Here is a 273,404-nt window from a genome sequence, read left to right on the forward strand (position 1 = left end):
TTTCAAGAGTGTTTGTCTTTATTTCATGAAGCTTGATTATAAAAATGGCTTTGGGGCACCTGGGTGGCCCAGTCAGTTAGGCAAGTGACTCTTGATTTTGGTTCAGGTCATGATCTCAGGGTCATAAGATGGAGCTGCACATTGGGCTCCGAGCTCAGCAGGGAGTCTGCTTGAGATCTCTCTCTCTCTCCTTTTGCCCCTCCCCCCAAAATAAATAAATAAATCTTTTAAAAAATGGCTTTAAACTGTTGGTGAACTCAGGGTTGGTGTCTGTTGATTATTTTTTCCTTTGAGTGTTACTGAGACTTTCCTGTTTCTTTGAATATTACATTGGAAGACACTGGGTTCTGATAAAATCTTCTGGGGAATGTGGATTTTTGTTTGTTTGAGCAGGTTGTCAACCTGGGTAGGTACACTTTTTTTTTTTTTTAAGATTTTATTTATTTGTCAGAGAGAGCACAAGCAGGGGCAGAGGCAGAGGGAGAAGCAGGCTCCCTGCTGAGCAGGGAGCCCAATACAGGGCTTGATCCCAGAACCCTGGGATCATGATCTGAGCCAAAGGCAGACGCTTAACCAACTGAACCACCCAGGCATCCCACTAGCTGACATTCTGACCTGCTTTCGAGGATGTAGCTCCCAGTAACAGTTCAGCTTTCATAGCCCATGCTGACCATTTCTCTGGTTTCACTTCCAAAAAACCCTTAACAACAATACCTAATTGCTGTCACTTGATCATTCTCTCATTTCTTCCACTAAAATGAAGGACAAATGTGTCTTGGGACTTAGTTATTCTATTCTCCATGTGTCAGATTTTATCTTTTTGGTTTCTATTTTCATGATGTTCAGCTGCATTCTGGGATACTTCCTGAGTTTCATGTTCCAAGTCCCCAGTTTTCTGATCAGTTATCTAATGTCTATTATGGAATAGATCTTTTGAATCCTTTTATTCAATTAATGAGTTTTTATCTATGAAATTTCCTTAGCACCCTTTTTTCCACTAAACTCTTCTTGTATCGTGAATGTCACATCTTCTGTTTGAAGATTTAAAGCATACTTAATTTTAAATCTCTTCCCGATTTTCAATTTATCTCCCTCGTCTTTGTTGGGAATTCCCACAGTGACTGGGTCTGTACTCTGTTTTTCATGGCATAGCTGATCGCATACACTTGGTCATTTTGCCACTGAGCTAACCCTTCACAGAAGTTATCACCCCCATTCTCCTGTATTGTGAAGTCCTAAACAAGTGACTAGCTTGCAATTGCTTCAGACTCACAATGTGTAGGTGTTCCAAACTCAGGGTGCCAGCAATGCATGGAGTATTCAAAATTGAGCTCCACACTACATTGATACCCGCCCATATTGCACTGAATATTTTTCACTCACACCTGGAGAAAGGAGCTGAATTCTGGGTGTGACCTCAGATCGGGGAGTGGAGATAGTGCAGTCCCTGTTCAGACAGGCAGCAGGCTCAGAACTCCCAACCTTATACCTGGAACCCTGTCTCCTCTGGAGCTTTGCCACCTGTCTCCGTACATACACAGTAAACCAGATCCTGGGGCCCATCTCTGGGACCCATGACCAAACCCACTCAGTGTTGGTCTCTGCTTATGTCTAGGGAGTCACTCTGCATTTCTGGCACTTTAGTTACTCTAATTTAACTGTGGCCATGTATCTTACAAACCTTTATCTGGCATTTCTGTGTGTTTGGAGTGGATGTTGGCTGTGGCCTTCAATTGACCCTGTGATATGAACTCTGACACTGCGGGCATCTCAGTGCCTACAAGCCACATATGAAACCACCCCGGACCACAGCAATCCTGAGGCACCACAGCAATCCTGACGGGAGAGGCCACTATGTTGTCACTATGAGGAACAGGAGACTCAGAAAGGGGAAGTATCTGCTAAAGAATGACACTAAAGCGTGTTTCAGCTCTAACTTCAGTTCGATCTCTGAATTGCCTCCAACCCGTGCTCTTAACCCCGTGCCTGGAGAAGGAATTCACAGTATGGGATGGAGAGCTCTGCCCAGGGGAGGACGGGGCCCTGAGGAGGCAGAAATGAATCAGAGGTTTAGAAGGAGTGATGAAGAGAAAGATGGCGCTGACTTACAGAAACAAGGAAGTCAGTGAAGGGAAGTGTTGGGGGGGCAAAGAAAATCCACAATCCCCGGGCAGGAGGAAGGGCCGTGCTTCCTTCTGAGAAATGACAATCTGTCTTCACAGCACCTCCCACTGCCTGCCTCTCCCTGGGTCATCCTCCTGGGGTGGCCCCACTGGCTCCTCCAGGCACCAGACAGAGGGTGGAACAGCCTCGTGCTCTGGTGCTCATGTCCACTCACCGGATACACACCACCAGGCCCCGAGACCCTCTTAACGTCCAATCCATCACAAGAACTCAAGAAGCCTGTGTGCATCAGCTTGTCAGCCTCCCCACTGCCCCTCCAACTAGGCCTCTCCTCTCCCCAGTTTATTCCTCCACCACCTCCAGAGGATCCTTTTAATCACCAGGCTGGTCTGATCCTGTGGGAGACTCAAAACCCTCCCGCACTCTGCTGCAGAAAGATCTAAGTTGTACCATCTCATCTTCAAGGCTATGACCATCAGACTAGAACTAAACCCACCAGCCCCAGCACACACAACTTACACTCCAACCCAAACACCTCCCCAAGCAACACAAACTGAGCTATTAACAATTCCATGCCTTCTCTCGGGCTGTCCCCTCAGCCAATCTGAACCTGGTTAACTCCTCTCCAACCTACCATCCTGGCTCGTTCTGCTCAACCGTACATGTGTTTTGTGTGATAGGTTCAGGTAAGACTTAAGTGAGAAAACTACATACACAGCATAATTAGTGATCAACACACCACCCAGGGACCAGACAAATGCTGGGGTTTGACTACTAATTGTATTTCCTATAGCGTTAGTCTTTTCCAGACAGAAATTTGTTCGACTGTCTGCTGGTTAAAATCTTCCCATTGCCTTAAAGTAGAAATCCCAAATGCTTGCATGATGCTCAAAATCCTGTGTGACAAGGCCCTGGCCTCCTGATTGCTCTCAGTTCTGAGAACAGCTCCAATCTTTCTGGTTGAGGATGCCCCCCACTCCTATCTCTGTGCTAAACCCCAGCTCCTGCCTTCCATCACTCCACTGCCCAGAAGGACCCTTCACCACCAGGACCCAGACTGTATGATGTCTACACATTATGATTCTCATGATTCTGTTTTCTTTTTTCTTCCAACTTGGAAGAGTCTTATAAGACTATAATAGAATTGTTTCCCACCTAAATATTTATATTGTCTGTTATCACTAATCACAGCCCCATGCATCCAGGGAAGGAACGAGTCTGCCCCCTCACCAATGAATCTCCAGCGCCTGGTGCCATGACTGGATGTGGTCACTGCTCACTAATCACTGGCTGATTGTCAGTGTGGTGGAAGGAAGGACGAAAATTTGCATTTACAGAAGCTCAGGAAAGGGAAGTGTCACAGCCCAGGTCACACAGCCTCTGTGTAAGGGGCAGAAGTGGAATTGAAAGTGGGCTGGCTCCCAGACCCTGCCCTACCTCCCCAAGCTTCATGTGCGGGGACCAGTGCTGTCCTCTGGACTTGGGCTTGGTGGGGAGGAGGCGGAGTGAGTGTGGTCTGGGGAGACTCACATCTGCTTTGAACAGTCCCAGGACCTGCTGCTCTCATGCCACCCTTCAGGGAGAGCAGAGCGAGGCCCTGGGGGGGCTCTCCCCCTTCCTGTGAGGCCATCCATCCGGGACACGTGACCAGCAACACGGGGCCTGGGCTGGGTCACACCCTGTGCATCTGTCCATCCATCACACTCTGAGGACTTTATAAGCTGTCTGCACGGCTGAGGACCATGGGAGGCAGCGCTGGGACCCTGACCCCCACTGCCCTTCTCTACCTTGGTGAGCTTTCTGGAAACGAGGAGGGATGGGGTTGCCCTCCCCCCCAGCCCCCAGGTCCTGGTCCCTGGGAGATCTCAGGACTGTGGAGGATCAGTGGGGGCAGAACTTCTGGGGGAAGGAGTGTGCTCAGCCCCAGATGTGACCCCAGTACCCAGGGGCCCAAACCAGGCCTGGAGCAGCTACGTGTGGGTGGGGGACGCACTCACAGGAACTCTCTTCCAGGGCTGTGTCAGGGCCTGTGGGACCAGGCACGGACAGGTAAGTCCTCCCCAGACCTCCTGTTTCTGCCCAACAACCCCCTGGGCAGCTGGAGGGTGCAGAGGGTCAGGGCTGATGGTGACCGGTGTGGGAAGGGCCTTGGGGCGACAGGTGGGAAACTGAGGAGAGAAGGGCACCCTTGCAACTCCATCTGATTCCTTTCCAGTGACCCTCCCCAAACCCTCCATCTGGGCTGATCCTGGCCCCATGGTCACCAAGGAGAGCCCTGTGACCATCTGGTGTCAGTCGTCTCTGCAGGCTGATGTCTACTATCTGTATAAAGAGAGTGTCCGTGGATCCTGGCCCATGAAGACCTCACAGGATTCCAGCAACAGGGCCAGTTTCTCCTTTGCATTCATAACCTCACACAATTCAGGGAAATACCAGTGTGCATATCAGAGAGGGAAGAGCTGGTCACAGGAGAGTGACCTCCTGACCCTGGTGGTGACAGGTGAGGGCAGGAGCTGGTCCCCTCCCCCTGGGGGCCCTCCTCCAGGCAGAAGAGAATGGAGTGTGGCCTCAGGGGGACCCCTTGCTCACAGTCCACAGTACATGGGGTACATGGGTTGATGGCCCCTATAACAGCTCCTTCCTTCTCTCTCAGGAGTGTTTGATGCACCCTCCTTCTCAGCCAACCCAACCCTTGTGGTGGCCTCGGGAGGGAACGTGTCCCTCTCCTGTAGCTCACCGTGGCCACGGGGGTCATTCCATCTGCTGAAGGAGGGGGGAGCTGATGTGCCCCAATACCTGGAATTGACGTTCCGTCGTAAGCGGTACCAGGCAGTCTTCCTTGTGGGCCCTGTGAACACCTCCCATGGGGGGACCTACAGATGCTACATTTCTCCCGAATCGTACCCATATTTGTGGTCACATCCCAGTAACCCTCTGCACCTTCAGGTCACAGGTGAGGGGGCCCCTGCTTCACCCCAACTACCTCCTGGGCCCAGATGACTGACCTAAGCCATATGCCCAGTGGAGCCCTGGGGCTGATGGGGGGTGGGTGACAAGGTCGTCCTGGGGCCAGACCCACAGGTGGGAGGCCTTGGGAGGGACACATACGAGCCTCACTGCAGGCCCTGGGCCAAAGTTGGGTGTGAGTCCCCTCAGGGCCACTGTCCCCTTCTGTCCAGGTGTCTACAGGGAGCCCTCCCTCTCGGCCCAGCCGGGCTCCCTGGTGCAGTCTGGAGACAGCCTGACCCTCCTGTGTCGCTCAGAGACTGGCTTTGACAGATTCGCTCTGACCAAGGATGAGGAGCTCAGAGCTCCCCAGCGTCTAGATGGGCAACCCAGCCCCAACTTCACCCTGGGCCCTGTGAGCCGCTCCCACGGGGGCCAGTACAGATGCTACTGTGGACACAAGCTCTCCTCCACGTGGTCGGCACCCAGTGCCCCTCTGGACGTCCTGATCACAGGTGAGGAGCCCCCTGCCCCACGTCCCGACTCAGGGCCTGGGAACACGGTTGCCCCTGGGTGATGGGGTCCAGGGAAAGGGTCAGGAGCACAGGCTGATAGGGAGACGTGGTCTAGAGACAGGGACTGAGAAAGGGACAGTGAGGGCCATGGAGATAAAGGACGCCCATTCAGAGAGACAAGAGGTGCTGAGAGGGGGTCCCACAGAGAGTCTCTGGAGAGAGGATGGTAGTCCCCAGCTCAGGGTCAAGGGCGTGTGGGGAGGGGTGGCTCTCTACACGTCACGACCTTGCTCTCCCCCAGGAATGTATAAGAAACCGACCCTCTCAGCCCAGCCAGGGCCTTCAGTGTCCTGGGGAGAGAACGTGACTCTGCAGTGTCGCTCTGAGGTCTTGTTTGATAGCTTCTACCTGTCCAAGGAGGGGTCCCTGGCTCCTCCCCAGGTCCTTCATCTGCAGGACACAGCGATACCTTACCAGGTCAAGTTCACCCTGAGTCCTATGACCTCAGACCACGAGGGGACCTACAGGTGCTACAGCTCACACAGCAACTCTCCCTACCTGTTGTCACAGCCCAGTGACCCCCTGGAGCTCCTGGTCTCAGGTGAGGAGCCCAGCCCTGTCCCATTTTTGTCCTCATGGTCAGCTCAGGGACCTGTTCTCAGGGGATCGGAGTGAGGGGGCTCACAGAAGGTCATCTTCTGTGGCATGGCTTGTGTCTGGGGTAACCACGGGGCCCTGGGGGCTCTGAGCCTGGGCCAGGTGGCAGGTGGTGTGGTCATGGCAGAGGGAGAGGGTGGCGCCCAGTGGGGGGAGGAGCACCCTGAAGTTGGGAGCACGTAGCCCCTGCCCCTCACCTGCAAGAAGGTGGCCCCATCCCTGTGCGGGGCGGGGGAGTAGGCACAACCAGGAGGCGTCTGAGTTCACCTTCACAGAAGGTAAGGGGGCCCAGCCTGAGAGCATCTGGGGAGTCAGGGCAAGAACAAGCCTTGGAAGTCACACCCCCACGATCAGACCCCAGCTCTGCTACTTCCCAGCTGTGGGCTCTTGGACAAGTCATGTCCCTCTCGGTGACCCAGGCTCACTGTCTGCACAACAGGCCTCCCACCACCTCCCTCAGGGCCGCTGTGAGGTTTCGGTGAAAGCCTCAGCATGGCCCTTCTTGGATCTCTGGAGAGGCAGAGCCCTCCCTCCTGCCCTCACCCATATACACACTCCAGGCCCACACACGCCCCTGTGGGGGGTCAGGCCTGTGCAGTCGGGGAGACGGGTCTGGGCTTGGGTTTGGTGGACAGGTCTCCACTCAGGTATTCTGCCTGGAGGGTAAGGGGGCAGCAAGAAAAAAACCTCAAATCCTACAAGGGAACCCACAGCCCTGGTTCCAGCCCCAGCCCTGCCGCCCCCACGCTGGGCGACCTCAGACACGTGAATGACCTCTCTGTGCCTCAGTTTCCTGTCTGTGGAGTGGGCGGGATGGGCGGCAATCCCCTGCTGCGTGATCACTGACAGGGTCAGAGGTGAATGCACAGAGCCCAGCAGGTGCCTGGCACACAGCAGGTGCTCAGTTAAATGGCATCACTGGCTCCTTCATGGTGTGGCTCCTGCCCCAGGTCCCCACTGGTACCTGTACATCCTCATCGGGGTCTCGGTGGCCTTCGTCCTGCTGCTCGGCCTCCTCGGCCTCCTCCTGGTCCAACACCGGCGTCGGGGCAGAGGCAGGAAGCCAGGTGAGAAGGGGAGGGGGTGATGGGCCCCAGGGGGTGGTGGCTGCCCCGTGGGCCGACCGAGGGTGGGCTCAGAACACCAGCCAGAGAGGGAAGCCAGAGAGGTGGGAAAGGCTGTGTAAAAAGACTCCAGCATCTCCCAGTGAGAAACCCTAGAAAGAAGGGTACATGTGAACATACATGTAAATATTTTATCCTTTTGGCTTTTCGAACTTATGAAATGTTTGAAAACACATACAAGCTTTGTTTTTCATTGTTCAGAACTGCTTTCTCTTGACTTGTACGTGGGGATGGGTGGGGATCATACAGAGCCTCAGCTTAAGGCAGGCCCTGGAGGGTTCGGGGATGGTGCGGGGGGAGCCTGAGGCAGATTTCCAACTTCCTACAGCAGTGTCAGCGAAGGTGTCTGAGGACAGGGGCCTGCACGGGAGGTAAGACCACCCCAAGACCCCGACTCCTGCCAGCCAGGGGCCCCTCACTGCCGCTAACTCCCCCGTCTCCTCCCCAGGCCCGGTCCGGCCGCCACTGCCCAGGAGGAGTCCCTGTGTAAGGGGGAGTGTGGGGCCGCCCTGGGGGAGGGAGGAGGCGGGCCCAGAGATGCGGGTGGGCGGTGCAGGCGGGGGATAGCATAGCGTCTGACTCCGTGTGGCTTTGTAACATCACTGACCCTCTCTGGGCTCCTGCCATGTGAGATCTCAGGGGATCTTGGCAAGAGAGGGGGCCGCCTTGTTTTGTCCCCACCAGATGCTGTCATGGAAGACACACCGCCTGAGGAAGACAGACAGCTGGACAGCCAGGTGAGCTCCCTGTGCTCCTGACATCCTTGCCTCCCCGCTCACGTGGTCAACCCAGTGGACTCTGCGCCCAGCAGCAGGCCTCTCCCTTCCGGAAGCCCACTCCCCTGGGCCTCTTCTGGTCTCCAGCTGCTGGGACACTCGAGTGGGCGGAGCTGGAGGTTAGGGCTGAACCACGGCCTGGGCCTGTGGAGGCCCAGAGAAGGCGCCGCCTCAACCCCACACAAAGTGCTCCTGCAGCCTCACTCAGCCTTCTCCTTCCTGCTCTTTCCCCAACAAGCTGTGGCAGGCCCACGCAGTTCACCCTGGCCAACGAGCTGGCCCAGCCGAGCCCCCTTGCAGGGGGCCCTGGGTCTGCCTGTCCCCCCACGTTGATGGCCCACCCCAATTCCTGCCTCCAGCCTTGACCTCGCCCAGCACCATTCCCATGGCCAACTACCCACGTGCCCACTCCGCGTCTACACCACAGGCATTTCCAATTCACACCCCTCCTCCCCAGGTACACTGAGGGGGGGCAGGAGCTGGCTCAAGGCCACCCCTGTCTAGCAAGGCCCTTGGACCCCCAGGGAGTGCACCCTCCCCTCCCCAGCCACGTGCCTTCCCTTTCCCCCAGTTCCAGGCTGCGGTACCTGACGACCCTCAAGATGTGACCTATGCCCAGCTGAACTACTTGACCCTCACACGGGAGACAGGTGCACCCCCTTCCTCCCAACCAGGGGAGCCCCCGGATGAGCCCAATGCGTATGCTTCTCTGGCCCTCCGCTAGCCCAGGAAGGACCCAGACGGCCACTCCAGGGGTCTGCAAGGCTCCCTGCAGGGATCCTGGAAGGCACAATAGCTGCCCACAGTGCATGCTACCTAAGGAGCCTGGAGGCAGGACACAGACCACCAGCAACTCCTGGGACCTTGTGGAAGTTGATTGCTTCCTGAATTCCCATCGTGGCACAGCTGATCTCACTGTGCCTAGGAGGGTCCCTGAGAAACGCCAAGACCTTTAATTACCTAGTGGCAACCTTGTGGTGTCAGGGGGAACCCAGCACTAAGCTGCAAGAACTGGGGACCTTCTGGAGGCTTTGCAGTACCCACTGCCATCACACTGAAGCTGGGCACTTTCAACTGACCTCAGAGCCCAAGGCCTCAAAAGATCACTCATGAGCAATGCTGCAGCCCGAGGGGTTGCTCAATGCCAGGGCTTCCGGTTTCATTGAGACCAAGCCCCTTCCTCTGCCAGGTGCAGCTCTCAACAAGGCAGAGAAAAGGGAAGCTGCTCTCCCTCCTTTGTGTTCAGAAACTCCAGATGCAGGGGGAGGGGAGCAGGGTGCCTCAGCTGCCCCTTTCCAATCACACCAGTAAGCTTTAAACCAGCTTGCCCTTCCTGTTCAGTGCTCCCCAGCACCTGCAACCCAAGGTTCAGCATTCAGCTCCTGCCAACCTTAACCCTGACTTCTTTTTGCCAGGGTCAAGGTTCAAAGGGCTAGGGACACTGGGCTGACCCTCCATTTGCTACTTCCTCTGCCTGGAAAGGAATCTCTCCACCCCCATGCCAACAGCTGGCTTGAGAACTTCCCCTAACACCGGTGTCCCCGCTGAAATAACTGGTGTATGTTTGTGCTGCTCACGATTGCACCCCTGCCCCAAGCAGTAAGGACACCAGCTGGTAGGCTCGTCAGGCCCCTCTAAGCAGGCAAGGACCAGAGGTGTGAACTAGCTGGACGGAACCTGGTCAAGGATCCGGCCTGTGCCTCTTCCCACCAGAAGCTGTATGTACGTTCAGAGCAGGGAGGGAGACACACACACCAATAAACACCAGTTCCAAAGGGTTGACTGTTTTATTATCTGACTGGGAAACTAGACAGTTCACGCCCTGAGGGGATGGAAGGGTGGGCTCAATCCTCCTCTTCGTCATCGCCAGCTCCAGCCCCGCCCTGGCCTTTCTTGGCATTCTTCCTCTTCACACGGCCTGGGCGGCCGCCCCCATACGGGGAACGCAGGGAGAAGTCAATGTGCTTCTGGGAATCCAGACGGACAATGAAGGACGGGATGTTCACCACCTGCTTTCGGACCCTGGAGAGGGGACGGCAGGGGAGGGCAGGGGAGGGGGCCTGAGAACAGGTCCCAGTGGGAGGAGACACTGCTGCTCTCTGCTTGGACTTGATAAGGTTGGTGCTGCAGCGATACCAACCAGAAAGGAGTTCCTGACCCTCCAACACCCATGTGTTCTGGAGAGCTCTAGAGCATCACTCAACTCACACCAGACCACAAAGTAAGGAGGGCGAGCTGGTGGCAGCCAGTAATTCCAGGGTCTGAGTCTCAAAGTGCCAGACACGGGGTTTTACTAAGGAGCAGCCTCCCTGTCCTTGAGGCAGCTGAGACTCCGTTCTACAAAATCTGAAAAAGGGCAAATCGAGCACCCAGATGAAAGACCCATCTGCCCCCCAAGCCAGCCGGACTCCTGTTCTCCCAGCACTTGAGTATCAGACCACGGGCTGTAGTCCACTCGCCAAGTTAACAATGACAGTGTGCGAAAACACAGACAGCTGAATCCACAAACCCACCCACATCAGCTGAGGCCCAACAACTTCTCTCAACTGGGCACACCGAGTGGTTACCTGTCTGGTTGCCTGTATGCCTGAAGAAGCCTTCGCAAGGTGTACGGCTCAGGCCGCAGTGACGCTTGCGCTGGGCTACAGGGTGGGGAATGAGGCTGTCCCCAGCACCCCATGAGCTGTTTTCAGGGGTCAATCTGTACCCTCAAGGTGTGTTCACACCTGTCACCTCCAAGGGCTGCATAGGAGGTAAGGACAGCAAACTTAACATGGGGGATGGGACAGAAGACAGACTCAGGGAGCCCATTAGAGGCGTTACCTGATATGGCGCTGGCGGATCAGCACACGGGCGTGGTGGATCGACTTGGCCAAGCCCAGCTTGAAGACCTGGGTCTGCAGGCGCCTCTCCAAGAAATCCTCGATCTTCAGGCCCAGGATGTAATCCAGCTTCATCTTGCCCTCATCCAGCACTCCAATGCGCACTAGTCGCCGCAACAGTGCATTACCTGGTAAGAGAGAAGGAAGTACAGACTGAGGTGTCTGGCTCACTTCAGACTTCTTCGGTTCGAATCCCCCACCTCTTAAGGAGCTCCGTTATTATGAAATCAATGTATGGCCACTGTGACTCCTGCAATCCCCCACAACCCTAAGGCAGGTCACTATGGCCACACTCTTACCAAAGAGGGCAAGTGACCACACACACCTCTGTTCTCATCTGGAAGAAGGAGAACTTTCCTTGAAGGTGTCAGGAGAGTAATGAGACAATCCCCAGAAAAGGACTTAATGTTTCCCTTCAAGACTCTGTGCAACTGTTGCTTAACTCCCACAATGAAGCACAGAGCTTCAAGAGCTAATCTGCTGGAGTTGGGGAAGCCCTACTAGTCAAATCTGAGGCTAAACCACCTTCCTTAGTGGTAACACTGGACTGGCAGTACCTAGCTTCTAGACCTGAGAAAAGTCACAGGCTGCGCACATGTTTAAGTTGAATATCGTCATTCACTTTATCATTCTGTGGTTTTCACTAAAAAAATTATGGTGTGGATGTGCTAACAATGCATGGCAAAAGAGAACTCAGCAGATGTCAGCTTCTGACTTTTTCCGCAGCAGCCCCAGGCACAGGAGGTCTTGCACCGTGCCCACAGCTCCAGACCACTCCATGCTGGACTGCCCTTGTGATCCTGGGGGTAAACCCTGGCCCAAAGGCTCATACTCACTGTGATTACCACAAAGGCTCACAGCTAATCACACTGTCACTGGGGTAAAACCCAACTATCCCCACCCCCTTAAAGAGGGTATTTCACTTGTTATCTTTAATTATAGCAAAACAATTCAAGCAAGCTCTGTTATTACTGGGCACTTCCAATATTCTTGGCATCATGACCCCTTGCTCCCAGGGAAAGCTCCATGACTGTGAAAAAGTGACAGTTTTCCTAGCACAGTTGATGGGAAAGAGATAGGATCAAAATGGAGAAATACACTCTACCTTTCCCAATACCCCAAGTCGTAACATGGCTTTGTTTTTTGCACCGATGAATGCTGAACAGAAGACATGCTATCTTCCTATTTACAAAACATCAACAAATATAAAATACCTAGAAATAGATTTAACCGAAGATAAAAAACCTGGACACTAAAAACCGTAAGATACTGATGAGAAAAAGACTGAAGACACAAAATGAAACGATATTTGGAAAAATAGTTAAAATACCCCCATTACCCCACGCAATAGACAAACTCAATGTAATCCCTATCAGAATTCCAAAGGTGTTTTCTTTTTTTAAACATTTGAGAGCGCGAGCGTGGTGTGAGCACAAGTGGGGCTCTATCCTGGGACTCTGGGATCATGACCTGAGCTAAAGGCAGAGAGAGGCTTAACCAACTGAGCCACCCAGGTGCCCCACCAAAGGTGTTTTTCATATAAGTAGAAGAATCAACCCTAAAATTTGTACGGAACCACAAAAGATCCCAAATCAATCTTGAAAAGGAAAAAAATGCTTGCAAATCATGTTTCTGACATGAGGTTAACACCAAAAATACACAAGCGACTCCAACTCAATAGCAAAAAATTCCAATGTAATTTAAAAATGGGCAGAGAATCCGACCAGATGTTTTCCTTAAGACACAGATGGCCAACAGGTACATGAACAGGTGCTCATCAACACTGATCAGGGAAATGCGAATCAAAATCACAGTGAGTTCACCTCACACGTGTCAGATTGGCTAGATCTAAAACCCAACAGACAAATAGTGCTGGTGAGGATGTGGAGAAAGGAAACCCCTGTGCATCGTTGGTGGAAATGCAAAGTGGCACAGTCACTATGGAAAACAGTATAGAGGTTCCTCAAAAGTGATGATGCAGCAATCCCACTTCTGGGTATTTATCCAAAGAAAATTCAAGTGCTAACTGGAAGAGAGAAGCTCCCCCATGTTCACTGCATTATTTCCAGTGGCCAAGACACGGAAACGTTAAGCGTCTACTGACGGTTGAATGGGCAAGAGAGGTAGTATATACACACACAGTGGGGTATTACTCAGCTCAGCCATAGAAAGAATGGAATCTCGCCACCTGCAACAACGTGAATGGACCTTGAGTGCATTATGCTAAATGGACTAACTCAGAGTCAAATCCCATAGTCTCACTTATATGTGGAATCTCAACAAAACCACCATCACCAAAAAACACAAGTTCATAGATACAGAGAACAGATAAATTACGGTGGTTGCCGGCAGCGAGAAATGGGTGGTCAAGTGTACAAACTTCCAGTTATACTTATTGTATATTGCAACGTTGCTAAGAGTGTATCTTTTTTTTAAAAAGAAACTTTGACAGCGCGCGCACGCACAAAAGCAGGGAGAACGGCAGGCAGAGGGAGAAACAGGCTTCCCAATGCAGGCAGGGTGCAATCCCAGGACCGTGGGATCATGACCTGAGCCAAAGGCAAATGCTTAACTGACCGAGCCACCTAGGTGTCCTGGAGTGTATCTTTTTTAAAGGCTTTATGACAAGGGTTAACTAGACTTACTGTGATCGTTTCACAGTATATAGAAATATCAAACTGCTATGCTGTACATCTGGAACTATAACGTGGTCTGTGAATTATATGTTGCTTAAAAAACAAGGATATTCAAATATTAATACAAAAGCTACCCAACAGGCAAATAAAAATGAGTTTGGGGCGGGGCGCCTGGCTGGCTCAGTTAAGTGCTTCCGCTCAGGTCGTGATCCCAGGGTCCTGGGTTTGAGCCCTCCATTAGGCTCTGCTCAGTGGGAGAGTGCTTCTCCCTCTCCCTACTTGTGCTCTGTCAAATAAATAAATAAATTTCTTAAAAAACAAAAGACGAGTTTGGCATTATTATCCACCAGCTAAGACACTTTATTATGTCTTTTTGTCCTTATGCTAGAGAACAGAAACTTCAAGAATCCGAAGTTTAAAATCTCCAATTTAGAGACTTCTAGGTAAAATAAAACCACTATCATTAAAAAACAAACGTATTTCACATTTACTATCGAACCATCTACACATTGTTAATAGGAAGGCCCAACCATTCCATCAACACCAAAAAAAGCCTTACGTATGTATAATAACTAAAGTAATTTTCAGCGCACACTGAATAAAACTTTGTACCTTCAACAGGAATATGTCCAACAACTGAAAAGTTACCCGGGCTCCATCTGGCCAAAGCGAGAACAATCAGAACGTTTTACAAATGTAAAACAATGTGCACAATCCTCAAAGGCAGAGGCCCTTCCTTGTCATCATGGCACAAGGCAAACGCTGAGGTACTTTAGTCGCTGTTCTGAAAAACGGATGTAATACCAGTTTCTTTATGGCTGCCATTAGGATAGAGCCCCCCATACCTCTATGAACCCCCAGTCACATGTTGGCTGCAACTGGTTTAAAAGTCTTTTTAACAGACAAGAATGAGAGAAGCTTCTTGCCAAAAGTTGCAGACCTCACAACAGGCAAGGCTAGACCTCAGGCTGTATCACAGACTAACACCTCCAGACACAGGCAAAGCTTGCAGGCTCCTCCTTCCTGTCCTGTGGGGATAAATGGCTTCGTTTACTAGAAAGCCTACAACCTGTGGTGCTGCCTTCCCCCTGTAACTTCCACTTCTGACACAGGAAACCACAAATACTCCTGGGTTACCTGAGGCTCAACCCTGCCCAGTCTGCCACGAGACTGCTTCTCCAACTACAGACTTGAGTAGATCTAGCGAAATCCCTCTGTCCTCAACTACCTGTGGCTAGCTCCCCGTATTTTGGGATAAAGTCCCACCCAAGCATCCACGGGGGAGGATTCCTGAATTTTCTTGATTGTGCGATCACGTTATTGGTTAAACAAGCTCCATGCCTTTCTCAACCTCTAATGTGAATGACCACCCACGCTCACGTGTAAAAGCAACTCTTAAGCATACAATGGGAGAGAAATCAAACTGGTGTATTTGAAAACTTAGGGAAAAGCCAGGCAGGAATCCCAGTCCCTCCTACTTTTCACCATACACCAAGATTCCCGAAGCTCAGGTGCAAAGTAGCACCAGGACAGCTGCAAGGCAGCTAATTTAGGGGTGAACACCAAACCACCTGCGGCGTTTAACTCTTACTCGAACGTAAACTCATACAAAGCGCAAGTTACCTCTTCCACAGCAGAGGTAACTGGGAGTCTCCCACCTGTCAGTTACTGTCACGTTGGGTCACGTTCCCTAAGTTTCCTCTAACATCTCAGCCCCTCCCCATCACTGAGTTCGTGACCCCTCGTCCCTACGATGCTAACCTCTGTAAAGCGACCCGTAGGAGGCTGCGGGGAAGATCCAGTGACCTACAGGAAGGTCTAAAAGAAGGCACTTGGAGAATCCTCAGGAAATCCCAGCCACTTTATTAACGGCGTTTGCGATCTTACAGTCGGAGATACACCGGCACGGTTCCGACGGGATCACTCTTACCAGTCTCTGCTCCGGGAAGGCCTTTACCAACCAGCTCCCGGCTCCAGAACAAATTCCGGACCTTAACCACAGCGGCGTAGACGACGTACGCGTCCCCAGTGTTCAAGCCACGCCCCCCACGGCCCCCTCCCGTCCAGGCCTTTGCTCCAGGCCCGGGACCACGGGGTTGGCGCGGGCAGTGCTGGGGAGCCGGCGTCACCCACACACCTTCGAACAGGCGCCGCGGGTCCTTCTCGTCCAGCGTCAGCAGCTCCCGCGCAGCCTTGCGGATCTTGGCCAGGGTGAACTTGACCCTCCAGACCTCACGTTTGTTCCGGAGCCCGTACTCGCCTGCGGGAAGAGGGCGCTGCTAGCGGGGCGGGCCCGGCTGCGCACCCAGCAGGCGGGCGGGCCCGCCCGCCAGCCCCCGGAAGCGGAAACCGGGTCCCGGCCGCTCACCGATCAGCTTCAGCTCCTGGTCGAGGCGCGACTTCTCGAAGGGCCTCCGAGGGGTCACATAGGTCTTCCGACAAACCCAGCTCCGGGCCACCGGCATGTTGGCTGCGCGCGTGCGCCTGCGCCTGCGCGGGAGGGCGAGCCGGGCGCGTGAGGCCCGCGGCCGGCGCCTGCACAGTCCCGCGGCCGCGCCGCCGCCGCGGCGCAGTCCCGTCCCACCACCTCCCACCTCCTCAGCGTACTCATATAAGTAAGGGTGGGGGGTCCGCACGACCTCGCGACCCACCCCCTGACGAACGCGCAGCGTACCATGCCCCACCTTACCGTGGTCTCCGAGCTCTGAGAAAGAGAAGCACGCGGCCCCCCGGCCACGCTTTTATAGCAACGATGCGCCCTGGTGACGTCAGCGCGCACGCCGCACGCCTGTGCCAATCAGAAGAGACGTTGGCAGACGGAAAAGCATTCGAGACGGCCGGTCAGGCCAGAGCGGCGAGCTGAGCTGGAGGACCGTCCCCGGCGCCGACGCTGGCCGTGGCGCACGCGCGCTGGGAGGTGGGCGCCGTCTCCGCCCCGGTCCTGCTCCGGAATGGAGCTTGGCGGCCTTCCAGGAGAGGCCCCGTTAGGTCCCCAATCCCGAGGTTGGCGGCTCTCACGTCGGAGTGCCGTCCGCTTGAGGCTCGGCCGGGAACCCCCCCCCTCCCGCCCCCGCCGGCCCTGCGCGCGCAGGCTGCACACCTGTCTGGGCAGCAGGTGCAGAGGCCAGGCCTCCAGGACGCCTGCGTGCCCTGTCCGAGCGCGCAGCGCGCGCCTTCGCGTCCCCACCGGATTGCAGTCCTGTCTCCCGAGCGTGCCCACACCGGGAATCGGGCCTCACCTGGAACAGCTCACCCGGTGCCTGCGGCTTCCACTACAGGGAAGTCGCCCTCCCGCACCGTGGGCCTCATTCATTCACCAAAAACTGCAGTTCCTATCTTGGGGTTTCCTTTGGGTTTCCAGAACAGGGGAAATGTTGTGAAACTTCTTGCTATCTATTCATTTCCACCTTGGCGCCGTTTATCACCTGCAGGAACTTACACAGTTTCTTGACCTCCTTTCTGGACATGTGACCCTCACACAGGCTCTAGGGTTGCAGGCACACCTTGGAGACACTGGGGGGTTAGTTCCAGACCACCAAGAAAGCAGATACTGCAGGAAAGCAAGGCAAATGAATTTTTTGGTTTCCCAGTGCATCTGAAAGTTCTGTTCATGCATATTATGTGGTGGTCTATGAAGTGTGCAATAGCGTTCTGTCTAAAAAACCCACCATGTACACACCTTAATTTAAAAAATACTTTATTGCTAATAAGTGCTAATCATCGTCTGAGCTTTCAGTGAGTGGTAATCTTTCTGCTGCTTGAGAGTCTTGCTGTTAGGAGTTAACTGGACACTTAGTCCTCAGGGCCAGGGTCCCTGACAAGAAAACAGGGAGCCAGGACAGTTGAGACAAAACCACACTAGCATCCTGTTTGACAGCTTAGAGAAGACCAAGGTAGCATCCCGTTGAGCAGCCTCTGCAGAAGAGACTTTTGCAAAACATCCTGAAACAAAACAATTAACCATGAAACATTGGTCACTATCAGACATTTATGCAGTTAGTCTCCAGATCAGCCCCAAAGACTATCAACAAGCAAACAGTAACCCGGTAGGTAGACAGCTGCATGATCAAAACCCTGATTGGCACACCTTAGTGGCCAATCCACAGGGCCCCACTCTCAGGATGCTTAAGATAGCTTCTCGAAGGAGCTTACACAACCCCTAGATTTGAACTCCAAAACAGCAACCTTCTCAGGTCCCCTTCCTCTCTGGGAGCTTCATACTATTGCTCAATAAACTGCTTGGCTGCCCACCACTCTTAGTCTACTCTACCTCTTCATTCTCTGAAGCAGTGTGACCAAGAACCATGGGCATTAAGGGAACAAAAATCCTGTAATGTTGCCTCGTCCATGTTGGTGGCTGCTGAGTGGTCAGGGTGGTGGGTGCTGAAGATGGGGGAACTGGGGACTGGGGCAAATTCTTAAAATAAGACAACGGTGAAGTTTGCCGCATCGATTGTCTCTTCTTGTCACAACTTCTCTGTGGCAGATGATGCTGTTTGATAGCTTTCTGTAACTGCTTGCAAAATTGGAGTCGATGCTCTCAGACCTTGCCACTGCTTTATCAAGTTTATGTGATATTCTAAATCCTCTGTTGTCATTTCAACAATCTGCACAGCATCTTCACCAGGAGTAGATTGCAACTCAGGAAACCACTCTCTTTGCTCCTTCAGAAGTAGCTCCTCTTCTGTTCAAGTTTGATCATGAGCCTGCAGCAAGTCAGTCCCTTCTTCAGGCTCCACATCTAATCCAGGTTCTCTTGCTATTTCCACCATATCTGTAGTGACTTCCGCCCCTGAAGTCCTGAACCCCTCAAAGTCATCCATGAGGGTTGGAATCCACTTCTTCCAAACGCCTGTTAATGTGGATATTTTGAGCTCTTCCCATGAATTACAAATGTTATTTTTTTTTTTTAAAGTAGGCCCCACAGGCATAGAGCCCAAAGCAGAGCTTGAACTCACCACCCTGACATCCAGACCTGAGCTGAGATCAAGAGTGCTTAACCGACTGAGCCACCCAGGCGCCCCAAATCACAAGTGCTCTTAATGGCATCTAGAATGCTGAATCCCTTCCAGAAGGTTTTCAGTTGACTTTGCCCAGATCCATCAGAGGAATCACTGCCTAAGGCAGCTACAGCCTTACAAAATGTATTTTGTTATGCTAAGACTTGGAAGTTGAAATGACTCCTTGATCCATGGGCTGCAGGATGGGTCTTGTGTTACAGGTCCGAACACATTAATCTCGTTGAACATCCCCATCAGAGCTCCTGGGTGACCAGGTGCATTGTCAGTGAGCAGTAGTATTTTGAAAGGATTTTTTTTTTTTTTTTTCTGAGCAGTAGGTCTCAAGAGTGGCTCAAAATATTCAGTAACCATGTTGTAAAGCAATGTGCTGTCATCCAGGCTTTGCTGTTGCATTTATGGAGCCCAGGCAGAGGAGATTTAGCGTCATTCTCAAGGGCCCTAGGATTCTCAGAATGGTCACTGAGCACGGGCTCCAGCTTGAAGCCAACAGCTGCCTTAGCCCCTAACAGGAGTCAGCCTGTCCTCTGAGGCTTTGAAGCCAGGCATTGACTTCTCTCTACTGATGAGAGTCCTACATGGCATCCTCTGCCAGTAGGAGGCTGTTTTGTCTACACTGGAAATCTGTGTTTAGTGTAGCCACCTTCACGGATTACCTTAGCTAGCTCTGGGTAACTTGCGGCAGCTTCTATATCAGCTTTGGCTGCTTCACCTTGCACTCTCATGGAGATGGCTTCTTTCCTTCCACCTCCTGAACCACCTCAGCTAGCTTCAAACTGGTCTGCAGCCTCCACGCCTCTCTCGGCCTTCACAGAATTGAAGGGAGTCAGGGCCTTGCTCTGGATGAGCTCTTTCACTATCCTTCACAAACTTCTCCTTCGCATTTATAGCTGGGCTCTTTGGCACAACAGACCTAGCCTTGGGCCTGTGTTGGCCTTCGACATGCCTTCCTCCCTAAGCTTAGTCACTTCTAGCTCTTGATTTAGAGTGAGAGACATGCAACTCTTCCTTTCACTTGGACACTTGCAGGCCACTGGAGCGGCATTAACTGGCCTCATCTCAATACCGCTGTGTCTCAGGGAACAGGGAGGCCTGCGGAGAGGGAGAGAGATGGGGAATGGTCGGTATGTGTGAGAACACACACATTTATTGATTAAGTTTGCCATCTTATGTGGGTGTGGTTTGTGGTGCCCCCAAACAATGATGATAGTAACATCAAAGATCACTGATCACAGATTACCATCCCAAATGTAATAATGATGATAAAGCTTGAAATGTTGGGATAATTACCCAAATGTGACCCAGAGACATGAAGTGAGCAAAAGTTGTTGGATAAACAGCACCGATAGAGTTGCTGGATGCAGGCTTGGCACAAACCTTCGCTTTGTGAATAACTCGGTGTCTGTGGAGTGCCCTAAAGTGAAGTGGGATAAGATAAAACGTGCCTCAATTGCATGGAATTCAAACATCTCCCAGCACTTTGTTAGCTCTGGGGAATTAAAGTAAAACTTTAATTAAAGTAAATTTTATTTTTTTCCATAAAGGAATTAAAGTAAAACTTTAATTTATCCTTATATCTTAAAATGTTAGGAGATTGACAGAATATGCAAACATCATCAGATGATAATTGGTGTATGTTTGCTTTCACTGCCTTAATGTTTAAAACCTTGACACGGGTTTCTTAGGGCTTATCCTGTTTGGGGTTCACTGAGTTTTCACCAATGACCATTGCCAAATTTGGAGGAATTTTAGACAGTATTTCTCTCTTCTCCTCCTCCTTCCTCCTCCCCTTCTCCTCCTCCTTCTTCTTTTTAAGATTTTATTTTTAAATAATCTCTACACCCAACATTGGGCTCCAACTCACAGCCCCAAGATCAAGAGTTGCACGTTCTTTCAACGAAGCCAGCCAGGCGTCCCTCAGGTATTACTTCTTGAATTGTTTTTTGGTCCTGTTCTCTTGTCCGTTTCTGGGACTGTGAACGTGTGGAGGGTAGATCTGTTAACAGTCCCACGATTCATCTCCTTCCCCAGCGTATTCCCTTTCGTCATTCAGACCGAGTACTTTTTATCGTTCCTCCTTCATCATCTCCTCTGTGCTCTCCACTCGGCCACAAGCCCCTCCATCCATGGGGACTTTTATTTTGATTTCTGTATTTTTTCCCATCTAGAATCTCCATTTTTGCTCTTCTTTTTTTTTCATCTTTTTTATTATGTTAATCACCATACATTACATCATTAGTTTTTGATGTAGTGTTCCATGATTCATTGTGCATAACACCCAGTGCTCCATGCAGAATGTGCCGTCTTTAATGCCCATCACCAGGCTACCCCATCCCCCCACCCCTCTCCCCTCTAGAACCCTCGGTTTGTTTTTCAGAGTCCATCGTCTCTCATGGTTCGTCTCCCTCTCCGACTTACTCCCCTTCATTCTTCCCTTCCTGCTACCTTCTTTTTTTTTCTTAACATATATTGCATTATTTGTTTCAGAAGTACAGATCTGTGATTCAACAGTCTTGCACAATTCACAGCGCTCACCATAGCACATACCCTCCCCAATGTCTATCACCCAGCCACCCCATCCCTCCCACCCCCCACCACTCCAGCAACCCTCAGTTTGTTTCCTGAGATTAAGAATTCCCCATATCAGTGAGGTCATATGATACATGTCTTTCTCTGATTGACTTATTTCACTCAGCGTAACACCCTCCAGTTCCATCCACGTCATTGCAAAAGGCAAGATCTCATTCCTTTGATGGCTGCATAATATTCCATTGTGTATATATACCACATCTTTATCCATTCATCTGTCGGTGGACATCTTGGCTCTTTCCACAGTTTGGCTATTGTGGACATTGCTGCTATAAACATTGGGGTGCACGTACCCCTTCGGATCCCTACATTTGTATCTTTGTGGTAAATACCCAGTAGTGCAATTGCTGGGTCGTATGGTAGCTCTAATTTCAACTGTTTGAGGAACCTCCGTCTGTTTTCCAGAGGGGTTGCACCAGCTTACATTCCCACCAACAGTGTAGGAGGGTTCCCCTTTCTCCGCATTCCCGCCAACATCTGTCATTTCCCCCTGACTTGTTAATTTTAGCCATTCTGACGGGTGTGAGGTGGTATCTCATTGAGGTTTTGATTTGGATTTCCCTGATGCCGAGCAATGTTGAGCACTTTTTCACGTGTCTGTTGGCCATTTGGATGTCTTTTTTGGAAAAGTGTTCATGTCTTCTGCCCATTTCTTGATTGGATTATTTGTTCTTTGGGTGTTGAGTTTGATATGTTCTTTATAGATTTTGGATACTAGCCCTTTATCTGATATGTCATTTGCAAATATTTTCTCCCATTCTGTCGGTTGTCTTTTGGTTTTGTGGACTGTTTCTTTTGCTGTGCAAAAGCTTTTTATCTTGATGAAATCCCAATAGTTCATTTTTGCCCTTGCTTCCCTTGCCTTTGGTGATGTTTCTAGGAAGAAGTTGCTGCGACTGAGGTCAGGGAGGTTGCTGCCTGTGTTCTCCTTTAGGATTTTGATGGACTCCTGTCTCACGTTTAGGTCTTTCAACCATTTGGAGTCTATTTTTGTGTGTGGTGTAAGGAAATGGTCCAGTTTCATTCTTCTGCATGTGGCTGTCCAATTTTCCCAGCACCGTTTGTTGAAGAGACTGTCTTTTTTCCATTGGACATTCTTTCCTGCTTTGTCAAAGATTAGTTGACCATAGAGTTGTGGGTCCATTTCTGGGCTCTCGATTCTGTTCCATTGATCTATGTGTCTGTTTTTGTGCCAGTACCATACTGTCTTGATGATGACAGCTTTGTAATAGAGCTGGAAGTCCGGAATTGTGATGCCGCCAGCTTTGCTTTTCTTTTTCAATATTCCTCTGGCTATTCGGGGTCTTTTCTGGTTCCACACAAATTTTAGGATTCTTTGTTCCATTTCTTTGAAAAAAGTGGATGGTATTTTGATGGGGATTGCATTGAATGTGTAGATTGCTCTAGGTAGCATTGCCATCTTCACAGTGTTGGTTCTACCAATCCATGAGCATGGAACGTTTTTCCATTTCTTTGTGTCTTCTTCAATTTCTTTCCTGAGTATTTTATAGTTTTCTGAGTACAGATCCTTTGCCTCTTTGGTTAAATTTATTCCTAGGTATCTTATGGTTTTGGGTGCAATTGTAAATGGGATCGACTCCTTGATTTGTCTCTCTTCTGTCTTGTTGTTGCTGTATAGGAATGCCACTGATTTCTGTGCATTGATTTTATAGCCTGCTACTTGACTGAATTCCTGTATGAGTTCTAGCAGTTTTGGGGTGGAGTCTTTTGGGTTTTCCACATACAGTATCATATCATCTGCAAAGAGTGAGAGTTTGACTTCCTCTTTGCCGATTTGGATACCTTTGATTTCTTTTTGTTGTCTGATTGCTGTGGCTAGGACTTCTAATACTATGTGGAATAGCAGTGGTGAGAGTGGACATCCCTGCCGCGTTCCTGACCTCAGGGGAGAAGCTCTCAGCTTTTCCCCAGTGAGAATGATATTCGCTGTGGGTTTTTCATAGATGGCTTTTATGATATTGAGGTATGTACCCTCTATCCCTATACTCTGAAGAGTTTTGATCAAGAAAGGAAGCTGTACTTTGTCAAATGCTTTTTGTGCATCTATTGAGAGGATCATATGATTCTTGTTCTTTCTTTTGTTAATATATTGTATCACGTTGATTGATTTGCGGATGTTGAACCAACCTTGCAGCCCAGGGATAAATCCCACTTAGTCATGGTGAATAATCCTTTTAATGTACTGTTGGATCCTATTGGCTAGTATTTTGGTGAGAATTTTTGCATCCATGTTCATCAAGGATATTGGTCTGTAATTCTCCTTTTTGATGGGATCTTTGTCTGGTTTTGGGATCAAGGTAATGGTGGCCTCATAAAATGAGTTTGGAAGTTTTCCTTCCATTTCTATTTTCTGGAAAGTTTCAGGAGAATAGGTATTAATTCTTCTTTAAATGTTTGGTAGAATTCCCCTGGGAAGCCATCTGGCCCTGGGCTTTTGTTTGTTGGGAGATTTTTGATGACTGCTTCAATTTCCTTAGTGGTTATAGGTCTGTTCAGGTTTTCTATTTCTTCCTGGTTCAATTTTGGTAGTTGATACATCTCTAGGAATACATCCATTTCTTCCAGGTTATCTAATTTGCTGGCATAGAGTTGCTCATAATATGTTCTTATAATTGTTTGTATTTCTTTGGCGTTGGTTGTGATCTCTCCTCTTTCATTCATGATTTTGTTGATTTGGGTCATTTCTCTTTTCATTTTGATCAGTCTGGCCACGGGTTTATCAATCTTGTTAATTCTTTCAAAGAACCAGCTCCTAGTTTCGTTGATCTGTTCTACTGTTCTTTTGGTTTCTATTTCCTTGATTTCTGCTCTGATCTTCATTATTTCTCTTCTCCTGCTGGGTTTAGGCTTTATTTGCTGTTTTTTATCTAGCTCCTTTAGGTGTAGGGTTAGGTTGTGTATTTGAGACCTTTCTTGTTTCTTGAGAAAGTCTTGTATTGCTATATATTTTCCTCTTAGGACTGGCTTTGCTGCACCCCAAAGATTTTGAACAGTTGTGTTTTCAATTTCATTGGTTTCCATGAATTTTTTTAATTCTTCTTTAATTTCCTGGTTGACCCATTCATTCTTTAGTAAGATGCTCTTTAGCCTCCATGTATTTGAGTTCTTTCCGACTTTCCTCTTGTGATTGAATTCTAGTTTCAAAGCATTGTGGTCTGAAAATATGCAAGGAATAATCCCAATCTTTTGGTACTGGTTGAGACCTGATTTGTGACCTAGGATGTGATCAATTCTGGAGAATGTTCCATGGGCACTAGAGAAGAACGTGTATTCCATTGCTTTGGGATGGAATGTTCTGAATATGTCTGTGAAGTGCATTTGGTCCAGTGTTTCATTTAAAGTCTTTATTTGTTGATCTTTTGCTTAGATGATCTGTCCATTTCAGTCGGGGGGGGGGTTAAAGTCCCCCACTATTATTGTATTGTTGTCAATGTGTTTCTTTGCTTTTGTTATTAATTGCCTTATATAATTGGCTGTTCCCATGTTCGGGGCATAGAGATTTACAATTGTTAGATCTTCTTGTTGAATAGACCCTTTTAAAAAATTTTTTTATTGTTATGTTAATCACCATACATTACATCATTAGTTTTTGATGTAGTGTTCCATGATTCATTGTTTGTGCATAACACCCAGTGCTCTACGCAGAATATGCCCTCTTTAATACCCATCACCAGGCTAGCCCATCCCTCTCCTCCCCTCCCCTCTAGAACCCTCAGTTTGTTTTTCAGAGTCCATCGTCTCTCATGGTTCCTCTCCCCCTCCAACTTACTTCCCTTCATTCTTCCCCTCCTGCTATCTTCTTCTTTTTTTTTCTTAACATGTATTGCATTATTTGTTTCAGAAGTACAGATCTGTGATTCAACAGTCTTGCACAATTCACAGCGCTCACCATAGCACATACCCTCCCCAATGTCTATCACCCAGCCACCCCATCCCTCCCACCCCACCCCCACTCCAGCAACCCTCAGTTTGTTTCCTGAGATTAAGAATTCCTCATATCAGTGAGGTCATATTATACATGTCTTTCTCTGATTGACTTTTTCACTAAGCATAACACCCTCCACTTCCATCCACATCGTTGCAAATGGCAAGATCTCATTCCTTTTGATGGCTGCATAATATTCCATTGTGTATATATACCACATCTTCTTTATCCATTCATCTGTTGATGGACATCTTGGCTCTTTCCACAGTTTGGCTATTGTGGACATGGATAGCACCTTTAAGTAGGATATAGTGTCCTTCTTCATCTCTTATTACAGTCTTTGTTTTAAAATCTAATTTGTCTGATATAAGGATTGCCACCCCAGCTTTCTTTTGGTGTCCATTAGCATGGTAAATGGTTTTCCACCCCCTCACTTTCAATGTGGCGGTGTCTTTGGGTCTAAAATGAGTCTCTTGCAGACAGCATATTGATGGGTCTTGTTTTTTAATCCAATCTGATAGCCTGTGTCTTTTGATTAGGGCATTTAGCCCATTTACATTCAGGGTCACTATTGAAAGATATGAATTTAGTGCCATTGTGTTGCCTGTAAGGTGACTCTTACTGTATATTGTCTGTGTTCCTTTCTGATCTATGCTGCTTTTAGGCTCTCTCTTTGCTTAGAGGGCCCCTTCAATATTTCTTGGAGGGCTGGTTTCGTGTTTGCAAATTCCTTTCGTTTTTGTTTGTCCTGGAAGCTTTTTATCTCTCCTTCTATTTTCAATGATAGCCTAGCTGGATATAGTATTCTTGGCTGCATATTTTTCTCATTTAGTGCTCTGAAGATATCATGCCAGTCCTTTCTGGCCTGCCAGGTCTCTGTGGATGGGTCTGTTGCCAGTCTAATGTTTCTACCATTGTAGGTTACATATCTCTTCTCCTGAGCTGCTTTCAGGATTTTCTCTTTGTCTCTGAGACTCGTAAGTTTTACTACTACATGTCAGGGTGTTGACCTATTTTTATTGATTTTGAGAGGGGTTCTCTGTGCCTCCTGGATTTTGATGCCTGTTTTCTTCCCCACATTAGGGAAGTTCTCTGCTATAATTTGCTCCAATATACCTTCTGCCCCTCTCTCTCTTTCTTCTTCTTCTGGGATCCCAATTATTCTAATGTTGTTTCGTCTTATCATATCGCTTATCTCTTGAATTCTGCCCTCGTGATCCTGTAGTTGTTTCTCTCTCTTTTTCTCAGCTTCTTTATTTTCCATCATTTGGTCTTCTATACCGCTGATTCTCTCTTCTGCCTCATTTATCCTAGCAGTTAGTGCCCCCATTTTTGATTGCACCTCATCAATAGCCTTTTTGATTTCAACTTGGTTAGATTTTAGTTCTTTTATTTCTCCAGAAAGGGTGTCTCTAATAACTTCCATGCTTTTTTCAAGCCCAGCTAGTATCTTTAAAGTCATGATTTGGAACTCTAGGTCTGACATTGTACTAATGTCCGTATTGAGTAGGTCCCTGGCAGACGGTACTACCTCTTGTTCTTTTTACTGAGGTGATTTTTTTCGTCTTGTCATTTTGTCCAGAGGAGAATAGATGAATGAGAGAACAAAATGCTAACAGGTTTACAACGTCCCCAGCAAATATACTCTATACAAATCAGAAAAGACCTGAAACCAGGGGAAAAAAAAAGGGAAAGAAAGAAAAAAGAAAGAGAAAAAAAAGAAAATGAAAAAGATAAAAACAGAGAAAAACAGAACAAAACAAAAACAAAACAGAATATGATCAAATATGATCAGGCTAGTGCATTGATCAATGCCACACACTAGATTTGGGGCCTATTTTGATCTGTTAGAAGAAAGTGCCTCCTAATATTTTAAAGGAAGGAAGACTTATATATGTACAAAATAAGGGTTGATACAATGAAGGGATGGAAGATGACTGTAAAAATGAAAATTATAAAAGATTTTATAGAAGGAATTGATAAGATAAGAAGTTGTTTGAAAAAAGAAAGAAGAAGATTAAAAAACAAAGAAGAAAAGAAAAAAAGAAAAGGGAGAGAATGTGATCAGGCAGGAGACTAGAACAAAGCCATACACTAGTGATTTAGGGTATATTTTGATTTGTTAGAAGAAACTGTATCTCAAAATTTTAAAGAGAGAGCAACTTATATATATATGCCAAAAATAAGGGTAACTACTATGAAGGGATAAAATATGACTGTAAAAAATGAAAAATAAAAAAAAATTTTTTTAAAAAAGGGATTGATAAGATGTTGGTTGAAAAAGGGAAAAAGAAAAATTCAAAAAAGAAAAAAACAGTTAAAAAAATCACCTTTGAAAAACTAATGAATCATGGTAAAAAAGCCATGAATTCTATGTGCAGTATTCCCCTAGCGCTGGAGTTCTCCCGTTCTCCTTGATCGGTAAACTTGGTCTTGGCTTGCTGGCTGTTCGTGCTGATCTTCTGGGGGAGGGGCCTGTTGCCATTTCTAAATGTCTTTGCAGGAGGCAGAACTGCCCCGCCCTTGTGGGTCTGGGCTGAGCAATCTGCTTGGGTTTGCTCTTGGGATCTTTTGTTTCCTGCAAGCTCTTGGTACAGCTTTGGAGGACCAGAGTGAAAATGGTGGCCTCCCAATCTCCACCTGGAGGAGCTGAGAACTCGGGGCCCCACTCCTCAGTGCGCCCCCAGAGAAAAGCAGTCACTCCCGTCTCCCCGGTCTCCGGCCGCACTCCGTGCTCACCCGGCCTGTGACCGAGCGTTTGTATCTCTGGCACCTGACCCCGTGTGGAGTCTGCAAACCCAGCAGATGCCTGCAGTGCGCTCCCGCGCCGCTCCTCCCAGGGGAGGGAGGGGAGTCTCCCCAGCTCTGCCGCTTGTTGGGTCCCTGCTGGAGGAGCAGTGGCCCGACTTCCAGTAAGTGGTCGCTTTTCTGTTCAGAGAGTTGTTGCTATTCTTCTCTTCGATCTCCTGTTGAGTTCATAGGTGTTCAGAATGATTTGATCCCTATTCAGCTGAATTCCTGAGACCAGACGAAACCCAGGTCTCCTACTCCTCCGCCATCTTGCTCCCCATTTTTGCTCTTCTTTATATATCTCCCATTTCTTTGCTGAGATTTTCTATTTATTTTTAGATGTATCTGAAGCATGTCTGTGTGATGGCTCCTCACAGCATTTCCATTACATTGGCCTTTGAGTCCTTGTCAGGAAACAGCACCTGCATCATCTGAGAGTTAGCATCTTTCTCACTCCACAGATTTTCCTGGTTCTTGTTATGATGAGTGACTTTTTTTATGGAAACCTGGTCAGTTGGATATGATGTTTGGAGGGTCTGGATCTTATTTAAATCTTCTGTTGCAGAAGCTTTTTCTGGCACATTGCTGGGGTGCTGACTTATTACTGCCCGGTGGAAGGCGTACAGTCCAGATGCCCCATGTGCCCTCCTGTGACACCTGCTGTGTCATTCCTGGGGTCTTCATGGTCTTAGCCCGGCAGCTGCCTTCGCTCCACTTTTTGGAGTACTCTTATGTTTCTTGTTTATAGTGTGGGAGTTTCAGCTGTGATTTATGGGGGTCCATAGGGAAAACATACATCCACTTCCTCTTGGCCCCAAACTGGACCTCTGAAATGCAATTGATTTTTGTATATTGATGATGTTTCCAGTGACATGGCATAAGCCCTTTTCAGATTAGAGTAATAGGTCTTTACATTATTTGGGATAGTCCATGCATGCAATTTTGTGATCCATGAATAATCAATACCATTTATTTATTTGTTTGTTTATTTATTCAGTTTCAAAAAAGAAAGAAAACTTTATTTTTATGGAAACCTAGTAGAAGAGAAAAGGAATCTACACATAGGTGTAGGTAATAGTAGGCAACAAATGAGAATTCGACAAAGTAACATCAAATCGGGCACTTACAACATCCAACCTCATCAGCTGGGGGTGTCCCGGTGGAAATAACCAGGCTGGAATCCCTATTTTATCCATTCAGGGCTTATCACTTTTTTTCCTCTTTATTTAATTGGTTGGTTCTTCTTGTCAAGTTTTCATGTCAATTTTTGTTTTTCTGGACTGATAAAATGTGCTAGGGAAGCATTCCTTCTTTCTCTATTCTCAGGGGAAGCCTGTGTAAGTTTGGTATGTGTGTGTGCATGTGTGTGTTCATGTGTGTGCTCACATGTTCATGTGTGTCGGCATTCCCATAGGTCTGCATGTGTTCACATGTTCGTGTGTGCATGTGTGTCCACATGTTCATGTGTGTTCACATGCATGTACCTGTATTTCTTACGTGTTCACGTGTTTGTGTGCATGCATGTGTGTCAGTGTGTGCTCACATGTTCATGTGTGTAGGAGTATATGTGTGTTCATGTGTTTGTGTGTATGTAGGTGTGTCCATTGTCCGTGTGTGTGTGTGTATTTCACAATGCATCAGTATTTGGAGGCATTCACCAGTGAAACTTTCCAGATTCAGTTCACTCTGTGGGAAAAACTTTAATGCATATTCACCATATATTACACACACAGCAATTCAGATTTTCTATTTATCCCTATGTCTGTCATTTTGGTAACCTGTATTTTTGAGGATTTTGTCTTGTTTTATCTACATTTTCTAATATTTTGGCATAAAATTGTTCATAATATAATAACTAATAAAAATGAACATAATAAACTCTGTTATTGATTTAAAGTCTGTAGGCTGTGATGCTGTCCTGAATGGTGATGTGATGGGATGTGGGCCTTCTCTCTCTCTCTCTCTCTCTCTCTGTCCCTTGGCCATCGTGGCTAGGATTTATACATGTGATTGATATTTACAAAAATGAACATTTTGGGCTTTAGATTCTTCTTTATTTTTTGTTTGACCTCATTAGTAGCTTCTCTTATCACTGTATTTCCCTCCTTCTACCTTCATTTGGAATAATTTGCTATTCTTTTTTTAAATTCATGGTATGATGGCTTGGATCATTGACTTGGTTCTTAATTTTACCATTTCATAGGTTTGATGTGTAACATTTACATTGTCCTTCAGTGTAAACATTCTCTCATTTCCATTTTGGTTTTCTCATTTCATTCTTTTGATTTCCAAAGTATAGAGATAGTACTATCTTTGATGGCAGAATCAGGTGACTCCCAGAGGGTCCCGGGAGTTCCTACTGGTCTGCGTGAGGAGTCCAGGTTGGCTGGCATTAGGTGGCGCCCAGTGTGGGCAGCTCCTGTGCCTTCCAGGGTCTCTGCGGTCGCTTCCCTGGAGTGTGGGGTCTGGGTCCTTCCTGGGCTAGCGGAGGGCCAGAGCAGCATACACATTGGGCTCTGCTGGGGGCTCCCCTGGTTGGGAGGGAGGGGATGCACTTGTCTCTCGTCGGAGGGTCAAGCGGTTCAGCTGGGCGTAGGTCACATCCGAAGGGGCATGAGATGTCGCAGCCTGCAGTGGGGGAGAGAGGGGAGGTGTGTGGTTGAGGAGGCGGGAGCCTGGGGGCTTGGAGAAGGGACCCACCTGACAGTCTATCTGCCTGTCTTCCTCTGCTTGTCTGTCCTCCGAGCCCAGCAGTGCCCCAGACACGGGGGAAGGAGAAGGGGCCAGTCCCCGCCTGAGTCTTGATCTTGAGTGGCTCACCTGGGCCCGTGTCAATCCCTGGGGGTCTTCATCCCGTGCGTTCTGCTGCAGACAGACAGTGAGGGGGAGGTTTGTCGCCTTGATTCCAATCGACCGCCTCAGACTCTTTTCCACACTGTTGCCACAGTGATGCTTTCAAACTTTCAGGCGGATTAGGTCACTTTCCTGGTGGACTCTCCAGGGGCTTCCTGAGCCTTGGGACATGCAATGCTTTCTATGGCTCAGATTCTATTCCTGACACTGTTTCTTGCTCATTTGGCTCCAGCCACATAGCCTATGTTCCTTCAAATCATGTTGCTGCCCCAGGACTTTTGCACCTGCTACCCCTGCTCTTGTTTTATTTTCCTTGGCCACACTTTGCACTCGAGGGTGCTGCCCACTTCCTTGCATATTCTGTCTGTCACCCACAACGTGAGCTCATAGAAGGTGGGTCAGATTTGCCCACTGCTGTGCTTGCAGCACGAGGTGGGGCCTGGTAAATGGTGGGCTTCCTGTGCCCATTTACTGGGTGAATGAATGAAGGGGGCCTAAGACCTGTGGGTGATTCATTTCTTCATGCACCCTCTTGAGACCTGGGCATGCACCTCAACAACCAGAAGTCAGACAGTGGTCAGGGAGCCAGGCAAGGGGAGCACAGAGGAGGCCCCATGAGGTCACAGCAGGCTGACCCAGAGTGCCCAAGGAGGGAGAAGGCATCTGAGGGACACTGCTGAGATTGGGTGGTGTGAGGACAGAGAAGTGTCCATTGGATTAAGTTTGGCACTACGAGGGCCCTGGGGTCTGCACGAGAGTGGGGGTCTCACCCGATGGTCCAGCTCCACCCCCTCCTCAGGCTGAGTGTCTTGCACGGCAGCATCTGCTGGGGCGAATGGGGGTATCTCAGGCAAGGTCCCCTGAGGTTTCTCAGACAGGGCAGCTGTGATCCAGAGGATTCAGCAGGGGCGGGGGGAGGTGCCAAGGTCATGCATGTGGGAATTTGGTCCTCACCCCCTACCCCCAGACCCTCCCTGCCCATCCCCAGGGCAATCCCCTTCCTCTCACAGAGGCTCTCCTCTTGGGCAGCAGCAGCTGAGCTGGAGCTGGGGAGGAGACAGGGTGTTAAGGGGCATAGAGGGGGCGGGTAGTTGGGAGTCTGGGGGTGTGCGAGCAAGAGTTACCTGTCCTGCAGGCCTCTGTCCTTGGGCTCTGGGTCTGCAGCCCCTGCAGGACATTGGGAATCAGCCTCGCTCTGGGCGGAGGTTACGACCACCCCCCATGTGATTCCAGGGAAAGGAGCCCTTCACACATATTGTCTGTGTGTCTCTCCATCTCCCGAGATTGAAAAGAGGAAACACCTTCAGTTGGCACGTGGGTCCCACCTGGGTGTTTTCTTTCTAGACTCTCTGACTTGAGATTCTGCAAGTGTCTTTCCACACCAGCCTTTCCCACCTCTCTGGCTTCCTTCTGGCCGCTGCCCTCAGCTCACCCTCGGTCGGCCCACGGGGCAGCCACCACCCCCTGGGGTCCGTCACCCCCTCCCCTTCTCACCTGGCTTCCTGCCTTTGCCCCGACGCCGGTGTCGGACCAGGAGGAGGCCGAGGAGGCCGAGCAGCAGGACGAAGGCCACCGAGACCCCGATGAGGACGTACAGGTACCAGTGGGGACCTGGGGCAGGAGCCACACCATGAAGGAGCCAGTGATGCCATTTAACTGAGCACCTGCTGTGTGCCAGGCACCTGCTGGGCTCTGTGCATTCACCTCTGACCCTGTCAGTAAGCACGCAGCAGGGGATTGCCGCCCATCCCGCCCACTCCACAGACAGGAAACTGAGGCACAGAGAGGTCATTCACGTGTCTCAGGTCGCCCAGCGTGGGGGCGGCAGGGCTGGGGCTGGAACCAGGGCTGTGGGTTCCCCGTGCTCTCCTCATTCTGTCCCCTGTGGGGACACCAGCTCGAGGCTCTGGGCTCCTCACCTGGGGCACGGCCTGTCCCAGCATCTTCTTCTGGAGCTGAGGGTCCTTCCAGATCCCCTATCACCTGAACGCCCCGGCCATTGCCCTCCCTCCCCTCCTCCTACAATGTCACTGTCACAGTTGCGGAAGGACAGCCCCCCCATAGGTCATGACCTGGGGGCTTCCCCGTGAGTCCTCTCCCACGATCAGAGCCCTGGTCAGAACGGAGGGGAACTCTACTCTAGGCCACGACTCTCTCCTTTACTTGGGGAAACTGAGGCCCACACAGGCGAGGGGCACGTCCAGGCCAACGCCTGCAGAGGACGCTGAACCGAGGGTGTAACTCAGCCCCTGCTCCCCATGGGCCCTCCCACCACTGAGAGCCTCGCTCACCCTCAGAGCCCCTGGAGCCCCGTTGTCCCCCTGGCATGTCTGAGGGACTGGAAGAAAAGCCCCTGGACAGCGGCCCCTGTGACTCACCAGCTGTCGAGCTGGGCCCTGTGGGTGAGGGGCCAGGGTCTGTAGAGGATCCTGGGGAAAAAGACCAGAGGGGGGCTGGAGCTTCCCCTAGAGACCGTCTCTGCCCACACTCTTCTCCCTCATGTGCCCTGTGGCCCCCAAGGTCCCCCTCCGCCTGGAGACTTCTGGTGATGGGGGCGAAGGACGAGGCAGGGGTGGGAGGGCCCTGTCTCCCCCTGCACTGTGAGCTGGGGACCCCTCTGCCGACGCTCCCTCGGAGCCCCTCACTCCCGTCCTAGACCAGAGCCCTCCTGGGCACAGGGTCCTGAAGACAATGTTGAGACACAGAGGGGACAGGGTCAGGGGCCCCTCACCGTTGACCAGGAGCTCCAGGGGGTCACTGGGCTGTGACAACACGTAGGGGGAGGTGCTCACTGAGCCGTAGCACCTGTAGGTTCCCCCGTGGGCTGAGGTCACAGGACTCATGGAGAATTCAGCCTGCTGCTGCCCAGCTCGGTGCTTTGATCTAAGACGCAGCGGGGGATCGGCTGCCCCCTCCTTGGACAGAAGGAAAGTGTCCACAGAGCTCCATGACTGACACAGCAGGGTCACATTCTCTCCTGAGGTCACCGTGGGTCCTGGCTGTACTGAGAGGGAGGGTTTGTAGGGGAGCTGTCCTAGAGAGAGGAAGGGCGGGTGAGGGGCTGTCCAGCCCTCGTTCTGCACTGAGTCTGTCTGTGTCCTCTGGGTCTCTCCCTTCTCTGTCTCTGTCTGTCTCTCTCCCTCCCTGGGGACGCCACACCTCTGGTCCCACCACCACCGCCTGGGGCCCCCCTGGCAGGAGCTGTGCAGGGACTGGGGTCCTGACTGACCTGTGGCGTCACCTGCGACCAGGATGTCCAGGGGGTCACTGGGGGCCGACCACTCGGAGGAGAGGTTCTGTCCACCATAGCATGTGTACCGGCCGCCGTGGGAGGGTCTCACAGGGTCCAGGTCGAAGTTCGCCCCAGAGAGCCCAGCGTGGGGCTGCCGGCCAAGGCGCCGGGGAGGGTCACCTGCTCCCTCCTTGGACAGAGCGAATCTGTCGTAGCCAACATCAGAGCGACACTGGAGGGTCAGGCTCTGTCCAGAGGTCACGACAGGGCCCTGCTGGCTCAGGAGGGAGGGCTTGCCCGACACACCTGGGAGAGACCAGCCGTGGATTGCAGGGGCTGATTATTCTCCCCAAACCTCCCTTCTCCCGTCCTGACCCCCGGGCCTCACGGTCCATCACCCTCAGTGTCTCTGACCTGTGAGCCCCTGTTGTCCCCCATTCCACCCTCTCGTCTGGGGCTCCCCTGGGAGCAGAGCCCCCATAACCTGTCTGGTGCCTCAAAACATGGATGGGGCAACAATCAGACTCCCTCACCTGAGACCACCAGCTCCAGGGGGTCACTGGGGTACGACCATATCTGGGGGGTGTTGCTGTAACAACCATAGCATCTGAACGTCCACCTGAGGCTGGGGATCACAGGGCCCACAGGGAACAGGGCCTGGAACCACCCCCCGGGGGCTCGCTGGGAGTCCTGAGTCCAGGAGGTCTGGCGTTCTCCTTCCTTCATCAGGATGAACCTGTGGAATCCCACCCACGAGACACACTGGAGGGTCACGTTCCCTCCTGAGGTCACAACAGGGCTGGGCGTGGCTATGAGGCTGGGTTTGCCGTGCAATCCTAGGGGAGGAGAAGGGGACGGTGTTAAATGGGGCTCAGATCCCCCACATCATTCCCAGGGCTGGGCTGTGAGAGGGAGACACCTGAGAGCAGACCCCCTTCCTGAGGGCAGAACCTGGGGCTGGGAGCCTGAGTGGGCTTGCACCTGTCACCACCAGCTCCAGGGGGTCACTGGGCTCTGACCAGCCAGTGGGACTGTGATAGGAACAGAGATATCGTCCTGGTAAATCATCTGTTATGTGTCTCATGGAGAACTTGGCCTTGTTCCCGGCCTCCAGTGTCTTCCGTCTGTCCCAGTACACTGAGTTTCCCTCTTTATATAGGCGGTACTTCTGGGCCTCCAGGCTCCCCTGACACCAGATGTTCACAGATGTCCCCCGGGGGATCACAGAACCTGGCTCAGCCCAGATGGTGGGTTTGGGGAGGGTCCCTGGAAGGAAACAGAGCGTAGGAACAAGGCCTTCCCCACCCCCAGGTCCCAGCTGTGCCCCAAACCCCCAGACGTCCCCCTCCGTCAGCCCAGAACTGCTGTTCTCCATCCCCTCTGCCTGGTGGGTGACCCCCAGTGAGGAGGTGGGACTGAGACCCCTGGGGACAGACTCACCTGCCTGCACTCGGGTCCTGGGGCCCACACTCAGCCCTGGAAGAGAGTTCCTGTGAGAGGTTTGCCCCGAATCCTTAGAGAACCCCTCCTCCCGTGAGCCTCCTGAGTCTGGGGTCTCCGACAGCCCAGGGCCTGGCTGTGGGGCGGGTCCCTCCCAGAAGAGGGCATCCCCTCCCCTCCTCAGATCTCACCGAGACAGAGCAGGGCCGTGAGGGCGGGGGTCATGGCGTCTCCCGTCTCTGGCTCTAGCAGTGCATAGGGAGGGACCTCGGTGCCCACAGGACGGGCAGACACACAGGGTGTGGTCATGCGGAGGCTGGTCCTGTCTGTCATGTGGTTGTCACGTCAGCAGCCCCACAGGAAGGGGAACAGCCCCTCCCCAGGGCCTAGCCTGTCTCTGGTGTCCATGATGGTGCAGCAAGTGGACCCCGAGGCTTCCTGAGATGCCCCATCCAGGTGAGGCGACCAGGGCATGTCCTTCCCTCCAGAGCCTCCCCCACGGGGTCTCTTTCAACCTCAGCACATCCCTGGGGTCCTCACCGTGGACGGAGTCCCCAGATCCCAGAGATGCTGCAGGGGACGTGGGTTCCTGCTGTGCTGGGGAGCTCATCTCAGCAGAGACACTTGTGTGACATTTCTGCTTGGCTCAGGTCGAGGTCACGGTGGCAATGAGCCCCGAGGAGAAATACAGGCAAATGAGGAAGGAAACACAACGCTTCTCATGGTCCTGCAGTGTAGGTTCTCTTTCTATCACAACCTCCATGAACTTCCCTATTTTGCTCTGGCGTTGTCCACCTCCCCCTTCTTGGGAATATCGCTGCGAGTCCCTCCTGGCTCCTCGGTGCCCCTTGTTCCTGGGACACAGCCGTTCTCCCCACCCTGGGGGGTCCTGTGTGCAAGCGTCAGGGGATATTTATTTGGGCTAGAGCTCTGATTTTGTTTGTTTTTTTTTTAAAGATTTATTTATTTATTTTGAGAGAGTGAGAATGAGAGAGAGAGAGTACATGACGGGAGGAGGGTCGGAGGGAGAAGCATCGTGAGGAGGGAGCCCGATGTGGGAGTCGATCCCGGGTCTCCAGGATCATGACCTGAGCCGAAGGCAGTTGCTTAACCAACTGAGCCACCCAGGCGCCCTAGAGCTCTGATTTTGAAGGAAACTGGATCTTCATTGAACTATTCCTGGCTCATCCTCTGCCAGCATGACCTTGGGAGGTAATGTCCTTGCTCTGAGCCTCAGTTCCCATCTGCTGCATGTCGTCCTGAACTCACCCCCCGAGTGATTGTGGGGATTGGGTGTCGAGGTCACGGGAGGGATGGGGAGCTGTGAGTTTCCAGACCAGCGAGGACGAGCATGGGCTGAGGGTCCTGTTGCGCTGACGGTGTCCTGGGGCCCGACTGTGCAGTCAGGTGGCTGGTTCGTGTGCCCACTGGAAACCTTGTCTGCTCAGAATACCAGGACTGCCACTCACAGTACGTCTGAAATATGCAGCCACAGACACACGCAAGGAAACGGGAAATGAAATTTCCAGATGCAGGTGGAACCCCAGCAGGGAACAGAGAACTAAGCTGAGTCTCCACTGGTGCCTGGGACCTCGGAGGGCTCATCGGGAGGACGTTTCCACCAGTGTGGACACAGAGGGCTTCCCCACGGTCCTCTCATTGCAGAGGGGTCAGGGCTCCAAGAGAAGGTCGGGCTGCATCCTCAGGAGAGACAAGAAGGGCTTAGGGGTTGGGTCCCTTAACCACCAGATGTAGCTGCCTCTCCCAGGACTGGAGTCATACACTCACACAAGGAAATGAAAAGGGTTTCCCTGCAACTTGCTGTAGAGAGAGAATGGGAGAGAAGGCATTTGCAGAACTGCACGTTTTCAGGTAGTCGACTATTTTCACTCTCAGCGAGCAGATGCCAAGTGTTATAGTTCAGTTAGAACAGGAACCCAGGGGGCACCTGTGTGTCTCAGTCCCTAAGGTTCTGACTCTCGATTTCGATTTCGGCTCAGGTCATGATCTCAGGGGTCGTGGGATCGAGCCCTGGGTCAAGCCTGACATCAAGCTCTGTGCGTAGCCCGGAGTCTGTTTGTCCCTCTCTCTCAGCTCCTGCCCCACTCTCTTTCTCTCTCATATACATAAATAAAATCTTAAAATAAAAGAAAAAAGAACGAAAAGGAACCCAGGTGTGAACAGGAACCCAGGATCGAGAAGGTGATGTGCAGCATGAAGGACAAATGGCAAAAATGTAAGTGTTGGAAAATATCAGAGACAGACACAGCACATATACACACATATATAGGAACAGTCACAGTCCAGGTGACCTGTGAGTAGAATCTAGTCCTACCTCAAGGGAGACGGTAATGCACACCCGTTCAGAAAAATGTAAACACACACATTAAATCGGTGTGCAATGATCTAAAACGAAAAATGACATGACTTCCAAAGTGCTTGGTGTAATTAAATGAAACAATATTGTTTCCACCTTATTGAGGTATAAATGACAAACAGAAATTGGACATATTTCAGGTACATAACTGGATGTTTTGATATATGTATGTTTGTGGAGTGATCACCACAGTCAAGCTAATTAATGTACCCAGCACCTCATGCAGGGAGCATTTGTGTATGTGTGTGTGTATGTGTGTGTGCATGTTTGCGTGTGGTAGGAACACTGAAGACCTACCCTCTAAGCCAATTTGCAGCATACGATAGGTTCCAGTCAGCTCCAGTCACATTGCTGTGCAGTAGATCTCCAGAACTTACTCGTCTGCATGACTGAGACTTGATACCCCTTGACCAACATCTCCCCATGCCCCCCTTTGCCCGGCCCCGGAAACTAATACTCCACTGGGTGTCTAGGAGTTTGCTGTTTGGGATTTCACACATCAGTGAGATCGCCCTGTACTTGCCCTGCTGTGTCTTGCGTATGTCACTTCCCGTAAACGTCCTCCGGGTTCACCCAGGTTGTCGCAAATGACAGGATTTCCTTTTTCAAGGTGGAGTAGTACTCCTTTCAGATAAATACCCTATTTTCTTTATCCATTCATCTGGAGACAGACATTTAGGTTGTTCTCATATCTTGGCTGTTGTGGTTAATGTTGCAATGAACATGGGGGTGCAGATGTCTCTTTGAGATCCCGATTTCATCTACTGTGGACATAGACTCAGGAGTGGGATTGCTGGATCCTGTGGATCCCAGGGTTGCTTTCTTTCTAACTGTTTAAGGAAACTCCATTCTGATCTTCCACAGTGGCTGCCCCAATTTACATCCCCAGCAGTCGTGCACAAAGGGTCCATTTTCTCCACACTGTTGCCAAGGCTTGTTACACCTTGTTGTTTGGAGAAGAGCTCTTGTATCAGGTGGGAGCTGGTGTCTCACTGAGGTTTTGATTTGTATTTCCCTGAAGCTGAGTGATGCTGAGCACCATTTCATACACATACCAGCCCTCTGGATGTCTTCTTCTGAGAAATGCCTGTTCAGGTCCTCTCCCCATTTTCATTTGGGTTATTATTAGTATGAGCAGTCTTATTGCACTGAGTTGTGTGAGCTTCTTATAGATTTGAAAAGTATCCCCTATGAGATGCGTGGTTTGCAAGGATTTTCTCCCATTCTGTAAGTTGCCTTTTCACCCTGTTGATGATTCCTTGGCCAAGCAGAAGGTGTTCGGTTTGACACTCCCACTTGTCTACTTTTGCCTTTGTTGCCCATGTTTTTGGGATCATATTCAAAAAATCATTGCCCACATTGATGTCAAGAAGCTTTCCCCGTATGTCTTCTTTCAGTAGTTTTACGGTCTCAGGTCTTACGTTTCCGTCTTCAGTCCACGTGCGTTGATTTTTGTGATATGGTGTGAGGTAAGGGTCCAATCTCAATCTTCTGCATGTGGACGTTTCGTTTTCCCAACACCATTTATCGAAGAGACTGTCCTTTGTCGTTTGTGTTCCTGGCCCCTGGTGGAAGATGAGTTCACCGAGGTTCTTTGAGAAAATTATTTTGGAATTGTCGTCTCCATTGTTTTCACGGTCAGCTAATGCAGATGTGACTTTTCCTTTGGTAGTGTTGTATTTCCCTGATTGTTGGTGTTTCTTGTAGCTTTGCTTTGGTGTCTTCACAGAAGAGGAAATGGCCACCTCTTCCAGGGTTTATGGAATATTTAAGCAAAGGACTGTCGTAGTCAGAAAGTTCTATGAAGGTCATACTAGCTGTTACCCAAATGGAAAGGAGACTTTAAATGAAATTAAGTAAGTCATCAATTAAAATAAACACAATACGTGCCCTCCTTAATACCCATCATTGGGCTAACCCATCCCCCCACCCTCCCACCCCTCTACAACCCTCACTTTGTTTCTAGGAGTCCATGGTCTCTCACGATTCGTCTCCCCCTCCGATTTCCCCTTTCTTTTTCCTTTCCTTCCCCTAATGTCCTCCGTGCTATTCCTGATGTTCCAGAAATAAGTGAAACCATATGATCATTGACTTTCTCTGCTTGACTTATTTCACTGAGCATCATCTCCTCCAGTCCCATGCATGTGGATGTAAAAGTTGGGTATTCATCCTTCCTGATGGCTGAGTAATATTCCATTGCATACATGGACCACATCTTCTTCATCCATTCGTCTGTTGAAGGGCATCTCGGCTATTTCCACATTTTGGCTATTGCGGACATTGCTGCTATGAACATTGGGGTGCATGTGCTCCTTTATTTCACTACATCTGTATCTTTGGGGTAAATACCCAGGAGTGCAATTGCTGGGTCCTAGGGTCGCTCTATTTTTTATTTTTTTGAGGAACCTCCACACTGTTTTCTGAAGTGGCCGTACCAACTTGCATTCCCATCAACAGTGTAAGAGGGTTCCTTTTTCTCCACAACCTCTCCAACATTTGTTGTTTTTTGCCTTGCCAATTTTTGCCATTCTAACTGGTGTAAGGTGGTATTTCAATGTGGTTTTGATTTGAATTTCCCTGATGGCTAATGATGATGAGCATTTTTTCATGTATCTGTTAGCCATTTGTATGTCTTCTTTGGAGAAGTGTCTGTTCATGTCTTCTGCCCACTTTTTGACTTGATTATTTGTTTTTTTTTTTGGTGTTGACTTTGAGAACTCCATCAAAAACTGAAGATGTACTGTATGGTGACTGACATAATTTAAATAAAATAAAATGAACACAATAATTGAAAGCAAACCTTGAGTGTCAGCTGGTCTTCCAAATGATGTATATGGATTGATCACATGAAGTTCACACCCCCCTCCTGATTCATAAACATGCTTCCACAGGAGAGCAGGGATGCAGACATTACCGTTGCCTCTACTTTCACAGGAGCTGGAGAGGAAGAGTTTCCAGAGCGCTGATCTGGGAAATTGGGGAAGGGTCTACGGGCCCAGCATGATTGTGTGAGTGTGTGTGCACGTGCATGTGCGGGACTGTGGGTGTGTCACAGGAAACTGCCCCAGTCTGGGTGGAGGGAGGCAGAATGGCAGCTGGGGTGGGAGCGACACATCTGGACTCGCTGGGAACGGCCCTGGGTTCAGCTGGAAGAGCAAGCAGTTGACCCCGGGGATGGCGAGGACCAGGGGTGGACTCTGGGAAGGGAAGGGGCAGATGCTGAAGGGAAGTTGCAGAGATGGGTGTGTGCGGGGTGACCTGGAGAAGCAGGTGGCCCTGGAGCACAGATCCCCGGGAAGGTGGTGAATGTGGCTGCGCGGACCAGCTGTGTCTAGGTGTGGGCTGCAGGGTAGGCTGTGGGGTGGACAGGACAGGGGTGAAGGAGGCTGAGTGGTTTCTGCTGGCTGGTTGGCTGTGAGGTGTAAGAGACAGGGGTGGAGGGCAAGCTTCTCTCCTCTCCAGCCAGGCTGCCTGCCTGGAGACCCCAACAGCATCCTCCTCAGAGAAGCAGTGAACAAGGGGTGTGGGAGGGAGTGGGCTGAGGTTGTGCAGTATTCCTCTGCCCCCACGGGGAGGATGGTGGGATCCTCTTCCTGGCCCTGCTGGGCAGCTTTTCAGTGTCAGAGCAGTTCCCCTGGCTGACCTGCCCCTTCCCACGGGTAGCAGGACCTCTGGCTCCAACATCTCAGGACACACCATCTTGTTCATTCTGCCCCCTCAGAGCAGATGTCGATGCTGGGTATAGCTCTCCACTCAAACCGTGAAGATGCTATGGGGTTCAGAGGAGAGGGGTCCTCCCCAGAGCTCCTGCTTGAGGACAGTGATGCATATGGAAAATGGGCCAGGAGAGCAAGGAGTCTGCAGATCATCTCCCACTCAGGATGGTGGCACCCCAATTCGCATGTAAAGTGTAAGTACAATCAAGAGTGTTGAAGTCTCCTCCTGGTTGTGGAGTTCCCCATTTCTTCCCTATTCAAGAAATTAAACACACACACACACACACACACACACACACACACACACACACACATTTTATTCAAGTAGGCTCCTCACCCAACATGGGGCTTGAGCTCAGGACCCCAAGATCAAGACTCACATATGTTACCCTTTGAATCAGCCCCCTAACCCCCTGTCTGTTGAAGCCATTTTTGTCATTTGCGTGGTGGTTTGCACATTGAGAATTGTCATGTTTTCTTACAGAGGAAACCCCTTTATCAGGCACTGTCCCTCTTTTTCTGTGATACGATTGTTTGCTGTGAAATATATCTCATCTGGTATTCATGTGGCTGTTCAAGCTTTCCTGCATCTTCCCCACTGGAGACTTAGTGCTTTCCCTTCCTGTACTGCAGCTTTTGGAAGTGAGTATTTTCAGTGCCCGTCCATGTGGTGGAGCCCAAGTCCCCGCTCTGATGTCCACCTTGTGATAGCATCTGATAAGTAAAGTAAACCGGGAGGGGCATTTCCTCAACTGCATGTTGGCAACAAGACGCATCATGCGTGTTCTCCTCCTGGTTTGTGCTTCTCCATCTCGTTGACAGTATTCCAGAAATAGACGTTGGAGTGGTTAGAGATCCACGATGCAGAGCCTAGTCACCCCCAGATTGTCAATCAAAGATAGTGGGCACGCTTTCTGGAAGCTATCGAAGCAGACATCTGAACGAGACTGAGACACTTCAGCAGGATTCCCCGGCATCAGCTCACCCCTGATGCATGAGCAACATGTACTTACTATCTTACGCCCACATTTTGGGAATAATGAACTGATGATCAGAGCAGGGGCAAGGTTCAGATGGAGATAAGTCTGGACAGGTTAGCCAGGCTCACTCTACAGAGCCTTGAATGCGTGACTCAGCAGCAAGGACCATCTCGTGAGAAAGAATTGGAGATCCACGGAGGATTTTCCAAAGCAGAGCAGGACAGTCCATCATGGGTGTGAGAACACCCTCTCTGGGGACAGTGTGGCAGACAGTGTGTGGCTCTGCCCTGTGATTTAGATCTTAGGCTATTGGGAAATTATGCTTTCTGTTAGTGTTTTCAGACAAGAGCTGCTGAGAGAAGACCCCAGTTTTCCTTTTAAGGAACATGGTCAAAAATATGGAAGCAAAGGAGTAAGACATGCGATCTTTGTTTAATTTATGAAATATGAAGGGAAAGGGAAGATGAAAGTACATCCTCTGAAAAACGGGAGATGTGAGAGTTCAAACAGCAGACATATAGACAGACAGCTGGATGACAGAATAAGAGTTCCTGCCATCATGCCCCAGATCGTCGAAGTGGACAACCCAAATCAGAGATGACCATGCCCAGTCTCCGTAGTGGCCCCAGGCCCGCACCGATGATCTCCAACTTGGTTCGGCTTACCGGGAATGACAGGTCCTGACTCATTGGAACCAGTTTTTAATTCCTAACCACACAGCCCATGACACTGAAGTGGCTGTTCAGAGAGCCAGCTTCTTTCCTGGGACGTGGCTCATTGTCTGATCAGACTCAGGTGAGTCTCCGCAGGTAGATAGTGATCCTGTTTGAGGCACCTCAGTGCCATCATGTGCGTAGGTGCTGTGTCAGATCCGAGGTGACGTTGGTTGATGCTCAGGATAGAGTGTACACTATGGCTGTTCCATCCCACTTCAGCCCCCATCTCACTAAGGTGTCTGTAGAATAGGAGCAGGTTACAGAGAGAAACCTGTTCTTTACCAGGAACAACACGTGGACCCCGAGTCGACAGACTAGCATCATGGAGAACACCACCAGTGCTCCAGATGTTGGTTTCCATCCTGAACAAAACCTTCCACGTCACCGTGTTGTTTACCACCTTAGAGATGCCGTGGGATTCTTTCCCTTCCTTTATTTATAGGCTTAAACATAACTTCGCCTCCTTAAATAATATATGCTTCTTTTTTGAACTTATGTATAAAATGGAATAACTCCACACACATGGTTCTTAAAATTTCCCTTCTTTTTTTTTAGTTGAGTTCCAATGTGATTTATGCGATTGCTTGGTATTTTAATTTGTGCTTCGTTTGGCCATAAGATATTCCATTACATACACGTAACACAAACATTCCTTAATTGTAATTTTATTTGTATGGTTTTGTCTACAGAGAGCAACAGCCTTGTCAATATTCTCCTGCAGGTGTCACCGTGCATACACACACACTTTCCTCTAGGGTGTGGAGTTATAGGCCAGAGCTGTGTCCCTTCCTTTCACCATGGGATTCTGATCTTCTCCTCCAATTGTTTGTAATGTAATGTACTGGCCGTCTAAGTGCACAATGTTTTCTCCAACATTGGATTTTGCCCTTGTGTTCTCTTGCCTCTCCTGTGCATGCAGGAGGATTTGGGCATCACAATTTCCCTGAAACTGTGGCATTACATCGAGGTGGTAAATCCCAGGAACTTTAAAATAAAAGGAAGCACATGTGCACGGCGGGTCACCAGTGAGGTGCGCCTGCAGCTAGATCACACTCACTTGTGAAAGATGCTGTATCCATGACCCCGTGACTGGGCACACGGTGCATTCGTGCGGCTCCTTGATGTTGTTCATGACGGGAGTGTTTACACCAAAGAAATGGGCAAATGCCACGAGTCACAACATTAAAAAAAAACCACATTTATATCCTGGAGTCAGTGTAGTAGTTCACCACCAGGCTTCACTTCAAACACCCCTGAGCTCCCTCAAACTGATGGTATTTCTGGAAAACTCTAGCAGGTGTCATCTCATGAGGATAGAAAACCTCTATGAGTCCAGAGAGGGTTTAGGGAAAGGTTTTGGCTTCATGTGTTCCAAAGCGGACCTGATTTTCACCCATCTATTTACTTATGAAAACAGATTTTGTGTTTTGGGCTGAAGAGATGGTGGTCCATAGTGCACCTCAGGGAAAGAGGAAATGGAAAGTAAAGGGAAATGTATCGCACGAAGGTGGACCAGAGCTGCTGCTCTAAGAAGGTATGAACGCAACTCCGCTGTGTGGGACGAACCCTCACACCACAGGGATGAGGAAAGACAGGGGGGCAGTCAAGGATGTCCAACAATGGCAGGAGGGAAAGCACCACAGTTCATGGGGGACGAGTCCTCGACTGAGAACAGCCCAGACATTTCCTGGCATCTAAACCATGTTTCCCCCTGGATGTTCTCAGCACACAGATCAGCTAGCATGAGCTGTAGGCTTTCTTCCGGATCCCCTTGGGCACATCAGATTGATGTCCAAAGGTCTGCCACAGGGAATGGTGTGTTTGCTCCCCCTTGTGTTTAGCTCCTGGCTGCATCTGGGGTCCTTGTCTGGGTGTGCTGAGCCTCTAGTAGCAGAATCCCGAGGACCAGCAGGATCAAGGCAGCCACGCCCATGCGGATGAGATTCTCCACCGTGTAATCCCTGCGATCTGAGGCTGAGAATGAGGACAGAGAGGTTGCAGAGGTCAGTGTGGACCCAAATCACCCAGATCCTGGATGTGCACCCAGCACACCCGCCTCCCCCTGAGAGGACACCCCCTCCACCCCAGCCCCATCACTGAGACATTCTTCTACTTACCACTGCTGGGGTCTGAATTGTTTTGGGGTGGGCTCAGGGTGTCAGCTGTTCCTGCAGGGAAGATGGAAGCAGATAGAAGGAGCTGGAGACCCCTGTCCGGCCAGCCCTCAGCTCTGTGTTCTATGTCCCTCAACCTGTCCCTAGCACTTTTTGTACAGTTCCTGACCTAGCCCCTCTCTCTACTAGGAGAGTTTGCTCTGCTCTCCTCGCTGGATTCCTTCAGCCTCCTTGTTTTCCTTCATTTCAGACTTTGCTTCTGAGTCATTCTGGATAGATTCTAGCCATGCCCCAGGCGCTCAGGGTTGCAGAGAAAAATGGCCTCCCAACACAGAAATCATCATGTCCTTGTATGTTTTCTGTCCAGTCTGGGACACAAACCTCCTGTGCTCATGTCCCTGCAGATGAGAGTTCCCACTTATTCAGTAGCTGAGGACCCAGCGTCCATGGACGAGGGGCTGGTGTCAGGGGCTCCTGACGGTCAGGAGCACAGAAGGGCCAAAGTCTGGCGCAGGGTCCCCTTAGCTCCATGTCATCCGGCTCCCATTCTTCAGTTTCTGCATTTTAATCTGTACCTAGAGTATTCATTTTTGGATGTGTTCATTAATTCATTCTTCATATAGTTAGAAATACCTACGGTGCTAGACTCATAGAGAGATAGATGATAGATAGATCGATCGATCGATCTGTATCACATCTACATCAACCAAATTGATATGTCTCTCCTAAAGATGTTCAGTCATTGGGTCATATGAACACCATTATTCCTTGCTTGCTGTGTGGATCTAGACAGGGAGACCAGTTACAAACATGTGAAAAGCTATGGGATGAAGATGATGGGCATGAGGACCAATGGCTGCAGATACATATACAAGGATATGGATGTAAATGTGTTTTACGGTCATAGATTATAGGTATGGATTTTTATAACCATGTTATTTGTAAAATAGCAGATATAATATAAATACATAAGCAGCTGTATATGTACTGATATCTATGGTGTTCTGTCTAGAGAGAGAGAGAGGTACAGTCTGTCTGTCCCTGAACAGGAGGGCACTCGAGTCTGTGGCGCGTGGGGGTGGGCAGGGGACAGGAGGGTCTGGACTCAGGCCGGTGTCGGACCAGGAGGAGGCCGAGGAGGCCGAGCAGCAGGACGAAGGCCACTGAGACCCCGATGAGGACGTACAGGTACCAGTGGGGACCTGGGGCAGGAGCCACACCATGAAGGAGCCAGTGATGCCATTTAACTCAGCACCTGCTGTGTGCCAGGCACCTGCTGGGCTCTGTGCATTCACCTCTGACCCTGTCAGTGATCACGCAGCAGGGGATTGCCGCCCATCCTGCCCACTCCACAGACAGGAAACTGAGGCACAGAGGGGTCATGCACGTGTCTCAGGTCGCCCAGCGTGGGGGCGGCAGGGCTGGGGCTGGAACCAGGGCTGTGGGTTCCCCGTGCTCTCCTCATTCTGTCCCCTGTGGGGACACCAGCTCGAGGCTCTGGGCTCCTCACCTGGGGCACGGCCTGTCCCAGCATCTTCTTCTGGAGCTGAGGGTCCTTCCAGATCCCCTATCACCTGAACGCCCCGGCCATTGCCCTCCCTCCCCTCCTCCTACAATGTCACTGTCACAGTTGCGGAAGGACAGCCCCCCCATAGGTCATGACCTGGGGGCTTCCCCGTGAGTCCTCTCCCACGATCAGAGCCCTGGTCAGAACGGAGGGGAACTCTACTCTAGGCCACGACTCTCTCCTTTACTTGGGGAAACTGAGGCCCACACAGGCGAGGGGCACGTCCAGGCCAACGCCTGCAGAGGACGCTGAACCGAGGGTGTAACTCAGCCCCTGCTCCCCATGGGCCCTCCCACCACTGAGAGCCTCGCTCACCCTCAGAGCCCCTGGAGCCCCGTTGTCCCCCTGGCATGTCTGAGGGACTGGAAGAAAAGCCCCTGGACAGCGGCCCCTGTGACTCACCAGCTGTCGAGCTGGGCCCTGTGGGTGAGGGGCCAGGGTCTGTAGAGGATCCTGGGGAAAAAGACCAGAGGGGGGCTGGAGCTTCCCCTAGAGACCGTCTCTGCCCACACTCTTCTCCCTCATGTGCCCTGTGGCCCCCAAGGTCCCCCTCCGCCTGGAGACTTCTGGTGATGGGGGCGAAGGACGAGGCAGGGGTGGGAGGGCCCTGTCTCCCCCTGCACTGTGAGCTGGGGACCCCTCTGCCGACGCTCCCTCGGAGCCCCTCACTCCCGTCCTAGACCAGAGCCCTCCTGGGCACAGGGTCCTGAAGACAATGTTGGGACACAGAGGGGACAGGGTCAGGGGCCCCTCACCGTTGACCAGGAGCTCCAGGGGGTCACTGGGCTGTGACAACACGTAGGGGGAGGTGCTCACTGAGCCGTAGCACCTGTAGGTTCCCCCATGGGCTGAGGTCACAGGACTCATGGAGAATTCAGCCTGCTGCTGCCCAGCTCGGTGCTTTGATCTAAGACGCAGCGGGGGATCGGCTGCCCCCTCCTTGGACAGAAGGAAAGTGTCCACAGAGCTCCATGACTGACACAGCAGGGTCACATTCTCTCCTGAGGTCACCGTGGGTCCTGGCTGTACTGAGAGGGAGGGTTTGTAGGGGAGCTGTCCTAGAGAGAGGAAGGGCGGGTGAGGGGCTGTCCAGCCCTCGTTCTGCACTGAGTCTGTCTGTGTCCTCTGGGTCTCTCCCTTCTCTGTCTCTGTCTGTCTCTCTCCCTCCCTGGGGACCCCACACCTCTGGTCCCACCACCACCGCCTGGGGCCCCCCTGGCAGGAGCTGTGCAGGGTCTGGGGTCCTGACTGACCTGTGGCGTCACCTGCGACCAGGATGTCCAGGGGGTCACTGGGGGCTGACCACTCGGAGGAGAGGTTCTGTCCACCATAGCATGTGTACCGGCCGCCGTGGGAGGGTCTCACAGGGTCCAGGTCGAAGTTCGCCCCAGAGAGCCCAGCGTGGGGCTGCCGGCCAAGGCGCCGGGGAGGGTCACCTGCTCCCTCCTTGGACAGAGCGAATCTGTCGTAGCCAACATCAGAGCGACACTGGAGGGTCAGGCTCTGTCCAGAGGTCACGACAGGGCCCTGCTGGCTCAGGAGGGAGGGCTTGCCCGACACACCTGGGAGAGACCAGCCGTGGATTGCAGGGGCTGATTATTCTCCCCAAACCTCCCTTCTCCCGTCCTGACCCCCGGGCCTCACGGTCCATCACCCTCAGTGTCTCTGACCTGTGAGCCCCTGTTGTCCCCCATTCCACCCTCTCGTCTGGGGCTCCCCTGGGAGCAGAGCCCCCATAACCTGTCTGGTGCCTCAAAACATGGATGGGGCAACAATCAGACTCCCTCACCTGAGACCACCAGCTCCAGGGGGTCACTGGGGTACGACCATATCTGGGGGGTGTTGCTGTAACAACCATAGCATCTGAACGTCCACCTGAGGCTGGGGATCACAGGGCCCACAGGGAACAGGGCCTGGAACCACCCCCCGGGGGCTCGCTGGGAGTCCTGAGTCCAGGAGGTCTGGCGTTCTCCTTCCTTCATCAGGATGAACCTGTGGAATCCCACCCACGAGACACACTGGAGGGTCACGTTCCCTCCTGAGGTCACAACAGGGCTGGGCGTGGCTATGAGGCTGGGTTTGCCGTGCAATCCTAGGGGAGGAGAAGGGGACGGTGTTAAATGGGGCTCAGATCCCCCACATCATTCCCAGGGCTGGGCTGTGAGAGGGAGACACCTGAGAGCAGACCCCCTTCCTGAGGGCAGAACCTGGGGCTGGGAGCCTGAGTGGGCTTGCACCTGTCACCACCAGCTCCAGGGGGTCACTGGGCTCTGACCAGCCAGTGGGACTGTGATAAGAACAGAGATATCGTCCTGGTAAATCATCTGTTATGTGTCTCATGGAGAACTTGGCCTTGTTCCCGGCCTCCAGTGTCTTCCGTCTGTCCCAGTACACTGAGTTTCCCTCTTTATATAGGCGGTACTTCTGGGCCTCCAGGCTCCCCTGACACCAGATGTTCACAGATGTCCCCCGGGGGATCACAGAACCTGGCTCAGCCCAGATGGTGGGTTTGGGGAGGGTCCCTGGAAGGAAACAGAGCGTAGGAACAAGGCCTTCCCCACCCCCAGGTCCCAGCTGTGCCCCAAACCCCCAGACGTCCCCCTCCGTCAGCCCAGAACTGCTGTTCTCCATCCCCTCTGCCTGGTGGGTGACCCCCAGTGAGGAGGTGGGACTGAGACCCCTGGGGACAGACTCACCTGCCTGCACTCGGGTCCTGGGGCCCACACTCAGCCCTGGAAGAGAGTTCCTGTGAGAGGTTTGCCCCGAATCCTTAGAGAACCCCTCCTCCCGTGAGCCTCCTGAGTCTGGGGTCTCCGACAGCCCAGGGCCTGGCTGTGGGGCGGGTCCCTCCCAGAAGAGGGCATCCCCTCCCCTCCTCAGATCTCACCGAGACAGAGCAGGGCCGTGAGGGCGGGGGTCATGGCGTCTCCCGTCTCTGGCTCTAGCAGTGCATAGGGAGGGACCTCGGTGCCCACAGGACGGGCAGACACACAGGGTGTGGTCATGCGGAGGCTGGTCCTGTCTGTCATGTGGTTGTCACGTCAGCAGCCCCACAGGAAGGGGAACAGCCCCTCCCCAGGGCCTAGCCTGTCTCTGGTGTCCATGATGGTGCAGCAAGTGGACCCCGAGGCTTCCTGAGATGCCCCATCCAGGTGAGGCGACCAGGGCATGTCCTTCCCTCCAGAGCCTCCCCCACGGGGTCTCTTTCAACCTCAGCACATCCCTGGGGTCCTCACCGTGGACGGAGTCCCCAGATCCCAGAGATGCTGCAGGGGACGTGGGTTCCTGCTGTGCTGGGGAGCTCATCTCAGCAGAGACACTTGTGTGACATTTCTGCTTGGCTCAGGTCGAGGTCACGGTGGCAATGAGCCCCGAGGAGAAATACAGGCAAATGAGGAAGGAAACACAACGCTTCTCATGGTCCTGCAGTGTAGGTTCTCTTTCTATCACAACCTCCATGAACTTCCCTATTTTGCTCTGGCGTTGTCCACCTCCCCCTTCTTGGGAATATCGCTGCGAGTCCCTCCTGGCTCCTCGGTGCCCCTTGTTCCTGGGACACAGCCGTTCTCCCCACCCTGGGGGGTCCTGTGTGCAAGCGTCAGGGGATATTTATTTGGGCTAGAGCTCTGATTTTGTTTGTTTTTTTTTTAAAGATTTATTTATTTATTTTGAGAGAGTGAGAATGAGAGAGAGAGAGTACATGATGGGAGGAGGGTCGGAGGGAGAAGCATCGTGAGGAGGGAGCCCGATGTGGGAGTCGATCCCGGGTCTCCAGGATCATGACCTGAGCCGAAGGCAGTTGCTTAACCAACTGAGCCACCCAGGCGCCCTAGAGCTCTGATTTTGAAGGAAAGTGGATCTTCATTGAACTATTCCTGGCTCATCCTCTGCCAGCATGACCTTGGGAGGTAATGTCCTTGCTCTGAGCCTCAGTTCCCATCTGCTGCATGTCGTCCTGAACTCACCCCCCGAGTGATTGTGGGGATTGGGTGTCGAGGTCACGGGAGGGATGGGGAGCTGTGAGTTTCCAGACCAGCGAGGACGAGCATGGGCTGAGGGTCCTGTTGCGCTGACGGTGTCCTGGGGCCCGACTGTGCAGTCAGGTGGCTGGTTCGTGTGCCCACTGGAAACCTTGTCTGCTCAGAATACCAGGACTGCCACTCACAGTACGTCTGAAATATGCAGCCACAGACACACGCAAGGAAACGGGAAATGAAATTTCCAGATGCAGGTGGAACCCCAGCAGGGAACAGAGAACTAAGCTGAGTCTCCACTGGTGCCTGGGACCTCGGAGGGCTCATCGGGAGGACGTTTCCACCAGTGTGGACACAGAGGGCTTCCCCACGGTCCTCTCATTGCAGAGGGGTCAGGGCTCCAAGAGAAGGTCGGGCTGCATCCTCAGGAGAGACAAGAAGGGCTTAGGGGTTGGGTCCCTTAACCACCAGATGTAGCTGCCTCTCCCAGGACTGGAGTCATACACTCACACAAGGAAATGAAAAGGGTTTCCCTGCAACTTGCTGTAGAGAGAGAATGGGAGAGAAGGCATTTGCAGAACTGCACGTTTTCAGGTAGTCGACTATTTTCACTCTCAGCGAGCAGATGCCAAGTGTTATAGTTCAGTTAGAACAGGAACCCAGGGGGCACCTGTGTGTCTCAGTCCCTAAGGTTCTGACTCTCGATTTCGATTTCGGCTCAGGTCATGATCTCAGGGGTCGTGGGATCGAGCCCTGGGTCAAGCCTGACATCAAGCTCTGTGCGTAGCCCGGAGTCTGTTTGTCCCTCTCTCTCAGCTCCTGCCCCACTCTCTTTCTCTCTCATATACATAAATAAAATCTTAAAATAAAAGAAAAAAGAACGAAAAGGAACCCAGGTGTGAACAGGAACCCAGGATCGAGAAGGTGATGTGCAGCATGAAGGACAAATGGCAAAAATGTAAGTGTTGGAAAATATCAGAGACAGACACAGCACATATACACACATATATAGGAACAGTCACAGTCCAGGTGACCTGTGAGTAGAATCTAGTCCTACCTCAAGGGAGACGGTAATGCACACCCGTTCAGAAAAATGTAAACACACACATTAAATCGGTGTGCAATGATCTAAAACGAAAAATGACATGACTTCCAAAGTGCTTGGTGTAATTAAATGAAACAATATTGTTTCCACCTTATTGAGGTATAAATGACAAACAGAAATTGGACATATTTCAGGTACATAACTGGATGTTTTGATATATGTATGTTTGTGGAGTGATCACCACAGTCAAGCTAATTAATGTACCCAGCACCTCATGCAGGGAGCATTTGTGTATGTGTGTGTGTATGTGTGTGTGCATGTTTGCGTGTGGTAGGAACACTGAAGACCTACCCTCTAAGCCAATTTGCAGCATACGATAGGTTCCAGTCAGCTCCAGTCACATTGCTGTGCAGTAGATCTCCAGAACTTACTCGTCTGCATGACTGAGACTTGATACCCCTTGACCAACATCTCCCCATGCCCCCCTTTGCCCGGCCCCGGAAACTAATACTCCACTGGGTGTCTAGGAGTTTGCTGTTTGGGATTTCACACATCAGTGAGATCGCCCTGTACTTGCCCTGCTGTGTCTTGCGTATGTCACTTCCCGTAAACGTCCTCCGGGTTCACCCAGGTTGTCGCAAATGACAGGATTTCCTTTTTCAAGGTGGAGTAGTACTCCTTTCAGATAAATACCCTATTTTCTTTATCCATTCATCTGGAGACAGACATTTAGGTTGTTCTCATATCTTGGCTGTTGTGGTTAATGTTGCAATGAACATGGGGGTGCAGATGTCTCTTTGAGATCCCGATTTCATCTACTGTGGACATAGACTCAGGAGTGGGATTGCTGGATCCTGTGGATCCCAGGGTTGCTTTCTTTCTAACTGTTTAAGGAAACTCCATTCTGATCTTCCACAGTGGCTGCCCCAATTTACATCCCCAGCAGTCGTGCACAAAGGGTCCATTTTCTCCACACTGTTGCCAAGGCTTGTTACACCTTGTTGTTTGGAGAAGAGCTCTTGTATCAGGTGGGAGCTGGTGTCTCACTGAGGTTTTGATTTGTATTTCCCTGAAGCTGAGTGATGCTGAGCACCATTTCATACACATACCAGCCCTCTGGATGTCTTCTTCTGAGAAATGCCTGTTCAGGTCCTCTCCCCATTTTCATTTGGGTTATTATTAGTATGAGCAGTCTTATTGCACTGAGTTGTGTGAGCTTCTTATAGATTTGAAAAGTATCCCCTATGAGATGCGTGGTTTGCAAGGATTTTCTCCCATTCTGTAAGTTGCCTTTTCACCCTGTTGATGATTCCTTGGCCAAGCAGAAGGTGTTCGGTTTGACACTCCCACTTGTCTACTTTTGCCTTTGTTGCCCATGTTTTTGGGATCATATTCAAAAAATCATTGCCCACATTGATGTCAAGAAGCTTTCCCCGTATGTCTTCTTTCAGTAGTTTTACGGTCTCAGGTCTTACGTTTCCGTCTTCAGTCCACGTGCGTTGATTTTTGTGATATGGTGTGAGGTAAGGGTCCAATCTCAATCTTCTGCATGTGGACGTTTCGTTTTCCCAACACCATTTATCGAAGAGACTGTCCTTTGTCGTTTGTGTTCCTGGCCCCTGGTGGAAGATGAGTTCACCGAGGTTCTTTGAGAAAATTATTTTGGAATTGTCGTCTCCATTGTTTTCACGGTCAGCTAATGCAGATGTGACTTTTCCTTTGGTAGTGTTGTATTTCCCTGATTGTTGGTGTTTCTTGTAGCTTTGCTTTGGTGTCTTCACAGAAGAGGAAATGGCCACCTCTTCCAGGGTTTATGGAATATTTAAGCAAAGGACTGTCGTAGTCAGAAAGTTCTATGAAGGTCATACTAGCTGTTACCCAAATGGAAAGGAGACTTTAAATGAAATTAAGTAAGTCATCAATTAAAATAAACACAATACGTGCCCTCCTTAATACCCATCATTGGGCTAACCCATCCCCCCACCCTCCCACCCCTCTACAACCCTCACTTTGTTTCTAGGAGTCCATGGTCTCTCACGATTCGTCTCCCCCTCCGATTTCCCCTTTCTTTTTCCTTTCCTTCCCCTAATGTCCTCCGTGCTATTCCTGATGTTCCAGAAATAAGTGAAACCATATGATCATTGACTTTCTCTGCTTGACTTATTTCACTGAGCATCATCTCCTCCAGTCCCATGCATGTGGATGTAAAAGTTGGGTATTCATCCTTCCTGATGGCTGAGTAATATTCCATTGCATACATGGACCACATCTTCTTCATCCATTCGTCTGTTGAAGGGCATCTCGGCTATTTCCACATTTTGGCTATTGCGGACATTGCTGCTATGAACATTGGGGTGCATGTGCTCCTTTATTTCACTACATCTGTATCTTTGGGGTAAATACCCAGGAGTGCAATTGCTGGGTCCTAGGGTCGCTCTATTTTTTATTTTTTTGAGGAACCTCCACACTGTTTTCTGAAGTGGCCGTACCAACTTGCATTCCCATCAACAGTGTAAGAGGGTTCCTTTTTCTCCACAACCTCTCCAACATTTGTTGTTTTTTGCCTTGCCAATTTTTGCCATTCTAACTGGTGTAAGGTGGTATTTCAATGTGGTTTTGATTTGAATTTCCCTGATGGCTAATGATGATGAGCATTTTTTCATGTATCTGTTAGCCATTTGTATGTCTTCTTTGGAGAAGTGTCTGTTCATGTCTTCTGCCCACTTTTTGACTTGATTATTTGTTTTTTTTTTTGGTGTTGACTTTGAGAACTCCATCAAAAACTGAAGATGTACTGTATGGTGACTGACATAATTTAAATAAAATAAAATGAACACAATAATTGAAAGCAAACCTTGAGTGTCAGCTGGTCTTCCAAATGATGTATATGGATTGATCACATGAAGTTCACACCCCCCTCCTGATTCATAAACATGCTTCCACAGGAGAGCAGGGATGCAGACATTACCGTTGCCTCTACTTTCACAGGAGCTGGAGAGGAAGAGTTTCCAGAGCGCTGATCTGGGAAATTGGGGAAGGGTCTACGGGCCCAGCATGATTGTGTGAGTGTGTGTGCACGTGCATGTGCGGGACTGTGGGTGTGTCACAGGAAACTGCCCCAGTCTGGGTGGAGGGAGGCAGAATGGCAGCTGGGGTGGGAGCGACACATCTGGACTCGCTGGGAACGGCCCTGGGTTCAGCTGGAAGAGCAAGCAGTTGACCCCGGGGATGGCGAGGACCAGGGGTGGACTCTGGGAAGGGAAGGGGCAGATGCTGAAGGGAAGTTGCAGAGATGGGTGTGTGCGGGGTGACCTGGAGAAGCAGGTGGCCCTGGAGCACAGATCCCCGGGAAGGTGGTGAATGTGGCTGCGCGGACCAGCTGTGTCTAGGTGTGGGCTGCAGGGTAGGCTGTGGGGTGGACAGGACAGGGGTGAAGGAGGCTGAGTGGTTTCTGCTGGCTGGTTGGCTGTGAGGTGTAAGAGACAGGGGTGGAGGGCAAGCTTCTCTCCTCTCCAGCCAGGCTGCCTGCCTGGAGACCCCAACAGCATCCTCCTCAGAGAAGCAGTGAACAAGGGGTGTGGGAGGGAGTGGGCTGAGGTTGTGCAGTATTCCTCTGCCCCCACGGGGAGGATGGTGGGATCCTCTTCCTGGCCCTGCTGGGCAGCTTTTCAGTGTCAGAGCAGTTCCCCTGGCTGACCTGCCCCTTCCCACGGGTAGCAGGACCTCTGGCTCCAACATCTCAGGACACACCATCTTGTTCATTCTGCCCCCTCAGAGCAGATGTCGATGCTGGGTATAGCTCTCCACTCAAACCGTGAAGATGCTATGGGGTTCAGAGGAGAGGGGTCCTCCCCAGAGCTCCTGCTTGAGGACAGTGATGCATATGGAAAATGGGCCAGGAGAGCAAGGAGTCTGCAGATCATCTCCCACTCAGGATGGTGGCACCCCAATTCGCATGTAAAGTGTAAGTACAATCAAGAGTGTTGAAGTCTCCTCCTGGTTGTGGAGTTCCCCATTTCTTCCCTATTCAAGAAATTAAACACACACACACACACACACACACACACACACACACACACACACACATTTTATTCAAGTAGGCTCCTCACCCAACATGGGGCTTGAGCTCAGGACCCCAAGATCAAGACTCACATATGTTACCCTTTGAATCAGCCCCCTAACCCCCTGTCTGTTGAAGCCATTTTTGTCATTTGCGTGGTGGTTTGCACATTGAGAATTGTCATGTTTTCTTACAGAGGAAACCCCTTTATCAGGCACTGTCCCTCTTTTTCTGTGATACGATTGTTTGCTGTGAAATACACCTCATCTGGTATTCATGTGGCTGTTCAAGCTTTCCTGCATCTTCCCCACTGGAGACTTAGTGCTTTCCCTTCCTGTACTGCAGCTTTTGGAAGTGAGTATTTTCAGTGCCCGTCCATGTGGTGGAGCCCAAGTCCCCGCTCTGATGTCCACCTTGTGATATCATCTGATAAGTAAAGTAAACCGGGAGGGGCATTTCCTCAACTGCATGTTGGCAACAAGACGCATCATGCGTGTTCTCCTCCTGGTTTGTGCTTCTCCATCTCGTTGACAGTATTCCAGAAATAGACGTTGGAGGGGTTAGAGATCCACGATGCAGAGCCTAGTCACCCCCAGATTGTCAATCAAAGATAGTGGGCACGCTTTCTGGAAGCTATCGAAGCAGACATCTGAACGAGACTGAGACACTTCAGCAGGATTCCCCGGCATCAGCTCACCCCTGATGCATGAGCAACATGTACTTACTATCTTACGCCCACATTTTGGGAATAATGAACTGATGATCAGAGCAGGGGCAAGGTTCAGATGGAGATAAGTCTGGACAGGTTAGCCAGGCTCACTCTACAGAGCCTTGAATGCGTGACTCAGCAGCAAGGACCATCTCGTGAGAAAGAATTGGAGATCCACGGAGGATTTTCCAAAGCAGAGCAGGACAGTCCATCATGGGTGTGAGAACACCCTCTCTGGGGACAGTGTGGCAGACAGTGTGTGGCTCTGCCCTGTGATTTAGATCTTAGGCTATTGGGAAATTATGCTTTCTGTTAGTGTTTTCAGACAAGAGCTGCTGAGAGAAGACCCCAGTTTTCCTTTTAAGGAACATGGTCAAAAATATGGAAGCAAAGGAGTAAGACATGCGATCTTTGTTTAATTTATGAAATATGAAGGGAAAGGGAAGATGAAAGTACATCCTCTGAAAAACGGGAGATGTGAGAGTTCAAACAGCAGACATATAGACAGACAGCTGGATGACAGAATAAGAGTTCCTGCCATCATGCCCCAGATCGTCGAAGTGGACAACCCAAATCAGAGATGACCATGCCCAGTCTCCGTAGTGGCCCCAGGCCCGCACCGATGATCTCCAACTTGGTTCGGCTTACCGGGAATGACAGGTCCTGACTCATTGGAACCAGTTTTTAATTCCTAACCACACAGCCCATGACACTGAAGTGGCTGTTCAGAGAGCCAGCTTCTTTCCTGGGACGTGGCTCATTGTCTGATCAGACTCAGGTGAGTCTCCGCAGGTAGATAGTGATCCTGTTTGAGGCACCTCAGTGCCATCATGTGCGTAGGTGCTGTGTCAGATCCGAGGTGACGTTGGATGATGCTCAGGATAGAGTGTACACTATGGCTGTTCCATCCCACTTCAGCCCCATCTCACTAAGGTGTCTGCAGAATAGGAGCAGGTTACAGAGAGAAACCTGTTCTTTACCAGGAACAACACGTGGACCCCGAGTCGACAGACTAGCATCATGGAGAACACCACCAGTGCTCCAGATGGTGGTTTCCATCCTGAACAAAACCTTCCACGTCACCGTGTTGTTTACCACCTTAGAGATGCCGTGGGATTCTTTCCCTTCCTTTATTTATAGGCTTAAACATAACTTCGCCTCCTTAAATAATATATGCTTCTTTTTTGAACTTATGTATAAAATGGAATAACTCTACACACGTGGTTCTTAAAATTTCCCTTCTTTTTTTTTTAGTTGAGTTCCAATGTGATTTATGCGATTGCTTGGTATTTTAATTTGTGCTTCGTTTGGCCATAAGATATTCCATTACATACACGTAACACAAACATTCCTTAATTGTAATTTAATTTGTATGGTTTTGTCTACAGAGAGCAACAGCCTTGTCAATATTCTCCTGCAGGTGTCACCGTGCATACGCACACACTTTCCTCTAGGGTGTGGAGTTATAGGCCAGAGCTGTGTCCCTTCCTTTCACCATGGGATTCTGATCTTCTCCTCCAATTGTTTGTAATGTAATGTACTGGCCGTCTAAGTGCACAATGTTTTCTCCAACATTGGATTTTGCCCTTGTGTTCTCTTGCCTCTCCTGTGCATGCAGAAGGATTTGGGCGTCACAATTTCCCTGAAACTGTGGCATTACATCGAGGTGGTAAATCCCAGGAACTTTAAAATAAAAGGAAGCACATGTGCACGGCGGGTCACCAGCGAGGTGCGCCTGCAGCTAGATCACACTCACTTGTGAAAGATGCTGTATCCATGACCCCGTGACTGGGCACACGGTGCATTCGTGCGTCTCCTTGATGTTGTTCATGACGGGAGTGTTTACACCAAAGAAATGGGCAAATGCCACGAGTCACAACATTAAAAAAAAAACCACATTTATATCTTGGAGTCAGTGTAGTAGTTCACCACCAGGCTTCACTTCAAACACCCCTGAGCTCCCTCAAACTGATGGTATTTCTGGAAAACTCTACCAGGTGTCATCTCATGAGGATAGAAGACCTCTATGAGTCCAGAGAGGGTTTAGGGAAAGGTTTTGGATTCATGTGTTCCAAAGCGGACCTGATTTTCACCCATCTATTTACTTATGAAAACAGATTTTGTGTTTTGGGCTGAAGAGATGGTGGTCTATAGTGCACCTCAGGGAAAGAGGAAATGGAAAGTAAAGGGAAATGTATCCCACGAAGGTGGACCAGAGCTGCTGCTCTAAGAAGGTATGAACGCAACTCCGCTGTGTGGGTCGAACCCTCACACCACAGGGATGAGGAAAGACAGGGGGCAGTCAAGGATGTCCAACAATGGCAGGAGGGAAAGCACCACAGTTCATGGGGGACGAGTCCTGGACTGAGAACAGCCCAGACATTTCCTGGCATCTAAATCATGTTTCCCCCTGGATGTTCTCAGCACACAGATCAGCTAGCATGAGCTGTAGGCTTTCATCCGGATCCCCTTGGGCACATCAGATTGTTGTCCAAAGGTCTGCCACAGGGAATGGTGTGTTTCCCCCCCTTGTGTTTAGCTCCTGGCTGCATCTGGGGTCCTTGTCTGGGTGTGCTGAGCCTCTAGTAGCAGAATCCCGAGGACCAGCAGGATCAAGGCAGCCACGCCCATGCGGATGAGATTCTCCACCGTGTAATCCCTGCGATCTGAGGCTAAGAATGAGGACAGAGAGGTTGCAGAGGTCAGTGTGGACCCAAATCACCCAGATCCTGGATGTGCACCCAGGACACCCGCCTCCCCCTGACAGGACACCCCCTCCACCCCAGCCCCATCACTGAGACATTCTTCTACTTACCACTGCTGGGGTCTGAATTGTTTTGGGGTGGGCTCAGGGTGTCAGCTGTTCCTGCAGGGATGATGGAAGCAGATGGAAGGAGCTGGAGACCCCTGTCCGGCCAGCCCTCTGCTCTGTGTTCTATGTCCCTCAACCTGTCCCTAGCACTTTTTGTACAGTTCCTGACCTAGCCCCTCTCTCTACTAGGAGAATTTGCTCTGCTCTCCTCGCTGGATTCCTTCAGCCTCCTTATTTTCCTTGATTTCAGACTTTGCTTCTGAGTCATTCTGGATAGATTCCAGCCATGCCCCAGGCGCTCAGGATTGCAGAGAAAAATGGCCTCCCAACACAGAAATCATCATGTCCTTGTATGTTTTGTGTTCAGTCTGGGACACAAACCTCCTGTGCTCATGTCCCTGCAGATGAGAGTTCTCATGTATTCAGTAGCTGAGGACCCAGCGTCCATGGACGAGGGGCTGGTGTCAGGGGCTCCTGACGGTCAGGAGCACAGAAGGGCCAAAGTCTGGCGCAGGGTCCCCTTAGCTCCATGTCATCCGGCTCCCATTCTTCAGTTTCTGCATTTTAATCTGTACCTAGAGTATTCATTCTTGGATGTGTTCATTAATTCATTCTTCATATAGTTAGAAATACCTACGGTGCTACACTCATAGAGAGATAGATGATAGATCGATCGATTGATCGATCTGTATCACATCTACATCAACCAAATTGATATGTCTCTCCTAAAGATGTTCAGTCATTGGGTCATATGAACACCATTATTCCTTGCTTGCTGTGTGGATCTAGACAGGGAGACCAGTTACAAACATGTGAAAAGCTATGGGATGAAGATGACGGGCATGAGGACCAATGGCTGCAGATACATATACATGGATATGGATGTAAATGTGTGTTACGCTCATAGATTATAGGTATGGATTTTTATAACCATGTTATTTGTAAAATAGCAGATATAATATAAATACATAAGCAGCTGTATATGTACTGATATCTATGGTGTTCTGTCTAGAGAGAGAGAGAGGTACAGTCTGTCTGTCCCTCAACAGGAGGGCACTCAAGTCTGTGGCGCGTGGGGGTGGGCAAGGGACAGGAGGGTCTGGACTCAGGCCGGTGTCGGACCAGGGGGAGGCCGAGGAGGCCGAGCAGCAGGACGAAGGCCACCGAGACCCCGATGAGGATGTACAGGTACCAGTGGGGACCTGGGGCAGGAGCCACACCATGAAGGAGCCAGTGATGCCATTTAACTGAGCACCTGCTGTGTGCCAGGCACCTGCTGGGCTCTGTGCATTCACCTCTGACCCTGTCAGTGATCACGCAGCAGGGGATTGCCGCCCATCCCGCCCACTCCACAGACAGGAAACTGAGGCACAGAGAAGTCATGCACGTGTCTCAGGTCGCCCAGCGTGGGGGCGGCAGGGCTGGGGCTGGAACCAGGGCTGTGGGTTCCCTTGTAGGATTTGAGGTTTTTTTCTTGCTGCCCCCTTACCCTCCAGGCAGAATACCTGAGTGGAGACCTGTCCACCAAACCCAAGCCCAGACCCGTCTCCCCGACTGCACAGGCCTGACCCCCCACAGGGGCGTGTGTGGGCCTGGAGTGTGTATATGGGTGAGGGCAGGAGGGAGGGCTCTGCCTCTCCAGAGATCCAAGAAGGGCCATGCTGAGGCTTTCACCGAAACCTCACAGCGGCCCTGAGGGAGGTGGTGGGAGGCCTGTTGTGCAGACAGTGAGCCTGGGTCACCGAGAGGGACATGACTTGTCCAAGAGCCCACAGCTGGGAAGTAGCAGAGCTGGGGTCTGATCGTGGGGGTGTGACTTCCAAGGCTTGTTCTTGCCCTGACTCCCCAGATGCTCTCAGGCTGGGCCCCCTTACCTTCTGTGAAGGTGAACTCAGACGCCTCCTGGTTGTGCCTACTCCCCCGCCCCGCACAGGGATGGGGCCACCTTCTTGCAGGTGAGGGGCAGGGGCTACATGCTCCCAACTTCAGGGTGCTCCTCCCCCCACTGGGCGCCACCCTCTCCCTCTGCCATGACCACACCACCTGCCACCTAGCCCAGGCTCAGAGCCCCCAGGGCCCCGTGGTTACCCCAGACACAAGCCATGCCACAGAAGATGACCTTCTGTGAGCCCCCTCACTCCGATCCCCTGAGAACAGGTCCCTGAGCTGACCATGAGGACAAAAATGGGACAGGGCTGGGCTCCTCACCTGAGACCAGGAGCTCCAGGGGGTCACTGGGCTGTGACAACAGGTAGGGAGAGTTGCTGTGTGAGCTGTAGCACCTGTAGGTCCCCTCGTGGTCTGAGGTCATAGGACTCAGGGTGAACTTGACCTGGTAAGGTATCGCTGTGTCCTGCAGATGAAGGACCTGGGGAGGAGCCAGGGACCCCTCCTTGGACAGGTAGAAGCTATCAAACAAGACCTCAGAGCGACACTGCAGAGTCACGTTCTCTCCCCAGGACACTGAAGGCCCTGGCTGGGCTGAGAGGGTCGGTTTCTTATACATTCCTGGGGGAGAGCAAGGTCGTGACGTGTAGAGAGCCACCCCTCCCCACACGCCCTTGACCCTGAGCTGGGGACCACCATCCTCTCTCCAGAGACTCTCTGTGGGACCCCCTCTCAGCACCTCTTGTCTCTCTGAATGGGCGTCCTTTATCTCCATGGCCCTCACTGTCCCTTTCTCAGTCCCTGTCTCTAGACCACGTCTCCCTATCAGCCTGTGCTCCTGACCCTTTCCCTGGACCCCATCACCCAGGGGCAACCGTGTTCCCAGGCCCTGAGTCGGGACGTGGGGCAGGGGGCTCCTCACCTGTGATCAGGACGTCCAGAGGGGCACTGGGTGCCGACCACGTGGAGGAGAGCTTGTGTCCACAGTAGCATCTGTACTGGCCCCCGTGGGAGCGGCTCACAGGGCCCAGGGTGAAGTTGGGGCTGGGTTGCCCATCTAGATGCTGGGGAGCTCTGAGCTCCTCATCCTTGGTCAGAGCGAATCTGTCAAAGCCAGTCTCTGAGCGACACAGGAGGGTCAGGCTGTCTCCAGACTGCACCAGGGAGCCCGGCTGGGCCGAGAGGGAGGGCTCCCTGTAGACACCTGGACAGAAGGGGACAGTGGCCCTGAGGGGACTCACACCCAACTTTGGCCCAGGGCCTGCAGTGAGGCTCGTATGTGTCCCTCCCAAGGCCTCCCACCTGTGGGTCTGGCCCCAGGACGACCTTGTCACCCACCCCCCATCAGCCCCAGGGCTCCACTGGGCATATGGCTTAGGTCAGTCATCTGGGCCCAGGAGGTAGTTGGGGTGAAGCAGGGGCCCCCTCACCTGTGACCTGAAGGTGCAGAGGGTTACTGGGCTGTGACCACAAATATGGGTACGATTCGGGAGAAATGTAGCATCTGTAGGTCCCCCCATGGGAGGTGTTTACAGGGCCCACAAGGAAGACTGCCTGGTACCGCTTACGACGGAACGTCAATTCCAGGTATTGGGGCACATCAGCTCCCCCCTCCTTCAGCAGATGGAATGACCCCCGTGGCCACGGTGAGCTACAGGAGAGGGACACGTTCCCTCCCGAGGCCACCACAAGGGTTGGGTTGGCTGAGAAGGAGGGTGCATCAAACACTCCTGAGAGAGAAGGAAGGAGCTGTGTTATAGGGGCCATCAACTCATGTACCCCATGTACTGTGGACTGTGAGCAAGGGGTCCCCCTGAGGCCACACTCCATTCTCTTCTGCCTGGAGGAGGGCCCCCAGGGGGAGGGGACCAGCTCCTGCCCTCACCTGTCACCACCAGGGTCAGGAGGTCACTCTCCTGTGACCAGCTCTTCCCTCTCTGATATGCACACTGGTATTTCCCTGAATTGTGTGAGGTTATGAATGCAAAGGAGAAACTGGCCCTGTTGCTGGAATCCTGTGAGGTCTTCATGGGCCAGGATCCACGGACACTCTCTTTATACAGATAGTAGACATCAGCCTGCAGAGACGACTGACACCAGATGGTCACAGGGCTCTCCTTGGTGACCATGGGGCCAGGATCAGCCCAGATGGAGGGTTTGGGGAGGGTCACTGGAAAGGAATCAGATGGAGTTGCAAGGGTGCCCTTCTCTCCTCAGTTTCCCACCTGTCGCCCCAAGGCCCTTCCCACACCGGTCACCATCAGCCCTGACCCTCTGCACCCTCCAGCTGCCCAGGGGGTTGTTGGGCAGAAACAGGAGGTCTGGGCAGGACTTACCTGTCCCTGCCTGGTCCCACAGGCCCTGACACAGCCCTGGAAGAGAGTTCCTGTGAGTGCGTCCCCCACCCACACGTAGCTGCTCCAGGCCTGGTTTGGGCCCCTGGGTACTGGGGTCACATCTGGGGCTGAGCACACTCCTTCCCCCAGAAGTTCTGCCCCCACTGATCCTCCACAGTCCTGAGATCTCCCAGGGACCAGGACCTGGGGGCTGGGGGGGAGGGCAACCCCATCCCTCCTCGTTTCCAGAAAGCTCACCAAGGTAGAGAAGGGCAGTGGGGGTCAGGGTCCCAGCGCTGCCTCCCATGGTCCTCAGCCGTGCAGACAGCTTATAAAGTCCTCAGAGTGTGATGGACGGACAGATGCACAGGGTGTGACCCAGCCCAGGCCCCGTGTTGCTGGTCACGTGTCCCGGATGGATGGCCTCACAGGAAGGGGGAGAGCCCCCCCAGGGCCTCGCTCTGCTCTCCCTGAAGGGTGGCATGAGAGCAGCAGGTCCTGGGACTGTTCAAAGCAGATGTGAGTCTCCCCAGACCACACTCACTCCGCCTCCTCCCCACTAAGCCCAAGTCCAGAGGACAGCACTGGTCCCCGCACGTGAAGCTTGGGGAGGTAGGGCAGGGTCTGGGAGCCAGCCCACTTTCAATTCCACTTCTGCCCCTTACTCACACAGAGGCTGTGTGACCTGGGCTGTGACACTTCCCTTTCCTGAGCTTCTGTAAATGCAAATTTTCGTCCTTCCTTCCACCACACTGACAATCAGCCAGTGATTAGTGAGCAGTGACCACATCCAGTCATGGCACCAGGCGCTGGAGATTCATTGGTGAGGGGGCAGACTCGTTCCTTCCCTGGATGCATGGGGCTGTGATTAGTGATAACAGACAATATAAATATTTAGGTGGGAAACAATTCTATTATAGTCTTATAAGACTCTTCCAAGTTGGAAGAAAAAAGAAAACAGAATCATGAGAATCATAATGTGTAGACATCATACAGTCTGGGTCCTGGTGGTGAAGGGTCCTTCTGGGCAGTGGAGTGATGGAAGGCAGGAGCTGGGGTTTAGCACAGAGATAGGAGTGGGGGGCATCCTCAACCAGAAAGATTGGAGCTGTTCTCAGAACTGAGAGCAATCAGGAGGCCAGGGCCTTGTCACACAGGATTTTGAGCATCATGCAAGCATTTGGGATTTCTACTTTAAGGCAATGGGAAGATTTTAACCAGCAGACAGTCGAACAAATTTCTGTCTGGAAAAGACTAACGCTATAGGAAATACAATTAGTAGTCAAACCCCAGCATTTGTCTGGTCCCTGGGTGGTGTGTTGATCACTAATTATGCTGTGTATGTAGTTTTCTCACTTAAGTCTTACCTGAACCTATCACACAAAACACATGTACGGTTGAGCAGAACGAGCCAGGATGGTAGGTTGGAGAGGAGTTAACCAGGTTCAGATTGGCTGAGGGGACAGCCCGAGAGAAGGCATGGAATTGTTAATAGCTCAGTTTGTGTTGCTTGGGGAGGTGTTTGGGTTGGAGTGTAAGTTGTGTTTGCTGGGGCTGGTGGGTTTAGTTCTAGTCTGATGGTCATAGCCTTGAAGATGAGATGGTACAACTTAGATCTTTCTGCAGCAGAGTGCGGGAGGGTTTTGAGTCTCCCACAGGATCAGACCAGCCTGGTGATTAAAAGGATCCTCTGGAGGTGGTGGAGGAATAAACCGGGGAGAGGAGAGGCCTAGTTGGAGGGGCAGTGGGGAGGCTGACAAGCTGATGCACACAGGCTTCTTGAGTTCTTGTGATGGATTGGACGTTAAGAGGGTCTCGGGGCCTGGTAGTGTGTATCCGGTGAGTGGACATGAGCACCAGAGCACGAGGCTGTTCCACCCTCTGTCTGGTGCCTGGAGGAGCCAGTGAGGCCACCCCAGGAGGATGACCCAGGGAGAGGCAGGCAGTGGGAGGTGCTGTGAAGACAGATTGTCATTTCTCAGAAGGAAGCACGGCCCTTCCTCCTGCCCAGGGATTGTGGATTTTCTTTGCCCCCCCAACACTTCCCTTCACTGACTTCCTTGTTTCTGTAAGTCAGCGCCATCTTTCTCTTCATCACTCCTTCTAAACCTCTGATTCATTTCTGCCTCCTCAGGGCCCCGTCCTCCCCTGGGCAGAGCTCTCCATCCCATACTGTGAATTCCTTCTCCAGGCACGGGGTTAAGAGCACGGGTTGGAGGCAATTCAGAGATCGAATTGAAGTTAGAGCTGAAACACTCTTTAGTGTCATTCTTTAGCAGATACTTCCCCTTTCTGAGTCTCCTGTTCCTCATAGTGACAACATAGTGGCCTCTCCCGTCAGGATTGCTGTGGTGCCTCAGGATTGCTGTGGTCCGGGGTGGTTTCATATGTGGCTTGTAGGCACTGAGATGCCCGCAGTGTCAGAGTTCATATCACAGGGTCAATTGAAGGCCACAGCCAACATCCACTCCAAACACACAGAAATGCCAGATAAAGGTTTGTAAGATACATGGCCACAGTTAAATTAGAGTAACTAAAGTGCCAGAAATGCAGAGTGACTCCCTAGACATAAGCAGAGACCAACACTGAGTGGGCTTGGTCATGGGTCCCAGAGATGGGCCCCAGGATCTGGTTTACTGTGTATGTACGGAGACAGGTGGCAAAGCTCCAGAGGAGACAGGGTTCCAGGTATAAGGTTGGGAGCTCTGAGCCTGCTGCCTGTCTGAACAGGGACTGCACTATCTCCACTCCCCGATCTGAGGTCACACCCAGAATTCAGCTCCTTTCTCCAGGTGTGAGTGAAAAATATTCAGTGCAATATGGGCAGGTATCAATGTAGTGTGGAGCTCAATTTTGAATACTCCATGCATTGCTGGCACCCTGAGTTTGGAACACCTACACATTGTGAGTCTGAAGCAATTGCAAGCTAGTCACTTGTTTAGGACTTCACAATACAGGAGAATGGGGGTGATAACTTCTGTGAAGGGTTAGCTCAGTGGCAAAATGACCAAGTGTATGCGATCAACTATGCGATGAAAAACAGAGTACAGACCCAGTCACTGTGGGAATTCCCAACAAAGACGAGGGAGATAAATTGAAAATCGGGAAGAGATTTAAAAATAAGTATGCTTTAAATCTTCAAACAGAAGATGTGACATTCACGATACAAGAAGAGTTTAGTGGAAAAAAGGGTGCTAAGGAAATTTCATAGATAAAAACTCATTAATTGAATAAAAGGATTCAAAAGATCTATTCCATAATAGACATTAGATAACTGATCAGAAAACTGGGGACTTGGAACATGAAACTCAGGAAGTATCCCAGAATGCAGCTGAACATCATGAAAATAGAAACCAAAAAGATAAAATCTGACACATGGAGAATAGAATAACTAAGTCCCAAGACACATTTGTCCTTCATTTTAGTGGAAGAAATGAGAGAATGATCAAGTGACAGCAATTAGGTATTGTTGTTAAGGGTTTTTTGGAAGTGAAACCAGAGAAATGGTCAGCATGGGCTATGAAAGCTGAACTGTTACTGGGAGCTACATCCTCGAAAGCAGGTCAAAATGTCAGCTAGTGGGATGCCTGGGTGGTTCAGTTGGTTAAGCGTCTGCCTTTGGCTCAGATCATGATCCCAGGGTTCTTTTGTTTTTTTTTAAGATTTTATTTATTTATTTGAGAGAGAGAGAATGAGAGATAGAGAGCATGAGAGGGAAGAGGGTCAGAGGAAGAAGCAGACTCCCTGCTGAGCAGGGAGCCCGGTGTGGGACTCGATCCCGGGACTCCAGGATCATGACCTGAGCCGAAGGCAGTCGCTTAAACAACTGAGCCACCCAGGCGCCCCATGATCCCAGGGTTCTGGGATCAAGCCCTGTATTGGGCTCCCTGCTCAGCAGGGAGCCTGCTTCTCCCTCTGCCTCTGCCCCTGCTTGTGCTCTCTCTGACAAATAAATAAAATCTTAAAAAAAAAAAAAGTGTACCTACCCAGGTTGACAACCTGCTCAAACAAACAAAAATCCACATTCCCCAGAAGATTTTATCAGAACCCAGTGTCTTCCAATGTAATATTCAAAGAAACAGGAAAGTCTCAGTAACACTCAAAGGAAAAAATAATCAACAGACACCAACCCTGAGTTCACCAACAGTTTAAAGCCATTTTTTAAAAGATTTATTTATTTATTTTGGGGGGATGGGCAAAAGGAGAGAGAGAGAGATCTCAAGCAGACTCCCTGCTGAGCTCGGAGCCCAATGTGCAGCTCCATCTTATGACCCTGAGATCATGACCTGAACCAAAATCAAGAGTCACTTGCCTAACCGACTGGGCCACCCAGGTGCCCCAAAGCCATTTTTATAATCAAGCTTCATGAAATAAAGACAAACACTCTTGAAATAAATGGAAAAAATAGACGTCTCTCAGCAAAGAAATTATAAGAGGGGGAAAAAAGGAAATTTTAGAACTGAAAAGGTCAGTAACTGAAATTAAAAATTCCTGTGTCTAATGACAGAATGAAGATGACAGAGGCAAGAGTCAGTGAACTTGAAAACAGAACAAGGGAAATTACAATCTGAGCAGTAGAGAAAAAAAGATTTTTAAAAATGAACATAGGGGTGCCTGGGTGTCTCAGATGGTTAAGTGTCTGTCTTCGGCTCAGGTCCTGGTCCCGGGGTCCTGGGATGGAGCCCCATATCGGGCTCCTGGCTCGGTGGGAAGCCTGCTTCTCCCTCTCCCTCTGCCTCTCCCCCCCGCTCAGGCTCTCTCTCTCTCTATCTCTGGGTCTCAAATGAATAATTAAAATCTTAAAAAAAAAGAAATAAAAATGAACACAGATTGAGGGATTTGTGAGACAATTTATATAATTGATCTGCCAGCAAAAGGAGAATGCTATCAGTGAAGAAAAAAAGTTTGAAGAAATAAATGTCCATTTTACAGATTTGTTGAAAGTCATACGTTTACATGTCCAAGATGCTCAGCAAATGAAAAATAGGATAAGCTTTAAAAACCATGCCCACCTACGTCATAATTAACCTAGTCAAAACCAAAAAAGAAAAAGAAATAGAGAAAATGCCACATTACGTAAAGAGGGAAAACAATTTGGGTGATTACAGATTTCACATCAGAAATCATCCTAGTGGGGCACCTGGGCTGCTCAGTCGTTAAGCGTCTGCCTTTGGCTCAGGTCATGATCCCAGGGTCCTGGGATCGAGCCCCACATCGGGCTCCCTGCTCAGCGGGAAGCCTGCTTCTCCCTCTCCTTCTGGCTGCTGATCCCCCTGCTTGTGCTTGTGCTCTTTCTCTCTCAAATAAAATTTTAAAAATCTTGAAAAAAAAGAAAAGAAATCATCCTGGCCAGAAGATTTTTTTTTTAATGTTATGTTAGTGTGAGAGCCAACCTAGAATCTTTCTGGATATATTGTTCAGGAATGGAAGCAAAATAAAGTCATTCTTAGAGGAAGGAACATGGGGAGAATTTGTTGCCAGCAGCTCTGCTCTACCAGAAATGATAAGGTAAGTCTTCAGACAGAAAGGAATTAATTCTAGAGGGAAACTGGGAAGTTCAAGAAAAAGGGAAGAGCAAAAAAGGGAATTAAGTAAATGTAATAGCATACGTCTCTCCTCTTACGTTCATTAAAATATGTAAGGCTGTTGAAAGCAAAACCGTTAAGGTCTGGTGGGCTTTGAATATATGTAGATATAATGCAGACGACCCCTACAACGTAAGGGAGTGAGGGCAAAGGCCCTATACAGTTGTAAGGCTTCTATTTTTTCTGAAAGAGGTGAAATATTAACTCTATGTAGACTCTGAAATTAGGCGTGTATAATACCTACAGTAGCCATTTTAAAAACAACATACAAAGAGTTATAGTTAAAACACCAATAGATAGGGGAGTCTGGGAAATTCAGTTGGTTAAGCATCCAACTCTTGATTTCAGCTCAGGTCATGATCTCAGGGTCATGAGGTCAAGCCCTGTGTTGGGCTCTACACTGGGCATGGAGCCTGCCTGAGATGCTGTCTCCCTCTCCTTTGGCCCCTCCCCCTCAAAAAAAAGACACCAATAAATTAAAATGGAACACTTAAAAATATTCCGAAAAGCAAAAGAAGGCAGGAGAGGGAAAACTGAAGAACAAACAATAAGAGGGGGACAAACAGAAAGCAAACAATAAGATGGTATAAACCTAAAATCAACCTTATCAGTAATTATATTAAGTGTAAACGGGGAAATCACAATTAAATAGCAGAGATCATAGGACTGGATTAACACCACCAAGACCCAACGATGTGCAGTCTACAGGAGGTAAAGATAAAAAATATATTCTCTGCAAACATCAATCAAAAGAAAGCTTAAGTGGCTGTGTTAATTGCCTATGGCTGCTGTAACAAATTATTGTAAACTTGGTGACTTTCAACAACAAAGATTTATTGTCTTACAGTTCTGGGGGTCACAAATACAAAATCACTGGGCTAACGCTGAAGTGTCAGCAGGGCTGCTTGCTTTTGGTAACTCTGCAGTGAGAATCTGTTCCCTTGCCTTTTCAGCTTCCAGAGGCTGCCTGCAGCATATGGCTCCTGACCCCTTCCTTCCATCACTGCAGCCTCTTGATTCCGTCCTTACATCCCCTACCATTGACTCTGACCCTTTGGTCTCCCTCTAATAAGAAGCCTGTGAATACACTGGGCTCACCCAGATAATCAGGGTAATGTTCCCATCTCAAGCTACTTAGTCACATTTACAAAGTCCTCTTGGCCTGTAAGGTAACATTCTCACAGGTTTCAGGGATTAGGGCATGGACACCTTTGGGAATTAGGAGGAAGTGGCAGCTTTCTATCTACCACAGTGGTAGAAGGGAACTTCCTTAATCAGATAAAGAGCATCTATGAAAGACCTTTAGCTAATATCATCATACTGAACACTTTTACAGTATGAAACAAGTCAATGATACTCTCACAACTTCTATTCAGAACTGCCTAACAGTAAAGCAAATGAAAGGAATAAAAAGCATACAGATTGAAGGGGAAGAAATATCAACTGAACTTTATTCTATAAATTAAGGAGGAACAACTGGAAAGCAAAATTAAAATACTATTATAATAGCTCCAAAAACTATACAAATGTAGGGATAAGTATAAGCATAGATGTACAAGGTCTGAAGACTAAAAACTAGAATACTTAGCTAAGAGAAATTAAAGAACTAAAAACAGATACCACATTCATTGACTGAAAGACTCAACATTGGGAGCGGCTGGCTGGCTCAGTCGGTGGAGTGTGTGACTGTTGATCTCGGGGTTGTGAGTTCAAGCCCCATGTTGGGCATGGAGCCTACTTAAAATATAAATAAATAAACAAACATAAAGAAAAGACTCAACATTGTCATTAGGAAGAATGAAATCTTACCATTTGCAACAACATGGATGGAGCTAGAGTTAAGCAAAATAAGTCGGTCAGAGGGGCACCTGGGTGGTTCAGTCGTTAAGCGTCTGCCTTCGGCTCAGGTCATGGTCCCAGGGTCCTGGGATCGAGCCCCTCATCGGGCTCCCTGCTCCGCAGGAAGCCTGCTTCTCCCTCTCCCACTCCCCCTGCTTGTGTTCCCTCTCTCGCTGTGACTCTATCCGTCAAATAAATAAATAAAATCTTTAAAAAAAAATAAGTCTGTCAGAGAAAGAAAAATACCACATGATTTCACTCATATGTGGAATTTAAGAAACAAAACAAAGGAGCAAAGGAATAAAAAGAGGAAGACAAACCAACAAACAGACTCTTAACTGTTGAGAACTGATAGTTACCAGGGGGGAGGTGGGTAGGGGGATGGGTTAAATAGGTGGTGGGGATTACGGACTGCGCTTGTCGTGGTGACCCTTGGTTGATGTATGAAAGTGTTGAATCACTATATTGTACACTAATATTACACTGTACGTTAACTAACTGGAAGCAAAATAAAAAACTTTTTAAAAACCATTCAATATTGTCAAGATATCAGGTCTCTCTAAACTGGTAAGCAAGCCAAATCAAAATCCCAACTAGCTGGGGCACCTGGCGGACTCAGTCAGAAGAGTGTGTGACTCTTGATTTCAGTATCATGAATTCTAGCCCCATGTTGGGTGTAGAAATTACTTAAATAATTTTTTTTAAGCCCAACTATCTCTTTTAGCAGTTGACAAGCTGATACTAATACATATGTGGAAATATAAAAAGAACAATAATAGCACAACAATTCTGAAAAGGAATAAAACTGGACATCTTATGCCAAGACTTTCTGTGGAAGGAAGAAATGTAATGGATGGTGTGGTATTTGCATAGGGATAGGTAGGTGGAAAAAATAAACAATAGAGATGCCAGAGGTAAACCCACACATATATGATTGACTGACTTTTTTTAAGATTTTATTTATTTATTTGACACAGAGACACAGCGAGAGAGGGAACACAAGCAGGGGGTGGTGGGAGAGGGAGAAGCAGGCTTCCCATGGGGCAGGGAGCCCAATGCGGGGCTCGATCCCAGGACCCCGGGATCATGACCTGAGCTGAAGGCAGACACTTAACAACTGAGCCACCCAGGTGCCCCTGACTTTTAACAATGAGACAGAAGTACTTCCTTGAGGAAAAGATAATCTTTTCAACAAATGTTCCTGGAACAACTAGATATCTATTTGGAAAAAAAATGAACTTTGACCTTTACCTCACACCCTCACCATACACGGTAATTCACATGAAATGATCATAGACCTAATAGCAAAAGTCAAAACCATAAGACATCTTAAAAAAAACAATTTAAAGATCTTCACAACTTTGGATTAGACAAAGATTTCTTAGCAAGGTACAAAAAGCACAAACAACAACAAAAAGATTTATTGGACTTCATAAAATTAAAAATTTTTCTCTTCAAAAGACAGCATTAAGTAATGGAAAAAACAAGCCAAGACTGAGAAGTGTGTGTGTGTGTGTGTGTGTCCCTCCGATAAAGGATTATTTGTAGAATAAATAAGGACTTTTACAAATAATACTAAAACCCTCCCACATGAGCAAAACAATTTGAACAGACATTTCTTAAAGAAAACATTAATAATAATGAACACATGAAAAAATGCTCAACATCTATAATCATTAGATAAATGAAATTTAAAAAGACCCATAAAAGGGATGAGTTTTCAAAAACCTATTGCACAAAAGAGTGCAGACATGGCACAGCATATACTTTATGGTTTCATTTCTGTGAACTCTACAATAAGCAAGTCTATTTCCTAGAGAGAGAAAGCTGGTTGCTGTTTACTTCCATCAGGTTGACTGAAAAGCTCACCATGGAATTTTTAGGAGCGCCGGCAATGTTTTATGTACTGTTTGTAGCGACGGTTGTTAAGTGAGTTGTACGTTGGCCAAAGCTAATCACACTGCACACCTACAGGGGGTATATGTTATGCCTCAGTGCACACACGTATATACTAGTCAGGCTCCATCCACGTCCATCCCACTGGGGATGAAATCATCTTCAACTACATGTCTGATTTACTCCCATAGCAATGATACAATACTGAGGACTCAGTGCTGGTCTCCACTGCTGAAGCAATGGGCATTGAGAAGAGTCTGTGGTTAGGTCACTCCCGATGAAAGGCAGTTCATGTTACAAGACTCCTGAGCACCCTCCTTCTCTGCCATCATGGCTTCTTCCTCCATAGGCCCACTGCGTAAACACTGGGATAAGGAAGAACAGAGGCTGGCTAACATCTACCCAATGAGCCACCCAGTCCCCTTGGTCATTAAGGACTATGTCTATAGGGAACTCTCTTGCAGACTTTTTTTTTTAAAGGTTTTTATTTATTTATTTGAGAGGGAGAGAGAGAACAAGCAGGGGAAGCAGAAGAAGGAGAGGGAGAAGCAGGCTCCCCACCGAGCAGGAAGCCCAATGCAGGACTCAATCCCAGGACCCGAGATCATGACCTGAGCTGAAGGCAGATGCCTAACCGACTGAGCCACCCAGGCACACATCTTGGGGACATGCCTATCTGATTCAAAGATCCAAGTGCTTTGTACTCCACTCCTATACCTCTATGCCTACACATGCCTCTGTCCTGGACAGCCCTGTCTCCTCCCACTTGATTCTGCTCCTTCGGGTTCCCTGATCATTTAGGCGAGGCAGAAGCTACTATCCAGGAGTTTGTGTACATCCTCACACCTAGTTGAATCTGTTTCCACAAAAAGTGTATTATCCTGTTCATTACCAAAATATCTGCTCACTGGTATTTTTCAGAGTCCTGCTGGTGTGGTGGTGGGACAACACTACTCCAAAACATCACCCTGCCCAGACACGACCCAGGCCACAAAGCTGTTGATGACCACCGAAGAGAGGCATCATTGTGACAGGGTAGGTATGTAGGTGTCTGCATGGAACCCCCATCTTTGTCCTCTGAACCTACCACTTACTCAACAGTGGATTGCAAACTTATGGCTGAGTGGAAAGGACCATACCCAGCTCATCGTGGATAGTTCCTGTTGCATACATGCTCATGTCTCTTGTCATTAGGTTTCTGTTGGGACCAGTGGCACATAGGCAGCTTTTTAAATGGTACCTAGCTCTCTTGCACAGGTGATGTGATGACATGAGCCCAAAGCCCATTGAGGCTCAGCAGAGGGGTCACACAGCATCCCAGCACACATGCCTACTCCTAGCAGCATGATTTGGTAGGTCATGGCCATAGTCGTAGCATCTGGATGGATAGAAAAAAGTTGTGCTTGGGGTGCCTGGATGGCTCAGTCAGTTAAGCAGCTAACTCTTGATTTCAGCTCAGGTCATGATCTCAGGGTTGTAAGATCAAGTGCCGCGTCAGGCTCTGTACTTAGTGTGGAGTCTGTTTAGGACTCTCTCTCCCTCTCCCTCTGAACTTCCCCTCACTATCTCTCTCTCAACAAAACAAAACAAAACAAAAAAGTTATGCTTACATGATATTGTAGTCTATTAACTGTGCAATACCATTATATCTAAAAAGACAATGTACACACCTTAATTTAAAAAATACTTTATTGCTAACAAATGCTAATCATCATCTGAGCTTTCAGCAAGTCATAATCTTTCTGCTTCTGGACGGTCTTGCCTCCATGTTGGTGGCTGCTGAGTGGTCAGGGTGGTGGGTGCTGAAGATACAGGGACTGGGGACTGGGGCAACTTCTTAAAATAAGACAACGGTGAAGTTTGCCGCATCGATTGACTCTTCCTGTCACAACTTCTCTGTGGCAGGTGACGCTGTTTGATAGCATTTTACCTAGAGTAAACTGCTTTCTGTAACTGCTTGCAAAATTGGAGTCTCAAACCTTGCCACTGCTTTATCAAGTTTATGTGATATTCTAAATCCTCTGTTGTCATTTCAACAATCTGCACAGCATCTTCACCAGGAGTAGATTGCAACTCAGGAAACCACTCTCTTTGCTCCTTCAGAAGTAGCTCCTCTTCTGTTCAAGTTTGATCATGAGCCTGCAGCAAGTCAGTCCCTTCTTCAGGCTCCACATCTAATCCAGGTTCTCTTGCTATTTCCACCATATCTGTAGTGACTTCCGCCCCTGAAGTCCTGAACCCCTCAAAGTCATCCATGAGGGTTGGAATCCACTTCTTCCAAACGCCTGTTAATGTGGATATTTTGAGCTCTTCCCATGATTTACAAATGTTATTTTTTTTTTTTAAAGTAGGCCCCACAGGCATAGAGCCCAAAGCAGAGCTTGAACTCACCACCCTGACATCAAGACCTGAGCTGAGATCAAGAGCGCTTAACCGACTGAGCCACCCAGGCGCCCCAAATCACAAGTGCTCTTAATGGCATCTAGAATGCTGAATCTCTTCCAGAAGGTTTTCAGTTGACTTTGCCCAGATCCATCAGAGGAATCACTGCCTAAGGCAGCTACAGCCTTACAAAATGTATTTTGTTATGCTAAGACTTGGAAGTTGAAATGACTCCTTGATCCATGGGCTGCAGGATGGATGTTGTGTTACAGGTCCGAACACATTAATCTCGTTGAACATCCCCATCAGAGCTCCTGGGTGACCAGGTGCATTGTCAGTGAGCAGTAGTATTTTGAAAGGATTTTTTTTTTTTTTTCTGAGCAGTAGGTCTCAAGAGTGGCTCAAAATATTCAGTAACCATGTTGTAAAGCAATGTGCTGTCATCCAGGCTTTGCTGTTGCATTTATGGAGCCCAGGCAGAGGAGATTTAGCGTCATTCTCAAGGGCCCTAGGATTCTCAGAATGGTCACTGAGCACGGGCTCCAGCTCGAAGCCAACAGCTGCCTTAGCCCCTAACAGGAGTCAGCCTGTCCTCTGAGGCTTTGAAGCCAGGCATTGACTTCTCTCTACTGATGAGAGTCCTACATGGCATCCTCTGCCAGTAGGAGGCTGTTTTGTCTACACTGGAAATCTGTCTTTAGTGTAGCCACCTTCACGGATTACCTTAGCTAGCTCTGGGTAACTTGCGGCAGCTTCTATATCAGCTTTGGCTGCTTCACCTTGCACTCTCATGGAGATGGCTTCTTTCCTTCCACCTCCTGAACCACCTCGGCTAGCTTCAAACTGGTCTGCAGCCTCCACGCCTCTCTCGGCCTTCACAGAATTGAAGGGAGTCAGGGCCTTGCTCTGGATGAGCTCTTTCACTATCCTTCACAAACTTCTCCTTCGCATTTATAGCTGGGCTCTTTGGCACAACAGACCTAGCCTTGGGCCTGTGTTGGCCTTCGACATGCCTTCCTCCCTAAGCTTAGTCACTTCTAGCTCTTGATTTAGAGTGAGAGACATGCAACTCTTCCTTTCACTTGGACACTTGCAGGCCACTGGAGCGGCATTAACTGGCCTCATCTCAATACCGCTGTGTCTCAGGGAACAGGGAGGCCTGCGGAGAGGGAGAGAGATGGGGAATGGTCGGTATGTGTGAGAACACACACATTTATTGATTAAGTTTGCCATCTTATGTGGGTGTGGTTTGTGGTGCCCCCAAACAATGATGATAGTAACATCAAAGATCACTGATCACAGATTACCATCCCAAATGTAATAATGATGATAAAGCTTGAAATGTTGGGATAATTACCCAAATGTGACCCAGAGACATGAAGTGAGCAAAAGTTGTTTGAAAACCGGCACTGATAGAGTTGCTGGACGCAAGGTTGTCACAAAACTTCTATCTGTAGAAAACCCATAGTATCTGCAGAGCACCCTAAAGTGAGCTGTGCCTGTATTTTCTCCAGCCCCTTCCTGTCTGGAGAAATGCCATTCATACCAACAGCTTCACTTATCAGTGTTAGATAATGTTTAATGAACACTTCGAATGTGCTAGGCTAAGAATTCTGTGTGTATGAACTTACCTAGTTCTCAAAACGTGCCCCAGGAGTCCTCTCAGGGAGGCTGCCCTCCCTCACGACAGCACCACTGTAGATACCCAGAGAGCACTAACACTATGATCAGTCCTGTTTTGCAGAGGCAGATACTGAGGCCCCAAAGAGTGGCTACAGAGCTTGCCTGAGATTACACAATGTGGAAATAAGTGAGAACAGACATGACGGGGCTTCTGGGTGACTCAGCTGGTTAAGCGGCCGACTCTTGATTTCCGCTCAGGTCATGATCTCAGTATCATGGGACAGAGCCCCACATGGGGTTCCATGCTCAGTGTGGAGTCTGTCCTCTCCCTCCTCCAACTTGTGCTCTCTCTGTCTCTCTCTCTAAAATAAATAAATAGAAATAAATCTTTAAAAGAGAGAGAGAGAGAGAACAGACGAGACTATTGTGGCAGAAACTCAAAGGCAGATGGAGGTGGGGGAAAGCCTACAGTAGAAAACACGGAAGGCTGCACTCGAGCCTTGACAAGAGCCTGTGCCCAGGGAAGCTGGGCGAATGGGGGTACCTCAGGCAAGGTCCCCTGAGGTTTCTCAGACAGGGCAGCTGTGATCCAGAGGATTCAGCGGTGGGGCGGGGGGAGGTGCCAAGGTCATGCATGTGGGAATTTGGTCCCCTACCCCCAGACCCTCCCAGCCCATCACCAGGGCAATCCCCTTCCTCTCACAGAGGCTCTCCTCTTGGGCAGCAGCAGCTGAGCTGGAGCTGGGGAGGAGACAGGGTGTTAAGGGGCATAGAGGGGGCGGGTAGTTGGGAGTCTGGGGGTGTGCGAGCAAGAGTTACCTGTCCTGCAGGCCTCTGTCCTTGCGCTCTGGGTCTGCAGCCCCTGCAGGACGTTGGGGATCAGCCTCGCTCTGGGCGGAGGTTACGACCACCCCCATGTGATTCCAGGGAAAGGAGCCCTTCACACATATTGTCTGTGTGTCTTTCCATCTCCCGAGATTGAAAAGAGGAAACACCTTTAGTTGGCACGTGGGTCCCACCTGGGTGTTTTCTTTCTAGACTCTCTGACTTGAGATTCTGCAAGTGTCTTTCCACACCAGCCTTTCCCACCTCTCTGGCTTCCTTCTGGCCGCTGCCCTCAGCCCACCCTCGGTCGGCCCACGGGGCAGCCACCACCCCCTGGGGTCCGTCACCCCCTCCCCTTCTCACCTGGCTTCCTGCCTTTGCCCCGACGCCGGTGTTGGACCAGGAGGAGGCCGAGGAGGCCGAGCAGCAGGACGAAGGCCACCGAGACCCCGATGAGGACGTACAGGTACCAGTGGGGACCTGGGGCAGGAGCCACACCATGAAGGAGCCAGTGATGCCATTTAACTGAGCACCTGCTGTGTGCCAGGCACCTGCTGGGCTCTGTGCATTCACCTCTGACCCTGTCAGTGATCACGCAGCAGGGGATTGCCGCCCATCCCGCCCACACCACAGACAGGAAACTGAGGCACAGAGAGGTCATGCACGTGTCTCAGGTCGCCCAGCATGGGGGCGGCAGGGCTGGGGCTGGAACCAGGGCTGTGGGTTCCCCGTGCTCTCCTCATTCCGTCCCCTGTGGGGACACCAGCTCGAGGCTCTGGGCTCCTCACCTGGGGCACGGCCTGTCCCAGCATCTTCTTCTGGAGCTGAGGGTCCTTCCAGATCCCCTATCACCTGAACGCCCCGGCCATTGCCCTCCCTCCTCTCCTCCTACAATGTCACTGTCACAGTTGCGGAAGGACAGCCCCCCCATAGGTCATGACCTGGGGGCTTCCCCGTGAGTCCTCTCCCACGATCAGAGCCCTGGTCAGAACGGAGGGGAACTCTACTCTAGGCCACGACTCTCTCCTTTACTTGGGGAAACTGAGGCCCACACAGGCGAGGGGCACGTCCAGGCCAACGCCTGCAGAGGACGCTGAACCGAGGGTGTAACTCAGCCCCTGCTCCCCATGGGCCCTCCCACCACTGAGAGCCTCGCTCACCCTCAGAGCCCCTGGAGCCCCGTTGTCCCCCTGGCATGTCTGAGGGACTGGAAGAAAAGCCCCTGGACAGCGGCCCCTGTGACTCACCAGCTGTCGAGCTGGGCCCTGTGGGTGAGGGGCCAGGGTCTGTAGAGGGTCCTGGGGAAAAAGACCAGAGGGGGGCTGGAGCTTCCCCTAGAGACCGTCTCTGCCCACACTCTTCTCCCTCATGTGCCCTGTGGCCCCCAAGGTCCTCCTCCGCCTGGAGAATTCTGGTGATGGGGGCGAAGGACGAGGCAGGGGTGGGAGGGCCCTGTCTCCCCCCTGCACTGTGAGCTGGGGACCCCTCTGCCGACGCTCCCTCGGAGCCCCTCACTCCCGTCCTACACCAGAGCCCTCCTGGGCACAGGGTCCTGAAGACAATGTTGGGACACAGAGGGGACAGGGTCAGGGGCCCCTCACCGTTGACCAGGAGCTCCAGGGGGTCACTGGGCTGTGACAACACGTAGGGGGCGGTGCTCACTGAGCCGTACCACCTGTAGGTCCCCCCGTGGGCTGAGGTCACAGGACTCATGGAGAATTCAGCCTGGTGCTGCCCAGCTCGGTGCTTTGATCTAAGACGCAGCGGGGGATCGGCCGCCCCGTCCTTGGACAGAAGGAAAGTGTCCAGAGAGCTCCATAACTGACACAGCAGGGTCACATTCTCTCCTGAGGTCACCGTGGGTCCTGGCTGCACTGAGAGGGAGGGTTTGTAGGGGAGCTGTCCTAGAGAGAGGAAGGGCGGGTGAGGGGCTGTCCAGCCCTCGTTCTGAACTGAGTCTGTCTGTGTCCTCTGGGTCTCTCCCTTCTCTGTCTCTTTCTGTCTCTCTCCCTCCCTGGGGACCCCACACCTCTGGTCCACCACCACCACCTGGGGACCCCTGGCAGGAGCTGTGCAGGGTCTGGGGTCCTGACTGACCTGTGGCATCTCACCTGCGACCAGGATGTCCAGGGGGTCACTGGGGGCCGACCACTCGGAGGAGAGGTTCTGTCCACCATAGCATGTGTACCGGCCGCCATGGGAGGGTCTCACAGGGTCCAGGTCGAAGTTCGCCCCAGAGAGCCCAGCGTGGGGCTGCCGGCCAAGGCGCCGGAGAAGGTCACCTGCTCCCTCCTTGGACAGAGCGAATCTGTCGTAGCCAACATCTGAGCGACACTGGAGGGTCAGGCTCTGTCCAGAGGTCACGACAGGGCCCTGCTGGCTCAGGAGGGAGGGCTTGCCCGACACACCTGGGAGAGACCAGCCGTGGATTGCAGGGGCTGATTATTCTCCCCAAACCTCCCTTCTCCCGTCCTGACCCCCGGGCCTCATGGTCCATCACCCTCAGTGTCTCTGACCTGTGAGCCCCTGTTGTCCCCCATTCCACCCTCTCGTCTGGGGCTCCCCTGGGAGCAGAGCCCCCATAACCTGTCTGGTGCCTCAAAACATGGATGGGGCCACAATCAGACTCCCTCACCAGAGACCACCAGCTCCAGGGGGTCACTGGGGAGTGACCAAAACTGGGGGGTGTTGCTGTAACAACCATAGCATCTGAACGTCCACCTGAGGCTGGGGGTCACAGGGCCCACAGGGAACGGGGCCCGGGACCCCCCACTGGGGGCTGGCTTGGAGTCCCGGGTCCAGGAGGTCTGGCGTTCTCCTTCCTTCATCAAAATGAACCTGTCGAATCCCACCCACGAGCCACACTGGAGGGTCACGTTCCCTCCTGAGGTCACAACAGGGCTGGGCGTGGCTATGAGTCTGGGTTTGTCGTGCAATCCTAGGGGAGGAGAAGGGGACGGTGTTAAATGGGGCTCAGATCCCCCACATCATCCCTAGGGCTGGGCTGTGACAGGGAGACACCTGAGAGCAGACCCCCTTCCTGAGGGCAGAGCCTGGGGCTGGCACCCTGAGTGGGCTCGCACCTGTCACCACCAGCTCCAGGGGGTCACTGAGCTCTGACCAGCCAGTGGGACTGCGATAGGAGCAGAGATATCGTCCTGGTAAATCATCTGTCATGTATCCCATGGAGAACTTGGCCTTGTCCCCGGGCTCCAGTGGCTTCCATCTGTCCCAGGTCCCTGAGTTTCCCTCTTTATGTAGGCGGTACTCCTGGGCCTCCAGGCTCCCCTGACACCAGATGGTCACAGGTGTCCTCCAGGGGATCACAGAGCCTGGCTCAGCCCAGATGGTGGGTTTGGGGAGGGTCCCTGGAAGGAAACAGAGGCTGGGACACAAGACCTCCCCACCCCCAGGTCCCAGCTCTGCCCCCAACCCCCAGACGTCCCCCTCCGTCAGCCCAGAACTGCTGCTCTCCATCCCCTCTGCCTGGTGGGTGACCCCCAGTGAGGAGGTGGGACTGAGACCCCTGGGGACAGACTCACCTGCCTGCACTCGGGTCCTGGGGCCCACACTCAGCCCTGGAAGAGAGTTCGTGTGAGAGGTTTGCCCCGAATCCTGAGCAGAACCCCTCCTCCCATGAGCCTCCTGAGTCTGGGGTCTCGACAACCCAGGGCCTGGCTGTGGGGCGGGTCCCTCCCAGAAGAGGGCGTCCCCTCCCCTCCTCAGATCTCACCGAGACAGAGCAGGGCCGTGAGGGCGGGGGTCATGGCGTCTCCCGTCTCTGGCTCTAGCAGTGCATAGGGAGGGACCTCGGTGCCCACAGGACGGGCAGACACACAGGGTGTGGTCATGCGGAGGCTGTTCCTGTCCGTCACTGGGTTGTCACGTCAGCAGCCCCACAGGAAGGGGAACAGCCCCTCCCCAGGACCTAGCCTGGCTCTGGTGTCCATGATGGTGCAGCAAGTGGACCCCGAGGCTTCCTGATATGCCCCATCCAGGTGAGGAGACCAGGGCATGTCCTTCCCTCCAGAGCCTCCCCCACGGGGTCTCCATCCTCAGCACATCCCTGGGGTCCTCACTGTGGACGGAGTCCCCAGAGCCCAGAGATGCTGCAGGGGACATGGGTTCCTGCTGTACTGGGGAGCTCATGTCAGCAGAGACACTTGTGTGACATTTCTGCTTGGCTCAGGTCGAGGTCACGGTGGCAATGAGCCCTGAGGAGAAATACAGGCAAATGAGGAAGGAAACACAAGGCTTCTCATGGTCCTGCAGTGTAGGTTCTCTTTCTATCACAACCTCCATGAACTTCCCTATTTTGCTCTGGCATTGTCCACCTCCCCCTTCTTGGGAATATCGCTGCAAGTCCCTCCTGGCTCCTCGGTGCCCCTTGTTCCTGGGACACAGTCGTTCTCCCCACTCTGGGGGGTCCTGTGTGCAAGCGTCAGGGGATATTTATTTGGGCTAGAGCTCTGATTTTGTTTGTTTTTTTTTAAAGATTTATTTATTTATTTTGAGAGAGTGAGAATGAGAGAGAGAGAGTACATGAGGTGGGGGAGGGTCGGAGGGAGAAGCATCGTGAGGAGGGAGCCCGATGCGGGAGTCGATCCCGGGACTCCAGGATCATGACCTGAGCCGAAGGCAGTTGCTTAACCAACTGAGCCACCCAGGCGCCCTAGAGCTCTGATTTTGAAGGAAAGTGGATCTTCATTGAACTATTCCTGGCTCATCCTCTGCCAGCATGACCTTGGGAGGTAATGTCCTTGCTCTGAGCCTCAGTTCCCATCTGCTGCATGTCGTCCTGAACTCACCCCCCGAGTGATTGTGGGGATTGGGTGTCGAGGTCACGGGAGGGATGGGGAGCTGTGAGTTTCCAGACCAGCGAGGATGAGCATGGGCTGAGGGTCCTGTTGCGCTGACGGTGTCCTGGGGCCCGACTGTGCAGTCAGGTGGCTGGTTCGTGTGCCCACCGGAAACCTTGTCTGCTCAGAATACCAGGACTGCCACTCACAGTACGTCTGAAATATGCAGCCACAGACACACGCAAGGAAACGGGAAATGAAATTTCCAGATGCAGGTGGAACCCCAGCAGGGAACAGAGAACTAAGCTGAGTCTCCACTGGTGCCTGGGACCTCGGAGGGCTCATCGGGAGGACGTTTCCACCAGTGTGGACACAGAGGGCTTCCCCACGGTCCTCTCATTGCAGAGGGGTCAGGGCTCCAAGAGAAGGTCGGGCTGCATCCTCAGGAGAGACAAGAAGGGCTTAGGGGTTGGGTCCCTTAACCACCAGATGTAGCTGCCTCTCCCAGGACTGGAGTCATACACTCACACAAGGAAATGAAAAGGGTTTCCCTGCAACTTGCTGTAGAGAGAGAATGGGAGAGAAGGCATTTGCAGAACTGCATGTTTTCAGGTAGTCGACTATTTTCACTCTCAGCGAGCAGATGCCAAGTGTATTAGTTCAGTTAGAACAGGAACCCAGGGGGCACCTGTGTGTCTCAGTCCCTAAGGTTCTGACTCTCGATTTCGATTTCGGCTCAGGTCATGATCTCAGGGGTCGTGGGATCGAGCTCTGGGTCAAGCCTGACATCAAGCTCTGTGCGTAGCCCGGAGTCTGTTTGTCCCTCTCTCTCAGCTCCTGCCCCACTCTCTTTCTCTCTCATATACATAAATAAAATCTTAAAATAAAAGAAAAAAGAACAAAAAGGAACCCAGGTGTGAACAGGAACCCAGGATCGAGAAGGTGATGTGCAGCATGAAGGACAAATGGCAAAAATGTAAGTGTTGGAACATATCAGAGACAGACACAGCACATATACACACTTATATAGGAACAGTCACAGTCCAGGTGACCTGTGACTAGAATCTAGTCCTACCTCAAGGGAGACGGTAATGCACACCCGTTCAGAAAAATGTAAACACACACATTAAATCGGTGTGCAATGATCTAAAACGAAAAATGACATGACTTCCAAAGTGCTTGGTGTAATTAAATGAAACAATATTGTTTCCACCTTATTGAGGTATAAATGACAAACAGAAATTGGACATATTTCAGGTACATAACTGGATGTTTTGATATATGTATGTTTGTGGAGTGATCACCACAGTCAAGCTAATTAATGTACCCAGCACCTCATGCAGGGAGCATTTGTGTATGTGTGTGTGTATGTGTGTGTGCATGTTTGCGTGTGGTAGGAACACTGAAGACCTACCCTCTAAGCCAATTTGCAGCATACGATAGGTTCCAGTCAGCTCCAGTCACATTGCTGTGCAGTAGATCTCCAGAACTTACTCGTCTGCATGACTGAGACTTGATACCCCTTGACCAACATCTCCCCATGCCCCCCTTTGCCCGGCCCCGGAAACTAATACTCCACTGGGTGTCTAGGAGTTTGCTGTTTGGGATTTCACACATCAGTGAGATCGCCCTGTACTTGCCCTGCTGTGTCTTGCGTATGTCACTTCCCGTAAACGTCCTCCGGGTTCACCCAGGTTGTCGCAAATGACAGGATTTCCTTTTTCAAGGTGGAGTAGTACTCCTTTCAGATAAATACCCTATTTTCTTTATCCATTCATCTGGAGACAGACATTTAGGTTGTTCTCATATCTTGGCTGTTGTGGTTAATGTTGCAATGAACATGGGGGGGTGCAGATGTCTCTTTGAGATCCCGATTTCATCTACTGTGGACATAGACTCAGGAGTGGGATTGCTGGATCCTGTGGATCCCAGGGTTGCTTTCTTTCTAACTGTTTAAGGAAACTCCATTCTGATCTTCCACAGTGGCTGCCCCAATTTACATCCCCAGCAGTCGTGCACAAAGGGTCCATTTTCTCCACACTGTTGCCAAGGCTTGTTACACCTTGTTGTTTGGAGAAGAGCTCTTGTATCAGGTGGGAGCTGGTGTCTCACTGAGGTTTTGATTTGTATTTCCCTGAAGCTGAGTGATGCTGAGCACCATTTCATACACATACCAGCCCTCTGGATGTCTTCTTCTGAGAAATGCCTGTTCAGGTCCTCTGCCCATTTTCATTTGGGTTATTCTTAGTATGAGCAGTCTTATTGCACTGAGTTGTGTGAGCTTCTTATAGATTTGAAAAGTATCCCCTATGAGATGCGTGGTTTGCAAGGATTTTCTCCCATTCTGTAAGTTGCCTTTTCACCCTGTTGATGATTCCTTGGCCAAGCAGAAGGTGTTCGGTTTGACACTCCCACTTGTCTACTTTTGCCTTTGTTGCCCATGTTTTTGGGATCATATTCAAAAAATCATTGCCCACATTGATGTCAAGAAGCTTTCCCCGTATGTCTTCTTTCAGTAGTTTTACGGTCTCAGGTCTTACGTTTCCGTCTTCAGTCCACGTGCGTTGATTTTTGTGATATGGTGTGAGGTAAGGGTCCAATCTCAATCTTCTGCATGTGGACGTTTCGTTTTCCCAACACCATTTATCGAAGAGACTGTCCTTTGTCGTTTGTGTTCCTGGCCCCTGGTGGAAGATGAGTTCACCGAGGTTCTTTGAGAAAATTATTTTGGAATTGTCGTCTCCATTGTTTTCACGGTCAGCTAATGCAGATGTGACTTTTCCTTTGGTAGTGTTGTATTTCCCTGATTGTTGGTGTTTCTTGTAGCTTTGCTTTGGTGTCTTCACAGAAGAGGAAATGGCCACCTCTTCCAGGGTTTATGGAATATTTAAGCAAAGGACTGTCGTAGTCAGAAAGTTCTATGAAGGTCATACTAGCTGTTATCCTACATGGAAAGGAGACTTTAAATGAAATTAAGTAAGTCATCAATTAAAATAAACACAATACGTGCCCTCCTTAATACCCATCATTGGGCTAACCCATCCCCCCACCCTCCCACCCCTCTACAACCCTCACTTTGTTTCTAGGAGTCCATGGTCTCTCACGATTCGTCTCCCCCTCCGATTTCCCTTTTCTTTTTCCTTTCCTTCCCCTAATGTCCTCCGTGCTATTCCTGATGTTCCAGAAATAAGTGAAACCGTATGATCATTGACTTTCTCTGCTTGACTTATTTCACTGAGCATCATCTCCTCCAGTCCCATGCATGTGGATGTAAAAGTTGGGTATTCATCCTTCCTGATGGCTGAGTAATATTCCATTGCATACATGGACCACATCTTCTTCATCCATTCGTCTGTTGAAGGGCATCTCGGCTATTTCCACATTTTGGCTATTGCGGACATTGCTGCTATGAACATTGGGGTGCATGTGCTCCTTTATTTCACTATTTCTGTATCTTTGGGGTAAATAACCAGGAGTGCAATTGCTGGGTCCTAGGGTCGCTCTATTTTTTATTTTTTTGAGGAACCTCCACACTGTTTTCTGAAGTGGCCGTACCAACTTGCATTCCCATCAACAGTGTAAGAGGGTTCCTTTTTCTCCACAACCTCTCCAACATTTGTTGTTTCTTGCCTTGCCAATTTTTGCCATTCTAACTGGTGTAAGGTGGTATTTCAATGTGGTTTTGATTCGAATTTCCCTGATGGCTAATGATGATGAGCATTTTTTCATGTATCTGTTAGCCATTTGTATGTCTTCTTTGGAGAAGTGTCTGTTCATGTCTTCTGCCCACTTTTTGACTTGATTATTTGTTTTTTTTTTTTGGTGTTGAGTTTGAGAACTCCATCAAAAACTGAAGATGTACTGTATGGTGACTGACATAATTTAAATAAAATAAAATGAACACAATAATTGAAGGCAAACCTTGAGTGTCAGCTGGTCTTCCACGTGATATATATGGATTGATCACATGAAGTTCACACCCCCCTCCTGACTCATAAACATGCTTCCACAGGAGAGCAGGGATGCAGACATTACCGTTGCCTCTACTTTCACAGGAGCTGGAGAGGAAGAGTTTCCAGAGCGCTGATCTGGGAAATTGGGGAAGGGTCTACGGGCCCAGCATGATTGTGTGAGTGTGTGTGCACGTGCATGTGCGGGACTGTGGGTGTGTCACAGGAAACTGCCCCAGTCTGGGTGGAGGGAGGCAGAATGGCAGCTGGGGTGGGAGCGACACATCTGGACTCGCCGGGAACAGCCCTGGGTTCAGCTGGAAGAGCAAGCAGTTGACCCCGGGGATGGCGAGGACCAGGGGTGGACTCTGGGAAGGGAAGGGGCAGATGCTGAAGGGAAGTTGCAGAGATGGGTGTGTGCGGGGTGACCTGGAAAAGCAGGTGGCCCTGGAGCACAGATCCCCGGGAAGGTGGTGAATGTGGCTGCGCGGACCAGCTGTGTCCAGGTGTGGGCTGCAGGGTAGGCTGTGGGGTGGACAGGACAGGGGTGAGGGACGCTGAGTGGTTTCTGCTGGCTGGTTGGCTGTGAGGTGTAAGAGACAGGGGTGGAGGGCAAGCTTCTCTCCTCTTCAGCCAGGCTGCCTGCCTGGAGACCCCAACAGCATCCTCCTCAGAGAAGCAGTGAACAAGGGGTGTGGGAGGGAGTGGGCTGAGGTTGTGCAGTATTCCTCTGCCCCCACGGGGAGGATGGTGGGATCCTCTTCCTGGCCCTGCTGGGCAGCTTTTCAGTGTCAGAGCAGTTCCCCTGGCTCACCTGCCCCTTCCCACGGGTAGCAGGACCTGTGGCTCCAACATCTCAGGACACACCATCTTGTTCATTCTGCCCCCTCAGAGCAGATGTCGATGCTGGGTATAGCTCTCCACTCAAACCGTAAAGATGCTATGGGGTTCAGAGGAGAGGGGTCCTCCCCAGAGCTCCTGCTTGAGGACAGTGATGCATATGGAAAATGGGCCAGGAGAGCAAGGAGTCTGCAGATCATCTCCCACTCAGAATGGTGGCACCCCAATTTGCATGTAAAGTGTAAGTACAATCAAGAGTGTTGAAGTCTCCTCCTGGTTGTGGAGTTCCCCATTTCTTCCCTATTCAAGAAATTAAACACACACACACACACACACACACACACACACACACACATTTTATTCAAGTAGACTCCTCACCCAACATGGGGCTTGAGCTCAGGACCCCAAGATCAAGACTCACATATGTTACCCTTTGAATCAGCCCCCTAACCCCCTGTCTGTTGAAGCCATTTTTGTCATTTGCGTGGTGGTTTGCACATTGAGAATTGTCATGTTTTCTTACAGAGGAAACCCCTTTATCAGGCACTGTCCCTCTTTTTCTGTGATACGATTGTTTGCTGTGAAATATATCTCATCTGGTATTCATGTGGCTGTTCAAGCTTTCCTGCATCTTCCCCACTGGAGACTTAGTGCTTTCCCTTCCTGTACTGCAGCTTTTGGAAGTGAGTATTTTCAGTGCCCGTCCATGTGGTGGAGCCCAAGTCCCCGCTCTGATGTCCACCTTGTGATATCATCTGATAAGTAAAGTAAACCGGGAGGGGCATTTCCTCAACTGCATGTTGGCAACAAGACGCATCATGGGTGTTCTCCTCCTGGTTTGTGCTTCTCCATCTCGTTGACAGTATTCCAGAAATAGACGTTGGAGTGGTTAGAGATCCACGATGCAGAGCCTAGTCACCCCCAGATTGTCAATCAAAGATAGTGGGCACGCTTTCTGGAAGCTATCGAAGCAGACATCTGAACGAGACTGAGACACGTCAGCAGGATTACCCGGCATCAGCTCACCCCTGATGCATGAGCAACATGTACTTACTATCTTATGCCCACATTTTGGGAATAATGAACTGATGATCAGAGCAGGGGCAAGGTTCAGATGGAAATAAGTCTGGACAGGTTAGCCAGGCTCACTCTACAGAGCCTTGAATGCGTGACTCAGCAGCAAGGACCATCTCGTGAGAAAGAATTGGAGATCCACGGAGGATTTTCCAAAGCAGAGCAGGACAGTCCATCATGGGTGTGAGAACACCCTCTCTGGGGACAGTGTGGCAGACAGTGTGTGGCTCTGCCCTGTGATTTAGATCTTAGGCTTTGGGAAATTATGCTTTCTGTTAGTGTTTTCAGACAAGAGCTGCTGAGAGAAGACCCCAGTTTTCCTTTTAAGGAACATGGTCAAAAATATGGAAGCAAAGGAGTAAGACATGCGATCTTTGTTTAATTTATGAAATATGAAGGGAAAGGGAAGATGAAAGTACATCCTCTGAAAAACGGGAGATGTGAGAGTTCAAACAGCAGACATATAGACAGACAGCTGGATGACAGAATAAGAGTTCCTGCCATCATGCCCCAGATCGTCGAAGTGGACAACCCAAATCAGAGATGACCATGCCCAGTCTCCGTAGTGGCCCCAGGCCCGCACCGATGATCTCCAACTTGGTTCGGCTTACCGGGAATGACAGGTCCTGACTCATTCGAACCAGTTTTTAATTCCTAACCACACAGCCCATGACACTGAAGTGGCTGTTCAGAGAGCCAGCTTCTTTCCTGGGACGTGGCTCATTGTCTGATCAGACTCAGGTGAGTCTCCGCGGGTAGATAGTGATCCTGTTTGAGGCACCTCAGTGCCATCATGTGCGTAGGTGCTGTTTCAGATCCGAGGTGACGTTGGATGATGCTCAGGATAGAGTGTACACTATGGCTGTTCCATCCCACTTCAGCCCCATCTCACTAAGGTGTCTGCAGAATAGGAGCAGGTTACAGAGAGAAACCTGTTCTTTACCAGGAACAACACGTGGACCCCGAGTCGACAGACTAGCATCATGGAGAACACCACCAGTGCTCCAGATGGTGGTTTCCATCCTGAACAAAACCTTCCACGTCACCGTGTTGTTTACCACCTTAGAGATGCCGTGGGATTCTTTCCTTCCTTTATTTATAGGCTTAAACATAACTTCGCCTCCTTAAATAATATATGCTTCTTTTTTGAACTTATGTATAAAATGGAATAACTCTACACACGTGGTTCTTAAAATTTCCCTTCTTTTTTTTTAGTTGAGTTCCAATGTGATTTATGCGATTGCTTGGTATTTTAATTTGTGCTTCATTTGGCCATAAGATATTCCATTACATACACGTAACACAAACATTCCTTAATTGTAATTTTATTTGTATGGTTTTGTCTACAGAGAGCAACAGCCTTGTCAATATTCTCCTGCAGGTGTCACCGTGCATACGCACACACTTTCCTCTAGGGTGTGGAGTTATAGGCCAGAGCTGTGTCCCTTCCTTTCACCATGGGATTCTGATTTTCTCCTCCAATTGTTTGTAATGTAATGTACTGGCCGTCTAAGTGCACAATGTTTTCTCCAACATTGGATTTTGCCCTTGTGTTCTCTTGCCTCTCCTGTGCATGCAGGAGGATTTGGGCGTCACAATTTCCCTGAAACTGTGGCATTACATCGAGGTGGTAAATCCCAGGAACCTTAAAATAAAAGGAAGCACATGTGCACGGCGGGTCACCAGCGAGGTGCGCCTGCAGCTAGATCACACTCACTTGTGAAAGATGCTGTATCCATGACCCCGTGACTGGGCACACGGTGCATTCGTGCGTCTCCTTAATGTTGTTCATGACGGGAGTGTTTACACCCAAGAAATGGGCAAATGCCACGAATCACAACATTAAAAAAAAACCACATTTATATCTTGGAGTCAGTGTAGTAGTTCACCACCAGGCTTCACTTCAAACACCCCTGAGCTCCCTCAAACTGATGGTATTTCTGGAAAACTCTACCAGGTGTCATCTCATGAGGATAGAAGACCTCTATGAGTCCAGAGAGGGTTTAGGGAAAGGTTTTGGCTTCATGTGTTCCAAAGCGGACCTGATTTTCACCCATCTATTTACTTATGAAAACAGATTTTGTGTTTTGGGCTGAAGAGATGGTGGTCCATAGTGCACCTCAGGGAAAGAGGAAATGGAAAGTAAAGGGAAATGTATCCCACGAAGGTGGACCAGAGCTGCTGCTCTAAGAAGGTATGAACGCAACTCCGCTGTGTGGGACGAACTCTCACACCACAGGGATGAGGAAAGACAGGGGGGCAGTCAAGGATGTCCAACAATGGCAGGAGGGAAAGCACCACAGTTCATGGGGGACGAGTCCTGGACTGAGAACAGCCCAGACATTTCCTGGCATCTAAACCATGTTTCCCCCTGGATGTTCTCAGCATACAGATCAGCTAGCATGAGCTGTAGGCTTTCATCCGGATCCCCTTGGGCACATCAGATTGATGTCCAAAGGTCTGCCACAGGGAATGGTGTGTTTGCTCCCCCTTGTGTTTAGCTCCTGGCTGCATCTGGGGTCCTTGTCTGGCTGTGCTGGGCCTCTAATAGCAGAATCCCGAGGACCAGCAGGATCAAGGCAGCCACGCCCATACGGATGAGATTCTCCACCGTGTAATCCCTGCGATCTGAAGCTAAGAATGAGGACAGAGAGGTTGCAGAGGTCAGTGTGGACCCAAATCACCCAGATCCTGGATGTGCACCCAGGACACCCGCCTCCCCCTGACAGGACACCCCCTCCACCTCAGCCCCATCACTGAGACATTCTTCTACTTACCACTGCTGGGGTCTGAATTGTTTTGGGGTGGGCTCAGGGTGTCAGCTGTTCCTGCAGGGAAGATGGAAACAGATGGAAGGAGCTGGAGACCCCTGTCCGGCCAGCCCTCTGTTCTGTGTTCTATGTCCCTCAACTTGTGCCTAGCACTTTTTGTACAGTTCCTGACCTAGCCCCTCTCTCTACTAGGAGAGTTTGCTCTGCTCTCCTCGCTGGATTCCTTCAGCCTCCTTATTTTCCTTGATTTCAGACTTTGCTTCTGAGTCATTCTGGATAGATTCCAGCCATGCCCCAGGCGCTCAGGATTGCAGAGAAAAATGGCCTCCCAACACAGAAATCATCATGTTCTTGTATGTTTTCTGTTCAGTCTGGGACACAAACCTCCTGTGCTCATGTCCCTGCAAATGAGAGTTCTCACTTATTCAGTAGCTGAGGACCCAGCGTCCATGGACGAGGGGCCGGTGTCAGGGGCTCCTGACGGTCAGGAGCACAGAAGGGCCAAAGTCTGGCACAGGGTCCCCTTAGCTCCATGTCATCCGGCTCCCATTCTTCAGTTTCTGCATTTTAATCTGTACCTAGAGTATTCATTCTTGGATGTGTTCATTAATTCATTCTTCATATAGTTAGAAATACCTACGGTGCTAGACTCATAGAGAGATAGATGATAGATCGTTCGATCGATCGATCTGTATCACATCTACATCAACCAAATTGATATGTCTCTCCTAAAGATGTTCAGTCATTGGGTCATATGAACACCATTATTCCTTGCTCTCAGTGTGGATCTAGACAGGAAGACCAGTTACAGACATGTGAAAACTATGGGATGAAGATGATGGGCATGAGGACCAATGGCTGCAGATACATATACATGGATATAGATGTATATGTGTTTTACGCTCATAGATTATAGGTATGGATTTTTATAACCATGTTTATTTGTAAAATAGCAGATATAATATAAATACATAAGCAGCTGTATATATACTGATATCTATGGTGTTCTGTCTAGAGAGAGAGAGAGGTACAGTCTGTCTGTCCCTCAACAGGAGGGCACTCGAGTCTGTGGCATGTGGGGGTGGGCAGGGGATATGAGGGTCTGGACTCAGGCTTTGGGGAATTGGAGGCAGGTCAGGGTCGCGTGCCCAGAAGGAGGAGTCTCCATCCTCATCTCACTGTTTGGGGACAAACTCTATCAATCTGGTGAGGTTTCAAGTACGGAGAGTTAATCGTTTTATTTCCATTGAAAGGGCAACCTCTGTCCCCACTATATCACAGGCCAGACCTGAGGAAGTCCCTACGTGTGGATTTCTAACCTCCAGGAAAGGAGAGAGCTGGTGGAATTTCCTATGGAGGGAACACACAAACTGGGAAACCATTGACCTCTCTTAACCCAGTTTTCATATGAAAAGAAAACAGTAAAAAAAAAAAAGGAAAAAGAAAATATGGAGCAATCCTAATAATAAAAATTCATACAAGGGGGGCGCAGCAAGATGGCGGAGGTTTAGGAGACCTAGATTTCGTCTGGTCTCAGGAATTCAGCTGAATAGGGATCAAACCATTCTGAACACCTACGAACTCAACAGGAGATCAAAGAGGAGAGTAGCAACAACTATCTGAACAGAGAAGCGACCACTTTCTGGAAGGTAGGACGTGCGGAGAAGTGAATCCGAGGCGATATTCGGGAGGATAGACGGCGGGGGGGGGGCCTCCGCCGGCCGCTTCTGGCAAGTGATAGAGCCGCGGAGCACAAAATCGGAACTCTTAGAAGTCGGCTCCACTGAGGGACGTCCCTGCAGTGGCTAAGCAGGGGGTGGAATCCTCCCGGGACAGTGTGGTCTCAGGACCCTTGGGGTCACAGAAAGACCGGGGGAGCCCGAGTGCGCCAGAGCTCCCAGGTATTGGAGCGGGGAAGCCGGCTGCAGAGACGGAGCTGAGGCGCGGGCTCTCAGCTTGGGGTTGCCATAAACTGTGATCGGTGACACAGTAGGGCCACTACTCCTCCAGCAGGGACCCAACAAGCGGCAGATCCGGGGAGACTCCCCTTCCTTCCTGGGGAGGAGCGGCACGGGAACGCACCGCAGGGATCTGCTGGGTTTGGAGACTCCACACGGGGTCGGGTGGCAGAGATAGCAACGCTCGGTCACAGGCCGGGTGAGCGCGGAGAGCGGCCAGAGATCGGGGACAAGGGAGTGACTGCTTTTCTCTGTGGGCACACTGAGGAGCGGGGCCCTGAGTTCTCAGCTCCTCCGGGTGGAGATCGGGAGGCCACCATTTTTGCCCTGGTCTTCCAAAGCTGTACGGAGAGCTTGCAGGGAACAAAAGATCCTGAGATCAAACCCGAGCAGCTTGCTTAGCGCGGACCGACAAGGGCGGGGCAATTCAGCCTCCGGCAAAGACATTTGGGAACCACAGCAACAGGCCCCTCCCCCAGAAGATCAGCACGAACAGCCAGCAAACCAAGACCAAGTTTACCGATCAAGGAGAACGGGAGAACTCCAGCGCTAGGGGAATACTGCACATAGAATTCATGGCTTTTTTTTACCATGATTCATTAGTTCATCAAAGTTAATTTTTGTTAACTGTTTTTTTTCTTTTTCCCTTTTTCAACCAACATCCTATCAATCTCTTTTTAAAAAAAAAAACATTTTTTATTTTTCATTTTTAGAGTCATATTTTATCCCTTCATAGTAGTTACCCTTATTTTTCCATATACATATAAGTTGTTCTCTCTTTAAAATTTTGAGATACAGTTTCTTCTAACAGATCAAAATATACCCTAAATCACTAGTGTATGGCTCTGTTCTAGTCTCCTGCCTGATCACATTCTCTCCCTTTTTTCTTTCTTTTTTTTTAATCTTCTTTCTTTTTTCAAACAACTTCTTATCTTATCAAGTCCCTTTATAAAATGTTTTATAATTTTCATCTTTACAGTCATCTTCTATCCCTTCATTGTATCAACCCTTATTTTGTACATATATGTCTTTCTTCCTTTAAAATTTTAGGAGGCACTTTTTTCTAACAGACCAAAATACGCCCAAAATCTAGTGTGTGGCACTGATCTATGCACTAGTCTGATCATATTTGATCACATTCTGCTTTTTTTGTATTGTTCTGTTTTTGTGTTTATCTTTTTTTTTCTCTTTCTTTTTTCTTTCTTTCCCTTTCTTTTCCCCTGGTTTCAGGTCTTTTCTGATTTGTATAGAGTATATTTGCTGGGGACGTTGTAAACCTGTTTGCATTTTGTTCTCTCATTCATCTATTCTCCTCTGGACAAAATGACAAGACGAAAAAAATCACCTCAGCATAAAGAACAAGAGGTAGTACCGTCAGCCAGGGACCTACTCAATACGGACATTAGTACGATGTCGGACCTAGAGTTCAGAATCATGACTTTAAAGATAGTAGCTGGGCTTGAAAAAAGCGTGGAAGTTATTAGAGAAACCCTTTCTGGAGAAATAAAAGAACTAAAATCTAACCAAGTCGAAATCAAAAAGGCTATTGATGAGGTGCAATCAAAAATGGGGGCACTAACTGCTAGGATAAATGAGGCAGAAGAGAGAATCAGCGATATAGAAGACCAAATGATGGAAAATAAAGAGGCTGAGAAAAAGAGAGAGAAACAACTACAGGATCACGAGGGCAGAATTCGAGAGATAAGTGATGTGATAAGACGAAAGAACATTAGAATAATTGGGATCCCAGAAGAAGAAGAAAGAGAGAGAGGGGCAGAAGGTATATTGGAGCAAATAATAGCAGAGAACTTCCCTAATGTGAGGAAGGAAACAGGCATCAAAATCCAGGAGGCACAGAGAACCCCTCTCAAAATCAATAATAATAGGTCAACACCCCGACATCTAATAGTAAAACTTACGAGTCTCAGAGACAAAGAGAAAATCCTGACAGCAGCTCGGGAGAAGAGATATGTAACGTACAATGGTAAAAATATTAGATTGGCAACAGACCTATCCACAGAGACCTGGCAGGCCAGAAAGGACTGGCAAGATATCTTCAGAGCACTAAACGAGAAAAATATGCAGCCAAGAATACTATATCCAGCTAGGCTGTCATTGAAAATTAGAAGGAGAGATAAAAAGCTTCCAGAACAAACAAAAACGAAAGGAATTTGCAAACACGAAACCAGCCCTCCAAGAAATATTGAAAGGGGTCCTCTAAGCAAAGAGAGAGCCTAAAAGCAGCAAAGATCAGAAAGGAACACAGACAACATACAGTAACAGTCACCCTACAGGCAATACAATGGCACTAAATTCATACGTTTCACTAGTTACCCTGAATGTAAATGGGCTCAATGCCCCAATCAAAAGACACAGGCTATCAGATTGGATTCAAAAACAAGACCCATCAATATGCTGTCTGCAAGAGACTCATTTTAGACCCAAAGACACCCCCAGATTGAAAGTGAGGGGGTGGAAAACCATTTACCATGCTAATGGACACCAAAAGAAAGCTGGGGTGGCAATCCTTATATCAGACACACTAGATTTTAAAACAAAGACTGTAATAAGAGATGAGGAAGGACACTATATCCTACTTAAAGGGTCTATCCAACAAGAAGATCTAACAATTGTAAATATCTATGCCCCGAACATGGGAGCAGCCAATTATATAAGGCAATTAATAACAAAAGCAAAGAAACACACTGACAACAACACAATAATAGTGGGGGACTTTAACACCCCCCTGACTGAAATGGACAGATCATCTAAGCAAAAGATCAACAAGGAAATAAAGACTTTAAATGACACACTGGACCAAATGGACTTCACAGACATATTCAGAACATTCCATCCCAAAGCAACGGAATACACATTCTTCTCTAGTGCCCATGGAACATTCTCCAGAATTGATCACATCCTAGGTCACAAATCAGGTCTCAACCGGTACCAAAAGATTGGGATCATTCCCTGCATATTTTCAGACCACAGTGTTTTGAAACTAGAACGCAATCACAAGAGGAAAGTCGGAAAGAACTCAAATACATGGAGGCTAAAGAGCATCCTACTAAAGAATGAATGGGTCAACCAGGAAATTAAAGAAGAATTAAAAAAATTCATGGAAACCAATGAAAATGAAAACACAACTGTCCAAAATCTTTGGGATACAGCAAAGGTAGTCCTGAGAGGAAAGTATATAGCAAAGAAGCCTTTCTCAAGAAACAAGAAAGGTCTCAAATATACAACCTAACCCTACACCTAAAGGAGCTGGAGAAAGAACAGCAAATAAAGCCTAAACCCAGCAGGAGAAGAGAAACAATGAAGATCAGAGCAGAAATGAAGGAAATAGAAACCAAAAGAACAGTAGAATAGATCAACGAAACTAGGAGCTGGTTCTTTGAAAGAATTAACAAGATTGATAAACCCCTGGCCAGACTGATCAAAAAGAAAAGAGAAATAACCCAAATGAACAAAATCATGAATGAAAGAGGAGAGATCACAACCAACGCCAAAGAAATACAAACAATTATAAGGACATATTATGAGCAACTCTATGCCAGCAAATTAGATAACCTGGAAGAAATGGGTGCATTCCTAGAGATGTATCAACTACCAAAATTGAACCAGGAAGAAATAGAAAACCTGAACAGACCTATAACCACTAAGGAAATTGAAGCAGTCATCAAAAATCTCCCAACAAACAAAAGCCCAGGGCCAGATGGCTTCCCAGGGGAATTCTATCAGACATTTAAAGAAGAATTAATGCCTATTCTCCTGAAACTGTTCCAAAAAATAGAAATGGAAGGAAAACTTCCAAATTCATTTTATGAGGCCACCATTACCTTGATCCCAAAACCAGACAAAGACCCCATCAAAAAGGAGAATTACAGACCGTATCCTTGATGAACATGGATGCAAAAATTCTCACCAAAATACTAGCCAATAGGATCCAACAGTACATTAAAAGGATTATTCACCACGACCAAGTGGGATTTATCCCTGGGCTGCAAGGCTGGTTCAACATCCGCAAATCAATCCACGTGATACAATACATTAACAAAAGAAAGAACAAGAATCATATGATCCTCTCAATAGATGCACAAAAAGCATTTGACAAAGTACAGCATCCTTTCTTGATCAAAACTCTTCAGAGTATAGGGATAGAGGGTACATACCTCAATACCATAAAAGCCATCTACGAGAAACCTACAGCAAATATCATTCTCAATGGGGAAAAGCTGAGAGCTTTTCCCCTAAGGTCAGGAACGCGGCAGGGATGTCCACTCTCACCACTATTTTCCACATAGTATTAGAAGTCCTAGCCACAGCAATCAGACAACAAAAAGAAATCAAAGGCATCCAAATCGGCGAAGAGGAAGTCAAAGTCTCACTCTTTGCAGATGATATGATACTGTATGTGGAAAACCCAAAAGACTCCACCCCAAAACTGCTAGAACTCATACAGGAATTCAGTCAAGTAGCAGGCTATAAAATCAATGCACAGAAATCAGTGGCATTCGTATACACCAACAACAAGACAGAAGAGGGACAAATCAAGGAGTCGATCCCATTCACAGTTGCACCCAAAACCGTAAGATATCTAGGAATAAATTTAACCAAAGAGGCAAAGGATCTGTACTCAGAAAACTATAAAATACTCGGGAAAGAAATTGAAGAAGACACAAAGAAATGGAAAAACGTTCCATGCTCATGGATTGGGAGAACCAACATTTTGAAGATGTCAATGCTACCTAGAGCAGTCTACACATTCAATGCAATCCCCATCAAAATACCATCCACTTTTTTCAAAGAAATGGAACAAAGAATCCTAAAATCTGTATGGAACCAGAAGAGACCCCGAATAGCCAGAGGAATATGGAAAAAGAAAAGCAAAGTTGGCGGCATCACAATTCCGGACTTCCAGCTCTATTACAAAGCTGTCATCATCAAGACAGTATGGTACTGGCACAAAAACAGACCCATAGATCAATGGAACAGAATCGAGAGCCCAGAAATGGACCCTCAACTCTATGGTCAACTGATCTTTGACAAAGCAGGAAAGAATGTCCAATGGAAAAAAGACAGTCTCTTCAACAAACGGTGCTGGGAAAATTGGACAGCCACATGCAGAAGAATGAAACTGGACCATTTCCTTACACCACACACAAAAATAGACTCCAAATGGTTGAAAGACCTAAACGTGAGACAGGAGTCCATCAAAATCCTAAAGGAGAACACAGGTAGCAACCTCTTTGACCTCAGCCGCAGGAACTTCTTCCTAGAAACATCGCCAAAGGCACGGGAAGCCAGGGCAAAAATGAACTATTGGGATTTCATCAAGATAAAAAGCTTTTGCACAGCAAAAGAAACAGTCCACAAAACCAACAGACAACCGACAGAATGGGAGAAAATATTTGCAAATGACATATCAGATAAAGGGCTAGTATCCAAAATCTATAAAGAACTTATCAAACTCAACACCCAAAGAACAAATAATCCAATCAAGAAATGGGCAGAAGACATGAACAGACATTTTTCCAAAGAAGACATCCAAATGGCCAACAGGCACATGAAAAAGTGCTCAACATCGCTCGGCATCAGGGAAATGCAGATCAAAACCTCAATGAGATACCACCTCACACCAGTCAGAATGGCTAAAATTAACAAGTCAGGGAAGGACAGATGTTGGCGGGGATGTGGAGAAAGGGGAACCCTCCTACACTGTTGGTGGGAATGCAAGCTGGTGCAACCCCTCTGGAAAACAGTATGGAGGTTCCTCAAACAGTTGAAATTAGAGCTACCATTCGATCCAGCAATTGCACTATTGGGTATTTACACCAAACATACAAATGTAGGGACCCGAAGGGGTACGTGCACCCCAATGTTTATAGCAGCAATGTCCACAATAGCCAAACTGTGGAAAGAGCCACGATGTCCATCGACAGATGAATGGATAAAGAAGAAGTGGTATATATACACCATGGAATATTATGCAGCCATCAAAAGGAATGAGATCTTGCCATTTGCAACGACGTGGATGGAACTGGAGGGTGTTATGCTTAGTGAAATAAGTCAATCAGAGAATGACATGTATCATATGACCTCACTGATATGAGGAATTCTTAATCTCAGGAACAAACTGAGGTTTGCTGGAGCGGTCGGGCGTGGGAGGGATGAGGTGGCTGGGTGATAGACATTGGGGAGGGTATGTGCTACGGTGAGCGCTGTGAATTGTGCAAGACTGTTGAATCACAGATCTGTACTTCTGAAACAAATAACGCAACATATTTTAAGAGAAAAGAAAAAGAAGAAGATAGCAGGAGAGGAAGAATGAAGGGGAGTAAGTTGGAGGGGGAGAGGAACCATGAGAGATGATGGACTCTGAAAAACAAACTGAGGGTTCTAGAGCTTAGGGGGGTGGGGGGATGGGTTAGCCTGGTGATGGGTATTAAAGAGGGCACATTCTGCATGGAGCACTGGGTGTTATGAACAAACGATGAATCATGGAACACTACACCAAAACAAATGATGTAATATATGGTGATTAACATAACAATAAAAAATTTAAAAAAATTCATACAAATGGTCAAGGTAATAGTAGCTTCTACAATTCAGAAAATACGAGTGAACAGTAAATGTTATGCAGTTGGGTTAACACCCAAATGTTTGAAATCAGGAAGCCTTTGTAAAGAGCCTCATATGGCTCAATATCAAAGAGAAAACATAGTTGTTCAGGAGATGTACATCTTTCAGGAAAAGGTCACATTTTTAATAGAACCCTAATGAAGCAGGAAAATGGGTTGAAATGGATAGGTTCGCAGTACTTTCGATATAAAAACAGGTTTTTAATGAACTTGCTTTAAAATAAATTTGAGGTATAAATCAAGCTGTTTCCCTGACATGAATCTTGTGGCCATTTTCTCCATCCTTTGAAGTGAGAAACACAGGTGTGCATTTTGGAAACGAGAAAGTGAAATTTCCGTGTGTAATTTTTAGCAGAGTATTGAGAAATAGTTGAAAGGAAAAGAGCGTAGTGAGTTCACAGCACATAAAGATACGCCCATACTCATAGCTCTCTTAGGCATAGCGAACTATTATTCAGACAACTGACATATATGGTATTAAAGTAAGGAAGAAGTTCATAGAACAGGCTGCAGATTGACACCACTTTTATGAAAAAAGTTCAAAGGCTATGAAGTTCATGTAAGTGATGAATCACTGATTTTTACGCAGGAAATAAGTAAATAAATGAGACTCACTAAAAATGTGCCAAGACTCGGTAGTGCCCAGAAGTTCTTCCCCACGAGGAATGTGTGAATCTGATCTAACCCCGTGCGCACCGGAGAGGGATGACTTGTTTCTGCGTCTGCATCCCTGTCACCTGAGGTCCCTTTGTCATCACGTCTGCAGGTGCTGCTGTAGAAGGTGTGAGAAGCAGGCACAGGGACCCTGGACAAGCGTCCACACACAGTGCACAGTGGACACCCGCTGCACATGGGCTCACGGTGCGGCATCCCTGGGGACTCCCGTGAGCCGGGCACGGCCCCTCCTCAATCTCGGGTGTGCACCGAGGGGCAGGGAGGCCCCCAGGTGAGCACAGGGGGCAGCAGAGCGGAGCCTGCAGGCGGGGAGGCTTCTCTCCAGGACAGTGTCCTGTGGGGCTGACACCACAGAGCAGATTCTGATATGGAGGGGGCAGGAGGTGAGTGGGAGGCCTCTGTCTACTCACGATCATTCTCACCCCCCACCCCTCATGCAGCCCCCGCCTCCTTACCTCTGCTGAGACTGCAGTATAGGGGAACCCGGTGGAGGCTGTGGATCTTTCCAGTCTCCCCTGGGATGGACCCTCCTCCGTGGAGCACCCGTGACCCCCGCATTTGCTACTGTGTCGGGCTTTCCTGACACGTGCATCTTGAGCTGACCGAGCTCATACAGGTCAGGGTCAGGGGTCTCTCACCTATGACCAGGAGCTCCAGGGGGTCACTGGGCTGTGACAACACGTAGGGGGAGGTGCTCACTGAGCCGTAGCACCTGTAGGTCCCCCCGTGGGCTGAGGTCACAGGACTCATGGAGAATTCAGCCTGGTGCTGCCCAGCTCGGTGCTTTGATCTAAGACGCAGCGGGGGATCGGCTGCCCCCTCCTTGGATAGAAGGAAAGTGTCCACAGAGCTCCATGACTGACACAGCAGGGTCAAATTCTCTCCTGAGGTCACCGTGGGTCCTGGCTGCACTGAGAGGGAGGGTTTGTAGGGGAGCTGTCCTAGAGAGAGGAAGGGCGGGTGAGGGGCTGTCCAGCCCTTGTTCTGAACTGAGTCTGTCTGTGTCCTCTGGGTCTCTCCCTTCTCTGTCTCTGTCTGTCTCTCTCCCTCCCTGGGGACCCCACACCTCTGGTCCCACCACCACTGCCTGGGGTCCCCCTGGCAGGAGCTGTGCAGGGTCTGGGGTCCTGACTGACCTGTGGCATCTCACCTGCGACCAGGATGTCCAGGGGGTCACTGGGGGCCGACCACTCGGAGGAGAGGTTCTGTCCACCATAGCATGTGTACCGGCCGCCGTGGGAGGGTCTCACAGGGTCCAGGTCGAAGTTCGCCCCAGAGAGCCCAGCGTGGGGCTGCCGGCCAAGGCGCCGGAGAAGGTAACCTGCTCCCTCCTTGGACAGAGCGAATCTGTCGTAGCCAACATCAGAGCGACACTGGAGGGTCAGGCTCTGTCCAGAGGTCACGACAGGGCCCTGCTGGCTCAGGAGGGAGGGCTTGCCCGACACACCTGGGAGAGACCAGCCGTGGATTGCAGGGGCTGATTATTCTCCCCAAACCTCCCTTCTCCCGTCCTGACCCCCGGGCCTCACGGTCCATCACCCTCAGTGTCTCTGACCTGTGAGCCCCTGTTGTCTCCCATTCTACCCTCTCGTCTGGGGCTCCCCTGGGAGCAGAGCCCCCATAACCTGTCTGGTGCCTCAAAACATGGATGGGGCAACAATCAGACTCCCTCACCTGAGACCACCAGCTCCAGGGGGTCACTGGGGAGTGACCACACCTGGGGGGTGTTGCTGTAATAACCATAGCATCTGAACGTCCACCTGAGGCTGGGGGTCACAGGGCCCACAGGGAACAGGGCCTGGAACCACCCCCTGGGGGCTGGCTGGGAGTCCCGGGTCCAGGAGGTCTGGCGTTCTCCTTCCTTCATCAGGATGAACCTGTGGAATCCCACCCACGAGCCACACTGGAGGGTCACGTTCCCTCCTGAGGTCACAACAGGGCTTGGCGTGGCTATGAGTCTGGGTTTGTCGTGCAATCCTAGGGGAGGAGAAGGGGACGGTGTTAAATGAGGCTCAGATCCCCCACATCATCCCCAGGGCTGGGCTGTGACAGGGAGACACCTGAGAGCAGACCCCCTTCCTGAGGGCAGAGCCTGGGGCTGGGACCTTGAGTGGGCTCGCACCTGTCACCACCAGCTCCAGGGGGTCACTGAGCTCTGACCAGCCAGTGGGACTGCGATAGGAACAGAGATATCGTCCTGGTAAATCATCTGCCATGTGTCCCATGGAGAACTTGGCCTTGTTCCTGGCCTCCAGTGGCTTCTGTCTGTCCCAGTACACTGAGTTTCCCTTTTTATATAGGCAGTACTCCTGGGCCTCCAGGCTCCCCCAACACCAGATGGTCACAGATGTCCCCCGGGGGATCACAGAGCCTGGTTCAGCCCAGATGGTGGGTTTGGGGAGGGTCCCTGGAAGGAAACAGAGCCTAGGAACAAGGCCTTCCCCACCCCCAGGTCCCAGCTGTGCCCCAAACCCCCAGACGTCCCCCTCCGTCAGCCCAGAACTGCTGTTCTCCATCCCCTCTGCCTGGTGGGTGACCCCCAGTGAGGAGGTGGGACTGAGACCCCTGGGGACAGACTCACCTGCCTGCACTCGGGTCCTGGGGCCCACACTCAGCCCTGGAAGAGAGTTCCTGTGAGAGGTTTGCCCCGAATCCTGAGCAGAACCCCTCCTCCCGTGAGCCTCCTGAGTCTGGGGTCTCCGACAGCCCAGGGTCTGGCTGTGGGGCGGGCCCTCCCAGAAGAGGGCGTCCCCTCCCCTCCTCAGATCTCACCGAGACAGAGCATGGCCGTGAGGGCGGGGATCATGGCGTCTCCCGTCTCTGGCTCTAGCAGTGCATAGGGAGGGACCTCGGTGCCCACAGGACGGGCAGACACACAGGGTGTGGTGATGCGGAGGCTGGTCCTCCTTGTCACGGGGTTGTCACGTCAGCAGCCCCACAGGAAGGGGAACAGCCCCTCCCCAGGGCCTTGCCTGGCTCTGGTGTCCATGATGGTGCAGCAAGTGGACCCCGAAGCTTCCTGAGATGCCCCATCCAGGTGAGGAGACCAGGGCATGTCCTTCCCTCCAGAGCCTCCCCCACGGGGTCTCCATCCTCAGCACATCCCTGGGGTCCTCACCGTGGACGGGGCCCCCAGATCCCAGAGATGCTGCAGGCGACGTGGGGTCCTGCTGTGCTGGGGAGCTCATGTCAGCAGAGACACTTGTGTGACATTTCTGCTTGGCTCAGGTCGAGCTCACGGTGGCAATGAGCCCCGAGGAGAAATACAGGCAAATGAGGAAGGAAACACAACGCTTCTCATGGCCCTGCAGTGTAGGTTCTCTTTCTATCACAACCTCCATGAACTTCCCTATTTTGCTCTGGCATTGTCCACCTCCCCCTTCTTGGGAATATCGCTGCGAGTCCCTCCTGGCTTCTCGGTGCCCCTTGTTCCTGGGACACAGCCGTTCTCCCCACCCTGGCGGGTCCTGTGTGCAAGCATCAGGGGATATTTATTTGGGCTAGAGCTCTGATTTTATTTTTTTAAGATTTATTTATTTATTTAGAGAGAGTGAGAATGAGAGAGAGAGAGTACATGACGGGAGGAGGGTCGGAGGGAGAAGCAGGCTCCTCGCGAGGAGGGAGCCCGATCCGGGAGTCGATCCCAGGACTCCAGGATCATGACCTGAGCCGAAGGCAGTTGCTTAACCAACTGAGCCACCCAGGCGCCCTAGAGCTCTGATTTTGAAGGAAAGTGGATCTTCATTGAACTATTCCTGGCTCATCCTCTGCCAGCATGACCTTGGGAGGTAATGTCCTTGCTGTGAGCCTCAGTTCCCATCTGCTGCATGCCGTCCTGAACTCACCCCCCCGGGTGATTGTGGGGATTGGGTGTCGAGGTCACGGGAGGGATGGGGAGCTGTGAGTTTCCAGACCAGCGAGGATGAGCATGGGCTGAGGGTCCTGTTGCGCTGACGGTGTCCTGGGGCCCGACTGTGCAGTCAGGTGGCTGGTTCGTGTGCCCACCGGAAACCTTGTCTGCTCAGAATACCAGGACTGCCACTCACAGTACGTCTGAAATATGCAGCCACAGACACACGCAAGGAAACGGGAAATGAAATTTCCAGATGCAGGTGGAACCCCAGCAGGGAACAGAGAACTAAGCTGAGTCTCCACTGGTGCCTGGGACCTCGGAGGGCTCATCGGGAGGACGTTTCCACCAGTGTGGACACAGAGGGCTTCCCCACGGTCCTCTCACTGCAGAGGGGTCAGGGCTCCAAGAGAAGGTCGGGCTGCATCCTCAGGAGAGACAAGAAGGGCTTAGGGGTTGGGTCCCTTAACCACCAGATGTAGCTGCCTCTCCCAGGACTGGAGTCATACACTCACACAAGGAAATGAAAAGGGTTTCCCTGCAACTTGCTGTAGAGAGAGAATGGGAGAGAAGGCATTTGCAGAACTGCACGTTTTCAGGTAGTCGACTATTTTCACTCTCAGCGAGCAGATGCCAAGTGTTATAGTTCAGTTAGAACAGGAACCCAGGGGGCACCTGTGTGTCTCAGTCCCTAAGGTTCTGACTCTCGATTTCGATTTCGGCTCAGGTCATGATCTCAGGGTCGTGGGATCTAGCTCTGGGTCAAGCCTGACATCAAGCTCTGTGCGTAGCCCGGAGTCTGTTTGTCCCTCTCTCTCAGCTCCTGCTCTACTCTCTTTCTCTCTCATATACAGAAATAAAATCTTAAAATAAAAGAAAAAAGAACGAAAAGGAACCCAGGTGTGAACAGGAACCCAGGATCGAGAAGGTGAGGTGCAGCATGAAGGACAAATGGCAAAAATGTAAGTGTTCGAAAATATCAGAGACAGACACAGCACATATACACACATATATAGGAACAGTCACAGTCCAGGTGACCTGTGACTAGAATCTAGTCCTACCTCAAGGGAGACGGTAATGCACACCCGTTCAGAAAAATGTAAACACACACATTAAATCGGTGTGCAATGATCTAAAATGAAAAATGACATGACTTCCAAAGTGCTTGGTGTATTTAAATGAAACAATATTGTTTCCACCTTATTGAGGTATAAATGACAAACAGAAATTGGACATATTTCAGGTACATAACTGGATGTTTTGCTATATGTATGTTTGTGGAGTGATCACCACAGTCAAGCTAATTAATGTACCCAGCACCTCATGCAGGGAGCATTTGTGTATGTGTGTGTGTATGTGTGTGTGCATGTTTGCGTGTGGTAGGAACACTGAAGACCTACCCTCTAAGCCAATTTGCAGCATACGATAGGTTCCAGTCAGCTCCAGTCACATTGCTGTGCAGTAGATCTCCAGAACTTACTCGTCTGCATGACTGAGACTTGATACCCCTTGACCAACATCTCCCCATGCCCCCCTTTGCCCGGCCCCGGAAACTAATACTCCACTGGGTGTCTAGGAGTTTGCTGTTTGGGATTTCACACATCAGTGAGATCGCCCTGTACTTGCCCTGCTGTGTCTTGCGTATGTCACTTCCCGTAAACGTCCTCCGGGTTCACCCAGGTTGTCGCAAATGACAGGATTTCCTTTTTCAAGGTGGAGTAGTACTCCTTTCAGATAAATACCCTATTTTCTTTATCCATTCATCTGGAGACAGACATTTAGGTTGTTCTCATATCTTGGCTGTTGTGGTTAATGTTGCAATGAACATGGGGGTGCAGATGTCTCTTTGAGATCCCGATTTCATCTACTGTGGACATAGACTCAGGAGTGGGATTGCTGGATCCTGTGGATCCCAGGGTTGCTTTCTTTCTAACTGTTTAAGGAAACTCCATTCTGATCTTCCACAGTGGCTGCCCCAATTTACATCCCCAGCAGTCGTGCACAAAGGGTCCATTTTCTCCACACTGTTGCCAAGGCTTGTTACACCTTGTTGTTTGGAGAAGAGCTCTTGTATCAGGTGGGAGCTGGTGTCTCACTGAGGTTTTGATTTGTATTTCCCTGAAGCTGAGTGATGCTGAGCACCATTTCATACACATACCAGCCCTCTGGATGTCTTCTTCTGAGAAATGCCTGTTCAGGTCCTCTGCCCATTTTCATTTGGGTTATTCTTAGTATGAGCAGTCTTATTGCACTGAGTTGTGTGAGCTTCTTATAGATTTGAAAAGTATCCCCTATGAGATGCGTGGTTTGCAAGGATTTTCTCCCATTCTGTAAGTTGCCTTTTCACCCTGTTGATGATTCCTTGGCCAAGCAGAAGGTGTTCGGTTTGACACTCCCACTTGTCTACTTTTGCCTTTGTTGCCCATGTTTTTGGGATCATATTCAAAAAATCATTGCCCACATTGATGTCAAGAAGCTTTCCCCGTATGTCTTCTTTCAGTAGTTTTACGGTCTCAGGTCTTACGTTTCTGTCTTCAGTCCACGTGCGTTGATTTTTGTGATATGGTGTGAGGTAAGGGTCCAATCTCAATCTTCTGCATGTGGACGTTTCGTTTTCCCAACACCATTTATCGAAGAGACTGTCCTTTGTCGTTTGTGTTCCTGGCCCCTGGTGGAAGATGAGTTCACCGAGGTTCTTTGAGAAAATTATTTTGGAATTGTCGTCTCCATTGTTTTCACGGTCAGCTAATGCAGATGTGACTTTTCCTTTGGTAGTGTTGTATTTCCCTGATTGTTGGTGTTTCTTGTAGCTTTGCTTTGGTGTCTTCACAGAAGAGGAAATGGCCACCTCTTCCAGGGTTTATGGAATATTTAAGCAAAGGACTGTCGTAGTCAGAAAGTTCTATGAAGGTCATACTAGCTGTTACCCAAATGGAAAGGAGACTTTAAATGAAATTAAGTAAGTCATCAATTAAAATAAACACAATACGTGCCCTCCTTAATACCCATCATTGGGCTAACCCATCCCCCCACCCTCTCACCCCTCTACAACCCTCACTTTGTTTCTAGGAGTCCATGGTCTCTCACGATTCGTCTCCCCCTCCGATTTCCCCTTTCTTTTTCCTTTCCTTCCCCTAATGTCCTCCGTGCTATTCCTGATGTTCCAGAAATAAGTGAAACCGTATGATCATTGACTTTCTCTGCTTGACTTATTTCACTGAGCATCATCTCCTCCAGTCCCATGCATGTGGATGTAAAAGTTGGGTATTCATCCTTCCTGATGGCTGAGTAATATTCCATTGCATACATGGACCACATCTTCTTCATCCATTCGTCTGTTGAAGGGCATCTCGGCTATTTCCACATTTTGGCTATTGCGGACATTGCTGCTATGAACATTGGGGTGCATGTGCTCCTTTATTTCACTATTTCTGTATCTTTGGGGTAAATACCCAGGAGTGCAATTGCTGGGTCCTAGGGTCGCTCTATTTTTTATTTTTTTGAGGAACCTCCACACTGTTTTCTGAAGTGGCCGTACCAACTTGCATTCTCATCAACAGTGTAAGAGGGTTCCTTTTTCTCCACAACCTCTCCAACATTTGTTGTTTTTTGCCTTGCCAATTTTTGCCATTCTAACTGATGTAAGGTGGTATTTCAATGTGGTTTTGATTTGAATTTCCCTGATGGCTAATGATGACGAGCATTTTTTCATGTATCTGTTAGCCATTTGTATGTCTTCTTTGGAGAAGTGTCTGTTCATGTCTTCTGCCCACTTTTTGACTTGATTATTTGTTTTTTTTTTGGTGTTGACTTTGAGAACTCCATCAAAAACTGAAGATGTACTGTATGGTGACTGACATAATTTAAATAAAATAAAATGAACACAATAATTGAAGGCAAACCTTGAGTGTCAGCTGGTCTTCCAAGTGATGTATATGGATTGATCACATGAAGTTCACACCCCCCTCCTGACTCATAAACATGCTTCCACAGGAGAGCAGGGATGCAGACATTACCGTTGCCTCTACTTTCACAGGAGCTGGAGAGGAAGAGTTTCCAGAGCACTGATCTGGGAAATTGGGGAAGGGTCTACGGGCCCAGCATGATTGTGTGAGTGTGTGTGCACGTGCATGTGCGGGACTGTGGGTGTGTCACAGGAAACTGCCCCAGTCTGGGTGGAGGGAGGCAGAATGGCAGCTGGGGTGGGAGCGACACATCTGGACTCGCCGGGAACAGCCCTGGGTTCAGCTGGAAGAGCAAGCAGTTGACCCCGGGGATGGCGAGGACCAGGGGTGGACTCTGGGAAGGGAAGGGGCAGATGCTGAAGGGAAGTTGCAGAGATGGGTGTGTGCGGGGTGACCTGGAGAAGCAAGTGGCCCTGGAGCACAGATCCCCGGGAAGGTGGTGAATGTGGCTGCGCGGACCAGCTCTGTCCAGGTGTGGGCTGCAGGGTAGGCTGTGGGGTGGACAGGACAGGGGTGAAGGAGGCTGAGTGGTTTCTGCTGGCTGGTTGGCTGTGAGGTGTAAGACACAGGGGTGGAGGGCAAGCTTCTCTCCTCTTCAGCCAGGCTGCCTGCCTGGAGACCCCAACAGCATCCTCCTCAGAGAAGCAGTGAACAAGGGGTGTGGGAGGGAGTGGGCTGAGGTTGTGCAGTATTCCTCTGCCCCCACGGGGAGGATGGTGGGATCCTCTTCCTGGCCCTGCTGGGCAGCTTTTCAGTGTCAGAGCAGTTCCCCTGGCTGACCTGCCCCTTCCCACGGGTAGCAGGACCTGTGGCTCCAACATCTCAGGACACACCATCTTGTTCATTCTGCCCCCTCAGAGCAGATGTCGATGCTGGGTATAGCTCTCCACTCAAACCGTAAAGATGCTATGGGGTTCAGAGGAGAGGGGTCCTCTCCAGAGCTCCTGCTTGAGGACAGTGATGCATATGGAAAATGGGCCAGGAGAGCAAGGAGTCTGCAGATCATCTCCCACTCAGGATGGTGGCACCCCAATTCGCATGTAAAGTGTAAGTACAATCAAGAGTGTTGAAGTCTCCTCCTGGTTGTGGAGTTCCCCATTTCTTCCCTATTCAAGAAATTAAACACACACACACACACACACACATTTTATTCAAGTAGGCTCCTCACCCAACATGGGGCTTGAGCTCAGGACCCCAAGATCAAGACTCACATATGTTACCCTTTGAATCAGCCCCCTAACCCCCTGTCTGTTGAAGCCATTTTTGTCATTTGCGTGGTGGTTTGCACATTGAGAATTGTCATGTTTTCTTACAGAGGAAACCCCTTTATCAGGCACTGTCCCTCTTTTTCTGTGATACGATTGTTTGCTGTGAAATATATCTCATCTGGTATTCATGTGGCTGTTCAAGCTTTCCTGCATCTTCCCCACTGGAGACTTAGTGCTTTCCCTTCCTGTACTGCAGCTTTTGGAAGTGAGTATTTTCAGTGCCCGTCCATGTGGTGGAGCCCAAGTCCCCGCTCTGATGTCCACCTTGTGATAGCATCTGATAAGTAAAGTAAACCGGGAGGGGCATTTCCTCAACTGCATGTTGGCAACAAGACGCATCATGTGTGTTCTCCTCCTGGTTTGTGCTTCTCCATCTCGTTGACAGTATTCCAGAAATAGACGTTGGAGTGGTTAGAGATCCACGATGCAGAGCCTAGTCACCCCCAGATTGTCAATCAAAGATAGTGGGCACGCTTTCTGGAAGCTATCGAAGCAGACATCTGAACGAGACTGAGACACGTCAGCAGGATTCCCCGGCATCAGCTCACCCCTGATGCATGAGCAACATGTACTTACTATCTTATGCCCACATTTTGGGAATAATGAACTGATGATCAGAGCAGGGGCAAGGTTCAGATGGAAATAAGTCTGGATAGGTTAGCCAGGCTCACTCTACAGAGCCTTGAATGCGTGACTCAGCAGCAAGGACCATCTCGTGAGAAAGAATTGGAGATCCACGGAGGATTTTCCAAAGCAGAGCAGGACAGTCCATCATGGGTGTGAGAACACCCTCTCTGGGGACAGTGTGGCGGACAGTGTGTTGCTCTGCCCCGTGATTTAGATCTTAGGCTATTGGGAAATTATGCATTCTGTTAGTGTTTTCAGACAAGAGCTGCTGAGAGAAGACCCCAGTTTTCCTTTTAAGGAACATGGTCAAAAATATGGAAGCAAAGGAGTAAGACATGCAATCTTTGTTGAATTTATGAAATATGAAGGGAAAGGGAAGATGAAAGTACATCCTCTGAAAAACGAGAGATGTGAGAGTTCAAACAGCAGACATATAGACAGATAGCTGGATGACAGAATAAGAGTTCCTGCCATCATGCCCCAGATCGTCGAAGTGGACAACCCAAATCAGAGATGACCATGCCCAGTCTCCGTAGTGGCCCCAGGCCCGCACCGATGATCTCCAACTTGGTTCGGCTTACCGGGAATGACAGGTCCTGACTCATTCGAACCAGTTTTTAATTCCTAACCACACAGCCCATGACACTGAAGTGGCTGTTCAGAGAGCCAGCTTCTTTCCTGGGACGTGGCTCATTGTCTGATCAGACTCAGGTGAGTCTCCGCAGGTAGATAGTGATCCTGTTTGAGGCACCTCAGTGCCATCATGTGCGTAGGTGCTGTGTCAGATCCGAGGTGACGTTGGATGATGCTCAGGATAGAGTGTACACTATGGCTGTTCCATCCCACTTCAGCCCCATCTCACTAAGGTGTCTGCAGAATAGGAGCAGGTTACAGAGAGAAACCTGTTCTTTACCAGGAACAACACGTGGACCCCGAGTCGACAGACTAGCATCATGGAGAACACCACCAGTGCTCCAGATGGTGGTTTCCATCCTGAACAAAACCTTCCACGTCACCGTGTTGTTTACCACCTTAGAGATGCCGTGGGATTCTTTCCCTTCCTTTATTTATAGGCTTAAACATAACTTCGCCTCCTTAAATAATATATGCTTCTTTTTTGAACTTATGTATAAAATGGAATAACTCTACACACGTGGTTCTTAAAATTTCCCTTCTTTTTTTTTAGTTGAGTTCCAATGTGATTTATGCGATTGCTTGGTATTTTAATTTGTGCTTCGTTTGGCCATAAGATATTCCATTACATAGTCGTAACACAAACATTCCTTAATTGTAATTTTATTTGTATGGTTTTGTCTACAGAGAGCAACAGCCTTGTCAATATTCTCCTGCAGGTGTCACCGTGCATACGCACACACTTTCCTCTAGGGTGTGGAGTTATAGGCCAGAGCTGTGTCCCTTCCTTTCACCATGGGATTCTGATCTTCTCCTCCAATTGTTTGTAATGTAATGTACTGGCCGTCTAAGTGCACAATGTTTTCTCCAACATTGGATTTTGCCCTTGTGTTCTCTTGCCTCTCCTGTGCATGCAGGAGGATTTGGGCGTCACAATTCCCCTGAAAGTGTGGCATTACATAGAGGTGGTAAATCCCAGGAACTTTAAAATAAAAGGAAGCACATGTGCACGGCGGGTCACCAGCGAGGTGCGCCTGCAGCTAGATCACACTCACTTGTGAAAGATGCTGTATCCATGACCCCGTGACTGGGCACATGGTGCATTCGTGCGTCTCCTTGATGTTGTTCATGACGGGAGTGTTTACACCAAAGAAATGGGCAAATGCCACGAGTCACAACATTGAAAAAAAACCACATTTATATCTTGGAGTCAGTGTAGTAGTTCACCACTAGGCTTCACTTCAAACACCCCTGAGCACCCTCAAACTCATGGTATTTCTGGAAAACTCTACCAGGTGTCATCTCATGAGGATAGAAGACCTCTATGAGTCCAGAGAGGGTTTAGGGAAAGGTTTTGGATTCATGTGTTCCAAAGCAGACCTGATTTTCACCCATCTATTTACTTATGAAAACAGATTTTGTGTTTTGGGCTGAAGAGATGGTGGTCTATAGTGCACCTCAGGGAAAGAGGAAATGGAAAGTAAAGGGAAATGTATCCCACGAAGGTGGACGAGAGCTGCTGCTCTAAGAAGGTATGAACGCAACTCCGCTGTGTGGGACGAACCCTCTCACCACAGGGATGAGGAAAGACAGGGGGGCAGTCAAGGATGTCCAACAATGGCAGGAGGGAAAGCACCACAGTTCATGGGGGACGAGTCCTGGACTGAGAACAGCCCAGACATTTCCTGGCATCTAAACCATGTTTCCCCCTGGATGTTCTCAGCACACAGATCAGCTAGCATGAGCTGTAGGCTTTCATCCGGATCCCCTTGGGCACATCAGATTGATGTCCAAAGGTCTGCCACAGGGAATGGTGTGTTTGCTCCCCCTTGTGTTTAGCTCCTGGCTGCATCTGGGGTCCTTGTCTGGCTGTGCTGAGCCTCTAGTAGCAGAATCCCGAGGACCAGCAGGATCAAGGCAGCCACGCCCATGCGGATGAGATTCTCCACCGTGTAATCCCTGCGATCTGAGGCTAAGAATGAGGACAGAGAGGTTGCAGAGGTCAGTGTGGACCCAAATCACCCAGATCCTGGATGTGCACCCAGGACACCCGCCTCCCCCTGACAGGACACCCCCTCCACCCCAGCCCCATCACTGAGACATTCTTCTACTTACCACGGCTGGGGTCTGAATTGTTTTGGGGTGGGCTCAGGGTGTCAGCTGTTCCTGCAGGGAAGATGGAAGCAGATGGAAGGAGCTGGAGACCCCTGTCCGGCCAGCCCTCAGCTCTGTGTTCTATGTCCCTCAACCTGTCCCTAGCACTTTTTGTACAGTTCCTGACCTAGCCCCTCTCTCTACTAGGAGAATTTGCTCTGCTCTCCTCGCTGGATTCCTTCAGCCTCCTTGTTTTCCTTGATTTCAGACTTTGCTTCTGAGTCATTCTGGATAGATTCCAGCCATGCCCCAGGCGCTCAGGATTGCAGAGAAAAATGGCCTCCCAACACAGAAATCATCATGTCCTTGTATGTTTTCTGTTCAGTCTGGGACACAAACCTCCTGTGCTCATGTCCCTGCAGATGAGAGTTCTCACTTATTCAGTAGCTGAGGACCCAGCGTCCATGGACGAGGGGCTGGTGTCAGGGGCTCCTGACGGTCAGGAGCACAGAAGGGCCAAAGTCTGGCGCAGGGTCCCCTTAGCTCCATGTCATCCGGCTCCCATTCTTCAGTTTCTGCATTTTAATCTGTACCTAGAGTATTCATTCTTGGATGTGTTCATTAATTCATTCTTCATATAGTTAGAAATACCTACGGTGCTACACTCATAGAGAGATAGATGATAGATAGATCGATCGATCGATCTGTATCACATCTACATCAACCAAATTGATATGTCTCTCCTAAAGATGTTCAGTCATTGGGTCATATGAACACCATTATTCCTTGCTCTCAGTGTGGATCTAGACAGGAAGACCAGTTACAAACATGTGAAAAGCTATGGGATGAAGATGACGGGCATGAGGACCAATGGCTGCAGATACATATACATGGATATAGATGTATATGTGTTTTACGCTCATAGATTATAGGTATGGGTTTTTATAACCATGTTTATTTGTAAAATAGCAGATATAATATAAATACATAAGCAGCTGTATATGTACTGATATCTATGGTGTTCTGTCTAGAGAGAGAGAGAGAGGTACAGTCTGTCTGTCCCTCAACAGGAGGGCACTTGAGTCTGTGGCGCGTGGGGGTGGGCAGGGGACAGGAGGGTCTGGACTCAGGCTTTGGGGAATTGGAGGCAGGTCAGGGACGCGTGCCCAGAAGGAGGAGTCTCCATCCTCATCTCACTGTTTGGGGACAAACTCTAGCAATCTGGTGAGGTTTCAAGTAGGGAGAGTTAATCGTTTTATTTCCATTGAAAGGGCAACCTCTGTCCCCACTATATCACAGGCCAGACCTGAGGAAGTCCCTACGTGTGGATTTCTAACCTCCAGGAAAGGAGAGAGCTGGTGGAATTTCCTATGGAGGGAACACACAAACTGGGAAACCATTGACATCTCTTAACCCAGTTTTCATATGAAAAGAAAACAGTAAAAAAAAAAAAGGAAAAAGAAAATATGGACCAATCCTAATTATAAAAATTCATACAAGGGGGGCGCAGCAAGATGGCGGAGGTTTAGGAGACCTAGATTTCGTCTGGTCTCAGGAATTCAGCTGAATAGGGATCAAACCATTCTGAACACCTACAAACTCAACAGGATATCAAAAGAGGAGAGTAGCAACAACTCTCTGAACAGAGAAGCGACCACTTTCTGGAAGGTAGGACGTGCGGAGAAGTGAATCCGAGGCGATATTCGGGAGGATAGACGGCCGGGGGGGGGGGGGGGGCCTCCGCCGGCCGCTTCTGGCAAGTGATAGAGCCGCGGAGCACAAAATCGGAACTCTTAGAAGTCGGCTCCGCTGAGGGATGTCCCTGCAGTGGCTAAGCAGGGGGTGGAATCCTCCCGGAACAGTGTGGTCTCAGGACGCTTGGGGTCACAGAAAGACCGGGGGAGCCTGAGTGCACCAGAGCTCCCAGGGATCGGAGCAGGGAAGCCGGCTGCAGAGACGGAGCTGAGGCGCGGGCTCTCAGCTTGGGGTTGCCATAAACTGTGATCGGTGACACAGTAGGGCCACTACTCCTCCAGCAGGGACCCAACAAGCGGCAGAGCTGGGGAGACTCCCCTTCCTTCCTGGGGAGGAGCGGCACGGGAACGCACCGCAGGGATCTGCTGGGTTTGGAGACTCCACACGGGGTCGGGTGGCAGAGATAGCAACGCTCGGTCACAGGCCGGGTGAGCGCGGAGAGCGGCCAGAGATCGGGGACAAGGGAGTGACTGCTTTTCTCTGTGGGCACACTGAGGAGCGGGGCCCTGAGTTCTCAGCTCCTCCGGGTGGAGATCGGGAGGCCACCATTTTTGCCCTGGTCCTCCAAAGCTGTACGGAGAGCTTGCAGGGAACAAAAGATCCTGAGATCGAACCCGAGCAGCTTGCTTAGCCCGGACCGACAAGGGCGGGGCAATTCAGCCTCCGGCAAAGACATTTGGAAACCACAGCAACAGGCCCCTCCCCCAGAAGATCAGCACGAACAGCCAGCAAACCAAGACCAAGTTTACCGATCAAGGAGAACGGGAGAACTCCAGCGCTAGGGGAATACTGCACATAGAATTCATGGCTTTTTTTTACCATGATTCATTAGTTCATCAAAGTTAATTTTTGTTAACTGTTTTTTTTCTTTTTCCCTTTTTCAACCAACATCCTATCAATCTCTTTTTAAAAAAAAAAACATTTTTTATTTTTCATTTTTAGAGTCATATTTTATCCCTTCATAGTAGTTACCCTTATTTTTCCATATACATATAAGTTGTTCTCTCTTTAAAATTTTGAGATACAGTTTCTTCTAACAGATCAAAATATACCCTAAATCACTAGTGTATGGCTCTGTTCTAGTCTCCTGCCTGATCACATTCTCTCCCTTTTTTCTTTTTTTTTTTTCATCTTCTTTCTTTTTTCAAACAACTTCTTATCTTATCAAGTCCCTTTATAAAATCTTTTATAATTTTCATCTTTACAGTCATCTTCTATCCCTTCATTGTATCAACCCTTATTTTGTACATATATGTCTTTCTTCCTTTAAAATTTTAGGAGGCACTTTTTTCTAACAGACCAAAATACGCCCAAAATCTAGTGTGTGGCACTGATCTATGCACTAGTCTGATCATATTTGATCACATTCTGCTTTTTTTGTATTGTTCTGTTTTTGTGTTTATCTTTTTTTTTCTTTTTCTTTTTTCTTTCTTTCCCTTTCTTTTCCCCTGGTTTCAGGTCTTTTCTGATTTGTATAGAATATATTTGCTGGGGACGTTGTAAACCTGTTTGCATTTTGTTCTCTCATTCATCTATTCTCCTCTGGACAAAATGACAAGACGAAAAAAATCACCTCAGCATAAAGAACAAGAGGTAGTACCGTCAGCCAGGGACCTACTCAATACGGACATTAGTACGATGTCGGACCTAGAGTTCAGAATCATGACTTTAAAGATACTAGCTGGGCTTGAAAAAAGCGTGGAAGTTATTAGAGAAACCCTTTCTGGAGAAATAAAAGAACTAAAATCTAACCAAGTCGAAATCAAAAAGGCTATTGATGAAGTGCAATCAAAAATGGGGGCACTAACTGCTAGGATAAATGAGGCAGAAGAGAGAATCAGTGATATAGAAGACCAAATGATGGAAAATAAAGAGGCTGAGAAAAAGAGAGAGAAACAACTACAGGATCACGAGGGCAGAATTCGAGAGATAAGTGATGTGATAAGACGGAACAACATTAGAATAATTGGGATCCCAGAAGAAGAAGAAAGTGAGAGAGGGGCAGAAGGTATATTGGAGCAAATAATAGCAGAGAACTTCCCTAATGTGAGGAAGGAAACAGGCATCAAAATCCAGGAGGCACAGAGAACCCCTCTCAAAATCAATAATAATAGGTCAACATCCCGACATCTAATAGTAAAACTTACGAGTCTCAGAGACAAAGAGAAAATCCTGACAGCAGCTCGGGAGAAGAGATATGTAACGTACAATGGTAAAAATATTAGATTGGCAACAGACCTATCCACAGAGACCTGGCAGGCCAGAAAGGACTGGCAAGATATCTTCAGAGCACTAAACGAGAAAAATATGCAGCCAAGAATACTATATCCAGCTAGGCTGTCATTGAAAATAGAAGGAGAGATAAAAAGCTTCCAGAACAAACAAAAACGAAAGGAATTTGCAAACACGAAACCAGCCCTCCAAGAAATATTGAAAGGGGTCCTCTAAGCAAAGAGAGAGCCTAAAAGCAGCAAAGATCAGAAAGGAACACAGACAACACACAGTAACAGTCACCCTACAGGCAATACAATGGCACTAAATTCATACGTTTCACTAGTTACCCTGAATGTAAATGGGCTCAATGCCCCAATCAAAAGACACAGGCTATCAGATTGGATTCAAAAACAAGACCCATCAATATGCTGTCTGCAAGAGACTCATTTTAGACCCAAAGACACCCCCAGATTGAAAGTGAGGGGGTGGAAAACCATTTACCATGCTAATGGACACCAAAAGAAAGCTGGGGTGGCAATCCTTATATCAGACACACTAGATTTTAAAACAAAGACTGTAATAAGAGATGAGGAAGGACACTATATCCTACTTAAAGGGTCTATCCAACAAGAAGATCTAACAATTGTAAATATCTATGCCCCGAACATGGGAGCAGCCAATTATATAAGGCAATTAATAACAAAAGCAAAGAAACACAGTGACAACAATACAATAATAGTGGGGGACTTTAACACCCCCCTGACTGAAATGGACAGATCATCTAAGCAAAAGATCAACAAGGAAATAAAGACTTTAAATGACACACTGGACCAAATGCACTTCACAGACATATTCAGAACATTCCATCCCAAAGCAACGGAATACACATTCTTCTCTAGTGCCCATGGAACATGCTCCAGAATTGATCACATCCTAGGTCACAAATCAGGTCTCAACCGGTACCAAAAGATTGGGATCATTCCCTGCATATTTTCAGACCACAGTGCTTTGAAACTAGAACGCAATCACAAGAGGAAAGTCGGAAAGAACTCAAATACATGGAGGCTAAAGAGCATCCTACTAAAGAATGAATGGGTCAACCAGGAAATTAAAGAAGAATTAAAAAAATTCATGGAAACCAATGAAAATGAAAACACAACTGTCCAAAATCTTTGGGATACAGCAAAGGCAGTCCTGAGAGGAAAGTATATAGCAATACAAGCCTTTCTCAAGAAACAAGAAAGGTCTCAAATACACAACCTAACCCTACACCTAAAGGAGCTGGAGAAAGAACAGCAAATAAAGCCTAAACCCAGCAGGAGAAGAGAAATAATGAAGATCAGAGCAGAAATCAAGGAAATAGAAACCAAAAGAACAGTAGAATAGATCAACGAAACTAGGAGCTGGTTCTTTGAAAGAATTAACAAGATTGATAAACCCCTGGCCAGACTGATCAAAAAGAAAAGAGAAATAACCCAAATGAACAAAATCATGAAGGAAAGAGGAGAGATCACAACCAACGCCAAAGAAATACAAACAATTATAAGAACATATTATGAGCAACTCTATGCCAGCAAATTAGATAACCTGGAAGAAATGGGTGCATTCCTAGAGATGTATCAACTACCAAAATTGAACTGGGAAGAAATAGAAAACCTGAACAGACCTATAACCACTAAGGAAATTGAAGCAGTCATCAAAAAATCTCCCAAGAAACAAAAGCCCGGGGCCAGGTGGCCTCCCAGGGGAATTCTATTAGACATTTAAATAAGAATTAATACCTATTCTCCTGAAACTGTTCCAGAAAATAGAAATGGAAGGAAAACTTCCAAATTCATTTTATGAGGCCACCATTACCTTGATCCCAAAACCAGACAAAGACCCCATCAAAAAGGAGAATTACAGACCAATATCCTTGATGAACATGGATGCAAAAATTCTCACCAAAGTACTAGCCAATAGGATCCAACAGTACATTAAAAGGATTATTCACCACGACCAAGTGGGATTTATCCCTGGGCTGCAAGGCTGGTTCAACATCCGCAAATCAATCCACGTGATACAATACATTAACAAAAGAAAGAACAAGAATCATATGATCCTCTCAATAGATGCACAAAAAGCATTTGACAAAGTATAGCATCCTTTCTTGACCAAACTCTTCAGAGTATAGGGATAGAGGGTACATACCTCAATACCATAAAAGCCATCTACGAGAAACCTACAGCGAATATCATTCTCAATGCAGAAAAGCTGAGAGCTTTTCCCCTAAGGTCAGGAACGCGGCAGGGATGTCCACTCTCACCACTGCTATTCCACATAGTATTAGAAGTCCTAGCCACAGCAATCAGACAACAAAAAGAAATCAAAGGCATCCAAATCGGCAAAGAGGAAGTCAAACTCTCACTCTTTGCAGATGATATGATACTGTATGTGGAAAACCCAAAAGACTCCACCCCAAAACTGCTAGAACTCATACAGGAATTCAGTCAAGTAGCAGGCTATAAAATCAATGCACAGAAATCAGTGGCATTCCTATACACCAACAACAAGACAGAAGAGAGACAAATCAAGGAGTCGATCCCATTCACAGTTGCACCCAAAACCATAAGACACCTAGGAATAAATTTAACCAAAGAGGCAAAGGATCTGTACTCAGAAAACTATAAAATACTCGGGAAAGAAATTGAAGAAGACACAAAGAAATGGAAAAACGTTCCATGCTCATGGATTGGGAGAACCAACACTTTGAAGATGTCAATGCTACCTAGAGCAGTCTACACATTCAATGCAATCCCCATCAAAATACCATCCACTTTTTTCAAAGAAATGGAACAAAGAATCCTAAAATCTGTATGGAACCAGAAGAGACCCCGAATAGCCAGAGGAATATGGAAAAAGAAAAGCAAAGCTGGCGGCATCACAATTCCGGACTTCCAGCTCTATTACAAAGCTGTCATCATCAAGACAGTATGGTACTGGCACAAAAACAGACCCATAGATCAATGGAACAGAATCGAGAGCCCAGAAATGGACCCTCAACTCTATGGTCAACTGATCTTTGACAAAGCAGGAAAGAATGTCCAATGGAAAAAAGACAGTCTCTTCAACAAACGGTGCTGGGAAAATTGGACAGCCACATGCAGAAGAATGAAACTGGACCATTTCCTTACACCACACACAAAAATAGACTCCAAATGGTTGAAAGACCTAAACGTGAGACAGGAGTCCATCAAAATCCTAAAGGAGAATACAGGTAGCAACCTCTTCGACCTCAGCCGCAGCAACTTCTTCCTAGAAACATCGCCAAAGGCACGGGAAGCCAGGGCAAAAATGAACTATTGGGATTTCATCAAGATAAAAAGCTTTTACACAGCAAAAGAAACAGTCCACAAAACCAACAGACAACCGACAGAATGGGAGAAAATATTGGCAAATGACATATCAGATAAAGGGCTAGTATCCAAAATCTATAAAGAACTTATCAAACTCAACACCCAAAGAACAAATAATCCAATCAAGAAATGGGCAGAAGACATGAACAGACATTTTTCCAAAGAAGACATCCAAATGGCCAACAGGCACATGAAAAAGTGCTCAACATCGCTCGGCATCAGGGAAATGCAAATCAAACCCTCAATGAGATACCACCTCACACCCGTCAGAATGGCTAAAATTAACAAGTCAGGAAATGACAGATGTTGGCGGGGATGTGGAGAAAGGGGAACCCTCCTACACTGTTGGTGGGAATGCAAGCTGGTGCAACCCCTCTGGAAAACAGTATGGAGGTTCCTCAAACAGTTGAAATTAGAGCTACCATTCGATCCAGCAATTGCACTACTGGGTATTTACAGCAAAGATAAAAATGTGGGGACCCGAAGGGGTACGTGCACCCCAATGTTTATAGCAGCAATGTCCACAATAGCCAAACTGTGGAAAGAGCCAAGATGTCCATCGACAGATGAATGGATAAAGAAGATGTGGTATATATACACAATGGAATATTATGCAGTCATCAAAAGGAATGAGATCTTACCATTTGCAATGACGTGGATGGAACTGGAGGGTGTTATGCTTAGTGAAATAAGTCAATCAGAGAAAGACATGTATCATATGACATCACTGATATGAGGAATTCTTAATCTCAGGAACAAACTGAGGGTTGCTGGAGCGGTCGGGGGTGGGAGGGATGGTGTGGCTGGGTGATAGACATTGGGGAGGGTATGTGCTACGGTGAGTGCTGTGAATTGTGCAAGACTGTTGAATCACAGATCTGTACTTCTGAAACAAATAACGCAACATATTTTTAGAGAAAAGAAAAAGAAGAAGATAGCAGGAGAGGAAGAATGAAGGAGAGTATGTCAGAGGGGGAGAGGAACCAGGAGAGACGATGGACTCTGAAAAACAAACTGAGGGTTCTAGAGGGGAGGAGGGTAGGGGGATGGGTTAGCCTGGTGATGGGTATTAAAGAGGGCACATTCTGCATGGAGCACTGGGTGTTATGAACAAACAATGAATCATGGAACACTACACCAAAACAAATGATGTAATATATGGTGATTAACATAACAATAAAAAATTTAAAAAAATTCATACAAATGGTCAAGGTAATAGTAGCTTCTACAATTCAGAAAATACGAGTGAACAGTAAATGTTATGCAGTTGGGTTAACACCCAAATGTTTGAAATCAGGAAGCCTTTGTAAAGAGCCTCATATGGCTCAAAATCAAAGAGAAAACAGTTGTTCAGGAGACGTACATCTTTCAGGAAAAGATCACATTTTTAATAGAATCCTAATGAAGCAGGAAAATGGGTTGAAATGGATAGGTTCACAGTACTTTCGATATAAAAATAGATTTTTAATGAACTTGTTTAAAATAAATTTGAGGTATAAATCAAGCTGTTTCCCTGACATGAACCTTGTGGCCATTTTCTCCATCCTTTGAAGTGAGAAACACAGGTGTGCATTTTGGAAACGAGAAAGTGAAATTTCCGTGTGTAATTTTGAGCAGAGTATTGAGAAATAGTGGAAAGGAAAAGAGCGTAGTGAGTTCACAGCACATAAAGATACACCCATACTCATAGCTCTCTTAGGCATAGCAAACTATTATTGAGACAACTGACATATATGGTATTAAAGTAAGGAAGAAGTTCATAGAACAGGCTGCAGATTGACACCACTTTTATGAAAAAAGTTCAAAGGCTATGAAGTTCATGTAAGTGATGAATCACTGATTTTTACGCAGGAAATAAGTAAATAAATGAGACTCACTAAAAATGTGCCAAGACTCGGTAGTGCCCAGAAGTTCTTCCCCACAAGGAATGTGTGAATCTGATCTAACCCCGTGCGCACCGGAGAGGGATGACTTGTTTCTGCGTCTGCATCCCTGTCACCTGAGGTCCCTTTGTCATCACGTCTGCAGGTGCTGCTGTAGAAGGTGTGAGAAGCAGGCACAGGGACCCTGGACAAGCGTCCACACACAGTGCACAGTGGACACCCGCTGCACATGGGCTCACGGTGCGGCATGCCTGGGGACTCCCGTGAGCCGGGCACGGCCCCTCCTCAGTCTCAGGTGTGCACCGAGGGGCAGGGAGGCCCCCAGGTGAGCACAGGGGGCAGCAGAGCGGAGCCTGCAGGCGGGGAGGCTTCTCTCCAGGACAGTGTCCTGTGGGGCTGACACCACAGAGCAGATTCTGATATGGAGGGGGCAGGAGGTGAGTGGGAGGCCTCTGTGTACTCACGATCATTCTCACTCCCCCACCCCTCATGCAGCCCCCGCCTCCTGCCTCTGCTGAGACTGCAGTATAGGGGAACCCGGAGGAGGCTGTGGATCTTTCCAGTCTCCCCTGGGATGGACCCTCCTCCGTGGAGCCCCCGTGAGCCCCGCCTTTGCTACTGTGTCGGGCTTTCCTGACACGTGCATTTTGAGCTGACCGAGCTCATACAGGTCAGGGTCAGGGGTCTCTCACCTATGACCAGGAGCTCCAGGCGGTCACTGGGCTGTGACAACACGTAGGGGGAGGTGCTCACTGAGCCGTAGCACCTGTAGGTCCCCCCGTGGGCTGAGGTCACAGGACTCATGGAGAATTCAGCCTGGTGCTGCCCAGCTCGGTGCTTTGATCTAAGACGCAGCGGGGGATTGGCCGCCCCGTCCTTGGACAGAAGGAAAGTGTCCACAGAGCTCGATGACTGACACAGCAGGGTCACATTCTCTCCTGAGGTCACCGTGGGTCCTGGCTGCACTGAGAGGGAGGGTTTGTAGGGGAGCTGTCCTAGAGAGAGGAAGGGCGGGTGAGGGGCTGTCCAGCCCTCGTTCTGAACTGAGTCTGTCTGTGTCCTCTGGGTCTCTCCCTTCTCTGTCTCTGTCTGTCTCTCTCCCTCCCTGGGGACCCCACACCTCTGGTCCCACCACCACCGCCTGGGGCCCCCCTGGCAGGAGCTGTGCAGGGTCTGGGGTCCTGACTGACCTGTGGCATCTCACCTGCGACCAGGATGTCCAGGGGGTCACTGGGGGCCGACCACTCGGAGGAGAGGTTCTGTCCACCATAGCATGTGTACCGGCCGCCGTGGGAGGGTCTCACAGGGTCCAGGTCGAAGTTCGCCCCAGAGAGCCCAGCGTGGGGCTGCCGGCCAAGGCGCCGGGGAGGGTCACCTGCTCCCTCCTTGGACAGAGCGAATCTGTCGTAGCCAACATCAGAGCGACACTGGAGGGTCAGGCTCTGTCCAGAGGTCACGACAGGGCCCTGCTGGCTCAGGAGGGAGGGCTTGCCCGACACACCTGGGAGAGACCAGCCGTGGATTGCAGGGGCTGATTATTCTCCCCAAACCTCCCTTCTCCCGTCCTGACCCCCGGGCCTCACGGTCCATCACCCTCAGTGTCTCTGACCTGTGAGCCCCTGTTGTCCCCCATTCCACCCTCTCGTCTGGGGCTCCCCTGGGAGCAGAGCCCCCATAACCTGTCTGGTGCCTCAAAACATGGATGGGGCCACAATCAGACTCCCTCACCTGAGACCACCAGCTCCAGGGGGTCACTGGGGAGTGACCACACCTGGGGGGTGTTGCTGTAATAACCATAGCATCTGAACGTCCACCTGAGGCTGGGGGTCACAGGGCCCACAGGGAACATGGCCTGGAACCACCCCATGGGGGCTGGCTGGGAGTCCTGTGTCCAGGAGGTCTGGTGTTCTCCTTCCTTCATCAGGACAAAACTGTAGAGTCCCACCCACGAGCCACACTGGAGGGTCACGTTCCCTCCTGAGGTCACAACAGGACTGGGCGTGGCTATGAGTCTGGGTTTGTCGTGCAATCCTAGGGGAGGAGAAGGGGACGGTGTTAAATGGGGCTCAGATCCCCCACATCATCCCCAGGGCTGGGCTGTGACAGGGAGACACCTGAGAGCAGACCCCCTTCCTGAGGGCAGAGCCTGGGGCTGGGACCCTGAGTGGGCTCGCACCTGTCACCACCAGCTCCAGGGGGTCACTGAGCTCTGACCAGCCAGTGGGACTGCGATAGGAACAGAGATATCGTCCTGGTAAATCATCAGTCATGTGTCTCATGGAGAACTTGGCCTTGTTCCCGGCCTCCAGTGTCTTCTGTCTGTCCCAGTACACTGAGTTTCCCTTTTTATATAGGCGGTACTCCTGCGCCTCCAGGCTCCCCTGACACCAGATGGTCACAGGTGTCCTCCAGGGGATCACAGAGCCTGGCTCAGCCCAGATGGTGGGTTTGGGGAGGGTCCCTGGAAGGAAACAGAGGTTGGGCCACAAGACCTCCCCACCCCCAGGTCCCAGCTCTGCCCCCAACCCCCAGACGTCCCCCTCCGTCAGCCCAGAACTGCTGTTCTCCATCCCCTCTGCCTGGTGGGTGACCCCCAGTGAGGAGGTGGGACTGAGACCCCTGGGGACAGACTCACCTGCCTGCACTCGGGTCCTGGGGCCCACACTCAGCCCTGGAAGAGAGTTCCTGTGAGAGGTTTGCCCTGAATCCTGAGAGAACCCCTCCTCCCATGAGCCTCCTGAGTCTGGGTTCCCTGACAGCCCAGGGTCTGGCTGTGGGGTGGGTCTCTCCCAGAATAGGGCGTCCCCTCCCCTCCTCAGATCTCACCGAGACAGAGCATGGCCGTGAGGGCAGGGATCATGGCGTCTCCCATCTCTGGCTCTAGCAGTGCATAGGGAGGGACCTCGGTGCCCACAGGACTGGCAGACACACAGGGTGTGGTCATGCGGAGGCTGATCCTCCTTGTCACGGGGTTGTCACATCAGCAGCCCCACAGGAAGGAGAACAGCCCCTCCCCAGGACCTAGCCTGGCTCTGGTGTCCATGATGGTGCAGCAAGTGGACCCCGAGGCTTCCTGAGATGCCCCATCCAGGTGAGGCGACCAGGGCATGTCCTTCCCTCCAGAGCCTCCCCCACAGGGTCTCCATCCTCAGCACATCCCTGGGGTCCTCACCATGGACGGGGCCCCCAGAGTCCAGAGATGCTGCAGGGGACATGGGTTCCTGCTGTGCTGGGGAGCTCATGTCAGCAGAGACACTTGTGTGACATTTCTGCTTGGCTCGGGTCGAGGTCACGGTGGCAATGAGACCCGAAGAGAAATACACGCAAATGGGGAAGGAAACACAAGGCTTCTCATGGTCCTGCAGTGTAGGTTCTCTTTCTATCACAACCTCCATGAACTTCCCTATTTTTCTCTGGCATTGTTCACCTCCCCCTTCTTGGGAATATCGCTGCGAGTCCCTCCTGGCTCCTCGGTACCCCTTGTTCCTGGGACACAGCCGTTCTCCCCACCCTGGGGGGTCCTGTGTGCAAGCATCAGGGGATATTTATTTGGGCTAGAGCTCTGATTTGTTTTTTTTTTTTAAGATTTATTTATTTATTTTGAGAGAGTGAGAATGAGAGAGAGAGAGTACATGATGGGAGGAGGGTCGGAGGGAGAAGCAGGCTCCTCGCGAGGAGGAAGCCCGATGCGGGAGTCGATCCTGGGACTCCAGGATCATGACCTGAGCCGAAGGCAGTTGCTTAACCAACTGAGCCACCCAGGCACCCTAGGGCTGTGATTTTGAAGGAAAGTGGATCTTCATTGAACTATTCCTGGCTCATCCTTTGCCAGCATCACCTTGGGAGGTAATGTCCTTGCTCTGAGCCTCAGTTCCCATCTGCTGCATATCGTCCTGAACTCACCCCCCCGTGTGATTGTGGGGATTGGGTGTCGAGGTCACGGGAGGGCTGGGGAACTGTGAGTTTCCAGACCAGGGAGGAAGAGCATGGGCTGAGGGTTCACCCCAATGTTTATAGCAGCAATGTCCACAATAGCCAAACTGTGGAAAGAGCCAAGATGTCCATCGACAGATGAATGGATAAAGAAGAGGTGGTATATATACACAATGGAATATTATGCAGCCATCAAAAGGAATGAGATCTTGCCATTTGCAATGACGTGGATGGAACTGGAGGGTGTTATGCTTAGTGAAATAAGTCAATCAGAGAAAGACATGTATCATATTACCTCACTGATATGAGGAATTCTTAATCTCAGGAACAAACTGAGTGTTACTGGAGTGGTTGGGGTTGGGAGGGATGGGGCGGCTGGGTGATAGACATTGGGTCGGGTATGTGCTATGGTGAGCGCTGTGAATTGTGCAAGACTGTTGAATCACAGATCTGTACTTCTGAAACAAATAACGCAACATATTTTAAGAAAAAAGAAAAAGAAGAAGATAGTAGGAGAGGAAGAATGAAGGGGAGTATGTCAGAGGGGGAGAGGAACCATGAGAGATGATGGACTCTGAAAAACAAACTGAGGGTTCTAGAGGGGAGGAGGGTAGGGGGATGAGTTAGCCTGGTGATGGGTATTAAAGAGGGCACATTCTGCATGGAGCACTGGGTGTTATGAACAAACAATGAATCATGGAACACTACATCAAAAACTAATGATGTAATATATGGTGATTAACATAACAATAAAAAATTAAAAAAACTGAAGGTGTACTGTATGGTGACTGACATAATTTAAATAAAATAAAATGAACACAATAATTGAAGGCAAACCTTGAGTGTCAGCTGGTCTTCCAAATGATGTATATGGATTGATCACATGAAGTTCACACCCCTCTCCTGATTCATAAACATGCTTCCACAGGAAAGCAGGGATGCAGACATTACCGTTGCCTCTACTTTCACAGGAGCTGGAGAGGAAGAGTTTCCAGAGGGCTGATCTGGGAAATTGGGGAAGGGTCTACGGGCCCAGCATGATTGTGTGAGTGTGTGTGCACGTGCATGTGCGGGACTGTGGGTGTGTCACAGGAAACTGCCCCAGTCTGGGTGGAGGGAGGCAGAATGGCAGCTGGGGTGGGAGCGACACATCTGGACTCGCCGGGAACAGCCCTGGGTTCAGCTGGAAGAGCAAGCAGTTGACCCCGGGGATGGCGAGGACCAGGGGTGGACTCTGGGAAGGGAAGGGGCAGATGCTGAAGGGAAGTTGCAGAGATGGGTGTGTGCGGGGTGACCTGGAAAAGCAGGTGGCCCTGGAGCACAGATCCCCGGGAAGGTGGTGAATGTGGCTGCGCGGACCAGCTGTGTCCAGGTGTGGGCTGCAGGGTAGGCTGTGGGGTGGACAGGACAGGGGTGAAGGAGCCTGAGTGGTTTCTGCTGGCTGCTGGCTGTGAGGTGTAAGAGACAGGGGTGGAGGGCAAGCTTCTCTCCTCTCCAGCCAAGCTGCCTGCCTGGAGACCCCAACAGCATCCTCCTCAGAGAAGCAGTGAACAAGGGGTGTGGGAGGGAGTGGGTTGAGGTTGTGCAGTATTCCTCTGCCCCCACGGGGAGGATGGTGGGATCCTCTTCCTGGCCCTGCTGGGCAGCTTTTCAGTGTCAGAGCAGTTCCCCTGGCTGACCTGCCCCTTCCCACGGGTAGCAGGACCTCTGGCTCCAACATCTCAGGACACACCATCTTGTTCATTCTGCCCCCTCAGTGCAGATGTCGATGCTGGGTATAGCTCTCCACTCAAACCGTAAAGATGCTATGGGGTTCAGAGGAGAGGGGTCCTCCCCAGAGCTCCTGCTTGAGGACAGTGATGCATATGGAAAATGGGCCAGGAGAGCAAGGAGTCTGCAGATCTTCTCCCACTCAGGATGGTGGCACCCCAATTCGCATGTAAAGTGTAAGTACAATCAAGAGTGTTGAAGTCTCCTCCTGGTTGTGGAGTTCCCCATTTCTTCCCTATTCAAGAAATTAAACACACACACACACACACATATTTTATTCAAGTAGGCTCCTCACCCAACATGGGGCTTGAGCTCAGGACCCCAAGATCAAGACTCACATATGTTACCCTTTGAATCAGCCCCCTAAGCCCCGTCCGTTGAAGCCATTTTTGTCTTTTGCGTGGTGGTTTGCACATTGAGAATTGTCATGTTTTCTTACAGAGGAAACCCCTTTATCAGGCACTGTCCCTCTTTTTCTGTGATACGATTGTTTGCTGTGAAATATATCTCATCTGGTATTCATGTGGCTGTTCAAGCTTTCCTGCATCTTCCCCACTGGAGACTTAGTGCTTTCCCTTCCTGTACTGCAGCTTTTGGAAGTGAGTATTTTCAGTGCCCGTCCATGCGGTGGAGCCCAATTCCCCGCTCTGATGTCCACCTTGTGATATCATCTGATAAGTAAAGTAAACCGGGAGGGGCATTTCCTCAACTGCATGTTGGCAACAAGACGCATCATGGGTGTTCTCCTCCTGGTTTGTGCTTCTCCATCTCGTTGACAGTATTCCAGAAATAGACGTTGGAGTGGTTAGAGATCCACGATGCAGAGCCTAACACCCCCAGATTGTCAATCAAAGATAGTGGGCACGCTTTCTGGAAGCTATCGAAGCAGACATCTGAACGAGACTGAGACACTTCAGCAGGATTCCCTGGCATCAGCTCACCCCTGATGCATGAGCAACATGTACTTACTATCTTATGCCCACATTTTGGGAATAATGAACTGATGATCAGAGCAGGGGCAAGGTTCAGATGGAAATAAGTCTGGACAGATTAGCCAGGCTCACTCTACAGAGCCTTGAATGCGTGACTCAGCAGCAAGGACCATCTCGTGAGAAAGAATTGGAGATCCACGGAGGATTTTCCAAAGCAGAGCAGGACAGTCCATCATGGGTGTGAGAACACCCTCTCTGGGGACAGTGTGGCAGACAGTGTGTGGCTCTGCCCTGTGATTTAGATCTTAGGCTATTGGGAAATTATGCTTTCTGTTAGTGTTTTCAGACAAGAGCTGCTGAGAGAAGACCCCAGTTTTCCTTTTAAGGAACATGGTCAAAAATATGGAAGCAAAAGAGTAAGACATGCGATCTTTGTTTAATTTATGAAATATGAAGGGAAAGGGAAGATGAAAGTACATCCTCTGAAAAACGGGAGATGTGAGAGTTCAAACAGCAGACATATAGACAGAGAGCTGGATGGCAGAATAAGAGTTCCTGGCATCATGCCCCAGATCGTCGAAGTGGACAACCCAAATCAGAGATGACCATGCCCAGTCTCCGTAGTGGCCCCAGGCCCGCACCGATGATCTCCACCTTGGTTCGGCTTACCGGGAATGACAGGTCCTGACTCATTCGAAGCAGTTTTTAATTCCTAACCACACAGCCCATGACACTGAAGTGGCTGTTCAGAGAGCCAGCTTCTTTCCTGGGACGTGGCTCATTGTCTGATCAGACTCAGGTGAGTCTCCGCAGGTAGATAGTGATCCTGTTTGAGGGACCTCAGTGCCATCATGTGCGTAGGTGCTGTGTCAGATCCGAGGTGACGTTGGATGATGCTCAGGATAGAGTGTACACTATGGCTGTTCCATCCCACTTCAGCCCCATCTCACTAAGGTGTCTGCAGAATAGGAGCAGGTTACAGAGAGAAACCTGTTCTTTACCAGGAACAACACAAGGACCCCGAGTCGACAGACTAGCATCATGGAGAACACCACCAGTGCTCCAGATGGTGGTTTCCATCCTGAACAAAACCTTCCACATCACCGTGTTGTTTACCACCTTAGAGATGCCATGGGATTCTTTCCCTTCCTTTATTTATAGGCTTAAACATAACTTCGCCTCCTTAAATAATATATGCTTCTTTTTTGAACTTATGTATAAAATGGAATAACTCCACACACATGGTTCTTAAAATTTCCCTTCTTTTTTTTTTCAGTTTAGTTCCAAAGTGATTTATGCGATTGCTTGGTATTTTAATTTGTGCTTCGTTTGGCCATAAGATATTCCATTACATACACGTAACACAAACATTCCTTAATTGTAATTTTATTTGTATGGCTTTGTCTACACAGAGCAACAGCCTTGTCAATATTCTCCTGCAGGTGTCACCATGCATACGCACACACTTTCCTCTAGGGTGTGGAGTTATAGGCCAGAGCTGTGTCCCTTCCTTTCACCATGGGATTCTGATCTTCTCCTCAAATTGTTTGTAATGTAATGTACTGGCCGTCTAAGTGCACAATGTTTTCTCCAACATTGGATTTTGCCCTTGTGCTCTCTTGCCTCTCCTGTGCATGCAGGAGGATTTGGGCGTCACAATTTCCCTGAAACTGTGGCATTACATCGAGGTGGTAAATCCCAGGAACTTTAAAATAAAAGGAAGCACATGTGCACGGCGGGTCACCAGTGAGGTGCGCCTGCAGCTAGATCACACTCACTTGTGAAAGATGCTGTATCCATGACCCCGTGACTGGGCACACGGTGCATTCGTGCGTCTCCTTGATGTTGTTCATGACGGGAGTGTTTACACCAAAGAAATGGGCAAATGCCAGGAGTCACAACATTAAAAAAAAAAAAAACACATTTATATCTTGCAGTCACTGTAGTAGTTCACCACCAGGCTTCACTTCAAACACCCCTGAGCTCCCTCAAACTGATGGTATTTCTGGAAAACTCTACCAGGTGTCATCTCATGAGGATAGAAAACCTCTATGAGTCCAGAGAGGGTTTAGGGAAAGGTTTTGGATTCATGTGTTCCAAAGCGGACCTGATTTTCACCCATCTATTTACTTATGAAACAGATTTTGTGTTTTGGGCTGAAGAGATGGTGGTCCATAGTGCACCTCAGGGAAAGAGGAAATGGAATGTAAAGGGAAATGTATCGCACGAAGGTGGACCAGAGCTGCTGCTCTAAGAAGGTATGAACGCAACTCCGCTGTGTGGGACGAACCCTCACACCACAGGGATGAGGAAAGACAGGTGGGCAGTCAAGGATGTCCAACAATGGCAGGAGGGAAAGCACCACAGTTCATGGGGGACGAGTCCTGGACTGAGAACAGCCCAGACATTTCCTGGCATCTAAATCATGTTTCCCCCTGGATGTTCTCAGCACACAGATCAGCTAGCATGAGCTGTAGGCTTTCTTCCGGATCCCCTTGGGCACATCAGATTGATGTCCAAAGGTCTGCCACAGGGAATGGTGTGTTTGCTCCCCTTGTGTTTAGCTCCTGGCTGCATCTGGTGTCCTTGTCTGGCTGTGCTGAGCCTCTAGTAGCAGAATCCCGAGGATCAGCAGGATCAAGGCAGCCACGCCCATGCGGATGAGATTCTCCACCGTGTAATCCCTGTGATCTGAGGCTAAGAATGAGGACAGAGAGGTTGCAGTGGTCAGTGTGAACCCAAATCACCCAGATCCTGGATGTGCACCCAGGACACCCGCCTCCCCCTGACAGGACACCCCCTCCACCCCAGCCCCATCACTGAGACATTCTTCTACTTACCACTGCTGGGGTCTGAATTGTTTTGGGGTGGGCTCAGGGTGTCAGCTGTTCCTGCAGGGAAGATGGAAGCAGATGGAAGGAGCTGGAGACCCCCATCCGGCCAGCCCTCAGCTCTGTGTTCTATCTCCCTCAACCTGTCCCTAGCAGTTTTTGTACAGTTCCTGACCTAGCCCCTCTCTCTACTAGGAGATTTTGCTCTGCTCTCCTCATTGGATTCCTTCAGCCTCCTTGTTTCCCTGATTTCAGACTTTGCTTCTGAGTCATTCTGGATAGATACTAGCCATGCCCCAGGCGCTCAGGATTGCAGAGAAAAATGGCCTCCAACACAGAAATCATCATGTCCTTTATGTTTTCTGTTCAGTCTGGGACACAAACCTCCTGTGCTCATGTCCCTGCAGATGAGAGTTCCCACTTATTCAGTAGCTGAGGACCCAGCGTCCATGGACGAGGGGCTGGTGTCAGGGGCTCCTGACGGTCAGGAGCACAGAAGGGCCAAAGTCTGGGGCAGGGTCCCCTTAGCTCCATGTCAACCGGCTCCCATTCTTCAGTTTCTGCATTTTAATCTGTACCTAGAGTATTCATTCTTGGATGTGTTCATTAATTCATTCTTCATATAGTTAGAAATACCTACGGTGCTAGACTCATAGAGAGATAGATGATAGATAGGTAGATAGATCTGTATCACATCTACATCAACCAAATTGATCTGTCTCTCCTAAAGATGTTCAGTCATTGGGTCATATGAACACCATTATTCCTTGCTTGCAGTGTGGATCTAGACAGGGAGACCAGTTACAAACATGTGAAAAGCTATGGGATGAAGATGATGGGCATGAGGACCAATGGCTGCAGATACATATACATGGATATAGATGTATATGTGTTTTACGCTCATAGATTATAGGTATGGATTTTTATAACCATGTTTATTTGTAAAATAGCAGATATAATATAAATACATAAGCAGCTGTATATGTACTGATATCTATGGTGTTCTGTCTAGAGAGAGAGAGAGGTACAGTCTGTCTGTCCCTCAACAGGAGGGCACTCGAGTCTGTGGCGCGTGGGGGCGGGCAGGGGACAGGAGGGTCTGGACTCAGGCTTTGGGGAATTGGAGGCAGGTCAGGGACGCGTGCCCAGAAGGAGGAGTCTCCATCCTCATCTCACTGTTTGGGGACAAACTCTAGCAATCTGGTGAGGTTTCAAGTAGGGAGAGTTAATCGTTTTATTTCCATTGAAAGGGCAACCTCTGTCCCCACTATATCACAGGCCAGACCTGAGGAAGTCCCTACGTGTGGATTTCTAACCTCCAGGAAAGGAGAGAGCTGGTGGAATTTACTATGGAGGGAACACACAAACTGGGAAACCATTGACCTCTCTTAACTTAGTTTTCATATGAAAAGAAAATAGCAGAAAAAAATGGAAAAAGAAAATATGGACCAATCCTAATTATAAAAATTCATACAAATGGTCAAGGTAATAGTAGCTTCTACAGTTCAGAAAATACGAGTGAACAGTAAATGTTATGCAGTTGGGTTAACATCCAAATGTTTGAAATCAGGAAGCCTTTGTAAAGAGCCTCATATGGTTCAAAATCAAAGAGAAAACATAGTTGTTCAGGAGACATACATCTTTCAGGAAAAGATCACATTTTAATAAAACCCTAATGATGTAGGAAAATGGGTTGAAATGGATAGGTTCACAGTACTTTCGATATAAAAATAGATTTTTAATGAACTTGCTTTAAGCTAAATTTGAGGTATAAATCAAGCTGTTTCCCTGACATGGATCTTGTGGCCATTTTCTCCATCTTTTGAAGTGAGAAACACAGGTGTGCATTTTGGGAACGATTAAGTGAAATTTCCGTGTGTAATTTTGAGCAGCGTATTGAGAAATAGTGGAAAGGAAAAGAGCGTAGTGAGTTCACAGCACACAAGGATACGCCCATACTCATAGCTCTCTTAGGCATAGCGAACTATTATTCAGACAACTGACATATATGGTATTAAAGTAAGGAAGAAGTTCATAGAACAGGCTGCAGATTGACACCGCTTTTATGAAAAAAGTTCAAAGGCTATGAAGCTCATGTAAGTGACGAATCACTGAATTTTACGCAGGAAATAAGTAAATAAATGAGACTCACTAAAAATGTGCCAAGACTCGGTAGTGCCCAGAAGTAATTCCCCACGAGGAATGTGTGAATCTGATCTAACCCCGTGCGCACTGGAGAGGGATGACTTGTTTCTGCGTCTGCATCCCTGTCACCTGAGGTCCCTTTGTCATCACGTCTGCAGGTGCTGCTGTAGAAGGTGTGAGAAGCAGGCACAGGGACCCTGGACAAGCGTCCACACACAGTGCACAGTAGACACCCGCTGCACATGGGCTCACGGTGCGGCATCCCTGGGGACTCCCGTGAGCCGGGCACGGCCCCTCCTCAGTCTCGGGTGTGCACCGAGGGGCAGGGAGGCCCCCAGGTGAGCACAGGGGGCAGCAGAGCGGTGCCTGCAGGCGGGGAGGCTTCTCTCCAGGACAGTGTCCTGTGGGGCTGACACCACAGAGCAGATTCTGATATGGAGGGGGCAGGAGGTGAGTGGGAGGCCTCTGTGTACTCACGATCATTCTCACTCCCCCACCCCTCATGCAGCCCCCGCCTCCTTACCTCTGCTGAGACTGCAGTATAGGGGAACCCCGGTGGAGGCTGTGGATCTTTCCAGTCTCCCCTGGGATGGACCCTCCTCCGTGGAGCCCCTGTGACCCCCGCATTTGCTACTGTGTCGGGCTTTCCTGACACGTGCATCTTGAGCTGACCGAGCTCATACAGGTCAGGGTCAGGGGTCTCTCACCTATGACCAGGAGCTCCAGGGGGTCACTGGGCTGTGACAACACGTAGGGGGAGGTGCTCACTGAGCCGTAGCACCTGTAGGTCCCCCCATGGGCTGAGGTCACAGGACTCATGGAGAATTCAGCCTGGTGCTGCCCAGCTCGGTGCTTTGATCTAAGACGCAGCGGGGGATCGGCTGCCCCCTCCTTGGACAGAAGGAAAGTGTCCACAGAGCTCCATGACTGACACAGCAGGGTCACATTCTCTCCTGAGGTCACCGTGGGTCCTGGCTGCACTGAGAGGGAGGGTTTGTAGGGGAGCTGTCCTAGAGAGAGGAAGGGCGGGTGAGGGGCTGTCCAGCCCTCGTTCTGAACTGAGTCTGTCTGTGTCCTCTGGGTCTCTCCCTTCTCTGTCTCTGTCTGTCTCTCTCCCTCCCTGGGGACCCCACACCTCTGGTCCCACCACCACCGCCTGGGGCCCCCCTGGCAGGAGCTGTGTAGGGTCTGGGGTCCTGACTGACCTGTGGCATCTCACCTGCGACCAGGATGTCCAGGGGGTCACTGGGGGCCGACCACTTGGAGGAGAGGTTCTGTCCACCATAGCATGTGTACCGGCCGCCGTTGTAGGGTCTCACAGGGTCCAGGTTGAAGTTCGCCCCAGAGATCCCAGCGTGGGGCTGCCGGCCAAGGTGCCGGGGAGGGTCATCTGCTCCCTCCTTGGACAGAGCGAATCTGTCGTAGCCAACATCAGAGCGACACTGGAGGGTCAGGCTCTGTCCAGAGGTCACGACAGGGCCCTGCTGGCTCAGGAGGGAGGGCTTGCCCGACACACCTGGGAGAGACCAGCCGTGGATTGCAGGGGCTGATTATTCTCCCCAAACCTCCCTTCTCCCGTCCTGACCCCCGAGCCTCACGGTCCATCACCCTCAGTGTCTCTGACCTGTGAGCCCCTGTTGTCCCCCATTCCACCCTCTCGTCTGGGGCTCCCCTGGGAGCAGAGCCCCCATAACCTGTCTGGTGCCTCAAAACATGGATGGGGCCACAATCAGACTCCCTCACCTGAGACCACCAGCTCCAGGGGGTCACTGGGGAGTGACCACACCTGGGGGGTGTTGTTGTAATAACCATAGCATCTGAACGTCCACCTGAGGCTGGGGGTCACAGGGCCCACAGGGAACAGGGCCTGGGACCAGCCCCTGGGGGCTGGCTGGGAGTCCTGGGTCCAGGAGGTCTGGCGTTCTCCTTCCTTCATCAGGATGAACCTGTGGAATCCCACCCACGAGCCACACTGGAGGGTCACGTTCCCTCCTGAGGTCACAACAGGGCTGGGCGTGGCTATGAGTCTGGGTTTGCCGTGCAATCCTAGGGGAGGAGAAGGGGACGGTGTTAAATGGGGCTCAGATCCCCCACATCATCCCCACGGCTGGGCTGTGACAGGGAGACACCTGAGAGCAGACCCCTTTCCTGAGGGCAGAGCCTGGGGCTGGCACCCTGAGTGGGCTCGCACCTGTCACCACCAGCTCCACGGGGTCACTGGGCTCTGACCAGCCAGTGGGACTGAGACAGGAACAGAGATACCGTCCTGCATATGCATCTGTCATGTATCTGATGGAGAACTTGGCCTTGTCCCCGGGCTCCAGTGGCTTCCGTCTGTCCCAGGTCCCTGAGTTTCCCTCTTTATATAGGCGGTACTCCTGGGCCTCCAGGCTCCCCTGACACCAGATGGTCACAGGTGTCCTCCAGGGGATCACAGAGCCTGGCTCAGCCCAGATGGTGGGTTTGGGGAGGGTCCCTGGAAGGAAACAGAGGTTGGGACACAAGACCTCCCCACCCCCAGGTCCCAGCTCTGCCCCCAACCCCCAGACGTCCCCCTCCGTCAGCCCAGAACTGCTGTTCTCCATCCCCTCTGCCTGGTGGGTGACCCCCAGTGAGGAGGTGGGACTGAGACCCCTGGGGACAGACTCACCTGCCTGCACTCGGGTCCTGGGGCCAACACTCAGCCCTGGAAGAGAGTTCCTGTGAGAGGTTTGCCCCGAATCCTGAGCAGAACCTCTCCTCCCGTGAGCCTCCTGAGTCTGGGGTCTCTGACAGCCCAGGACCTGGCTGTGGGGTGGGTCCCTCCCAGAAGAGGGCGTCCTCTCCCCTCCTCAGATCTCACCGAGACAGAGCAGGGCCGTGAGGGCGGGGATCATGGCGTCTCCCGTCTCTGGCTCTAGCAGTGCATAGGGAGGGACCCCGGTGCCCACAGGACGGGCAGACACACAGGGTGTGGTCATGCGGAGGCTGGTCCTGTCCGTCACTGGGTTGTCACGTCAGCAGCCCCACAGGAAGGGGAACAGCCCCTCCCCAGGACTTAGCCTGGCTCTGGTGTCCATGATGGTGCAGCAAGTGGACCCCGAGGCTTCCTGAGATGTCCCATCCAGGTGAGGAGACCAGGGCATGTCCTTTCCTCCAGAGCCTCCCCCACGGGGTCTCCATCCTCAGCGCATCCCTGGGGACCTCACCGTGGACGGAGTCCCCAGAGCCCAGAGATGCTGCAGGGGACGTGGGTTCCTGCTCTGCTGGGGAGCTCATGTCAGCACAGACACACGTGTGACGTCTCTGCTTGGCTCAGGTCGAGGTCTCGGTGGCAATGAGCCCGGAGGAGAAATACAGGCAAATAGGGAAGGAAACACAGCCCCTCTCCTGGCCCCAGATATGGGCTCTCTTTCTTCACAATCTGCATGAACTTCTCTATTTTGCTGTGACATTGTCCACCTCCCCCCTTCCTGGGGACATCCCCGTGGGTCTCTCCTGGCTCCTCGGTGCCCCTTGTTCCTGGGACACAGCCATCCTCCCCATCCTGTGGGGTGCTGGATGTAAGCGTTAGGGGACATTTTTTGGGCTAGAGCTCTGATTTTGAAGGAAAGTGGATCTTCATTGAACTATTCCTGGACTGTCACCTACCAGAATCACCTTGGGAGGTAATGTCCTTGCTCTGAGCCTCAGTTCCCATCTGATGCATGTCTTCTAAACTCACCCCTCAAAGTGATTTGGAGATTTGGTGTCGAGGTCATGGGAGGGATGGGGAGCTGTGAGTTTCCAGACCAGGTAGGACGAGCATGGGCTGGGGTCCTGTTGCGGTGACGGTGTCCTGGGGCCAGACTCTGCAGTCAGGTGGCTGGTTTGTGTGCCCACAGAGACCTTGTCTGCTCAGAATACCAGGACTGCCACTCACAGTACGTCTGAAATATGCAGCCACAGACACACGCAAGGAAACGAGAAATGAAATTTCCAGATGCAGGTGGAACCCCAGCAGGGAACAGAGAACTAAGCTGAGTCTCTACTGGTGCCTGGGATCTTGGAGGGGTCATAGGGAGGACGTTTCTACCACTGTGGATGCAGAGGCGTCCCAGGGTCCTCTCAGTGGGGAGGGTTTAGGGCTCTAGGAGAAGGTCGTGCTGCATCTTCACGAAAGACAAGGGCTTAGGGGTTGGATCCCTTAACCACCAGATGGAGCTTCCTCTCCCAGGACTGGAATCATACACTCACACAAGGAAAGTGGATGTCACAGGGCAGAAACCACTGCAGGCATGCCCACTTCATCATGCCTGACTCCTAGCGCAGCTATAGGAGGAAACCTGTCTGGAAAATAAGGTGTGTGGAAATTCATCATTCCAACAAGGGTCACCCCAAGAAGGAATCCTAACCACCAGAAACAGTGCTACAAAAGACAACCATAACGCTCATTAAGAATGCTCTTCGCTTATTTGTGGAACATCAGGAACAGCAGGGAGGACATTAGGAGAAGGAAGGGAAAAATGAAGGGGGGGAAATCAGAGGGAGAGATGAACCATGAGAGACTATGGACTCTGAGAAACAAACAGGGTTTTAGAGGGGAGGGCGAGAGGAGGGATTGGTTAGCCCGGTGATGGGTATTAAGGAGGGCATGTACTGCATGGAGCACTGGGTGTTATACGAAAACAATGGATCGTGGAACACTACATCAAAAACTAATGATGTACTGTATGGTGACTAACATAACATAATAAAAAAAAGAATGCTCTTATCATATGCATGAAAAAAGTTATAGACTTATCTTAAATGAAGCCTGTGTTTAAATATCTGAGAGATAATGGGGGAACTTGAACTTTTGAGACAAGAGTATGATTTATACTGCAGAAGAAGTGGCAATCTTTGAAATGAATTAGAAATCTTAATGGTGAAAACTCGAATAGAATGAGCACCTTCAGAGCTGTTATTCCATCAAGGTCAAGACACAGCTGAAAAGCTAAACAGGAAGCTAGAACAGAATATTGAGGAAATTTTCCAGAATGTGGAATAGTGAGACCAGAAAAGGAAATTTCAGGTACTTGAGAGTAGAATGCAGAGGACCAAGGTCACATGCACTGTGTCAGAAAGAAAGACCTGATAATGCTCTCCGCCAACAGCCCAACAGGTAAGTACTTGAGCATTTTCCAAAGACAAGGAAAGACCATTTAAATGGTAGTGGACACTCATACTTCATAGTAAAATGCAGAAATCCAGAGTAAATTAGATTTTAAAATTCTACATTAAATCGTACATTTAAACATGGTTAATGTTATTCTTTGTGAATCTCACCTCAGTTGAACAATATGCAATGAGGGCTGGCCTGGGTCCACAAAAACTTCCTGAAACTACTTCCTGGGGAAAATGCAAATATCATCCATAACATGACATGCTCACCTAAAGGTAAAAACAGGTGTCAGAAGATACTGAAAAACGTCCCCAGGAAATTCATTGTTGGGAGAGAATTTTACACTGATCCAGGTTACTAGTGAGCGCAAACGTGAGAGCACCAGCAGAGACAGATTCCTATGTTCTGGGGGACCAGGCACCACGTCTGCCCTTTGGGATGCAGTTCCCCTTTGTTCAAGTCACAGTGTCAGGCTGTGCCTTCAGGAAAGATGGGGAGGGGCTGTGGGTTAGATCCTCAACCACCAGATGGATTTTCCCTCCAAGCAGTTGGGTCTCGTCCTTTCCTTGGAATGAGAAAACGTTAAGAGACCCAGCAATTGCACTACTGGGTATTTACCCCAAAGACACAGATGTAGTGAAAAGAAGGGCCACATGCATCCCAATGTTCATAGCAGCAATGGACGCAATAGCCAAACTGAAAAGAGCCGAGATGCCCTTCAACAGACGAATGGATAAAGAAGATGTGGTCCATGTATACAATGGAATATTACTCAGGCATCAGAAAGGATGAATACCCAACTTTTACATCCACATGGATGGGACTGGAGGAGATGATGCTAAGTGAAATAAGTCAAGCAGAGAAAGTCAATTATCACATGGTTTCACTTATTTGTGGAACATAAGAAATAGCAAGGAGGACATTAGGAGAAGGAAGGGAAAAATGAAGGGGGGGAATCGGAGGGGGAGATGAACCATGAAAGACTATGGACTCTGAGAAACAAACTGAGGGTTTTAAAGGCGAGGGTGGCTGGGGGGATGGGTTAGACTGGTGATGGGTATTAAGGAGGGCACGTATTGCAATGAGCACTGGCTGTTATACGTAACTAATGAATCATGGAACACTACATCAAAAACTAATGATGTACTGTATGGTGACTAACATAACATAACAAAATAAAAAAGAAATATCTAGATAAAGAGAGACAACCATATTTGCCAGAGGAAATCTTAGCAGTGACTTCCAAAGTCTTCCATATTATCCAGTCCCTTCCAAACTTTATATAATTATTTTTAAATTTTTTATTTTATTTATTTGAGAGAGAGAGAGAGAGAGAGAGAAATAAAGAGAACATGAGCCGGGGGTGGGCAGAAGGGGAAGAGGGAGAGGGAGAAGCAGGCTCTCCGCTGAGGAAGGAGCCTGATGCAGGGCTCGATCCCAGGACCCTGGGACCATGACCTGAGCCGAAGGCAGATGCTCAACCAACGGAGCCACCCAGGCGCCCCAGTATAATGTCTATTTTGAAAACTTCCTTTTTACTAATAGAATGTCATTTTTAAAATTTAAATTCAATCAGCCAACATATAGTACATCATTCATTTCAGATGTAGAGTTCAGTTGTTTATCAGTTGCATAGAACACCCAGTGCTCATTTAAAAAAAAATCATTAGGCTAGTTTGTTCTGGTGTTTAGAACAGAATATATGACACTCCTGAGATATGGTTTTGAAAAAAATAATGAAAATGAGCTATTTCCAGAGCTGCAAATTCTTAGCTATTTTACTGCCCTCACCTCAATGAAAGGAACACAGCATGGTGAAATTCAGTTAGAAAAGCAGATAATCCCTAATGAAGAAAGAATATTAGATTGTGAGAAGAAACAGCAAAAAAGTTTGCTTTGGAAAGTTACATTTGCATCTGCTTACACACATGCATATATACTTAAGAAAGCTGAATCAAACTATTAACTGAATCCAAATATTTGAAATGTGTGCGTGACAGAGACAGACAGAGTTTTGAAAAAAAAAGTAAGTAGTAAGAGCTCAGCTAATGTGTAATTGTGCCCTTTTATTACTAAAGGGGAGGGTGGATTTAAAAATTGTTCAAAATTGGGGCATCTGGGAGGCTCAGTCAGTTAAGCCACCGACTCAAGATTTCGGCTCAGGTCATGATCTCAGGGTCCTGGGATCCAGATGGGCTCCTCACTCAGCGCAGAGTTGGCTTGAGATTCTCTGTCTCCCTCTCCCTCTCCACCACACCTCTGCACTCCCTCTCTCTCAAAAACTGTTCAAAATTATAAAGGACAGTTCCTAGAATAAAAATGCAGGTAGCTACTTAAAATCAGAAACGCAATGTATAACTTTCAAACTCGTTAGTGTAATTGTAGAAAACAAATCTTTTTTCAGCTATGTATTTATTTTTATTTTTTTTGTTAACATATAATGTATTATTTGTTCCAGGGGTACAGGTCTGTGATTCATCAGTCTTACACAATTCATAGCACTCACCATAGCAACAATGTCCATCACCGAGACTATTTATTTTTTTATTTAAATTTTTTTAAATTGAGGTATAATTAACACAGTGTTGTATTAGCGTCAGGTGTACAATATAATGGCTCAACAATGCTATCCATCACTCAGTGTTCATCGCAGTAAGTGAAATCTTCGTCCCCTTCATGCATGTGCCCTTTGGCAACCACCAGTCTCTATATTTAAGAGTCTGGGGATTTTTATTTGTTTGTTTCTCTCTTTTTTTTAATCTTTTTTTGGAAAACACATGCATCTTCATCAAGTAAGAAGTCTGGAAAGTCAAAAGGAAGCTAAGAGAATGTAGGGTATCTTAACACATGTGGAGAAAAGAACATCCTATACATTGTTGGTGAGGATATCAATTGGTGGTGCCATTATGGAAAAACGGTATGGAGTTTCATCAAAAAGTTAACAAAGAACTGCTAGATGTTCCATCAGTCTCACTTCTGAGTGTGTATCCAAAAGAAAAGAAACAGGATCTTGAAGAGGTGTCCACACTCCCATCTTCAGTGCAGCATTGTTCACAATGGCCAAGATACGGAAACAACAGTATCCATCAATGTCCAACAATGGATGAATGGATAAAGAACATGTGGTATATATATGTATGACTATTAGTCATAAGAAAGAAGGAAGTCCTGCCATTTGCAACAACAAGGATGGACCTTGAGGGCATTATATTAAATGAAATAAATCAGACAGAGAAAGGCAAATACTGTATGATTTAATTATGTGTGGAATCTACAAAAGTCAAACTTGTAGAAGCAGAAACAAAGAAAAGTAGAGTAGTGATGAGCAGGGGCAAGGTGGGTGAGGGAAGTGGGGAGATGGTGGTCAAAGTCTACCAACTTCCAGTTATAAGATGAATAGGTTCTGGAGATGTAATGCACAGCGTTGTGATTATAGTTAATACTACTGTATCAAATCCGAGAAAGTTGTTTAGAGAATAGATCTTCAGTGTTCTCACCTCCCCCAAAAAACAACAAATGGTAATTATGTGATGTGAGGGAGGTGTTAGTTAAAGACATGGTGGTAATCACCTTGCTATCTATCAGTCAACAGCTGTACACCTTAAATTTACACAAAGTTTATAAGGTGTGTTTTCACTCCACTGCATCTCCCTTCCATTTTCGCCAGACCTGTGTCTTCAAGCTGAAGTGAGTCTGTTGTAGGCAGCATATTGTTGGATGTTGCTTCTTTTTATCCATTCATGTACTCTATGTGTTTTGATAATCCATTTACATTGAAAGTGGTTATTGATATGTGAAGACTTGCCATTGCCATTTGATTAGTTGTTTTCTGGCTGTTTTTCTGTTTGTTTCTTTCTGACTCTCATGAGGGAGTAACTGAGTCAGAGAGAAGAGATTCACAGGATGTCATATATGAGGACTTTTGATGTAGAAATTCTACTGGAAAGGGGGGCCACATCTTTCTCATGCACTTTCTCTAATTCCCCCTCATTGGGGACCCAGATGAGGCCAGGCATCCTACTTACAGGATCTGAAACCAAGACCTGTGGGATCCCCAGAGTACTGCCTAATGAGATTGAATACTATTCCTGAAGAAGCCCCCACATCTTTATTGATGACCTCCATCCCAGTTCAGATTCATGGGGAATGGCGAGGTCCGAAAATCACATGAACCTATTTTAAATCCTTAATTGCATGCCCTGTGATCTTTAAGTGTTTGTTGAGAGACCCAACTTCTCACCTGGGACATGGCTTATTGTTTGATCAGACTCAAGTGAGGGTGAACAGGTAGTTGGGGAACATGTTTTGAGGGAACCTCAATGCCAACATGTGAAGTATTTGCTATGTTCATTTAAGAACAATTTTGGTTGATACTCAGGGTCTAGGGAAAACCGAGGCTTGCTCCATCCTACTCGAGGTGAAAGTGACCAGACCCTTGAAAATAGAAGAACACACACATGTACATTGGTGGGTATTATCAGTAGGTGTGCTGCGTTTAGCTCCTATTCACATGGGAGAGATGACTGTAATCATTACTTCCTAGCTCTGCATTCAGTGGATACACACAGGCAGCTTCAAGTTTGGCCATATAGGGAGTATTTTCACCAAAGAAATCAGTAAAAGCCTTAAATCAGGAAATGGTATTTCCTTATAGCCAGTTTACCCCCAGAGCATGTATGTGACTCTCACTTCACACACCGGTGTGTTCATTCCAAGTGATGATACTTCTGGAGAAATAATATCATTTATCATATGATGAAGAGGGAATGTCTTGTGGGTCCAGATCCTCTTACAGAATGATTTTTGATGTATTTTTTCCAAACTGGACTTGGTATGCATCTATCTATTCAGTATTTAAAACAGAGTCTGTGTTCTGAGCTGAAGAGTACTCACACAAGGGAATAGAGAAAAAAGTATTCCATGAAGGTGGACCAGAGCATGAAGGTAGACCCAAAGATACCATGGGGGATGTAGCCTCATGTCATAGGGTTGAGGAAAGAAGGAAGCCAGTCCAGAAGACGTCAAGGAAAAGCCAGGAAGGAGAAGTGCTGGGGAGTGAAATTACCACAGTTTAATTGCAGAAGAACCACTACAGCACCAACCCAGACATTTTCCTGCACCCAAACCATGTTTGTACCCAGAATATTCTCAGCAGAATGTTTCTCCAACTTATGCCCAGATTTTCTTCCAGAAACTCTTGGTATCATCAATTTCATTTTCAAAGTTCCACCTCACTGAAAAGTCAGTCTTCTCTCTCTTACATTTATGTCCTGGCTGCATCTTGGGGTCTTCTCTGACTGTGCCCAGCTTGAAAGAGCAGCACTCCAAGAACCATCAGGATCAAGGCAGAGATCCCCAACCGGATGAGATTCTCCACTGTGTAATCTTGGCTGTTTGAGGCTAGAGATTGTGGACAAAGAGATTGTGGTGGTCAGGGCAGACTGAAATCACCCTGGCATCCCTGCATGTCCCTGTGAGCCCATCACATAACTGAGAATTTCTCCTGACTCATCCCTCTTGGATGCTGACTTGTTTTGTGATGGTCTGAGGGTATCAGCTACACCTGAGAGTCAGAAATAGAGCCTGTGGTTGAGAAGACATAGTGATGCTGAAGTATTCCCTTCTCTTATCTCCAGCGAGTCCCTGAAACTAGCTAATGTCATCTCAATCCCTTGAGGTGAGCATCTCCAGTGTCTCACCTTCCATCTAACTAGGAGACAATAATAAACACCTGAGGCTTCATTTTGTCCTGAGAATCAGGAACGTGGAGGAGTGGAAGGCTGGGTCTCTTTTTTTATCCCTGCACACCAGCCAGCTCCTTCTGGTCCCTGACTTATGACGATATATTTCCACAGCACTTTTCATCTTTATCCATCCCATCTCTTCTCTTTGAAAATAAATGATGAATTATGTACCACACATCGGGCATTTTTCTAGGAGCAAGGATTACCATAATTCACATCAACTCTAATTTTTCATTCATTTGTTGTCTAGATTGAAGACAGATATGAAACAAGCAAAAGGAATGATCAATGATAAAAGAAAAAACTCAAATGAGCACATGGACAAATATACAGAGATCTATAGATATGAGCTTGGAATATCAAGAAATATCAGGTAACACTAGGGTTGGGGGAGGGAACACTAAACATAAATTCTTATGGAAGATGTTTTGGAGGATGACCTGATCCATCTGACAACCTGGTGCTCGTGGAAATTGGGCAGAAATCCAGCTTTTCTCTCTTTCCTTTCCATAATGCCAAGGGTTACTGGTGGAGACAGGATATGTTAAGAGTAGAGAAGTCCCAAGAAAGAGGAATTCCTGAAACATCTTTCAGAGAATTCACTGGTACCAAATTTCTGATCTGATTTAGTCTTCTGAAACACAGGATAGGATTCAGCCTATGATAACTGGGAGAACAAAGTGTCAGATATGAATAGAATTTTGTCAATGTCTCAATCAAGAGTGGCCGATCCAACTCAGCTTGGGCTATGACTTCCAGGGATTCCCCAGCCTCCTGACCTGAATATGAGAGGCACCCTTTATTGTGCTCTACAAATTGGGGGTCTGATTCCACAGGTGCCACGATAGTCATACTTTCTAGATATCAGCACCAAGAACAGAGACAGAGTAACTCTTTTCTCTGCACCTGAACTGGGCTTCTTCATGCTTTTCCTCTCCCACTGACACGCAGTGGGCCCTCATGATCTCAGTATTGCTGGAGACATGATGTCCCTCCCTTCAAGGCCCTCTCCTGGCCCCAGGACCTGTGGGAACAACCCCTATGTAAGTACATGAAGTGCAGAGGATCAGCGAATTTCAGCCCAGGACTGGGAAGACTGTCTCTTCTAGGCTAAGAGGTCTCTCTTCCCAGCAGACATGAAGATTGTCCATGGGGGTGAGGGCCTGAAGACTTGAAATGCTCCTTGGAAGAAGAAGGAGGCTGTGGGGCTGTGGGGGCTCTTCATGTCCCCCTCAGCCTTACTGCTTCCCCTCAAAGTTCATTCTTTATAACCTTCAGTCTCCTCCCTGCACAGTCCTGGCCCTGTCTCTGTCATCTGGTTGGGGTAAGACATGGAAATGGTATGGGACTCTCTGACTTTTCCATCCCCCACAGAGAGGGATCACCTAGTGGCTGAGCTCCCTGTTGTTATTTCCTTCCCATCCCAGCCCAGAGCTCTCCAGGAACAGGGCTGTGACCCAAGCATCTGAGCCCTCAATGGACATGGGGTGTGGGCTCCTCACCTGAGACCAGGAGCTCCAGGGGGTCACTGGGCTGTGACAACAGGTAGGGAGAGTTGCTGTGTGAGCTGTAGCACTTGTAGGTCCCCTCGTGGTCTGAGGTCACAGGACTCAGGGTGAACTTGACCTGGTTAGGTATCACTGTGTCCTGCAGATAAAGGACCTGGGGAGGAGCCAGGGACCCCTCCTTGGACAGGTGGAAGCTATCAAACAAGACCTCAGAGCGACACTGCAGAGTCACATTCTCTCCCCAGGACACTGAAGGCCCTGGCTGGGCTGAGAGGGTCGGTTTCTCATACATTCCTGGGGGAGAGCAAGGTCGTGACGTGTAGAGAGCCACCCCTCCCCACACGCCCTTGACCCTGAGCTGGGGACCACCATCCTCTCTCCAGAGACTCTCTGTGGGACCCCCTCTCAGCACCTCTTGTCTCTCTGAATGGGCGTCCTTTATCTCCATGGCCCTCACTGTCCCTCGCTCAGTCCCTGTCTCTAGACCACGTCTCCCTATCAGCCTGTGCTCCTGACCCTTTCCCTGGACCCCATCACCCAGGGGCAACCGTGTTCCCAGGCCCTGAGTCGGGACGTGGGGCCGGGGGCTCCTCACCTGTGATCAGGACGTCCAGAGGGGCACTGGGTGCCGACCACGTGGAGGAGAGGTTGTGTCCACAGTAGCATCTGTATTGGCCCCCGTGGGAGGGGCTCACAGGGCCCAGGGTGAAGTTGGGGCTGGGTTGCCCATCTAGACGCTGGGGAGCTCTGAGCTCCTCATCCTTGGTCAGAGCGAATCTGTCAAAGCCAGTCTCTGAGCGACACAGGAGGGTCAGGCTGTCTCCAGACTGCACCAGGGAGCCCGGCTGGGCCGAGAGGGACGGCTCCCTGTAGACACCTGGACAGAAGGGGACAGTGGCCCTGAGGGGACTCACACCCAACTTTGGCCCAGGGCCTGCAGTGAGGCTCGTATGTGTCCCTCCCAAGGCCTCCCACCTGTGGGTCTGGCCCCAGGACGACCTTGTCACCCACCCCCCATCAGCCCCAGGGCTCCACTGGGCATATGGCTTAGGTCAGTCATCTGGGCCCAGGAGGTAGATGGGGTGAAGCAGGGGCCCCCTCACCTGTGACCTGAAGGTGCAGAGGGTTACTGGGCTGTGACCACAAATATGGGTACGATTCGGGAGAAATGTAGCATCTGTAGGTCCCCCCATGGGAGGTGTTCACAGGGCCCACAAGGAAGACTGCCTGGTACCGCTTACGATGGAACGTCAATTCCAGGTATTGGGGCACATCAGCTCCCCCCTCCTTCAGCAGATGGAATGACCCCTGTGGCCACGGTGAGCTACAGGAGAGGGACACATTCCCTCCCGAGGCCACCACAAGGGTTGGGTTGGCTGAGAAGGAGGGTGCATCAAACACTCCTGAGAGAGAAGGAAGGAGCTGTGTTATAGGGGCCATCAACCCATGTACCCCATGTACTGTGGACTGTGAGCAAGGGGTCCCCCTGAGGCCACACTCCATTCTCTTCTGCCTGGAGGAGGGCCCCCAGGGGGAGGGGACCAGCTCCTGCCCTCACCTGTCACCACCAGGGTCAGGAGGTCACTCTCCTGTGACCAGCTCTTCCCTCTCTGATATGCACACTGGTATTTCCCTGAATTGTGTGAGCTTATGGACGCAAAGGAGAAACTGGCCCTGTTGCTGGAATCCTGTGAGGTCTTCATGGGCCAGGATCCATGGACACTCTCTTTATACAGATAGTAGACATCAGCCTGCAGAGACGCCTGACACCAGATGGTCACAGGGCTCCCCTTGGTGACCATGGGGCCAGGATCAGCCCAGATGGAGGGTTTGGGGAGGGTCCCTGGAAAGGAATCAGATGGAGTTGCAAGGGTGCCCTTCTCTCCTCAGTTTCCCACCTGTCGCCCCAAGGCCCTTCCCACACCGGTCACCATCAGCCCTGACCCTCTGCACCCTCCAGCTGCCCAGGGGGTTGTTGGGCAGAAACAGGAGGTCTGGGCAGGACTTACCTGTCCCTGCCTGGTCCCACAGGCCCTGACACAGCCCTGGAAGAGAGTTCCTGTGAGTGCGTCCCCCACCCACACGTAGCTGCTCCAGGCCTGGTTTGGGCCCCTGGGTACTGGGGTCACATCTGGGGCTGAGCACACTCCTTCCCCCAGAAGTTCTGCCCCCACTGATCCTCCACAGTCCTGAGATCTCCCAGGGACCAGGACCTGGGGGCTGGGGGGGAGGGCAACCCCGTCCCTCCTCGTTTCCAGAAAGCTCACCAAGGTAGAGAAGGGCAGTGGGGGTCAGGGTCCCAGCGCTGCCTCCCATGGTCCTCAGCCGTGCAGACAGCTTATAAAGTCCTCAGAGTGTGATGGACGGACAGATGCACAGGGCGTGACCCAGCCCAGGCCCCGTGTTGCTGGTCACGTGTCCCGGATGGATGGCCTCACAGGAAGGGGGAGAGCCCCCCCAGGGCCTCGCTCTGCTCTCCCTGAAGGGTGGCATGAGAGCAGCAGGTCCTGGGACTGTTCAAAGCAGATGTGAGTCTCCCCAGACCACACTCACTCCGCCTCCTCCCCACCAAGCCCAAGTCCAGAGGACAGCACTGGTCCCTGCACGTGAAGCTTGGGGAGGTAGGGCAGGGTCTGGGAGCCAGCCCACTTTCAGTTCCACTTCTACCCCTTACTCACACAGAGGCTGTGTGACCTGGGCTGTGACACTTCCCTTTCCTGAGCTTCTGTAAATGCAAATTTTCGTCCTTCCTCCCACCACACTGACAATCAGCCAGTGATTAGTGAGCAGTGACCACATCCAGTCATGGCACCAGGCGCTGGAGATTCATTGGTGAGGCGGCAGACTCCTCTGTAGGACTAGTGAAGCTGTGATTAGTGACAACAGAGAATACAAACTGTTGACAATGGGAAATTTGGCCATAGTTTTGGTAACCTGTGGAGAAAGACAGAAACCAAGGACAGAGAGGTTCAGAGACAGGTGGACATCTAGCAAGCTGAGTCACGGGATCGTGGGAACTCTCTGGGATTGAGAGTACAATACAAGATGGGGCGAGCACGAATGTGCTGAGTGGTGTCATCCTTGCCCCGGATGGTGACCTCTTCTGGAACTGCATCCTCAGGGAGTGGGGGGCCTGCTCCCACACAGGCTTTTAATGCCCCACACGTGTTCCTGGATTTTACCTCCAGGAAGCAGGAAAATCGTCAGTAAGGTAATGTGTGAACAGATTGCTGTTGTGAGGAGATCACCACTACGGAGGCCACGTTCTGTAGGAGGGTGGTGTGGATACTCAGCAGTGATAACACACTGAGCTTCAGCTGCTGGCTACCTGATGAGCTCATCGACATTCTAAGTGGTGTCTGTGGTTTCTTGTGAGCCACTCACAGAATCCCAGTAACACAAACACATTCACAGTTGGTAGGAAGAGCCAGCAATAGTTCTTTTTTTGTTTTCATGGCCTAGAAGGTTTGGAAGGAGTCTGCTCTGTTGAGATTGTCTCCACCAGCACACCCCAAGAAGACACACATGTAGTTATAACTGTTTGTGTGTTGTGTGTGTGTCTGGAGAGGGGAGGTGGTGAACTGGGATGAGTTTGCTTGTGGGGAGGAGTGGGCCTTGCTGGGGCTGGAAAGGGTAGCTCAGCCTGGTCATCAACATGTGCAGGGGCAGGTGTAGACCTGGGTCATTGGAGTAAGGTGGAGACAGGTGGACAGGTTTTGTGCACGGGAGGGGCAGTGACAGGTAGGTTTGCAGCCATGAGAATAAGAGAGTTCCTCAGGGGGTGAGGGCCTGGAGGAGAAGCAAGAGAGGGGAGGCTGATGGTGATTCCAACAGGATGTCTCCAGTCTTCCACTGATCCTGACTGTGGTGTGGATGGGTTCATGGAAAGAGGGCTCTGGGGCAGAACTCTTTGGAGACGTCATCATGTGTGACATGGAAGGGAGTGATGAATGGAGAGCTCTCCCATGCTCTGCCTTGTTTGACTGGAGGAGCCAGTGGGGCTATCCAGGATGGGTAACCCCAGAGAAGGATGGGGAACATGTTTATAAGACTGTTAACTGATTCACAGAGGGAATGACCACCTGGCTCTGGGCCTGGGTTTGTGGTTTGTTTCCCTCACACACTTCCTCTCTTTTGACTTCTCTCCAGCAAAAACCGAGTCATTCCTGCCTCCCCACTGCCTCTTGTCCTCCAGACATGAGCTCTTCTGGATTCTATCTCCATGCTTTGTGCAAATCACTAGCTGGATGCAGGTAATGCTTGTTAATCCATCGTCAGTTGGTGAACATTTGATTGTCACCACCTTTTGTCTCTTGTGAGTCCTTCTATGAACATACTTGCATAGGTGTCTGCTCAATTACCTGGATGCAATTCTTTTTCTTCTCTGTTTTTCATTGTGGTAACAGGAGCGCTTAGCATGAGACCTACCCTCTTTACAGATTTCTGTGTCAGGACCCTATTGTTTGCTCTAGGCATGGAGTTGTCTGGGGATCTCTAGAACTGTCTACCTTGCAGAACTACAACTTATGCCCAGAAGTGGAATTTCTTGGTGACATGGTACTTCTGGGTTCAAGTTTTTAAGGATCTGCCATCTCTCAATTTCATGTAACTTGCACCCTACAAGTAATGCATTAGGTCTGTGTGCTCATGCCCCCTCCCATGATTGATAGTACACCTTAACTGTTTACATCTCATCTGGAGTCCTGGAACTTCAGTCTTGTTATTTCAGTGAAACTGGGCCAAGAGAAATAGAAATAATCATTCCACATAAAATGCAGGGAAACCTGGGTGCACTTTGGGGCTACCAGAGTGGCATTAATGCATCCTATGTTGACTTGTACTGTTTTGTGACATCAGTTCTGCACATTCCTCCCCATAAGCCACCTCACAGTGGTACCTTGAAGTTACCTGTGAAGGGAGGAGATACACCAGAGATACTGGCCAATGCCACGAACCAGCATTTTGCACGGTGGGTTTCTCAGAGGCAGCACAGACCAGGCCATCTGGTGGAAGTGAAAGGCTGATGGATGCACAGAGGGTACTGGGGCATCTCATGGATTTATCTCTTTCAGGCTGCATCTTTTTATGCCAATTTATGATTCATTAAAACAGCCTGCATTATCTGAACTGAAGAGATGGAGATGACTTCATGGACCTTAAGGTGTATGGTGATTAGAAGGGAGGAAAATGTATTACCTGAAATTGTACCAGAGCATGGCAGTGTATGGAGATGTGGACTGAAATCTGCCATGTGGGTATAAGCTGGTTTCACGAAATGGGGAAAGATGGGAGCCAGTGAAGACAACTCAAAAATGGTTTGGAAGGAGAGTCCACGGTTTACTGGCAAAAGAGTGCATACATTGTCCCCACACTGGAGCCATGACTCCTCCTCCTCCTCACAATGATCTGCAGACGGTTCACACAGCACTTGCCCCACATGCGCTTCCAGAACCTCCTGGGCACACAAGGTGTATTTCCCAGGCTCTGCTATTCTGATCATTGCATTGTTCTCTCTTGTATCTCTTGTGTTTACCTCCTGGCTGCATCTTGGGCTCTTCTCTCACTGTACCAAGCCTGAAAGAGGAGAATCCCGAGGACCACCAGGATCACTGCAGCCATGCCCATGTGGATGAGATTCTCCACTGTGTAATCTTGGGTGAGGGAGGCTAGGAATTGAGGAGAGGTCACAGAGGTCAGGGCACACAAAAATCACCTGGGATCCTGGATGTCCACCCAGGGCACCCGCCTCCCCTTGACAGCACTTAACCCTCCATGCCATCCCCATAACTGAGCCTTTCCCCTACTCTCCAGTGTTGGTGTCTGCCTTGGTTCGTGATGGGCTGATGGCATCAGCTGCTTCTGAGGACCATAAAAATGTGGGGGGAAATGAGGTGCTGTTGGGACTCAAACTTGTCCCCTGGGCTGTGTGTTCTTGTACCTCCCCCATTTCTCATGATATACCTAACATAGAGTCCCTAATGAACACTTTCTCTGCTATAGAAGGATGCCCTTTGGCCTCATTGGATTCCTTCTGTCTCCTTGTGTTTTATGAATTGAGACTTCATTTCTGAGTCCCATTGGAGCAGAGTCTTCCTGTGTCCCCTAGCTCAGAAATTTAGTGTGTAAAATCATCTCTCAATATAGAAATAATTGAGCTATTCAATTTCTGTGTTCATTCTGAGCATGTAAGTTACCACTCGTGGATAAGAGAACTTGCGTTTTTCAACAATCAGGACCCAGTGTTCATGGGTGAAGGGTTGGTCATAAATATATATATGAATATATTGAGAGAGAGTGAGAGAATTCAATGTGTACCATATAGGTGTTAGTTATTTGAACTATCCTAGGTAGGATATCACCATCACCAAAACTATCATCATCATCCTCATCACCACCACCATCATCAACACCATCATCATCACCATCACCATAACCACCACCATCACCACCACCATCACCACCATCATCATCACCACCATCACCATCATCATCACCACCATCATCATCAACACCACCATCATCATCATCACCATCACCATAACCACCACCATCACCACCACCATCACCACCATCATCATCACCACCATCACCATCATCATCATCACCATCATCATCATCACCACCATCATCATCAACACCACCATCATCACCATCATCATCACCACCATCATCATCAACACCACCATCATCACCATCATCATCACCACCATCATCATCATCACCACCACCATCATCACCATCATCACCACCATCATCACCACCATCACCGTCACCACCATCATCATCATCACCACCATCACCATCATCATCACCACCATCATCATCATCACCACCATCATCATCATCACCACCATCACCATCACCATCACCACCATCACCATCACCACCATCATCATCACCACCATCATCACCACCATCATCATCATCACCACCACCATCACCACCATCGCCACCATCATCATCACCACCATCACCATCACCATCACCACCACCATCACCATCACCATCACCACCACCATCACCATCACCACCACCATCACCATCACCACCATCACCATCACCAGCACCATCATCACCACCATCATCATCACCACCACCACCATCATCATCATCATCACTGTCTGCCTCCTTCTCATCTCTTTCTCTATCTCTGTCTGTCAGTCACGAAGAACTCTGAAAACTGCCGAAAGATTTCAAGGAAGAACACCAGTCATTTGATTTTTATCTTCAAAGACAGCCCCTCTCACCTCAAACCCTCAAGGAACAGAGAAAATAAGTGTTGTTATAAAACTGGTGAACACAAAATTAGGTAATCCTGCAAATCTAATTTAATCCATTCACATAAAAAACAAAAAGATAAAGAAGTACAGATGAATTCTAATTATAAATCTCCATGTGGAAATTTTAAATAAGCTTTAACAATTCAGAAAGTATGAATGAAGCATAGACATCATTCAGTGGGTTAATATCCAAATGTTTGATACCAAGAAGTCTTTTAAATGTGTCTCACTAGGGCTATGAAATTCAAAGAATAAGTCAGGAAATGTACAAGCCCAGAAAAAATTCCATTCCTAATTTGTATTAAGAAAATAATATTTTTTCCAATAAGACCTGAATGTAACAGAGAAATGGACTGAAGCAGACAGTTTAGTATTGCTATATACATAAAAATACAGATTTTTAAAATGCGTTTGACTTAAAACAATTAAATAATTTGGGCTATCAACTAAGATGTTTTCTTAAAGCAACACTTAGATTCGTGTTAACATCTTACTTTGTCATCATTATCATGAGATATTTGCTACAAACAACACTGGTGCACAATCTGGAAATAAAGAGATAAGTTTCAATTTTTTTGAGGTTGATATAATGATTATCAGTTAATCAATGGAGATCAATTGTGAGGCACCTGAAAGGTGGTGTTTCTGTACTAAGTTAATAGAATATAAAATTAATATAACCAAACCAGTATCATTGTTATATATACTTAACTATTAGTTAGAAAGTATTAAGAAATAAAAAATCTACTTATAAATGAATAAAAATTGAACACTTTTTAAGATTCAAATGTAGACAATTTGATGAAAGAAAAACTTCAGAATGCACCTGCATCATTTATAAAGCTCGTTTCTAAGCATGTTTTATTAAAAAAAACTTTATAATCATAAATTACTCTCTATAATGAATATATACATTTCATCTAATCCCAATGAAATTGGATAATTTTTTAAGCCATAAATCCTCATAACGTAAATTTGTATCTGCAAAAATCGCTTTTTTTAAAGATTTTATTTATATTTGACAGAGAGAGACACAGCGAGAGAGGAAACACAAGCAGAGGGAGGAGCAGGCTTCCCGCGGAGCAGGGAGCCAGATGCGGGGCTCGATCCCAGGACCCTGGGATCATGACCTGAGCCGAAGGCAGACGCTTAACCACCGAGCCACCCAGGCGTCCCTCTGCAAGCACAGCTTTAAAAGTTCTGAGAAGCAGGCACAGGGACATTGGACAAACATCCACACACAATGCAGAGTGGACACAAATTGCACACGGACACGTAGTGCAGCGTCCCTGGGGACTCCCGTGAGCCGGGCACGGCCCCTCCTCCGTCTCAGGTGTGCACCGAGGGGCATGGAGGCCCCCAGGTGAGCACAGGGAGCGGTAGAGAGGTGCCCACAGGCAGGGAGCCTTCTCTTTAGGACAGTGTCTGGTGAGCTCCACCTGCGCCTTCAGAAAATCCCACCTTAGTCTGAGTAGCTCCAGGCCTGGTGTGAGAGGGCTCCACGCCTCCTCGGGTGTGGGTGAGGGGCTCCATCCTCAGGGTCTCTTGGAAATGGGAAATAAGAGCTGCCAAGGAGGTGTCTGTCTGTCCTCTACAACTGTCCCAGACTCCCCGCATCCTCCCTGGACCCCAAGCGCTGCGAACCCTTTCTATCCTCTATCCCACACTTTCTCCAAACCTGGCTGGAGGCCTAGGAATTGCGGCATGCTGACAAGGGGCAGGTGGTTTTTAGGAGAAAATCGCAGTTTTGTGTGGGATGAGGAGGGCCTGAGATGCTAAATCAATGGGGATGTCCTAATCTCCGCTGTCTCCATCCTACTGGTACTTCCTCTTGCTTTGCTGAGACCCGGGCCTGATGGACAAAATCACGTGCACCTGCGTCTCCCTCGGCTTCCCAACCGTTCCCAGATCCGAATTCCTTGGAGAGGCAGGGCCGTGAAGGTCAGACAAGAGGTCACTGCAGCCCCCGGCCCCGCCCCTTTTCCGAGGGGGCTCGCCCTTCTCAGAAGCTCCCCCTCCCAGAGAGATGAGCTCCTGCAGAGCCGCCCCTCGACGCATTCTGCGTGCCCAGCAGGGGAGCTCCTACCTCGCCCCCGCCTCTGGCTAGTAGCCAATGTCCTGCTTCTGAGCGGGAGACACCAGGAAGTCAGTGGGTGGGGCCCCTGCCTTGTCACCTGTCTGACCTCATTTCCTCTCAGGGTCGTGGCATCTAGGTCCGCGCCCTTCCCTCCTCAGTCCTGTCCGAGACTGCCGGGATCGCGCTTCGCGGGGCAGGAGGCCCATTCCCACGCGCTCCCGGGTGGACCCGCCTCTGTGGAACTGCCCTTGGCGATCCCTTTATGGCATCCTGTCTCAGACTTTCCTGTAGACAGGGCACTGAGCTGCCCTTTTCTGCTCAGAGAGGACAGGGACCACAGGGACCTGCCCCAAATCACCAACTCAGGGAGCGCTGAGAACCCTCCCCTCCCGGCGAGTCCCACCCTATACCTCATAATCCGAGGGCAGGGAGGTGAGGAGGTAGGCTCCTGAGCTCCGCACTCACTCACTCGACCTGGCTCCTGCGTCCCCGGCTGGGCCCCCAGTCTCTCCCTCTGCCGTGACCACCCCGGCCCTTCTCCGCCGGCCTCGGAGCCCCTGGAGCCCCGGAATGGTCCTGCCGTTTCTACCCGGCTCCCAGCCCTCCTCCTGAGAGACTGGGAGAAATTATAACCCCCCTGGACAGAAGCCCCTGTGACTCAGCAGCTGCTGAGCTGGGACCTGGGGGGTGGGGCGGGGGTGGGGGCTGGGTCTCTAGAGGATCCTGGGCCAAAGGACAGTAGCTGGCTGGGGGCTGGAGCTTCTCCTAGAGACCACATCTCTGCTCCTGCTCTTCTCCCTCGTCGGCTCTGTGGCTCGGCCTCAGAGCTCCTGAAGCGTTGTGGCCCCCAGGTGGTCTCTGCTGGACTCTCAGCCGCCCTCCCCCCCGAGATGCAAGATCGTTTCTGAGTATTGGGGGGCATTAGATCCTTTGAGGGGCTCTCAGAACTGACCTGCGGCAGTGTGTGCTCCTTCTGAGCAAACAGACCCCAGGGGCACACCGATGTTGGGCGGATGGGGGGGGGGTTGGGGCTGACCCAGGAATCCCCATCTCATTCAGACTTCTCCTACACCTGCCCCATGGACTCCCCAAGACCTTCCAGCTGCCTACCTGGCACCTTTAGACCCAGGAGAGGGGCAACGGGTGGGAGGGCCTCTGTTGGCCTCCTTTGACTGAGGGGCAGATCTTCCTTTGAGTGACCCTCCCTTGGAGCACCCCCCCCAGCCCAGCCCAGGTAACTCTTGAGGACAGAGCCCTGAATAGACCATCAGGACACAGAAGGGACAGTATTGGGCTCCTCACCTGTCACCACCAGCTCCAGGGGGTCACTGGGCTCTGACCAGCCAGTGGGACTGAGACAGTAACAGATATACCGTCCTGCATATGCATCTGTCATGTATCCGATGGAGAACTTGGCCTTGTCCCCGGGCTCCAGTGGCTTCCGTCTGTCCCAGGTCCCTGAGTTTCCCTCTTTATATAGGCGGTACTCCTGGGCCTCCAGGCTCCCCTGACACCAGATGGTCACAGGGGTCCCCCGGGGGATCACAGAGCCTGGCTCAGCCCAGATGGTGGGTTTGGGGAGGGTCCCTGGAAGGAAACAGAGGCTGGGACACAAGACCTCCCCACCCCCAGGTCCCAGCTGTGCCCCAAACCCCCAGACGTCCCCCTCCGTCAGCCCAGAACTGCTGTTCTCCATCCCCTCTGCCTGGTGGGTGACCCCCAGTGAGGAGGTGGGACTGAGACCCCTGGGGACAGACTCACCTGCCTGCACTCGGGTCCTGGGGCCCACACTCAGCCCTGGAAGAGAGTTCCTGTGAGAGGTTTGCCCCGAATCCTGAGAGAACCCCTCCTCCCGTGAGCCTCCTGAGTCTGGGGTCTCGACAACCCAGGGCCTGGCTGTGGGGCGGGTCCCTCCCAGAAGAGGGCGTCCCCTCCCCTCCTCAGATCTCACCGAGACAGAGCAGGGCCGTGAGGGCGGGGGTCATGGCGTCTCCCGTCTCTGGCTCTAGCAGTGCATAGGGAGGGACCTCGGTGCCCACAGGACGGGCAGACACACAGGGTGTGGTCATGCGGAGGCTGGTCCTGTCTGTCATGTGGTTGTCACGTCAGCAGCCCCACAGGAAGGGGAACAGACCCTCCCCAGGACCTAGCCTGGCTCTGGTGTCCATGATGGTGCAGCAAGTGCACCCTGAGGCTTCCTGAGATGCCCCATCCAGGTGAGGCGACCAGGGCATGTCCTTCCCTCCAGAGCCTCCCCCATGGGGTCTCCATCCTCAGCACATCCCTGGGGTCCTCACCGTGGACGGAGTTCCCAGAGCCCAGAGATGCTGCAGGGGACGTGGGTTCCTGCTGTGCTGGGGAGCTCATGTCAGCACAGACACACGTGTGACGTCTCTGCTCCGCTCAGGTCGAGGTCACAGTGGCAATGAGCCCTGAGGAGAAATACAGGCAAATGGGGAAGGAAACACAACCCTTCTCATGGCCCTGGATGTGGGCTCTCTCTCTATCACTACCTGCATGAACTTCTCTATTTTCCTGTGACACTGTCCATACCCCCTTTCTTGGGAACATCCCTGTGTGTCCCTCCTAGCTTCTTAATGCCCCTTGTTCCTGGGGCAGAGCCGTCCTCCCTGTTTTGGGTCCTGCCTGTAAGCTGTAGGGAACAATGGTAGATCAAAGTCCTGATCTGTTGGGGGAAAACTGATCTTTATTAAAATATTTTTCTACCACCCATTACCTATGTGAATTGAGCAGTAATGTTTGTTGTAATCAGGTATTTCCCCCCATTTTTTATTTTTTACTTTTTTGGAGAGAGAGAGAACATGCACGGGCAGGGAGGGGGGTAGGGCAGAGGGAGAGAGAGAATCCCAAGCGGGCTCTATGCTCAGCCCAGCATGAGCTGGACGTGGGGCTCAATGTCTCGACCCCAAGATCATGACCTGAGCTGAAAGCAAGAGTCAGACGCTCAACCTACTGAGCCACCCAGGCACCCCATTTCCCCCCTTTTAAAAGTTATTTTACATCTAAGTCTATGTGGGAGACTAAAGTATAATGTTCCTTTCCGTCTAGGACAGAACTGGACGGTATGAAATTCAGAACCTCATGCGTGTGTCCTTAGCAGATGATGCTCAAGGTCGGAGAGACTGATTTCCTGCAAATGCCTGGTTTTACAGAAAAGGGAAACCCATCCCTTGACCAAGGGGCATCCACCGAGAGCTCCTCCCCAGACTCAAGCTGGAAAGTTGCTGCTTGGTCTCTAGCTGAACTCCCTACCCCTTGTCTTCCTCCCCAGATGCCCAGCCTGCCCCAAACCCTCAACAGACTCCAGTAGATCGCGTGCTACAGTTTTCACGTCCTGAAGTACAGTTCCTCCCCTATTCCCAAATATACTCCGTTTTTGGTAATTCGGGCTTGCCTCGGTTTACCTCTTTCATTTAGGTTGACACCATAAAAGTCTGTGGGATTTGTAGCGATGTCCCGTATTTCATTACTGATGCTGGTGTCTTTTCTCTATTTCTTCTCGAGTGTTGCTAGGACTTTATACATTCTGGGAATACTCGATAATAAATGTTTGTGGCTTTATTAATGTTAGGGGACTGGATGCTTATGTTCTTCCCCCAAATTTATATGTTGAGGCCTTCATCCCCCGCCTGGCTGTATTTGGAAATGGGGCACCTAAGGAAGTAATTAGGATTGAATGAGATTGTAAGGGTGGCCCTCAGGGAGCTCAGTGTGCGTCTCTCTCCACGTGCTCACACCAAGGAAAGGCTGTCTGCAACCCCCCGGGGTGGGGGGAGCCCCCACCAGACACCAGCCCTGTTGGCACCTCATGGAGACTTCTGTAGTCTATGATGTTCGTCAGAGAAGCCGGAGCAGAGGATTGCAGACTTTGCTGCCCGAACCAATACCCAAGACGCGGGAGAGGCTGGAAGAGTTTGGAGATGCCAAACGGAAGATGCTGTGTGTGCGCCGGCTGCGGGTAGAGATGCAGATGGGCAAGTCCACTCCTGAGGGACCTCAGGCAGGAATGAAGAACGAGGCATTGTATGAGGGAGAGAACATGACCCTTGTAACGAAGTGGCAGAGAACGTGGCTGAACCGTGTCCAGACGTTGGTGGAACGCAGAACATACGAGCCACATAATAGCACGCTTGGCGGTTGAGCGGCCAAAGCGAAATGCTGACGGGTGCCCGGGAGCACTCCCATGTGGGTGCTCACAGTGAAACTGGGGAGGAGCGAGGTGAATGGAGGAGTGAATTGTTAAGCTAATGGACCCTGAAGGGAGACTGGGAAGTTTCTTCCGACAAATGAGAGAAAGTGCATTTGGGAGAGCGGAGCCAAGGTGAAGGATCTGTGGGAGCAGAAACGCAGCCCCGTGGGTTGGAAGGGGATGGAGACGGGATGAAGGGAGTTCTCAGATTCTGTAGGAATGGGAAGGTAGGCTTCTTGGTCTGCAAAAGGTGTGCTGTTTTTCCAGGAAAGGGAAGGACGACCCCAAAGGCAATTCAGAGATCGTCAGGGCTGGCCCCTCGGTTTCAGAGTTTGGGCTACTGGCTCGGTTTCCCCTGGGCAGGCTCTGCTCGAAGCCTTGGGAGTGGGACCCTCACAGACAGAAGGGCCCTGCAGCCCTGCCGAGCCATGGAGGTGGCGCCCCAGAGAGCCTGGCATGCAGGAAGTCGAGCCCAAGAGGATTATTCCAGAGCCTTAAGATCTGTGCAAGTTGCCTTGCTTGATTTTGAACGTGGTCACCTCTGTCTTCCTTCTATCGTTCCCTCTGGGGATGGGCACGTCACTCATCTGGGTCACGGGCTCACCACACCTGCAGACACCAGCCCTGTTGGCACCTTGGGCTTGGGCTTCGGCCTCCAGAACCGTGAAGAAATAAGTTTCTGTTGTTTAAGCCCATCCCCCCGCCCCAGGCCATGGTATCTTGTTATGGCAGCCCAAGCTCATACAACTGATTTTTATCTCTTTCATTCTTTATGATCAATATATGTTATCATTTTCACCCAGTGCCATGGGATGAATTTGCTGTTCTTTTTCTGACTCCTACAGATGTTGCCTGGACTGCTGATTTTCAGGCTCTCTTCTCTTTGTAATAATTTCATTCATAATTTTCCCATTTGAGGGCGCCTGGGTGGCTCAGTTGGTTAGACGATTGCCTTCGGCTCAGGTCATGAGCCTGGAGTCTCGGGATCGAGTCCCGCATCGGGCTCCTTGCTCAGCGGGGAGTCTGCTTCTCCCTCTGACCCTCCCCCCTTTCATGTGCTCTCTCTCTCTCTCTCAAATAAATAAATAAAATCTTTAAAAAAAATTTTCCCATTTGATCTTGGCATATGACATTTACATGACCATGTAAATAAAAATCTGTGTTGATGTAGAATATTTGCATTGTCATTTAAGTAAAAAAAAAAAGTCTTATCTTCATTTGTGGTTTGCTTCTCTTACGTGCTGTTTTTTTGTTTGTTTGTTTGTTTTAGAAATAGAGCTGATATTTATCTTTATCTGCAGAATTAAGTGATTTCTAAAGCTCCAGGATATCCTGCTTGCTTATGAAAGGTCCCCAGGCCCAGGGGCATTAGCTGAGCGTCCACGGGGCGGGCGGGGGGGGGGGGGCTGCCCCAGGGCCTCCTGGGGTCTCTGCAATCCCCCTTCCATGGGGTGTGAGGTCTGGGTCTTTCCTGGGCTAGTGGACGGCCAGAGCAGCATACACACTGGGCTCTGCTGGGGGCTCCGTTGACTGGGAGGAAGGGGGTGCACTCGTCCCCTGTCCGAGATTTAAGCTGTTCAGCTGGGCGTAGGTCACATCCTGGGGGTCTTCAGATGCTGCGGCCTGGAGGGCGGGAGAGTGGGAGTAAAATGTGTGATGGGTGGGGGAGCCAGGGTGCCGGGAGCAGCAAGGACGCACGTGTCTGTCCTGTTCCGCTTTATGTCCATTCTGTCCAGCAATCCCTCCGACGTGGGGAAGGAAGAGGGGCCACCGCCCCTTGAGGCCTGAGTGGTTCCCCCCCCCCCGGGGCGGAGTCACCCCCTTGGCAAACTCACTGTCAGGGCCCTGCTGGGGGAGCCAGGGAGGGCGGAACTCCTTCACTTTGTCCCTCTTCGCTTACGTGTCCACCCAGAAGCCGGGGTCGATCTTAAAACCTAAATCGGATCCCGTGGATCCCTGGCTTGGACGTGTTTTCACTCGTATTTCCGTCACCCGGTCTAAGACAGAGCCTTGCCAAACACAGATTCCTAATAAGATTTGTCAACTCACTGAATGAATAAATGGGCTAAAGTGGGGGAAACTCAGAGTAGTTAGGATTTGGTTCATCTACTTCATTCGGTACCCATATACACACACAATAAGTGCATGCATAGATATGCACATAGACAGACAGATGGACAGACAGGGCACTTGCCAGGGGGCCAAGAAGAGGACAGATCAGCGCCCTGCCCTGGAGGAATTCATGGCCATGGGGTTGGGAACCGCCCACAAACAAGGAAGCACTGATTTGGGGTGGTGGTAAGTGCGGTGGAGAGGCCAGGGGAGAGCCTGCTTCTGTTACAACAGCTCCTCCACCCCGAGTGTCACCACGCTGGCCAGGTGCTCTTTGCTCTGGGGGCGGGGGGGGGCTGTCCTGCACGTCGTGGGGTGTGCGGCAGCACCTCTGGCCCCTCGAGACCATTGGCAACGCCCTCCCAGTTGTGATGAACAATGTGTCTCTAGACGGTTTGGGGAAGTACTGAACATCGAGGGAGAGACAGCTCTTCTGGGGAGACTGGAGACTTGGCATATGGCATGGGACATTGAAATGCCCAGTGGACGGACAAGAAGAGACAGCTCACAGGTGCTTGGATATCTGAGGCTGGTGCTCAGGCACCAGGCTAGAAATAGTTGTGGAATTACGAACATAGAGATGGTCCAGCTGTACCTGGGATTAAATAAACGTGACAAATAAAATACAGAATTGTCTCATGGTGAGGTCAACATGATGGCTGGGTGAGCTTCCTGCGGGACTAGGAGCCGAATGACAATCATTACACCTAAGGCACGTTATTGTGTAGTTCCATTGCATCTAAATCCACACAACCAGAGGGAAGAGAGTAAGTGGAGAAAAAGCCAGGCTGAGGGTCTCTGTTCATGGACAGACCATTCTATAGGGTGCCTTTGTGCGAATAAGAAAAGGCGCTCTGCTCAGATGCCACCAGTAGGGTCTTAAACCCCACAGTCCTTATTGTGCAGGTGCACAAACTGTACAACTGTCCCTGGCAGCACCACCATTACGAGACCTGGACAACCAACAGCTCAAAGGACCCAAATAAGGGGACCAAGAAGGAGGGGCCCATGTGGGTATCAGAAAAACCCCAGAAGGTGTCCCAGCAGCCTACATGTATCACCTTTCAAGAGGAAGGGTGAGGTCAGATGCTGCTGGGCTGAGGAATAGGAAGATGGAGAAGCAGCCCATACATTTAACTAATTAACAAGGCTGTGCTGGGTGCCCTGGACAGGAGCAGGGGCTCACCTGACTGTCCGTCTGTGTGTCTTCCTCAGGCTGGGACTCTCTCCCCTCAGCATCTGGAGGACAAGAACATTCTATATCATGCCAAAATGCCTGAAACCCTGCAGTGCCACATGCCCCTTCCACCCTCAGATGGGGAGACTGAGGCCCAGCAAGGGGCAGGGATGTGCCTGGGATCACATAGATGTGGCGATTTTCGTGAGAAGCCCAGAACCCGGCCCAAGCACTCCTCTTGGTCTCCCACCAGGACACTCCTTTTTACTCCGATTCTCCTCCTGGACAGGAGCCACGGAGCTGGACCTGAGGGGAGGAAAAGAGGGGCATTAGGCAGCGGTGAAGGGACTATGGCAGAGGTGGGAGGTTGGGGAAGCGTCTTTGGGGAGCAATTACCTTTTCTGCAGGGTTCTGTGTCGACTTCAGGCTGTGAGGCACCTGCGCAAAGTGAGAAATTACCTTCTAAACGACCCCAGAACCTGGCCCCCAGGGCCACGTTAGGATCTCAGAGGATCTGAGCCCTGACAAGGCTGTACACCCACCCTCCTCGATTTGGAATTCAGGGCAAACGACTAAACTCTAACACACAAAACGTGCATGGATGATTTAAATATATATTTTTATTTTTTAAAGATTTTACTTATTTATCTGAGAGAAAGAATGAGAGAGAGAGAGAGAGAGCACATGAGAGGGGGGAGGGTCAGAGGGAGAAGCAGACTCCCCGCCGAGCAGGGAGCCCGATGCGGGACTCGATCCCGGGACTCCAGGATCATGACCTGAGCCGAAGGCAGTCGCTTAACCAACTGAGCCACCCAGGCGCCCTAAATATATATATTTTTTAAATAAAACTGAAAGAATGTCTTTAAAAGTCTATGTCTGTTATTAAATCTCTTCATTCTGAATGATTTTATAATTATTATTTTTTTACAGAAAATATTTATAAGAACTGTATTTTATTCCTGCATCACCTTGACCTACATTTCTGCTTTGGTAATATTTTGCCAAAGAGAGACAGAGATGGACATGGATTTGGAGATACAGGCATGAGTATCACAGGGGAGGGGAGAAAGAAAGTGTAGGTCCGTTACATATGCATCTATATGCACACCCATAAACGTATGCATGCACACAGACAGAAACAGAGAGAGACTGACAGACAGATAATAAGTAGATAGGTAGGTAGATCTTTTTCTGATATAATGCCCCCTCTGTCCTCAATACACCAGTGTGCACCCCCCACAAGCACGAACCCTCGTCTACATGACCCCAGAACTCCCAATCAGGAGATCTTCACTGATGCAACCCTTGGACCAAACCCACACTCCCGGTTCCGGTCTTACCAACTGCCAAACAGCGTCTTTTATTTTCTTTCTGGTTCTACCCAATGTCTACTTATGGATACCCTGGAAAGGGTGTTGACAAGGCTGTGATCACCTCCATCAATATCAGGAGCCCAGGATATCCACCTGTCCCATCCCTGGTGCTGAGCACTCCGAATGCCTGGTCAAGTAGGTGTCTGCCAGGTTTCCTGTGGTGAAGTCCTCAATCCTTCCTTAGAATTTGATTGGTATTTGGAGACATATTTGAGTATTCGTCCAATACCATGATCGTCCTCAAATATACCATAGTTATTGTTACGATGCACAGACGGCCCTCCCTGAGTCATCCACCATCATGGCAGCTAACTTATAACAATCTCCAATCTCTTCATTGCTCATCATTCTGCATCGATTCATTGACATTCTACTCTAAAGCGTGCCCTTTCCCCCCGTGCATTAATTAATTTACTCTATAAACTAATGGATTTCTGCTTTAGTCAATGCACTGTAATTCCATACTTGGATGCTCAGATCATTCTCGATCTTTCCAAAGGGAGTTCCTTTCAGCTGGCTCCTTGTTATCCTGACTTGTCTCCATCATTCTTGGTGAGTTTTTGCACTTTCTGGCACATTAAGATGCCCCAGCATCCTCCATTAGTTCTTCCCCTGCCCCAACCCGGAATAAAGAATTTCTCTGATGAACCCTAATTCCTTTTAATAGAGGATAGTAGTTAAAAACCAAGATCTGGATGATTGGCGTGCCGTCACCGTGTCTAGGTTTTATTGGTGGGTGTACCTGGGACACGTGTGTTTGTACCTCTATGCACAGACACACCTACGACCATGTCACGTCCATCGATGTATGTACATTTTAACGAGGTCACACTGGCATTTCCAGTTCCAGTAAGGACAGCCCAGAGTTTATTCTAGCCAACTGCCTTTGCACATTTATAGATCCCTGCAGACCTCGAGTAACTTGGCTCCCTTTATCCCCCCTATATTTACATATTTGCTCAAAGCAACTAATCTCCCAACCACTGCCACATCCTCTTGCACTCCTCCCCACTGCTCTTGGCTGCAGGGGGATAACGACCCCTCCCGTGACCCCCTTCCTCATCACCGGCGTGGCTCCTCAGGTGTTGGGTACACCCCTGCTATCCACCCTCATAACTGTGCTTTGTGGGGATTCCAGCCTGTCCCAAGAAGGCTGTGATGGAAGGAGTTTCCGAGACATGTTTTATTGTTTAATTTGGAGGGTTTTCAAAAACCGAGCATTTCTTTCTGTTTGGTGCCATATTTTGGCGGTGCTCTAAGAAGCCACTTCCTATCTTCGGGGTTAGGTCTCACCTCTCAGGTAGACCAGAGCTCCCCGTCTTCTACTTACCTGACTCGCAGCGTTTTTTCTGGTGCTGGTGTCGGATAAGGAGGAAGAGGAGGGGAAGGAAGAGCGGGACGAGGAAGATCACGGGGACCTGGATCAAAATTCTCTGGTACTTGTGACCTGGGACGCAAGTGATATCATGAATGAACCAATGGTGTCAGTTCACTGAGCACCTACTGTGTGTAGACCCGTGCCGGGGTCTGTGCATTCGTTACCTCTCATCCCCGTAAGAATCACGCACCAGGGAAATGCCACCCTCGCTTCACCCCTTTCACAGAGAAGGAAACCAAGGCTCAGAGAGATCAATCAGGTGCCCCAGGTCACCGGGCCAGGAAGTGGGTGGCAGAGCTGGGATTTGAACCCAGGACTCTGGGTTCCCTGTGCTCTCCTCACACTACCCACCCTAGTGGACAGCTGCTTCGGGCTCTGGGCTCCTACGTTGATTGGAAGGGCCCAGTCTGTTGTCCCCATGTGCCCTGCCCTCTCCTGTAGCTGGAGCTGAATGCACCTCCTATTGTCAGAGGTTTTGGGGTGCTCAGAACCGTCCCTGTGTGGGACGGACTCCGTGCCTTCCGTGCTCTCCAAGTCCAACCAAGACCCGTCCTCTGCCCTGCAGACCCCACATTCGCACGTGGGGTCTGACTGCACTTTTCAGCGAGCACATCAGGGAAGGGGTTGTGAGGATGCTGTGCACTCGGTGGGTCCGTCCCACAGAGGGCTCTCATTTCCAGGATCTCACCTAAACCTCTCAGCAAACCCATGAGGGAGACCATGGGAGAAGCGCTTCACGGGCAGTGAAAGGACTCGTCTGAGGCCCCACAGCCCAGAAGTGGCAGATCTGGGATTTACATCCCACAGAGCCCGACCGTCAAAGCCTTGCTTACTTCTGTTTGATTCTGATTTCTTTCCACCAGGGCTGTCTGGATATGGCCAGGCTGAGCACCGCAGGATGGACGGAGGAGCCCTGGGGACGTCACCGACGTCACTGCTCTGCCCTTCCCTGCATCCTACAGCCCTCACTGCCCACCTTCCCATTCTGCAGACCTAAGGCAGCATCCCTCTAGGGTCAGAATGGACATGTCCTTGAGATCTGACCAGGATTCTCCCCCATCGCAAATGGAGAAACCGAGACCCCGATGGAAAGGGACACACCCCAAATCACAGATCCCCCCCCTCAAAGGACCCCACCGGGTACATCGTAAACCCAGGACAGGGAGGTGAGGCCATGGGGCTGCCGTGCTCCTCACTTCAACCTGGTTACTCTCCCCTCAGTATCTGCCTCTGCCATGACTAACCCATCCCTCATCTGCTAGCCTCAGAGCCCCTGGAGCTTTCCCCCTGGCCTCTCTGCTCGACTCTCAGCCCCCAAGGACACAAGATTGTTTCTGAGTATCTCGGGGGGAGTTAGATCCCCTGAGAGGCTCTCCGACTCCCTGGGATGGTCTGTACTCTGACTTAAGGGACCCCAGGGATGCATCAGTTGTGGAGTTGGGATCTGTGGGTGGGGGGCTGAAGCCCCCAGAGGGTCCCGGGAAAGAGACAAGAGGAGGGTGGAGGGCTGGAGCTTCCCATAGAGACCCCCTCTAGGCTCAGACCCTCCTGGTGTATCTGCCCTAGGGCCCTGAAGACCCTTCTGCATGTACCTAGAGCTTCGAGTGATGGGCGTGTGGAAAGGGGCAAGCCTGGGGAGACAGTGTGGTCCTCCATTCCTCGGAGGGGTGGATGCCCCTCTGGATGACCCTCCCTGTAGCACCCTCATTCCCATCCTATATTGTGGGTCTTCCAGACAGGGTCAGGAGTTGACCACAGGACCACAGAGGGGACAGGGCTTGGTTCCTCACCTGATACCACCAGCTCCAGGGGGTCACTGGGGTACGACCATATCTGGGGGGTGTTGTTGTAATAACCATAGCATCTGAATGTTCACCTGGGGCTGGGGTTCACAGGGCCCACAGGGAACAGGGCCTGGGACCCCCCACTGGGGGCTGGCTGGGAGTCCAGGGTCCAGGAGGTCTGGCGTTCTCCTTCCTTCATCAGGATGAACCTGTCGAATCCCACCCATGAGCCACACTGGAGGGTCACGTTCCCTCCTGAGGTCACAACAGGGCTGGGCGTGGCTATGAGGCTGGGTTTGTCATGCAATCCTAGGGGAGGAGAAGGGGACGGTGTTAAATGAGGCTCAGACCCCCACATCATCCCCAGGGCTGGGCTGTGACAGGGAGACACCTGAGAGCAGACCCCCTTCCTGAGGGCAGAGCCTGGGGCTGGGACCCTGAGTGGGCTCGCACCTGTCACCACCAGCTCAAGGGGGTCACTGGGCTCTGACCAGACAGTGGGACTGCAATAGGAACAGAGATATCGTCCTGCATATGCATCTGTCATGTATCTGATGGAGAACTTGGCCTTGTTCCCGGCCTCCAGTGGCTTCCATCTGTCCCAGGTCTCTGAGTTTCCCTCTTTATGCAGGCGGTACTCCTGGGCCTCCAGGCTCCCCTGACACCAGATGGTCACAGATGTCCTCCAGGGGATCACAGAGCCTGGCTCAGCCCAGATGGTGGGTTTGGGGAGGGTCCCTGGAAGGAAACGGAGGCTGGGACACAAGACCTTCCCCACCCCCAGGTCCCAGCTCTGCCCCAAACCCCCAGACGTCCCCCTCCGTCAGCCCAGAACTGCTGTTCTCCATCCCCTCTGCCTGGTGGGTGACCCCCAGTGAGGAGGTGGGACTGAGACCCCTGGGGACAGACTCACCTGCCTGCACTCGGGTCCTGGCGCCCACACTCAGCCCTGGAAGAGAGTTCCTGTGAGAGGTTTGCCCCGAATCCTGAGCAGAACCCCTCCTCCCGTGAGCCTCCTGAGTCTGGGGTCTCCGACAGCCCAGGGCCTGGCTGTGGGGTGGGTCCCTCCCAGAATAGGGCGTCCCCTTCCCTCCTCAGATCTCACCGAGACAGAGCAGGGCCGTGAGGGCGGGGGTCATGGCGTCTCCCGTCTCTGGCTCTAGCAGTGCATAGGGAGGGACCTCGGTGCCCACAGGACGGGCAGACACACAGGGTGTGGCCATGTGGAGGCCGGTCCTGCCCATCACATGGTTGTCATCGGCAGGATGTAACAACAGGAAGAGGAACAGCCCCTTCCCTGAGCCCTGTTCTGGTGTCCAGGATGGTATAGCAAGTGCACCCCAAGGCTTCCTGAGATGCCCCATCCAGGTGAGGAGAACAGGGCATGTCCTTCCCTCCAGAGCCTCCCCATGGGGTCTCCTTCATCCTCAGCACATCCCTGGGGTCCTCACCATGGAACGGGTCCCCAAGCCCTGGAAATGCTACAGTGGACACGCGTTCCTGCCACTATTTGGAGCTCATGTCAGCACAGACACACGTGTGACAAATCTGCTCAGCCCAGGTTGAAATCACAGTGGCAATGAGCCCAGGGGGGAAAACAGGCAAATACGGAAGGGAGCACAGCCCCTCTCCTGGCTCTGGAGCGTGGCCTTTCTTTCTATCACAACCTCTATGGTCATCTCTATTTTCCTGTGATACCGTCCACACCCCTCCCCCTTCTTGGGAACATCCCTGTGTGTCTCTCCTGGCTCCTCGATGCCCCTTGCTCCTAGGACGGAGCTGTCTTCCCCACCCTGGGGTCCTGCCTGTAAGCTGTAGGGGACATTTATTTCAGCTAGAGTTCTGATTGTGAAGGAAAAGTTAACTTTTATCTAAATATTCATCTATTATCCATTTGCTTGTGGCCCAGGGTGGTAACATCCTGTCTTCAAGCCTGTTTCCTTATTTAGGTCTTGTTGTCCTGAACCTCACTCCTCAGGGTAGTTGTGGGATTCAGTGGTTCCCAGTTCATGGGAGGGCATCCATCATCGTTAGTTTTCAGAGCAGGTTAAGAGGGGTTTGGTACATGGGAGGATTATGGGGTCAGACTCAACCTACGTGGATGTTTGTTGCATCCAGTCAAGACCCCTCACATGCTCCTCATACCAATAGGTGCTACTTGCCATATTTCTGAGATGTGTAGAAACAGTCTTATGCAGGAACTGAGAAATGAAAGTTCCCCAAATAGTCATGGAACCACAAGAAAGAACAGAGAACAAAGATGAGCAGCTGCCAATTCCCAGGACCATCAGCGGGTCATTGAGTAGAGACTTCCACCCATGTGGACACAGAGAGGGACCCCAGGGTCCTCACAGGGAGGCAGGGGACAGGGCTGCAGGTGAAGGCTGGAAACTGCGGTGTTCCCCAATGTGTGTTTGTGGACAAGCACAGGGGTTTCTCCGCTCACTGACTCAGGCCACCTCCCCTATGTGTATGTAAAACAGATTCACGGCAGCTTTTCTCTTCTGTGAGTGATTGTGAGCTTGAGGTTGCACTGGACCCGTCCCTGCTTAACACAACCCTGAACAGATGTGACATTTGAGAGAGTGGACACCACAGAGCAGGAGAAGCTGCAATTATCTCTTGTGGTCAGCCCGACTCCCAGAACAGCCCCAGGAGAAACCCTTCTTGTACGAACAGGTGTGTGGGAGGAGAGTGCCCACTAGTAATGGACATCAGAGAGTGATCCTAACAATGCTGTGGATAATAAGCTACTGATGAATAGGAATTATCATATACAAGGAAATAGAATGGATAGGAAAATATGAGAATAAAATTAAGCATATTTAAATATCTGAAAAAATAAAAGGAGATGATGAATTTTTGATGCAAGAATATGGATTATGTTACAGAAAAATAGGCAATTCTTGAAACAATTAAGAAATTTTAGAGATGAAAAATCCAATGAAACCAATACATTCAAAAATTCTTTCCATTAAGGACAAGACAAAGCTAAAGAGCCATTTATAAAACTGGAATGCAGTATTGAGGGATTTTCCAGAAGGCAGCATAGAGAGACCAGATGTGGAAATTCGAGATGCTTGGGGAATAGAATGAGGATTTGTTGTGTCAGAAGGACAGCAACGAGGATTATGTCTGCAACAGCCGAAGAGATATGTAATTGAACATTTTACAGAGACTGGGAAACACCCACCAAGTGTTAAGGTACATATATTTCAAAATGACATGTGTATCTTGACCCTTTATTGTAAATGAAGGAAATGGAGATGCATTTGAGACGGTCAAGTCACCCCTCCGCCCGGGGTGGGGGGCATAGTTGGGGGAGGGCTGAACTAGCCAACATGGAATGGGAGAACAGTGAGTGGGTGCCCGGCCTCCCCAGCTGTGTGGGTCTGCTGGAGACACCCAGAGTATTGAAGTAGGACCTCCAGACGGGGGGAGCAGGAGATGGGGAAAGAGGCAGATAAGAATATCCAAGGGATTAAACAGATGTGATTCCCATTGACTGCATTCAGGACCCCAGCAGGAAGCCTGTCTCTGAGCTGTTGGGAGATCTGAACCCCCAACACCCCCAGCCCCAACCCAAGGGTGCTCTCCACTCCCCAAGTGTGAAAACCCACACCTCATTGCATGCTGTGGCCAGATCCTTGTGCAGGTTCAGAAAACAAACTGGGGTCTGTGGGCAACAGAGAAACCACACACTTGTAGCAAAACAAAGAGAGATTCCAGCAGCCAGCCTGGTGGGTTTCAAGGACCAGAAAGGAAATACAAGTTTACGAATTTTGTGCATCCTTGAAAAGTTGGAAAAAGTATCACATATAAGCAGGACCAATGAAAAAACATCTCCCACACGAAGACGGCTACTAAAGATTTGTGGAGTGACTGCCACTTCAAATGCTAAAACAGCCACGGGAAACACCAAGGATCACAAGGAATCAAGGAATCAAGGACACATGTCATCAGCAAAAATGAGGACAGCCGTCCAGTAACTGAACTCAGACTTGGAATTTTGCCATGTAGCTGACCAAGATTTCAAAATAGCTGCACTGACCAAACTCATCGAGTTACGAGAAAAGAAGAACAATACGCGAACCAAAAGAGAAATTTAACAAAGAGATAGAAATCATACAAAAGAGCCAAATAGAAATTCTGGACTCGAGGAATTCAGTTAATGAGTAAAATTAATAGAAGGCACGGGACAGCATCTACCACAGAACAGAATGATTAGAGTTCCAGAAAAAGGAGAGGTAGAGAGAGAAGGAACGGAAAGCTTATGTAAAGAAATGATAACTGAGAACTTCCTAAACCCAGGGAGATACTTGGACATCCAAATTCAAGACTAATTAACACACCGAAAGGAAAAAGATGCTGGTAAGAATGATCTGTTCTGGAGTTATGAAGGACAGGTAAAAACTTTGGTCTCTATTTAATTTTTCTTTTTCTTTTTTTGGTAGTGTCTTCATCTGATTTTGACATCAGGATAACACTGGCCTGGAAGAACAAGTTTGAGGATGTCCCCCGCCCCCGCCCCACTTCCACTTTTTGGGCAGAGTTTCAGAACGATTGGCATTCATTCTTCTTTGGATGTTCAGTAGAATTTGCCAGTGAAGCCATCTGGTGTCCTGGGATTTTCTATGTTGACGGGTCTTTGATGACCCATTGAGTCTCCTTGCTTATTATTGGTTTGTTCAGATTTTCTATTTCTTCCTGATTTAGTCGTGGTAGGTTCTGTATTGCTGGGAGTTGATCAGTTTCCTCCAGGTTATGTCATCTGTGGGCATGGAGTTGTTGGTAGTAGTCCCTTAACGATTCTATATATGTCTATGGTGTCGGTTGTAATGCCTCTTTCCATTCCGATTTTATTCAAGTTTTCTCTTGTTTTTCTTCTTAGGTGGTCTAGCTAATCATTTGTCAATTTGGCTTATCTTTTCAAATAACAAACTCTTAGATTCATTGATCTTTTCTTTTTCTTTTTCTTTTTTTTTTCAGGGGTGTGTGTCTCTGTTTCATTTCTTTCCACTCTCCTTCTTTCCTTCTGCTAACTTTGGGATTAGTGTACTCTTTTTGTTCTTGTCCCTCGAGGTGTAAAGTTAGGCTGTGTAGTTGAGATCTTTCCAATTTCTTTTTTAAAAGATTTTATTTATTTATTTGACAGAGAGAGAGATAATGAGAGCAGGAACACAAGCAGGGGGAGTGGGAGAGGGAGAAGCAGGCTTCCCGCTGAGCAGGGAGCCCAATGCGGGGCTCGATCCCTGGACCTTGGGATCATGACCTGAGCCAAAAGAAGACGCTTAACGACTGAGCCACCCAATCGCCCAAGATCTTTCTAACTTCTTAACAGATGCACTCACGACTACAAATTTCCCTCTCTGAAATGCTTCTGCAGCAGCCTATACACAGGTTTTGGTATGTGTCTTTCCATTTTCGTTTGTTTAGAGATATTTTTTGTTTCTGTTACGATTTTTTTCTTTGATCCATTTGTTGTTCTCGAGTGTTTTGTTTAGCGCCTGTAGCCGCTGGAAGGAACGCAGCCCTGCTGACTGCTTCATGCAGCCCATGGGACTCCGTCACACTCCTTGGCCAGAGAGCCGCACGGGCGTGAATGTGCACTGTTTCCAGCATGGAGTTTGCAGCGACTTCTTCCAGGAGCATCAGGAACTGGAAAAGCAGAAAGTGGGGTACACAGCTCTAGAATGGGCTAACTTCCTTCTGAGAAAGGAGCTAAGTAACACGATGTGTCTGCTGACTTACCTTTCCACAGATCGCTTGTTCGCTCTGAAAACCAGAATCTGACAAAAATCGTCACCTGTGGTGTGGGAGCGGGAGGGAGGGTGTGAAGGGGACAGAGGAGGTGGATCATCTCTGAACGCACCATTTCAGGGGGTTTTAGTGTTTGAAACCGACGAATGTTCTACACACTGCAAAACACAGTTAAACTGTGAGACACGGGAAAAGCGCACCCGGATGCGAATATACACAAATATATTTTATAGTAAAGATAAGCTTACATCCCATCAACACCAGAGCCACAGGGTAAGTGGTGTAATAAGGAAAATATTACATTAATTTCTTAGGAACAGGGGTTTGAAAGATCAGAGCAAGTGTGACATAAGCAGCCGGGGCCGAGCTCTGCATACCACCACCTGCCGCTGCAGCACCTGGGACATGAAGCCCAGTCCTCCAGAATGCGGCCAGGCTGGGCTTCGGGCACTGGTGCTCCCAGGTTTGGGATGATACGTCAGGGGCTGAGGTCAAGGCGCTGGAAGGAAAGGTCGGTGCTGGAATCCGTTTCCAGAAGGCTGGGAACCGACTGAGGACAGTGTCAGACACCAGGGGTCTGAGGTTCCTCATCTGCTATGACAAAGCAGGTTTATTATGCTTTTTCAGTTCCGGAGGTCAGAGGCCTGCTGTGGTCTCCCGGGGCTAGCAGGAGGGTGTCCGCAGGGCCCGACTCCTTCCTGGACACAGGGCTCCTTCCTCTGTCTTCGGTGGCCGGTGGACCTTCTGTGGGGGTCAATGTGCTGCCGGCCCCCAAACCACCCTCAGTCAACAGGAACTCCCTGAGATAGCTTCTCTCCCCTGTAGCGGGTTCCAGACCATTCCCAGGTGACTCCCAAGACACCTGCTCTGGCCTTGCTCCCGTCTGACCCACCCCATCCCAAAGTCAGAGGCTCTGGTCCCTGCACGGTTGGCTTAGGCCCCTGGCATGGAGCGGCAGGGCCTGCAGGGAGAGTCCTCCTCGGGGACCTGCAGGCCTGGATGGAGGCTAACTGAGGCTGACCTGGACCCCGCTGGAGTCTCCACCCGCTGCGCCCCTGCCTTCCCCCACTCACCAAGGCCCAGGAAGCGCGTGGGGTTGCGGCACATGGCCAGCCGCTGGCGATCTGCCCTATCCTCGTCCTGAGGTGGCAGGACAGGGCGCTGTGGGTCAGGAGGTGAGCAGGAAGGGCTCCGAGGGCTCCTGTCTGTGGTCTCCCAGGAAGGAAGTGGGGGGCACAGGCCCAGCTCTACCTTCCTCTGTTGGATCACAGAGCCTTGATTTCTGGAAGGAGTTCCAGTGAGATACTACATAGCCAGGCTGAACCCACGTCCAGATGGAACGCCCCTAGAATTAACTGGTGATTATAGAGCCAGACAGAGAGATAATAGGGAGGTAGAGATAGAGATAGATGATACGTGATAAAGTACACGCAGAGTACATACGTGCACACGGACATAAATACAGACATGCTGGGCTGCAGGTGTTGAATGGGTAGTCGCACAGAGAGATGATAGGACTGCGGAGGTGGCAGGTGCATTCCTAGGGGGATAAGTAGATACATAACTGGATACAAACGTAGGCACCCAAGAGATGATAGATACACACACATAGTTACACATAGATTCCAGACAGCCAAGTAGAAAGATACATAGTTACAGAGACAGCCACAGACAGATGGTGCGGAGCGCAGAAAGGGGAAGTTTCTGGCTAGCTCCTGGTCCTACCAGGCTGACTGTTCTCAAGCTACGCATTCCCCAAACGCAAAGGGCAATCATGAAATTCTCCGACAACTTCATGTTATTCTGGGCGGGGGGTGCAGAGAGAGGCAGGTGGCGCGTTGGAAGAACGCTCAGGCCGGGTCTCCCTCCCGCTCTCCAGGGCAGGTGGCGCTCTGCTCATGTACGATGCTCTTGTCTCTGCACTCCTCTGCATCCTGTGACTCTGGGCCTTGCTCTACACACTCACCCCTCCCTCCCAGATGGTCAGGTCAGGCTCTCTTGTTAGGGGGCGCTGACGGGGCTGGGGGGACGGGAGAAGGAGGCAGGACGGGACTTTCATGCTGTCAAACATCCCATTCTGGGGCCCCTGGCTGGCCCAGTCGGTAGGACATGTGACTCTTGATGTAGTTCAAGCCCCACCTTGGCTGTGGAGATTAGTTAAAAATAAGATATTTCTTTAAAAAAAATCCAGGTTCTAACTGAAAACCCTGAAGTCTACAGATGCAAAACCACTAAAGAAACAATAACGTTTGTGCAAACATTGGTGGGCAAGGCTTCCTGCACTGTTGGGGCTGCTATGGGGGCTGGTTCTTGTCTGGACCCCCGTGGGGCTCCCTGGGTCCATTTATGGCACAGAACACAGGACTGTGACTAGCGGAGGCGGTCCGGAGCCCCATCCCTGATGATGACACGCAGTCATAGCATCGTCTCCTCCCTGTCTGTCCCCCTCCCTCCCAGGCCTCTAGCAACTTGGGGCTTTTGCATGTCCTTGATTCTCAAAAGCTTCTCCTATAACTCTACCGGCCTTTACGTTTCAGCGAATCCTATGTTCCTTTCACAGTTTCTTCTAGGGCCCAGTTCCTGGGGGGACTGAAAGCATCCACTGGATTCTGATATGTCCCGTGCACCACCTGCTCACCCTGGGAAGGAAGGCTGAGGACCTGGAAGTGTCCTGGAGCTTCTAAGACCTGTGCTGACCTCCCAGGAGAAGGAGGCAGGCAAGGGAAAGGCCTGGGCCTTTTAGGATCAGAGCTCAGGGGAGTGGCTAGCTGAGCCATGGACACCAGGTGGGCTCCCAGGCAGAGCTGGAGTCCTGGGGTAGGGACTGCCTCGGGGTCCTGGAGTCAGCAAGGTGAGGTCTGAAGGGGACAGAGGAGGGGTCTGTGGTGTGCTCTTGGACCGGGGGCACAGACATGGGGCTCTCCTTAGACCTGGCACACAAGCCCAGGGCAGACCCAGCCCCTGTAGCCACTGTTTTTCCAGGACAAGAGAATCAAGCGCTCTATGTCTGCCATCCGTCCAGGCATCAAGGCCCATGTGCTCTACGATTCTTGGCCTGAAACCACATGTCTGATGCCCAGACCTCCGTGTTCCCCAGCCTCAAAGAAACGGAAGGTCCAGACCCATGGGCTCTGCCATGGACACAACACAGGAAGCAGCCCTGTGGATTCAGAGGCCATGTGGCCCCTGCGGAGACAGTCCCCCACCTGCTGCAGGGAACCTGGGGCTCGGGGTCAGGGCTGCTCTCCCCAGAAAAGCACTTCTCTTTCTACATGAAAGCAACCATCCTCGGTTCCCAAAGAAGCAGGAGGAAAAGGTGGTGATGCTCTGTTGAAACTCAGCCCTAGAGAAAGACCCCAACACTGCAGATGGGTGTTGCCATTGACCGCCTCCCAATCAGTGACTCTTGCTTAGGTGATGTTGCCCAGGCAGGAAGGTGGAACCAGAGCGGGCAGCTGGATACTGAGCAGCTGAGCGGGACCCTAGGGAGAGGGCGGGGGCTCAGCAGGACGTGCTGCAAACCACGAGAGGGTGCCGTGGAAGCCCACGCGTGCAAGCATGCCTTTAGTGGATTTCAGTGAAAAAGCAGTTGAAGGAGGGCCTCTAGATGATTGCTCGTGCTGGGAAAGAAAAAAACGCTCGAAAACCATGGGAGCAATTATAACAATAGCACAGGAGTTGCTCTGTTTCATCGAAGAAAGGTTAGAAGTCATTCGTTAGGAAATTCAAACCTGGAGAAGTTACAGAGTCCGCATGTAAGTGAACGTACCACCGTGGGTGTGTTGGGGGATGTGCGTGTGTGCATGAGTGTGTGTGTGTAACAGAGCCGGATGTAATGCCATTCAGCAGAAGAAATAAAATGTCTTTGTCCATCAGTGACCTGGTCTCACTCAGGAGCTGCCCCGTCTTAAGCAGGGGACGCACACACACACACACACACACATTTACACGCACGTGCATAGTCCCTCCCAATCGTTGCAAACACTCCTGCATCTTTTGCTGCCGGTCTCCATGCTCTTTCCCAGGATGGTGTCCCAGGTGGAGGGAGAAGCCGCCTCTGCCGCCTCCTGCTGGTCCCTGGGGATGTGGGGTTTGCTCACCAGGTTGCTGGAGGCCCAGCTGATGTCTGTGCCCCCGGGTCACAGGGTCCAGCCTTTCTCTGCTCCCTGGGGCCTGGGGACCCTTCTGGTCATCTCGATGTCCCCTTTGTCCCAGGGGTTCAGTGGAAGTGTCGGGACACCCGCTCCTGCCCCCGCAGCCTGGCCCAGGTGGGATCTCTCCTCCCACCATGACGGGCCCACTGGGGCCTCCTGGCATTGTCTCCGTGGGCACACCTCGGGGGAACTGGGCGGAGTCCCTGGGCAAGGTGGACCCGCGCTCTCTGCCTGGCCACACTAAGCCACCAGGAGTGCTAAACGCGGCTCATCCTCCAGGTGGCGCTCGGGGGCCGCGGAGCAACAGGGACATCCGTCCTGTCGGAATGTCCCTGCACCCATGGCCAGAGTCTTGACGCCTGTGTCCGTGTTGGAGGGTCAGGAAGGAAAGACTAGTTCACAATGTCTGCTTTTCTGCCCTCTCCCGCTCCTCTTCCCACCAAGTCCCCAAGATGGAAGAGGTGTGGGCTTTATTTTGCTTTCGTTTTACAATTTCCCCAAAATTGTGTCAGCTCCCCAGTGACATCATTGCCTGGACCCACGGGACTCCTTTTCACTGGAGCAGGTACCCCGACCTGGTCAGCCGTTCCTGCTCTGGAGGGCGCAGAAGATTCAGGAGTCCTCTCTCGCCCAATGCCAGGCTCTCCACTCTTCCCTTGCTGAGAGCCTGGCTCAGGTCAGAGGCAAACAAGACAGATGTTAGCGGGAAATACACCATTCTGACTGTGAAGGTTATTTAGGGGTCAGCCCGACTGAGCTAAGGGATGTCCCCAGAGCCGGGAAAACATCACTTCTGGGTGAGTCTGTGAGCAGGTTTCTGAAAGATTAGCATTTGATTCAGTCACTGAGTGAAGAGGTCCACCTTCCCCATTTGGGTGGGCATCCTCCATCCTCCGAGGGCCCAGATAGAACAGACAGGGGAAGGAGGCCCAATTCCCTCTCTCTCTCTTCTTGAGCTGAGACAACTATCCTCTCTGGCCCTGGACATTGTAGCGCCTGGTTCTTGGGCCTGAGGACTGGGGCTGAATTATACCTGCAGCCCTCCTGGGGCTCCAGATGGCAGAGATCGGGTGGTGGGACTTCTGGCTTCCATAACCTGAAAGCTGATTCCTATAATAAATATATATTTAAATATATATAAAAATACATGTATATATTATGTATACATATTATATATAAATGTATTTTTATATATATTTATATACAATCTTTATAACAGAATCTTTTGGTTCTGTTTATCTGGAGAACCCTGACTAATATACTAATTGTTGAAAAATAATAGAGAGAGAATGTGTCCCTACATGAAAAAGAGAAATTCAGTACAGGACGTAATGAAGAAAATGAAGATGCAGAGTAGAGGGTAGCAATCTGAGGAAGAACCTTGAGCACGAATAGAAATTAACCTTGAGTACAAATGGAAAATCAAAGCTCAGTACAAATAGAAATCGTGTTGAAAAGCCAGGCACCCACCCTCTCTGAGCCAGGACAGACCCTCCCAGCTGGTGAAATGCAGCCTGTCCCCAGGTCCCAGAGCAGAGCTGACAGTCTACAGTCCCTGTCACTTAGGTCCCGGAATCGAGTCCCGCATCGGGCTCCCGGCTCAGCAGGGAGTCGGCTTCTCCCTCGGACCCTCCCCCCTCCCATGCTCTCTCTCTCTCTCTCTCTCTCATTCTCTCTCTCAAATAAATAAATAAGATCTTTAAAAAAATAAAAAATGTTAATATTTGCAAAGAAGTAAAATAGCAATTGCACCATAATAAGCCAGCTGAGTTTAGGTTGAATTTTTCAAAAATATTCTTTTAATATGTAATAAAACTTTTAATACAAGGCCTATAGCAGGCATGCGGGTTTCCTACCTTCCCCATAGCAAAATAATAATAATAATAATAATAATAATAATAAAAGACATAAAAATCAATCAGAATGAGACACTCAGGCCCCCCTAGCAGGGTAATGTTCCATTTTAATGTGAGTGGGGTCCTCGAGGCTGACCCCACAAGCCAGGTAGAGATACAACACGTCCCACCCCACAGGGGGCTCAGGGCTCTCCTGGCAGGTGTCTTGGACACCTCACAGCCTCTGGTGGCATAGCTGGCCCCGCTGTGGGCACGTGGTTGTGCAGATCCCAAGTGTTTGCTGTGGAGGCAGCATGCGGCTGTCTTGTCTACAAACCCTGTAACCATCAGCAACAGTGCTAGGCAATCGAATGGGCAGTTGTGGACAGAAGCCTAATCTGTGTGCGGAGACATTAAGAAATAACAGGGGCCATGAGGAAGGGAGGAGAGGATCCTGTTCAAGTAACAGAGCCATGAGGCCCGCCCATGTGGTCAGGTCCTGGGGGGTCAGGGAGAGAGGCATGGAATTTGGACACCACGTGATGTGAAATAGAAGATGGAGAACGGATCCAGGGAAATACGGCGACCTGCTTTCTGCACACCACAAGGCAGGGGGCTCTCAGGAAACAGCCCCCAAGATGCCCACACCCCATCCCCATCAGGATGTGTGTGATTAGGGGAGCATAACACCTCATGTGTGATGGAAGTTAACTGCCCGCACAAGCAAACAGGTGAACGCGATCCCAAGTCAGCAGTAGGGTGATTTAAAAATCCTGTGTATTCGTAGGAACTGTGAGGGACAGTCAGGGTACAGAGCAACAACACTACTGAAAGATTGTTTGTTACAGTTCTCAGGAGGAGGGGCACACTGCACCATGCAGGGCTCCAGGGGCGGTCGGCGGGGCGGGAGGGGGGGCAAGCGGAGATTGCTAGCTAGAGCTTTTGGTGTGGTTTCTACAGGAAGAATGAGCAAGCCAGGGTGAGCAGGCTCAGGACTGGCTGGACTCCACAATTTCAGTGGGCTCTATAGTGGAAAAGATGACCCTGTTGTCTGTTCCGTGGCTCCGGGGTGATGAAGGCACGTGGAGAGAGTGGCCCAGAGTGTGAGAGCCTCATAAGGGAGGTGGTTGGGGGTGTGCACTCTGGATCAGCTGGTGAGTGTTTGTTTCCCCCCAGGAAGAGGATTTTGCTCAGGAGAGGGGGGTCAGTGAGGAAGGTTGGAAGTCAACGCAGTGACTGAGGTCATGTCCAGCACATGCATCTAGGACAGATGTCAAGTTTATAGACACCTGAAACGTGGCTAATACAAGGGGTATAGCAGGTTCTGCTCCACAGAGTCATTCTGGGCGCAGGGAAATTAGACTGTCAAAACACCCAGCATTTTACAGACTAGTGGGAGACGAACCCGTTCACATGCTGCCTTACACGTTACCTTACCTCACGTGGCAAACGGTGTCTTTACTGGTGTCAGTGAGTTAAGGATTTGGAGAGGGGAGATGATCCTGGATTGTCCCACGGTCCCAGTGTAAGCATGAGGGTCTTTATAAGAGGGAGGCACGAGGGTCAGAGGAAGGGGAAGGAGGCGTCACAGAAGCAGGAATCCTAACCAGAGCAGGGTTTAAAGATGCCACAGAGCTCCCTGAGGATGGAGGACGGGCCACGGACCAAGGGATGCAGGAGCCTCTAGAAGCTGGAAAAGGTCACCAAGTGGATTCTCCGCTCGAGCCTCCAGAAGGAACGCGGCTCTATGGACACCTTGATTTCAGGCCCAGAGAAACTGATTTCAGACTTTGGACGAGCAGAACTGTAAGATAACAAATTGTGTTGTCGGAAGCCACGAAGGGTGTGGTGATTTGTTACAGCAGCCATGGGAAACCGATACCCTCACTTTACATGGAGCAGTTGTTGCAACCCCGTTAGGAAGAACGACGTCCAAGCCCAAACTTGAAGGGCGTTAGCTGGGTGAGGGAGTGAGGGTCAGATGGACAAGGTCTTGGAGCTGGATGGTGCTGTTGTGTTTGGAGAATGCATGGCGTCCAGTGTGGATGAGCCTGGAGTAGGGATGGGAAATGGGAGGCTGCCATGTTCTGCGGCGTGGACTGAAAGCCTCAGGGTCCCTCCCTGTGCAATCACAGCCTCACCAACTCCCTCGTATGGTCCATATATACATACCCATTAGTGCATGTGCATGTGTTATTCGTTTGTGTAGTTTGTGTGCATGTGTGTGCACGTGTGTAGGTGTGTGTATGTATGTGCATGGGTATATTTGTGACATGTGCATGTAGGGGTATGTGTCTGCATGTACGTGCGTGCATGCATGCATTTGTGGACGTGTGTGTGTGTGTGTGTGTGTGGAGTGTAGGGTTGTATCACCTGTGTGTGTGTGTGTGTGTGTGTGGAGTGTAGGGTTGTATCACCTGTGTGTGTGTGTGTGTGTGTGTGTGTGGAGTGTAGGGTTGTATCACCTGCACGTTTACTCGGGCACACGTCTCCTTAGCATTGCTTTCATTCCACCCTGGGACACTCAGTTCAGAAAACACCAATGCATTCTTTGTCTTGTTCCCTGCTCGGAGCTTTGAGCAGAGACTGGGACCAAGCTCCCCAGGCAGGGCTACTGTGGCGGGGGGCGGGGGGGCTGTGAAAACTTTTATTGATGAACAAAGAGAAGCATAATCCAGAAAACAGCATCTCAGCTATCAGCTGCCCATGTGTAGTCCAGGTTCAAGGTCAACTCTGGAACTCTGGAAGGCCTTTAGAGTGGACAATTAAATCAGAGCCTCTGGGGGGCAGTTAGGGATACACGGGACACACCTGGAATCACTTGTGTGACTGGGAGGCCACAGCTGGGTCTCTGGAAACAGCCAAGTGACTATAGCTGAGTCTCTGGAAACTGCCAGGAGTCTGGAGTCCGTAGCTGGGTCTTTGGAAATAAGGGCTACACGTTCTCTCCAAGGATCTAGTGGATTTTAGGAGGGACCGCATGGTTCATGCATCTCCTAGATGTTGATTAGAGGCCTCCTGACGCCAGTTCTTGCCTCCAGGAAATCTGACTGCATGGCTTTCCAGAAAGGGATGATTCCACCCGGAAGCCCTCCAAACGGCCACTTCACGCTTCTGCAGGAATGGCTTCCTGTGTGTCTAGGAGTGGAGGCCAACTGGGCCTGGAGTCAGTGTCTGGCGAGGGCCGCATATGTGCTGGACTCAGCTGTGGGTTCCATGGACCGTGGGGATGCGGCTTGGGCTGTCCTCTGTGTGAGGATCCAGTGGTCCAGCTGAGCATATGTCACGTCTGGGGGGCCTCCTGCAGTAGGGGTCTGAGAGAGAGAGACCCAGGTGAGTCAGGGTGGCTGAAGAGAGGGTAGGGGACTGTGGGAAGGGGGGGCTAGTAGCCAGCCTCCAGGTGACCCCCGTGACCCCACCTGCTGGAATCACCACTGTGTGTAGTTCCCTCCCACTTAAGATCAGGGCTGGCCTGGGTGACCAGTAGACTATGGCAGAGTGAGGGCGTAACGTGGCTCCTGGCCCTCCCTCTTGGGGAGGCCAGCTGCCATGGAGAAGCCAGGGAGGAACTGAGCATCCTGCCAACAGTCGTGCGGGGGGCGGGGGGGGGGTAGTGCCATCCTAGAAGTAGTGCACATCTTCACAGCCACCTCCAGAAAAGACCCTGATCCAGAAAGACCCTGAGCCAGAACCACCCCGCTAATCTGCTTCCAAACTGCTGAGCAAAGAAACAGAGATCATTTCGTCAAGCTGCATCTGTTAATGCAGCAGTTGGTAATGGGTACAAGGACTTACTGGGGTGCGAAGCATTTCCCCGTCCTTTTCAGGAAGTCTGTCGACTGCAGCCAGATCTGGAGGGAAGGGGACAAGGGTCAGGTCTCTGAGGTGGGTCTTGGAGGGCAAGTTTGCCTGAAAACTCAGCCTCAGATTTTAATCTTGCACCGCCTCGGGAACATCCTAGAATGTTCCCAAACGTTCCCCGCTCACTGGCCTGTCCCTCCTTTTACCTGGTGTCCTCTCTAGGATGTCAACAGCCGGGCTAACCCTGAGGGGAAAGAACAGTGAGCACTGAGGGGGCCTCCCTGAAGGCAGAGGACTGGGAGGGGGTCCAGGGTCAGTCTTAAGAACCTCACCTCTCCTGGGGCCTCTGCTCTTCACCTTTGCTGCCGGGGGGGCCTGAGGACAGTCAGGGGTGTGAATTAAGAAGAGATCCCTTCTTCCCAGCACCCCCACCCTCTCCCCGAGACCTACTGTGTTTCTTCTGGTGCTGATAATAGAGCAAGATGAGGACCAGGAGGAAGACACAAAGGAACAAGGTCACAGAGACCCCAGTGAGGATAGAAATACGCTCTGTTGACAGGCCTAGGGGAACAGGGAAGATGGAAGCAGATTATCAGGGATGTGCATTTATTGGCCACCAACTGCCTACCATGGGTATGCTGGGTGCTGATCATACACACACCTAGGTATAAAATCTCTGCAATGCATAGTAGTCCTGTGACACGGGAAGCATCGTTACAAAACCAGGGTCCTGAATGCTGAAGTCCTCTGTCCACAGGGCTTTAGCAGAGCTGGAATAGGACCAACCCCAAAGCCCATTCTTTCCCCTTCCCCAAGAAGCACACTCTGCTCCTCTGTCCCCCTCACTCACCGGGACTGTTACTGTCCTCCCAGTGCATCTGTGGGTCTCCTGGGAAGGAGGAATTGAGCGCACGGTCAAAGGCCTGAGCTGGACAGAGAAGGCTGAGTCTCCCCGACTCCCCCTGCCCCGCAAAGGGGGCTCCTCCAGAACAGGCCCATGGGGCTTTCTATGAGGATGGAGATGCCCTATCATGCTGTCCAGTGTGATAACCTCACTGGACGATTTCCATTGAAACACAAGTTAAATAAATTTAAAAGTCAGATCCTCAGCTGCACTGGCCATGTTTCCTGAGCTCAGGGGCCACACCTGGCTAATGACACTGTGCAGGATGGCACAGAGACACAGCGAGCCCTTCCTGCAGGAGGGTCTGTGGGACAGTGCTGCCCTCCACCCTCCCCTTGCTCACCTCCTTCTGGATTTCCACCCCACGTGCAAAAATCCCCATCGCTGATGTCTTCTGTTTCTCACAGCAGCCCCCCGATGGGGGCGAATCTCCCTTCTGTGAGTGCAGAAGCCAAGACTCCACGTCCTCCTGTTGCCTGAAGCCAGTCACTCCAGCACCGGCTTGGCCCTTGGCTCTACGCATGTACCACACGTCCATTTCACAGGTGGTCAAACCGAGTCCTGCTAGGCTCCTCCACGCACAGGGTGGAGCCCCCATGTCGCCTCTTCCGGACAGTGACCCCTCCCTCCCGCCGCCCTGGAGGCTGAGTCCTCAATGTCCTTTAAGAAAGGCAGAAAACTTCACCTCCTGGAACTTCCCTCCCTCAACACCTTGTCTTGGGAGCCCACCCGTTGTAATATATAATAAATATAAATATACATTTTTAAGTTCTGTGTTTTAACTTATGTGTATAATTTCATTTACATGAATAATTTTAATGATATATCATTTAAGATTACTTGTAATGCATAAGCTATATATCTCAATTGTATCTCAATTACACATATTTACTATTATAAGGTAGGTATTTACATATATGAATTATAGCAAGACATGACACATAATATAATGTATCACATTATATAATCTATAATACTGTATGCTATTAACGTTTGGGAGCTCAGGGACCCTTTCTCCTCATTCCCCGTGTGCATCCAGCGCTCAGTGGGTGGGTGTCTGGTGCATACAAAGAAAGTGTGAGAAGAAACGGTCAGTATTAGTAAGACCAGCACTTTTTCAGGCCGTGGCATTCAGCAGGCAGCGACCTGACCGCCGTGCCCTGCCTAAACCAATTCCTGCGTCCCCTGCACCCCAGGGTCAGGAATTTGTCACACCTTTTGCGTGCGAGGAAACTGGGGCACGCACGGTTTCGGTCCCCGGGCACAGAGCTCCGAGGCAGGACTGGAATCTCCACCCTGATGCCGGCAGGAAGGCTGCGGGGTTTCTGCTCTGAACTTCAGTCTTCACAACAAGAGATGGGGCAGGGGGGAGAGGTGGGGGCATGCCTGTGCGCCCCCCACTCAGCGGGGTCAGGATTCTCTGAGAGGGGCTCTGTCTTCCTCTAGGTGACCTAACGCCACCGTTGGGACATAACCATCAAGAGCCCCGTTCTCTCCCATAGTTTGGAAGACTGTCGGTCTCTCTGTACCTTGCAGAGCTGCCAAGGGTAGGACTCTGCCCACAAGGGGGTGGCCACAGCCCGAGTTCTGCCCCTCCCTCCCCCGGGCTGCTTCCACCCTTCAGAGCCTTGTGCCCCTGGGCTTGAAACTTGCATCGTTTTGCACATTAAAGGAGTGGGGGGTTCTCAGAAGGTCAGAGGAGTGCCTCCCACATCCAGCCTCTGCTAGCTTTGACTGTTTTCACAGCACCTGGTACAGAGGTAGTTCCACCAGTGAGTGTCCTTTGCCCTGCAGGTGGCAGCCCCTCACTGTGGTTTTACCAGTTCCCAATCCAAGCCAAAGGCAGGCGGCTGGGCCTAGAGCCTGATCCCCAGCACAGAGCCCCCCCCACCTCAGCAATGCCCCCAGGCTGAGGTCTGTTACTCACCAGATGAGGAGTAGGTGTGTGTGTGGGGGGGGGGTGGGCTGTTTCTGTGACCAGGACAGAGGGACTGATGCTCGGCGGAGGCCCCCAGGGTCTGTCCCACTCAGCCTGGTTCGTCTGTGCATTGAGCACCCATGGGAACCCTGAGCATCCATCAGAAGACCACATTGGGCCATCACCCCGTCCCAGAGAAACCTGAGGGCAGAGCAGAGGCATCCTCACCTGTCACGTTCAGCTGCAGTGGCTCACTGCGTTTAGACCAGGCGACACCGTTATGATAGAGGCAGCGATAGAACCCAGCAGTGTCTTCACTCGCCACGGGGATGGGGAATCTGGCCTGCGTCTCATGCTGTGGGTTCTGCACATCTGGGTATAGGTCATTTCCCTCCTTCTCCAGGCGGAATGTCTCAGCCTTCGCGGGTCCCTGGCAAACAATGGTCACCGGCTGCCCCTGGGGGATCACAGAGCCCGGCTCCGCCCAGATGGAGGGTCTGGGCAGGACCCCTAGGAGGGAAGCAGAGTGGGCTCTCAGAGTCCGCTTGTGAGAAAGTCACCATACCACAGGATTCATCCCTGTTAGATGCTCAATTCATTTTTAGGCAAGCCTGCAGAGCTGTGCAATGGTCACCGCCCCTTTAGAACGTTTCCATCGTCCTCCCCCAAGAGACCCCTCCATCCCTGCCAGGTCCCTTCTAGGTGGGTGTGAACTCTCCTCACTGCAGTTTCTCTCCCCCTTGATATAGGACCCTGGGACTCGGTCACATCTTGGGCTTTTCTCAGGGTGACAGGGAGATGTCAGAGCAGGCTGGGCGCCCAGACATGTCTGCCGCGGAGTGTGGCCTCTCTCGCTGCCCACGGCCACTTTCTGGGGAGACAGAGGGAGCTGGGACAGAGACAGTGGATGAGGGTGACGTGTCGTTTGTGACAACAAGGGAAACAGGAGTCTGGGGTTGTAGGAATGACTGTGGCCTGGCTAGCCCTGGCTGGGGGCGGGCAGGCTGCAGAGCCCCAGGGGAAGTCCAGTGGGGGCTGTGGCGGAGCACCAGCTCATCTCGTCCCACAGACCTCAGTCGAAGAGGTTTCCTGTCTCCAAAGCAAGTCCTCTGTGGGTCACCTGTTTCTGGGTTTGCTCTGTACTTTCTACCTGCATCTCAGCCTTATCTCTATTTCTTTGTTGTTAAGGTTCTTGAAAACCCCCATCTGCCTCAGCGAGGCTGGTGGCGGAGGAAGAGAGGGTCTGTAGCCCTGAAACAGGAAGACGGCATCAAAGTTACAAAATCCCTCATGGAGGCAGGAGCTGGGAGAGATTATTTGCTCATTTGCCTGCTCTCTCTTTCCTTCCTTCCTTCCTTCTTTCCTCCCTCGCTCCCTCCCTCCTTTCTTTCTTTTCTTTCTCTTTCTCTTTCTTTCTTCTTTCTTTCTTTCTTTCTTTCTCTTTCTTTCTTTCTTTCTTTCTTTTTCTTTCTTTCTTTCTTTCTTTCTTTTTTTCTTTCTTTCTTTCTTTCTTTCTCTCTTTCTCTCTTTCTTTCTTTCTTTCTCTCTTTCTCTCTTTCTTTCTTTCTCTTTCTTTCTCTTTCTTTCTTTCTTTTTCTTTCCTTTTTTCTTTCTTTCTCTTTCTTTCTTTCTTTCTTTTTCTTTCTTTTTTTCTTTCTTTCTCTTTCTTTCTTTCTTTCTTTCTTTCTCTCTTTCTCTTTCTCTTTCTTTCTTTCTTTCTTTCTTTCTCTCTTTCTTTCTTTCTTTCTCTTTCTTTCTTTTTTTCTTTCTTTCTCTTTTTCTTTCTTTCTTTCTTTCTTTTTCTTTCTTTTTTTCTTTCTTTCTTTCTCTTTCTTTCTTTCTTTCTTTCTCTTTCTTTCTTTCTTTCTTTTTTTCTTTCTTTCTCTTTCTTTCTTTCTTTCTTTCTTTTTCTTTCTTTCTTTCTTTCTTTCTTTTTCTTTCTTTCTTTCTTTTTTTCTTTCTTTCTCTTTCTTTCTCTTTCTTTCTTTCTTTCTTTTTCTTTCTTTCTTTCTTTCTTTCTTTCTTTCTTTCTTTCTTTCTTTCTTTCTTTCTTTCTCTTTTCTCTCTCTTTCTTTCTTTCCTCCTTCCTTCCTTGTTTCCACTATATCTTAGTACTATCTGTCCATGTACAGATGCCCTCCACGTGCCACTGGTCCTACAAACCTGAGAAACACACCCATGACCCCTGCCCTCTCGGGGCCGAAAGTATGGAGGGAGGACAGACACTGATCACACACTTGCCCGAGTCCACAGGTACAGACTGTGATGAGTGCCCTTGGGGTGAGTGTGGGGACCTAGGGGTCCTCGGGGAGGTTGGAGGGAAGAGGCATCTGAGCTGAGAGCAGAGGGTCCGGGGTGAATCACCCACGCTGAGCACAGAGGGGTGGCCAGGGCATCTGACACAGAGAAGTCAGCATGTGAGGAGGTCCGGAGTTGAGGGGGAAATGGCGTGTTTGAGAAAGAAGGAGGGCTGAGGTATCTGGAGGTGAGTGAGCCAGACAGCATGAGGCCAGGACAGATCCAGACCAAAGAGCGGCGTGTGGGTCTCACTCGTTCTGAACAGAAATGGTGAAAGGGCTCTAAAACGCTACTATTTTGCCCGAAAAAAATATGAAAAATAAATTTCAAAAATGTAAGTGAAATTTTAAAATTATCATTTAAAATTATGTCACTAGGTGATGTGTATTGAAGGTAAAGAAGTTGGGATCAAGGATGGCATCTGGAACTCTGCCCTTGGCAACTGTCATGTTCTCTGCCCAAGGGATGCTGCGGGGGGGTGGTTTGGGCTTGTGTGGGAGAGCCTTGGGTTCAGCCTAATCCTGTGGGGTTTCCATTGTCTAGGGGGCTGTTGGGAGCGCAGGTGGAGAGTGGGGAGAGACCCGGGAGGGTCATACATTTGGGATTGTTTGCAATTGGGGGTAAATTTCAGGGGTTCCTCCCAGGCCCTCCCAGGGTCAGCACCACACCATCCAGAGCTGCCTCTGGGGTGCAGAGGGGATGGGGAGGAGACTCACCTTCCTGTGCTTGGAGCACTAGGCCCAGGCAGAGCGCTGGAAGAGAAGATCTGGTAAGAGAGATGCCCATCCCTGGTTTCCTCAGGGGCTGCGCCAGTCCTTCTTGCTCTGAAATAGTCTCGAGACAAGCCCCCGGCCTCCTCTTCCAAATAGATGCTTCTCCCCTCCACCAACCCCTCTGGAGTCTGAATTCGTCCCCATACCCAGGAGACCATTTTTAGGGCTAAACTTGCACGGTGTGACTTAGGTCCGGGGCAAGAGCTGAGGGTGCTGATCCACGTCGCTCTCTGAGCGTCCCAAAGTCTTCTGGACTGGGGTCAGGACTGGGAAGGGAAGCAGGCCCCCTCCCCAAGTCTACCGCCCACCCCCTTTGTCCCTCAAACCCTTTGCCTCCATTCCAGGACGCACCAAGGGCCAGTACGGTGGTCAAATGGGGAGACATGCCCAGACCCTTGCAGCCTGCACCCTCCTGGAGCCGATAGATGAATGACAGAGCCTGCAACTGACAGGATGTGTCAGTCAGCTGGGGCACATCATGCGGTTTCTACATCAGCCGCCTCCCACAAAGGGGAAGAATGTTCTCCTGCCCTTCCCACTTCTCTCACTGATGAGAGTGAGGAAGTTCACGTCCAAAACATGCTTGGATGAGGCTGAACTCGCCCCCAGATGAACGCCTGAGGTAAGAACCTGATTGTCAACCTCTGGGATAAGGCAGAACATGGACTGTACAACAAACTGACTTGTTAACACAAAGTAACCCTCTGTTCTGGGGCAAAACATGCCACCTACACCACCGTTTCCTCATCTTTAAAATGGGAAGCCTAAAATCCTCCTCCAAGTCTTTATTTTTTAAATTTTTTAAAAAAGATTTTATTTTTTTATCGGGGGGGGCAAGCAGAAGGAGAAGCAGGCTCCCCACTGAACAAGGAGCCTGATGTGGGGCTCGATCACAGGACCCTGGGATATGCCCTGAGCCGAAGGCAGACGCTTAATGACTGAGCCACCCAGGCGAACCTCCTCCAAGTCTTTAATGTTATGATATTCATTAAATTCTCAGTCAGGTGTTGGGAACTTTAAAAACATCCTGCTAGCGTGAGTTCTCTTCCCATTTTCCCCCAGTGCCGTTGGAACCAGCGAAAGGTAGGGTGCCCCTGAGCACATGCAAAATCCTAAAGGGGTGGGATGGTCATGAGACAGACCTCAGGCTTGGGGCCAGATGGGGCTTGCGTTCTCGTGTCCACTGCCCTGATGGCAAGAAGAGCCACTTCTCCGAGGTGTGGCTGCAGCAGACACTGTTGGTGGCCAAACATCAGTCACGGCTCACTGGTTCCCTTACTAACAGGAACACAGAGCTGTTGGAGTGGCTGTGCTTGAAGCCTGGGGCTGGGGGTGGCCGTGGAATGAAGTCTGGGTTAAGGCAATCTAGCAATCCCGTCTGCAGTAATTGGTCCAGAGTGGGGCACATGACCAGGTCTGGCCAATGATGCTGAAAGCAGAATATACCGCAATACCTGGGAATCCGATTTCTCCCTTAATATTGGAGGGTCTCATGAGACCTCTGCCCTCTTTACTCCTGTCCTTCCCTGGGAGGCGTAGCATGATGATGTGATGGATGAAGCTGCAGCAACCACCTCACAGCCACGAGGCAACAGGCTTGAACACAACAGCAGAAACAGCTAGGGTGGATAGGGACACGGTCTAGGATCCGTGGAAGGCCCCTGTGTTGCTAAACCAACCCTAGGACCACCTCTCCCCGGAATTCTTAGTAAGTAAACAATAAATAATCCTAGATTTTCTGTCAAAAGTTCAGACTAAGTCTATGGACTTGCACTCCACCTTAAAATACAATAATTGTGTCTAAAAACCTAAAACTGCTTAATACAAGATCTTAAGAATTTCTTTAAGTGCCTTAAAGAAATGAAAAGTATGTGAAGGCTACGTAGCCAGAAATTAAAGGAAGTTGGGATTCCCCAGAGTCAAGCTGGATGCTGAACCCGGCTCTCACTTTGACGGTGACGAGTTAAGTCTTATCTCCGTGGCCTTGCAGACCATGGGGCTAAGGGGGTAAAGCCCAGAGGTCTCCCTGGTCAAGGAGTCTGGGGACGCTCTCCCGTTGTTAAGCCAGAGTCCAGAAACTTCCATTTTGTCGTAAGAGTGAACTGAAATTATTCACCCATTTCTGAGGGCTGCCAAGAATACGTGTTTTGAAACAGGAAGCCAAAAATGGTTGCTCCTGAAAAATGACTAACACCAGCCGGTCTTCTGAATTCGCAACTTCCTGATCTTACTCTCTCTGTGTGTTCGCCCTGTGATCTCTCTGCCTCTCGGTCTGTCTTTCTCTCGCCCGCCCACTTTTCCGCCTTGGGTTCTCTTCCTCTTCTTCCTCTGCTTCTTGTTTCCGGTGGCTGTGTGTCCCCGTGCCTCACAGCATCCCTCCTTGTCCCTGTCCATCAGGTCTCTGCACCCCCAAACTGTGCTAATGGAAGGGGCTGACTCCCAACACACCCAAGGCCCAGATTGCTGGTCTCCCCAGTGACTCCAGGTCCCCACAGACACCATCCCAGCTTTGTAGGGGGATCAGGGGCACCCCAAAATAGTTTGCCTATTGTGGACATTGCTGCTATGAACACTGGGGGATGCAGGAGCCTTCATTGCCTGCTTTCTGTGGCCTCGGGCTTGCTCACTGGCCGCGTGGCCTCGTCCCCTGTTCTGCTTCTCAGCCCTTGTCCACTTGGGTGATGCCTCCCATGCACGAAAATCCTCCACCCCCCCCTTTCTGTGTAGTCTTTATTAGTGATTTTTCATCAGCTTTATTTAGGCATAATTTACATACAACACACCCCATCCAAGAATACGTGCAATTCAATGAGCTCTGGCCACTGTGAAATCACCATCCTCGTGAAGATTTCCATCGCAGCCGAAAGATTCCTCATGTTCCCTTTGCCCTCCCAGCAACCACTGATCTCTCTTTTCTTTCTTTCTTTCTTTTTTTTTTTTTTACTTTTTGGAAAACATTTATTTGTTCGATAACATTTTTTAAACAAACCTCTTACCCTGGAATGATGTTCGATTCACAAAGAACTTGCAAAACTTGCAGAGACCCAGAGAGCTCCGCTATGCCCTTCATCCAGTCTCCCCAACGTCAATATTTTACATAACTGCACTACATCTGTCAAAACCAAGCAATTAACATTGATACAGTAATTAAATGAACTGTGGGGGACTGTGATCCCCATCTGTTGGTGATAAATAGCTTTTCCTTGCCTGAAATGTCTTTTTCTCACCTCCGGTGCTGAAGGGTGTTCTCCTGTTCTGGAATTGTAGGTTGGCTAGGTGGGCAGCCTGTCTCTTCCAACACTTGTAGACGCTGCATCCCCATGCTACTGACACCGGCCAATTCATTTCTTCCTTCCTTCCTTCCTTTCTTTCTTTCTTTCTTTCTTTCTTTCTTTCTTTCTTTCTTTCTTTCTTTCTTTCTTCCTTCCTTCCTTCCTTCCTTCCTTCCTTTCTTTCTTTTTTTCTTTTCTTTCTTTCTTTCTTTTTCTTTCTTTCTTTCTTTCTTTCTTTCTTTCTTTCTTTCTTTCTTTCTTTCTTTCTTTCCTTCCTTTCTTCCTTCCTTCCTTTCTTCCTTCCTTTTTTTCCTTGCTTCCTTCCTTTCTTTCTTTTTTCTTTTCTTTTCTTTTCTTTCTTTCTTTCTTTCTTTCTTTCTTTCTTTCTTTCTTTCTTTCTTTCTTTCTTTCTTTCTTTCTTTCTTTTCTTTCTTTCCTTCCTTCCTTCCTTCCTTTCTTCCTTTCTTTCTTTCTTTCTTTTTCTGTGGTTTTATTTTCTTGTACTTTATTTTTTTAATTTAAAATCAATTGAATTAACATAGCATATTATTAGTTTCAGAGGTAGAATGTGGTGATTCATCCGTTGCATATAACACCCAGTGTTCATTCTATCACGTGTCCTCCTGAATACCTGTCCCCCAGTTACCCCATCCCCCATCCACTCCCCCCCCCGCGACCCTGTTTGTTCTCTCTTGTCAAGAGTCTCTATGCTTTGCCTCACTCTCTGTTCTTATTCTATTTTTCCTTCCTTGTTCCTATGTTTGTCCATTTTTTTTCTTAAATTCCACATATGAATGAAATCATATGGTATTTGTCTTTCTCTGACTTATTTCGCTCAGTATAATACCCTCTAGTTCCGGGCGCCTGGGTGGCTCAGTTGGTTAAGCGACTGCCTTCGGCTCAGGTCATGATCCTGGAGTCCCGGGATCGAGTCCTGCATCGGGCTCCCTGCTCGGCGAGGAGCCTGCTTCTCCCTCTAACCCTCCCCCCTCTCATGTACTCTCTCTCTCTCATTCTCACTCTCTCAAAATATATAAATAAATCTTAAAAAAAATACCCTCTAGTTCCATCCACATCATTGCAAAATGGCAAGATTTCATTTCTGTATGGCTGTGTAATATTCCATTGTATATATGGACCACATCTTCTTTATCCATTCATTGGTAGATGGACATCTGGGCTCCTTCCACAGTTTGCCTATTGTGGACATTGCTGCTATGAAAATTGGGGTGCAGGTGCTTTGGATCACTACGTTTGTATCCTTTGGATAAATACCTAGTGACGTCGGTCATTTTGTTGTGAATGAACTCTAAATCCTATTGTTGCTCTTTTGAAAGTAAAGCACCCTTTTCTCTTTCACTGCTTTTGAGATTCCGTCTTTGTGTTTCAGGACTTTTACTATGATGTGTCTCAGGGTGCGTGTGTATTTACTTTTACTGAGGTACAACGGACAAAAAGTGCACACATCGAATGCACAGCTTGATGAATCTCCACGAATGGAGCGGTCTCGTGTCACCACCACCCTGATTCAGAAACAGAGCTTTGCATGGATTCAATTTGCTTGTTTGGGTTCTTTACACAGATGTGAATATACTCAACAGTCCCTTTGTGTGTATCTGGCTCCTTTTACTCAACCAGATGTTGGTAAGATTTATTTATAATGACGTGTGAAATTGGAGACCATCAATTCTTGCTGCTCTAGAATATTCTGTTGTGTGAATAACCATGATGTATTTATCCATTAAGCATTAAGGGGGAATTTATTTAGTTTCTCATCTAGGATGGATTATATTGCTCTGAATATATTAATACATGTCTATTGATGAGCATATAGGTGCATGTCAGTTTGTATAAACCTAGGAATGTTAATTGTTGTGTTTTGGGCTGTGCAGGCATTCGCCTTTAGCAGGTACGGTCAACATTTTTGAAGGTGATTGTATCAATTTATACTTGGTGCATTTGAGTGCCCTGGTTGCTGTTGCTCACCAGCTGTTGAAGTTTTTACGTCTTCTGTGATACCTTACTGTGGCTTTGGCTTGCACTTCTTTGATGACTAATGCTGCCGGGAACATTTTCATATGGTTTTGGTCGTTTGGATATCTTTTTTATTTGTGTGAAATGTCCATGTGAGTCCATTTCTCATTTCCTCATTTAAAAAAATTGGGTTGACTCTCTTTCTCGAGTAAACAGTAAGAAGCTTTCTATTTTTCTTGTTACGCACACGAGTGCTTTGTCAGATATGTTCATTGTGAATACCTATGCCTGCTCTGGTTAAGGCTTCACTCTCTTATTGGTGTGTTTTGAAGAATGCAATTTCTTGCAAATGTGGTTGCAAGGGAGACCACCTCCAAACGACAGTACTCCTCTGTAAAGGAAAAAAGGCACACTTTCCTGGAGAGCAACCAGACACCTCTGCCTCGTGTGGGAAGTAACTCAAAGAAGAAATACGTGTGAGTCTGTACAACAAAGGAGTGGGGTTATTATAACCCCTCCAACCTATGCACCATCTGGGGTGACTGACTCCTCAAGATGTAAGAGGTACGGGCCATGTTGGGGTTCTGAGTAACATCGCGGAGGCAAAAAGAAACAACATGCGTCTTGGCTAACCTGAAGAGAGTTGTCACAACCAACTAGAAGAGAGACGTAGCCGTGTGAATGGGGGTCAGTTTCCCGTTCCCTCGGTTCTTGACTTTGGGCTTGAAGGGCTCCACGTGGCCCATTCATTTCCCTTTCTGTCTGAACACGAGGAGCAGGACCCAGGACTGGGTGACCTCTGGGTGTGTGTCCCACAAGAAATCACCATCTGTGGCCATTTTTCTGCACTCAGCCATGAAGACATGATGAGCAGAGTGTGGCGGTCAGAGATCATTGTGTGTGTTTTTTTTTACCAAGTGTTTCACAGAAAGGTCATCCACAAGACCCAGTTCCTCTTTCCCTTGACGGGTAGGATGAGAGAGAGCTCTTCTCATCCACACTCATGCCCTCCTTGAACATTATCTCAGACTCAAACATGAAATCCAGATTGGGAACCCTGGCCCTGGGGTATGAGGAGGGATTCCGAGCACTGACTTGGGTGTTAGATGTAAGTGTCTCACATAGAGTCTAGTACCTCGGGGCGCCTGGGTGGCTCAGTCGGTTAAGCATCTGCCTTCAGTTCAGGTCATGATCCCAGGGTCCTGGGATCGAGCCCTGCATAGGGCTCCCTGCTCAGCGGGGAGTCTCCTTCTCCCTCTCCCTCTGCTGCTCCCCCTGCTTGTGCTCTCTCTCTCATTCTCCCCCTCTCTCTCAAATAAATAAATAAAATCTTAAAAAAAGAGAGTATGGTATCTCGTGCAAGTCACCTCCCCAAGGAACTTTCATTGATGTGATTTGGTGAATTTCCTTTCTTCCCCCAACCAATACTCATTTATTGGGTACCTATTAAGGGCCTGCACCTGTGCCAAAAATTTGAGATACACAAACCGATGGAGCTCATGGTCTGCTGAGGAAGACACCTATTGAACTGTTCAAAAAAGCCCATCATTGCCATGGTGATATGTAACCAGGAGTAACTTTAGATTTTCTTTTTAAACAAATCCACCTCAAAAATAAAAGAGTAGTTCATGGCAATGGAATGTTTCTTGCTCACTCAGGTATGGGTGTCTCAGGTTGGCACTTGGAGCTCCTCTGTGGGGCAACTCATGCTCCCAGGATTCTTCTTCCATTTGGCTCCGGCACCTTCCAAGACCTTGGAGTACTCTGGCACCAGAGAGGAGGAGAGAGAGTAAAAATGGTGCATCCATTTCCTTTAAAAGAATAATAGGAGAGTCTGGGCAGAGGGCAGAGCTTCTGTGAGAGAGTCAAGAAACAATTTTGCCAGCTCAGATAGATTGCAGCAGTTCCAGAAGAGCCAGGGGTGAGAGAACTAGAAGGAGAACAGTGGGGGACTGAATGTGTAGGGCTTTCTAACAGGCCATCTAAAGATTTGGGATTTTGTCTTTAAGATTATGGGTAAGGTGTGAAACATAAGTCTGGCATAATCAGAGTTTTGTCTGGAATAGTCACTGTGAACCATGCGTGGAGATAGAACCCGGGGAGGCCGTAAAAATCACAGCAAACATTTTCTTTCATGCCAGACGCTGTTGTGAGTCTTGAATATGGATAGCTCACCTAATCATCACCATGACTCAGGGAAGGAGTTTCCATTATTAGACCCATTTTATAGACGAGAACACTGAGGCTTGGAGGCTTAATTAATTTGATTAGTGTATCTAAAATCTATAAACACCCCCCAAATAAATAATCCAGTCAAGAAATGTGCAAAAGACATGAGCAGACATTTCTCCAGAGAAGATACCCAAATGGCCAACGGGCACATGTAAAAGTGCTCAACATCACTTGGCATCAGGGAAATACAAATCAAACAATGAGATATCACGTCACACCAGTCAGAATGGCTAAAATTAACAACACTGGAAACAACAGGGGTTGGCGAGGATGTGGAGAAAGGGCAACCCTCTTACACTGTTGGTTGAATGCAAGCTGGTGCAGCCACTCCAGAAAACAGTATGGAGGTTGTGCAAGAAGTTAAAAATAGAGCTACCCTACGACCCACCAATTGCACTACTAGGTATTTACCCCAGAGATACAAATGTAGTGAAAAGAAGGGGCACCTGCTCCCCAATATTCATAGCAGCCATGTCCACAAGAGCCAAACTGTGGAAAGAGCCCAGATGTCCATTGACAGATGAATGGATAAAGAAGATGTGGTATAAATATACAGTGGAATATTACTCAGCCATCAGAAAGAATGAACTCCTGCATTTGCAATGACGTGGATGGAACTAGAGGGTATCAGGCTCAGCGAAATAAGTCAGTCAGAGGAAGACAATTATCTATGATTTCATTCATATGTGGAATTTAAGAAACGAAACAGTTGCACATAGGGGAAGGGGGCAAAAAGAGAGAGAGGGAAGGAAATCGTAAGAGACTCAATGACAGAGAACAAACTGAGGGCTGATGGAGGGAGGTGGGTGGGGGGTGGGCTGGATGGGGGATGGACATTAAAGAGGGCACTTGTGATGAGCCCTGGGTGTTGTATGTAAGTGATGAATCACTGAATTCTGCTCCTGAAACCAATATTGCCCTGTATGTTAACCAACTGGAATTTAAATAAAAGCTTGAAATTAAAGAAAAAAAGAAAAAAGAATAATTTTATTAGCATATTCTTCGAGTAAGAGGTAGACCTGGATTCCAACCCCTGGGCAGACTCTATGTTCTCACCTAGCATTGCTATGCTATGTTTAACAGTAATGTAATAAATTATATATTACATTTATTAAAGGAAACAAAGCTGTGTGGATAGACCAGTTAGGAAGCTCTCGACCTCCAAAAGAGAGATGAATTGCTCGGATTTATATAAATGCATGGACTTAAGACAGGGAGGTAGTCCCCAAAGAAAGGCTGATGGAAGGCTTGGTTTCCAGAAATGTCTGACTAGGTTGTTTCAAACTAAATTTTCCACTGTAAAGAAAAATAAACAAAACAAAACAAAACAAAAACATGTGTTTGCAGGCCTTGGAGAGCTTCTAAGCAGGGAGAATGGATGATTCCAAGATGCGAAAGGGAAGGAAGCCAAGAAAGGGGGATTTATCGTTTGGGGCTAGTTTTACATGGACGGTTTGCTGATTCTGAAAAGAAAAAGCAGTACATGTGAGGCTGAAACGCTGAAGGAACATTTGGCAGTCTTAATTAAATAACATTTCAAATAGGGACGTCAAGCAGAGGGCCCATCGCTGTTGGGGGATGCCGTAAACATCCCAGGCTCTGGGTTGGGACCTGAGGGGATAAAGGTTGACCGGATGTTAGCGAGACCTCAGCAGGGCAGAAACCCAGTTTCAAACCAAGGCACCTGGTCCCCAGCCCATCTCCCTGCCAGAAGCAAAACCAAATCTTCCCTGGGGAACTTTCACCACAGAGTGGCAAAACCGCACATCATTTCTGGCATGTATAATCAAAAACAAGAACGTATCGTGAGGTCAAGATGAGGCCAGAAAACTCAGAGGAAAGATATGTAATACAAACAGACCACACTGGATTTTGAGTAACTGTAATTTATGGTGTCAAACAAACAAATGGCAAGCCCTAGAGAATACAAATGCAAATAAGTGAAAATTCTAGAATTTCGAAACCTGTAGCTACTGAAATTGTGAACTTGGCCGATGAGGTTAGAGCAAACTGGACTCTGTGGGAAGAGAGAAATCGTGAGCTGAAACGTGGTCAGAAGATACGACCCAGGTGGAGCACGGAGAAATTGAAGAATAAAGATTCAGGAAAGGACATGGGACAAGAACCTCGTGCACTCCCAGGTTCCAGAGCCGGGAGGAGCCTGTCAGGTGAGATCCTGGTCTGGCTCCTTTGACAGGGAAGGTCCAAGCTGGGTGCCACCAGCTCCTAGTACCAGCCCCAGATTGGAAGCGTGAGGATAATGTCTAGGGATTCACACAGGGGTGTCCTAGAGGCAGGGCTGAGGCAGCTCACCTGAGAACGTGGGTTTCGTCTCCCCATGCACTCTGTTTTTATGAAATCCAGAATCCTCCACTCCTCAACCCAGCAATCCCATTGCTGGGTATCCATCCTAAGGAAATGAAAACAGGGCGTCGAAGAGATATCTGCGCCCCTGTGTTCACTGAAGCATTATCTACAACAGCCGAGATACGGAGACAACCTAAGTGTCCGTCAACTGATGAATGGATGAAGACGATGCGGTAAATATATACTATGGATAAATATTCATCCACGGAAGGAAGGAAGTCCTGCCATTTGCAACAGTACGCCCCTTGAGGGCATTGTGCTAAATGAGAGAAGTCAGACAGAGGAAGACAAGTACTAGATCGTAATTGTTCCCACCACAAGAAGACAAGACAATTCTGTGACACCTAGAGGTGTTGGCTAACACCATAAGGGCAACCCTATGCCATATAAATGTATCAAGTCAACATGTTGCACACCTTAAACTTATACAATGTTATATGTCAGATATAACATATATATATGTCAGTTAAAGCCAATGTATGAGTCTGATTCCACAGAGTAAAACATGCTGATAATAAAATACAATTTTCCTCTCAGTCAGATGTACAGGAATCTGCACGCTTGGTCTCTCTCTTGATTTACTGCTCTTGTTGCATCTCCTTCTACTCCCCCACTGGCCAATTCCGCTCCCACCACACTGACATCTTTGCCATGCCTAGAATGCCTCAAGCATGCATCTGCCCCAGGAACTTTGCACTTGCCACTGTCTCTGCCTGGAATGTTCTTCCTCCAAAGATGCACACGACTCACCCCTTTTCCTCTTGTGGTCTTGCTCCAATGTTCCCTTCTCTATTTATACCTTTTCAGACCATCCTATCTAAAATTGCTACAACCCCCACCCTGATTTCATATTATCTGTTGCCACTTTCCTCTCATCGTCAGCATGTATTATTAACCTGTTTTAAATTTTACATATTACTATTATTTCCTGTCTGTCTCCCCTAAAAGGTATCCTTATTTTAATTTCTAGTGTGTTTTTTTTTTTACTGCATTGCTTTCTTTCTTTCTTTCTTTCCTGCAGTATTTCCTGCTGTGCCCTTGCACCTAGAACAGTACCTGGTATATAGTGATATTCAACAAGTACTTTTGGACGATGATGAATAAATAGATGACAGGAAGGATAAGGAAGCATTTAGTGCATGTTGAATACGATTCCAGAGTCCACATTTCAATGTTTGAGTCCTGGCTCTGCCAATTACAAGCTCTGTAACTTTGAAGAGATTAGTTAATCTCTTCGTGTCTCTGCTGATCCCACAGAGGCTGTGCCATTTTGCATTCCCGCCAACACCACACAAGTGTTCCAACTCCTCCTCATCTCCGCCAACACTTGCTATTCTCCGTTTTTTTTTTATAGTAGCCATCCTAATGAGTGTGAAGCAGTTTTTATCCCTTTTTAAGTCTGTTTCAGAATATCAAAATGTTGGATGAGAGTCCTCCCCGATGAGTTCATCTTACTGTCTTTTGATGGTCTCCACGTGGTGCGATGATTTGGAGGTGGGTTTCTTCTCAGGTTGCTCCTGTGACTGGATCCCCACCGACACAGGGAGATAGGCATATGGGGACTTTGTGTCTCCCATGTTTCAAAGAGGTGCTAGAATCCAAGGAATGGACCTGGTTCTTCATCAGCGTGAGACCACCCCCCTGGGGCCGCGTGGAATTAACATGTATCTTGTCCTCCCTCTTGTGGCCGCACTGAAGAAATTCCCTTCGAAGTCAAAGAAACGAATTTTTTTCATTCAGTTAGTATTTGCTGATCCTGTACTGGGATCCTGTACTGAGACTCTTGAGATCCATCAGACGAACAGACAAGGACCCCTGCCCTCGGGCAGCTTGTATTTTTGCAGAGGGAGACAGACCGTGCACCACGGACAGTAGTAATTTCGTGGTCTACCAGAAGGTGAAGAGTGATTTGGAAAATGAGAAAGTGGAGGGGAGGTCCAAGGTATCTAGAGTGCCTGGGCGGCAGTGGCGGGCCTCAGTGTTACTACGGAGGCCAGGGAAGGCATGAGGACGTGGCGTGTGAGCAACAGTTGGAGTGGGAGGTGAAGCTGGTCGGCTGGGGGAACACAGCTCCGAGCGAGCGGAGGGGCAGCTGGAGCGAAGCCTGCAGTGGACGCGTGTGGGGCTCATTCAAAGATGGCCAGGGGGAGCGGTGTGGCTGGTGTCGAGGGAAGGGCGGGGAGAGGAAAGCACAGGGGTTAACTCAGAGAGGTAACACCGAGTCACCGCAGTTACCCCAAGTGAGGTGGGAATGACACCAATGGTGCCAAATGGAGCGCGCTTGAATCAGGGATTCCCTCTCGGATCTCTGCTAGAAAGCTGAGCCCCTCTCCCAGCAGGGGATGTGTCATTCCTCCAGCCTGCAAAGGTCCTCAGCGGTTCTCCCTTCTCTTGCTAGGAGGCAGGACTTCACCCTCCTGCTCCAGACCTGTATCTGGCTGGCGCCTGGATGCCTGTTTCAGAAGCCTCCTCACATTCAAAGTTTCCAGGGGGCTGTACTAAAAATGGAGTTTGTGGGATGATGACCCCAGAGTTGTGCAGTGCACAAGCTATCCAGCTGTTCAGGAAGCCTTGATGTCTTCCCTCCACAGTCCCATCAAGTTCTGTGCTGGCTACGCCTTAATCTCTTAATCTTCATCTCTCTCCTCCCAACAGCCTGTAAGCTCTTTGAGGACAAGGTAGAGTCAGAATTCCATCCATGTCCCTGGTACCCAGCAAAGGGACTGAAATAGTGGAGGCCTCAACAGCCCTCTACATAATAAAATAAGCAAATTGGGCAATTACAATTGGATTTCTGCAAAAGGCCAGATATTATGGCAGTGTTCTAGGAATTGGCCATAATTATGCAGAGTCACCGAAGGATGTGAATTCGCTGGAACGAGCTAGGAAATCATGGCATAGTCTTAGGGACCAGCTGGGTAATTGCACATGGAGCTCCCAGAGCCAGCTGGGTAGTTACAGTGGAGTCCCCGGAATCCACTGGATAATTACCATGGAGTCATGGAATCAGCAGTAATAATGGAAGAGTCCCAAATACAGACAGCAGGGAATGCCTGGAGACATCTTTGAGTGTCACAACTTGGGAGAGAGGAATCTCCTGGCACCTAGCAGGTGGAGGCCAGGGATGCTGCTAATAAGCGAAGCATCCTGAGATGTGCGGGGCGGCTCCCCACAGCGGGGAATCGCCCAGTCCGGTCTTAGTTTGGGCTGCTGTAACAAGAATACCACATACGGGGGGATTTAAACCACAAACATTTATTTCTCACAGTTCTAGGGGCTGGGAAGCCTGAGATCAGGGTGCCCGTAGGGTTGGGTTCTAGTGAGATGCCTCTTCCTGATTTCTTCACATGGTGCCGAGAAAACAGCCCCTCACCAGACACCAAATTGCTGGCGCCTTGATCTTGGACTTCCAGCCTCCAGAACTGAGGAATACATGTCTGCTCTTCATAAGCTGCCTGGTGTATGGTATTTTGTTCTAGCAGCCCGACAGACTACGACAGTGGCCAGTGAATGACAGTCCTGTAAACACACTGAGCCCTGATGGCAGGTTGGTAAGAGTATCAGTGATTTGTAAGTGACCCTACCCATTCCAAGTCCTGGTTTACCAGCAACAGAAAACGACTGGCTGGTTTTGGCAGAGAAGGAATATATTGCCATGATGTTGGGTAGCTCATGGAATCTCAGGTAGAACTAGAGAATCAAGCCCCCCCAAAATGGGCAGGAAACAAAGGGGCAAAGCATCCTGATCTTAACTCCCTCGAGAGCTAGATATCACTGCGTTGAGACTCCATGGTGGGTCAAGCCCAGAACCCGTGCCCACTTACCTACCTGTGAGGCTGTGATTTATAGTAAGAAATACGTATTTGGTCTTCACCCAGTTCCTGACACAGAGCTCCTAAAACCCTCTGAATTTCCTACGGGAGAACGATAAAAACGTCTTTTGTTATGTGAATAAGTGACTTTGGGAAAACCCCTAAGATGGCTGGAGGTAGAGTCAATCACCAGTGGCCAGTGAGTTCATCAAGCACGGCTGCATAATGAAGCCTCCATTAAAACACCAAAAGGACGGGGTTTGGGGAGTTTCTGGGTTGGCCAACACCTGGAGATGCAGGGAGAGGGCATGCAAGCTCCACGCACTTTCCCGGTACCTGGCCGCGAGCATCTCTTCCATCTGGCTCTTCCTGAGTTGTATCCTTGTATAACAAACTGGTGATCGGGTAAGTAAAATGCCGTTCTGAGCTCTGTGAACTGCTCTTGCAAATTAATCAAATCCAAGGAGGGGGGCGTGGGAACCTCTGATCTACATAGCAGACAGTCCGAAGCTCAGGTGACAATGAGGACTTGGATTGGCCTCTGGGGGGAGGGGCAGTCCTGTGGGACAGAGTCATCACCTGCGGGATCTGACCCTGCCTCCCAGTAGATGATGTCAGAATTGAGTTTAACTGTAGGACGTCAGCTGGTGTCAGAGAGTCGCTTGGTGGTGTGGAAAAAAATCTCAGAGGGTGGGGACAGCAAGCACCTGGGCTTCCCCCGAGGGAGGCAGCACACACTTCCCACTAGGACACGGATTGACAGGCACTTCTTTCCACGTAGGAAACGGTCCCTATGCCGAGAGCCAAAAACGGCAAATGTGCTCTGCATCACAGTGCATACCAATCAAGGTGATTCCTTAAATAAAACCTCTCTTCCCACACACTTTCTGCCAGGTGCCCAAAGCTTTCTGTGACTAAAAAACATTGAGAAACCTGCGAGTGAGACAATTGGTATAGGTGGAGAGTTTTCCTCCAACATTTTATCATGAGAAATGTTCAAACATACAGAAGAGTTGAAAGCATTTTTACGGTGAATACTCACATACGCAACACCTAGCTTCAGCCACTAACAAATCCCTCCACCTAGCTGTCCACCAACTTGTCTTGGGTGTTTTGGGTGGATTTCAAAGTAAGTTGTAGACATTGGTACACTTCAGCCAGGGTACTTCCGCAAGCGCCTCCTTACCTAGAGTTCAAGTTTGCCTGGAGTTCCTTTCTTTTTCTTTTGTGTTAAGGTTTGCATACAATGAAATGAAATGCAAGATCTTGAATATGCTAATGTCTGTATTTTGACAGTTAGATACCTAAACCCTATCAAGATATAGAACAGAGCCATTGTCCCCGGAAAATGGGGGTTGCCAGGGGCTGGGGGAGAGGGGACCGGAGGTGGTGTTTCAAGGGGACAGTTTCAGTTTTAGAAGGTGAAAAAGTTCTGTGAATGGATGGAGGTGGTGGTCGTACCACAATGTGAGTGCATTTGATGCCACTGAACACTTATGGTTAAAATGGTAAATTTTATGTTACGTACATTTTACAATTTAAAAATTAAAAATTAAAAACAGTCTTATGCAAACCAAGAGACAGACTTTGAACTACACAGAACAAATGGATGGTGACCAGAGGGGAGGTGGGTGGGGGTGTGGGGGAAACAGGTGATGGGGAGGAAGGAGGGCATCAGTCGTGATGAGCACCGGGTGCTGTGTGGAAGTGTTGAGTCACTATATTGTGCACCTGAAACAAGTATAATAACGCTGTATGTTAACCAACTGGAATTTAAATAAAACCTTTTAAAAATCCAGCCTTATGAAGTGGGGATTATTTTTTGTTTGTTTTGTTTCTGTTTCAAATTCTTATTTAATTCTAGTTACTTAACATACAGTGCAATATTGGTTTCTGGAGTAGAATTCAGTGATCCCTCACTTACATACAACACCCAGGGCTCATCCCAACAACTGCCCTCCTTAATGCCCATCCCCCATCCAGCCCATCCCCCGCCCACCTCCCTCCATTAGCCCTCAGTTTGTTTCTATTGTCAAGAGTCTCTTATGGTTTGTTTCCCTCTCTGTTTTTCTCCCCCTTCCTCTATGTTCAGCTGTTTTGTTTCTTAAATTCCACATGAGTGACATCATATGGTGTTTGTCTTTCTCGGACTGAATTATTTTGCTTGGCGTAACACCCTCTAGGTCCATCTACATTGTTGCAAATGGCAAGACTTCATCCTTTTTGATGGCTGAGTAATATTCCATTGTGTGTGTGTGTGTGTGTGTGTGTGTGTGTGTGTGTGTGTGTGTGTATACACACACACACAACATTTTCTTTATCTGGAAGTGGGGATCATTAGCCTCATTTTGCTGCTAAGGGAAAAAAATCAAGGTCAGATCAGGGGTGTGTTTTCCATGGAGTCACAGATCTACATGGGGAGGCAGCCAGGATTCGAACTCAGGTCTGTGTCCTCCAGGCTCATCCAACTTTCCTTCTCCATCCTCTTCGGCCAACATCCTGGGTAGTTGTAACAATAAGAGCAGAATGATAGTGGTGGTGGTGTTTGTAGCTGTGAAAATAAAAATGATAAAGAAAATGCATTCTACCCACACAATGGACAGTAAGTTGTAAACAGGAAGAAGGACTGAGACCTGTTTGGCTGTGGGTGAACCTCAAAACAGGAATACTAAAAATGGTTACTTTATGTTTTGTGAATTTCACCTCGTTAAGAAAAATAAGAGCTGTCATCCCCGGAAGTCCGTGGACTTATGAGGTGAGAATGGTCATCTGCATTTTTGGCAAATGGGTATTCTTAGTCCCAGGGTCACAAAGTTGGTAAGCGGCAGATCTGAGACCTGAGACCTGGCTGTCTGTCTGTCTGTCTCCCTTTAAAACTCCCCCCGTGGGGGCAGAGGAGCGCTGTGCGGTGAATTCAAAGTTTCCGTTTCCTCCACCAAACCAGCTCGGACTCCATTTCTCTGCTCAGTCCCATGAGCAAGGTTTCCCGCCTGGCAGGACCATGTTGCAGCCCCCACCCCAAAAAAGACAGCAAGTGCAAAGCAGGGAGAGCAAAAGAAAGGGAAGAGAGAGAGAGAGAGAGAGAGAGAGAGAGAGAGAGAGAGAGAGAGAGAAAGTCCTCGAGTGCTTCTCTTCCTGCAAGCACAGTTGAGGCATACCTGTCCAGTATCGCTCGGAAGTGATTGCAGGAGTCATAGGTTAGGCTGCCTTTTCTTGAGCCGGTGGCCAATCCCTGTCCCTCCGTGCCTGTCATGCTATAAAGAAAATGGTTTCATTTGGGCACACCTACTGGAGCTCAGTGCATCCGCAGCATCTGGGCCTGCACACCTGTCCTAGTGCTGGAGGCTGGAAGTCCAAGATCAAGGCGTTGCTATAGTTGGTGTGTCTCCTCGGCTTATAGATTGCTGTTGTCAGACTGCCGTTCGCAGCAAGAAATATGTATGCGGTCTTCACCTAAAGCCCCTGCTATTTCCCGAGGGACAAGAGCCATGAAGGTGCGTTGTTGCTGTAAAGAGGTGACCTCTGGATGGCTCCTCAGGGTGGAGGGGAGGGGGCTGGAGACGGGTTCCATCCTCCAACGGACCCTGTGCACCCTCCCATCTGGCTGTCCCTGGGTCACATCCTTTTATAATAAACTGGTATAATGTTCCTCAGAGTTGTGTGAGCCACTCTAACAAATCAGTCGAACCAGGGGAGGGGGGTGCAGGAACCCGGGTCTACAGCCCGTGGGTAGATTGGAATCTGAGCTGTGGGTGGGGGGGTGTCTTGTGGGACTGAGCCCCTAACCTGTGGGATCTGACGCTATGTCCACGTAGATAGTGTCAGAATTGACTTGAGTTGGAAGATACCCAGCTGGTTGGTGGTGTGGGGAGAAACACATCAGAACTGCTGTCAGGGGGCGCCTGGGTGGCTCAGTCGGTCAAGCATCTGCCTTTGGCTCAGGTCATGGTCCCAGGGTCCTGGGATGGAGCCCTGCATCAGGCTCCCTGCTCAGCAGGAAGCCTACTTCTCCCTCTCAAACTCCCCCTGCTTCTCCCTCTCTCACTCCCTCTGCTTGTGTTCCCTCTCTCGCAGTCAAATAAATAAATAAAATCTTAAAAAAAAAAAAAGAACCGCTGTCAGAATCCGAGCCACCTCCTCCCTGTGTCCTCACATGGTCTTCCCTCTGTTCCCCTTCTGTGTCTTAATCTCCTCTTCTTAGAAGGGCATCAGTCACATCGGATTAGGACCCACCATATGACCTCATTTAATGGAATTACCTCTTCAAAGACCCCATCTCCAAATACAGTCACTCCTGAGGCACTGGGGGATTAGAACTGCAGCACAAGAAGGTAGGGGGCACCCAGAGCAGCCTGGCACATGGTGTGTGCCACCTCTCACCGTGAGGAATAAACCCAGCCCGTGCGACTCCAGGTGCGTTCTTGGCGGTCAGTGGGCAGCAGCAATAATTTGACTCCGAGGAAGGGAAGCAGAAATTCTTAGTGGGCAGAAGGAAAGGGGAGGTGGCTTCCCAAGGACTCAAAGAGGAGACTGGACAGAGTGAGGCCGTGCCCCCCCCCCTCCGCTTGTCGGCTCAGGCCTTCCCCAGGAGACAGGGAATGACTTTGGAAGCCAGATGGATGTTTTAGTATTGAGGTTGGCTGGACTATTGACCCCCTGAAATTGGGACAGTTGGAAAACCCCAAAATGGCAAGAAAATCTGGAAGATCTCCTCCAGATATAGCCCTGGAGGAGGAAGAGGAGACTCAGACAGATGGTGTGTGAAGGCAGGGTGAGAAAGAATAAAGCTGTTTCCTGTTCACACCAGTGAGCCCAGACTTTTTTTTTTTTTACTATTCTATCATTTTTTTTGAATTTGGATTTTTTTTAAGTAAAATTTTTATTTTAGATTAGTTTTAAGTTTACAGAAAAGTCACGAGCCTGGTACAGAGAGTTCCCATATACCCTTCACCCGGTTTCCCCTGCTGTTAACGTCTTGAATGGCTACAGTACTTTTGTCACTAACGTCTTGAATGGCTACAGCACATTTGTCATAGCTGATGAACCAATGTCAAGGTATTATTGTTAACAAACATCCACATTTTATTAGGATCTCCTTAGTTTTTTTACCAAGTGTCCTTCTGAGCCCGTATCCCATCCAGGGGAACACATTATACTTGTCACCATGTCACTTTATGCTCCTCTGGGCTCTGACAGTTTCTCAAACTTTTCTAGTTCTTGAATTTGACAGTTTTGAGGAGCACCGGGTACGTATTTTGTAGAATGTGCCTCAACTGAGGACTGACAGATGTTTTTCCCATAATTAGACGAGGGTCACGGGGAAGAAAACCACAGGGGTAAGTACCGTTTTCAACACACCATATGGCGGGCATAATCAACATGACTGATCATGGCTAAAGCTGGTCCTAATCCGTGGGAGGCAGTGTTGGTGAGGTTTCTCGATTACAAAGTTAGTCTCTTCCCCCAATTTTCATGCTATTCCTTTTAGAAGAAAGCCATCATGCTCAGCCCAACCTCAAAGAGTAGGGAGTTCTGTGTTCCATTTCCTTGAGGGTAGAATACCCACATAAATTATTTGGAACTCTTCTGCATGGGGCATTTGTCTATTTTCTCCCATTCATCACATTTATGACTTTATCCAATCATTTATTTATATCATTTTGGATTTATCGATATTTATTTCATGTTTGGGTTATAATCCAATACTACTTGATCTCTTCTGTTGCTCTAGTTATAGTCCTGCTCTTTTCTTCTCAATATTTTGTAATGAAAATTTTCAAACATAAAAAAGTTGAAAAAACATTCCAGTGGGAAAAAAAACCCAAAGAATCCAATTGTAAGATGGGCAAAGATGCTGAATAGACATTTTTCCAAAGAAGACGTACAGACGGTCAATGGCTCCATGAAAAGGCGCACAACGTCGCTCATCATGAGGGAAATGCAAATCAAAACCACAGTGAGATATCACCTCACACCTGTCAGAATGGCTAGAATCAAAACACCCAAGAGACAACAAGTGTTGTTGGTGGGGATGTGGAGAAAAAGGAATCCTTCTGCACTGTTCGTGGGAATGCAAACTGGTGTAGGCACTGTGGAGAACAGTGTGGAGGCTCCTCAAAAAATTAGACAGAAATGCCCATAATCCAGCAAATCCACCTTAGGTATTTATCGGAAGAGAACAAAACCACTAACTCAGAGAAATCCTGCCATTTGTGACAACATGGATGGACCTTGAGGGCATTATACTAGATGAGCTAAGTCAGACAGAGAAAGATAAATACTGTATGATCTTATGTGTAGAATCAAAAAAAACCAAAACAAAACCCCAAACACATAGATAGAGAGAACAGATTGGGGGTTGCCTGGGGTGGGGGCAGGAGGAAAGGGGTAAAAGTTGCAGTTATAAGATGTGTAAGTGCTGGGAATCTAATGTACAGCATGTGACTAAAATTAACCACCATATTGTGTAGTTGAAAGTTGTTGAGAGAGATTTCGCCACACACACACACACACACACATACAAAATGTGACTATGTGAGGTCATGCATATGTTAACTAACCTTACTGTAATCATCATTTTGTAATATATGCATGTATCAAATCATTATGCTGTATACCTTAAACCTACTCAGTGTTCTCTATCAGTTATATCCCAGTACAGCTGGACAAAATGAAAAATATTACAGTGAATACCCAGATACTTGCCACCTAGATTCTACCATTAATATTTTATTACATATCTGTCCCTCCATCGATCCATCTTATTTTCTTTTTTGATCCATTTCAAAGGGAACTGAAGACCCACTACACTCCCCGCCCCCAGTTCCCCAATATTTAAGCATGCATAGGATTAGCCAGAGTTCTTATTTTCTTTCGAGGTAAAATTTGCAGTGAGATGCACAAATCTTAAGTGTAGCACAAATGCAGGTCCCTGGGAAACCCAAACCCTAATCAAAATACAGAATGATACCCTCACTCCAGCACCTTCCCAGTCAGCCCTGCCCCCACCTTCCTAGAGGTAACCTTTGCTCTGATTACTGTGAGTACCATAGATTAGCTTTTTTGTATGTTCTAGAACACCATCCAAATGGACTCATACAATATATACTCAACCACCTTGTTAAGCTGGTGAGTATCCCTGAGTTTGAGTCCTGAGGGGTACATGCTGAACTCTTTAGCCAGGACCTGCTCTGGTCTTCCGTCAAGAGAGGTAGGTCAGGAGGCCTTCCTGGAAGAGGTGTCATTGCTGCCTCTCTCTGGCTTCCTTCCTCCCTCCCTGGGCTGCTCCTCCGCAGCCTCTTCGTGGGCCCCTTCCTCCGCTTGCGGGTGCTGCTGAGCATCTGGCTAGACCAGAGCTTATAAATCAGCCAGCTCCAGCCCACAGACAGGTTTTATTTGGCCCACACGGTATTTTTTTTTTTTTTGTATTTGAATTAGTTTTAACATTTAAGAGCTGAGGGATTTTGCTTTTAAAAATATCCAGATTTCTGTCTTCTCCTGGAAATTTGAAACAGCTGGCAATGCTGCATCCCTCTTCCCATATGGCAATCATTGGCTGAAACTAGAGAGGAACAACCACGTTCTCTGAGCCCTGCTCCACTGGGGGGTTCTCAGGCACCCCAGCCCTGAATTAACAGCTATAGAGTTTGAGATGGCATTGCAGTGGTATTCAGCCAAAAACCCTAGAAATGCTCCGGGACTACCCTGGGAGAACCATTTATCTTTCCCACGAGAAAGAGACTCAGAGCAAGAGCAGGAAAAGGGCAAAGAGAACAAATTTCTATCAGACAGCATCTCAGCTCTCCCATTGACTGGGATGGATGCCTTGGGCTTAATCAGGAAAGGCCAGAAGCAATGTCCTAAAGAATGCGGACCTTCTGGGACCCAAACTGTATGTGAGGGAGACAGAGATGGACACAAGAGAAGGAGCCAGAGGGAGAAAGGGAGATTCAGTCAACAAATCTTTTTCTGAAGGGGAGTGAAAAGGAGTGGTGTGTGTGCCTGTTGTGTGTGTATGTCTGTCCATGCATGCACACATGCTGTGAGGAGGGGCGCAGGAGTAAAACACTGAGGGCCACCCCACCCCCCCGCCTCAGGAAGCCAATATAGTCTACTTCTACTTAGTAGGAATTACTCCTTTTCTAACACCAACCCAGATTGTTCTCTGGAATTCAAGATTAGTGTTTTTCAGATTGCAGGTTAAGACCCATTACCCAATCATGAAAAATTTAGGTTGTGACCAGATTTTTATTTCTGAAATAGAATAAGCATAGAAGATATCTGAGAGCATTGTGCTTTTGGAGGTCAGTTTTGTTCACGAAACGTTTCACTTCAGATGTGTGTGTGCACCAGATCACATTGTAAAATGTATTTCTCAGTGTGGCTGAAGTCCCACACCCTCAAATATCCATATTGGGGAGGGTGGACATAAGGCCAGATGGTGGGAGACTTGAAAGCAGGACTAAGAGAGTTTGTTTGACCTGATCCCATGGGCAATAGGGAGCCATGGAGTGCTCTTGAGTCACTGAGTCACAACGACCACCTCACCCCACCCACAGATACATGAGCCCAGCTACACACATTATGGAATTTGGAATTCTTCTCCCCCTTAGCAAGTCCTGCTGGTTCTGCAAACAGTGGCTGCAGACATGGTGTAGAAGATTATCCAACAAGAGCTTTTAGGACAGGCTAATAATCTCACCTCTTTCTCCTCATTTTACAGATAGAGAAGCAGAGACTCCAAGATGGGAAGTCACTTGCCTGGGGTCACTTAGCACAACTCATGGCTTCTCATCTCAGGAAATTTGTCATCTCCAGGCCCCATGCATCCCATCTAGCTGGGGACAGTGGAGGACATGACTCCAGCCACTGGAGTTGGAATTGGAGGTGGGCTGGAGAAGACCAGGGTAGAGAGGATGAGAGAGAGAGAGAGAGAGAGAGTGTGTGTGTGTGTGTGTGTGTGTGTGTGTGTGTGTGGTGAGGGCAGCTATCCTCACTCTTCCCTGTCTCCATCATCAGTATCACACCATCATCATCATCACTCTCATTCCTATCAGCACCACCATCATCACTGTAATCATTATCATCATCACCACCACCGTCATCACCATCATCACCATCACCAACATCACCACCACCACCATCATCACCATCACCACCATCACCACCACCACCATCATCATCACCACCATCACCATCATCTCCATCATCATCATCATCATCACCATCATCACCACCATCATACCATCATCACCATCACCACCACCATCATCACCATCGTCATCACCATCATCACCATCACCACCATCATCATCACCACCACCACCATCATCTCCATCATCATCATCATCATCACCACCACCACCATCATCTCCATCATCATCATCATCATCTCCATCATCATCATCATCATCATCACCATCATGACCATCCCCACCATGACCATCACCACCACTATCATTATTTTTCTCCTAGCAATGGGATGGGCAACTACCTATCTTCAGCCCTTTCTTACCAATCTGGGGCACAATATTGGGATGAGAAAGGTGGAGTACTAACCTCCCCTTTTTCCTCCTGCCCATCTCAGTCCTTCCAGAGGAGGCCAGGTGTGGGGACCCCAGGAGGCAAAGTCTAGCCTAGCTCCACAAGGGTGGGACAGATCCCTGGGTCGGATTCCTGGGAACCTTAGTTTTAGCTCCCACGGTGACTGCCCGGGTGGTGATGTCAAAGTATCTGGGTCCCCTCCAAGGGTCTCTACTTCCCCACATATCAGGTGGTATCAGTGTGTTCCTGTGAGACTCACTATAGGCGGCAGCTGGAAAAATACTCTGTGAACTGTAAAGTGAATGGCAAGGGGAAGGGGGACCCTTATGTACACTGAAGTATCCTTAAAAGAGTTTGGAGAGGTTCTTAAACACATGGCAGGCATTCTTATAAAGATGGCAGGGGTCCCTAGATAAATGAGCGGGGTTCTTCTTGGGGCGGGAGGAGTCCTTATGCCGATGTGAGGGGTCCTTAACCCTGGTATGCAGGCGTACATTCTGGAGTGGTCTGCACACCTAGGAAGGTTTGCGTATAGAAGCTGTGTTCTTATGCAGATTTTAAAAGGTGGGGCTTTTACCCAAATGACAGTCTTTACAGAGGAGAGTACCCTTACACACAGAAGTGAGGGTTTTTTTATTGATGCAACTGACAGTTATTTGTAAGATGCTGTGCAAATACTTAGTGACCTTTGCACAGACGTAAAGGTTCTTTCTAGAGATAAAGGGATCCTTTGCAGCTGTGGGGTGATAGCACAGTATGAGCGGCCTCATTTGGACAGGGATGTCGCTGGACAGCGTGGTACCTGCGCCGGCCGCAGGTGGGAGCCGTCACTGAGGGGCGGAGCGCTGGGGCCCGCTTGCGGCGCCGCACTCCCCCCGGCAGCCACCAGGGGCAGCACCGTCCCCGTCTGGCCCGCGCCTCCCCCCTCTTCCCCCAATCTCCGCCCCCCACCCTCTCCCTCCCCCTGCTCCGATCCCCTGAGCCCCGCCAGACCCCGCTCCGCCCGCGCCCCGCTCCACTGCCGAGGCTCCCGCAGCCCCGGCGTCGGCCCCGCTGCGCCCTCCCCGGGGGCTATGGGGGCGCCCCCGGGCTACCGACCCTCGGCTTGGGTGCATCTGCTCCACCAGCTGCCCCGCGCCGACTTCCAGCTCCGCCCGGTACCCAGTGGGTTCGCGCCCCAAGAGCAAGAATACCAGCAGGTGGGAGCGGGTGCGGGGTCCTGGGAGGCGGGGGCGGAGGGGGGGAGGCAGAGCTTAGGGGTCGTGAGGGAGAAGGGGGCTGGGTGACAGATTCCTGTGTTCTCCGGGGGTGGGGGCCGGCCCGGACTTTGGGGCATCTGAAAGAGGAGGAGCATCGGGCTCCCATACCTGGAGGTTCCCCTGGGACAGGCGCTGGGAGACCAGAGCCCTGGCTCCTTAAATAAAGGAGGGCCAGGGGCCTGGACCCCTTAGTCCCAGAGGAGAGAAGGGACCGGGGAGCCTTGGATTCTAGGGTCTCTGAGAACTGCCCGGGAAGCTAGCCTCCAGGGTCATCAGGGCGATAGGTCCATTCTCCGTGTCCTAAAAGATGCCCCCTCCCCTGATAGGATCGGGGCGGTCCAGTTAAGGTGAGACAGGAACTGTTAAGGGTGGAGAGGAAGAAGGCTGGGGTGCCCTGGTTTAGGACGGGATTGAGACCTGAAATGGGGAAGGGGCGTGAGGGATTTAGGGCCAGGGCTGGGTAAACGAGGTGGAGGTGCTGTAAGAGGAAGCTTCCAGCCGGTCCCCAGTCCCAGGACAGAAGGGGTGGTCAGGGTGCTCGGGGTGGGGGGAATGAGATTCCATTTGGGGACCAGAGGGTGACAGAAATGGGTCCGGAGGGTGGAGCTGGGGTGGGAACGTTACAGAAGCAAGGGTCCCTGGGGAAGGGGGCCCAGCCTGGGTCAGCTCCAACAGGGGTGAAGGAACTGTCCCCTGACCCAGTTTAATTCAAGTCCTTGACTTTGAGATTAATGAGGAGCGAGGCTTGGCTGAGCCGCGGAAGGGTGGGGGAGTGTGTGTGTGTGTGGGGGGGTGCCTGGGAGTCCTGGTGGAGCTCCTGGATGTGTCCTGGGCCCTGCCTATAGGGTCTAGGCCCCTGGAATCTGTGCTAGGGAGCTCCTGGGATAAAGGCCTGGGGATTGGAGAGCTTAGGAGGTGTGTGGGGGGGTCCCAGAAAAGCAGAGAGGGGGATGTGTGCTGTATTCTGAGCTATTTGGGTCATGGCTGTGCCAGCAGGGAGCAGCTCCTCCCTGCCTACTCCATGCCGCCCTCTCCCCACCAGACAGGGACGGCCACCCCTCACCCACAGCCTCTCGTGTCCGCAGTCACGACCTCCAGTGTTGGCCGCTGACACCTGCTCATGGCAGAGGCGACCATGCACCCGTTGCTGGCCCCAGTCACTGCCCAAGGCACCGGGAGAGGCTCACTCCGCCCCCCCCGCATGGACAGGCAGGGTGACAGCAATGGGACAGGCATGAAGTCACACGGCCCAGGAGGGGACACTGTCCCCCAGGAAGATGACCGCTGTGGGTGCAGCTGGAAAAAGTCAGGCACTGGGTGACACCGGGCTGGAAGACACACTCACACACTCACACACACCCCACAGTCACGTGTATACACACCCACAGTCACACATCCACACACACACGGACACGTGTTTATACATCCACACACATTCCTGTCCTCACACACTCACACACACCCCACACTCACTTGTATACACACTCACACATCCATACACACACACGGACACACGTTTACACATTCACACACATTCCTGTCCTCACATTCACACACCCCACACTCACACTCACACATATATACACACACTCACACACACAATTCCTGCTCCCCCTCACTCACACATTCACTCACCCCAAGCTCACTTGTATACACACTCATACACACATCATTCCTGCCTTCACTCACACTCACACATACCTAAACACACTCATACACACTCACATACCACAGTTACTTGTATACACACTCTCAACACTCACATTCTAACTCTCACACAGTCAGACACAAATTCACACATATATACACATATATTCACTCAAATATAACACACACACGTTCACATTCAAACACACTCACAACTTTCTCACACACACACACATTCAGATGTAGTATCTCATGGCAGACGCACAAATAAAACATCCAGTTTCACAGTCAGGAACACAAATGCACCACACACTCGTGTCATTCACACACACACGCGCGCGCACACACACGCACACGCGCACACACACGCACACACTCCACACCACACTGCAAGGCGAAGGCGGAGACACACAGTGGTTTACAGGAAAGAGCATTAGTGAGTCTGGAGGGGTGATTCTGTTCCTGATGTTGCCCCTACCTGTTGTGTGGCTCAAGGTAAACCCCTGCCCCATTCTGGGCACCCCCTGTAAAGTCCTGCCTCATGGAGAGCCCCGTTGTCCTGTGAGGCTTTTCCAACTGCACGTAGCTGTTCTCTCCCTGCCTCTGTCCTCTCGGCCTTTGGTTCTGCCACCATCTGTCTCTGTGTCTCCTTTCTCTGCATCACTGCTTTTCTGCTCTTATCTCTCTCTCTAGCTCTCTGTGCCTCCCTGTCTCCAAGTCTCCATCCCTGAGTCTTTGCACACACACCCTGTCATGGAGGCTGTCACGCCCCCCTCCCCGTGAGTCCCTGGGTGACAGACTCACACTGCGGTGGGTGTGCAGAGCTCAGCATCAGGGGAGTGAGTGAGCAGTGAGAGGGGAGGACCAGCAAGGAGGAGGAAGGGGAAACCTTCGCACCCATCTCCAAGGCACAGGCACCCCCTGTTTACCCCCTGGTCCCACCCAGTTCGGGATGCAGGTCTCAGAAGGTCCTGGGAGATGCTCTATTCCAACTGCCTGGTTGGAATGAGGAGGAGACAGTCTCAGAGAGGGAAGGCCCCAGCCGAAGGCCACACCCAGAGCAGAACTAGAACCCAAGATTTAGGCCTCTCAGTAGGAAGCTCCCTCCAGTGACCCAGCCCTAAACCGCCGAGCCCCAGCGGCCAGCCTGGGAGGGGCTGGGGACCCCATCTTTCCCCACAAACCTTAAAACCACAGGCTGGGCTTGGCCCCCCATTCTAGCCAGGCCTGCCTTCCACCTCCACCGAAGTCCTGGATCCAGGACCTCCAGCCACGCAGGGAGGGAGCAGCGAGCTCCTCTGAGGCCTCATGTCTCCCCTTCCCCAGGCCCTGTTGCTGGTGGCGGCCTTGGCAGGCCTTGGCTTGGGCCTGAGCCTCATTTTCATTGCTGTCTACCTCATCCGCTTTTGCTGCTGCCGACCCCCAGAGCCCCCTGGGGCCAAGAGCCCCCCACCCGGGGGAGGCTGTGTCACCTGGAGCTGCATTGCTGCCCTTCTCGTCGGCTGGTAATGGGGCCCCAGGGTGGGTGGGGAGTGGGGACAGGGCTGCCCACCATCTCGGTCAGTCTTCCTGAGGGTGTCCTAGAAACCCACCTCAGCCTTGCAGCAGGAAGCACTGCTCCCATTTCATGGATGGACAAACTGAGTTTCAAGAGGAGGAGTGACTTCCCAAGGGCAGCCAGGCCTGCAGGAGCGGGTAGGGGTTAAGAGTGGCTTTGTCCCTGAAGAGCTGTGCAACTAGGGGAGTGATGTAATCTCTCCAGGATTCAGTTTCCACATCTCTGAAATGGACGTTATAGTAATGACGTCATTCATTAACTCATTCATTCATTCATTCATTCATTCATTCATTCATTCATTCATTCCACAACTATTTCTTGGGGATCTACTATGTGCCAGGAGATACTGAACTGGCCAGGCGAGGCTCTTGCCCTCCTGGAGCTGATGTTCTAGTCAAGGAGACAGACAGCCAAGTAATATTTACAGTCCAGGAGACCAGGCCTGAGCTGGTCTAACTCCTTCTCGCGGTAACCCTGGGCAAGTCTCAGGGAGAGGGAGAAAGAAAGCAACTTTTCAAGGCCCCTTTGCCCAAGTGGCGGAGTGGAGACCCGCAAGCCCCTCTCCGAGCCCGGGTGGTGGTGGTGGGGTTCTTCTTGCGGCCCCCCCTGGGAGGGGCGGGAGAGAGGGGAGGGGCACTTGAAGACACACCCTTACACCGTTCCCCAAGAGCCAGCGCTAAGCACAGCCCTCCCCATCAGGCCACCCCCACAGATCGGGACGCCTGGATCCGAGAGAGATCCGCCCCGGATCCGGGGGAGTGGCGGGCTGGGCCCTACCCCACTGCCTCACAGCGGGGAGCAGCACAGTGTGTTTGGGGGTGTCTGTGGGGGAGGAGACCTGGGCGTCCTATATCCAAACTGCTTCCTCTTCGGGCTCTCCTGACTGGGGGTGGACGGGGGTGGTGGACAAAGACCCCGTGGGGGAGAGACACGGCCGGCCCCCAGCGGCCTGGGAACAAGAGCAGCTTTGTCCCACTGTGAACAATGGGCGGGGGCGCCGGGGCGGGCGTGGGATCCAGGGCTGGGGGTGGGGCCCGGTGGCCCGGGCTGGGAACTGTGAGGGCATCCGGCTCTCTCCGCCCGGTCGGAGGGACACACTGGGGGAGGGGGGGATGGGCCCGCATTCAGACCCCACAATGGAGCTCTGTGTGCCGGCCGCGGAGGGGCGGGGGCGCAGGCTTCTGGCCCATCGGCCCACATTCCCTTGCTTCGCTCTCAGCTGGCCAGACGCTTGGGTCCCGGGGGCGGGGAAAGGCGGGGAGCTCCAGCCTCGGGCCCCCCCGCCCCGGGAGATGACTGGGGGCCAGCACTCCTGGGAACCCCCAGGAGGGGGGGAGGGGATGGTGGCACCCTGAAGGGACAGGTGCTTGAGGAAAGGAGGGAGGGCTGGGTGTGGGGCCGGCAACCCTGGAGGGAGGGCTTCTCCTGGGGCTGGGCGTGACAGGGGTTCCGCTCCAGTGAGGTGCGGGTTAAATCTGCCCCCCCAGCCCCTCCCCTCCACCCACCATTAGCATCACAATGACGTCCCTGGGGCGGGGGCGGGGGGGCTTCCCGTTACCTTGGCAACCGGTGGGGGCCATGCTGGAGACGTTCCTTTCCCACGACGGACTGGACCACTGGGGTGGGGGGTGGGAGATGGAATCGGGTGTGTGAGGAGGTGGGGGGACGCGGCCCCAGGGTCCCGGGACAGACTGTGATTTCCCGTCCCTCCCCTTCTCAGCGCCGGCATTGGCATCGGTTTCTATGGCAACAGCGAGACCAGTGATGGGGTGTCCCAGCTCAGCTCAGCACTGCTGCATGCCAACCATACGCTCAGCGCCATAGACCACCTGGTGAGGGGCCAGGCACTGGCCAGACCCCAGACCCACACCCAGACTGTTCCCCATACCCAAACAAAGGGCCACCTCCCAGAGAAACGGGACCCAAACTCAGAGCCAAGATCCCACGCCTGAGATTTGGGACCCCAGACTCAGACTCAGACCTCAGACCGTACACCCCACCTCCAACCCTGACTGCAACCGGGACCTTACACATGGCACCCTCAGACCCTCAACCCAGATCTGGAACATGGGGCTCAAATCTAGACCCCAATTCACTTAGTCTCAGCCCTGAACCCCTGCCCTCAGGTCAGATCCAGGCCCTCAGACCTGATCTGTGGCCTAAACGAAAGCTCAGGGACCTCAGTGCTGAGACCCAGGACTCTGACAAAAGGCCTCACTCCCATCCCCAGGCCCAGGGTTCCAGACCCAGAGCTGAGACCCAGGCTGACCTCAGACCTCAAATGTCATGTCCATTGCAGACCCTGGACCATGGAATCGAGACTCAGGACCCCAGACCCAGGCAGGCAGATGCCAACTTCAGACTCAAAAGCTCAGGCATAATTCCAGTTCTTCTGCCTTAATCTTACCTGGGACCCAAGACACTGCCCACCCAGAGCTCCTGATGGGAGGCCACAGACCTGTACCTCATTCCACAGATGTCCTAGCCCCCAGATCTCAGACACCTGCAACTCCTACTTCACCCCCACACCCTTGGACCCAACCCCGGCCTCCCCAGACAATGCCCCCCTCTGACCCCAGACTCCCCTCTGCACGCAGGTGTTGGAGATGGTGGAGAGGCTGGATGAGGCCGTGAGGACAGAGCTGACCACTCTGGAGGAGGTGCTGGTGCAGCGCCTGGAGCTGGTGGCTGCTGCCCGGGGGGCTCGGCGGCAGGCGGAGGCGGTGGCCCAGCAGCTCCAGGCGCTGGCCTTCTGGCGGGGAGTGCCCTTGAGCCCCCTGCAAGTGGCTGAAGATGTGTCCTTTGTGGAGGAGTACAGGTGGGTGACCGCTCTTCCTTGCCCTGGGCGGCAGGGGTTCTCACCCTGGGTGACTGTGCCTCCGGGGGAGATTGGGCAACGTCTGGGGACAAGTTTGGTTGTCGTAACTGGGGGAGGGGGCGCTACTCGCACCTGGTAGGTGGGGACGAGAGATGCATCCTGCAATGCACAGGATGGCTCCCTGCAGCAAAGGATGACCTGTCCCGAGTGTCACAGTGCCCAGGCTGGAGGTGGACCCCATGGCCTGCTCACATCTTCGCATTCATCCGCTCACTCACTCACCCCTCAGTCATCCATCTGACACATGCATCCGCTCAACAGATCCTTACTTAGCACCTTCTGGTGAGAGAGAGGGGTGCCCCAGTGGTTAGGAACACGAGCTCTAAAGCCAGATGGCCACTCCGTGACCCTGTGACAAGTTACCAGTTCCGTGCCTTGGTGTCCCGATCTGTAAAGTGGGAAAGATGCGTAGTGCTCCCTTCATTGGATTGTTGAGGATCAGATGAGTGCATATCCGTTATGTGCTTACAACAGTGATGGGCACACGCTATACAGGTGTGTGGAAAATGTAAGTTTTTATGAGACAGGGCAATGAACAAGACAGCAACTTCTGCCCATCTTCCAGGAAGGGGCCCAATAAGGAGCAAACACTTGTGAGGTGGTGGGTGGTAAGAGCTTTGGAGAAAAGTGAAGCAAGGGAGGGGGATGGGCTGGGGACAGTGACTGGCAGTTTGCATGTGCAGTGGGCATGTGTGGGCGTGGGGGGTGGGGGTCTGGGGAGGCCACACCGAGAAGGTGATATGTGGAGGAACAGGTTATGCAGATATCTGGGGCAGGCACCCTTGCCAACAGCCAATATGATGAAGTCCTCATTGCTTTGGCTGCTAGGAATTATGTCTCCTGTTTATCCGACACCTCCTGAGGGTCCTGCCCAGGCGCCGGGGCAGAGGCAGGACCCCGTCTCTTGCCTCCTGGCTTCTGTGCTCCAGGGTGGAGGCCCACCAGGGCTGAAGCAGTCCGTGACGAGGACGCCCCCGCGGGGCATCAGACAGGCCTGGGTCCCAGGGAGTCCGGGTTCTGCACTGTGGCCTAGCCACGGGCCAGGCCTCAGCCCCCCTCCAGGGGCCCTAGGTAGCCATGCAGGCTATGCCGGAGTGAGGCAGACCCACCGCCAACAGGAAACCTCTCTGGATGTACCAATATGAGTGCCTGGCCCTCGGGAGTCCTCCCCCAGCTAAAGTGGCCAGTTTCCTGCAAGGTTACAGGGGCCCCTGGAGGGAAAGCTTCCCGGCCAAGTTCCTGGAAGCCCAGAGCAGGAGTTCACAGCGGCTTAGGGCAGAAGGGTCGGCTGCTCCTGACGGAAGCGAGAGAGTGAAGCTGGGGTGTGCGGTGGGGGCCCTGGGAGCAAAAGCCTGCAGGTCTCCCAGAGCCACGCGGCCCGGCTCCCCCTTGGGAAAGGAGGGTCCTCTTGCCACTGCAGCGCTCCAGCCTCACACAGCTGTGTGCGGACCATGGCCAGTGCCGCTATTTACGGAGCATTCACGCCATGCCGGTCCTCCGAGCAGAGTGAATCAATCATTAATACTTAACTAGCATTTGAAGTTCTCTGAGTAACATTCAAGCTGCTATTTCAGGGTGTCCGTGTGCCCGGCACCCTTCCAAGCTCGTGCTCCTTAGCCTCACAACACCCTCTCGGAGCAGGTGCTGCTGATCTCCCCCACGTTACAGGCAGGGAAACCAGGGCACAGGAGGCAAAGCTCCTGAGACAAGGTTGCGTGCAGGTAGGAGGTGGAGAGCCTGGCCGAGCCCCGGGTCGTGCAATAGGACACTCGGCCCGCGCCTGGGAACCACTCACTTCACTCTGCAGGGTGCCGTGGCAGGTGGGGCTCCAGGGGGCCAAACGCTCGTCCCCGGTGACAGGGCCTGTGCACCGTCCAGCCAGGGTGGGGTTCCAGGTGCCCAGACCCTGGCACCTGAGCTCTGACTGGCTGCAGTGGCCCGCCTCCCAATGCACCCATTTCAAGAGGAGCTGGCTGTGGCCTGGGGACCAGGGCATGAGCGTGGGGGGTGCCGTCCCCCTCTGCCAGGCCCTGGTCTGGGAGCCTGGGTACGGAGGGCTGGATTTGCTGCTCAGTGTCACCCTGTCCCTTCCCCAGGTGGCTGGCCTATGTCCTTCTGCTGCTCCTGGAGCTGCTGGTCTGCCTCTTCACCCTCCTGGGCCTAGCAAAGCAGAGCAAGTGGCTGGTGATCGTGTAAGTCTGGGTGCCCTCAGGGCAGGCTCATGGGCCAGCACAAGGGGACCTCTTTCCATCCGACAGCACTCTTGCAACAGGGACCACTGTCCTTGCCAGGTTCATGCTCTCATTCCCTCGTCCCACAAACTTCCATGGAGGTCCTGGGCTGGGTCAGCACGTACAGAGGCACCAGGCCTAGTGTAGGACGGGCTGGGCAGACCCAGAAACACAGGCCTTGAGGCGCGGGAAGGGCTCCAAAATCCTAGGGGGGGAGATATATATATATATCATGGTTGCACTGAGGATGGGGTGATTACTGACTTCTGCTGAGGGCTGTGCACACACAGCCCCGTGAAGGAGGCGCCCATCAGGCACCTGACTTGCAGAGGGGGGACTGGAGGCAGAAGGTGACCACATCTGAGGTGCGTGACCGTTACGTGGCTCACGGGAAGCTCAAGACCACACCCTTATTTAATGGCTCATTCTGTGCGGCCAGCCCTCTTCGGGAACCCTCACACTGACCCTGTGAGGAGATGCTTTCCTTTTCCCCATTTAACCCAGGGGGAGACAGGGGCTCAGAGAGGTTGGGCCACTTGCCCCAGGCCACATAGCCCGGAAGTGCTGGAGCTGGTTTTCGACCCAGGCCAGCCCATTCCATTCAGAGCAGTCCTTGTATCCTCCACGCCTCTGGGGGCCCTGCTGGTGCTCCCCAGTCTCCACACCCACCCTGCGTGAGAAGTCCTGCTGTCCCATGCAGGCTCCCCCTGGGGCTGAGAGATGGTGACCACCCTCCAGTGCTGACCCTTGCCCCTAGACCCCATCCCCAGAGGAAAACCAGGCCGCAGTTCTAGCGCTGGCGGCACCCATGCCTTGGAGGAGTGTGAGCAGAGCAGAAGGCTCACCAAGCTGTGCTCAAACCTGAGAGACGTGCTTGGGAACCACTGGACTCCTGCAGATTCCGAGCCAGGAAGCAGAGTCCAGGGTGGGCAGTGGCTCTCCCAGAATCCCAGAGCAAGGCAGGGGCATCTCTGGGCTGGGATCTGGGCTGCTGGCTTGGCAGCCCAGGGCCCTTCTCAGCATCCTCCCCCTCACTCCCAGGCAGGGACCAGATGTTCAGTTCAATGTCAACAATCTCAGGTTGTTGAGACTCCCCCTGTCTCCCCTAATTCTGATCCTCCAGGCTCCAGAGGTTGGTGGGGAAGGGGGAGGGGCAGTGATGGGATTTGGGGTGGGGGAAGGGAAGAGGTGAGGCAAGTAAATTAGAAACCCCAGAACCCGAAACCAATCCCCTCCCCTTTTATAGGATGACAGTGATGAGTCTCCTGGTTCTTGTCCTGAGCTGGGGTTCCATGGGCCTGGAGGCAGCTACAGCTGTGGTGAGTAATGGAGGCTGGGCCCCTGGGCCCTGGGGCAGGTCCTGAGGGGAAGGACTACACAGGTTCTGAGGTCTAGAAGCTAGAGACTTGGACACTAGGGAGGAGGAGCCTGGGGGTCTGGACTCCTGGGTCTGAGGGCGGAGGGGCTGGGGGCCTGGACTCCTGGGTCTGAGGGCGGAGGGGCTGGGGGCCTGGACTCCTGGGTCTGAGGGAGGAGGGGCGGGGGTCTGGACTCCTGGGTCTGAGGGAGGAGGAGCCTGGGGGTCTGGACTCCTGGGTCTGAGGGCGGAGGGGCTGGGGGCCTGGACTCCTGGGTCTGAGGGCGGAGGGGCTGGGGGCCTAGACTCCTGGGTCTGAGGGAGGAGGGGGCTGGGGGTCTGGACTCCTGGGTCTGAGGGAGGAGGCTGGGGGTCTGGACTCCTGGGTCTGAGGGCGGAGGGGCTGGGGGCCTGGACTCCTGGGTCTGAGGGAGGAGGGGGCTGGGGGCCTGGACTCCCGGGTCTGAGGGCGGAGGGGCCGGGGGCCTGGACTCCCGGGTCTGAGGGAGGAGGGGCCGGGGGCCTGGACTCCCGGGTCTGAGGGAGGAGGGGCCGGGGGCCTGGACTCCCGGGTCTGAGGGAGGAGGGGCCGGGGGCCTGGACTGCCAGGTCTGAGGGAGGAGGGGCCGGGGGTCTGGACTCCTGGGTCTGAGGGAGGAGGGGACGGGGGCCTAGGCTCCTGGGTCTGAGGGAGGAGGGCCTGGGGGCCTGGACTCCTGGGTCTGAGGGAGGAGGGGGCTGGGGGCCTGGACTCCTGGGTCTGAGGGAGGAGGGGGCTGGGGGCCTGGACTCCTGGGTCTGAGGGAGGAGGGGGCTGGGGGTCTGGACTCCTGGGTCTGGGGGAGGAGGGGCGGGGTCTGTACTCCTGGGTCTGAGGGAGGAGGGGGCTGGGGGCCTGGACTCCTGGGTCTGAGGGAGGAGGGGCTGGGGGCCTGGACTCCTGGGTCTGAGGGAGGAGGGGGCTGGGGGTCTGGACTCCTGGGTCTGGGGGAGGAGGGGCGGGGGTCTGTACTCCTGGCTCCCCAGGGATGATCAGGGAAGGGGTTGGGGGGGCAGGTGAGCCAGACACTGAGTTCTGTGGAATTAGAGCAGTTTCTGGTCTGAGCCCCTCTTCCTAATGCCTCTCTCAGGGCCTCAGTGACTTCTGCTCCAGTCCTGACACCTACATCCTGAACCTGACCCAGGAGGAGACTGGGCTCAGCTCAGGTGACCCCACCAACCCCGTGCAGGCCCTGCATCCTCAGGCCTCTCTGCCCAGTCCTGCCTGGGGTCCGGTGCGGGGGCGGTGCTGGGTGTCAGAAGCTCTCAGCACCTCTCCTGGTGGCATGGGAAAGAGAGGGATACAGATGCTGGATTCAGGAGAGAGCAGCTGGGAGACAGGGTTGGGCGTCCCTCCCCAGGAATGGGAAGATTTGGCCGCTTGGGAGAAATGCTGCACAATTTAGTCAAGGGCAGGACGGCAGGACAGTAGCCTGTCCCTGAATGCAGGGCCGCTGGGACAGGAGGCCCCTGGGCTGGGGAGAGGCCCCTGGCCCTGAGGGTTGGGGAGGCAGCGCCCTCCCCGCGGGGAGGCTGCGGGGACCCAGGCTCATGGGCTCCCCCTCTTTCCCTCCTACTTCAGACATCCTGAACTATTACTTCCTCTGCAATCAGGCGGTCTCCAACCCCTTTCAACAGGTTAGGGGTGCAGGCAAGGGAGCCGGGTGGAGGAGGGCGGGCTGGGGCCTGGACTGCGGGTCCTCGGGGAGGCTGCGGGCGCCAGGGGCCTTCAGTCCTGTGTCCCCGGGGAGGAGAGTGGTCTGGGGGCGGCCAGCCACTACCCGGTCCTCCTCCCCCTGTCTTCCCGCAGAGGCTGACTCTGTCGCAGCGAGCTCTGGCCAACATCCACTCCCAGCTGCAGGGCCTCGAGCGGGAAGCTGTCCCCCAGTTCCCTTCTGCGCAGGTCGGCCGCCCGGCGCTCCCCCCACAGCCCCGACTCCAAGGGGAAGGGCGGGCTGTGGGCGGGGCCCGCGGCCTGCGGGCGGAGCCCGCCGAGAGGGGCGGAGCCCGGGCCAGCCCGGCCCCGCAGGAGCAGGTGGGATAACGCTTGCTCCCGCGCAGAAGCCTCTGCTGTCCTTGGAGGAGACGCTGAATGTGACAGAAGGAGACTTCCACCAGTTGGTGGCGCTGCTGCACTGTCGCGGGCTGCACAAGGTGCGCCCTGTCCCCCGTCCAAATTCTTCCAGGGAGCCCGAAAAATCCTTACGTTTCTCCCTTGCCTATCCACCCACCCCCATCCGTCCATCTGTCGTCCGCATCCGCTCGCTCCACCGCCTCCCCTCCCTACACCGCCTCCCCTACCCCCCCCCGCCACCCCTCCCCATCCCCCTTCCCTACCCCCTCCCCGTCTCTCCCCTGGAGCCCCTGCAGCCTCGGGAATGCTGGAGACAGCGTGCGTGGGCTCCTGTCCTAGCTCCTGAGCCCAGACAAGTCACTAAGTACTCTGTGCCTCCGCTTCCTCCCTTATAAATGAACCGGGATTGCAGGGGCTTAGTAGCTGTAAGGCTCTCCACACTGAAGCAGCAGGGCTGGGCAGAGCAGCCCAGAGAAAGCATGCCTGGTGTCCGCAGACACGTCCAAACCTTGGCTCTGCCGCAGCTGTGTGGCCACTGGCAGGAGAGAGTCCCCGAGTCCCCATTCCCGTCACCCGTGAAAGGACAGAGAGGATACCCGCTTTTCTGGGCGGGGCCACAGTCTGTTAGGGTGACTCACCTGTGCCTGGCTTTACTAGGTGTGGCACAGGTGGGATGCACCTTTGCCCTCGTTAGTCATGCTGTCAGAAGGAAATATTTTCATCTCCCCTTCTTACAGATGACGTGCAGGGGGCCGGGTCTCCCCACTGGCCCTGGCACACCACCTCTCCCTCTGTAAGCCTCCACCGCCAGGCAGTCACTCAGTGTCATCCCTTTGCTTCCTCACCCCACCCCCATCCCAAGGGCCCACTGCCACTCAGGCCTAGTCTTCCCCCCTGGAGGAGCGCACATGCCTCCTCCCCCCTTCTTGTCTGTCCCCCCCACCCCCGGGCTCTCCAACAGGGCTGCCAGATTTAGCAAACAACAAATACCTCTTCACTGTAAGTAGGGCCCACGCCATATTGGGGACATGTCTGTACTAAATATTTTTTTGTTGCTGGGCATCTGAAATTCAAGTCTGTGTGGGCATCCTTAGCGATCGCATCCCTTCCATGGCTCCCACTGTCCCCAGAGCTTCTCAGATTGGCACTCTAGCAAGGGGGCAGTGGTGGTGGTGGGGGCAAGGAATCAATACTCAGAATTGCTGAATACCTGAGCTGCAGAACCCTAGAAGGCAACCCTGCTCTTTTATTCGAGGGCAAACTGAGGCCCACAAATTTCTCTATGGTCCAGGCCAACACTGGGCCGGATCGCACTTCCCAAGGTTCACTGTGGACAGAGGGAAGGGAGGGAGGGGGGAGGGTGGGTCAGAGTCTCACTCTCTACTCTGTGCACCCCATGACTCCAGGCCTCAGTTTCCCCTCTCTGGGCTTTAGGGTCCCCACCTATTACAATCAGGATTGAGGGACATCAGGGATAAAGTGGCAGGAGGGTGCCTCTGGAGCCTGACAGATCTGGCTCTAATCCCACCTCTGCCCCTTCCAGGCTTTGTGACTCTGGGCAAGTGGCTTGCCCTCTCTGGGCTTCAACTTTCTGCCACGGCAAAAGGCAGCAGTGTGAGGGGGCCCAGATCTCTGCTTGCAGGCCTAGGAGGGGGATGAAAGGGCATTGTCTAGGTGCCTGGTACAGTAAAAAGAGAACGCCCCATTGCTCTGACAGGCCCCTCGCTCGGGCTTCACTGGCACAGTACCAGACACTGCTGCCCCCTACCCAGGGGTTCAAGCCAGAAACCTAGGATCATCCCTTTTGCCGTCTGTCCTTACCTCCCACAATCACTCCCCAGGAAAGCTCTGCCGGCCCTTGCTCTGAAGCCCATCTGGACTCCGAGCGTGGCTCCCTCCACCATTGCTGCTACCCTGGTCACCCTCCTCCCCTCCCACCCAGGGGCCACAGAGCATTTTCCCTGCTCCCCTGCTGGCCCCCTCACCCCATCTGTCCTCTCACAACAGCTAGCAGCTGGGTGAGCCTCTGTCACACAATCCGATCAAGTTCTTTCTCCACTAAACCCCTCCAGGGACTCCCTGGCACACGGATTAGAGTCTAGCTCCTGGCCTCACCTGCAAGGGCCCGGGCTGGTCCCAGCCTCAGCCCCTTGCACCCCGTCCCCGCACGGGCCACAGCAGCCCTCAGACAGTTCCCGGGCCTCGAGCCCACGGTTCCTTCCTGCTGTCGGGGCCCGGTCCTGTCTTCTGGTCCCCTCTTGGCTTACGGTCATCTGAAATGACTTTCTGGAGCCTGGTAACTCACGTATCCCTGGGACTGGGAGCCACATCTGGCACAGAGCAGGCCCTTGGCTAATCTGTGGGATGAATGATGGCTGGGCATTCAGGAAATGGCTCAGCTCATTTCCAGGGATGCCGGGAGTGGCGGCCAGCATTTACTGTGTGCGTTATGTGCAAGGTATAATTCCAAGTCAGGGGTTCTTCCAAGCATTATTCTAAGTGTTGTAAGCCAGAGATTTTGCCCCCGGGGGGGCATTTGGCAATGGTTGTCACAGCCAGGGTGGGGGTGCTCCTGGCATGTAGTGGGCAGAGCCCAGGGATGCCGCTCAACATCCTACAGTGCACGGGACGCCCTGCGACGGAGAATCATCGGGCTCACGGTGTCGGAACCCCAGCACTGGACCAAGGCTGAGCCGGTGTGGTGGCTGGAGGTGGGGTGGAGGGGAGGCCAAGATTTGGGTTTACACCTGCACGTGTAATGATGACTGTGCTTGGAGCACCTCCTGTGTGCTTGTACGGAGGCAGAGATATTGAATGACTTGTCCAGCATGGCACAGCCGGCTGTGTGGGGTTGAGGAGGCGTGCCCGCTGACACCCGCCCTCCCCCCCCCCCGCCCCCGGCCACCCCAGGATTACGGCGCTGCCCTGCGGGGCTTGTGTGAGGATGCCCTGGAAGGCCTGCTCTTCCTGCTGCTCTTCTCCCTCCTGTCTGCAGGGGCCCTAGCCACCGCCCTCTGCAGCCTGCCCCGTGCCTGGGCCCTCTTCCCACCCAGGTCAGGAGGGGAGGGCGGGCGTGGTCCCGGGGGGAGGCGGTGTGGGCTGGACCTCTGGGCTGCTGTTGGGGCGGCAGCCTCCTGACAGGTCCCCCATCCTGCTTCTCTGCTACTCCCATCGCCCCCCAGTGACGACTATGACGACGCAGATGATGACGACCCTTTCAACCCTCAGGTACCCGACTTGCTGGTCTGAGGGAGGAGGCCAGGGGCCTGTGCTACAAAGCCAGATCCCCTCCACGCCCCCTCCCCGATCTCCCCCGCAGGAATCCAAGCGCTTCGTGCAGTGGCAGTCATCTATCTGAGCCCCTCCTCCGTGCCAGACTGGAGCCTGAGCCCCCACCCCGGTGAGCTTCCAGAGTGGTACCCCAGCTCCCCCCCGTGGCCAGCCCCTGCTCGCCTCTCTCGCTCCGGGCAGGGGGGTGGCCCTGCCGCCTGCATCTGGTGCGCTGTGTCTGCTTCTCTCTGCAGTTCCTTCCCTGGCTGCCGGAGAAGACCCCACTAACCCAGCCTGACTGGGCTCTCGCCTCTAACAGCACCTCTGGCCACGGACACCCACACGGGCCGCCTCCCTGCCCTGCCCCCTCTCCCACGCGCGCCCTTGCCCCGGGGAGTCAGCCAGGGGACAGGCCAGGCCTTGGGGCTGGCGGGGAGGGGCAGCCAGCTAGCCCCGCAACCCCTCACCCCTGGCCACCAGGCCCATCCTCGAAGGGACATGAGTGTCCTTGTCCCTGCCAGGCCCCAGGGGGCTTAGGGCTGTCATCTCAACTTATGGCACTAACTCGGGAATGGGTTGATTTGAAATAAAAGGGAAAACTTTATTTTACAAGCAGCTGGGTCCTTATTTTTCTCCTCCCTGCTCTGGCCTCCTGGTTGGGGCCGGGGAGACCCCTCCACTGCCTCCTCCTGGCTGCCAGGCATTTCCAAGGACACTGGGTTTTTGTTTTGTTGTTTTTAAAATAATAATGACTTTTTTGCCTGATTCTAAAAGTAGAACACATGTCCTGACCCAGGAAGAGATCAGACAAGCCAGGAATAGATCTGTGTGTGTGTGTGTGTGTCTGTGACAGAAGACAGATGTCAAGTCAGAGTGAAAGGCCGTGCGGTTTCAAAGCTCTGCGGACACCATTGGTCTCCGTCTGGAAGAAGATGTTCTACAGACGAGACAGGTGAAAATCTACCAGAGACAAAGGAAGGAGCAAACATATCACAAAGAATAAGTAGGAGGCTCTCGTATGTGGTGTACCTTTGCTGGAAAGGGAACACTTCCAGCAAGATACCCCAAAGCTGGCAAGGAGAAGGCAATTTATTTGACAAATTGTGGAACTAAAAACAATAAAATGTAAAGCCAGAAGGCAAATTGGTAGTCTAGGGAAAAATTGTTTTCACACCTATGGCTGAGAAATGTGTTTTTATTACTACATAAACATAATCTACAAAGCTTCCATACACTAAGAAAAGGACCACTTAATTTGAAAATAAGCGATTATGATGCACATTCGATGAAGTGCAAACCCCAATAGCAGGGAACAGACAACAAGGTGTTCAAAGCCTGACAATTAGGAAGTGCAATCTGAAACGAGGAGGAACGCTTTCCTTCCCCACCCACTGCGCGAGGACACCGTGAGAACAGTGCTGAGAACCGACGCTGGCAAGGCTGGGCTCTGGAGGACGCTGGGGTACGCAGCTCCCGACGCTGTGATGACAGTCTGCTCACGTATGACCCTCTGGCCAGGCTGTTATACTCTGGGGAAAATGAAGCAGAGGCATCAAAATCTCAGGATGTCTGTCAAGGGCTGTGGACGGGCTGAACTCTGAGCTGAAGGCCACGGAGAGGGGCTGAGTCCCATAAATCACCGCCCGGCAGGGCTCTCCGGAACACAATGGCTCTTGGGTTCGGGATTTTAGGGACAGCCTAGGAAAGGAGAGGTGAGCTGGGGGTGACAGACAGTGGCAGCACAGTGGACAAACGCAGGGGAGGCCATGATTAAGGGCCCTGCCTGACACTCACCACCAGATGGCTGTGGGCAGTCATGTGACCTGTGGGAGTTCCGCCGCCTCACCCCCTGGCAGGGGGACGTAAGACAGCTCCCCAGGCCCTCCTCTGAGATTCTCCTAGACCACAAGTCTCCCTCAACTCGACGGACAGCAAAAACAGACTACTCCCCCACCTGGTGTCAACGCTCATGCTCCCTCCCTCTGGAAACACTGATGGGGTCACGTCCAAGCGCCATCAGAGTAGTGCAGGTACTGTGCACGAGGGTTTTGGGTCAGGCTTGGTGGCCTGCAGTGCCAGATGTGAGACCCTCGATGGGGGCCTGCCACTGGGGAGCTGCTCTTGGGCTTCCCAATCGTCTGTCTTGTGCACTGCAAGTAACATTCAAGGAAGTTTTCTGTGTGCAGTGGCCTGAAGCTGGGATGGAAAAATCGACCGCAGTTTCCAGTGAGGGGCTCTGGGGGCCAAGCGTTGACTCAATTTCTCCTCTCGACTAGCGGGGCTGCCAGACCCTGGGCCAGCCCACAGCTATTCTGGCTGCGCTGATCTCAAACACTGCCCTCTAGCGACCCTGAGTTCTCGTCCACAAGCTGAAGCTGATCTGTTGGGATATTCCAAAAGCACCCTGAGATTCAGGCCACCTGATTTCCTGCCAACAGGCCCGGCAGTGATCTTTAACCTGGAAGCTTTAACCAAGAAAGAAGGACATTTTTTTTTTTTTTAAAGATTTTATTTATTTATTTATTTGGCAGAGAGACACAGAGAGAGAACAAGTAGGCAGAGAGGCAGGCAGAGGGAGAGGGAGAACCAGACTCCCCACCGAGCAGGGAGCCCGATGCGGGGCTTGATCCCAGGACCCTGGGATTATGACCCGAGCCGAAGGCAGCCGCTTAACCGACTGAGCCACCCAGGCGCCCCGAAAGAAGGACATTTTGCATAACCTTTACAGAGGGAAAATCTACTTTTATTTAAAAACCATACATAAGAGAACTTTCACTTCCAACCAAGATGGAAGAACAGGGACTAGATTTGCTCTCCTTCCTGAAACAACCAAAAGGCCAGACAAAATATGTGAAACAACAGTGCTCAAGACTCAGCATCAGGCAAAGGAGAGTGATCCTTGAGACAGAAGACATCGAGGTGAGCCCTGACATCGCCACAGCCCACGGTCATCAGAGTCTTGACTGCAGGGCCGCCGAGAACTGAGGCAGAACATGTCCCAAAGACCCCACCTAAAACTGCTCTAAAATACAGACAATTAAAAAAAAGATAATCTCATACCAGAAAGCAGAAAAAGGGAAACAAAGATGGGACAGATAGAAACCCGATAGCAAAATGATGAATTTACACATAATCATACCAAAAATCATGTTAAAAGTGCAGTTATAAACACCTCTTTTAAAAGGCAGAGATTGTTGGCTTGGATTAAAAGGATCCCACTACACACTACGTACCAGAAACCCACCTTAAAAGTAACAGTGGAAAGTACAGGGATGCTAAATGTAGTGGGGTCCTCTGGACTGGACTCTGGCACATAAAGGACAGGTTAGTGGAAAAAGAGAAATTCAGGGCGCCTGGGTGGCGCAGTTGGTTAAGCGACTGCCTTCGGCTCAGGTCATGATCCTGGAGTCGCGGGATCGTCCCGCATCGGGCTCCCTGCTCAGCGGGGAGTCTGCTTCTCCCTCTGACCCTCCCCCCTTGCATGTGTTCTCTTTCTCTCTCTCAAGTAAATAAATAAAATCTTTAAAAAAAAAAAAGAAATTCAAATAAAGCTGCAACTTAGTTATCAGTAATGTGCCAGTGTTCGTTTCTTGGTTTTACCAAATATAGTACAGGAATGCGAGATAATAGCATTAGGGAAAACCAGCTGTAGGGTACCCAGGACTTTGAATTACCTTTACAACTTTATGTAAACCCCAAATTGTCTTACAACAGTTTTTTTTTTTAAGTGAAAGGACAGAAAAAGATCAACTGTGCTAACAAAATGATACTCCGTCATCAATACAAAAGTTTCTAACAGTTTTAAAAGTTTTTAATGTGGAAGGAAATCGCTTCTGAAACACTATTCTACCGCCTACAATGACTACATGGAGCGGTTCCTGAGCTGGATTGGACCATGTCATCGGTCAGGAGCCTGGATGGAAACACATGGCACACTGCTGCCCACCAGGTCCACATTCCCCAACCTGGCCCCAGTGCACTTCCAGTGGCTGCCACCTGCCCACCTGTACACGCCTACCCGCTCAGCCCCGGGCCCCACCTGCCCAGACCTATCCGCTCAACCCCGGACCCCGCACACGTCCACTCCGCCGCAGCCACCTGCCCCGGCCATGGTCCCCCTGTAGTCCCCAGGTCCCAGGCTCTGCCGGTCGCCCGCCTCCGCGTGTTTGCGCGCGCCGCGTCCTCTGCCACGGGCGCCTCTGCAATTTTATGTACCAGGGAAGCTCCCCTTCCCGGCTGGAGGCTGCCCTCACCCCCTTTCTCCGACTTCAGCATGCTCTGCCCTGGGCTTCCACATCGCTGTACGGAGGTAGTCTTACAACCCTCCTCACGTTAGCTTGTATCTGGAAACAATGGCTACCACTCACTGAGCCAAAATAGGACTGCGTGCTCGGGCACAGTGCCCGCCGACTCCGCCGCGCGTGTCCCCTCGGGGCCACCGTCCCCACCCTGTCTTCCGGCTTGCCTCAAACGCCCACGCGTCCTTGCGTAAGCGGAGGGCGGGCCCAAGTCAAGCCCGCGGCGCCCATTGGCGGTGCAGGGTCGAGGGAGGTGGGGCGAGGCCTCCGCGTGACGTCAGGACGCCGCGGTCAGGACGTCGAAGCCCAAGGAAGACGAGAACCAGCCGGGTCGCGAGCAGTTCCGCGGCCCTGTCGCTGTCGCCTTGGGCCGCTGCTGACGAGTCCAGGGGGCGGACGGCTGAGGTGGGTGTGGGGAGCGGCGGGCGGGCGGGCGGGGACGGCATCTCCTTCCGGCCCTACGCCCAGCGGGTCCCGAGGCCTGGTGGGCCGTCGCACCAACGGACGCCGCGCGCGAGCGACGACTGGGTGTGGCGGGCACGGGCGGCCACTGCGCCTGCGCGCCCTCGCGCCTGCGCCGTCGGCCGGCCTCCCCGCCCCCGCCCCCGGAATACCTGGGCCCCGAGCGCCCCCTTTCAACCCCCATTGACCGGGCGGTTCCACCGGGAGGATGGCGTTCCCCCGGCGACGCGCGGCCCCGGAGCCGCGTTCTCCCCGCCGGAGTCGTGGTGCGCACGCGCGGCGCGGCCGGGCGGTGACTCTAGAGTGGGTCGCCGGCACCCGGACGGGCTGTGCTTCCACCTGGCGCCACTGCCCTCTCGGGGCCCCCGGGACGGCCAGGTGCCCCTCGCGTCCGGTGCGCGTGAGACACGCCCGCTGTCTCCGTGCGCTGTCCGCCACTCGTCCCCTCCTGCCTCTCCCCGCCCCTTCCCGAGCTTGCTTGTCCAGGGCGTCTTCCACGTTCCCGTCCCCTCGCTTGTAGGACCGGCGGGGTCTCCGGCGGGGACTCGCCTCGGAGTCCACCCATGCTTCTCAACCCCCCCGGTTTAGGCCCCGAGGCAGCCCTCGCTTTCTCGCAGTCCTGCCCGCCCCACTCGGAGTTCCCGGAAGGTGGTTTGGACGTGGTGAGGCATCTCCAGCGCTCCCTCTCCGGAGCCCCCCAGCCCGTGGGGGTTGCTTCTGACAGCAGTCTCCTGAGAGCTTTCCGAGAGCGCGTTTCTTCCCTTCAGGGCTCCCCGTGCTCGCTCGGGGCTTCTCCCTGTTTCCCGGAGTGACTTCTGCAGTTGTTTTCCTCTGGCGTTCTCTCTAGATTCCCTCTTTACAGACTGTTCTGCTTCCTCTCAGGAGCTGTTTTTCCCTCTGGAATACTTTTTAGCCCTTCCTTGAGGTCCCTCCACCCCCTCCCGCCCTCTGTGCCAGGGCTTCCCTCGGGCCTTCCCTCTTCTCTTAGGGGTTTCAGGTCCTTCTCTTCCCCCTTGGGAAATTCCTTCAGCCTTCCCCGTTTTCAGATCCTTCCTGTTCCACCCAGAGCACTGCAGGGAGGCGAAGGCCTTCCCCCCACACAGAAGCCCTTTTCTTCTATTCTACACCTAGAATCCTCTTCAGCGAGTCCTCATTTCACGGACACTCCTTTTCTGTCTGGCTTCTCATGAGCCCATCTCCTTCTCTTCCCCACTTTGTGACTTTTTCTTGCTCCTCCTTGAGTCTCCCTAACTCCTTCTTTTTCTCATAGACAGTGAGAAAGCAGTCTGGCTCCTGAGGTCCACCCCTTATGCCCCAAGGTCCAGATGGCGGCCAACGTGGGTGATCAACGTAGCACAGATTGGTTAGTGTGGCTAGAGGGACAGAGGCCGGAGGGGAGGGCAAGAGGAAGCAGGACCCACTGTTGTCCTCTGGGACGGGAGGTCCCCTAGCGCTCCTTGTGGGTGGAGTGCGGATGAGCTCCTCCTCTGGCCACGAGGGTAAAGGGAAGCATTTGGTTGTAATGTGGACAGTCAGGTCTTCCTTCATCTCTCTGAGTATCTTGTTTTCACGGTACAGTGCTTATTTCTCAAAATTGGGATGATTCATTCCATGAACTATGATTAAGGCGCAGCCTCCAACACTTAATATTCTCATTTATCAATTTGTTAATACCTTGTTTTTTTCCAAAACAGTGTGATGATAGCCTGCTGGCTGGGGAGGTGTCAGAATTGACTCATAAACCATTTAGACCTAGTAGGTACTAGGGGCTATGTTAAGTTCTTAGGATGCTGGTATTTTTATTTGGTATTTAGCAACTGCTGTGTATCAGGCACCTGGAAAAGTGCCTTAGGTTTTTATTTCTAGTTGGATATTCCCTCACAGGAAGGGGTGAGACAGAAAACCATTGTCAGCATGTTACAGATCAAAATATATTCTAGACCTAAAAATTTAGACTCCAGTAGGTAGGAGGAGGGAGTTTAGGATTCAAGTCCTGGTATGTTCCTGTCTGCATTTTGCCCACTGTGTACAGGGGGGAGAAAAGACTGACTCGACGTCCCTTCTTTGCAGGTCTTCTCAGTACAGCATGGTGGCCGGGGCAGGCAGAGAGAACGGCATGGAGGCTCCTATGCATGAGAACCCAGAGTGGGAGAAGGCCCGCCAGGCTCTGGCCAGCATCAGCAAAGCAGGAGCCGCCGGCAGCTCCGCCAAGGCCAGCAGCAATGGGCCTGTTGCCAGTGCCCAGGTGAGAAGACACCCAGGACCTGGGTGCCCTGAGTGGGGGTTGCTGGGGAGGGAGACACTTGGTGTTCTCTGGTATCAACAAGGGCAGGGTGCCCTGAAGATTTTTAGGAGCCTCAGATAGTGGGAGCAAGGTCTGTTTCCTTGAAGAACCCAGGGCACCATGTGGTTCTTGTCCCTGGGAATCCAGCCTGAAGAGGGGGATGTGCCCTGGGTCCCTAAGGTGCCCCGAGTCCATCCGTAGAGGCTGTGACTCTTGGAGAGAGGTGGACCCAGTTGTGTCCCCAGCAGTTAGCCACCAGTAATTAGACACATTTGGGGGCCACAGGGTACGTGGGCTTCTGCTACCAGTGCTGATGGCACACGTGGGACCCCCCCTCAGTACGTGGCTCAGGCGGAGGCCATGGCACTGTGCTGATGGCACACGTCTCCCCGCGGTACGTGGCTCAGGTGGGGGCCTTGGTCCTGTGCCGACGGCACACGTGTCTCCCCCCGTGGTACGTGGCTCAGGCGGGGGCCACGGCCCCGTGCTGGCGGCACACGTGTCTCCCCCTGTGGTACGTGGCTCAGGCGGGGGCCTTGGCCCCATGCTGACGGCACACGTGTCTCCGCGTGGTACGTGGCTCAGGCGGAGGCGGAGGCCCCTGCTGACGGCACACGTGTCTCCCTGCAGTACGTGGCTCAGGCGGAGGCCTCGGCCCTGCAGCAGCAGCAGTACTACCAGTGGTACCAGCAGTACAGCTACGCCTACCCGTACAGCTACTACTACCCCATGGTGAGCGCCCAGCCCTGCAGGGACTGGCGGGAGGCCGGGTGCTGGAAGTGGGAGCCGGCGGGCGGGCTCCAGGGGCCAGGGCTTGAAGACAGCAGCGCAGCCTCCGAAACATGTTCCACTAGCACACTGCCCCCGTGATCCACCTGAGAGCTTTCCCCTGCTCCCCCGTCTCTCTGTGCCCCGACCTTGCAGAGGTTTCCCAGGTCATGCCTCAGGGAGCCCTTTTCTCTGACCGACGGGATTAGTTAAAGCAGTGTTCTGCCCCACCCCGCTTTCACGGAGCTTACCGCCTGACACGCTCTGTATCTGTCCACAGCTGTGTGCATTTTGGGTGTAGACTTCATTAGTTCATGGGTTTTCATATCTTATTTTTGGTTCTTTTGTGGTGCTTAGAAAAGTTGATGGTCAGTAAGTATTTGTTAAATAAAGAATGGAATTGATAGAGGTTTTCGTTGTATTTTAGTTGTTTTTAACGCAAGAGAATTTGGCGCATTTATGCAGTGGAGAGAAATAGAAAGGAGTGAGGGAGAAGTGGAGCGTCACAGGTTTCGTATGGCTCCTGAGCAGGCAGGAGAAGGGGGAGGGAATTGGGCCTCCACTGACTCTTGTTTCTGTGCCTTTGTCAGAGCATGTACCAGAGCTATGGTTCTCCCTCCCAGTATGGCATGGCCAGCTCCTACGGTTCCGCCACACCCCAGCAACCATCGGCACCCCAGCACCAGGGGGCTCTGAACCAGGTAACGCCCCCACCTAGCTCCGTGGCACATTCAAGAAGGGGAATGTAGTTTTTGTGAGTGGGTGGGTAGTGGGGATGCCTGCATTTTTTAAGCTGCCAGCTCCCTGGCTTCTCTCCTGCCAAGCAACTCCTGATTTGATAACGAGGAGGGCAAAGCACGGTTTTTAAAGCCAGGATGGGTTTAGGACTTGGGGCTCGGTGTTGGGGTGATGGTGGGAGCGGTTTGCAGCATGGCAGCCTGTCTTCTGAGTTTTCCCCTAGCACGCGCACACATACATACGCCATCACACACATAGTCTGGCCTCGCACTTAGCGTACCGTGTGGAGGGGTGTGGGGCTGGTGCAGGGAGGGTGGGTAGATCCGGCCTGGGATCTCAGCTTCCCATCAAGTGGTGTTACTGCAAGTCGTGTGATCTCTTTGCATCTCAGCCATTCTCGTCAAGTGGGAAGGATCGTCCCTTCACAGGGCCCCTGAGAATGTGTGTAATCACGTGTGGGTCTTGATTGGCACGCACGATGTGCTCAGATAGTAATCCCGGATGGGTGCCCTGTCGGGACGACGCTCACTAGGAGGTGGACGGCAGGGTTTAATGGCCGCTGCTGCCGCTCAGCAGCTGGGGGCCATTGGAGAGCAGCTCAGGGTCTGAGCCGGAGTCCTCTCAGCTGTGAAGAGTGTGGGCAGTAACTCTCCGTTCCTCGGGGAGTCGCTCTGAGCGCCCAGGGCAATGAGATGTGGGAGGGTCTCCGCGCAGGGTTGGGAGCTGAGTGAGGCGATGATCGCGAGGACAGTGTGAGAGCCAGCATGGAGCTCTCCTCCTGCCCTCAGCACCGGCTTCCTCCACCAGCCCCCAGTTCCTGGCATGGAAGAAAGCATGTCCTACCAAGCCCCCCCACAGCAGCTGCCGGCAGCCCAGCCCCCTCAGCCCTCCAACCCCCCGCATGGGGCTCATAATCTGAACAGCGGCCCCCAGCCTGGAACGGCCCCAGCCACACAGCACAGCCAAGCGGGGCCTGCCTCAGGCCAGGCCTATGGGCCACACACCTACTCCGAGCCTGCCAAGCCCAAGAAGGGCCAACAGCTGTGGAACCGGATGAAGCGTAAGTTGGCGGTAGACTTGGGAAGAAGAGGGGGCATGGGGACTGGACCTTACAGAGCCAAGTGTGGGGCACTTCTGGATATTGTGGTCATCCCCAGGCTTAGGATGCACCTGCCTTGGAGCCCTTCACTGGAGCTTGGCGTCTCCCATTCCCGGGGATAGGGCAGCCTGAGGCGGGCCAGGGGATGGTCTAACCCCAGCTTTTGCGGCTCTCACAGCAGCCCCTGGGACCGGTGGTCTCAAGTTCAACATCCAGAAACGGCCCTTTGCTGTCACCAGCCAGAGCTTCAGCTCCCCCTCAGAGGGCCAGCACAGCAGCTTCGGCCCCCAGCCCAACCCCGAGAAAGCCCAGAACCACAGGTGATGGCCACCCCCTTGCTCTTGTCCCTGCTCCCTTGCCTCTGCAGTCAGTCTGCACCCCGAGCCTCAGTCTCCTCTTCCAGAAAGGGGAGGGGTCCCTCCCTCAGGGTTGCTGTGGGCATGAAATGAGCGGGGGAAAAAGATGCTTGAGTTGTGTCTGGCATGTGTCTGCCCTGTGAGCAGGAGCGATGACGGTCTTGGCTGCCCGGCTGAGTCCCCCATCTGCCCTCCCCAGGGGGAGCCTGTCCGGGAAGCCCGACGATTGGCCGCAGGATATGAAAGAGTATGTGGAGCGCTGCTTCACTGCTTGCGAATCGGAGGAGGACAAGGACCGGACGGAGAAGCTGCTCAAGGAGCTGCTGCAGGCTCGGCTGCAGGATGGTTCGGCCTACACCATTGACTGGAGTCGGGAGCCCCTGCCGGGGTTAGTCCAGGCTGGGGATGGGGAGGAGGGCGATTCTGGGTGCTGAAGTGGGACCTACAGACGTAGGCACCTGGAGCCCCGAGAAGGAGTGGGAAAGTTGGATCCCGGGGGACGGGTGGGGGGAAGGCCAGGAGCGTAGAGCGGAGGTCCAGGCGCTGCCTGGGGGTGCAGTTCTGGGGTGGGGCGCAGGCTGTGAAGGCTGGCGAGTGCACAGTACTCAGCTGCGAAGAGCACTCTCTAGACAGAGAAAACGTTGGGTTTGCCTCCCATTTTTGCAGTGTATTAGCTGAGTCGCCTGGGTAAGTTCCTTTCCTGCCTGAGGCTGTGTGTTCCTGGGGCGGCTGGCAGATGTTGGGGATGGTGGGGGCGCTGGGTTGGTGATGCCCTGCCCTGCTATATCCTCAGGCTGACTCGGGAGCCTGTGGCTGAGAGCCCCAAGAAGAAGCGGTGGGAGGCCCCTAGCAGCCTTCATCCTCCCAGGGGGGCAGGCTCAGCGACAAGGGGCGGGGGTGCCCAGTCCCAGCGAGGGACACCAGGGGCTGGGGGTGCTGGCCGAGCCCGGGGCAGCAGCTTCGCCAAGTTTGGCAACCGCAATGTCTTCATGAAGGACAACAGCTCTTCCTCCAGCACGGACTCCCGCTCCCGTTCCTCCTCCCGGTCCCCTACTCGCCACTTCCGCCGCAGGTACCGGGGGGGGGGGGACTGGGGGACTGGGGGCTTGGGGGTGGGGGAGGGGCGTGGGAGGAGGGGCCACTTCAGGCCTTACCTCCCTGCTGCTTCTGTGCAGTGACTCCCACTCGGATTCAGACAGTTCTTACTCAGGGAATGAGTGTCACCCTGTGGGTCGCAGGAACCCCCCCCCGAAGGGCCGAGGAGGTCGGGGGGCCCACATGGACCGGGGCCGAGGCAGGGCACAGCGTGGGAAGAGGTGAGACTCTGGGCGGTTGGCCAGGGGGTTGGGGCTGAGATCGGGGTTCTTGGGGTGCAGTGGGAGGGGCAGGCTATGACATCTGCCTTGTTCACCCCTGACCTCCCTTTCCAGGCATGATCTTGGTCCCACCAAGCGCAGCCGCAAAAAGATGGCCGCACTAGAGTGCGAGGACCCTGAGCGTGAGCTGAAGAAGCAGAAGCGGGCGGCCCGCTTCCAGCACGGACATTCCCGCCGCCTGCGCCTCGAGCCCCTGGTACTGCAGATGGGCAGCCTGGAGAGCAGTGGTGCTGACCCAGACTGGCAGGAACTTCAGATCGTGGGTACCTGCCCTGACATCACCAAGCACTACCTGCGTCTCACCTGTGCCCCTGACCCATCCACTGTGCGCCCTGTGGCGGTAAGTGCCTGGGGTGGGCAGGTCCTCCCTGCAGGGCGGGTGCTAGCATGAGGCCGTGGCACCCACACGGGAAGGATGGCAGAGACAGCACCCGAGGCTGTGGTGTGGTGGCAGGGACCTGCAGCAGGGCAGGGACGTTGGGGCCTGGGAGCTCTCTGAAAGGTGACTTGAGGACAGAACTTGTGTTTTGAAGATTAAGTCCGGGTCGTGTGACCTCATCGGGAGACTTGCGGGGCTCTTAGCCTCCGTCTCCTAAGGAAGCGGCCTTCCCAGGCCAGCTTGCCTGAGACGGGGAGGGATCAGGCCCCCGTGTCCTCTCCTGAGGCCACAGCAGCAGCATGGTTCATGTTCCGTCCCAGGGGACACACTGACGTGGGCAGCTGAGGTCGGGAGCAGTTACTCTTGCCAAACGTGTTGGGTTCTTTTTAAAGTTGGTAGCAACTTGTTAAACGAGTCTGATGTTGCCGCCTTCATCTTAGAACACTGAGTTGGTGGAGGTGTAGTGGGTTTTAGCGATGGCTTCACTCACCCTGTTGAAATTTTTCTGAGCCATCATTTGGTTTCCTTCCCAGGTTTTGAAAAAGTCTCTGTGCATGGTCAAGTCCCACTGGAAAGAGAAGCAAGACTACGCCTTTGCCTGTGAGCAGATGAAGTCGATTCGGCAGGACCTGACGGTGAGGGGGCTGCTGGGAGGGTCTGTGGTGGGAGAGCCCTGCCCTGCGGTGGCCTCACCGCTCTCCTGCCGCGCCAGGTGCAAGGTGTGCGAACGGAGTTCACGGTGGAGGTGTACGAGACGCACGCCCGCATCGCCTTGGAGAAGGTGAGTGGGGTGCTGAGGCCCTTTCGGGTTCTTCCTGGGCTCCCTGTCCCGGTCTCACGGTCTTTCTCCCTCTCCATGCCCCGGGCTCCAGGGCGACCATGAGGAGTTCAACCAGTGCCAGACGCAGCTCAAGTCGCTGTACGCCGAGAACCTGCCAGGCAACGTGGGCGAGTTCACTGCTTATCGCATCCTCTACTACATCTTCACCAAGAACTCAGGAGGTGAGAGGCGCTGCCTGCGGGACGGGGTGGCCCCAGGCCCCCAGGGTTGGGCGCTGCTGATCCTCTTCTGTCTCGGGCCGCAGACATCACCACGGAGCTGGCGTACCTGACTCGGGAACTGAAGGCAGACCCCTGCGTGGCTCACGCCTTGGCGCTGAGGGCGGCCTGGGCTCTGGGCAACTACCACCGCTTCTTCCGGCTCTACTGTCATGCGCCCTGCATGTCTGGGTACCTGGTGGACAAGTTTGCAGACCGGGAGCGCAAAGCTGCCCTCAAGGCGATGATCAAAACGTATGTGAAGCTGGGTTCTCCCCTGCCCCCTCTGCTCTGCTGGCCCTGCCGCTGCCTTCCTTCCCCACTTCCCTCCTCCCTCTGTACACTCCTGGGCTGTCAGGCTTCCAGCTGCCGTGCCCTGGACACTGGTCCTCTCTCCCCATGTCTTCTTCCTACACGTACCCTGCTCCCCAGCCCCTCCCGCTTCCCTTCCCACGGTTGGCCCTCTGTCTCCCTAGGCCCGCCTCTGCATCTCTCTTCTTCCCCATTCTGTCTCGCTGCTCCAGGGTTCCCTCTCCACCCGAGTCTCTATTTCTCCTGCTCACGTCACCCTGGACCCTGGTTTGTTTTCTTGCTCTGGGCTCTTGATTTTCTCACTCGGAGGTCTCTGTTCACCTTTCAAGGCTCTCCTGACACTGAGCTCCCCCTCGGTAGAGACAAACTAGGAAAGTTGGTTGTGCTTTTGGCAGCTTCTGATCTAACGGGACCAAGACCCCATTCCAACTTGAGCTCCTTTAAGAGTACAGAAAATATGTAGGGAGGCAGGTGTGATGCGGGGACAAGCCAGGTCAGGGACTGTATGAAAAAGAGCAAGTTCTCTGTACGTTAGGTATTTCCTGTGTTGTGCGCACATGCATGGTGGGGAACTTGTGGTTCTCTGTCGGGGGTGAGATGCCCCTGGGTGACGTAGGGAGATGTCAGGTGACCTCTTATGTTGGCACAAGTAGGGGTTGCTACTGGTGTCTAGTGGGTAGAGGCTAGGGATGCTGCTCGGCCTCCTGCAGTGCCCAGGACGCCCCACAGCAGAGAATCACCTGGCCCCAGTGTCAGTCTTGCCAAGGTTGAGAACCCTCAGTCAGAGGTTGGTAGGTCCAAGGGGCCACCTCAGTTAGCTTAGGAGCCACAGGAGTGGTGTGGAACTGGGGAGGGGCAGTCACACTGAAGGGAGGAGACACACTCCAGGATCTGGTTTGGGTCCAGATTTAAGGCAGAGGCCGAGCCAGGGCGGGAGCCGCAGAAGTAGACAAGGACGTGGCACAGAAACATGAAGGTGACAGGATACACAGGGCCTGGTTCCCTACCTGGGAGTGACGGGAAGGTGGGGTGTCTAAAGGCTCTGTGGGCTGTCCCCGAGCCTGCCCTCTGCAGCGGGATAGCAGCTCCCAAGCTTGTGTGTGGCTCCCAGGGGTGTCGTGTGGGCTGGTCACTGTGTTGGTTAGTTCGTATATGCTGGGTCTTGGTTGGGGCCGTAGCCGTGAAGGTGCCTTGTAGGAGGGGCCTTGGCCTACACGGGCCGCACGCTCTCCTCCCCCCACTCTTTCTTAGCACACCAGCTCCTCCCTCCCAGAGCCCCCAGAACAGGTTTTTGCAGGGTGGCCAGGAGGCCAGCTCAGTTGTGGGGAGAAACAGGCTCTCTTGTGCTCCCATGGATATCCAGAGCTGTGATGGAGCGCGGACTTGAGGCGGGACTGGGTCATGTCCTTTGTGCGGCGTTCCCCCTGTGTGATGCTGGCCAGGTGGCTCCGCCTTTGGAGTTACGGTTCCCTCGGCGTCTGTTTCTAAAGGGTAGGGTGACGCAGTTTCTGGAGAGAATTCAGCGGGTTAACAGCCATTTCCCGGCACACGCCAAGTCTTCTTAGCAACTTCAAGTGACTGTTGCGAGCGTGTAATAGGCGTTGGCTGACCCTGTGCCTGGCATTCCTGAGGCACTTTGACCCAGGCCAGGGGAACAGCCGGGGTGGGTCCCCCAGAGTAGCTGTCAGACCTGCCAACCCATGCCCATCCCCTCGGGTCACTCCCTCTGCCTGGCCCCCTGCCCTTGGGCCACAGCGGGCCCTCTTCTGAGGGACTGCTCAGGCCCTTGAGCAGCGGAAGAGCCAGCTGGGCCCTTCCTTCCCATCCCCTCTCCTTGGTCCCCCTCGTACAGGTAAGTGAGGGTGAAGGGGGGCACAGCCGGGGCTGGGGCCACCAGCCCCACCCCGGGCCCCCCCAAGCCCTGGAGGTGGGGAGGCTGGGTGGAGAGGGGTGAGAGGTCAGCAGGTAACGTGCCGAGGAAACCCTTTGGGTGCCCTAAGGGGGGGCACCCACTCCCTGCTCGTGGGGCCCTCCCCTGCCCGCCGCCCGCCTCATCACATTCTCCTCTTGTCTCCGTAGCTTCCGCCCTGCGCTGCCAGTCTCCTACCTGCAGGCCGAGCTGGCCTTCGAGGGCGAGGCCGCCTGCCGGGCCTTCCTAGAGCCCCTGGGCCTGGCATACACGGGCCCGGACAACGCCAGCATCGACTGCCGCCTCAGCCTGGCGCAGCTGTCAGCCTTCTGAGCACCAGCGCGGATGGGGGCGGGGTGGGGGCAGGGCTGTGGCCCCCCAGCACCGCCTTTGCCGATTTTGTTTTTGAGCCATGGACTTGGGTTGTAAATTAGTTCGTGGGGAGTGGGCTCCAGGAAGAGCCGCCGCCCCTGTCCCCCGTTTTCCTATCGGGGGGTCTGTACAGAGATTTTTTTCTACATTTTTATTTTTTGCCTCAGAGGGATGGGATTGGGGGAGGAGGGGGTGGGACAGCGGAGGGCTGGGGGCATGGTCTGTAGGCTGCTCTGTGTCCACCTGGCACCTCCACTAATGCTGTCTCAGTGTTTTCTCTCTCTCTCTCTCGAGCTCGTACTCCGGTACCAACCTGGCACCCTGGCCCATCCCATGCCGGGGGGGCCGGAAGAAGACAGGCCGCTCCGCCCGTGCCCGCCCGCGGCGGGGGCACCAGCACACCAGCCCGCCACCCGCCACCTGCCCGCCTCACCACAGACTCTTGTTGCCCAGCCCTCCGGGGCCTCAGTGTTTGGGGCTAGGGCAGCCGTGTAGAGACTGTGCCCCGCCCTCAGCCCCCCACGCCAGAAATGCCGACGCCAAGCCACCACCACACCCACGCCCACACTCCGCACTGAGGACTCCGGAGGCCATCGCGGGACCTTGGCCGGGCCGCCTCGTCTGCAGTTGCATTAAGTTGTCTCCGTGTCCCTCCCCCCTCCACCCCCGTGTCTCTTCTGGTTTTTTTTTCCTTCCTTCCCTCCTCCTCCTGCTCGCCACCCTTCTTTGGTTCCGCACAGGTAAAACGGTTACCCTCCCTTCCTCCCTTGCCTTCATGGATCACCAGCTCACGTCATGTTTCCTTCTCTTTTCTTTTTGTGTGTGTTTATTTAAGTTATTTTTCTTCCTCCCCTTTTTCTTTTTGCCCCCCCCCCCTTCTGCCATGTAACTGGAGGATGTGCGATGAGTTTGCAAACAGCTGGACTGTCAGGCTGCTTTTTTTCCAGATGTTCCTCCTCTGCTTCCCTCCCTTCCCTCTCCCCTCCCTTCTCCTTCCTTCATTCTTTCCTTGGATCACTGAGCACCATTTGGAAGCTTGAGAGAAACCAAAATTAAAGAGAGAGAGAGAGAGAGAGCACTTTGTCCCTTCCTGCTTGGCCTGGGTCTTCCCAGGTTCTTTGGGGTTGAGAGCGGTCTCCTGCAGAGGTCTGAGGGGACTGTCATCCCAGGGGCAGCTCAGCCAGGGGCTGGTAGGTGTCCCCTGCCCTGCCTATGCGGCACAGCCAGACTTCCCCTAGGGGCTGGCTCCCCAGCTCCTGCCTGGGGCTGAACCCAGGGTGGGGGAGGCCGACTTGAGATCCGTGGGGCACCTTGGCTAGGGTGAGGTGGGGGTGTAGCCCCCCTAGGGGCTGTACTACTCTTGAGCCCCTCGGCTTCCAGCCTCTCAGCACTTGGGCCATATCTTCCGGGGAGGGGGAGGGGGGGCACAGAGCACATGCTGTCCCAGGAGAAGCAGGCTCCTAAAGCTCAGCTGCAGGGGTGCCTGAATTCCTGGGGCCAAGAGCACGCGCGTCTTAGTGCACCGACTGCGGCGGCTACCTCCCCAGGGCCTGTCAGCCTCAAGAGGGCTAGTGTCAGGTGTAGGGCCCCCGCGGGTACCATGAACGCAGCACACGAGGGTGCGGCTCGAACCAGCTCTTCCTGGGCCTTGGCCGCCCCCACCTGCAGCGCGGGATCAGTCACCATGACAGCCACAAAATGCGTGGGGCGGGGTTGGCGAGGCGCCGCGGCCCTGGCTCCAGCGGCCCCTCTGCCTTCCCAGGGCCAGGCACCCGGACCCTACTCTGCTTCCGTCTCAGGAAAACCTCCTGCGGGGGTTCATCCCGGGGCCGCCTGTGCCGCTCCACTGTGTGGCGGCCGGCTTCAACACCCTTTCAAGCTCTGTCCACGGGGAAGCCTGGCCTTCGGCCCTGCGCCGCTCCCCGGCCTCCAGCCCGGTTCCGTTATCAGCGGGAACGGCAGCCACCCCTCTGTGCGCGCCCCCGCCGCCATGGGCGCCTTCCCCGTCGTGCGCGTCCTCGCCGCCGTCGTGTGTGGCCTCACCTCCGTCGTGCGCGCCCCCGCCGCCCAGCGCGTCCAGGAAGGTGGGCCCGCGGCCAGCCGCCGAGCCCGAGCCGAAGACGAGGTCGGTGCGCGAGGCGCGGTCCCACACGATGCGGCCGTGGAAGCGGAAGTAGCGCACCCGGTGCTGCGGCACGGCCAGGACGCCGGGCCCGAGCGCCGCCAGCGGCTCGTCCCAGCAGAAGGCGCCGAAAGGCTCCTCGCGCACGCCCAGGAAGCGGTCGGCGTAGCCCACCGAGAAGTCGGCCGGGTCGAGGCGCGGGTCCCAGCGGATACGCTGGATGACGGCCGCGGCCGTGCGCAGCGGCGGCTTCTTGGCCTCGGCCTCGGCCCCGGCCTCGGCCCCGCGGCGAGTTGGCGCCGGCGCCCCCGGGTGGGGCTGGCGGCAGCGGGCGCCGAAGCGGCAGCGGCCCTCCAGGAAGAAGCGGCAGGCCGGCGGCGCCGCGGGCTCGGCTGCGGGGGCCGCCGCCATGGGAGCGGGGTGCGGGGGAAGCCTCGCCGGGAAGTCACCGGCCGCGCCCCGTTCCCGCCGCCCTAGGAGCCTAGCACGCGCGCTCGCGGGGCCTCCGGTCACTGGCCTGGCGGGCGGCTCCGTGCGCACGCTGTCCTCGGGGAGCCTGACCGCCCCTGAGCGGCCCATGCATGTGTGTGGCCCTCCTCGGTCCAAAGGGCTTACAGGCTCGGTGGGCACCGCCCGCAGGGAGACCGACGCCCTCGGGGACCCGGACCCGCCCTATCGCGGGTCCAGGAGGTTTACAGGTGCGACCACGCCCTTTTGGGCTGCCCTCCGCTACGCTCCGCGTGTATAACCCCGCCTACCCTAGGTTTTGTCACTGGGCTGGCTCCGCCCTTACCTAGGGGTCGTTCCGCCCCTCGCCTAAAGATTTGCACGTGCTGCCCCGCCCTTCCGCCCCTTGTGGGTCGTGCCCTCGGCAGGACAACTGTATCCCAGCAGGGCGCAAACTAGGTAGCCCAGACTTGGGACGCCGCTGTCCCTCTCGGGCCGACGCATCTTTCGGAGGGGGGGTGTGACTCCTCCACCGGGACCCTGCCTCTTCCCAACCACTTTCCTGCGCGGCCGCTCACAGGGTAAGGGCAGCTCGCCTCGAGGGGTTCACTGGATACGCGAGCCGGGAGTCAGGCTCCCGGAGCCACTGCACTCGGCCCCAGGGAGCGAATCAAGCCAGCCCCCTGGAGCGAGTCAGGCCAGACCCTGGGAGCGTCAGCGGGTCCCCTGCAGCAAGTCAGGCCGAGCCCCCCAGGAGCGAGTCAGGTGGGCCCCCCTAGAGTGAGTCAGTGGGCCCCCGGAGGCAAGTCAGGCCGGGCCCCGGGATCGAGTCAGCGGACCCCCGGAAGCGAGTCAGGCCGGACCCCGGGAACGTCAGATGGGCCCCCCTAGAGTGAGTCAGTGGGCCCCCGGGAGCAAGTCAGGCCGGGCCTTGGGGCAGGTCTGGCAGGCCAGGCGCTCGGTCAAAACTGATGAATGAATGGGGCTGTGAGAGCGGCGACGTTGGGACACCAACCCTGAAAGGGGCACCGTGTAACCACGCCCCCCGCAGTTAAAGGGGCCACATCCCACCACTCCAGGCCAACCGTATGTACGATCTCGACCTTCGTCCAGCCTCTGCGGGGAAAGAGCTACAGGTGACACACACCTGGTCCTTAAAGGCGCCGGGACCCCATCACTGATCCCCCTTGCCCCTCCACCCCGTCTTCCCTTCCCACGAGCAAAGTGAAGAGACAGACCTCGGAGCAGAGACCTTAGCCGTTTATGTATAAAGAAGTAGGATGCCGGACGGTAAACGCGTCGGAAACAGGGGTGCCTACAGGCCGATGACGTCGTCCAGCTCGAGATCCGCGTTGGGGCGGCAGTGGGCCCTGGAGTGCTGTGCCCCGGAGCTGGGGTCCAAGTCGGGCTTGGCGGCAGCGGCCCCCGGGCGCTCCGCGTCCATGACGCCCAGCACCGCGTCCAGCATGGAGGGGCCCAAATCCAGGTGGAAGGACAGCAGCGGGTCGGCGGGCGCGGGCGCGCGGAGGGCAGGCGGCGGGGGCTGCGGCACGGCGGGCGGCGGCGCGGAGCGCGGGGCTCCGGCGGGCGGCGCCCGGGGCTCGGGAGGCGGCCCGCCGCCGTGACGGCTCAGGAACGAAGTGTCCCCGAAGGCGTCGCCGCCGCGCCCCACGTGCAGCGTGTGCCGGAAGTCGCCGAGCGGCGCGGAGATGGACAGGGCGCCGCGCTCAGGCCGCTTCTTGGGCTGCGCGGGGCCCAGCTGCTTCAGCACTGGCATCTGCGGGGATGGGGTGGGGGTGGGGACGGGTCAGCGCCGCCTCCGCGCGGAGGGGGCGACCCAGCCCACGTCCCCACCCTGGGCCTAGACAGCGGTTCAGAGGATGCTCTCCCAAACAACAGGACGGCAGATGGTGGCGGGAAACGGCGTCTCCGGAGGCCCTAAGTCACAGACTGCAATTTTGCTAGGCTTGATTCCACTAAGAACTAATATCACAGTCCTCCTACCGGTCGGGCAACAGGCAACATGCTTCACCAACTCCTCCGAGCGTCTCCTAAGCTTGGCAGAGAAACTCCAGCTTCTCCGAGGCCCCTTTCCTGAAGACAGGGCTGACTTTGTCCACCAAGTGCCCCAGGCACAGTGCCTAGGGCCCACCACACTTCTAGAGGCCCAAAAAATGTTACAGTGTTTTAACTTATTTTAAAATGTGTGGATTATGTCTGTCTTTACACCAACACAGTTATAAAATATAAATAAATATGTATGCATGCAAGCTTTGCCTAGGGCACACACAAGTCATAATGCAGGTCTGCCTAAAACCTCAAATTCAGGTTCAGGGTGGGCCTGGGCATCTGTACACTTGTACAACATTTTATAATTCGAGTTATTTGATTTTGAAAGGGACAATATAATGTGTTACATTTTTGCAAATTTCTCTAAAAATAGCAAGAATGGCATAAATTTGAAACTGGCAGCTAGTCCCCTATAAACTCAGTGCGCGATTGCCACATGGCTGCCCTGGCTTCTACGGTAAATATGGTAAATTGCCAACTTTTGCCTATATCCTGGAACCTGGCTGTTTTTATGGAACTTCTGGGAAGGACTTTGATGACCTTGTACTTTTGTTTTAACAGTCACTGTTATCATAATAATAAAAAAATCTTTCTGTTTGAATTGAAGCCCCACCCTTTCTTTGCCAGCTGTATGATTGGGATAAATTACGTGATTTCTCTATGTCTGTTTCCTCTCTGTAAAATGGATAAAATAACACTACCTTCCTTGCAGAGCACATAGACAATCTCCATTAAAGACAACTATATTTGTAATAGTGCCAGCTAATTAGCAGTGCTAGTGCTGGGGGCAGGGGGAGGAGAGGATGTTTCCTCAAATAACTGTAGAACAAGATCAAGATTTGATAAAATCCTACGAAGAAGTCAAAGCAGTCAGCACTATTCTTTTAGTAACTAGCACCCTGGGAAATATCGCTGATAATGCAGAGAAAAATTAAAGCTAAGAGGATTTAAAATAATTATAGTTGGATGTGTTCTGAGGATCGCCCTTTACCCTATCCCAACATGCACACACACACTTTACATTTATTTCTCTGAGAAAACCGGTCTTGATTTACCACCTCTGTAGTGTTTCTCAAACTTCTCTGACCTCAGCCTAGATGAAAAAATATATTTTAACGGCAACGTGACACGCAATCACCTCTCCTCCCCACACCCTCCCCCAGGGAAACAAACATTTTATGAAACAAGACTTACAACATGCTAGGCACTCAGATATTTTCAGTTCTAATCTATTTTATTTTGTTTTAAATGCTTATCTCTGCTCATTAATAAATCTCAATCCACAGTTTAAAAAAAGAAACAAAAACAAAAACAAAAACCCCTCTCCCCGTGCTAGCAGTGACCCGCCTTACTCTGCAGTGAGTTGCAGGTGAAAAGAACACAACTCAGCCAAATGCCTAGGTTTCCATCTGGGTGTGTGTGTGTGTGTGTGGCTTTGGGCAAGCTACTTAACCTTTTTGACTTCATTTCCTCCTCTCCAAAATGGAACATAGGAATATAGGATGTTCCTATAACACTTCCTAGTCTCTTTGCAAGATTGCAAGATTGGTCGGATGTTGCCAGTAAAGTCTTGGCAATACCCAGGACACAGCAAGAGTTCAATAAAATGCTCAGTGGCCACCTGAGATCATTCTCCCATGTCCCAGAGAAGGACACACTCAGAGAGGGTATGTGACTTGCCCAAGGTCACAAAGCCAGTTCTGTGGGACTCCAGAGCCTAGACTTACCACTTCCACTGCCTGCTGCCTCTTGAACTGACCCCTCCCCGGGCAGCCCTCTGCCACTTGGCTCTTCTCCCTGCCCATACCCTAGTTTGTCCCTCATCCCATCCTTCTATTGCCCTCCCAGGCAATGCCGCAACGCCACTGCCATTTTCCAGTGCCTGGCCAAACACACCTGCCATTTCCTTTCCGTGGGAGCCTGAACTCACTTCCTCAACCTTAAACCTCAGTTTAGTCCACTGAAAAACGGAAGTCAGAATGCCTGTTTGCTAGGGGTACTTGCGAAGTATAGTCATGATGCTGATGTTGTATGTCCTAAGCACTTATTCTGGGCCAGGTAGGGCACCTAAGTGCGTTACTCAAACAAACTCATTCCATCTTCAGAACAACTCAGTGAGCTTTACAGAGGTGGTGGCTGAGGTACAGAGAGGTGGAGTAAGTTGCCCTGGGTCACACAGCAACAAATGTTGGGGGCTGGTTTTGGAAACCAGGCAGAGTCTAAACCTGATGAGAGTCTAAAGATGATACCCTATTGTTCATAGCCCCCTCCCCCTTGGATAGGGTGGGTGGGTGTGCATCCCCATGGAAACAATGTTTCCATATCCAGGGATTTCCTACACCCCTGACCATGTTTGCGTTTCTTTCCTTTTTTCCATCCCAGACAGAGAATAATGAGTTAGAAATCATTTCTGAGTGCAGCCTCTTCTTGCTAGCTCTGAGGGCCTCGGGCAAGTCACTCCACTTCGGAGTGACTCGAGCCTCAGGGTCCTCTTAAATAGAGGGCTCTAACCTCCCTCTAGCAGCTTGATGCGATGAGGTCATGCTAGGAAAAAAACCCCTCAGCCGGCCAGGGCTCCTACAGAGGGGCTGTTGTTAGTGACAAACGCGCAAGAGGCAGAGCGTGCAGGAGCGAGGGCGGGACCCCGAGGGGCCCTGGCTCCGCGACTCGAGGCTCAGCGGAGCCGCCCTCCTCCTGCCTACCTCCGCCCCAGCTGCGGGAGTGGAGGGCACAGCTGGTTCACCTCTGTCCTCTCCGGCCCCAGCCCCGCCAAGACGGAAATAACCGCCCGCTCCACACCCGGCCCGACCGGTTCTCGGCTCTGGGGGGAGGCGGCGAGGCGGGCGGGGCCGGGCCCGGGAGGGGGAGACCCCAGCCCGTGGGCTCGCCGCACTTCCTCGGGCCACGTGGCTGCCGCCCGGACTTGAGCGCCCGCTGTCCCTTTGCCCGTCTGTCCCGCGTCCCTCCGGACCTGGCCCGAGACCCCGGGGCCTGGCTCCCCGCGGCCCCTTACCTCTTGGTCCTCGCTGAGTGGGGCAGGCGCGCTCTCAGGCTCAGGCTGGGGGACCCCCCCCTTTGGTTCGGGGCCCACCTCCGCCTCCGAGGCCCAGGCCCGCGCCTTCTTCCTTCTTCCTCCGGGCGGTTCTCACCTGGCAAAGGAAGTATCATGCGGAACCTGGAGGGTCCTCTTCCAGGACCCAGGCGCCCGGGTCCACAGTGCCCTCTCCTCAGGAACCCCCCTCTCAGGTCCCAGAAGTCCTGCTTCCTACCTTTCTTGCTCCTCAGACCTAGGAGTCAGAGGTTCCCAAGCCCCCCTCCCTCAGGCCCTGGGGTCCAGGCCTCAGACCCAGGAGCCCGGGCCCCACCCCTGGCAGGTCCTGGCACCGGTTCTCTTCTTTACCTGCACCGGGGACCGAAGTGTCAGCCCCTCTCGGGGGCCATGGTAGGAACCCAAAGGGGCCGCGGAGTCACCGACCAGGCCAGCTCAGTCCGTCTGGGGCAGAGAGGGTTAAGGCGCAGGCCCCTCCCAAGGCTTCCTTATCCCCCAAAAGTTTGCCTCTAGGATTTAAAGGACTCGAAAGCAGCGGTGGAAAGGCTGAGGCCTCCGGGCAGAGTGTGGGGGCGGGACGAGGCCCGGACTGGGTGTGCACAGAGGACACGCAGAAGGGGTGGGGGATGGCCAGGGCGCGCCCCCCGGCCCGGCCCCTCCCCCTGCCCAGCTTGGAATTTCCTGAAGCTGGGGAAGTCTGGTTGTTTAGAAGAGTAATTTCTTCCAGATTGCAGCGGTTGGAGGAGAGAATGTGTGTGTGTTGAGGGAGGACGCGTGAGGGGAAGGGAGAGAGACAGAGAGAGACAGAGTGTAAGAGAGAGAACGAAACAGCCTGGGTCCCTGAGTCCGCAGGAGGATGGAGGTAGTCTTCAAGGGGCAACTCTGACCCTGCTCCGCAGAGTTTCCTGGATGAACATCCCTGCCTGGAGCTGCTCATACAAAGGTCATTACAGGACTCTGAGCACTTGTGCCTTTTGGTGACAAAAGAGTCGCATATCCGAGTGTTGGGAAGATCTGCCCCAGTGTGAGGCGGGGCCTGCCTTGCGAGGAGAGCAGAGTCCCCAGGGAGGAGGCTGGCTCACGGGTGAGCTGGGGCCGGGGCTGTGGGGCTGCAGAAGAGAGTCAGTTTCACAGATCACAAGGTAGTGCACCTTGAACGAAATCTCCGGGAAGTGGCAGGTTCTAGGGCAGAGGAGAAAAGGAAGAAAGCTCAGAGCAGGCTGGGAGGCCAGGTGAAGCAGAGGGCTCCAAGGTCTCTAAAGTGGAGTTCTTTTCGCCTGGAGAGATGAGCTCAAAAGCCACTGGACACTGGCATACTGAACCAGGGAGGGTATGGGACGGGATAGCAGGGTCAGATCCCGGTACTAGAAAGTTCCCTCTGGGATTCACGGGGGAGAGGGACTGACTGGAGCAAGGCTGCGATTCAAATCCAGAGCAAAATTTAGGGGTGTGTGTTGGGGGAAGAGGGTTACACAAAACTCAGTAACCAAGATAAATAATATATTTAAATACAGATTTTTATTAAATATTTTATGGATGTTAAAGTCACATGACGTAAAAGGAACTATTTAAAAGCGGTGTTTGGTACGTTCCCAGTGGTAACAACCACCTCCATCTAGCTCCAAAAGATTTTCATCTCCCCCTCTCCCCCAGAGGAAGCCCCTTACTCATAAGCAGTTCCTCCCTGTTCCCCTCCCCCTGCTCCTGACAGCCACCAATCTGCTTTCTATCTCTGTGGGTTTGTTTGTTCAGGACGTTGCATATACACGGAATCCTAGATATGTGGTCTTCTGTGTTTGGCTTCTCTCACTGAGTGTGATGTCCTCAAGGTCTCATCCACATCATAACATGGGTCAGTGTTTAATTTTTTCATGGCTGAATAATATTCCGTGGCATGGACAGACCACACTTTGTTTAGGGTGAATAAAGTTTTAATGCAATCTTTTAACGATGGATGCAGGAAAAATCCATAATGAACAAAAAAAAAAATCAAAAACTTCAAATTAACAGGGCGCCCGGGTGGCTCAGTCATTAAGCGTCTGCCTTCGGCTCAGGTCATGATCCCAGGGTCCTGGGATAGAGTCCCGCATCCGGCTCCCCGCTCAGTGGGGAGTCTGCTTCTCATTCTCCCTCTGTGTTTTCTGTCTCTCAAATAAAATAAATAATCTTCAAAAAAAAAAAACTTCGAATAAAGACAGGATCAGGGTTGTGATAAGCTTTATTGGATCCTGGGGAGAAAAAGGAAAATCAGTCATATGGATGCCATCTTCATTTAAAACTTTGATATTTTGTTCATCATGGATGTGTTATTGATTCTTTTTGTTGCATTTATTCATTTGTTGTGTCACATTGTTGTCAATCTTGGTTACTGACTCTTTGACGTTACCTTATTTTTTTTAATTTTTTTTTTTTTGCATCACCCTCCTCTTGGCCCTGGCCAGGAGGCCGTGACACTGGGTGCAGGGACCCTGGGGAGGGGCCTAAGTTGGGGCAGGGGCCACGAGGTTGGAGAGGAAGGTACAACAAAAAGGGATTCAGGTAGGCTTACTTAGACTTGAGAACAAGATGGACAGGAGGAGAGAGAGGGGGGAGGGGGGGAGGGGGGGAGGGGGGAGGGGGGAGGGGGAGGGGGGGGAGGGGGGAGGGGGGAGGGGGGGGAGGGGGGAGAGGGGGGGAGGGGGGGAGGGGGGGAGGGGGGGAGAGGGGGAGGGGGGGAGGGGGGAGGGGGAGGGGGGGAGGGGGGAGGGGGGAGGGGGGGGAGGGGGGGAGGGGGGAGGGGGGGAGGGGGGGAGGGGGGAGAGGGGGAGGGGGGAGGGGGGGAGGGGGGGAGGGGGGGAGGGGGGGAGGGGGGAGAGGGGGGAGAGGGGGGAGAGGGGGGAGAGGGGGGAGAGGGGGGAGGGGGGAGGGGGGAGGGGGGAGGGGGGAGGGGGGGGAGGGGGGGAGGGGGGAGGGGGGAGGGGGGAGGGGGGAGAGGGGGAGAGGGGGGAGAGGGGGGAGGGGGGGAGGGGGGGAGGGGGGAGGGGGGGAGGGGGGGAGAGGGGGGAGAGGGGGGAGAGGGGGGAGAGGGGGGAGAGGGGGAGATTGGTTTTCCATTGCTGGTGTAAGGACTCTCCACAACCTGGGTGGTTGACAACCACCCACAATTTTTATTCCACAGTTTCTGTAGGGTGAGAGTCTGGGTGGGACCTTAGGTCTGTCAGGGCTGAAATCAAGATGTCAGCAGGGCTGTGCCGCTTACTCGGAACAATCCTCTTCCAAGCTCATTAGAGGCATTGGCTGAATTCAGTTCCTTGTGGCTGTGAGCCCGAAGTCCCTGGCTCCTGCCAGCTGGGGCTGGTGTGTGGAAGCTGCCTGCATCCTTCTGGTGCTTTCCACGCAGCTCCCTTCTGCTGGCGATGAGTCGAATCCCTCTGAGGCTTCAAATCTCTCTGATTTGCCATTCTGCTCCTTCTCCCTCCTGCCTCTAGCCAGAGGACGTTCTCTGCTTTTAAGGGCTCATGTGATTAGATTGGGCCCACCTGGATAACACAGGTGTATCAATCAAGGTTCTCCAGGGAACCAGAAAACCAGAACACACCTTACATGTATACATATGCACACATGTATTAAGGTATATGTATTATTAAGATATATAATTGGGATATCTACATAGTTAAGATATAGAAAACATTAATTTTTACTGATTACCAGGTAATACATATCCCTAATCATATATATATATACATACACACACATATATATGTATGATTTTTTTCTTTTTTTGGTACTTAGAGCTTAAAATTTATTTTTTATTATTATTTTTTAAATTTTATTATGTTATGTTATCACCATACAGCACATCTTTAGTTTTTGATGTGGTGATCCACGATTCACTGTTTGCATATAACACCCAGTGCTCCATGCAGTACGTGCCCTCCTTAATACCCATCACCGGGCTAACCCATCCCCCCACCCCCTCCCCTCTAGAACCCTCAGTTGGTTTCTCAGAGTCCATCGTCTGTCACGGTTCGTCTCCCCCTCTGATGTCCCCCCACTTCATTTTTCCCTTCCTTCTCCTAATGTCCTCCTTGCTATTCCTTATGTTCCACAAATAAGTAAAACCACATACGTGATTTTTTGCAAGGAATTGGATTTTGTGCTTGTAGGGGCTGGCTAGCCACAAATCCGTGTGGCAGAGTGGAAACTCTATTAGGCAGGAGCAGATGCTGCAGGAGCAGAATTTCTTCTTCCCCAGAGAAACCTTTGTTTTACTCAACTAATTGGATGAGGCCCACTCGTGCTCTCAAGGGTAATCTCCTTTAGTTAGGGCCAACTGATCGTAGGTATCAACCACATCTACAAAATGCTTCCACCAGGAACACCTGGGTCAGTGTTTGAGTGAATAACCAGGCACTGTAGCTGGGCCAAGCGGACACATAAGAGTCACCATCACGCCAAGATAATCTATTTTAAGGTCTGTAAGATACTTTATTTTTTTAAGATTTTATTTATTTAATAGAGAGAGAGAGACACAGCGAGGGAACACAAGCAGGGGGAGTGGGAGAGGGAGAAGCAGGCTTCCCGAGGAGCAGGGAGCCCGAGGCGGGGCTCGATCCCAGGACCCTGGGATCATGACCTGAGCCGAAGGCAGATGCTTAATGATTGCGCCACCCAGCCGCCCCTCTGTAAGATACTTTAATCGTATCTGCAAAGTCCCTTTGCTATGTGATCAACATATTCATACGTTTCAGGCATTCATGCCTGGACATCTTTAGATGTCCATTCTGTTTACCCCAACAACCCTCAGAGAGCAGATCTTGGGCGATGGTGGGGCCACCACCAAGGTGGAGAACATGGGGTCGGGGGGAGCAGGCCAGTGAGACAGGCTGGGGATTATACCCAGGAGATTCGGAAGCATGGCCAGCTTTGTGGGCAACTGACCTGCATAGTCCCTTGGGGCCCCGTGCTCAGAAGGGCTCTACATTTGGTTTAATGATTTACTGTGACCATCTTGAAATTATTAATAATTTTTTAAAAAGATTTTATTCATTTGACAGGGAGAGACACAGCGAGAGAGGGAACACAAGCAGGAGGAGTGGGAGAGAGAGAAGCAGGCTTCCCACCGAGCAGGGAGCCCGATGCGGGCCTCGATCCCAGGACCCTGGGATCATGACCTGAGCCGAAGGCAGATGCCCAACAACTGAGCCACCCAGGCGCCCTGAAATTATTAAAAATTTTGAACAAGGGACCCCACATTTTCACTTGCAATGTATCCCACCAATTGTGTAGATGGTTCTGGATTGAAATGCAGGAAGAGTAGAGGCCTGGGACACAGCATCTGAGAAGGGTGACACTGGAGGGATAGTAAGAAGGAAAGGAACTTGGCCAGGTCCTGGGCAGCAGCCAGAGAAAGTAGGGGCGGGGGGAGAGATTGGCTCCAGAAGCTCAGGGAGGTCACACAGTCCCTCCCTGCAGTCTCAAAAGCAGGTCAACTACGATAACAAGATTCACTGGATTCAGTAACAACCCAGAGACAGCTGTGGCCTGGTTGAGCTGCAAGGGGGCTGGCACTGGAAGCCAGCCTGGGGTGGGTGGGGGAGGAGGGAGAGAGGAGGTGAAGACCCTGGGAGGCTGGCTGTGACAGGAAGGAAGGAGAGATAGTGTATCTGGAGGGCGAGGTGAGGGTCGGAGAAAGTTTTGTTTCCTTGGTTGGTTTGGATACATTTAGTACTATTTTGTTGTTGTGTTTTTTTAAACGTAATTTTTAGTTACACGAACAATACATGAATACACCCTGTTTGTAAAGAGAGAAACAGAAATAAACCTTGACTAGTAAGGTTTTTTTTTAATAAAGATTTTTTTTAAATTTATTTTTTAACAGAGAGAGACAGCGAGAGAGGGAACACATGCAGGGAGCATGGGAGAGGGAGAAGCAGGCTTCCCGGGGAGCAGGGAGCCCGATGCGGGGCTCGATCCCAGGACCCTGGGATCATGACCTGAGCTGAAGGCAGACGCTTAACGACTGAGCCACCCAGGCGCCCTTGACTAGTAAGGTTTTGATGACCTCCTCCAATCCAGTCTCCATCTCATGTATCCCCTGAAATTAGTTTGGGGTGTACATCTACCAAAAGGGGTGGGTCCTTGCAAACACACCGACCATCATTTTCCACCTTTCTGATATTGCTATTTGGGGCCAGATCATTCTTTGTCATGGGTCGGCTGTCCTGTGCATTTGGGATGTTCGGCCGCATCCCTGGCCTCCACCCACTGGATGCCAGTAGTTCTCCCTCCCCCACCCCCAGTGTGGTCAACTAACAGTGTTTCCATATGTCCCTGATCAGGGGATATTGCCCCTTGTTGAGAACTGCTAAGCTAGATGGTGCTCCAAGAAAACATTTTAAATGCACAAATAAACTCCTACTGGATGATTCTGAGCTACCACTTTTTTCTTTCCCACTTAGCAGTGTCTTTTGGGAATCATTCACCGTGACTGCATACAGATTTTATTTTATTTTATTTTATTAGGTAATCTCTACACCCAACATGGGGCTCAAACTCACAACCCCAAGATCAAGAGTCACATGCTCTACCAACTGAGCCAGCAAGGTGCCCCTACATACCGGTTTTTTTAAATTAATTTTTAAAAATGTTTAAATAACTTAGCTACTGCAGCTATTAAGGTGTGCAGGTGGGATATGAATTCAGGCAGTCTGACTTGACAGAGAAGGAGTGATGGAAGATACAGGAGAGGGTATGTTCTATGATGGAGAGGACCCCCTCCCCCCGCCCGGAGCAAGGAAGACAGGCATCTGTCCAACAGAACTTTCTGGAATGATGAGAATGTCCTATTATCTGCATTGTAAAATATGGTAGCCACATGTGGCTGCTGAGCTCTTGAAATGTGGCTAGCAGAACTGAATAACTGAAGAGAGAGAGACACAGCGAGAGGGAACACAAGTAGGGGGAGTGGGAGAGGGAGAAGCAGGCTTCCCGCTGAGCAGGGAGCCCGACGCGGGGCTCGATCCCAGGACCCTGGGATCATGACCTGAGACCTAAATTTTACTTAATTTTAATTGATTTAGAAGGAAAAAGCCCGTAGTGGCTGGTATTGGCTAGTCCAGGTCCAGAGCACATGAAGTGGGTTTAGCCCAGGGCAGGGGCACTGCTTCTTGAAAGAGCAGGTGGAAGGTGGAGGGGTGACTGCAGCCTAGGCCATCTTATGTGGGGGTGGGGTAGGGCATGCGGGTGCTGGGGAGGCTTCCCCCACAGGCCTGGATCCTGGCACCAAGGAGGCTGCAGGGGGCAGGCAAGGTGTTAGTTCAGCTGAGCCTCAGAACTGCAGGACAACATCTGTTGAGCCCTTGCTGTGTGCCAGGTCCTGTTCTAAGCACTTCTCAAATATGATCTCACGTAGTCCTCACATCAACCTGTGATGTAGGTGCTATTATTAGGTCCGCTGAGCAGATGAGGAAACGGAGGCCAGGAGAGTCAGAGGTCATAATGGTGCAGATGCACAGGCTATGGGGATTTCTCCAGCAGCTCAGGGATGTGGACAGGGGAGACTAAGGGGTGGGGTGACCCAGGGTCAGGTTTTGCCATCAGAAAGGATTTCCAACACCCATAAGGACTTTGAAACAACCCCATCTAGATTCAGAGGGAGAGGAAAAAGACCCAGAGAGGATAGAGACAGAGACACACACAAAGAGGGAGAGAAATCTACAGAGAGAGGAGGCCCCAGAAAGATGGAGATAGAGAGGGACGGAAGCAGAAGAGAGGGAGTGAGGACCATGCCAGCAGAGGGAGCCCCAGGAGAACCATTGCACTGGGAGTGGACTGCAGCTGTTTGCTTGCTTCCCAGGACAGCTGAGCTCTGTCTCTGGGGCTCCCTCTCATGAGTCTCAGCTCCTTCCTCCTTCCGCTGAGCCATCTCGCAATACCCCATGCAACAAAGACCATCCACAATTCCTTCCCCCTCTGCCCCCAATCCCACCGGGAAAAGTTCCCAGGAGCCAACTGCAGGTTCTGTGAAAGAACGAAGCAACTTTTCTGGTTCAAGTGGCAGAGCCGAGGAAGAAGGGAAGGACTGAAATATGATCCTTGCAAACTCCTGGCCAAAGTACTGTGAGACTTGGTCTTCCCTCTGGGGTGGAGGAGGGGATTCCTAAGGTCCTTCCCTCCTTGATGCTAAATGTGAGCAGGTGGGATTGTGGCAAAAGCCCATTCATTGTCATCAGACAGGCTTGGTTTCATGTCCCACTTCCACCAACTCTTGCCCTGTGGCCCCAGGCTAGTCACTTTCAATTCTTAGCTCCAGTGTCTTCATCTGTGTCAGCTGTCAGCAATCCTAACAGTAGTCTATAAAAACAGCTACCATTCCTGAACACAGGCAGTTTGTCAGGCTGTGTCTAGGCACATAATGACTAGGGTAAAAATGATGATGATGATGGCAATAATGATAGGAACAGCTCCCAACTTGCATGGGTGCTGACTATAGGTCAGGCACTTTACGTCACACATCACACATAGAAACTGTTTAGTTTCTTACCAAAACCCTATGAAGTAGGTCCCAGCATTATCCTCATTCTATAGATGACAACACAGGGCCATGAGGGTGACTTTCCCTAAGTAACAACATAGTTAATGAGAAAGAGCTACGATCAAATCCCAGGCTGCCTGGCCCCAAATCCTGCCCTCCTGGCTAAACTTGTTGCCTCCTGTGAAAGGCAGAGTATAATAATCTCTGACCATCAGTCTCCCAAACATTCCTACAAAGCAGGTACCATTATCACTGCCATCTTAGAGAAAAGCAAAGTGAGACTCAAAGAGGTGAAACGATATTCCCAAGGACCCAGAGCTCGGAAGAGTCAGCTCTAGGTTTTGAAACCAGTTTGATGTGCCCCCAAGTCCAGTATCTTTTGGTCATACCCAATAGCTGGTACCCTGAACTTGGTCTGGTAAGAGATGTTCTGAGGCAGATAGGGAGTGCTAACATTATATGACACCATGGGCTGTTCCAGTGGCTGGCATGCCGAGCATGTGGCCGACATCCTGAGCTTCCAAATTCTATCTCCATTCAGGATGCACGGATTGTGAAGGGAGTTTGAATTAATGTCAACGACTACACCCCCCTGTAGTTTTCCAGTTTATCTTCACACTCTGACTGAATATTTTCTATTTGACTCCTGCGTGGAGGCTATATAGGCTGTATGGGCTATATAGACCAATGATGGGGGCTCGCTGAGGCAAGCTTGCCAACCGAGATATCAGAATATGGTAACTTTGCTGCCTTCGTAGACTCTGGCCATGGTGCTGAAACGGACTGAAAGGCCAAGTACCAATCAGCACCATGGACAGCGACCGAGAGCCCACCCTCCTGGGATTGGGTCCGGATGGGTGAAATGGGGAGGGTGTTTATACACAGGTCCGGGGGTGTTGGGGACACCCGAAGGAGACAGTTTTGCAGTAGGCAGGGAAGCTCAACATGTAGATGAGGATGACCTTGACCACAGAACGCTGTCATCTAGGGAACATATTTTCTTATCTACTGTACACTGACAGACAGCAAACATCAAAGCAAGCAGAGGGGGTAGGGGTGGGGGCGTCCAGCCTGCCATACTGTGCATCCCGGAGGCCATGGCGTATTGATTCATATAAATCCTCTTCATTATGTCCATGGCTGCTTTACCCCAGATGCTCCCAAATAGTCTCCTCTCTTTGGATTTAATGGACAGAGCTTTGGTGACAGACAACTCACAGGGATGGCTTCATCTCTGCCCCCCAACGTCTTCACCATAGATTCCTGAGAGCAGTTTGCTGGGCCAATGGGAGTTTCACTGGTCATGTAACTCACTGGATTTTCTGCAGTCAGTGTCATCACATTTCTGGGCTCTGCCAGCCAGCACAGGGGAGAGAGTGAGTGTCTCCGCACAGCCCTCCTGGTAGTGCTTGTGGTCAACGTTCAGAAATGCTCGAATCCGACCTCTGAAACACGTGTGACTTTCATTTGACATTCTCTTGTGATGAATGCACAGAGCACCTGTTTATATGATTACACTTCATGTGCATAGATGGGATACAAACTTTCAGTTAATATCTCAGTTTGCTTCAGACTTTGGTTTTGGTAACAGTTTGTGGCATGATTCACATACCATACAATTCACCCATTTTATTTTTTTTAAGATTTTATTTATTTATTTATTTGACACAGAGAGAGCAAGAGAGAGACAGAGAGCAAGCACAAGCAGGGGGAACGGCAGGCAGGGGAGAAGCAGGCTCCCTGCTGAGCAAGGAGCCCAATGTGGGACTCAATCCCAGGACCTCAGGATCATGATCTGAGCTGAGGGCAGCTGCTTAACTGACTGAGACACCCAGGTGCCCCAATTCACCCATTTTAAAGCGTGCAATTCAATGTGGCTTTTTGAACTATTCAGAGTTGAACAACTACCACCACTGTCAATTTTGGAACACCTTCATCACCCCAAAAGGAAACCCCATGCCCACTAGCAATCACTCCTGTCTCCCCAGCGCCGGGCAACTAAGCTTTCTCTCCATAAATTTGTCTATTCTTGACATTTCATATGAGTGTGAACCATACACATCTTTTGCAATTGGCTTCTCTCACTTAGCATGTGAAGTATCGCTCAAAACATAATGTCTTATGTTTTATCCACTTTGTAGCATGAATCAGGGCTTTATTCCCTTTTGTTGCCAAATAATATTCCACAGTCTGGACAGACCACATTTTATTTATCCATTCATGTCTTGTGTCCATTATCTTAAGGGATAATAGGTTTTGCCATTGTTTTTTGTTTCTAACTTACTGTATTGGGGAAATTTACCCTTTTATGTAATTAGCCCTTTTATATAATATATATGTATGTAGATGCACAAATGCATATATATATAAGCTATTACAATTTATATCATACAATATTATATATGTAATATATATGTTCTTTCTCTCTTTGCCTTGTTATTCCAACTGGCTTATGGGCTTTTTCCTTTCCTTGCAAAAGTTTTTCTTTTAAAAAAAACCCTCAAATTTATTCAGGGGTTTGCATCATGGTTTAGAGTCCTTTCTCTCATTATGAAGAAACTCTTCAATATTTTGTTCTAGCACTTACTTGGTTTTGTTTTATATACTTATATCTCTTAATTATTTGCTCTACACAATATGGAGGATAAATCCAATTCAGTTTTCAGCAAACCATTTATTTTTAAAAATGCCTTTTTTTGGTAATGATGTGTGATGCCACTTTCTCAATGCACTAAGTTTCTATAACTAGTTAGATTCAATTCTTAGCTTGGCTATTCTCTTTATGTGCTTGTACTAGATGGTTTTGTTAAAAAGTGTTTCTATTGTGTTGTAATATCTGATAGGCCTCGTCCTCCCTAACCTCTCTTATTTTTAAGTGTATCAGTAGGCTACTGCTATGTCTCTGTTTCAAAGTTTGTAAACCTTAATTACATCCTCAAAGTCCCTTTTGCCATGTGAAGTAAGAGATTCACAGCTTCCAGGGACTAGGGAATGGACGTATTATGGAAGCTGCTCTGCACTACTGCGGAGAGCAAGGCTTGGGAGGGGGAGCTCTGGGAAGATAGAGATAGAGATGGAGAGTCCTCTAGGACAACTGTGATTGCGAAGGATCCCTTGAAATTCCACCTCTGATTCTCCTCCAGGAGCACTTCCCAAACCTACTTCTGGTCTCAGCCAGGTTCCATGACTACCTGTGATGAGTATCTAGGGTCTCTAGGGCCTCTAGGGCCTGAGGGCCACCACCGATAAAGAGGATGAAGAGGGTGTTTCTGTGCCTTGGAATGGACAAATCCCAATGGAAACCAGGAAGAGAGCCAAGCTCTGTACTCAGTCTGTGACAGCTTAATTTGGTTTTGCTAATTTCCATATGAGTATTGGCCACATGTTATTTATTCTCTTTCTGTGTGAGGCTTGAGCTATAAAATGAGAGAGTTGTGTATAATTTCTTTTTTTTTAGATTTTATTTATTATTTATTCATTTATTTATTTATCTATTTCATGTACCTGTTGGCCATTTGCATGTCTTCTTTGAAGAAATATTTGTTCAAGTTCTATGCCCATTTGTAGTTGGGTTGTTTGTCTTTTTGTTGTTCAGAGTTCTTTGTATGGTGAAAATCGGTTGCCAAAATGGAGTCAGGAGGTTTTGGCCAGGAAAGCTGTCATGCTCTACCACTTGTAGTCAATGGCGGACCCAACAGGAAGAGGTGGAGTTGAACTTACATGGACTTGACCTTGCTCCTGGGTACTACTCCTCTATTCCGGCCAGGGAGAGAGATGCTATGCTTATCCCCCGGGGAAACAGCTCGGCCAATGAGAAGCCATCACACCCTTTTTTTAAAAATTTAAATTCAATTAGCCAACATATAATACATCATTAGTTTCTGATATAATATTCAGTGATTCATCAGTTGCATATAACACCCAGTGCTCATCACCACACGTGTCCTCCTTAATGCCCATCACCCAGTTACCCCATCCCCCACCCACCTCCCTTCCGTAACCCTCAGTCTGGTTCCCGGAGTCTTCTGATGCCCGCTTAACTCCCCTGGACTTTTAGTTTATTGCAACCTTCCCAACTTACCCCCTTTCTCCTTAAAAATCGTACCTCCCTTTTGTCCCCTGGACTTGACCATGATTTTGGCGCAGCATGTTTGTTCTGGTCTGGGATTCTCTCCTATTTTCCAAAAAACCCATCTTTTGCTGGTGAAATAACTGGCAAGGCTTATTTTTAAGGTCACCAGCATACTGTAAGTCTTCCCTCTGCACAGACGGGTCATCTCCACAGATGACTCTTTGCCGGTCCCAGCTCAGCTCCAACTGCACTGCTTCAGCCCCTGGTCATCCCTATGCAGCCTTGTTCCCCCATGGAACCCCCACTTCTCTCTTTGTCTGGCCATGACCACATGTTTTACAAACATTTTGTCCAGAGCTTCTCTGCGTTTGGAGCTGAAGGGGACTCCAAACATGGGCCTGGTCTGCCATCTTGACTATGAAGTTTGACACCATAGTCACTTGTCTTTTTAAAATTTATATTGGTAAGGACAATTAACATGAGGTCAATCCTCTTAACAAATTCCTAAGTGTATAATCCGGTATTGTTACCTGTAGGCACAATGTTGTACAGCAGATACCTAAGACTTGCTCATCTTGTAGAGCCGAAGGTCTGTACCCGTGGAATATCGCCTCCCCACGTCCCCTCCCCCCAGCCCCTGGCAGCCACAATGCTGCTCTCGCTTCTACATGTTTGACATTTTAGATTCCTGAAGGAAGTGGATTCATGCAGTATTCGTCCCTCTGTGACTGGCTTAGTTCACTTAATACAATATCCTCAACGTCCATCCATGTTGTTACAAATGTAAGATTTCCTCCTTCTTAAGTATATTTCCTGAATAATATTCCATAGTATGTGGATGCCACATGTGATTTATCCATCCATCTATTGAGGGGAACCTAGATTGTTTCCACATCTTGGCCATGGGAATAATGCTGCAATGAACAACAGAGTGCTAATTTTCCTTCAGGATCCCAATTCAGTCCTTTTGGATCAATACCCAAGAGTGAGATTGCGGGATCATATGACAGTCCTATTTTTAATACTTCGTAGAACCTCTATACTGTTTTCCAGCAACTGTACCAATTTGCCTTCCCACCAACAGTGTACACAGGTTCCAATTTTTCTGTTTCCTCTTCAATACTTTTTGTCTTTGTGTGTGTGTGTGTTTCGAGAATAGTCATCCTAATAGATGTGCAGTGATATCTCATTGTTGTTTTGATTTGCGTTTCCCTGACGATGAGTGATGGTGAGTGCATAATCAGTCCTTAAGGATACCCCGTGAGGATGGGTACAAGGTTTCTATTTTTTAATATACAGCTTATAGTTCCCTACTGCTATACATTTTCATATTTCTGTGCCTTTCTCTTTTTCAAATAAGTAATTGTGAGATCCGTTATTGAACATCTGTCTTCTGATAATCCGAGCCCTGCTGGCACTGTGACTACATCTTCTCGTTCACAGATGAATGTCCAGGGCCTGGAAAAACATCTAAGGGTTCAAATGGACATTTGCTGGGTGACTGGCTGAAGGGAAGAAATCCCCATATATGGAAATCTTGAGAAGGGAAGTGGTATTCCTTTGGGCACACCCAGGTTGTATGTGGCCAACGGGGCTGACTCAGGATTGGAAACTCTGTCCCCACCCTCTTCAGGAGGGAGGTCACGCCTAGTAGATAGAAGCTTGGGCTCACCACAGATCAGGTCTCACTTGTCCGCAGGCGTCCTCTGGAGCTCCCTCCTCTGAGCCCGCCAATGGGAAAGCCCCCTGCTGCCTGCATCCTTTGGGTCCGTCAGGTGTGCCAGTTTCTGTGGTTTTGTCCATCTGTGCAGCCTTGTCCAGTGGGAGGCAGCGCCATGACCATCACTTTTATAGTCCTTCTCTGCTTCGGTGAGTTTTTGGAAGGTTGGGGATAAACTCCTGTGTGGGAGAGGGGAGCCCTCTCAAGGCCAGGCTGTGATCTCTCAGGAGGTCTCATGAACTTGGGATGCTCAGGAAAGGTGGGGATCTGCTCAGGAGTCAGTGACCTCTCACTGGGATCTCTCTCCCAGGACTGTGTCTGGGCCAGATGACCCACGTGCAGGCAGGTGAGCCCATCCCCAGGGGTCCCAGGTCCCACTTCCTCCTTGGGCACAAGATAGGACTCCCCTCCCTGCCAGGGCATCCGGAGGATGGAGGAGAGGAATGTTAAATTGATCAATAAAGAAGGTATACAAGGTGCCCCAGGGCTGAGAGCTAGTGGAAATTGAGGCATAGAGAATATAGGGACTGCAACTCTGACTCTCTTCCAGAGACACTGCTCACACTGATCATCTGGGCAGAGCCAGGCCCTGCGGTGGCCCAGGGGAAGCCTGTGAGCATCTGGTGTCAGGGGTCTCAGAAAGCTGACCAGTACTTCCTGTACCAGGAAGGGGTCTCAGAGCCCTTGAGAAGGGAGTTTCCCCTGGGACCCAGCAGCAAGGCCAAGTTCCCATTCCCACACATGACCTACCACCTTGCCGGGCGCTACTCCTGCTTGTATCACAGACAAACAAGCTGGTCAGTTCCTAGCAAGCCTCTGGACTTGGCAGTCACAGGTGAGCAGGCACTTCCATCTACACAGGTGAGGTGACTGTGCCCGGGGAGGGACCTCCCTTTCTACAGCAGAGTCCCATCGGCAATCTGGGGGTGGTGTTCCTCTCTCTTCCCCTCCCCCCCTTTTTTTATTATGGTAAGAACTTAGAACATGAGATCTACCTTCTTCACAAATTTTTGAGTGCCCAATACAGTACTGTTATAGGCACAGTGTTGCACAGCTGATCTCCAGAACTGAACTGAACTTGCAAAACTGAAACTCTATACCCATGATCTCCCTCTTCCCCTCCCTGCAGCCGCTGGCAGCTGCCATTCTACTCTCTGCTTCTACATATCTGACCCTCTTTAGATTCTTCACAGAAGTGGAATCATGCAGTATTTGTCCCTCTGTGCCTACCTTATTTCACTTAGCACATTGTCCTCAGGCGCCTCCTCCCCTTTTAACACAACTGGCTTGTTCTTTCCCAGGAATGTTCAACAGACCCAGCCTCTCAGCCCTGCCCAGCCCCATTGTGACCTCAGGAGGGAGCGTGACCCTCCAGTGTGGTTCATGGCAGGATTTTGACTGGTTTGTTCTGTGTAGCAAAGGAGGAGAGGGCCACCCCAGACACCTGGACTCATGGCGCCAAGCTGATGGGTGTTTCCAGGCGCTCTTCACTGTGGACCACATGAGCCCAAGTCACAGGCAGACATACAGGTGCTATGGTTATTTCTCCAGCTCTCCCTATGTGTGGTTCACCTCCAGCCACATTTTGGAGCTCCTGATCTCAGGTGAGGAATTCAGGGCATGATCCTAGAACTCCTTGGGTCTCCATACCTGTGAGAGGAGCTTCATCTCAGGTGGAATACGGGGTAGGATGAAGTTGGGGCAAGAGAGCTCAGGACTCTGGGAGCCAGCAGTGGGAGGCCTGTGGGAGGAGGAGGAGGAACCTGACCCTCTTGGAAACCAGAACCACCTTTTCTCCCAGGTGTCTAGGAAACCATCCCTGTCAGTCTTGTCAGGGCCGGTGGTTGCTCCTGGACAGAGCCTGACCCTCCAGTGTCGCTCTGATGTTGGCTACGACAGATTCGCTCTGTCCAAGGAGGGAGCACGTGACCCTCCCCAGCGCCTTGGCCGGCAGCCCCACGCTGGGCTCTCTGGGGCGAACATCTACCTGGACCCTGTGAGACCCTCCTACGGGGGCCGGTACACATGCTATGGTGGACAGAACCTCTCCTCCGAGTGGTCGGCCCCCAGTGACCCCAGGGACATCCTGGTCGCAGGTGAGGAGTCATATCCCAGCTCACACTCCCACTTTTCTTGGACTGGCGTTTCAGGGTCTTGTTGGAAGTGGGGGCAGGGAGCACAGGCCGAGAGATGCCAGGACAGGAAAGGGCAATCTTGTTTTTTCCAGAACGCAAATATTCTTTGGTTTACTCATCAAAATCGCAAATAACGAAATAGCAAAAACCTTATCAGTTAAATTAAAAAGTGACATTCTTTATTTACCTATCAAACCTTATAAAGTGCAATCTTAAGAAAAGTGGGAACAGAAGCCAGCAGCCGCACTTGGATGGAGCGCCTGAGTGACAGCTCCGCTCAGCTCAGGGGAGGGGCAAGAGGGCGGAGCCGCCCCTAACACCCTGGACTCTCTCTCCCAGCCCTGCCCCCACAGGGGCCAACTCCCACAATTCTGCCAAGCCGGGGCCCTCTGTGGCCCCAGGAGAGAATGTGACCCTGCGTTGTCAGAGCCCCAGCTTGTTTGATACGTTCCTTCTGTCCAAGGAGGGGGAAGCCGGCCCCCGCCCTGCACCTCAGATCTCAGCACCAAGATGAGGAATTTCAGGCGAACTTTGACTTGCGCCCTGCGACGCTGGACCACGGGGGGACTTACAGGTGCTACGGGTCACTCAGCAGCACCCCTTTCCTGCTGTCACACCCCAGCGACCCCCGGAAGCTCATGGTCACAGGTGAGGGGCTGTGCGAATGTCTTCTTCCCCATCCCATCTGTCTAGTGTCTAGATGACCCCACAGCAGCCACTTCTCTGGATGCACCTTGTCCTTCCCTCCTCTGCTCCACACCTCCCACTGGGCCCTGACCCACGTGTGAAATGCAGCATCTCTGAAAAAGCCAGAAGACTTGCTTTTATCTACTTCTTTTTTTAAAATTTTTTATTGTTATGTTAATCACCATATATTACATCATTAGTTTTTGATGTAGTGTTCCATGATTCATTGTTTGTTCATAACACCCAGTGCTCCATGCAGAATGTGCCCTCTTTAATACCCATCACCAGGCTAACCCATCCCCCTGCCCTCCTCCCCTCTAGAACCCTCAGTTTGTTTTTCAGAGTCCATCATCTCTCATGGTTCCTCTCCCCCTCTGACTTACTCCCCTTCATTCTTCCTCTCCTGTTATCTTCTTCTTTTTCTTTTTTCTTAAAATATGTTGCGTTATTTGTTTCAGAAGTACAGATCTGTGATTCAACAGTCTTGCACAATTCACAGCGCTCATATCTACTTCTTTAACAGGAATGCATTGACATGGTCCATCCCAGAAACTGTTCACAAATGGGATACAAGAAGAGTAGTTACCTCTCAATCTCTGCTACCACTTGCTCAATCCCCCAAAACCAACCCGACCACACTCACCTACTTTTTCCCCCCTGAACATTCAGGGAGAACCTACAAACATGTCTTCCATGGGTGGACAAACATCAACATCTTATAGACACAGTTCTGATCAGCTCTATTTTTAAAAAATTAAATACATTCTAAAGAATTATCTGGTATCAGTAACACAAATCTCTTTTAGACTTTTTAAGCGTTGTATAGTTGTTTCTTGCTTGAAAGTGTCAGGATATATGTATGCAGTACCCTATAATTTGGCATTGGCAATTTGTTTATTCCCAGACTTTCCATAATACAGATTATCCTCTGATGAATATCTTTGCACATACCTAATGCACAGGGGTGTGTAGAAGCAATTACCCCTCATCTCTTGGTTAAATTCTTAGAATAGAATAGCTTAGGCAAAGGATGTTGTCTTCATTGTGTGGTAAATACTGACACTCTCTCTTCCTATGCCTCACTGTTTGCCACTCTTCAGTTTTGACTTAAAATCCTCTCCCAAATGACACCTTGGCTGGTGACCCTATACAAATACCCAATTAACACCTTTTATAATTTTTTAAAAAATGTTTAATCAGTCCTAAATGTATTACAGACTTTTCTATTTATAGCTCCATCTTAGCTGATACACATTTTCCTCCTTCTTCTCCTTCTCCCCCTTCCTCCTCCTCCTCCTCCTCCTTCTTCCTCCTCCTCCTCCTTCTTCTTCTTCTTCCTCCTCCTCCTCCTTCTTCTTCTTCTCCTTCTTCTTCTTCTTCTTCCTCTTCCTTCTTCTTCCTCCTCCTCCTTCTTCTTCTTTTCTTCTTCTTCTTCTTCTCCTTCTTCTTCTTCTTCTTCTTCTTCTTCTTCTTCTTCTTCTTCTTCTTCTTCTTCTTCTTCTCCTTCTTCTTCTTCTTCTTCCTCTTCCTTCCTCCTCCTCCTCCTCCTCCTCCTCCTCCTTCTTCTTCTTCTTCTTCTTCTTCTTCTTCTTCTTCTTCTTCTTCTTCTTCTTCTTCTTCTTCTTCTTTTCTTCTTCTTCTTCTTCTTCTCCTTCTTCTTCTTCTTCTTCTTCTTCTTCTTCTTCTTCTTCTTCTTCTTCTTCTTCTTCTTCTTCTTCTTCTTCTTCTTCTTCTTCTTCTTCTTCTTCTTCTTCTTCTTCTTCTTCTTCTTCTTCTTCTTCTTCTTCTTCTTCTTCTTCTTCTTCTTCTTCTTCTTCTTCTTCCTCTCCTCCTTCTTCTCCTTCTTCATTGGGTGTGGAGCCTAATGCAGGGCTCAATCCCACAACCCTGAGATCAAGAGTCAGATGCTGGAGTCAGGCACTCCACATTTTTCTTCTTAATAAGAACATTGATTATTCTTTATTACCTTCACCAAGACACACATGCACATGCTGGTACACATACTCTTGTGTATTGTATACATATAAACGTCTCACCACATATGTCTCTCTCTATATACAGATATATGTAGCACATAAAATACATTATATAATATGTATATTGTATGAATTTATAGTATGTGATTTTATACATTTATATATAGATATATCTTATATATCATATGTGTAGATAATGTACATAAATACACACATATGTATATAAATACATCTATTTATATTTTCAGATAGTCCATAACTATTGGCTCAATAACGAATGAATGAATGAATGGATAGATGGGTGGATGAAATAGCAAAAGAAAATCATTTGAAAGTTCTTAACACAGATGCCAGATGAAACTGAATGGGCCAAGGCTGAGCAGAGACTGGTAGCCCTGGGTGCCCAGCCCTTTGTGTTTCTGACCCTCAGGAATCCCTGGGCACCCACCGCTCATCCATGAATCCAGGATTCTCAGCTGAGAATTAACTCAGGACGCTCCTCCCCAGGAAATTAAGCTCAGGGTGGGCTATTGCTCAGTCTGATGAGAGAGCAAGAAAGATCTAGGTGTGAGGGATTTCCAAACAGGTGCACTGTCAGCTCATGGCATAGGGTGTGGCTGAACCCTTTTTTGTCATTAAGACTCCAAAGCAAAGTCTAAATGCAAAGGAATTGGAGACAAGAGGGTTTGTGCCTCACCTACAGCTGCAGGAGGGATCACTGTGAAAGCTGAGGTCCTTCCTTGGGACAGGAGAAGGGAGATTTGATAATTCAGATCCTCAGGGGAACACTGGGCTGAGATATCCCCAGCTACTCATCTGCTCTGCATTCCTGACTCTCAGGGGCTCCTGTTACTATCACCCCATCAGTGCAGACTCCAGACTCCATGAGCGGTGAGTAACAGAACACAGTCAGCCTGCGGTGCATATGACCTGTTCAAGGGGAGGAGAGACCTAGACCTCCCCTCTGGGTGCCGTGGTAGGCGTGACCTGTCCTGCCCTGCATGACCTCTCTGTAGGCGTGACCTGTCCTGCCCTGCATGACCTCTCTGTCCCATTGTCCCTAGTGCCACTTCCAGATCACACACTGGAGAATCTCATCCGAATGGGTCTGTCTGCCCTGGTCCTGGTGGTGCTAGCAGTGTTGGTGTTTCAGGCGTGGCACAGCCAGAGAAGTGCCCAAGGTGAAACCAAGAGGTAAACTGAAGATGATGCTGCACACACTCTTTGGGGTTTGTAGAACCTTAGAACAGGATCACACACACACACAAGGTTGCAATGTCACAGAAGATTCTAAACAGGTTCATGAACTGTATGAACTCTGTGGTGAAAACCTAAAGGCAATGAAGCAGTGTTGTCTGTGCAGGAGGCAAGGACCAAGGCTGGGAATGCTCCCTGGAGGAGGCTCCTCCACCATGAATCTTGCCCCTTGCCTTACTGCCTCCTTAGTGTCTGGCTTCTCTTATTCCCCCACCCTGATGACATGAAGTTTCATCCACATGAAACATTTGTGCCCATAACTCCACTCACTTTTTTGTTCTGTTCCAACACTGTGTATCACAGATTTCTTTTTGTCACATGCACGCTCCCTGATGGGAGTTTCCAGTCTGTCCCTCCAGCTCTAAGTGCAGAGACTCAAGTAATGTGGTTGAGTAACTGCTTTGACGGACTGAAATTTATATCCAGCCTGGAAGGTGCAAGCCCAGAATGACATCCCAACACCTTGTCTGGATTCTGCAGGCTTCTCTCTCTTCACCAGGTGCTTACTGCACGGCTCCTCCCCCAGCATCAGCTCCTGGAATCAGCACTCTTCTGCGTGAGCCTCTGGTGCTTTCCTGTGTGACTGGTAGTGATGATTGCTCCTTCAGGGTTGTGGTGCTAATTAAATGAGACTGTGAATTCCAAGATGATAGAGAGATATTTGTTTGTTTTGATTTCAAAGCATTGCTGGAGAGTAGGTAGCATTTCACACACTGCCGGTAGGTGTGCAAATTGCTCCAACCAGTTTGGTAGGGGGTAGTGTGGATTTTCTGGCTGAGGGGAAAAGATATGCAGCTATGATCAGGCAGTCTGACACCTAGAAGTTTGCCCTGGGGAACCCCGTGCACATATACCCGAGGATATAGGCACAAGAGTCAGAGGAGAAGCATTGCTCCCATAGGCCAAAAACTATAAATAACAAAATTCCACCAACTGAAGAATGAATGAGTATTTTGTGTTACTTTTATACAATGGAATATAATACAACAGTTAAAATGCACAAACTAGGATTAGAAACATAATAAATACAGATTGATCTTATAAATACAATGATGAGTGAAAGAAGAAAGCCAAAAAGGATGCATGCGATACTATTGCATTATTAACAAGACACAACATAAATTATGTAGGAGTCATAAAAGGTGCAAAAACCATGAAAAGGGATGAAATGATTAATTTAAAATCACAGTGATGGTCACCTGTAGAGAGGGCACAACAGCGGGGTATTTTCACAATGGACATTACTACTGGAAACCATGTGGGAA

At 50.9% G+C, this 273,404-nt stretch overlaps 17 protein-coding genes, 9 long non-coding RNA genes and 2 pseudogenes across 128 annotated transcripts; 11 read left to right on the forward strand and 17 right to left on the reverse strand.

The window, feature by feature from the left end:
• The first annotated feature begins 3,519 nt into the window (after positions 1-3,519).
• On the forward strand, positions 3,520-9,917 carry LOC114201812 (leukocyte immunoglobulin-like receptor subfamily B member 3). Of its 6 annotated transcripts, none has more exons than XM_028094714.2 (11): positions 3,521-3,915; positions 4,138-4,173; positions 4,340-4,624; positions 4,778-5,077; positions 5,304-5,585; positions 5,887-6,186; positions 7,193-7,309; positions 7,695-7,737; positions 7,815-7,852; positions 8,006-8,103; positions 8,714-9,917. In XM_028094714.2, exons 1-11 carry the CDS (start codon positions 3,867-3,869, stop codon positions 8,864-8,866), a joined length of 1,701 nt encoding a protein of 566 aa, XP_027950515.1. In that variant the 5' UTR covers positions 3,521-3,866; the 3' UTR covers positions 8,867-9,917. The 6 variants fall into 6 exon arrangements, with proteins under 6 accessions (XP_027950525.1, XP_027950515.1, XP_027950521.1 ...); XM_028094720.2 differs by lacking the exon at positions 8,714-9,917 and adding an exon at positions 8,502-8,688; XM_028094716.1 differs by having other exon boundaries at positions 3,522-3,915; positions 8,051-8,103.
• Positions 9,911-16,451, reverse strand: RPS9 (ribosomal protein S9). The gene is made up of 5 exons (XM_028094725.2): positions 16,350-16,451; positions 16,029-16,150; positions 15,798-15,920; positions 10,966-11,152; positions 9,911-10,164 (listed from the first exon to the last, which is right to left on the reverse strand). Exons 2-5 carry the CDS (start codon positions 16,123-16,125, stop codon positions 9,987-9,989), a joined length of 585 nt encoding a protein of 194 aa, XP_027950526.1. The 5' UTR covers positions 16,126-16,150; positions 16,350-16,451; the 3' UTR covers positions 9,911-9,986.
• Positions 16,452-18,205: 1,754 nt separating this feature from the next.
• LOC114203825 (leukocyte immunoglobulin-like receptor subfamily A member 6) lies at positions 18,206-36,192 on the reverse strand. 16 transcript variants are annotated; one of them, XM_088027845.1, is made up of 14 exons: positions 36,069-36,189; positions 35,720-35,854; positions 35,529-35,564; positions 35,070-35,354; positions 34,622-34,924; positions 34,098-34,394; positions 33,588-33,890; positions 33,235-33,285; positions 32,351-32,467; positions 31,981-32,023; positions 31,865-31,902; positions 31,627-31,679; positions 30,824-30,865; positions 29,679-30,631 (listed from the first exon to the last, which is right to left on the reverse strand). In XM_088027845.1, exons 1-14 carry the CDS (start codon positions 36,136-36,138, stop codon positions 30,485-30,487), a joined length of 1,920 nt encoding a protein of 639 aa, XP_087883971.1. In that variant the 5' UTR covers positions 36,139-36,189; the 3' UTR covers positions 29,679-30,484. The 16 variants fall into 16 exon arrangements, 14 of the variants coding, with proteins under 14 accessions (XP_087883962.1, XP_087883967.1, XP_087883971.1 ...); XM_088027838.1 differs by having other exon boundaries at positions 30,824-30,868; positions 31,627-31,739; XM_088027837.1 differs by having other exon boundaries at positions 30,824-30,868; positions 31,627-31,739; positions 34,086-34,394.
• LOC114204308 (uncharacterized) lies at positions 35,892-46,424 on the forward strand. Of its 5 annotated transcripts, none has more exons than XR_015769232.1 (4): positions 35,892-35,984; positions 36,179-37,764; positions 41,627-41,815; positions 42,106-46,424. It is a non-coding gene; the product is annotated as an uncharacterized LOC114204308 (long non-coding RNA). The 5 variants fall into 5 exon arrangements; XR_015769235.1 differs by having other exon boundaries at positions 36,179-36,740; XR_015769234.1 differs by lacking the exon at positions 36,179-37,764 and having other exon boundaries at positions 40,840-41,815.
• Positions 43,967-50,361, reverse strand: LOC148163288 (leukocyte immunoglobulin-like receptor subfamily A member 6). Of its 12 annotated transcripts, none has more exons than XM_088027861.1 (9): positions 50,235-50,357; positions 49,886-50,020; positions 49,236-49,730; positions 48,788-49,090; positions 48,252-48,560; positions 47,754-48,056; positions 47,401-47,451; positions 45,435-45,485; positions 43,967-45,291 (listed from the first exon to the last, which is right to left on the reverse strand). In XM_088027861.1, exons 1-9 carry the CDS (start codon positions 50,302-50,304, stop codon positions 45,155-45,157), a joined length of 1,854 nt encoding a protein of 617 aa, XP_087883987.1. In that variant the 5' UTR covers positions 50,305-50,357; the 3' UTR covers positions 43,967-45,154. The 12 variants fall into 12 exon arrangements, with proteins under 12 accessions (XP_087883987.1, XP_087883996.1, XP_087883989.1 ...); XM_088027870.1 differs by lacking the exon at positions 47,401-47,451 and having other exon boundaries at positions 48,264-48,560; positions 49,236-49,520; positions 49,695-49,730; positions 50,235-50,353; XM_088027867.1 differs by lacking the exons at positions 43,967-45,291; positions 45,435-45,485 and adding an exon at positions 46,013-46,633 and having other exon boundaries at positions 48,264-48,560; positions 49,236-49,520; positions 49,695-49,730; positions 50,235-50,358.
• LOC114204036 (uncharacterized) lies at positions 50,073-60,589 on the forward strand. Of its 5 annotated transcripts, none has more exons than XR_015769224.1 (5): positions 50,075-50,150; positions 50,345-51,930; positions 55,793-55,981; positions 56,274-59,487; positions 59,849-60,589. It is a non-coding gene; the product is annotated as an uncharacterized LOC114204036 (long non-coding RNA). The 5 variants fall into 5 exon arrangements; XR_015769227.1 differs by having other exon boundaries at positions 50,345-50,906; XR_015769225.1 differs by lacking the exon at positions 50,345-51,930 and having other exon boundaries at positions 50,073-50,150.
• On the reverse strand, positions 58,135-64,478 carry LOC114204196 (leukocyte immunoglobulin-like receptor subfamily A member 6). Of its 4 annotated transcripts, XM_088027884.1 has the most exons (8): positions 64,080-64,476; positions 63,822-63,857; positions 63,371-63,655; positions 62,916-63,215; positions 62,408-62,689; positions 61,807-62,106; positions 59,602-59,652; positions 58,135-59,458 (listed from the first exon to the last, which is right to left on the reverse strand). In XM_088027884.1, the coding sequence occupies exons 1-8, from the start codon at positions 64,126-64,128 to the stop codon at positions 59,322-59,324; spliced, it is 1,440 nt and encodes a 479-aa protein (XP_087884010.1). In that variant the 5' UTR covers positions 64,129-64,476; the 3' UTR covers positions 58,135-59,321. The 4 variants fall into 4 exon arrangements, with proteins under 4 accessions (XP_087884010.1, XP_087884012.1, XP_087884009.1 ...); XM_088027886.1 differs by lacking the exons at positions 58,135-59,458; positions 59,602-59,652 and adding an exon at positions 60,050-60,173; XM_088027883.1 differs by lacking the exons at positions 58,135-59,458; positions 59,602-59,652 and adding an exon at positions 60,180-60,800 and having other exon boundaries at positions 64,080-64,478.
• Positions 64,479-74,812: 10,334 nt separating this feature from the next.
• Positions 74,813-82,172, reverse strand: LOC114201815 (leukocyte immunoglobulin-like receptor subfamily A member 6). 21 transcript variants are annotated; one of them, XR_015769208.1, is made up of 11 exons: positions 81,705-82,170; positions 81,055-81,549; positions 80,607-80,909; positions 80,083-80,379; positions 79,573-79,875; positions 79,219-79,269; positions 78,335-78,552; positions 77,966-78,008; positions 77,850-77,887; positions 77,155-77,508; positions 76,568-76,682 (listed from the first exon to the last, which is right to left on the reverse strand). XR_015769208.1 is itself a non-coding variant. In XM_088027853.1 (11 exons), exons 1-11 carry the CDS (start codon positions 81,820-81,822, stop codon positions 77,401-77,403), a joined length of 1,800 nt encoding a protein of 599 aa, XP_087883979.1. In that variant the 5' UTR covers positions 81,823-82,166; the 3' UTR covers positions 76,576-77,400. The 21 variants fall into 21 exon arrangements, 14 of the variants coding, with proteins under 14 accessions (XP_087883982.1, XP_087883973.1, XP_087883976.1 ...); XM_088027853.1 differs by having other exon boundaries at positions 76,576-77,508; positions 81,055-81,339; positions 81,514-81,549; positions 81,705-82,166; XR_015769209.1 differs by having other exon boundaries at positions 76,596-76,682; positions 77,309-77,508; positions 81,705-82,171.
• Positions 81,591-89,811, forward strand: LOC148163289 (uncharacterized). Of its 5 annotated transcripts, XR_015769238.1 has the most exons (4): positions 81,591-81,969; positions 82,161-83,746; positions 87,613-87,801; positions 88,086-89,811. It is a non-coding gene; the product is annotated as an uncharacterized LOC148163289 (long non-coding RNA). The 5 variants fall into 5 exon arrangements; XR_015769237.1 differs by having other exon boundaries at positions 81,596-83,746; XR_015769240.1 differs by having other exon boundaries at positions 81,596-82,722.
• Positions 89,812-89,943: 132 nt separating this feature from the next.
• On the reverse strand, positions 89,944-103,914 carry LOC148163290 (leukocyte immunoglobulin-like receptor subfamily A member 6). Of its 6 annotated transcripts, XR_015769219.1 has the most exons (9): positions 103,455-103,774; positions 103,264-103,299; positions 102,805-103,089; positions 102,357-102,659; positions 101,833-102,129; positions 101,138-101,623; positions 100,623-101,044; positions 91,412-91,462; positions 91,230-91,268 (listed from the first exon to the last, which is right to left on the reverse strand). XR_015769219.1 is itself a non-coding variant. In XM_088027878.1 (8 exons), exons 1-8 carry the CDS (start codon positions 103,868-103,870, stop codon positions 91,132-91,134), a joined length of 1,482 nt encoding a protein of 493 aa, XP_087884004.1. In that variant the 5' UTR covers positions 103,871-103,912; the 3' UTR covers positions 89,944-91,131. The 6 variants fall into 6 exon arrangements, 5 of the variants coding, with proteins under 5 accessions (XP_087884004.1, XP_087884005.1, XP_087884006.1 ...); XM_088027878.1 differs by lacking the exons at positions 100,623-101,044; positions 103,455-103,774 and adding an exon at positions 103,801-103,912 and having other exon boundaries at positions 89,944-91,268; positions 101,321-101,623; XM_088027879.1 differs by lacking the exon at positions 100,623-101,044 and having other exon boundaries at positions 89,944-91,268; positions 101,321-101,623.
• LOC148163291 (uncharacterized) lies at positions 103,483-113,139 on the forward strand. 3 transcript variants are annotated; one of them, XR_015769231.1, is made up of 4 exons: positions 103,483-103,994; positions 105,387-105,494; positions 109,356-109,544; positions 109,813-113,139. It is a non-coding gene; the product is annotated as an uncharacterized LOC148163291 (long non-coding RNA). The 3 variants fall into 3 exon arrangements; XR_015769230.1 differs by having other exon boundaries at positions 103,483-103,719; positions 105,387-108,642; XR_015769229.1 differs by having other exon boundaries at positions 103,486-103,719.
• LOC114202058 (leukocyte immunoglobulin-like receptor subfamily A member 6) lies at positions 111,673-125,601 on the reverse strand. 2 transcript variants are annotated; one of them, XM_088027876.1, is made up of 8 exons: positions 125,539-125,601; positions 125,002-125,037; positions 124,543-124,827; positions 124,095-124,397; positions 123,571-123,867; positions 123,059-123,361; positions 113,141-113,191; positions 111,673-112,997 (listed from the first exon to the last, which is right to left on the reverse strand). In XM_088027876.1, exons 1-8 carry the CDS (start codon positions 125,579-125,581, stop codon positions 112,861-112,863), a joined length of 1,455 nt encoding a protein of 484 aa, XP_087884002.1. In that variant the 5' UTR covers positions 125,582-125,601; the 3' UTR covers positions 111,673-112,860. The 2 variants fall into 2 exon arrangements, with proteins under 2 accessions (XP_087884002.1, XP_087884003.1); XM_088027877.1 differs by lacking the exon at positions 125,539-125,601 and adding an exon at positions 125,193-125,284.
• On the forward strand, positions 125,362-130,254 carry LOC148163292 (uncharacterized). Its single transcript, XR_015769242.1, has 3 exons — positions 125,362-125,457; positions 128,057-128,245; positions 128,511-130,254. It is a non-coding gene; the product is annotated as an uncharacterized LOC148163292 (long non-coding RNA).
• A 117-nt stretch (positions 130,255-130,371) lies between these two features.
• Positions 130,372-137,304, reverse strand: LOC114204273 (leukocyte immunoglobulin-like receptor subfamily A member 6). 7 transcript variants are annotated; one of them, XR_015769215.1, is made up of 8 exons: positions 136,820-137,304; positions 136,169-136,663; positions 135,721-136,023; positions 135,197-135,493; positions 134,685-134,987; positions 133,985-134,386; positions 131,842-131,892; positions 131,661-131,698 (listed from the first exon to the last, which is right to left on the reverse strand). XR_015769215.1 is itself a non-coding variant. In XM_088027873.1 (7 exons), exons 1-7 carry the CDS (start codon positions 136,935-136,937, stop codon positions 131,562-131,564), a joined length of 1,704 nt encoding a protein of 567 aa, XP_087883999.1. In that variant the 5' UTR covers positions 136,938-137,301; the 3' UTR covers positions 130,372-131,561. The 7 variants fall into 7 exon arrangements, 3 of the variants coding, with proteins under 3 accessions (XP_087883999.1, XP_087884001.1, XP_087884000.1); XR_015769217.1 differs by having other exon boundaries at positions 133,985-134,138; positions 136,820-137,303; XR_015769216.1 differs by having other exon boundaries at positions 133,985-134,141; positions 136,820-137,303.
• Positions 137,305-144,148: 6,844 nt separating this feature from the next.
• Positions 144,149-149,009, reverse strand: LOC114203639 (leukocyte immunoglobulin-like receptor subfamily A member 6). Of its 3 annotated transcripts, none has more exons than XM_028096980.2 (7): positions 148,619-149,005; positions 148,361-148,396; positions 147,910-148,194; positions 147,455-147,754; positions 146,947-147,228; positions 146,346-146,645; positions 144,149-144,499 (listed from the first exon to the last, which is right to left on the reverse strand). In XM_028096980.2, exons 1-7 carry the CDS (start codon positions 148,665-148,667, stop codon positions 144,363-144,365), a joined length of 1,389 nt encoding a protein of 462 aa, XP_027952781.1. In that variant the 5' UTR covers positions 148,668-149,005; the 3' UTR covers positions 144,149-144,362. The 3 variants fall into 3 exon arrangements, with proteins under 3 accessions (XP_027952781.1, XP_027952782.1, XP_027952783.1); XM_028096982.2 differs by lacking the exon at positions 144,149-144,499 and adding an exon at positions 145,763-145,867 and having other exon boundaries at positions 148,619-149,009; XM_028096981.2 differs by lacking the exon at positions 148,361-148,396.
• On the forward strand, positions 148,749-159,296 carry LOC114203640 (uncharacterized). 3 transcript variants are annotated; one of them, XR_015769222.1, is made up of 4 exons: positions 148,749-149,562; positions 150,501-150,604; positions 154,657-154,994; positions 158,778-159,296. It is a non-coding gene; the product is annotated as an uncharacterized LOC114203640 (long non-coding RNA). The 3 variants fall into 3 exon arrangements; XR_015769223.1 differs by lacking the exon at positions 154,657-154,994 and having other exon boundaries at positions 148,753-149,562; XR_003608018.2 differs by lacking the exons at positions 154,657-154,994; positions 158,778-159,296 and adding an exon at positions 151,424-152,514 and having other exon boundaries at positions 148,952-149,562.
• Positions 151,668-158,319, reverse strand: LOC148163293 (leukocyte immunoglobulin-like receptor subfamily A member 5). Of its 5 annotated transcripts, XM_088027893.1 has the most exons (7): positions 158,006-158,319; positions 157,660-157,794; positions 157,470-157,505; positions 157,011-157,295; positions 155,093-155,196; positions 154,126-154,176; positions 151,929-152,017 (listed from the first exon to the last, which is right to left on the reverse strand). In XM_088027893.1, exons 1-6 carry the CDS (start codon positions 158,073-158,075, stop codon positions 154,153-154,155), a joined length of 654 nt encoding a protein of 217 aa, XP_087884019.1. In that variant the 5' UTR covers positions 158,076-158,319; the 3' UTR covers positions 151,929-152,017; positions 154,126-154,152. The 5 variants fall into 5 exon arrangements, with proteins under 5 accessions (XP_087884017.1, XP_087884016.1, XP_087884018.1 ...); XM_088027891.1 differs by lacking the exon at positions 154,126-154,176 and having other exon boundaries at positions 151,668-152,017; positions 155,093-155,175; XM_088027890.1 differs by lacking the exon at positions 154,126-154,176 and having other exon boundaries at positions 151,668-152,017.
• Positions 158,422-168,992, reverse strand: LOC114202051 (leukocyte immunoglobulin-like receptor subfamily A member 5). Its single transcript, XM_028095030.2, is given in 10 exon segments — positions 158,422-161,541; positions 163,217-163,269; positions 163,458-163,513; positions 163,604-163,619; positions 163,622-163,645; positions 165,911-166,027; positions 167,749-168,051; positions 168,196-168,480; positions 168,656-168,691; positions 168,848-168,992. Coding segments are annotated over 10 exon segments (1,176 nt in total). The 5' UTR covers positions 168,987-168,992; the 3' UTR covers positions 158,422-161,394.
• A 2,607-nt stretch (positions 168,993-171,599) lies between these two features.
• Positions 171,600-175,634, reverse strand: LOC114202088 (uncharacterized). 4 transcript variants are annotated; one of them, XR_003607746.2, is made up of 3 exons: positions 174,576-175,634; positions 173,494-174,263; positions 171,600-173,400 (listed from the first exon to the last, which is right to left on the reverse strand). It is a non-coding gene; the product is annotated as an uncharacterized LOC114202088 (long non-coding RNA). The 4 variants fall into 4 exon arrangements; XR_003607745.2 differs by having other exon boundaries at positions 173,494-174,321; XR_003607747.2 differs by having other exon boundaries at positions 173,494-174,093; positions 174,576-175,631.
• On the forward strand, positions 171,812-177,377 carry LOC114202089 (uncharacterized). Its single transcript, XR_003607748.2, has 3 exons — positions 171,812-172,113; positions 172,197-173,420; positions 176,063-177,377. It is a non-coding gene; the product is annotated as an uncharacterized LOC114202089 (long non-coding RNA).
• A 2,055-nt stretch (positions 177,378-179,432) lies between these two features.
• On the reverse strand, positions 179,433-189,693 carry LAIR1 (leukocyte associated immunoglobulin like receptor 1). 4 transcript variants are annotated; one of them, XR_003607740.2, is made up of 11 exons: positions 189,537-189,693; positions 189,129-189,164; positions 186,343-186,624; positions 184,143-184,181; positions 183,954-183,986; positions 183,743-183,853; positions 183,625-183,667; positions 183,499-183,536; positions 183,287-183,342; positions 182,303-182,805; positions 179,433-181,295 (listed from the first exon to the last, which is right to left on the reverse strand). XR_003607740.2 is itself a non-coding variant. In XM_028095024.2 (10 exons), exons 1-10 carry the CDS (start codon positions 189,568-189,570, stop codon positions 182,659-182,661), a joined length of 819 nt encoding a protein of 272 aa, XP_027950825.1. In that variant the 5' UTR covers positions 189,571-189,693; the 3' UTR covers positions 182,125-182,658. The 4 variants fall into 4 exon arrangements, 2 of the variants coding, with proteins under 2 accessions (XP_027950825.1, XP_027950826.1); XR_003607739.2 differs by lacking the exon at positions 179,433-181,295 and adding an exon at positions 181,302-181,542; XM_028095024.2 differs by lacking the exon at positions 179,433-181,295 and having other exon boundaries at positions 182,125-182,805.
• A 23,765-nt stretch (positions 189,694-213,458) lies between these two features.
• On the forward strand, positions 213,459-228,986 carry TTYH1 (tweety family member 1). 2 transcript variants are annotated; one of them, XM_028095108.1, is made up of 13 exons: positions 213,459-213,584; positions 216,618-216,796; positions 218,570-218,681; positions 219,447-219,667; positions 221,824-221,919; positions 223,205-223,277; positions 224,446-224,521; positions 224,937-224,992; positions 225,165-225,257; positions 225,416-225,508; positions 228,339-228,481; positions 228,748-228,828; positions 228,953-228,986. In XM_028095108.1, exons 1-13 carry the CDS (start codon positions 213,459-213,461, stop codon positions 228,984-228,986), a joined length of 1,383 nt encoding a protein of 460 aa, XP_027950909.1. The 2 variants fall into 2 exon arrangements, with proteins under 2 accessions (XP_027950909.1, XP_027950910.1); XM_028095109.1 differs by lacking the exon at positions 228,953-228,986 and adding an exon at positions 228,611-228,656 and having other exon boundaries at positions 228,748-228,786.
• Positions 228,987-229,875: 889 nt separating this feature from the next.
• LOC114202047 (uncharacterized) lies at positions 229,876-233,503 on the reverse strand. Of its 2 annotated transcripts, none has more exons than XR_003607737.2 (2): positions 232,952-233,503; positions 229,876-230,227 (listed from the first exon to the last, which is right to left on the reverse strand). It is a non-coding gene; the product is annotated as an uncharacterized LOC114202047 (long non-coding RNA). The 2 variants fall into 2 exon arrangements; XR_003607738.2 differs by having other exon boundaries at positions 232,797-233,503.
• LENG8 (leukocyte receptor cluster member 8) lies at positions 233,268-245,164 on the forward strand. Of its 7 annotated transcripts, XM_028095019.2 has the most exons (16): positions 233,313-233,401; positions 234,729-234,821; positions 235,529-235,703; positions 236,373-236,474; positions 237,101-237,211; positions 238,056-238,308; positions 238,526-238,667; positions 238,903-239,091; positions 239,497-239,775; positions 239,879-240,019; positions 240,134-240,419; positions 240,992-241,093; positions 241,171-241,239; positions 241,331-241,460; positions 241,544-241,751; positions 243,888-245,164. In XM_028095019.2, exons 2-16 carry the CDS (start codon positions 234,784-234,786, stop codon positions 244,048-244,050), a joined length of 2,388 nt encoding a protein of 795 aa, XP_027950820.1. In that variant the 5' UTR covers positions 233,313-233,401; positions 234,729-234,783; the 3' UTR covers positions 244,051-245,164. The 7 variants fall into 7 exon arrangements, with proteins under 7 accessions (XP_087884023.1, XP_087884024.1, XP_027950820.1 ...); XM_088027898.1 differs by lacking the exon at positions 234,729-234,821 and having other exon boundaries at positions 233,269-233,401; XM_088027895.1 differs by having other exon boundaries at positions 241,544-243,980.
• LOC148163294 (leukocyte receptor cluster member 9-like) lies at positions 244,738-245,853 on the reverse strand (annotated as a pseudogene).
• LOC114202045 (leukocyte receptor cluster member 9) lies at positions 245,796-246,622 on the reverse strand. Its single transcript, XM_028095022.2, has one exon. It carries the CDS (start codon positions 246,620-246,622, stop codon positions 245,885-245,887), a length of 738 nt encoding a protein of 245 aa, XP_027950823.2. The 3' UTR covers positions 245,796-245,884.
• A 1,320-nt stretch (positions 246,623-247,942) lies between these two features.
• Positions 247,943-251,817, reverse strand: CDC42EP5 (CDC42 effector protein 5). Its single transcript, XM_028095023.2, has 2 exons — positions 251,742-251,817; positions 247,943-248,435 (listed from the first exon to the last, which is right to left on the reverse strand). The coding sequence occupies exon 2, from the start codon at positions 248,433-248,435 to the stop codon at positions 247,974-247,976; it is 462 nt and encodes a 153-aa protein (XP_027950824.1). The 5' UTR covers positions 251,742-251,817; the 3' UTR covers positions 247,943-247,973.
• Positions 251,818-266,199: 14,382 nt separating this feature from the next.
• Positions 266,200-272,699, forward strand: LOC114202082 (leukocyte immunoglobulin-like receptor subfamily A member 6; annotated as a pseudogene).
• The last annotated feature ends 705 nt before the right edge of the window (positions 272,700-273,404 follow it).

The sequence above is a fragment of the Eumetopias jubatus genome, unplaced genomic scaffold (genome assembly GCF_037043125.1).
Source record: "Eumetopias jubatus isolate StellerSeaLion01/CBP00866 unplaced genomic scaffold, mEumJub1_p1.0 scaffold_10, whole genome shotgun sequence".
Classification (NCBI taxonomy): domain Eukaryota; kingdom Metazoa; phylum Chordata; class Mammalia; order Carnivora; family Otariidae; genus Eumetopias; species Eumetopias jubatus.

Excerpts from the sequence above, each read along its gene's own strand:
- LOC114203825 (XM_088027831.1), bottom strand. The coding sequence starts at position 36,138 with ATGAGCTCCCCAGCACAGCAGGAACCCACGTCCCCTGCAGCATCTCTG. Across the intron at positions 35,855-36,068 it reads ATCTGGGGACTCCGTCCACG|ACAGGACCAGCCTCCGCATG; the intron begins GTGAGGACCCCA and ends ACCACATGACAG. Across the intron at positions 30,869-31,626 it reads GGGTGGAGCTGGACCATCGG|CAGAACGCACGGGATGAAGA; the intron begins GTGAGACCCCCA and ends GTCTGTCTGCAG.
- LAIR1 (XM_028095024.2), bottom strand. The coding sequence starts at position 189,570 with ATGTCTCCCCATTTGACCACCGTACTGGCCCTTG. Across the intron at positions 186,625-189,128 it reads AGTGCTCCAAGCACAGGAAG|GGGTCCTGCCCAGACCCTCC; the intron begins GTGAGTCTCCTC and ends CTTCCCTCCTAG. Across the intron at positions 182,806-183,286 it reads GGGAAATGCTTCGCACCCCA|ACCCCTACTGCAGGAGGCCC; the intron begins GTAAGTCCTTGT and ends TCTCTCTCTCAG.
- LOC114201815 (XM_088027846.1), bottom strand. The coding sequence starts at position 81,822 with ATGACCACACCCTGTGTGTCTGCCCGTCCTGTGGGCACCGAGGTCCCT. Across the intron at positions 80,910-81,054 it reads CCTGGAGCTGGTGGTGACAG|GATTGCACGACAAACCCAGA; the intron begins GTGCGAGCCCAC and ends CTCCTCCCCTAG. Across the intron at positions 80,380-80,606 it reads CCTGGAGCTGGTGGTCTCTG|GTGTGTCGGGCAAGCCCTCC; the intron begins GTGAGGGAGTCT and ends GGTCTCTCCCAG.
- CDC42EP5 (XM_028095023.2), bottom strand. The coding sequence starts at position 248,435 with ATGCCAGTGCTGAAGCAGCTGGGCCCCGCGCAGCCCAAGAAGCGGCCT.
- LOC114202058 (XM_088027877.1), bottom strand. The coding sequence starts at position 125,238 with ATGGGAGACGCCATGATCCCTGCCCTCACGGCCATGCTCTGTCTCG. Across the intron at positions 124,398-124,542 it reads CCTGGAGCTGGTGGTGACAG|GATTGCACGACAAACCCAGA; the intron begins GTGCGAGCCCAC and ends CTCCTCCCCTAG. Across the intron at positions 123,362-123,570 it reads CCTGGACATCCTGGTCGCAG|GACAGCTCCCCTACAAACCC; the intron begins GTGAGATGCCAC and ends TCCTCTCTCTAG.
- TTYH1 (XM_028095108.1), top strand. The coding sequence starts at position 213,459 with ATGGGGGCGCCCCCGGGCTACCGACCCTCGGCTTGGGTGCATCTGCTC. Across the intron at positions 225,509-228,338 it reads ACTGTCGCGGGCTGCACAAG|GATTACGGCGCTGCCCTGCG; the intron begins GTGCGCCCTGTC and ends CGGCCACCCCAG. Across the intron at positions 228,482-228,747 it reads TGGGCCCTCTTCCCACCCAG|GAATCCAAGCGCTTCGTGCA; the intron begins GTCAGGAGGGGA and ends TCTCCCCCGCAG.
- LOC148163293 (XM_088027890.1), bottom strand. The coding sequence starts at position 158,075 with ATGAGCTCCCCAGCACAGCAGGAACCCACGTCCCCTGCAGCATCTCTG. Across the intron at positions 157,296-157,469 it reads CAGGACCCGAGTGCAGGCAG|GGACCCTCCCCAAACCCACC; the intron begins GTGAGTCTGTCC and ends GTTTCCTTCCAG. Across the intron at positions 152,018-155,092 it reads CTGGAGCTACTCAGACTAAG|CCTCCCTCACCCAAGATTAC; the intron begins GTGGGATTTTCT and ends CTCAATTCCTAG.
- LOC148163288 (XM_088027860.1), bottom strand. The coding sequence starts at position 50,304 with ATGAGCTCCCCAGCACAGCAGGAACCCACGTCCCCTGCAGCATCTCTG. Across the intron at positions 48,561-48,787 it reads CCTGGAGCTGGTGGTCTCAG|GTGTGTCGGGCAAGCCCTCC; the intron begins GTGAGGGAGTCT and ends GGTCTCTCCCAG. Across the intron at positions 48,057-48,251 it reads GGTCGCAGGTGACGCCACAG|GACAGCTCCCCTACAAACCC; the intron begins GTCAGTCAGGAC and ends TCCTCTCTCTAG.
- LOC114202045 (XM_028095022.2), bottom strand. The coding sequence starts at position 246,622 with ATGGCGGCGGCCCCCGCAGCCGAGCCCGCGGCGCCGCCGGCCTGCCGC.
- LOC114203639 (XM_028096980.2), bottom strand. The coding sequence starts at position 148,667 with ATGGGAGGCAGCGCTGGGACCCTGACCCCCACTGCCCTTCTCTACCTT. Across the intron at positions 148,397-148,618 it reads CACTGCCCTTCTCTACCTTG|GGCTGTGTCAGGGCCTGTGG; the intron begins GTGAGCTTTCTG and ends ACTCTCTTCCAG. Across the intron at positions 147,229-147,454 it reads TCTGCACCTTCAGGTCACAG|GTGTCTACAGGGAGCCGTCC; the intron begins GTGAGGGGGCCC and ends CCTTCTGTCCAG.
- LENG8 (XM_088027895.1), top strand. The coding sequence starts at position 234,784 with ATGGCGGCCAACGTGGGTGATCAACGTAGCACAGATTG. Across the intron at positions 235,704-236,372 it reads GGCCTGTTGCCAGTGCCCAG|TACGTGGCTCAGGCGGAGGC; the intron begins GTGAGAAGACAC and ends GTCTCCCTGCAG. Across the intron at positions 239,092-239,496 it reads AGTCGGGAGCCCCTGCCGGG|GCTGACTCGGGAGCCTGTGG; the intron begins GTTAGTCCAGGC and ends CTATATCCTCAG.
- RPS9 (XM_028094725.2), bottom strand. The coding sequence starts at position 16,125 with ATGCCGGTGGCCCGGAGCTGGGTTTGTCGGAAGACCTATGTGACCCCT. Across the intron at positions 11,153-15,797 it reads CCCGCGGCGCCTGTTCGAAG|GTAATGCACTGTTGCGGCGA; the intron begins GTGTGTGGGTGA and ends CTCTCTTACCAG. Across the intron at positions 10,165-10,965 it reads ATCCGCCAGCGCCATATCAG|GGTCCGAAAGCAGGTGGTGA; the intron begins GTAACGCCTCTA and ends TCCCCTCTCCAG.
- LOC114204273 (XM_088027873.1), bottom strand. The coding sequence starts at position 136,937 with ATGACCACACCCTGTGTGTCTGCCCGTCCTGTGGGCACCGGGGTCCCT. Across the intron at positions 136,664-136,819 it reads CACGGCCCTGCTCTGTCTCG|GGCTGAGTGTTGGCCCCAGG; the intron begins GTGAGATCTGAG and ends ACTCTCTTCCAG. Across the intron at positions 135,494-135,720 it reads CCTGGAGCTGGTGGTCTCAG|GTGTGTCGGGCAAGCCCTCC; the intron begins GTGAGGGAGTCT and ends GGTCTCTCCCAG.
- LOC114204196 (XM_088027883.1), bottom strand. The coding sequence starts at position 64,128 with ATGGGAGGCAGCGCTGGGACCCTGACCCCCACTGCCCTTCTCTACCTT. Across the intron at positions 63,656-63,821 it reads GTGGGACCAGGCAGGGACAG|TGACCCTCCCCAAACCCTCC; the intron begins GTAAGTCCTGCC and ends ATTCCTTTCCAG. Across the intron at positions 63,216-63,370 it reads CCTGACCCTGGTGGTGACAG|GAGTGTTTGATGCACCCTCC; the intron begins GTGAGGGCAGGA and ends CTTCTCTCTCAG.
- LOC114201812 (XM_028094714.2), top strand. The coding sequence starts at position 3,867 with ATGGGAGGCAGCGCTGGGACCCTGACCCCCACTGCCCTTCTCTACCTT. Across the intron at positions 5,078-5,303 it reads TCTGCACCTTCAGGTCACAG|GTGTCTACAGGGAGCCCTCC; the intron begins GTGAGGGGGCCC and ends CCTTCTGTCCAG. Across the intron at positions 6,187-7,192 it reads CCTGGAGCTCCTGGTCTCAG|GTCCCCACTGGTACCTGTAC; the intron begins GTGAGGAGCCCA and ends CTCCTGCCCCAG.
- LOC148163290 (XM_088027882.1), bottom strand. The coding sequence starts at position 103,488 with ATGATCCCCGCCCTCACGGCCATGCTCTGTCTCG. Across the intron at positions 103,300-103,454 it reads CACGGCCATGCTCTGTCTCG|GGCTGAGTGTGGGCCCCAGG; the intron begins GTGAGATCTGAG and ends ACTCTCTTCCAG. Across the intron at positions 102,130-102,356 it reads CCTGGAGCTGGTGGTCTCAG|GTGTGTCGGGCAAGCCCTCC; the intron begins GTGAGGGAGTCT and ends GGTCTCTCCCAG.